This window comes from Columba livia, chromosome 6 (genome assembly GCF_036013475.1).
Source record: "Columba livia isolate bColLiv1 breed racing homer chromosome 6, bColLiv1.pat.W.v2, whole genome shotgun sequence".
NCBI classification, from domain to species: Eukaryota; Metazoa; Chordata; class Aves; order Columbiformes; family Columbidae; genus Columba; species Columba livia.
The window spans coordinates 14,532,501-14,760,763 of NC_088607.1; the positions used below are offsets into that span (position 1 = coordinate 14,532,501).

A 228,263-nucleotide genomic window follows, 5' to 3' on the forward strand; every position below is an offset into this window, starting at 1 on the left:
CCGGAGGTGTGGGGGACTGTGGGGGGCCAGGAGCGGAATCCCCGCGGCTCAGACCGGGGGACGCGGCTCTGCCCGACAGCCTTGGCACATGTCGCGACATGAGGGGTTGATCACGATGTGGCCGCGAATGTGTCGTGCTCGCTGCGGAGGGCGAGCGAGAAGTGCGGTGGGGGGTGCAGAGAGACGAGGGGAGCTCCCTGTGTCCCCCTTGGCTCCCTCAGCGTGCCGGTCCCCAGTGTGCCGGTTCCCGGTGCGCCCGGGCCGGAGACGGGCAGGCAGCGGCCCCGTACCGGGGCCTTCCCGGGGAGTAGAGGAGAGAGCCTGTGATTCTGCCCCAACCCCAGAATCGGGAAGAAAAAGCCTTTCCTTTCAGCAGAGACTCATGCATCAAACTTCAATTTTCCGGACGATTGAATTAGTGATTTTTTTTCTCCTGAACTAAAATACACTTAAGTCTTTGGGATTAATTACCACGTTCTGGTCCCTCAGACTGTAGTATTAGTTATCGTTGCCATATTCGACATCAGCCCTGACACCTCATAAAATAAGGAACTGAATTTCACTGACTCAACCTGCTTTAGCCCTGTTGGATAATTCAGGAGGGGGCTTTATTCTCTGTCTGGGAGCCGTGTGTGAAGTGAACAAGATCAAATACGGATCTCTTCCACCATCCCTCAGAAAAAAAAAAAAAAAACAAAAACAAACAAACAAAAAAAAGAAAACAAACAAGCAAACAAACAAAAAACCAAAACCGCAAAACCCACCCCAAAGGGTAGCATTTCCAAGCAGACTACATCCCCATGGCCCCCTCCCACCTCCACGCGAAATCCAATGCAGTGTCGGGTTTGGGGATGAAAGATGGGGTAGAGTGGGCCGGGTCCTGCGTTTGAGAAATGGTGTTTCTGCCGGGAGGCAACGGCGTGGGCCGGGGTGCGGACTGGGCTGAGATCCCCGGGGGCCTCCATGCCCGCGACAGGAGCGCAGCCGCCACACTGCGCCTGCCCGCACCTGCCCGAGCCCAGCGCCCACGCCCGTCCCGACAGGGGTACCCGCGGCACCCCGGCCTCCGACGAAGCAGGCAGCGGGGGAACCTGCTGGCTTCTGGCCCGCTCCCTCAAAGCCCCCTCACGCTCCCGGACACCCTTTTGCCAAACTGCGGGTTTTCACCTCCTGGGGCCAATAGCTGGGGTGATTTCGCAGCCCTCCTAGCCCCGGTTTACGCCTTTATTTTTCCCGTCGGGAATTCCTCCTTCCCCACTTGTATCCGGAGCCTTTTCCGTCTGATCCGTTTGGGAAAGGCTGGTCTCTCTTCTTGCGCCGCGTCCGTCCCCGAGGCACGGAGCACCGGGCCGGGGGCGTGTAGCTCCGAAACGTCCTGGGTTTCCCCGGGGGTGGGAAAACGGAACCGGCTCTGCCTCCGCTGTGAATCCACTCAGGAAGCACCGGGGCCAGGGAGAAGGCCAGGCAAGGGGCCCGCTACCCCGGGTGCCCCAGACAAGCAGCTCCCGGGGGGCCCTCGGCCCAGTTCCCCCCCTTCTCCGGGGCAGCACTGCCCCCAAAGCCGGGCAGTCGGCAGCGGCGGGGTCGGCGGGGAAGATCCCTAGCCCGCAGGGCCAGCTGGTTTTGAGAGACAGGATAGGTAATTTGGGGGGTCTAGGACGGGCAGGAGTTGTTCCGTGCGGGCCCTGCCCATCGCCGGGAGCGCGGCCCCGACAGCAGAGCTCTGAGCCGGCTGGGAAGGGCTGCGGCTGGGTCAGCCCCAAAGGGCACGATTCCGCGCTGTCACCGCGTCCCTACTTCTGCTGCGGGGAAAAAAAAAAAAAAACAAAAATAAAGCAGAGAGGGGAAAGAGATTAAAAATAAGGGTACAAAGAAAAGGACAATTCCGGATCGTTTCGAAAATTCGAGGGAGAGCAAACCCCGAGCAATAAAACTACCCAGGTAGGTAATCCCAAGAAACGACGCGTTTCAAAATGCATGAGAAATGAGGGGCAGAACCCAGCGTTTCATTTCTAAGCTAAAAAAATTAAAAGCTTTTGTTTTTCAGTATGCAAATTTAATAACCAAAATCCCAGCCATTTGGTAACGGGGGCGAGCCAAAACAACACGCTACAAATCTTCGAGAGGAGGCTTTATTTACTAACCCGCCCCAGCCACGTGTGGTAAAGTTCTGCGGGTGCAAGGCAACCCGGCATCTCTTCTCTTCACACACAGAAGTCAATAGATCAGAAATCCAAATTAACTCCCAGCTTATTTTCCACACACTCAGTCACCTTTTTTTTTTTTTTTTTTCCTTGGTTATATTGAATTGTACTGTTTGCAGCCTCATTAAATCCATTCCAAGACAAAAGAATAAAAGACTGGAGGGAGGGAGGGGACAGAAGAGGAGGGGGAAGAGGATAGGGAATGGGGGGGAAAAAAAGAAAAAGAACAAATAAAGAAAACAAATAAAGCCCTTTAACTAGATCTTCACATAAATGTCACAGTTTTTCAGCATTTACGATTTGCCTGTTTAGCATAAAAACACTTAAGGACAAGATTGAAGGCTTTCTGAGAGATCTGGACAGAAGTCAAAGCTATCACTCGGAGGTAAAAAAACCCAAACCAACAAAAAACAAAACAACAAACCAACGCCCTCCCACCCCCCCAAAAAAACCAAACAAACAAAAAGAAAAGAGGGAATAGCGGGCTGGGGGCAGGAGGTGGCGGAAAACAAGCGCTCTTCCAAATAATACTAAAGAAAAGTAGATTTCATTGTAATTCATAGGCTTGTTCCAAATACCAAGAGAGAAAGAGAGAAGAATAGAAGCGCACAGATGCCCCGACGAAGGGAGAACAGCTCTGCTCCTATTGTTGTGGAGTTAAACAGTGGAAGGGAGGGTTAACCTAATCCATCAAATTGTCTGGAAATTGTGAAGAAAATTCAAAAACCATATGGTCTCCAAGCGCTCGCCTTCTCTCTGCTGCGGAGGGGCACGCTTGTTTCAGCATGGCGAACCGCAGGAGGCTGTATATGCTCCATTGTCGCTTGTCACTTCAGAGAAGAGGGCTCATTTGTCCCCAGTTTTCATGCTTTACGCTAAAAATTACAACCCCATCCATTCTCAAAGAGGAGAAAGATTTATTTAGCCTCGGAGAAACTGGACCAAAAAAAAAAATCCTACCCACAAACCAAGCCTGTCTTATCTGGACACCTCTCTGCCGAGCTCTGCCACTGTACACCAGATTTGTCTTTCTCACATAAATTTTGCAAAGAATAGGGAGAAACACACGTTGCCCGACTGCAAAGGCAGGTCACGCTGCCAAGAGAAAACACATTCACCAGAGCCTTAATTTTGGAGAACAAAAAAAAAAAAAAAAAAAAAAAAGACGAAAAAGAAAGGGGAAAAAAAAAAAAAAAAGAAAAAAAGAAGGGGAGAAAAGAAACCTTTTCCCTTCTCCTGTCCCTATAAGTGTCGGAGAGGCAACACTTTTGCCCAGAAGCGGGAGTTTTGGAGGAGGACAGCTCCCCCCGCTCACACCCACCACTCGTTTTGTCCAAATCGGTGATAACTCCTTTCCCTCCGTTCGGACTATGTTTTTATTCCGTTTATTTGCCCCTCGTCGCCCTTCCTCTCTGATTTCGTGCTGGAAATGCCCCGCTGGAGGCGGAAGCGGTGCGGGGGGTGCCGGTGATCCCGCTCGCCCCGCCGCGCTCCTGCCGCTGCCGCGCGTCCCCTCGCTCCCCGCACCTCCTGCCTCATTGAGCCGGCGGTTCTCCCTCTGCTAAACTCCAATCTGGCATTAACCTTTTTAAAATAATTTTTTTAAAAAAGTAATAAAGTTCTCGCTCGTGTGCTCCTTCCGCATCATTTTCTCACAGGTATTGCAGCTAAAGTAACTTTAAATGCAACTGAGATAGGAGACTCCTGTGGGGAAAAAGTCTGTCGTAACCTCGGACCAGCGGAGCGGTTTCTTGTTCACAAAGAAGGACGTTAAAAGTCTATTAAAATGGTAAAGATTTTATTGTATCGGAAAAAAGAGCTATCTGTACAATTCTAAGAGACAGTAAATAAAGCGACATTGTCCCTATCGGAACTTAAATAGCAGGCCTTTTAAAATTTGTACAATTCAAACAAAACCAGGATTTAAATCTGTACATTTTTTAAATTTATAGTGTAATATTTAAACGTATTGTTCTTGGGATTTGTCCTTTTTTATTTTCGTAGCATGCAAAAATTCTAAAAAGAGTAAAAAATAATTCTAAGATTTTTTTCATTTTCCTTTTTTTTTTTTTTTGTTACCACCTTCATATAAAAAATACGAAAGGCAGCTTTTTAATAAAAGCACAACAATAGCAGAAAATGGTAAAAATAGCTTTTAATCGGTAAAATGAGGCAGAAATTGCATTGGAGACAAATCTCTATGCTCTAGGAAAAAAAAAAGAAAGTATATATTTTTCAACTTGCATTATAACCCATCCCCAAGTTCCCAAAATTGCGAAAAAAATATTTTTAAAAGGAAAAATTACTTCGTGCACATCTGAAACATGCAAGGAAAGAAAAGTGGCTGATTTTTGCTGTTGCCTAATTTAAATCTCCTATAAAGTGGTTCGTTTCCGAAGTCTTTGAAAACAACTGCCTACCCAAACATGTGTTGGAAGCCGAGTTTATTCCAAGATTATGCGTCTCCCTTATAGACAAAATAATCGTCATTGATAGCTATTAAAAAAAAAATCAAAACCTCAAAAAGAAGGGGGAAGGAAAATAATCCAATATATACGTTTAAATATTTATACAGAACCCGTCCATAATTGCACCATTCCAAGATGTGACAGGCGGAGGGACACCGATTCTACTCTAAATTAATTTGAGTGTGTGTGTGTGGTGGGTTTCTATTGCTTATTGCTCCGACCGAGTGGAGCAGCCGCCTTGCCGCGCTGCCGGGGCCGGGATGGGGGGCCGGGGGTGCCAATTTGGAGCTGCCGGGGTGTGGGGGGTTGAACGGGACAGGGCGAGGGGAGGGGGTGGTGGTGTGGGAGGCCCGCCGGCCGCCCCTCAGTCATCCACGTCGATCTCCACGTCCTCCTCCTCCTCCTCCTCCTCCTCCTCGCTGTCCCGGCGGCTGCGGGGCCGCTCCGTGGGTGGCGAGGCGGGGCGGGGCGGCGGCGGGGCGCCGGGCTCCCGGGCGGCGGAGGGGGGCCGCGGAGGGGAACCGGAGCGCGCCTTGCCCCTTCCCTCGGCGCTGGGCTCCAGCTCGGCCAAGGCCACGATGTCCACGGCGGGGTTGGGGCCCAGCTTTTTGGCTGATTCCACGTCGGCCTTCATCTCCTCCAGGTCTCGCTTGAGCTTGGCGCGGCGGTTCTGGAACCAGGTGATGACCTGGGCGTTGGTGAGACCCAGCTGCTGGGCGATCTGGTCCCGGTCCGCCGGTGACAGGTATTTTTGGTAGAGGAACCGCTTCTCCAGCTCGTAGATCTGGTGGTTGGTGAAGGCCGTCCGCGACTTTCGACGCTTCTTCGGCGTTTGCCGCTGCCCGAAGATCGTCATCCCGTCCCTGCCTGCCGACGAGCCGCCAGATTGTCGCCACTTTCCCCATGTCCCCCCCACCCGAGGCCCCAGAACCCACGCCCCTGCCCCGTCGCTGTCGGGGTGGAACGGGGCAGAGCCGTCGGTCCCACACCCTGAGGGCCGCCGAGGGAGGATGTCACCGGGTACCGGCCGCCCCGGGACCCCTTATCCCACCCCGTGAGACACCCCGGGAGATGTGGGGGGAGGGAGGAGAAAGGAAAAACAGTCCGTGGGGAGGAGCGGGGCACCCACCCGCGGGAGGATCCCCCCGCTCTGAGAGGGGCTTACCTTCGGCCGCTTGCAGCACGCTGACTTCCAGTCCCTTGAAGGTCTTGCTGGCCAGCTCTTCCAGGGCACAGAGGGGTGAGGTTTGGGAGAGCAGCGCCCGGCCGGAGAGGGGCAACCCGGCCGGGGGGTGCTTCTCGGAGGCAGAGAGGAGGTGGGCCGTTCCGCAGAGGGTGTAACTTCTTCGCACCGAGGGCTTGTTGAGGATGTCCTCGATGCTGAAGGGAGTGAGTGGCTTGTTGGAGTTGGCCGGCGGTGGGAGGTGATCCAAGGGGCTCCGCCGCCGTTCTTCCCCCGAAGAGGGCTTGGGTTCTTCTTTGGAAGTCATGGTGGGGCCGGGCCGCTCGGGGCTGCCTTCCCCACCCGCGACGGGGATGCTCTGCCGCGGGGAGAAGCCCCCGGCGGGACCGCGGGGTGACGGCGGCGGAGACAGCGAGCAAAAGTTGAAGCCCACCTCCAACTCCGGCGAAGGAGCCCCGGGTCCTCCCAGGGAGAGCCACGTCGGGCGGCGGGCTGTGGCCGGAGCGGAGCTGCCGTCGGTCCCTCGCCGAGAGGTGGTCCTGCTGCACCTCTTGTCCCAGGGTTTTGGATCGGGGATTTTTCACCCCCCCCCTCTCTTTTCTCACTCTCTGCTTGCTCGCTCTCTCCTCTCCTCTCTCTTCCTCTTCCCAGCTGCTATTTTAAGAAACACCCCAAATCGCAGCACTTTCCCTGCCCTCCCCCCCTACCCCAAAAGCGAATACTTCCCCCCTCAATAATTTTAAAAAAGAAAACAAAAAGGAAAAAAATTTAAAAAGACGACTTCGGAGAGGGGGAGAGCAGCCCTTACACCGAGACCTCGGACCAGGGGGAAGAGGCGAGAAGAGACGGGGTAATTGACTATTGCTAACAAGTTATTGTTGATTGGGAGGTAATCAATTATCTTCAATGACACTTTTCGCCCTCTCTCTCTCTCTCTCTCTCTCGCTCGCTCTCTCTCTCTCTCTCTGTCCAATGCAGGCTTTTGCAAGTTCGGAGACCCATTAATTAGGAGGCGGTATGGAGGTGGAGCCCAGTTGAATTATAATGCTGTATGCACTTGTCATATTCTGGCCCTGCTATTTGTTTGGACATATATATTTTTAAATTACATTACAAACCAGCCTTTATTGCATCAGGATAATACAGTATAGTGAAAAATAATAATAAGCGAAAACAAAACAAAACGAAAAATATCCGGCGGTATATTATTTTTTCCCCCACCCTCGATATTTTTTTTCCTTCTATTTCTCCCTCCTGTTAATTTCGACTACTAGTTTATTTAAAATGTCTTTCTTCGGCTCTACCCAGAGCCGTTTGATTTTTTAATGAGGGGAAGAAGGGGAGAGCCTGGTTCCAGGTAAGGCAAACATTTCTTTTCCAATAAAAACCGAAGGCTTCCGTCGAATTTGTCGTGCTCCTTTTTCCCAATGCCCTGTGTCGGAGCGGGCTGCGCGGGCCGGGGCGCAGGTAGCTCGGCGGCGGGGTAGGGCCCCCCTGGAAGAGTGTCGGTGCCGGGGGTACCCGCGGACGGGCTGCGCGGCGGGGCGCGGGCCGGAATCGCTGCCGGGATGTCGGCGGCTTCTTCGGCTTGGTTGGGGCCGGGGGTGGTGGGTGATCACGACCGGGGGCAGCGCGAGGAGAAGGAGCAGGCAGCGGCCGGGTTCCAGCGCACAGCAAAGCTCCCTGTCGGGGCCGGAATGGGCCGGTTTCCAGCCCGAGGCCTTTTGCTGCGAGCCCGCGGGTGGCTTTGGAGAGGGGTAGCGGCGGCGGGGCTTGCTGTGCCCCCGATGCTCGGGGCAAACGGAGCCCGGGCCGGTGCCGCCGTCTGTGGCAGCCAGAACCCCTCATTATAATTTTACCCGGGCCACCAGCCCGCTTCGGTCTCGTCGCTCCGCAGCGCCGAAGACAAAGCCCAGAGCAGGGGGTGAACTGCCTGGCCCCCACCCTGCGCGGGAGCACTCCCGAGCTCCCCGCGGGGCGGCCGGGACGCAGCTCCCGGGCCGGGCCGGGGCTGGACGGGGCGACCGCCGGGCGCATAGCGGGGCGGTGGGGCAGGAGGAAAACCCGGGGCCGGCCCTAACTTTCCCTGCTCACCTTGACGGGCAGGAGGAGGGCGGCTGGCAGCTCCCAGGCCGCTAGGTAACAAACAAGCACAAAAGAAGCAAATGGCTCCTCTCCTTAAAGCGCCCTCTTCCCATTTTTTATAGCTCTCTGGGAGTCTCTTTATGCAGTGACCTATTTTTAAAGGCCTATATTGGGTTATTCATCATATCAAATACTGCGAGGAGGTGGGAGGGAGTGGGTTGGGGGGGAGCGAATTACACTGATTCTAAATCGCCCGGCTTCTTTGCTTTGCTAGGTGGATTATTTGCTTCGCTTTGCTTGGGTTTTATGAAGTGATTTAAACATATTTTAACCAATTAGAGACTTTCCTCCTCTCCCTTGTGTCCCCTCGCATTATTTTCCAGCGTGGCGTTTTATGTCAAGATCCGGGTTTTATTGAGAACTCAGCCGGGGATGCTGGTGTTATAATTACAGAAATAAGACCAAAAACAACAACAACAAAACACAAACCAAACCATCACCACCACCCAAAAAAAAAAAACAAAACCAAAAAACAAAACAACAAACACACACACACACAAACACCCCACAACACACAAAAAAAACCAAAGTAATCTTGTTCCTCGTTCGGGCGGGCTGGTGGGCATTTGGGATGCACCGAGACTCCGCCGGCTCCAGGCTGTATCCCGACCGCTGTACTCGCGGCACAGGGCAGAGAACCGGGGCGCGACTTGCGCCCCCAGCCCGAGCTCATCCCGTTCCGCTCAGGGCAGGGGCAAAACTGTGCCAGCCACAGCGAAGTCGTGCAAACCATTCAGGATCCCCTGCTGTCCTCCCAGTCCGCACTCCCCTTTCTTGCCTATGCAGGAAACAGGACTTTAGATGCACCCCGCTTCTTTTTTGCCTCCCCAGTAGGGGTAGAGCCCGGGGGGGCTGGCAGCAGACTCAGGACAGGTTCTTCTGCACAGGGAGACTCTTTTACGTTTGCCTTGAGCGCTGCTGTCAGGGGATAGCCGAGTTCATGCTTTGCAGGAGCCCACCGCCCTGGCTTCAGGCCTGCCGCCTACCTTTGTCCCTAGGGTCTCCCCAAATAGTACCTCACTGAGAAAGGTGATGGCTGAGAGGGAAGGGGGCAAGTCCCGTTCCCCCCGAGCAGCCCCGGCGCTCTATGGCTGTCCCGGCGGGGTCCGATCGACCCCTCTCCGCTGTGCCCTCGGCTGCTCGGTGGCGCCTTTGGTGGATTTGGTTTTGTTTTCCCTGCATTCACTTTACCTTTGCAAACGCTGCAACTCTCTCCCAGTAGACGACTCCCTCTCTACCTTCCGGGGGTGGACAAAATTCAGAGAAGGGGCAGTCTGGGTTGCCCTCGCCCTGGCTTAGGGGAAGACCTCAGCATTCCCCCTCTGCACCCTTCGAAATGTATTTATTTATTCAGCATCCAACTACGCATCCAACCCAGAATTAGGGACCCTCGGGGTCCCGCGGCAAAGTCCCATCGCATCTCCCCGTTCTCAGAGGGCCCCAGGGAGCAAGAAAGCACCAGAGGCAGCCAGGACCTTCTCAGGCCGCCACCACGGAATCTTTCATCCCGCCGGGCTCTTCTCCTGCCCGTCCCGCCGGGAGGCAGTTGCGGGTCGTGTCTCCCAGCTTTGGGGTCGTTTGAGGAAAAACACCCTCATCCGAAGCGCTTAAAACCCGCTCCCCGCCCCCGCTTCTGCCAGATCTAGCCCCTCTGACGGGAACGCGGTACTGATCCTCTTCTGATGCAGGAAGGAAAAGTTTGGGTCGGGACCCGGCCGCGATGCAGGGAGGGGAGTAGGGCTGGAGGGAAGGGCGGCCCCTCGCCGTACCCGGGGATGGATGAGGGGATCACCCGGAGCCGTCGAGGTGTCGCTCCAGGTCCCTGCCTTTCACCTGGGAGGAAAAGCGAATAAAGCAGCGGCCTTTCCTTCTCTGCAGAGCAGAAAAGCACTGCTGAATCTGAAAATACTCAGGGGGCAACAAAAAAATCCCTCTGGCTACGAGTGGCATTTTCGGAGGCGTCTTCCTTCGCCGCCCCGAGAGCTGTATTTTGGGGTGTCTGCGTGGCTGCTCTCCCCCGGGAACCGTCCCGGGCACGGCAGGCACTGCCGGGGCTGCCCGCCTTTGGCTGTGCGCGGCCCACGTTTGTCCAGGAAAATGTCACAGGAATATAATTAAAGCAGGCGGCATAAATCATTCAAGTGTTGATCACCAAAGTAACTGCGTACAAATGACACCTCCTTTCCCGGCATAGCTGAGCCGTGCATGGCTCCCAGTTATGTCTGCTTAGTTTAAGTGGTGTAAACATGTTGCAGCTCCCTGTTAGCAGCGCGGAGAGGAGCAAACTCCGTGCCCTCTAGCTGACAGCGAGCGCAGGGTCCTGGCACAGCATCCCGCACGGGGCCGGGGTGGCGAGCCGGGAACATAGGAAATAACTGTTATTTTTGTTTTCAAGCACTCTCCAAGTTCGAGGCTGCGAGTGCCGAGAGGCGGAGAGAGCCCGGTGGGATCCGCCGTGGAGCCCAGAGAAAAGAGAGACGTGGCGGACTCCGAGGTCCGTGTCCCAGCCCTCTCTTGCAAAACTGCTGCTAAAACGTACCCACAGGTGTCCCCTCTCCCTGACACCGCCGGGCACTGTTCGTCGTTGCTCCCCTTGGAAAACAACCACCCCGAGCTGGGCGCCCGCCGGCTCCTGGCTCTGCTGCGAAGGGTGTGTTGAGGGGGTCGGGGGACACTGCTGGACTGGGGAGAAATTCCCCGGCTGAGCACGTCTCTGGAGGTCGTTTCACAGCTATCGCCCGTTCCTTCCTCCCCTCGCAACCAGCTCCCTGCGGGGGAAAAACTTAGCTGCACCAAAAATAAATCTGACCCAAGTGCCCGCACCCTCCCGTGGAGCCGGGGCCAGGGGCAGCGCTCCCGGTCCGACTGGAGCGCGGAGTCCCCGCGAAGTCCCGTCCTTTCCCCGGTAGGGAAAAGCGAAAAAGCCGCCGTACCCTCGGGGGGCTCCGGCAGCGGGGATGGGACTAGTGCAAGGCCAGACAGGGACAAAATCCACCCCCTTAGAGCCCCGGACAAAAGCGGGTGAGCGGGGAGCAGCCTTCCCCGAGCGGGCAGGCTGCGCAGTGCCCGTCTTCCAGTCTTTCCATGGGACTTTTTCGTTTGCAAACGAACTCCCGGGGTCACCCAACGGCTTCGGGACAGGCAAAGCTGCAGAGTCCAGGCAGCCCCTGCCCACCCCCGAGGCCGATGTGTTTCCCTCCAAAATCCCCCTCGGAGTGAAGCCGGACACGGCGGTGCCCGGACCTCCTCCGCCACCCTGCCGTAGGGCCAGGAGAGAGGAATGAACTTAAATTTGAGCGAGCCCCTCGGCCGATGTAAGCGGGTATACTCCCAGGCGGGGTGCAAGGAAAATTGGGGAGCCCGGCCCCCTGCAAGCTGGTGCAAAGCGCAAATTAAAAGTAACTATCGAGGACAAGGAGTCCACTTTTCCGGCCCTCTCATCGCCTGGCACGGGACTGTGGGAAGAGTTTCCCACGGCGGAGGAGTACCGCGGGGATGTCCTCATCCCAAATGTCGGGGGCCACGACGTCCCCTCTCAAGCCACCACATCCGACGTTTTTTCGGGTGCTCCCGGGGAAGCTAGGAGAGCTGGTCTGTGCTGCTGGGTCCCCTCCCGGGGACAGGGTCCTCCTGCAACCGCCGCAGGGGTTCCTGTGAGGAAAAGGCAAATATGAGCATGTGCTTTTTTTTATTCTTTTATTTTTATTGTTTTAAACTCCAGTATTTTAACTTCTAGTCCAAGAAACCAAATTGGACGCTGTCTCATCGGGAACAACAGCCGGAACGTGCATGTCCCAGATTCAGGCAAGGCAAAAACTTGGTTTTTATTACTTTAATTTAAAAAGAAAAAACAAACAACAACAATCCAAACAAACAAACAAACAAACCCAACTTCGATAAATGCAATCTGCAGGCCCCCTCTGGAGGGCAGGGATGTGAGACGGAGAGGACCGGGGGCATTTGAGGCCTCCCGGCCGTGCCAGGCTCTGTGCGCAGCAGGGATTTAGCAACTCTCCGGCCCTCCCTGCCCTGTCCCAATCCCGGGAGAGGCAAGGCTGGGCCGCGGGGTGGGTGGGGATGAGCGCAGACTCAACCCTCTGTTCGGACCCTGACTATCCCGTGGGTCACTTCTCGTTTCGGGGCGGGGGGCAGCCACAGCCTCTTCTCCAGCCCTCCCCGGCTCCAGGGGAGAACCTAGACGGGGGGGACCGGGGCTCTGCGATCTTTCCCTGAGACTGCGGGAACGGGCGCGAGGGAGGCGGGGGGCAGGCAGCACTCAGGCCGCGCAGCTGCGCCCGGAGGCGGCTGGAAATAACGCACAGTAGTGGGGTTCACTGTCACCTCTGTGCCCTCTGGGGCTGGGCTGGGGGTGTCGAGCCCGGGGGTGACTCCCACCTCGGCCCGGGCCCGGGGGCTCCTTCTCTTCAACCGGGACAGGAGCGGCAGAGGGGCTGAATGCAGGATGCCCCACTGCCCCAAAACTTTGCTCTGGACTTGGGGCCCGACAAAACTTTGTTGGGGAGGGGTAATGACACAGCCACCCGGGACTGTGACAGCCGAGCCGTGCCGCCTCCTCCGAGACCTGTAATATCTCTGCTGCTCCCGGCACACGTGAATAATTCACCAGGCTGCCAAATGCAAGTAGCGTTTGTGGCAGCTATGAAGGAGCGGGGAGGCGAGGGCTCATTTTTGGGGGGCAGGAGGAGGTGTGGGGAATCAATTGAAACTTAATAAAAGGCAGGGGGGGGAGAATGGCAGAAATAAGCCAGGCAACTTCTAATAACAACTTGGTGTTAATAATTCAGGAGCAGTCATTGGATTATAGCGCAATATCCGAAGTACGCGTTCCCGGCACAATGCGGGAGGATAATGTAATCGGAGCTCATTTTGCCTTTCAATAAATTACAGCAGCAAAAGTTTCCTGTTAAAGCAGTTATTTGTATTTCTTTTTTTGAAGGTGATCCCCCTTCCTCCTCCCCTTCTAACAACTGCAGTAAGAAAACAATTAAAAACTAATATTTCCACCTTTTGCGAAAGCAGCACCACGTTGTGAAGACAGAGTTTGGCTGTGATCTTTTCAGACTTTGAGTGCTGTGAGGATGCTCCTTCCTACCTCTCACTTCTCTTTCTTTCTCTCTTTCTCTTTCTCTCTCTCTTTCTTTCTCTCTCTCTTTCTTTCTCTCTCTCTTTCTTTCCTCCTGTTTTCCCATCCCTCATTTTCTGCATCCTACCCTATCTGACCTCATGGGACCTCTCCAAGCTCAGACAAGTGCTGCTGGAAAGAAAAATGTCCCTAAAATCCATCCCTTCATGTTAGGCTTGCTGTGTTTGTTCCCCTCGTCTCTCTCGGGTCTTGTTATGAAGGGGCAGCAGCTGGAAGTAGGGTCAAACAACAGTTCACTTGTCTTTGAACTCACACATGAGGTGAGTTTGCAAGGCCCCAGATGCTTCTTGTTCTTTCCCTTCCAAAAAGCAGCACCATTTAGTAGCAGACACATCCCCCCAGACACAGCCAGGGTATTCCAGCTTTTCTCATCTCTATTCTTCTGCACCTCTCATCAAAGGCCAGGCTACACGCTTTCACTCTTGTGGCCTCCATCCATGGCAGGGGTTCAAAACTGATTGTCAAACCTCTCCCAAGCTGCTCTCCATGTCCTGCTTGAGGCCCATCTCAGACCTGCTTTGAAAAGTGGCCTTTCACCAACAGCTTGGCCACAGCCAGCAGTCACATCTGATGGGAGTCTTTCTGCCTCTGTTTATTTTATTCTGCTTTCTGCCCCAGGAACCTGAGGCATATTCCTTAGACAGGCTTGAATCAGGCATGGCTCTTCCTATGGGTACTTTTAGCATCCTGTAATGGTGGCTGGCATTCCCCATCCTGCATAATAGCTACTGTCAGCTTACAGCATTTCTTACCGATCGCTGTTGAATCAGGCTGTCTCCCTGTCTCCAATGCTGCGTGCTGGTATGATGGAGAGAGAGAGAGAGAAGAGCTTCTTGCAGAAGGCTGAGGTTAATATATACATATATATATATATCTCCTGTTAGGCACTTTCCTAATTCCTGCTCTTCAGAAAATGATTCAAACTCTGAACTCTGAGATTTAATATTGCTACAAAAATGCCGCATCTTTAGTGATTCCGTCTCCGGGCATCCTGTGGTCCAGTTCATCTCCTTTCTCTGTTTTATTCAGTTCATGACATCTTGTGGCACTGAATTCCCATGTCCTCCTGATCAGCACCCAGGGCTCTTTTCCAGCTGATATATGATCACTTGCAATGTTGGAACTGCATAGGCTTTTTTTCTGGGCACTGAGTAAAGCATGTGCAGTGAACAGCCTCAAGATTTCTCCCATTTTTCTGCTTGAAATCTCCTTGGGGTCTATTTAGTTCTGCTGCTTTTTACAGGTGTAGAAAGCAGATCTTCGCTAATGCCAAATATGCAGCAACATGTGGGTCTGGATTCTGCTTGCATATGGCAAAACCAGTCAGATTCCCTGCATCTGCCATCCTTAGTGTTACAACTTAACAAGGACCTACCAGTGTTCCTCACTAAGAGCTAACAGGCTGTGAGCAAGTCATAGAAAGGGAGGTATTAAAACCACAAACAGCAGAAACAGCACAGGGGCTGGAGGTGTGGGCATCAGGAAAGGCTGTGGCCAGTTTGAAAGGCCTGTGGGGAACGTGGATATAAATATTGCAAGGCGAGGTATGGAAAAAATAAGCCTCGATGCACAGGACCCGGAGGGGCCCCTGGGGGAGCGGAGCAGCCGCCGCTAGAGGGAGGGCGCGGGGTGCGCGGCCCCGTAGCGAGGAGCCGCGGCGGGGGGACCCTGGGGCTTTCTGCTGCCGTAGAGATGGGAAAGCAGCCACGGAAGGGCTAGTTTGGTCTATCCCGAACCACAGGGTAACTTCCCAGGAGCAGCCTCTCTCCTGCACTTTAAATCCTGTGATCTTCTGCTTGGAAAGCTGTGTACCTGCTCCTGCTGCTTCTTTCAGTCTCGGCAGAGAAACCGGTGTTAAAAGTCCCCTGTGCCTTGCAAACCCATTGCCAGACTCCAGATGGTCCCTTATTATAGTTAGAAGAGTGTCCATGAGCCTTGGAGTGCATGGACTCCAGGACAGGGTAGAAAAGCAATTTTAATTTCCCAAGGTTAAACACTTGTTGACTGGCAATGCAAGGTACAAATTATGGAAGATATGATTTTTTGAGAAGTATACAGATCCTTAAATGGTGACCTCATTATGTACAGGCGATGTAGGCAGAGGGTAAGGAGGAGCAAAGGGCGGCAGCAGGAGAAGGAGCGCCCATGCATTCCAGAGCTATGGATCAGTTGAACAGTGTGGGTGCACAGGGGCCACCCTTCTTGGTTTTATCCCTTTTGCCCCATGCATGCATGTAATCTGCAGACTCACTGGCTCAGTGTTGTGGAGCTGGGCACACAGTGCTGCAAGAACATGACCTTTTGCTCTGAAGGGGGTAAGAGCTTTGTGCTGGCAGCAGAACAACATAGCCAGTACAAATAGAATCATTCTGATAATAAATCATCTTCCATAATAAGAAGACATCGTTAATAATAAGTCATCCAGGGGCCTCTAGAGATCAGCCTACAACTTACTGTAAATATAGATAGGAAACATGGTGTGATCATTATAAGCAAGATAACAAATAAAAAAGAAAATGGCTTTTATAGGCATTTAGCTCTTCTTTCCTTCCCCCAGCTTCCAGACAGTTCTGTTATCAGTGTAGTATCAGGATGACTATGATTTAAGTTTGCTCACAAACCCAGACTGGGTTTTGCAGAGGTGAAGCCCTGGGTTAACAGCACCTGTGAGCTGGCCAGATTGCTACCTGCAAGGGAGCTGCCTGGAAACAATTCTCCCCCCTTTTTTTCCCTTCTGCTCACAGTGTGATCCTTTAGTTATCTCGATTTCTCCAAAGATCCTGGATATGGGCAAATGCTCCCCATTCCAGTTATGATACACAGGAGCCAGCTGAGGCCTTGCCCATAGATGTCGGTTCTTTCTGTACCTCTTCAGTTGGCAGAATTCATTGCCCAGCTCCCATGGTTTTGTTTTGGCTCAGTTAATGGTGTGACTGGACTTCAGAAACTGGAGAATAGCAAGGGGCAAACACATGGCAAAATCGGAGCTTTTCGATGAATGAATGTTTGCATCAAGAACTCTCCAGACCCAGGAATATTTTCACACATAAACTGGCTGGCATCAAAAGAATTGTGAAAATGCACAGAATCCATGCACAGAATCCAAGGGAATTTGACACATTTATTTAAGGACAAATTTGCCAGTCGTGACTTGCATTGTTCGTCAGCTCTGAAACAGATCTGCTTGGGATATCAGTGCTGCTTTCTTGCAGCAGAGGGGAAAGAGGTTAGGGCTGTTCAAATCTTTCTTGGTTTGTCTCCTTGTTTGCATTTGCCAGGCAAACAATAGCAGATGTTATATAGTCAGTTCAGTTCGCTACTAGTCCCATTATGTTCTATTTATGTTTCACTTTATTGGCTTTTTTTTTTTTTTTATTTTCCTATTATTGTTTCACTCTGGGGGAGGCAGAGGATATAATATATTCATCTTTATTATACAAAATCTGTGTGAAGCATTTAATAAAATGCTGTTTCCACACAGCTAGGAATATTACTGTTAGCTATTCTTAAGTTAATGCTCCTATTAAAAAATGTTTGATGGCTGCAGTGACTGGAACTTGTGTGGACAAAAAGCACACACACCACTAAATAAGGTACTCATGGCAATTCGGAGATTTCCCAATGCCTTGTGGAAAACTTCTGTTTTGCTAGATTTCTGCTTACTTAGCATATTCCCAGCATTGTTCTCCCCTGGTTTTATTATTACTGATGTTTGGAGGGAAAATAAGTTTTGCTTTTGCTCTCCAAAACTTTCTCCTGGAGGGGTCAAATCTGTCCCCCCCTCCTCCCATCCCCAGGTCTCTTTTCCTGGCAGGAGTTTTGGCAGAGGTGGGTGCAAAGGCAAGGGGGATTGGGCACCGATGGGAATACAGTCATGGTTGCAGAACCAGGGCCAGTTTGTGTCAAGCCCATGATGCTCTCCTGCCCCAAAGCTGCTGGTTTAGTCCCAAAAATGCCTGCATGAGGTAAGCCAAGCTCGTTCTGCTTTACAAGCCTGTGGAGAGGGGCAGAGGGACTGTACTTGCTCATGGAGATGGAGCAGGGCACCCTCTGAGACCTACATGTCATGGCACCTGGCTGCACCAGGAATGGAAGCTGTTCTCCATGGACCAGGAGCACAGGAGATGGTGCTTCATCTGAGGGTGCTGCATCTGAGGGTGCTGGGGGAGATCATGCAAAACAGCAGTGAAAAGTCAATGTTATTGCATCAGGTGAGAGGAGATGAGTGATGGAAAAGAACCTATTCCTGAGAAACAAAAAGCTATTTTCAGATGAAAGTCTTTCCCTAATTGATATATTTCCAGCAAAGATGCAGACATCCATACCCGAGACAACACTGACTCAGGGATTGACAGGTTTGGTTTTAGACCCAGAGCTCAGTCAAACACACAGCTTAACACCACACTTCTCTGACACAGGCAGGGGGTTGACAGGCAGGTTTAGGTTCATGAACCCTCTCAGAATCAGAGGTTTATCCCCATCTGTCTCCTTTGAAGACCGATGAGGCAGTTCAGTAATGTGAGCAGTACGTGTTTGCAGGAAAGCTAGTGGCAGTCAGCCTGGCACAGACCTATACTGTCACCATATATGAGAGGCTGAGGAAGGCCTATAGGATCTAATGAAGGTCTGCCTGACCCTGTATTCTGGCTCCACTGCTGGCTGGTGATGGATGTCCCGAGAGAGCAAAAGACCCAACTATAGATTATATTATTATCACTATGACATTACATTATATTATTATAATACAAACACTAGCAAGTATATGGCCTGCTTCAGAGAGTCCTGAGCCAGAAGTGGTATCTTCATGTTTTATAGCCCCAGATAGATTGTTTGTCCATGAACATATCTAACCACTTTTTCAACCCATATAATCTTTTGGCATCCACAATATGCCAGGGCAATGAGTTTCACAGCTGATCTACAAGTTATGCAGATGAGATCTTCCTTTCATTTGTTATGAATCTGCAACCTGATAACTCTGTGTCCACTCACACTTGTTCAGGAAGAGGCGACACCCAGTTAATCCCCATGCACCCACTCTGTGGCCTGACAGCACAGACATCCATAGTCCTTGGTAAAGCCTGTCAGCCTGGAAACATGGACCTGACTGTGGGAGAGACGAATCTCCTGTTCAGCATTGAGCACCTGATGAAGAAGATCCAGGAAAACCAAGACACACCTCATGGAGAGAAAGATATTCATGGTGTGGTGGGCAGTGGAGAGGTCTGTGGTGTCTCCTGCTTGAGCAAACACTGGGGAAGATGTTGGGCCACCGGGATGAATGGGAGGAAGATGCCCAGCTAATGCATGGAGTTGGCTTATATAAAAGGGAACGCAACTGTGAACATGAAGGGTTGACTACTGGGCCTGCAGGACTGACACAAAACCAGCAGGGCCAGGATGGGAGATTGTCCTCAGCCTGGCCCCATCATGTGCTGCAACACTCCGGGATTGTTGTTTTGCTCACCCAGGTTTTGATACCCTTGTGTACCCCACATTCTCATGGATGGGAGAGCTTTGCATATGTAAAATGAAACATCCAAGGAATTTGGATGCAAATGAAACATCCAAGGGACCTTTGGACCCTACTATGAAAATTATCAAGCCTTGGGAATGATAAAGGTCATGGCAGAAGCATAAGGACAAGTGTCCTCAGCCTCCTCAAGGTTTTTCTTGGTCTCCCTGTATGTGGCATCCTGCCTGCCAGACAGGGAGAAGAGCTGGGGGAGGAGGTGTCTGTTCTCAGAGCAGTCATTTCGTGACATTGCATTCCCCAGACAAGAGCACCTGCAGGATGGAGTAAGCTCCAGAAAGTGGCAATATTTTACAAAAACATTGTAAACATCTGCTGAGAGCCACCTGGGAATGTGGCTACAAGAGAGAATGAGGAGGTGCAGGGGGGAGGGAGAATGGGCCTTTGAAACAGGTTAAATGCCCCAGCGCTGTGGGTCTGATGTGAAAGGCTCAGTGGCACCATGGGAGGCACTAATCCTGCCAAGCTGGTGAGGAATCCTCTGGAGAGACTTCCTGAGGATTTTACTATGTGACAGGAGTGGGGAAAGAGCCAGATTTGCTTGAAATCTTCATTGTAATTGCAGCAGGCTGCCTGCCATCTCTCTGCCAGCTCTCACTGGGATGCGTTTATGTCTCAGTCATACGCATGTAACTTTTGGGCTGGTAAATGGTGCCAGTGGTGGGCAGGGACCAAAACGTCCTTGATGCAGATGTCTGTCTCTAAACAGTCTTTTAGGACTTAAGCTCTAGGGCTGTCCATTGATCTGCTGGGGAGACTCCTCTGGTCATTCAGTCTCATTGCTTCACTGGAGTTTTGCAAGTTTTTCATGTTTCACTCAAAATCTTGGAGGCAGTTCAGCTTGCATGTGTGGGTCTTCTAACCTGAGTTTTGTGGTGACAGAGGTATCCTTGGAGATGAGCAGATGTTACAGACAAACCACCCACAGTGAGGGACAAGGATATACCACACCTTTTTTTTTTTTTTTTTTTAATTGGTTTAAGCATTCTCTCATTATTTTTAACCTGCTTCTCGGGGTTTTTTTTTGGCTGCTTGGTGTTGACAGCACTGAAATGAATCATGGTTTTCCTGCCAGGTTCCACAATTCTAGTGATTTTCCAAAATCCCTCAGTCTCCAGAAGCCATTAAACAAAATCACTTTTTTTCCCTGCAACCTCCCGCTGCAGTTCCTGATCTGATGCTCTGCACTGCTGTAACACATGGCCCTCCCAAGGCTGCAACCCAAGAGGCACCTCCGAAACCCTGGCTGCCTGCTGAGCACCTCAGAAATGAACCATGGGCTTGGCTGCCGGCTGCATCTGGCTGTATCTTCTCCCACGGTGCTTCAGCCTTGCAGGATCACTGGCAGGAGATGAGTGGCACAGGGAAATTTTACCTCTGTTGGTCTGCCTGTCCCTTCTCAATATAAACAAAGCTGTATTTCAAGCGTTCCTTGTTGCTGAAGGGTGAACTATCTAGGGAGAAAGTCTGGGTGCCCCAAAGACAGAAATGTGCATGTGCATTGAGAAGATGCTCAGGGAAGCTGTGATGAAGACATTTCACCCTACAATGTAGGCCTGGAAGGGCTAGCAGAACCCGTGTACTTAGCCAGCACTTCACACTGTAAGGATAAATTTGTCCTCTTGGGATCTCTAGGAAATACAGCACCTTACCCAGCAGGTGAGCGATGATCCGCCACTGCTTTAGGTGTTGAGGAGCCTGAGAAACAGAGAGGTGATGAAGATTGTTTCCCTCTGCTCTTCATTATCTGGAAAGCTGTGATGTTAAAAACTCATCCTGGCTGTAATCTCGCAACTTGGTTTCCCATAACCACCACTGCGCGATCTTTCTCCATCGCCCACCTCCTTATACCCCAGACCTCAAACTGCACCCCTGAATTACCCCAGCTCAGACACCTTTACATTTCCTTATTCCCTTCCATCAGCCCAAAAGTTCCCCAGAAACCAATGGCAAATCTCCCTTCTGGGCCCTGGTGTTGCCTCTGGAGATGCCTTGGTCCTACCCATACTGGTCTCCCAGTGTGGGCTGTGCTGGGGGAGGCCAATGTCCCCACCACAGCACTCTTCCTTCCCCTGGATCCCCCGCTGTGGTGCTCTCGCCCCCGCCATGGAGCAGAGCCGTCTGGGGTTTGCAGAGCCACATGCCCAATCACCACTGGTCCCTGAGGTTAGAGGAGGAATGTTGCCTGTGGCTGTGGGGCTGGGAAGAGCAGGAGATGTGGCAGTGTGGGACATTCCCCAGTCCACACAGGAACAACACTGGGGGGTGTGGAGACAGGCTAGGGGATTGGCCAGAGCATCATGAACAGTCAGCCCCTTCCCGCGGCGCCACTGTGTGTCAGCAGCCCTTTCCCCATCCCCACAAAACTTCTCTCCCCTCCCCATTGAAACCCTTTCCTTTCTCCTCTCTGTGCGAGTGCACAGGAGCAGCCGGGTGGTGGGAGGCTGAGCCTTGGCTGCTCGTCATCTCTCCCACCATTTGCTCCGGGGAAGACCTGCGACACCGTGCTCTGCTGTCTGCTTCGATGTCTTTTAAATCCTGTTTCCCTGGTTTCGTATAGCAGCAGCCCACGTTCGCCTGTGCAAAGCCTTCCTCTGGATTGCTGGCAGCCGCGCTTCCAAACCCAGCTTGCTGTTCTCCCCAGAGTGGTGGGATTGATTGGCTCCAGCCGGAATGGGCATGGCTCTCTGCTGCTTGGACCGAAATGCAACCATCTGTTACACCTCTAGTTAAAAGTACATAAAGTTGAGCATTTGCGTGTAGACAATACCACCCCTGATACGCTTTCCACCACACATCCCTCTCACGCTTTGGCAGGATCTTGCACCACAATGGGCCCAGTACAGGCAAAACCGGCACTTTAGCTCTGTTGGAACCAAGCAGCATGGAGACGATCGGGGCATAAATCAGCCCTTCCTTTTTTCCCTGCAGCCAGACACCATTAATTTTGCTTTGTGCCGTGCCCCAGGCTTACCCATGGCTGGGGCTGGTCCTGCTGCCCTCTCCCCACCAGGCTGAAGCCTTCCTCATGCTGGCGGCCGGACTGCCTTGTGCATGCCATGCCACCGATGCTGGTGGAAATGGCAGTGCATCACTGTGTCTTGCTTGGATGTTCCCATTGAACTAAGGCACTGAGGATAAAAAGGCAGCAGAGACAAGGGAAGATGGGACCAGCATACGAGAGAGCCTGAAGGGTGGGAGTGTGGAGGCGAGTGTGGCAGATATATCACGCGCATAGCCCTGCACCTGCAAAGGCTTGGACCACACACCTGCCCTACTCACCGCCTGGCACTGCCAGCCTGGCTTTATGCTGCCCATTCGCTATCTAAATATCTCTGTGGAGCAAAGCCATAAGGGAAGGGCAGGGGAGCTGGGTGGTCACACGGCTGAGCCACTGCCCCCTCCCTGAAAGCACTGAGCACTGCATGGCCCTGCTGTGGCTCTAAGGAGATTTCCATGGGCAGACAAATTCTGGCTTCTCCAGTATTGTTTCCCAGTTCCCCCCCTTTCCCACTTTCTGACTTCCTTTCTCTGGAAGCTTCAGACAGACACTGCTGGGGGAGATGGCTGTTTGCCATGCTCCATCCCAGCAGCAGCTGCTTTTCATCTGCCCATCCTTTCTCACTTCCTTGTAATCACTTTCCACATTCACCACCAAGTCCACGCTCAGAGATCCTCAAAAGTGTCTAGGAGCCTCCAGTTGAGGTCTTGAATGCGCACAGCATCCAGCCTGTGTTGGGTGGATGGCGGTGGGCAGGGAGAGCTTCAGTGCCTGCAGGCTGGGGGAAGCCTGAATGTGCAGCAATGGCCACACTTATTGCTCTTCCTGAAGCACCAGATATACCAGCCCAAATTATTCTTGCTTTTTTTCTAAGGAGACTGCAGGCTGCATGCGCAAGACAGAGAGGCAGAGGAAAATCAGGGGCATGAGGGTGGGAAGTGACCTTATCAAGGTCAGCGAGCAGATCAGAGGCAAGGAATGGAATTAATTTCCTCCAGCTCATTTATACCACTGTATAAATGTACCATTTGCTTGGCTGTTTACCTTCGCCAAATCACTTGGCTGAATTGTTTAAATGAGGCAGCTTCTTTTGGAGAGACTTAGGACAGAGATAACCCAAATTTCCCAGCCTGCCAAAGCTCACAAATGGCGGGCAGCCTATGACAAGGACCCTCAAAGTGAAGCAGCATCCCCCCATCACTGTCAGTAACTCTCACTGAAAATGCTGGTCTCTCAGTTCTTTCACTGGAGCCATAGCTCAGATGAAGTGAGAAAAAGATCAGGTTTGTGACATCAACATGAGTGATGTCCCCAGGAGCTGATGGATATTGGGTAGCTAAGCCTTATGCCAGATTACAGAGGGACTCGTGGTGACATATCACCCATCTTTGACCTCGTTCATCTTTCTGGAGCAGTGAAGGTGGTGGGAGAAGGGAAAGCCTAAATGCACATCCTGGGAGCCAGGGTGGCTCTGAAAGCTGAGAGGAAAGCTGGGGGCTGGGAGAGAAGGAGAGACATCTGAGCTCAACACAGGGACAGCAAATGGATTGGAAGGAGTATAACCTCATGGCAATGCATGCTCTGGTCCCTGCAGCTGGCATTAAGGGTCAATTATTCTCAGTGAAACAACTAATTTCTAACTGGAAAGAAAGTGACCTGCTGACACTGGCAACGATTTTGGCATCTGCTCCTGTCAAGAGCTCTAGGAAGGTGCATGTTTCTCTTTCAAACCATACATACCGGACAGGCTCAGGTGTTGAGTCTGAGGTGGTGGTCAGAGCCCAGGACAGCTCACAGCCAGCCTGGCTGGAGAGGGCTGAGGCAGGACCCTGCCATGGTGGGGACTGGATCTCCAGCCTTGGGTCTCTCTAGTGTGTAAGAGCATATATGCCAAGGCTCTGCATTTTTTTTGAAAAGAAACTCCTAAAGGCCAGAGGGCTTCCCCACTGTGAGGTGCAGTCTGGCAAGGCAGGAGGGTTTGGGTGCTGTCCTTGCTGCGAGGCACAGGTCACCCATCAGCTGAAGGCCACTACTGCATGTAATACCCTGGTGTGAGCCCCCCTTGTGTGCCAGCAGCCTTGATTCAAATCCAACAGGCATCTCTGCAGGAATGGACTCTTGATTTTAGAGATACAGGAAGCATCAAAGTAACTGTCTCAGAAAAAGCATTTCCCTCCTGCAAGCTTAACACTTCCGTGGCAGATGGACCATCCTCCAAGGTCTGTGATGGAAGATAGCCCTGGCACCCTGGCTCTGCCTGTGCCACAGCCCAGGGCATCAGGCATCAGGGCACAGCCAGCACTGGGGCCAGTTATTGCCTTGCCATGTTTCCCCACCCCTGCTCCCAGCAACCAGCTGAGCTCAGGTGCTCTGTGCTTCTTGGGAAGGGGTCCAGCCTGCTGAGATGAGTTAAACCCCTCCAACTTGTGCCATGCATGTCTGGGTGTAAGTGACACCCCCCCTCACCATGCCAGGTTCTTGACCTGGGAGGAATTGCTTGTGCTGGCAAAGTACTCTGGGCTGTACTGGCCACCCGACCATGGGGGCAACCTGCTGGGGAGGGAGCCCATGGCACAGCTCAGTGCCAGGCCAGAGGGGCTCCTTTGATCATTTCTGGTGAGGCCACATGATACTTATGAGGTCCACGTGATACCTGTGAGGTCCACATGACAGCTGTGAAGTCCACACGATACTGGTGTGGTCCACAAATCTGTTTGCCCCACAACATGAGGAGACAGGCACTTCTACTGGAGCAGACTCTCCTGGGATGGCTGCTTCCAGGGCAAAATATGGTCCCAGATAGATCACCTGCACTGACACCCATGCTCACCAGTATGCCACACCACACCAGAGCCTGCTCCTCCTTGCAAGAGCATGGTGATGGTTTGGATGAGCACCCTGAGTCACAGCAGGGCTATTTTGGGAGTCTACTAGCCACCCACGATGATAGAGAGAGGATCATTGGAGGGGTAAAGGGTACAATAGGGAAGGGAGAAAAAGATCCAAAAAGGGCACAAGGGGGAATAACCAGAGCAGGTGGCAAAGGGAGAGAAGGAGAGGGAAGAGGATGAAAGGAAAGATCAAGGTCCTGCTGTCAGTCAGCCCTTCAAAGGCTGGCTGTAAAAGGATCTCAAAAGGAATGGAGGCAACAGGTCATGCCAGCCTGCAGCCTGGACAAAGGAGATGATGACAAGCAGCTATTTTAGCTGATGGCCTGCAGCCATCTTGCCTGGGGCAGTGCACTCATGAGGTGTCCTAAGCTAAGCAAAATTCAGCCTTGGATAGAGAGTTGGGTGGGAAAGCCAAGGCAGCAGGATGAAGGGCTGGTCCCGAGTAGCACTGTGAATTAGTAGCATGCCCAGACATGGGGCTATGGGGCACTGCCCCCTGAGAGAGGCTCACAGTTTGACACAGTTCTGTTGTAGGATTCTCTTCTGGCTGTTTCTGCAAGGACAGGAGTGTGATATGGAATGTCCTGTTCCAGCATGGGAACCCAGCAGGCACTTGGGGAGATGCTCCAGGACCTTCCACTCGCCCAACAATGAACACCATTACATGGGACTGCTAGTTGCTGAAGGGCTCCCTTTCCCCTTTAATAAAACAGAAGGTGAACCAGGTTCATGGTTTTGCTGAAATGCAGATCTCATACCTGCTCCAAGGTGCCTCGGGAACCAGTAAGGAGAAAATATGCTTCTCAACATATTATGATTTTCTTTCTTTATGTTTTTTTTTTTTTGTGTAGTAAGGGCTGTGTGGGAGCCAGGCACGTCGGGAGCTGTGGGAGTGCCCAGCTATGCTACACAGCAGGGAGCTATTGGGAAAAAACAACCAGCAAATACCCAAGTTACTCTTCTGAAATACCTCACTGTTGTCTTTGAGGGATCATGCAAAGATGGTGCATCTGTTACAAGGATGCAGGACTCAATCCACAAAGCACCTGCTTTACTTGAAGCATAAGCATAAACTCCTTGAAACCAAAGAGATTTAAACACGTGCTTGGAGTGAAGCCTAGCTGTCAGCCTGCTTACTGAATTGGGATGAAGTCTGTTATGTAAACAACAAAGCTGTTTTGTAAACATGGATGCTTTAAATTCATCACCAAAATTCACATGTAGGCACCTTTCTGGATATCCCAGTAGCCAGTGCAGCACTGCTGGATAATGGGAAGCTGCCATTTATAGAAACCAGACTCTAAGCTGTGCCAGGTGGGTGTGGAGCAAACCCAAGTATCTCACGCATTACGTGAATTGAGACATCATTGACAGGGAGGAAAAAAAAAATCCCACCCAAAGCTCCTAAATCCATCAGGCTTTAAAATGCCAGGAGGAAACAGCCAGGGGAATTACACCCAGGATGAACATGGCCTTGATGCTCCTTCAGCACTGATTGCTGAGGCAATGAGTCTAGCATCTCTTCTGGAGTTTTTATCCTATTTCATTCATTCTATTTATTCCTGATCCTGTTAACTTTATCCTATTGATTCAAATGCATTTTCATACTCCCTCATGGTCCCCTTTTGCATCACTTTAAGCTTTTAGGCAAACAGGATGGGCTCTTTCTGCCCTAGGAAGCTCAACGGTTAGCCCAGGAACATGCCTCTCCCCAGTTCCCCTCCAAGGTCCAGGAGACTGGGGTTTATTTATTTGTCTTAGATGGATAGCTTCACTTTCACACAAAACAGGAAGTGCTTCTGAATGCATACAGAAAAGGTCAGAGGGTTTTTAACCATGCAAAGGGCAAAATCTGAGCCTGTTGAAGTGATGTTGGTACAGTTCAGAGCGTCTCTAGGATTGGAGCCGTCCCTAAAGGCTGCAAAAATACCAGTAGGTGGAGATTTATGTACCTGCCAGCCAGTGTATGTTCAAACCTTCCACCACAGAGGAGTCTCAGCATTACTGCTGCCTTCTGCTTTGCTTTGGCTGCTGGTACAGATCTGGAAGTCAAATCTCGTGGAGATGTTTGATTGTGCTTCGGTCTGTTTATAAAGACAGCTTTGGTATTTTGATGGGGATCTGCAGCTGAATGCTGAGCATCTCCACAGTTCAGAGAGATGATCAGATACAGGTCTGGGCATATGAAAGCTCTTTTTTTGCTGATGGCCAAAGAGGAAGGGTGATGGAGGGGCATGGGTGTCTGAAACAGAGATTTTATACATCCAGATTCCTCACTAGTAGTTTCTACCCTGATACAGTCAAAGACCTGTCTCTGGTGGAACTGCAGTTGCATAGTACCATGAGAGTGGGAGAACAGGGCAAGCAGGGAACTGGGCATCTGCAAGAGTCATTATTTTCAACAGTTTTCTCCAGGCAAGCCACCCCTACTCTGAGTGACCTGTGGGTATTTAACAAGCAGATGCCAGTGGATCTAGGCCTGGGAGCAAAGGGTGTCTGTGGCTTGCACTGCTCAGCTCTCATCACTCCCAAATTTTCCTTTTAAGCAAAGTTTGCAGGAGCCCATACTCCCATGCCTTCCAGATTGTTCCTCTGGTAAAGACATGTCTTTTGGCACGTACATCATGGCTGGAATGAGGAATAAAAGACCTCACTGTAAATAAATATGAAACCCCAAATGGCATGCACAGTGCCTTGTTCAAAGCACTCGGCCTGTTTGAAATCAGCAGCCTCATAAAATCCAAATGGGTTTAGAAACACTTGGAGTCATGGGGTCTCTCTACACGAAGCGCCTGGCTCAGCGGCTGGCCCTCATTGGGGTATCAGGGCTCGTTCCCTGAGCTAGAGAGGCTCCACCGTTCCCCACCTCATAGATTTGGGCTGTATCACGGGACATGTAAATCAGAGACTTTGCCCTTCGCTGTGGCTCTCGGTGGTGGGGTCGGGGGGGTCATGAGCTCCCCTCTCAAAATAATCTTGGACAATCAGGAAGTGTTTCTTGTTTGATGAATTAGGTGTATAAAATCCGTGAAGGGCTCACGAACCGACAGACCTTTTCCTTTCTTCATGGGGATAATATTTCATGATTTGGGGAGGAAAGAGTGCAAAGGGAGGGGGGAAATAATTAGTAATTTGTGATTAACTCTTTTCACGGTTATTTTGTTTCTTTGTTCTCTGATGCCGCCTGGAGCCATTTAAAAAATGACTTAACGACAACAACCAAACTAATCGCTCTTTGTAACTAATGGCTGTGTCAGAACTTGAAAATCAAACCCAAAGGTCTTGGAAGAAGTTGCAAGGGAGAAGCTGAGTGCAGGAGAGGGGGTGGAGAGGAATTCCGTCCCTGATATCAGATGGATGCTCAGAAAGCGCCCCGAGATCGGTAGTCATAAAGGGAAAGACAGAAAACCTACCTAAAAAGCTGACAGCCATTCTTGCTGACCCAAGCCTATCAGGCTGCCTGTGATATACCCCGCTTCCTCTCCCCATGGGCAAAAGGTTTCATTCAGTCACGCTTGGGACCAAAGTCCTCCAAGGTCTCCACTTCAGTTCTTTACCCAATGCATTGCTTAAGATCGTAGAATCATAGAATTAGTTGGGTTGGAAAAGACCCTTAAGATCATTGAGTCCAACCATAAACCTAACACTACCAAAGCTGACGCTAAACCATGTCCCTAAGTGACACATCTACATGTCATTTAAACACTTCCAGGGATGGTGACTCAACCACTTCCCTGACCAGGCTGGTCCAGTGTTTGACATCCCTTTTGGTGAAGAAATTTTTCATAATATCTGATCTGAACCTACCCTGCTGCAACTTGAGTCCGTTTCCTCTTGTCCCATCGCTTCTTACTGAGAAGAAGAGATTGACATTCATGGTGAGGCACTGGAACAGGCTGCCCAGAGAAGCTGTGGATGCCCCATCCCTGGCAGTGTTAAAGGCCATGTTGGACAGGACTTTGAGCAACCTGGTCTAGTGTAAGGTGTCCCTACTTATGGCAGGGAGGTTGGAACTAGATGATCCTTAAGGTCCCTTCCAACCCAAACAATTCTATGATTCTATATCCAGATCCTTTGGGTTTTGGCTTGTCAGAGAGATTCCCAGCAGGACAGGGAGGGTTTCAATGGAGCTCCAGTGCTGTTTCCCAAGATGAGCTAATCTTCATAAATGGCTTGGAGTCCCCTTCCCATGTAGATCCGGTGCATGAATCACAGGAAGAGCAACACTGCCTGCCTTTGGCTTTCTTGAGTTTGGCTTTCACTGCAGGGCGGGGGATTTTCTGGCTGTCAGGTGGTGAGAACCAAGGAGTGTGTGTGGAGGGACACATGGAGGGATTGTCTGGAGTGAGATCTCCTTTCAGTCATGAAGGACACCAACCAGGAGCATGTGTAAAGCAGGCTATCAGCAAGTGACTGAGGCCCAAAGCCTTGTGGTCTCTAATTGGGTCACACATAAAACAGAGCTTCAGATTGAAAGCCTTTTGGAGCTATGATTTAGAAAGGCAAATCCATTCTGGTATCTGATTATGACACTGACATTAAAAGCACTGGGAACCTCTAATCGATGGAGGTTAATTTATTTAGACCATAAAACAGGAATTAATTTGAAAGGGGCTGGAGTGGAGCAGCAGCTGAGACTCCAAGCATCCTTTGTGTGGTGTTGGCAGGGTGACAGGAATGTGTTGGTCAACCTAAAGGTGGAGACCACAGCTCTCCCAACCAGGAATCTGTCTGTCTGCCTATCCCTTCTCTCAGCCCTGTGCTGACTGCAGGCTGGGGAGATCTTATTACAGAAAGGTGAGAAGTTGAGTCTTGGACGAGGGTTATCTTTGGTTTGCCCTGGAGACTGTGCCTACTCAGGCAGATCAGGTCCCTGAAGTGTGGTGAGAAGAAAGTCCAGTTTTGTGAAATGTTGCCATCCTTTCTGTGAATTCTCCTTGCTCAGAGCACAGAGCCAGCATGGCTCATTCTCCAGCAGGTACTGCTGTGCATTGTGCTCCCTCCAGAGACCCTTGGGTGGCCAAAGACTCTCAGGTCAGGAGGGATCTGAACACAAAGGGCCATGGCAGGTAGCTCTGGTCTAAAGCAGCTAATTTCAGCTTCTGGCTCCTGCCTAGGGGAACTCTGAAGTGGAAGAGATTTTCTTAGCCCGTCACTTTTGTTTTCCTTGGTTATTGTTTAAAACGCAGAGATTATGAGGTCAAACTTTCCCAGCCAATATTTTTCCTAATGAAAAATGTAGAAGGGTACGAGTCAGTGATCGAATCTGTACGTTGAGTGTTCCACACTACAGTGATTTCCACAGACAGAACTTCAATAAATCTTGTTTTCAGAGAAATTATATGAGGCTGATGCTCTATTTTTGCCAGTTTAAGATCACTTTTCTCCTCTGCTGTGCTCTGTCCAAGTGGAACTTTTCTCCAGCTGAGCTGGGTCTTTGCTACAGCAACGGGACAGATCCTGATGGTTGCAGCTTGAGCCAGGCAGGGGTGTCAAGGTGGGCCCCAAAGTCCCTTTGGGGTCACCCCACATGGCTGTGTGGTTGCGGGGTCCCTTTTCCAAAGATGCCACAGACCCTCCTTAGACTCAACAGCAGAATTGTCCCTCAGTTTTCCAACCTGAGGCATTTTGCCTGAGTGCTGTCAACCCTGGGTACATCACCTTTCCCACAGGGAGAGAGAATTGCAGCTGTAGGATGCACATGGGTAGCACTGCTCCTGCTACAGATTGTGTGGGAGGCCCATCACTGAGCTGTACTTGGTGAGGGACACATACCTTTGTCACTCTACCATGCACAGTCCTTGTCAATATTATTTAACACTGGAACTCCCATGGCCTCCATCAGTGCCTCACTGTGCTGTGTGCAATGCACCGGCAACCCTGCCACTCCACATGTGCGTGCCTGCAAGCACACTTGAAATGCTAATGTTACTGTTGGGTGGAAGAGAAAGTCCTTCAGCATCATCTCTCCTTTGCAGCTTAGGAGCTTTCTCCTGATTCCCAGCCTGGTTTGGTGATGCTCATCGGGTGGCTAGACATGCAGGGGGCAGCATGCTCCCCATATCAACTGTCCTGCTGTTGAATGCCTCCACCCGCTTGGTGGATTCAGTGACAGCCTGTGTACAACAGTATTTCACAGCCTGTCCATAGGATCAATATGACATTTCCATTCATCTTTAAATATGTCTTCTTTACTTTGTACTGCATAAATCAGCCTTTCAAACACAGTTCCTGTGGTGAAGAGTTGCTCTCAAAGACCACTGACCAAAACGGGGGCTTTTTGTGGAAGCTTCAACATGCTGATGCTCTGCTGGCATGAATGGTGTAAAGTTTGGGAAGAAGCACAGAAATTATGTGCCTCTTGCAGGTGTTGGAAGAGATTTAACCTTTGTGTTGCCCCTGCGTGCTCTGCTGCACTGCTCGATGCAGAAGGTAACATGCTAGAATAGCTTGTGCTTGCCTGAGGGGTTGGGAAGGTACCAAAATCACTGGTCCTGGGCTGTGCTGGATTTAGTAGCCTTAGACTGATGCTAAACCAGCTTGGTGTGAGCAAAGTCAGGGGCAAAAGGCACGGGGCTGAGGTCAGCCCCCAAAGCACTGTCGGTCCAGACAGGTCAGGGGCTCCCAGTGTGGCAGGGAGAGGGCGATGGGTGTGCTGTGATGTTAGCCTGTCCCCTGGAGAGGGACCAGGAGCTGTGGAGGTGGTTACCTCCACACAGGCAGAATTCTTGCTCCAACCCACCCTCAGATAGGGCTAGAGCAGGCTAGTAACACAGCCCCTTTTCCACTTTCCCCGCTAGGAGTGACCCTGGAGAAGTTGCTCTTTGCTCACTTGCATCTCCGAAGATCCATGTCCAGTCCCCATGCCTGCCCATGCAGCTATGTCTCCCATAGCAATGGGAGAGTGTGGGACTGGGCTAGCTCTCCTGAGATGGTGGGGTTGGACAAAAAGCATCACATCCTTCCCATGGTGACACACAGGCTTCTCTCAGCAGACTCAAGGGTAGTGGATGCATCAGATCTGTAGGATGCTTGGGCAGAAAGGCACGTTCAGATTTTTCTGCAGCCAGTCACGGCCCTTGGTGGCAGTGGAGACAAAGGGAAGGACTCAATGGGTGTGCACGAAGCTGCCTCTGCAACATGCTTCAATCTCCCCTGCGAAGAGCAAGCACTGACCTGCGCCCTCCCCATGCACTGGCTTTTTGTCAGTCGGCTCCCTTGTCCCTGCCATACACACACGCATTTTAGCACTGTCTGCAAAGCAGTTTGGGAATCGATATTGCAATTGTGTTGTAAGTGAATTAGTTATAGATCAGCTTGGGGTAGGATTAGCTTATAGATCAGCAGGCTGGCAGGTTGCAGGGAAGGAGCACAGGCAGACATGCACGCACGCACATTCCCCAGCACGCCGCTCTGCTGATGCACAGCAAGAAGACAAGGGTGAGCTGGGGTTCTGCAAGCACGGGAGTGCTGCCCTGCGAACCACTGCTGTACACAGGCACAGTGGGCAGGCAACCGCTTACTCCTGGGTTTGGAGGACTAAGGCTTCAGGAAAAGCAGAGGTAATGCCATATCCCAGATCTTGAGTCTGCAGGTGTGGAAGGAAAACCCATCGGGTGGCTCTGTACAGCCCTGGCACCGTGGCTTGCATCCTTCCTGTGAACGCTCACACCTCTGCCATGGAGCTGTTGTTGGCTTTTATCATGACAGCTTTATTAGAAAGTGTGTAAAAAACACCAAGCACAGGTCTGTCCTCACAGGTTCCCTTTTACCTTTTCTCAGAGGCTGAAACAAACTATTCTTTTCTAGTTGCCAGCTGCAGACCCTGGGATGTGACCCTTTTAGTGATCTCAGGAGAAAGCAGTATCCACACATAAGGGTGGGGAAATTGAGGCACAGAGCAACAAGCTGCCTGCTGCAGCCAAAGCGGCTGATTCAGTGCATCCACCTGGGCTCTCACCACCAGCCCATACACAGCCAGCCCCGGACCCCATTTTCTTGTGGTGCACTGCTCACTTCTTGAAGTCCCGTTGAGTCCCTTGTCGTGACTGCAGGATACTCTGGCTTCTAAAATTAGACCAGTAGTTGGGTCCATTATAAGGGGGTTTCCAATTAAATAATCCCCCTGCCTCCCCTCCCACTTTTGCTTTGACTAAGCATGCTGCAAAAACAACTTGCTTCTAAAATAAGCATCTCCTCTAACTCCCAGTTTAAACCTGAGTAGCTGTGCATGACATAGCGGGGTTGGGATAGCAGCTGTGCCATCTCTCTGGCCGTCTTTTGCTACAACGGCACCTGGAGTAGCTGGTGCAAGTCTGTGCGTGGGTTAGGGCTGCGTGTGCTTCTGAGGGTATTTGGGCTCTGCTGTGAGAGGAGAAGGGTGGTGGGGCACGGGGGCAAGCGTTCCCCTTGGTGGTACCCACCACCGGACAGCCAGTCTTTTCTGAAGAGCGCATTTGACATCAGGACATGGTCATTTGATGAGATGAAATACGGACAGACCTCTGAGGAATGCCAGCCCTCTGGGCATGGGATAGCAAAGTGACTTTTCCTTGGCACTTTGCACTGACTTTCCTAAGTAACCCTGTCTCCAGCTCACTTCTCCTTATGTCGAACCATTTTTCAGCCATGGGGCCAGGTTGCTGGAGCTCAGTTTACACCCATTGGATCTGAGCTGGGGCCAGAACCCAAGCTCGTTTTCACAGCCATAAATCTGGAGTAGTTCCACCGAAGTCAGGGGACTTAATTCCAGATTTACATCCAGTGGCATTGAGGTGGGACCTGGAGCCTCTGGCTTTGGAAGCAAAGAAGGTAAAGTCAGGGTGTAGAAGGTTTACCCTGGCAGGGTGCAGTACTCGACCCCCAGCAGTGCATCTGTGCCTGAGTATCCTATGGTCAGAGTTATTAGAGCAAGCCCTCTCTCTATTATTCAATATAATTTACTGCTGTCCCATTGGGTTGCCCTCACTCTTGCTCCGTGAAACCGAGTGGAACTAACCCGAATAGGAGGATTATGGGCTCAAAATGGAAATGGTCGCACCAAGCCGCCAAGCGGAGAGCCTTGTGCTGAGCAAAGAGGGTGGCTGACAGCCTCAGTGACATGCCAGCACTTAAAATGCTGATGATGGATGAATGTCATCCTGCTGGGAAAGGAAGCGGGGTAGGGAAGAGGGGAACGGGGGGGCAAGGAGGGGAGAGAATCTGGCCCAGATGAGCCAGGGAAGAAGAGCTGGCACCAGGCTTGACGTCTGCACTGATCCTCATCCGTGGGCTGTGATTCATGGGGAGAAGAGGAGGCTGAGCTCCTCTCCGTGAGCCCTGCTGCTCTCCGCACATCGGAGTGAAATTTCATTGCCCTTGGCAGTTCTCTTGTCCACAGCATAGGCACATGCACAGATGTGTATATTTATACATGCACACACAGAATACACAGGAGAAAGGTTTAACAGATGTGTAACTATGTGTATATGTATTTTCATATATATAAACACCTCCCCTTGACACACATGCACATACAAGATTTCCTTCAAGACACTTAATTAAAGGCCTTTGTTGTTCCCACCTTTTACTGTATATTATATTTAATCCTCAAATCACATCTACTAAATTAAAGGCTTTCTGTTTTTTTTTGTTGTTGTTTGTTTTTCTTTTTCTTTTTTTTGTTTTTTTTTTTTGTTTTGTTTTTGTTTTTGTTTTTGTTTGTTGTTGTTGTTGTTGGTGGTGGTGGTGGTGGTTTTTGGTTTTTTGTTGTTTTTTTTGGATTCCCCAGATGTCAGTGGATGTCAGTGAGATGGCTGCATTACTCAGAATATTGCGAGTATGTCTCAAGAGTGCCTGGGCAGGGGATTTCTCTCTCTCTGTCTCCCGTTGTATTCCTGACAGCAAAGTAATTTGCTTGTATAGATTCTGGCAACAAGAACAACGCGAAATCTGGCTGCTTGACAGTGTTGCATTTTTAACTCATGGTGGAACACTTCAGTCTGGAGACCTCTGAGGTTCACTGTTCCAGGGTTGTTCACTCCTGAGATTTGCTCTGACATTGGGTGACTCTATAGATGGGACTGCGCTGTCACTTTTCCCAGCACAAGGGCTTGTGAAAGGGGCTCTACTGGGCACTGTGCCCCGGGCTTTTGGCAGAGTAGGGCCCTTCCTCCAGGTAGGGTCCCACAATGTGCCATTACTCCTTCCTGCTCAGGACCCATATTGCAAGTGTATAATCCCACTTGGGCTGTCCCCAGCTGCTCCCAGAGGGACAAGTCCCACGATGACCAAAAGCCCATAGTTATTCCGTAAAGATGTGAGGGCTAGCCAGGAGGGAGGGGGATCCCGTGCCCAAACGTGCCTGTGAGGAGAGCACGTTCTCTCCAGGTGCGTGAGTAAATCGATGCTCTGGCAGCTGGTGTCCAGCCAGCCAGCTGATGCACCAGAAAACAAAGAAAAATCCATCTCTGTGTGTACTAGTTGTGGTTCTACAATGCAAAAGGGGTAAAAGAGGGGGCTAAGCTTGGGAAAAGAAGGGCAGCTCTGGGAGAGGGGCCCAGTTTGGGGCTGAGCGCAGCCCCGGGAAGAGGCTGCCATGCTGGGGTTTCAGCAGGCGGCGCTCCCTGCCCTTGCTCGGCTCTGACCCCAGCACCCCGAGATTAATCCTGTCACCCACCTCCGACAGCAGCTGCTTAACCGCGCACAGCAACCCTGTGCAGCAGTTTCAGCAAGAAAGCGAAGAAGCCTGTATCCAATTGAAACTGCAGGGGGGATTTAGGGAGGCAGAAGGTAATTTCCCGAGTTGGAATATGGCCAGGATACAAGGACTAATATCCTGGCTCTTGGGGAAACAGTCATGGGATCTTTACTTGCTGGGAGTCATCCTGATCTCCATTTTAAGTTAGATCTGGAAAAAAAGGAAAGTGAGACAAAGGGAATAACCCTTCCAAGAAGCCAGGGCTTCGGGGCACTGCTTAAAGCTGCCCTCACTGTGGGGAAGAGCTTCCCTGATGCAAAGGCACTGAGCAGCCCAGACATGAAGGCCTGGCAGCCGCTCTGTCCCCTGCATGGACACTCGGTGCCTGGGGCCTCCCTTGTGCACCCAGATGGGGCTGAGAAGTGCCCTGGCTCCTAGGAGGGAGGTGGGGTGCTAATGTCCATCAGTAGCATCACACAAAGTATTGTCCTAACCTGGTCATGTCCTTGTGCCAGTGCTTCCCTCTGCTGGGAGATACCAGGGAGACTCCGACAGGTCCCACAACAAAGGGGATTTGGGGATAGGGTGCTGTGTGCTGGCACCAAGCACCTACACTGCAGCCATTTTCCCCTTGGAAAGACATGTTTGTTGTGTCCAAAAATTAACCCAGCAAGAAGATACCCGACCGCAGAAACACCACGAAGGGTAGGGTTGCAGCTGTACCATCGCCTTTTCTGATGTCTTTGCAAACTGAGAGCAGTTGTAAAACTGTAGTTGTGAGGGGGCGGGTTGTGTTTGCTCCTTTGCTCCCTCATGGCTGCTGCACACAGGACTGACCCTTGCAGGCACCGTGATCCAATGGAAGGAGGTGGCTCAGCTCTCAGCTCTCAGGATAATCTTTTCTGAGATGCAAATACCCCAGATTAATTGTCTGGGAAGGTGTAAGCTGGTGATCCAGGCAAGGAACTGGGGGAGGCAAAGGGAAGCCGCACTGCCTTTCAGAGCTGCCCTGGTCCTCCTGTCAGCACAGACCCCCGGCCTGTGAGGAGAGCGCTGGAGACATTCCCATCTGGTTTGTCACCATGTCCCTGCCAAGGACACAGGGAAAAATGGACATAAGTCCCTTGCCTGTGGGTGCTGTCACCCAACACTTAAACAAGCAAAGGCATCACGGGGAGGGTGTAAAGTGGCCATGGGTACTGTCACCCACCTGCTTCTGAACGTCCTGCTCCTGGGCCCCAGGGAGGTGTGAGGATTGCCACAATCCTGAAGTGCCACCATTTAGGAAGCAGGGAAGTCCCAGATCTCCCTCTACATGTCCACAGAGCATCACATTTTTCCACTATCGATCCCTCCAAATACCCAGCCATGATGTGTGACCCCAGGAAAGTCACCAGGCAGTTGCTTTAAAGTCTCTCTTATAGACCTCAAAGGTGTCTTTACGGCCTTGGCTTGGAAACCACTGCAGAGAGGATAGAGTGGGAGGTGGTGCAGCCAGTGGCAGGAGCAGCAGTGGTGTGAGCACTGAAAAATGCTGCTCCCCATGCAGGGAGCTCCCCTGCTGCTGGTGTCTGCCATCAGGAAGGGATCCCATCCTCTGCTCAGTACTGTGGAGCTTGCAGGAAGAAAAAGCAACCCTGAGATGTGGGGGCAGGTGAGGGCAGGCTGCTTTGAGACCTGGCTCAGCTTGTGTCCCTGGCTTTTATGTTACCCTTTGGTTTACGTGCTTTGCTCAGGCAGGGCAAGGCAACCCCAGCCTGTGCTCATGCCAAGTAATCTCAGCGAGTGGTGCTGAAGCACTGGGCTAGTGGAAGTGAGGGCTGTGTTAGCACTGCTGGGGCAGTCCGACTGCTTCTCTCATGTGGGAAGGAGAGAAAAGGTTTGTTTTAAAATTTAAAACACTTGGAAATGGCACTAGAAGCCCCCAGGTTAGGAATTATTGCTATTCTTAGTGTAGCAAGAAAACCTTGAATGTAATCTATAGGATAGTGTCTCTTTAATCAGTGTCTGCAGCAAGGTAATAGCTAGTGCTCTCCTCACCTTTACAAGTGATCCATTCAGGCCATTTTTTCCCTTATGGTTGGGCTCCCCATGATCTGACTGCTGGCTGGCAGTGACTCTCCGCATCACCCCCCTGTCTGCCGCTGAGGCAGGGCAGGGGATAACAAGCAGCAGCCCATCTCACTGTCCCATACATCACAGCTGAGATCCGTATTCTGACAGTTGCATTTTGTCTCCTACTTTCTGAGTAATGTGCCTTCAGAAAGTCAGGAGACAAAAGTATCCTTGGGTTTGATTGAAGACCCAGGGCAGGCAGATGCATCCTCCAGACCATCTCGGGAGATTCGGCTGCTGGGAGCTCTTGAACCCCTAAATCCTATCAAGAGAGAGCAGGAAAGCAGCCAGAGCTTCGCTATGCTATGTGGTTTTACTCCCTTGCCCGTTGGTCCATCCTGGCTCCTGCCTGCTGGCAGCCAGAAATGAAACTAGCTAAGCCCTGATATTAACAAGCCCTGACCATTGCACTGTGCTTAATTAGGTTTGCATGTATAACAAGAAGTTCAGAGTGGGAAAGAGGGTTCGGAGAAAGCAGGGAAATTGTCAAGATGAGAAGGAAACCAAAGATCCTGCCGGGACCTATGTGTCATTGATGTGGTAACATGTCTCTGTGCAGTGATTTCCCAAGAGTCACAGGCTGCCCTTGGTGCACACAGAAAGACCATTTTGGCTGTTATTAATGAAGCTCTTTGTGGCAGCCTCATGTCCAGCCACGTCTCCCCAATGGACCAGCTCTGTGCTACCCTGCCTGGCAGAAAAACTGGCTCCCAGTATTCCCACCATTCCCGCTGCTGAAACTGACTGTGTTTCGGAACAGGGGAAGATGTGGCTTCAGCATGCTCGGTGGAAGACAGCGTGTTTACATGTGCAAGAGTGGGACTGGATCGGCCGCTTGCAATTCTCCAAGGTTCCTGGGTGTTTGCAAAGACATCTCTGTCAATCAATAAAAAGCAATCACAATAATGAAGTATCAAGCAGGAAGAAAAGATTTCAAGCTCTACATTGTTGGGGGATTGGGAGTTTTCTTTAAATGAGGCGAGAGAGTCTGGGAACGCAGAGCCCACAGCAGGGAGGACAAATCTGCTTCTTTTGCATGAGGGAAGTGGCAGGACTGCAGCCCCTCCGATCAGATCCAATGACAAGGGAAAGGCTGAGAGAGGACCCTGTTTCTGCAGACACAAAGGACAAGCCGGTGGCGGCGACTTTCTCTCTGAAAAGTCACGTTTGCCAGGAGAGGCTGTGAAATCCAAGCCTTTCCCAAGAGCTCGTTCCCTTCCCGCCCCCCCAGTCTGGGGAAGGGAGTTGTTCTAATTTTGTTTTTATTATCGTTATTCCCTCCTGGGTGAGTGCTGGGAAAGTGGCGAATTTTGCAGCTGCCCGAGAGTCAATGGGAAGGGGGATGTGAGTGATGCATGCCAGAGTGGGGTCTCTTCTCACCTTCTCCTTGGCTTCCCACGGGACCAGGCATGACTGAAACCAAAGGATCTCCTGTTGCTTCTCCCCTCCATCTCAGTCATCCCCACCCACACCATTTTCCCCTCAGCAGGACCCATGGGGTGGCCTGTGACATGCAAAGGCAGTGGTGCCACCAAGCGTGTGGGGCTGTCCTGGCTGCATTGGCGAAGGTATGGGGAAAGCTATATATCACAGTAGGCTTTTAAAAACTGAGTCATGAGCCTTCTTACACTGGAGAAGAAGTTGCTGTGGACTTTGGTTAGCAAGGCTGATTACAGACAGGGAGCTCCCTCCCAACAGCACTTGCCAAACTGCCTCATCTTCCTGATGCAAGGCTGGTCCTAATAGGGCTTTTTCTGTGCCAAGGCAGGTCACCCAAATCATCTGCTCTAATTAAGCCTCCCACAAACCATAGTAGTCTTTACCTGCAGCCATGTGATCTCTGATGGGGTAAAACTCTTTCCTGCCGTAGAAACATCAATTTAAAAAAAAATTTAAAAATCAATGAGATCTCTACCTGGAAACCAAAATCTTCACTGATCCATGGCAGTAAGGGTTGGATGTGATTGCACGTCATCTGGGAAGGCCTGAGACAGGGTCTGGGATCACTGTGAAGGCACGTAGGTCAGTCACACTCATTCCATGTCTGTGATGCCAGCTTGTGAGGATTTTTAAGCAGTGCTTTACAGGTATGAATTAATTATGGCCACAACCCAGGCAGGTCGATGAGCTAGAGAAAGGGACATATCCATTGCCAGTTTTGCAGAGGGGAGATGCTCAATTTGCCTATGCCTGGCCATTCCTGCAGGGCACCTGTGGTCCCAACACCAGCTTCACCTCTTGCCTCTCCTGCCCTCCCCCACCTCATTCTCTCTCCCTTTGCTTTGGTTGTACCAGTTGCTGGAGAAATGTCTGGGATGCAAAAAAAACTGTGTATGTGGGTACCTCACCGGTGTTTCCTGCATGGATGATCCTGTCTTACAGTACAGCTTATACTAGGGCACAGAGAACAACATGGAGAGAATTTATTTGATGCACTTATAGAGCTGCTACTTCAACCAGGTGGTAGCACCTTGGGTTTCAGTGTTTCAGGCACTGGGTCCAAGGAAAGCTGTTCCAGCTGGGGACTGACTGCAGCTCTTCCTCTGGCCAGGGCCTCGCAGCTCAGCCCAATGAGGATATGGTAGGAGAGGTATCTCCTGTAGGCAGGAAGGGCACAGCTGTACAGGTGCTGTCTGGAAGGCATCTGCTTGCCTTTTGAGGCAAGAGAATAAGATAGCAAATACCACCAAATTCCTGTTTTCTTGGCATGGAAGGAGGATTTGACATTGCTGGTCAGCTTTGTCAAATCAAAGGGACAGTGCTGGTGCCAGAGCCAGCTGAGCTTCCAGAAGGGAAACTGAGCCAAGAACAGCCTTAGGTTTGTATTGGGTCCTCCCTTCCAGCCCAGCAAACAGCCTCCAGCTCAGGCCATGGGAGATGGGAGGAAGAAAAGAGAATAGATTTATTCCATGAAATTAATAGAGTGACACTGGGTGTTAATAGCCTATTTACCAACATCTCCTCCTCTGTCTTTCACTTAGCTGGGGAAACTGCTTCCTAACCTCAGCTGTGCCCATTGCGCTTTCCCCCCATCTGTTTCAGACTCCCAAGGAAGGGCCCTGCTCTAAGGAGAACCACAGAGCCAGACCCTCTGACAAACCTGACTCAGCTTACCTGAGGGTCTCAAGCCCATGTGCGCACGCTCCCACTTCATCTGTACACATTGGCAGGAAAGATGAAATTGAACAAACCATTTACACGCCAAGTGGATTAGACAAATTGTGTTAAGCCCCCGCAGGGACGCCCTTGTTCATAGCCTTCATTTGATTTCTCTTTCAAAAGCCCACCAAGTTGAATGTGATTACGGCCTCTTAATCCTGCCTGCACGTGTCCATGTGGGGTTAATGCAGCGTAATAGATGCCCTTTACAATTGCATGCTGGTGACCATTCCTGCATGGCTAAACTCTGAAGCCCAGATGTTCAGCAGATGTAAACCCAAAGCACAGACTGAGTGTTACTGCCTGGCCAAAGAACTGCTCTCACAGCTAAAATCTGAAGGGGAAGCTCCATATTCCCAAGGCTGAGCAGCAAATCTGTGTCAGAAGAATCACTTTTGGTACTCAGCTCCAGATCTGTTCAGCTTTTGAAGCACTGAACATCCTTTGCAAGTCCAGCCTGTGACCAGAAAGGTTTTTTTCCTGGAGGTTAGGAAGTGGTACCCAAGTCCCAGCTTCATCAGGAGTGCTGCCCACCTGGTCTGATTCCCACCCAGCAGCATCTGCAAGCCCCTGCCCAGGTGTGCCTCTGCTGATGGGCAGGTTTGCTTTTAAAAGACTATTGCTATCCTAAGGAAGAAGCTACAACCAAAGTATCATTGCAGCTAGACAGAACACTGGAAAAACAGTTAGTTGCTGAAAAACTGTCTGGTTCTGCCCAGCCAGGCATGGGAGATTGTAAAACGCAGGCAAAGAGATTTACATCGGTTGACTTTTATAAATAAGAAACCAAACTGATGCTGCCTTCAGGAAGGTAGGACTGCAAAACCAGGTCCCCACATTCACCCTTTGCATCAGCCAGGATCCATCAGCCTAAAAACAAACCCTGGGCACAGCAGGCTTTGCACACACTGCCCTGGCCAGGGCACTGCTCCCTGTTTTTGCAGAAGAAACCACCCAAAGACACTCACAGCTACACAGAATCAGTTTGCCACAGCAAGATGTGCACGGTGCTCCATTTAGGGAGAGAAACCAGCCATGGTTTAGTCCTATTACCAGCAAGAAAAAAAATCAAAGACCTTCTTGTCTGGTGACAAGTGGGATGAAACCACGGGGGGGTAATTTCCATAACTCTTTCAGCCAGCACTCAACACACAAACTCTCTTTTCTCAAAGTCAGACCACCTGCCATGGGAGCAAATCCATTCCTCTGGCATCTCAGGACTGTATCACATAATCCCCTTAATAAAACAATCAAGTTCCAGATTAAAAACAGTTAGATTTCTACCCTGCTGAAAGTTTTTTTTTTCCCCAGAACATCACCACTAGGAAACCTCCTTAAAATGTGCTGCTTTTTGTTGGACTGACCAAAAATAAAAAAAAAAAAAAAAACACCCACAACAAGTAAACGGTAAAACTGTTATTTCCCCATGGAAACAGTTTGGTTTGCCAGAATGATATTTTCCATTAAAAATGTTTTGCTGGAGAATTCCCAACAAGTCAGGCTGCTGCATCACTGATTTTAATCAAATACAGAACTTCTTGTTTCCCTTTGTTCTTACACTTATATTCAGGAGAAGGGATGGTTACAGATCTGCCTCCTTCACCAGCAACGTAATGTCACCCACCAGGTGACATGTACAGAGAAAGAAAGCAATGAAAACGTGGCTCTTGCTACAGCCAGCACTCCCCAGGCAATGGCATAATCTCTCACGAGGCTGTCTCAGCTCTCAGAGCCCCTTTGATCTCCAGCTGTTTTTTTGGAGATCTTCATTTTCCTAAGCATAGCTCTAACAGTGAGGCTGTGCTGAATTCACAGATAATCAGTATCTAATTGGATTAGAAGCTGATAATATCTTTGACCTTTTCTAATGGCTTGTCTGGCCTGCCTTTCTGCAAGGTTGAAGCTTAATTTTAGGCAAGAGTTTTTTCCACAAGTGAAGCATGACCCTGTTAACCTCTGAATCAGAGAAGTGACCTGTCTCTACCTAGCTGCTGTGGAGCTATTGGAGATGGCAATGCACACACAGGTTTTACACATCTGTGTACAAACAGACTGAACCTACCTACAGAAGACAGATTCAGGATCTGATTTTCAGCTGAGCTGATGTGGGACTAAATCCTCATGCAGAAATGGTGAGTCAAAGGAGTATGAAGCTCTTGCAAAGTCAGTGGCTCTGCTGGTACAAGCTATGCAAGTCACATCCGCTCTTCACCAGTTCCTCCACATGCAATGTGCGGAAAATGAGTCGCCAGTGTGACAGAGGGGACAGAGATCAGGATGGTGGTTGTTTGTGAGACGAAGGCACAGGGATGCTCATATGTTTTCATGATTATGCCTTGGACAAGTTCACCTAGTCCCATCACTGCAGGTAAACATGTGCTCCCACACATGGGAGAAGGTTCATTCACTGGCCAAACACAGCTAAGAGCAGAGACAGTGTGTTAGTGTTACACCTGGCTCATGCCTGTCACAAACATACTGTGTGTGAACAAAGAAATAAGTTTACCATGCCACAATTGGACAAAAATCTACACACAGAGCCACACTCATGAGCACACACCATGGACACAGAGGGATGCCTTGCTCCTGCTTGTCAAAAGTGTGTGTGTGTGCATCCAGCTGTGCCCTCCACCTGCCCTGCCTGACATACCTATCATCTTTCCTGGGGCTTAACTGGGTGCTTGGGGTCTCCCACTGCTCTTCATCACGCTGTCCTTCTTCACCTGCTGCCTATCTCACACTCACAAATTGACACTCTCCTGGCCATAGGCCACCACAAAGCCTCTTGTTTTTTCCCCTCTTGAACACACACTTTCTTTCTCATACCCTCTCTCTGCTTGCACATCTACAACCTTCCCCTCTGCTTTCACTCACAGAAACCACTCCATGCACTCTATAAAAATCCCCTGGCCACAGCAAGGCTTTCAGACTAGCGTTCACAACTCTTTCTGTAGGAACCTGACAGGCTGAATTTTGGGGCATTCGGATTTAAGGAGATGCAGGGAGCAGGAGGGGAGGGAAGGATGCCTGATGAACAGCAGATGTTGGGGATCATTGGATGGAGCTGTTGACTTAACTGGAGTTTATCAAATGGCAGTTAGGTGGGGCTTCATTACTGTAGCCAAGTGGCACAAAGATGCGCTGTAAAAAATTAAAGAATAGGGATGTGCACTGGCAGAGTAACAGTACTGATGTGGTGTTCAAGATCTGGAGCAGTAAATCCTTTCACTTGTCCAAAGGTCCTTTTCCTGGGTGGTGGGAGCTGGTGCTTGAGCACCTGAACTCAGCTGCTGGGCTTGTCTCAAGGTGGGAGGCTACAGATTCAGCAAGCAGTGGTGAAGGTGTGTACTCAGGAGAACAGAGACTGGGAATGAAATAAAGGTCTGAGCACAGTGGCTGTAACGAGGTGTGGGTAACAGCCTCAGTAAGGCAGGTTGGTCTCCAGCTCAGCCAGGGACAGAGATGGAGGCAGGGCAAAGGGGTGGAGGAAGAGTACGGATCTCTGTAAAATACACCCAGGTGTCCCCACCTGCCAGGGTGTCTTGGCACTTTAGGTATAACATCACCCCAAAACAAGCAATGCAAGATCCCAGCAGGGCACATTTCCATTTCATGCGATAGCCAGAGACCATGCATTTAACTGCTGTTGCTCCAGCAAGCTGAGGGTTGTGTTTCACACCTCTGCTGTGTGGGGTGGCCCTAACAGGGACAGGGAGGAAAGTTGGTGCTCTGCTCCTGCTGAATGTGGGCATCACAAGACCCCAACAAGACCATTTCCCAAAAAAGACCCAAAGGTACACTCATCAGCACAGCCTGAGCATTTTGGGGTGGCTTGACCACTGCAGAGATGGGGCAAGGGAACTTTACCACCCCTGCACAGCCCAACTTTAGCCTTGCAATGTTCAGTGCAAAGGAGAATCCAAAAGAAGTTAGAGATAGCACAGAAAAGTCCTGAGCAGAGCTCACTCCTGATGCAGAAGATAGTGGTACACACACACAAAGACACACTCTCCTAATGACATGATTATATTTCGCTTCTGTCTTGGGGGAAAAATCAAATGATCCAAGTTCAAGCACCAACAGAAAACTTATGCTAATGAACAAATTGCCAACCTAGAGCGCAGCAGGGATTTGGAGGGTTAAAATGTTTGGGATTAATTAACTGATTAATTAAGCCCTCACATCAGCCTCCATCCCCACAGCCCTACTATTGCAGGAGGGATGTACTGGGAGTGTGTGTGATCCTGTCAGCACGGCACAGGAATGCTGGGGGAAGGTGCTCAGCAAGAGAATTTTACGCACACATTTGGATTGTAGGGTCAAAATCGGCTGTGCCCTGCAGACCTTGTGCGAGACCTCTGCTTTAATTGGAGTGGCTGTGCATTTGGGCTGATGGCTGCTTTGAGATCTTCGAGTTAAAACACAGTTATCAAAAGCCAAAGGGATTTATATGCCCTGCGGGCATGGGGCTTCCCTTTGCTGTGCCCTGCTGTGAATGTGACAGCAGCCTGCTTTGCTCAGCAGCTCATCATTCCCTCTGCCTGCTTATCCTGGACTAAGGGAGTGGCGTGTGTTGGACTGTGGTCTCAGAGGACAGTAGCTGTGGGGGAATTTTGCATGGGCCGCTATCCTCGTCTGAGGTTTTAATGTTTGAAATTGGGTGGGACCCTTCATTTCCATGAATGTCTGATCTTGCTGTATGTGGAAAAAAAGCATGGTGCTTTTACCTTCTTCTCCCATCATTCCCAACCAAAAAAAACACCAAAGGAAACTTCCCCATGCCATGAGACCACCTGCCTGATTCCCACATTCTGGCTTGGTAGAAGTCTATCCACTAAATTAGTGGATCTGGTGGATCATCTACTTGCTGGGTACTAGTAAAGCCTTCAAGACTTGAAACACTGCTGTACTCAGTGCTCCTAATGCTGAAACTGTCAGCATCCCACACTCCTCACATAGTCAACAGATTCAGCGTCTGCAAGAGTGCGAACAGCCTTCGTTCATTAAAAAGAGCTGGCCTGGGCACTTCCAGTGCAATTCTACAGAGCTCTCCTTGGCAGGTCTCTTCTACATCAAGAGCAGTGTTGCAACCCTTTGCATCAGAATAAGAGAGAAAGTAAAGAAAAAAGCTCATATGGACCTGCACATAGAGCAGGTCATTAAGTGCTTGAGACCATGAATCTGCACTGGGCACCTGTATGTAGAGCACAAGTGGAAAGGAAGGAGAGTGGTTACAGCAGCGGATAGAGTACGTCCAGGCAGATTAAAATAGACTGCCCTGGAGGTGTCCTTCTGAAAGTGGATGACACCAGCTTAGCCTGTCTCACATATCTTTATTTTGCTGGGTGCAAATGGCAACCGGAGCTCAGCCCACTGCTGCTCCACGGCTTCATGCTATAAATAAGGCATCGAGCTATTGCACCCACTAAATTCTTTCTTGTCTTCCGGTGTACAGCAGTGCAGTGTCTGAGCTGTGTGTAACATCGGCCCCTTTGCGGTGTCTGCTGTCCTCATTAAAGCCCTGACTCCTGCATTCTGTGATTACGTGGGCGACTCTGATTTTTCCTGAGGAAAACAAACCTGTTAATAGCTCATATGGCAGAATGAAAAAAAAATAAGATTAGAGTCTGATTGTATCTAAATAGAAGGAGCTGATCTATTTTGCTTAACAATTTCTTATGGAGAAAAATGTGGATATTCTAACACCAGGATTCTTCCAAAGAAAATACTTTGGTACAGGTTTTTTATTTTCTGATCAGGATCATTAAAGCAACAACACAAGTCATTCCACCTTGAAATTCCCAGGCCAAGCTGCAGTCTTCATTTTAAAATGTGTCAAGAACCCTTCCCTTCCCAAGTCACACTTCCACTGGCAAGGTAGAGATTTTTCTTTCTGATGTTTTCACTGTCCACATTCACTGTCCAGCTGTAATCTGCAGTTTGGAGACTGTTTTCTTTTGCTTTCTGACTTTTCAGCTTTCCATTCTGACTCCCCACAGAGACTGATTTGGAAACACCAAGACTTCTGGCAAGAGGAAGTTTCCGTTCCTGTTCCTGCCCAGCCAGGCTGAAGTGAGGGTAAAGAGAAGGAGCTTCAAGCTCCAGGCCAAATGTCCTGTTTAGGGGACTGTGTATGAATGTTGAATTCTTGGTGTGGATTTCCAGAAGGGCCCTGAGTTTGTCCCAAGTGAGCTCTGTGAGTGCGTGGAGGTACCACAACATCTGTTGTTGGGAGCTCTGCCTGCAGAATGGCTCATTGCAATGGCACAGTGCTGTCCTGTAGAAGACAAACAGCTTCCAGGTTGCAAACCCCACAAGTGTCACCATTCATACCAATCCACACCTGTGATGGAGATAAAACCATGGGTAGAAGAAATGTACTGTTCATCAAGGGGTAAAAGAGGTGGCACAGGCTGTAAAGTCTTCAATATCCACACTTGAGTTCAGGTGGGCTTACCCAGGAGGACGCTGTGATTTCTGCTGCTCTCAAGATGGGATCCTCCAGCAGCTGATCTGACTCAGGGGCACAAGGAAGCTCTCTCACAGGGTATGGGCTCCCTTTTCAGACCTAAGCTCACCTGGGAAGAAAAGAGACTTCTTTTCGCCACACTTGGAGCAGCAGCACCACCTATACATTTGCTCCTTCCATTCACTCCAGCCATATCTCTGAAGGTCCTCGTAGTCCACATAGGATCATGTCTAATTCTTATTTTTCCTGAGTTTACTGTCATTGCAGCAGTGCCCAGAGACCCCCAGGGAGATGCTGGCCCTACTGCTGGAGCCTTTGTGTATCTCCAGGGCACCAGGCAGGTCAGGATCTAAGCAGACAAGATGGATGCACAGTGCAGCAAAAAAAAGTTACAGTAACTCTCATTTCAGAGACAGGAGAAATGGAGCAGAAAAAAAAAAAAAAAGATGAAGGCCTGGTCTCCTCCAGAAAGTTTTGCTGATGGAAGTTTGAGTGTATCCATGAACTGGCAAATTCCCTGGGTGTGAGTGAACCAGGCAATAAGGTCAGGCCTCCCCTCTTACAGTGTCTGGTTTTATCATCTTGGGGAAACATCTGGGTTCAGTACACCCTGAAAGGGCACTGAAATGTGCAAACTACTTTTGGTCCCTGCTGCTCAAACTGTAACTCCAACTGCCCCACTGCCCTTGGGAGGGCAGAGCTGGGGGTTTGCTAGTGTTGGGTGGAGGATGTCCAGCCCTGTGTGGGCAGCATTGGTGCCACTCACACTGAGGATGAGGTGCTGGTGACAGGGCAGCTCTTCTCCTTCAGAGAGCATGGGCACACCAGCTGGGACAGCCTGGAGTGCTTGTTGGGGTGCCAGCCCCATGGTGTCTTGGCACTGGAAGAAGATGTGAAAGGAGGCAGCAGGCTGTAGCCAGTTATGGGCTGGAGATGTGAATTCAGTGAGTGACCTTGCTGATCTGTTTTTGTGTATGGCAGGACTCACGTGGGCTGTGAGATGCACCAGTCTGGCAGAAGATCAGAGCAGCCTCCCAAGGATGCTCGAGAAGAAGGAAGCTGCACAACCACCATCCATCCAAAGTCACCATCTGAGCCTTTGGATAGCAGGGATGGGTGACAGCAGACAGCCTGGAGTCAGGGCGCGCTGTGCCGTGCAATTTGGGGAGAGAAGAAGGAGAGGAGAACTCAGGAGCTGATGCAAGAAGATGCTGCTGTCAGAGGCAGGATGCTCTGAGCAAGGGGCTGAAGGCAGGGGGGAGCTGCCAGCACAGCCCCCGGCACAAAGCACTGACACTCTTTTTTGTTCAGCCTGACAGCGAGCACCTGGTGCCCCCACACGCAGGGCTGCCGGCCGCCCCCTGCCCGCAGCAAGCACGCAGGCACACACACGCACTCACACACAGCCCTGCAGGTTGGAATCGATGCAAACATATGCTGCCATGAATGTGAAAATCACTTCTGCAAACATGAGGGTCTCTCAATTCATGGCCTTCCCTTCTCCCTGCAGGGAGGAGGGGGTCAAGTGCAGACCTTTTATTTGAAATCCCTGAAAGGGACAAGGGGAAGAAAGGGGGAGATGGATGAGGCTGATTGTGGCAGGGTAAACAGGACACGAGCCCAGACTAATCTATGAGAGTTGGTCTCCTGCCATGAACCGTGCTCAATCTGCAGTGCTGCTTTCCCTTCTCCCTGTCCAAACAATGCCCTGGTGCCTTTGGTTTCACCCTTGCCTATTGCTGATAAATGCAGAAGGAGCATGCGGGACTCAGAAGAACAGTGTGACTGGATGCTGCAATGATGGGGTCTTATATAAGATCAAAGGAGGCAAATTTCTGAGAGAGTAGCTAGCTCCTCTTTCACAGTTAAAACAGTGCTGATGAAGGGTGCTATCTAGAGCAGTTTTGACAAGCAGTGTGAGAGAACCTAGTCTCCAAAAACACAGAATAAATTTTGGCCAGCCCTGATGCATGTGAGCTCTGTACACTGAGCTGCACAAGGCTCAGTTCACATGAAGTCCATGGAGACTGGTTAGCTGAATGCTGCTCTTCTGCTACACTGCAGCACTTCAATGAAGAGCGGACCTTGCTGCAGACATTTACAGCAGAGCTCCCTCCACTTTGGGCAAAGTGGTTTCTCTGATGTCCTCCTCTATTCCACCAGCAGCAGCGTGGACATGGTGGGTGGGCAGGTTTGTTTCACAAAGCATCAGGGGTCTGTAAAACAACTGGAAGGGCCCCATGTGCATCTGAATGTGAAAGGGGACACAGCTGATGTTAGAAGAACCAAATGGAGTTTCTGGAGCTCGCAGTCATTTGTCAAAGGCTTTAGAGCAACACTGAGATGTCATTAAGGTGCCTTGCCTCACTCTGCCTCCAGCTCCCTCATGAAATATCTATGTCTCTTGCCATGTCTCTTGCCTGTCCTGTACAGAAACAGCTTTATGTCAGCAAGTCTCTTCTAAATACCTGAAAAATCCTTACTCTCTTTTGGGATGTCCCCAGCTGCTGCTCTCATACAAAAAAGACCTTCTGCAAAGCCCTAGCTTCACTGTATGGAAGAATGCTTTCTTTCTCTGCATCTTGTTTCTCGGCCCTGAGCTTTGTTTTAAGGGGAAAATTTTCCTGGCTCAGCTTAATGCCCATCTCAGACTCATCTCAAAGCACCTGGTACTTTATAGCACCTCCACTGTGTTTCCTTGTGATGTACTAGCCCAAGCATGTATGCTGAATTCCCCAGCATCTGGCCTTCACTCATATCTATCTGTTGGAAGCTGAATGCATCTCTGATTTGGGAAATCAATCACACTTAATTGAAGGGTGATTGTTTTCACATACGAGCCTGCCACATCACTTTCATGTTTATCACATTCCCTTTCTCTCTGGGTTTTGTGTGACAAGATACTGCAGTGCAGGAGGGAAGAGGTCACCGACCTTGGACCTGGATATAATTGAAAAAAGGAGGGCAGCGTCTCCTGTCTTTCCTTGTGTGGATCAGTTTGCATTTCCTTCAGCTGTCGGATGAAGCACGTGTGCTTCAGAGCCATATTTAATCCAGTCTCGCACACAGCTGTACTGCGATGCCATGCAGCAGTCACCTGGCTCCCAGCATGGCTGGTGGCTCTTGCAGGGACCATGCAGAAGTTGCATCACATCAGAGAAGGGGGAACGATACAGCTATGATACATGGCAGAGCTTTTTGGGTGCCCAATGCTTCTGGGTGCCTCCGTGCATCCTGAAGAACAGCCTCAGGAAGATCGCCCTGGCTTTGCAACGAGATTTTGGGCAAGTCCCTTTTCTGTTCCCTCTTGCTCTTTACCTGGTCACACTGGAGACTGTTTTGCACCAGGACTCAGTATTTTTTTTTTTTTAATTGGAACATTACAATGCACAGGAAAGCTCATATTTCCTTCAAGAACTCCCATTATACAGACAGTGCATGAGTAATCCCTCCTGATGGGCCTCTGCAAGGACTTGTGCCCAAACCCAGTCCCATGTGGCCGCCTGTATTGTCACCTCACTGGGATGTACCAGTCCAAAGTGTTCATAAGCTCTCAGCACACAGAGATCTCTTTCCATCTGTACCAGCAAGCTGAATTGTAAGCTGTTCCCCAGACTCCAGTTTGAAGGTCTCTATAGTATTGACTTTCTCGCACTTGAAGTGCCTCATTTATCTTATGCTCTGCATTTATCTTTCCTGCCAGTGCAGTAGTAAGCGACTGAAGCTCGCTGCCAGCTTTTCTCTCTTAATAATATCCCACATATGCAGAGAAGGATCTGAATCAGAGCTCTGGAGTTCTTCCCCACTTCCTCACTTTGGAGAGATGTATCTTAATGCAGTATCCTTCCTTTACAGTTTGCCTCACAGCTTGGCAATGGAACAGACCCAATCCCCTTGACTCTAGGAAGGCTGTGATCCAGAGCACATTTCCAAACTCATAGGAAGGCTGATGGTTGTCAACAGGAAGAATCCCTCTAGCTCTGATGGGTCTTGGACAGGGTTGTCCCAACTATGTCTGGTTTCAGTTCTTTTCCATTGCAGTCAGATTTGTCCCTTCCAGATGTGAGGAGAGCCTTTCCCAGCAAAGACCCAATATAAACCTTCTCCAAGACGAAATTTTTTTTCTAGATAGCACGGAAGGATTTTAAGATTCCTCCAGGTGCAAGACTGCATGGTGCCTGTTTTTTCTTAGGTATCTCTGGTGTGGGCTTCTCTTTCTGACAGGTGCTGATGACTTGCAGCCCAGGCAGACAGACCTGAAAAGGGCAGGAGGGCTGGAGTTTGTGTGATGGAGCTGTGGGTTTCATTGATTTCTAAATAAAGCTTTCATCAAGACACTGAGCCTCACTTCTCTCCCAATTTTGTAAAGCTCTTGTCAATCTCTGATACAGCTGCCAGGATAAAAAAAAACCTGTCAGCCTCTTAAAGGCGTGTACAGAAGCAGAGCAGTGGGTGGGGAGTTGGATGTCTTCTCTCTGTAGAGAGGAACCACAGAGCCCAAGCCCAGGATAATACTGCAACTGTGTGGCTTTCCCTCTGTGTCAAATCACCTCACTGTGCTGAGGATGCTCTACATCCTCTGGACCTGCTCTTGCCCAGAAGGGATTTGTGTTTGAAATGAATTTTGCAGTGTTGGCGTAGGTCACAGATGACCTCTTGGAGCTGGGCAAGAAAGTGCATAATGTTCACCAAGGCTGGGGATATGTGGGCAGAGCTCATGGCCAGGGACTGAAGGAGGTCTCTGGGGTCCTCTTAGTATGATAGCAGGTCACCATCCTCTCCCAGCTCTTCTTTCTGAAAGCTGCCAGGACTGACTGTATGGAGCCAGCAGGATAACATTTTACTGCAAACTGTGCGTCTTTGGTGTCTCATAGGTGGAGACTTCCCCATCACTTTGTGGGAGGCAGTAGACTTGCTCCTCCCAGGGCTAGTGGAGGATGCACCAGCTCCCTGCCCAGAAACTGCTATGTTCTGGAGCAGGAGGATGGAGCAATCAAGCCCAAAGCAATGATCCAAGCATTATTTGCCTCTCGCACAAAATTCTAGTGAAAACCTGAAAACAGATGGAACATTCACAGAAAAAACAAACCCCAAACCAACCAACAACCAACCAACAAAAAAACCAAACCCCAAAACTCAAAGAAATTCAAAGGCAGTTTCATATTCGCTATTAGTCTTTTCAGGCTTTTTGCCCCCTCTTGGCAAAAAATTGTTGACGACATTTTCCATCACCAAAACATTCGCTCACTGAGGGTTAAATATAAAGTCTCCTGTGCTGAGCAGACCTGAGAGGAAGGAGAAACCCTTCCCAATCCCTTGGCTCAGACCAAAAGGGGCTGGAGGTCACTTGCTGAGGGTCTGTCTCTCTCCGGCTGGCACCCAGAGGGAGCAGAGCCTCTCCAGAGCACTCTGAATTGTCACTGTGTCTCAGTGAGATGGCAAAGCCCTGCCTTTGAGAGCATGAGCAGCATCTGCCATTTTAGGCTGTGCTCTGGGAACTCAGAATGGCCTGAGAAGCCCATGCTGGCTGGCAGGGGGAGCCACTGGGGCTTTGAGGGAGGTTGAGTCCCTTCTGAGCTGAGGGAAGGCAGAAATCACAGCAGGGGTGTGTGGGGCAGTGGATCACAGGGTGTCCTGGGGACATCCCCAGGGAGAAGAGCATCCCTGAGGTGGCCAGAGCATCTTGTCCTCGGCAAGCTCTTTGCCTGCAGAAGTAAAGAGAGTGGAGCCAAACACCTACATCCTTGTCCACCAGCAGGGATGAAGGAGCCCATGGCCTCCCTCCTCCTCCTTTCGTTGGCATTCGATTCAGACGTATACTAAAAAAAGGAGCTGTCGGTTAAAATAAGAACTGCCTTTCCAGCTCCCAGAGGATCCCCGTGATGTGACCTGCAAGGTGTTGCAATCCCTCTCTGCCACTGGCCTGCCTGGTTTTCACCATACATGCACACACCTTCCTCCCCCTTCCACAGTGCTTATCGCAAACGTTTTGGTAGGACTGCCCTTGTCATATAAATCTAAACATAATTCTCTCTTTCCTGTTAAGCTAAAGAAAATAAACGTGTAGGGCTGTTACTGGAAGCCAAGCTGTAGGACTGCCCTAAATTCTCTTCTTATTGAGTCTGGGCTGAAAATCACTCAATTCTGCTGAGAACACACATCTATGCTTGCACACACAGGGAGGGAAGGCAGGAGGGGGGAGGGCGAAAGAAAGAGAGAGAGGGAGAGAGAGAGAGAGAGGACGCGGTGTGTATAAATATCTCCAGCTCTCTAGATAGTCGGCAGATTTATTCCGCTGCCAAGCCTGCAGAAAATTGACTTGTTTCATGGAGGCAGGCTATTGACACATTACCGCAAGGAGGGTTAGGAGAGAAAGCGGTGCGGCTGGCGCCCCTCTATTATACGATAATGTAATCAGCATTGTGGGAAATGACTGTGGGTAAAATGGCATCGCTGACATTTATATTAGAGGATATTGATGGCAGGAACTGTGACCACATCTATCGTACCTCCCGTTTGCCAGGATTGACACAGACGGCTCTTGTTGGCTGGATTTCCTCTCTCTCCCCCTCTCTCTCTCTCCTTCCTCTTAGCTCTGTTGCTCGCTGCTGTCACTGCAGATAGATAATTGAAAAATGGATCTCACCTTTCCAGCAAACAGGAGTGGTTCAGGCAATTACTGCAGAGGTTATCTACTCAATCTTGAGGCCTCGTCTCTGAGAGAGATTCAGAGGAAATTGGATTTTACATGGATGTTTTATTCTGCAAGGGCTTTAGTATAAATAGAGGCAAGGAGACACCACCAGACTGTATGGCTGAGAATCACACGCAGAGGGGTAGAGTGGGGTTTTGGCAGGGTGGCTTGGCTGTAGACATGATGGTAATATCATGCCATGTCCGTCTGCAGAATTTCTGATCTCAATTTGTTTCGAGGTTGCTGTTGTTTTTTTGCATGTTTTGAGGTTTTTTTAAGGTGGAGGCCAGTAGAGGTTACCCCCAGTCACATCCACCTGGCTACGTTTTGCCCCTGGAATCTAAAAATAAAAGGGAGTTTTTCCCAAAGGAAATAAAGACAAACAGATGGCAAAATGCTCTGAAGGTGAGAGGGCAGAGGAGAGCGAGACATATTAAAAGAGCTCCAGAACCTGTCTAGCTCTTAAAGGAGGAGAGTTGCTCCTGGGGAGGGAATATTACCCAAAGGATTATTCCCCATGAGCATCCTTGAAGATGGTTAGGCTTTGAAGTGCTTGGCTACGTGAGAGGCAAAAATATACCCACGGTCCTCCAGGACACGCTGTAATGCCAGGCTTTGGGCTGTGCTTGGTGGGAATCCAGCCCTTGAAAGCAATTTGCAGCTGGTATCTTTGCCCTCAGAAACTGCTGAGCTGAGGAGGACAGAGAAGGACCTTGAGGGTCTTGGTGGACCTTGAGAGTTTGGTTTGACAGGAGACATCATCAGTGGTTTGGAGCGCATGTGTAGATGCAGGTATGCGCGGAGCATATCACACCCAGCCTCTGCTTGGAAATCTGAATGGGAATTCACTTGCTGGAAATCTGGTCTTGCAAACAACAGAACATTATTGTTGTTGTTGTGGGACTCTTAAAACTCTGTTTCATGAATAAATAAGATATGTCACTGTTTAAGCTGTTGATACAGCACCTTTCACCAATGCAAAATTCACTTTTAAACAAAATGTTTAAAAGAAAAAATTGGAAAGGGTTTCTGTCAGTGGCTTGGCAAGCCTGGTGGCTGAGACAGTTTTGTCTGGAGGAGGCTGGGTCATGCAGCCCATTCCCATTGCTCCTCAGTGAGCACAGAGGGAGGCTGTGGGTGGGCCAACAGAAAGGCTCAGCCGACATACCTGTTCATGGACCACTTTTCAAACAAACGTGGGCTAAATAGGGTCTGCCAGGAAGGGTTTGGACAAAGCTGATTCCCCACTTGGGGATTTCTCTCATCTTTTCCTAGGTAATATATAATGTGTGGGGTGTTTGCACATATGGCTAAATACTTATGCATATGGGTAAGAGCAAAGTGCCCTTGGGCCATCCAATTGGTTTTACTCCCAGCCAGTGCAGGATGCATAAGGATGAAGCTTTGCACTAAAAGCTCTTAAACTGCTATTCCAGGTGGAAGGAGTGGGGCTGGTTTTGCAGGAGAAGAAATTCAGCACAGCATCAGTCAGTCTCATCAGCCCCTCCCCTGTCCCCAGCAGAGACCCATGCCAAGTCTGTGGGTGCTCCTCCCTGGCCCTGGGTCTCCTCCACACCCCACCACGTACTGCAGTCCTGCTGTCCATCACTAGCTTTTTCACACTCTCCTCTGCCTGTCCCCTGATGTCAGTGCTAGAGGTGCTCATCTCTCTTGCTGATTAAATCATTCCTGACATGCACAGCGGCAGCTTCTACTGTGCTGAAAGTCTGTCTCCGGAGTCCTAGGTGAGTTCCTGCTCTCTCCCCAGGCAGTGAGAAGGCAGAGGTGGGGTAGGGTGGTGAGGAGGGCTAGAACAGGCTTCCCCACCCCTCACACCTCTTCTCCCCGTGATACTGAAAGCCAGATGGTCCCCACAGCCTATTGCCTATTCTGGTGGTGAATGCGGGGCTGGAGACTAAGCTTTGAATGAACAACAAAGCCCACGTTTTCAAGCGAAAGAGGAAATGAGCTGCTAGAGATCAATCATAAGGCAGGGGTGGCTGTTACATTCCTGGGGTCCCTGAATCTAGAAGGGATGTTTTATGGGGAGACAAACACAGGTGATGTGGCTGAGCTTTAGCTGAAATCTCCCAGAATTAGGCTGGTAGACTGGGTAGGGGAGACTGAGCCAGGACAAGTAAGGCTCTGTGCTTGGCCTCCTTCTGCATCAGCACTCGCCACGAGAAAAGGCCTGGCCTCCTGCACCACGACCCCAAAGCACAGTCATCCAGGTTCAGCAGAAAGAGGTGACCAAGCTCTCTGAAAATGGCTCAATTAAAAAAAAACCAAAACATGCACAGGATCAAGCTTGTGGAGTTAAAATTTTCATCTTGCTTTTGCACATCTTTTTCAAGTAAAGGAAATACAGAGTTTCTGTGATGTGACCAAAAACTGCATTCCCTGGAAAACGACAAAAATCTGCTTTTTGACCTGCAAATGATAGACTGAAAGAGGGCGAGGAGTCCAGGCATGAGGAAGAACTGTTCTGAAAAAACAGCAGCAAAAAATTTGAAATCTCAATGAAATAACACATTGGCTTAATTTCCTTCTGAAATTTTTCATTTAAAGAAAAAGGCAATGAAATGCTGTTGAAATGACAGTTTTGACAAAGTGCCATTTTTCAGCATGACCTCTCGGACACACTCACACCAGTGCTGCTAACTAGTTCTGCGTTCATCAAAGCCTGCAGGAGCGGAGGGCAGCACACCATGTGCTGATGACCAGAAATGCTTTGGCTTTTTCTCAGTGCCTCGTGGGTCAAAGTCCCAGAGCAGCTTCCACTGGAGATATCCAAGCTGGGCTAGTGGTGCCTGTGATTTCCACGAAGCCACAGAAGAAAAGACAGTGGCTTGAAAAGGTTTTTGTGGATGTGATTTACTCCTGGGGACTGCTTGCTCCTGGCAGGCTTGTACCAACACAGCTCTGGAGGGGAACACAGTTTTTAAAAGCCAGGGAGTTTGCCATTTGCAAGCTGCTGATCTCAGTGGACAACCCCAAGCCAGCATATGAAGAAATGCCTCACACACAATGCCAGGGTAGGAGTTAGGATGTGCTGAGGAACAGAGGAGACAGCAAGGCTCCTGCCTTCCCTGCTTTCCAAATCAGGACTGGATGGGTGCCCAGCGTGGGGTGAGAGACCATGCTGCTGCCACTGCCAAAGGCCTTTGTGATGGACCACAGTAGATTCTGAACACCACAAAAAGTCCCCTAATACATCTAAAAGCCTAGTAGTTGAGCTGAGCGTCCTGGTACATTGTCTTCTCTATAACCCCTGTAATTGCCCTGAATACAGTATTTGCTTTCATTGCTTGGCCTAGATTGCTGTGGACTGTTATTGCATACTCATAAATAGCTGCTATGTTCCACCTTGGAGGAGACTGCACTCTACAAACGTGGTGAAGAGGCTTTGCCGCTGTCCAAATAAGCTTTCCTGAAGTGGGATGGATGCCATGAGACTTAATCTCCTTTAAAAGCTTTGAGCTCCTCGGATGGAGGAGTACAATATTATTTTATTATCATTACTGCTATTGTTAGCGGTATTGCTAATATCAATCTTATTATAGTAGTAATATCTAGTCAGGATCAAAAGTGATGAAGCTTGACCAACTGGCTGAAGTGCTGGGTCTCAGGCCACATGCCAAAGGTTTCTTCAGTGGACAGGTAGCAATAGTCCATTAATGATCCCAGCCCCACAGTAAGAGAGGAGGTAAGCTCTGGAGATCCTTTACAATGCAAGACATAAGTATGTTGTTCCTTTAGTTTTCCCCAGCATTATCCTACTGTGGTGAGACCTCCAGCCTGGATCAGGTTCGCTCTTGTCTCTCCAGCCCCAGAGCATAAAGAACTGCTTCCAAATTGCTCCCAGCTAACCATGCTCACAGATACAGCACTGGTGACCTTGGGTACATGTGTCCAGCAGACAAGGAATGGCTGACCACTCCCATCAGCAACCATCCCCAGCACTGATCACTGGGGCCTGTGTGAGCTGTGGACCTGCTGCAGCCCAGGCACCCAAGGGGAAGTGATGGAGAGGTTAGGGCATTGGGATGTCCTCTGAGCAAATGGATGGAGAAATTCTAACCTCCCCACCTCCCTCCTATATTTGTAATGCATTTGCTCAGCATCAGACCGAGCCACCTCCACCTGCAGTCCTGATTTGGAGACATTTAAAAGGTCCTGTGCTCTGCCCAGTTCATGTTTAATCTCTCCTCATGTTCTTTCCCTGGCCATGCCACCCTCCACTACTGACCAGAGCATCTTTTGAGCTTCACTTTTCTTCCCACCTCTCCTGGTATCCATTACATCCACCCTGGGGGTGGAAGGAAGGTGGGAAGGATTCGTGGCATTGATCAATAACTCTTCCCTGCCCAGCCAGGAACCCAACCCACCCAACTTTATTGCTGCAACCAGATCCTGGCTCGAGGGATGTTACGACAACCCGCCTCAGACACGGAGGCTAGAAGAACAAATACCTCCCTAACAGGCATGACTTCAGCCCGCACATGCTCTGCTCCCCGGATGGCTCCTCTGACGGAGGAAGCCCCCGCAAGGATTTACAAGTCCCAACCACTTCCTGAAGTCATTACTTCTGCTCGTTATCTCGCCTTTCCATCACCTGCACCAGCCCAGATACCCCTTTGAAAGGAAAGGAGAGCCCTGAGAAGGAAGAGGAGGAGGTGTGCGAATCCTGGTGATCTGGCTGTGGGGCTGGGGGCTGGCCACAGACCCTGACGATTAAATATCTGAGCACTCTGGCTGAGTCTTTTTACTACCTGTGATGGAAAATGAGTGCCAGCTGCAAATCAGGGATTTCAACAGCCTCTCTGAAGGCATGTCAAGCATTTTATGGCTCGAAATACATATAAGGTTTATTATGGGCTGTCCACTGATCTTGCCTGCATGCATGCAGTGAACAGATCCTGTTCCCACCCTGCCTTTGGATGTGGAGGGGTCCTCACAAATTGATCGGTTTTTGGATGGCAAATTGATTGGTTCCATCTGCTGCTTCTCTGCTTTCTTGATCCTGAGCAAGGATTTAACCTCATGCCAAGACAGGCTGGAAACTGATTCGGAGGGCAGCCCGGGCCTGCAGTGGGCTGCACCACATGTTGCAAACCTGTCAAATGTCACACACAGCAACACTCACCCCACATCTCCCTCCACAGCAGGACTGGGCTCCCCGCTTTGCTGCACTATGCCCTGATCTCCCCATCCTCCAGCACCTGACATGTGCGAACCCACACCTTCATTAGAGGAGCACCCCATTATCTAGTCCCATGCTGGGGCCTCAGGAAAGCAAGAAGGGTAACAGGAGCTGGACCTCCTGAAGGCAGGAAGCTGCTGCAACCATGGCTTTGCAAAACAGCACACAAGATCTCCAGGAGCCTGAACACACTAGCTGTTGGAGCAAATGTCTCTCAGCTTCCCTGTTAGATGTGCTACAGCCACATCTTCATTGCATTGCATCCTCTCCCACATTAACTGGGGCTTAACTTTGCAGCAAGCAGCCAAACCCTCTGCTCCAGAGACAACCAGCTACACTGAGCAGCACAAAGAAAGAAGGCAAGGGGATATTGGTCTTTTTTCATGGCTTAAGCTCTTTCTTTCGGTAAAGGTGTTAATTAGGGTCTCTTATCTACGCAAGCACTTATCTTCCTAAAGTCTGCCATAACTTCACATCTTCGAGGCCTTTTGTCAAAATTACTTTAAACTGTCCAACAGTTTCAAAAGTTTTTGAGAAGGAGACAGGCAGGCGTAGATGCAAACAGGGAGCCTAAATCTTGCTTCTATAGTAAACCCCAAACCAAAGTCCAAAACTGCAGCCCCTTGGGCAGCAACTGTAAATCACAGACACCATGGCATGGGACAAAGGGGCTGAGCTTGGAGGAATAAGATGTATTGCTAGCCAGTGGGATAGACCTGCTACAAAACCTTCTGGCAGATGGCTACACCTCTCAGTATGTACTGTATATAAAAGACCATATACCTGACTATTATCAGGAAGGCTTCTTGAAGCAGCCCTCTCTATGTGCTTGTCAAAATGGTAATGTAGCCCTCCTACCATGCAGCAAAACAAAACATTTACTTAGAAAAGCAGATGCAGCTGATGCTCTTGCTGTTGATTTACCATGCTTGCTGCACCTCATTCCTGTTTGCCCACCATGATGTGGTGGGGTTGTGGCCATGATGGCATGCTAGGCTGGGTGTTAAGAGGCTTGCTGGGTAATCACACCAAATCCAACCCTGCTCATTAACACACCCAGTCAGTCTCCACTCTTTGCTCAACTGTCAACCATGTCATTAGTATTGGTAGCTGCCTGCCCATCCTCCTGTCCACCCCCCTGGTGGATCTCCCCACATTGCTCTCATCTCAGGTTGCTTAAAGGATCTTTTCTGTTCCCACTTGAGAAACAGATCTATGATCCATGGACACATCAACTGTCCAGCCCCTGCTGTTCAGCTGCTTGTTTAATGGCTCCTTTCGATTTTCATTGATTAGTCTCCTCTCTTCCTGTTGCACTCATATAAGGCTTTCAAGCTTTCTCTGCCAAAAAAAAAAAAACAACATGGAAATTTCCCTGCCATGTCCTGGTGCTAAGAATTTGGAAGGTGGAGGTAGAAGAATCAAATTCCAAATGCAACCTGTGGACAATGGTGCAATAAATCTGTTCCTGTCCAGTGCTGTGGCAGCTGTCTTGGCTTGTGCCGTGGCTACATTCCTGACCCATGCCATGGCAATGGCCTTGGCATACGCCATGGCCAATGACTTGACTTGCTCCATGGCAGCCATCTTGACTGGCCCACCCTAACTGGCTGCTGAGCCTACGAGTGAGCACACCTCTCTGTCATTTCATATCTGAATTCACTGTGGGAGTAGTGAGTCCTTCATTAAACTCGTGCTGTCCATAGCCTGGGGTCAGAGAAGGGCTGTAGCACCCCAGGGCACCTTGGCTCGAGGCAGTGCTTGTTCAGCAGCCATTCTCCCTGGACATTTGCCTTGCTGTGAGGCGGTGGAGGAGCATTGCGTTGTCCAGCCGGGGGTCCTGGTGTGGATGCCCATCCCCTTGTATACGCCTGCTACCCTCTGCTGGAAGGAATCAGTCTGCGCACTTGCCTGCCACACAAAAACCCTGTTGGGAGCCACTATGGGGACGGCACAAGGATGAGGGCAGTGCTGGGATGAACCTGCCTGCTCATTGCCTTCCCCCCCTGTGCCGAGGGTGACCGGGATGCCCAGGTCTCTCTCTTAGCATGTAGCCTCCTGAATGCCACTAAAGGCTGTGATTCCTGAGGGCTCCCTTGGCTCTGACACCACCTCCTCCATGGTCTTGCATAAGTCATTGATTTTGCCTGTGCCTCAGTTTGCCTGCTGTTACTTAAAACGCCAGCCCTTCATGTTGCTCAGTCCCCTCCATTTGATTTACTGTGACTGTAAACATTGTTCCTTCCTAGAGAGGTGCTTTAGCTTTACCGTGCTCTCATCCTCTTTCCTCTCCACCGTTGTCAAAATGCGTGACATCGAGCAGCACTCCCCTACCACAGAAAGACAGCCATGCCTCGAGTATGGCATGGGGGCTGCTCATCTCTGACCGTCTGGGGAAAATCACTGGTGAAAGCCAAAATTCCAGCTCCACATAATCTCCTGTGCAAGCTGAGCCGGGGACCAAAGACAGTCCGTACCAGGCTGGAAGCTTGTGTATTTTTGTTATGAGTTGTTGAACAATCCACACAGTTTCACCCTACAGGGTATCATAAATAAGCAATGAAAAAGCAGAGAAGTGAAAAGAAAAAGTATTTGTCTGTGAAAATATGCTACAAAGCAAATGACTCAGAAGGACATGGACTGTGGTGTGCTGGGCCTGCCCTGTCTAAAAGCAATGCTTTTATAAGGTAGGGAGAGTGATTTAAGAGGCTGCAAGCAAATATGGGCTCCCATGTACTGTTCTGGGGAGAAGTGGCAGAATAAATATGCAGATCCTTCTTATGTGACAGCCAGGATAGTGGAAATGATTATGAAATAGACCAGAAGAAGGCTGATTAATAATTTATCCTCTAATGGAAGTTAATTCTTGGCTGAGCAGCGAGGATAATAAGGCCGAGGAATCAATAAGAACATTTACAACTCTGTAAAATGCATTTACAAGTGCAAAAAGATGGGTTGCTTTGTGGCCATGCCTTGCATGAGCTAGGAGAGAGGGAGCACATGACAGCGACTGTGCAGCGTTGGCCACGCAGACAAGTCTGGGGGCGGATCTGGGCAACAGCAGATGCCAGTGGAGCCAAATATCATCTCTGGACTGGTGATGCAACCTGAATGATCCTCTGTTAACATGTGTCCTGCCAGCCCATGGAAGACACACTAATTAAACCCAGTCACTTATGAAGGTTCCCATGATGAATGCAGTCTTCACAGAGCAGCTCAGCAGTGTCTTCAGCCAGAATGCCTGTCCTCAGAGACAGAGAGTGGAAGTGACTGCTTGGATATTTGGCCTAGATAATCCACCTCTTTACCACCCCTGCACTACAGCACACAAGCGTAGGGAACTCACCTTGTTCTCACAGAGAAAGAAGCAACAACCAGCAGATTCCTCTGGTGTAAACTCTTAAAAATATGTGCCTCAGTTTTCAAACAACATCCCCAATGAGATCCCCTAGGCAGCTGGAGGTTTATTGCTTGTCCACCTCATCTTCCCTGAGCAGCTCAGGAATGGCTGCTTGAACAGCAGCACTGCTCCAGAAAGTGGCAAAGCACCTTCATGTGGCCTGGCTCAGAGCTGGGAGCAGGCACATCTGCCTTGATGAAGCTGAGAAGGATGGGTTCCCTCAGACTGGTCCCAGATGCTGTGACCCTGGAAGGGGCACAAGCCCATGACATGTAAGACACATGGCTTTGAGCCTGTGGTCCATGTGTGCCCAAAAAGTCCCTGAAAAGTGAGAAAGAAAAGCCACTGGGGCCACAAATGACTAAAATCCACATTTCCCCTGGCAAGTTTTCCTTCATGATTTCTTCTGTAATTAGAGCAGTGACATTTTGGGGGAGCAGAGAGAGGTGAGAAGGCAGTTCCCACTAGGGACGTGCCTGATACTGACAGCCTCCCTGCCTTCAGCAGAGGCTGCAGATAATAGGTTTGCACAGATTTCCTCTCCCCTCAGGGCCTTTGGCTGAGTGTCTCCAGCCCCCGGATGGCACAGTCTGTCCTAGCCGAATGGTTTGACAGAGGGAACACGGAGGGAGAAATCTGAGGCTGGAGGGACCCTGATAGATAGTCTTGCAAGACAGCTCGCTCCAAACCCTCTCAACAGATGGGTGTCCAACCTGCTTGTAAATACTGCCAGTTAAAGAGGCTTCATCCCTTCCCAACAGCTTGTTCCAGAGCTTGTGTGTGCTCAGGGTTGAAGGAGTTTCCTAACATCTGACCTAAATCATCTCTGCTGCAAATGAATAGTCAGCTCCAGAGTGTGCTTCTGGTCTCTCTCCTCAGAGGGCATCTAGCAGGACTTAATGAGAAACAGAGAAGTGCTACAAGGATGGTCAGAGGATTGACACCACCAAAGCAGGAGCTGAGGCCTTTCATCTGGTGAAATACAGGAGACAGGCTAGGTGATGGAGGTGAATGTTATTGAACAGCTAAATAAAGAATGACGGTTCACTGTTTCTTTCAATACAAGAACCAGGGCTGCCAAGTGAAAGCAGCAGAACAAATGGAAAGATAAATTCTTTGTGCTGTGTACAGCTAACCTGAGAGACTCCTTGCCTCAGGATATGTGGATGCTAGTTGTTCAAAGGGGTTAAAAAAGTAACTCAAAAAGATGCATGAGAAAAAAATCCACCAGAACTGCTGTTAAATACAGAGCCACAATATTTGGCTGAGGAAGTCACCCATCAAAGACTGCTGAAGATTGGAAACTGTTCTGGAGAAACATCATAGCACATCAACCCTCTTCTTACATATTAAGCATCCTCTCAGACATGGTGCATGGCTGTGTGGAACTTAGATCTGACCCAATTAGGCCTTGTCCTATTCTAGCTCACACTGTGCCTCTGTTGAGCATCCCAGAATGCTGTTTGTTTTAGCGAACAGCAGGCCTGCTAAACAATGGGTTCAGCATTAGCTTTCAGAAAGGACTTAGGCTGACTCAGTCATCTAAGCCCTCTCAATAGCTAATAGAGGGGAAACTTGAGGAACGTGAAGAAAGACAAAGAACGAAGGTATTTGTGCATCTTGTAGAAACTCACATGAGGACAGACCAAACTTGGTCCCATTTAGCAGTTTGTTCTCTAGTATAATGAACTGTGATCTTAAAAACTTTGCTCAGCTAAAAGCCCTTGCTGGGCTCGTATGGGACACTGGGGCTCAGGGAAGGTGGCCTGCCTTGCAGTCTTGTGTGGCCACAGTTTGTTCATGTCCCTGCCCCTGGACTTAAGGTAATTTACAGTAAGATTTCACACATCCCATTTCAGCCAGGCATGAGATCAACTTGCTGTCTGGGCTGAAGGTCAAGCATCCTGGAAGGGTGAGGTTCAAAGCAAAGCAGTGTCTTGGCCCATCTGAATAGGGCTGAAACTGCCAGCAACCATGGCTTTTGTGTTTGTAATTTAAGTGTGAATAGACAGAAAGAGCCTGACTTTGCAAGGGAACTCTCATCCTTTCTCACTGCTACTGAGTCTGGGGCTGGACTACTCAAGAGGAGAACGCTCCTGGTATTACAGTCATCCTCGCATGTACTGGAACATGCCTGCTGCAGGTGGAGAACACTCAAAGCTTTAAAGTGCCTTGGTTTGTAAACAGTTCACTTCTGCAGCAGCTCCTTCCAGGGAACAGTGCAAAGTGGCTCATCGCACAGCTCAGCTGGTGTGAGCAGAGCAGGGCAGCTGAGAAGAATATGAGTTATTTGCTCCGCTCTCCAGCACCACACATCTCATGGTATCTCTGGTTCTTTCCCCAGTAGAAATCATGGACGACTTTCTTCAGTGCTGAGCCGGGGCACAGGCTGTCTTCAGGTCATCCAGCTACTGAAATCACCACTTCTGAGGCACTCCAAAAACACTGAGGGTGGTGTTTCCTGTGGGAGAAAGTGTGCAGCTGCTCTTACAGAGGAGGCTCGTGGGACTGGTGGAGCAAAGGTGCCATTCCTGAGATTGAACAAAGCCCCAACATCTAGACTGAGAGGAAGGGTGGGCACAGACGTGGGTTTTCAACACTTCATTTATTTTTACAATCCTTCCTTTTCCCGCCTCCCCCTCCAAGACATCTTGGAAGCCAAGACTGACACCTGCCAGGATGTGAGATGTCCAGACAAAATCAGAATGATCCTCTCCAAAGCTGAAGCGGAGGGGAACCAGCCTCAACCCCTGCAGAGATCAAAGGGCCAGCTGGGTCTGGGGTTGCAGGGCTGGGCAATCCCCAGGTGCAGGGGTCTGGTGAGGTGTCACTCACGTCACCCTGCACATGCTCCTACAGACGCTTGGCATATGACTTTGGGGCAGCTGGCGGCAGCTAAAGTTTGGCCGCATACCCCCTTCCTTAAAAAGCATGACAGAAGGGATTAAGTGGCTTGTAAGGCGACACGAGGTTGATCGACTCTCAGTGACATGGTGGGAGGCAGATGCTGAAGTGGCTTTCCATCTCTGCCCTTGGTCTCCTGTCCAGTTGCTACTCGAGCTAGAAGCCTCTCCTCACTGAAGCTGGAGGAACAGCAGCTTCTATACAAGACACCCCCCTTTCAGGCCTTACTTCTGTGTCTTTTTTCCTCATGGAGGACAGAATTTGTTCCTTCAGCCTCTTCTCTGTGTCCCAAGCAGTGATGCTCCCAGTGGGATACCTCTAGGAGCTGAAGGTGCAGAGGATGTACGGTGGCAAGCAGATGCCATTCAAGCACAGACGGGTCCATTTCTTGTCCATTTTCTTACCTTGGGTCAGTTCTACCATGGTTACTTCTCCCCCAGGTGGCACACAGAAACATGGTGGGACCATATGACCGTCTGGGGACAGCAAAGAGCTGTGCCACATGGAGAGCTTTTGCTGCAAGTACAGGTGGTTCCAGCACCTCCGCACAGTCCTTTTACTGGCTGCACTGCTTCGTCCTTCTTCCTGCTCCGGCTCAGTCCCTCGGCAGGCATTTCTGGATGGCTCCTGTGCTCTGAACTGGTCCAACACTTGTACCCATCACTGCTGCTAGCAGACATGATGGCAGCACAGGGGTCTTGCTGGCGGCGCCTTAACAGCCATAGGGAGCAGGATTAGCAGCTCCTGTATTTCCACATGATCTGCCAGTCCTGTTATTCCTCTGCAGCCTTCTCACCCTCCAGTGACACCCAGACTTTCCATAACACAGACTCCTCTCATAGGGAGACACCAGAGGCCAGGGAATAAAGTCATGGGATTAGTTCATGTGATTGGTCAGGGCTGAGGATGGCCAAATTTTTTCCATTTAGTTAGTTCACAACCCTGCAGTACCTATGGACCACACCGAGGTTAGGTACTCTGCATCTAATGAGTGAATCTTCTCTAGACATGCCAAGTTTTGCACATGGAAGAAACACAGTGTGCAGTCCTTCTGATTGTTCAATATCCTCTGCTGGGTGTGACAGGTTGGTGTTGTCCTGGGACAGAGGTTTCCCCTCACTGTGAGAGCCCCTGGTGAAGACTTAAACCGAAAGGGTTGAAAAGGCTGATGACTGGCATTGCTAGTGGAGAAAAAAGCATAATTAAGTGGCATTTCTAGTAGAAAATCTGGCATCACTAGTGGAAAAAATCGAGGCCAGTTCATCTGGTGGACAAAGCGCAGAGAGTGCTCCTCTGTCTAAATATATATACATATATCTCCATGAAGGTCCTGCAGTGGTCGCACCGCTGTTCTGCCAGAGGTGATGGAGGAGCAGGAGGGAGTGGGTGCAATTCGGACCTGGCGACATTAGAGGGAGCTTTGGGAAGGGGTCTGGGAATAGTCAGAAACAATAACTAGATGTAAATTACATTTTCTGGAATTGTTTAAATAAGGGATCCAGTTTAATCCCATCGACTGATTGCTTAGTGTACAGCTGAAAATTAGCATCAACAATTTTATGCACACTAATAAATTTAAGTCATTACTCTCTCCATCTGCAGCTTCATTCATACAGTTTAAGAATCAAAGCCATTTCCCTGTATATTTCTAAGGCTCAGTAATTTACTCCAAAGCATGTAAACAGAAAGTGCCTGAAGGCCAAGGGAAACAGCCTTATAAGCCCTCCCCCACTTTCTGCCTCTTTTCACTCGTCTTGGGCAATGCGAGATGCCTGGCCTGGGGAGCAAAGGCGGACACCCGGCAGCAGCCCCCGACTGCACGTTGGTGTTATCCTGTGTTGGGCTGTGGGAGGGAAAGGGAGCCCTGTGCACCAGGATACTTGGCAGGGGTACAGCACCCTGCTCCGGGGCAGCTGCGAGGAAATCAATCATCTTTTATTGTTCTTTGCTCCTCCAGTCAGGGTGGAACATTCCTCCTAAAGAGAAACTTGTTATCCTCCCCAGCAGCGTCCCTGCCGAATTCCTGGCATCAGCAGCTATAAATACCCCTGTACATGAGAACAGCGAGTGGGCAAAGCTCCCGGGGACTGCAGGCAGCAGCATCCACCCTGCACACACACCAGGCTCTGCCTTCGAACAGCCTGGAGAGCTCTCCAGCCGGCTGGGGAGGTTGTTTCCCCATTCTTATCTTAAAAAAACAAAGCAAAAGAGGCAAAATACTGCAAACCAGCTGGCCATGGGTTCTCACTACGGGGTTTTAGGTTTGACCTGTCCAGCTGGGGCAGGAACAAAGTTTGCATAAAGATCTGTATCTCAAGTTTTACAGTCTGAAGCTTTGAAACGTGGTTGGAATTAAGACTAGCAAATTGTTATTTTGTTCTGTTTTGGGGGGGTTCTTTGCTTGTTTGTTTGTTTTGGGTTTTTGTTTCTTTTTTGTTTGTTGGTTTTTGTTTTGTGTGTGTTTTGTTTGTTTTTTGAGAATTGCAGAAGTGTCTCATCCCAAGTCAGGATAAAAACCATCAAAAGTCACAGCAGCCCCCTTCCCATCACCAGAACTGTGTGGTTAGAAACCTGGATTAATCTTTTTGTATGTGGGACTTTGAAGCACTGGGTTTCAGTTTTCAACCTTTCATCAAACTATTTTACAATTTGCAAGAAAAAGCTAATTTTAAGGACAAAACAACTCCTTTTTCATTGTAGAGCACGCAAACTGTTTCAAAATGTTTATACTTTTTTATAAAATAGGAAATATGTCTAAACCATCCCACTGAATAGTTTAACTTTAGGAAATCAAGAGATAAAACTAATAAAACACTATTATGCTTAGGCAAGGGGTCTCTCTTTTACAGCCAAGGAATAGGTGGATTATGTAGGTGGTCTGTGGAAGAGCAAGGGGATGTTTAGAGGAAACTAGGGGGTGGCGGGCTAAAGTACAATGGATACTGCATAAAAATATAGCAAGAAGTAGCTTTCTAGGAGAAAATCAATGTTTACAAATGAAAAATATTTGGCTACGTAAGAACTGAAGCTCTGGGATTTGGACTGGCATTGGGACTACAATTTTTAAACACTTATATAGACCCAAGCACAATAAAGAGCTGGCCAGAGCTCTGCAAAGTGCAGAAGTTTGCAAAATCCAGAAGGGAGTAGGAAGGCTGAGAGTTCCAGATGTGCAACACTTAATTAGAATGTCCATCTTGTTCCCTCTCTCCTTTCACTGATTTTGAAACTATCTGCAAAGGAAAGTCCTCAAGGAACACTCATTTCAGATCAGATTAATTAATTTCATTTAATTTCAAAGTTTAAAAACATCCTACTTTTTAAATGTTTAAACAACATGTTGTGTCTAAATGCCAAACATAACATTTTTTTTAAAACACAGAAATGAAGACTTTAAACATTGACCAAACTTTTCCTCTGGATTTTCTTCGAAACTGAAATCCTGGTAAAATCAGGCAAATCTTTTCAATGTTGGAAGAATGGTCCATTTGGAATGAGCTGTTGTCCAGTGAAATGCCTTTAGCTATCTTGCTCTAAGGCTGATTTTTTTGGCCCTTCAGAACTATGGTCACAGGGGAAGATGGAAGCTGGTGGTGTGTTTTGCATGAACAGATCTCAGTGTAGATACCCTGGCACACAGATCTCTCATAAGCAAAACCATCAAGTTGTTGCATTGCCACTGAAGTCAAGAGAAGCTGCATTGCTCCCAGAGGTGACGGCCACCACAAGCCAGGTGAATATGGGTTAAAATGAGGTCCTGCAAGTAGGACAGAGTGGAAATGGTTTTTTATAGAGTTCAAAATAGGTAATAAACACTGTGCTCTCTACTGGGTAGAAAAAGAGGAGATGGGCAGGGATGAGAGGAAATCAGAAATGCAAATGGGAAATGAGAAGCAAACACTGCATGAAAGCCAGCTGGACGAAAGCAATATTGGTCAGCGTATATGACAATATGGAAGCATCCATGTGAAAAAGAAAAGGTGACAAAAGTCCCTATGGGATGTTGATGCAGAGGGCTGCTTGATTTCTAAATCTGACAGACTACCACTATCTGAAGACAGGAGGCCAGAAGTGGACATAATGAACAGGAGAGAGAACTGTGACCAACACAACATCCCTGCCCAAGAGAGCCAATACCCAGGCCCAAAAGCACCCAGCGGCTATAGTGCTGTGACTGGGGGGTCTGGTAAGTGTGGCAAGGGGCTGAGGTCTTTCCATATTGTGGGTGCAGATTTATGAATCCAAAGCATGCATGACAGAGGAGAACCACCATCAGCCAGTGGATTTCTTTGGAGCCAGATTAAGCAGCTGTTTTGGGATCCAGATGTGATTTACCAGCTGACCCTGCAGAGCTGGACCTAACCCCATTCACACCATCTTTACTATGCACACCAAGTTTGGCTTCAGTGGGCCAGTCCCTGACCCCACAGCATCTGAACTCAAGGTTACTCCCCTGAAGACAACAGCCCAGGCCAGTAGTGCAGCCAGCAGGCTTTTGCGTAGCTTACATTAGCTGTGGATTCAACCAGCCAGAGTTGGGGCACCTCTGCAGACCACAAAGGATCGATCCACGCTAGGGATTGGACTTTGATGGTTGGATCACTGTACCATCTTCCTGACTGCCACCTTCACACGCAGCCCATGGTAATCCTACAAACATACTTTCTCCACATAATAAATTGCAGGAGCTAGGGAACAAAGTGAACCACTCCATCAAAGTCTAAGTTTGATGCATCCTCTGTTTTTCCAGCACCTCATTTTCCCTTCTTGTGTACCGGTTAATAGAGTTGTTACCCTGTTAGTTTAAAGGGCCACTCAAATCCTATTAGAATATTAAATTATCTGGTATTGTGCTGCTGGCAAGAGCTACGTAAGAACTGAGGGGTGTATGTTAGCTTGACAGATAAGCTGTCATTCTCTTAAGTTAGCTACATTTAAAAGCCACCATCTTTGTTAGATCAGAGGGGAACAGTGGGTGAAGCAACCAGAGAGGGGACTTTCCTCCCCCCCTGCTGATGTTGCTGTGCTCCATCAGGTGTTGTGGACCAGCCACTCCAGTCTTCCCGGAGATACATTTGAGAATACATTCTGGATGTCTGGATCTCTTTGAAAAGCCAAGGTAAGGAGCAGGGAAGCTATGAAAAGGAAGCACAGAGCCCCTCAGAAGCCCCTCCATAAAACCAGAGAAGGGATCCTCCTCACAACAGCTTTCAAGTGACACTTGTTGAGTGGACAGACACTAGCTTGTCCAGATATTCCCTGTTTCCCTAATAAGCTTCTCCAGGAGCAAGCAAGGCTTTAGGTTGTCCCTGGAGAAGACCCTAGAACTACCCCTCTTGGTTAGGGTGACTCCCGTACATACATCTCTGTCCTGGAGGGCACAGCTAAAGCATGGCATGCTAGCAAGACCATGGCAGTAAGTCGTGGGGGCCAGGGTGGTATGAATCCAACCCAGATGTGCTCCCACCTGGCTGCAGAAGCAAAGCAGCTGCACTGCCTCAGTGCGGGATGTCCTTATTACTTCTGGAGAGAGGAGGCTGAACGAGCTCAGCTTGTTTAACCCAGCACGACACCCGCTGAGAGGGGATCTGATTGCTGTCCATAAATACGTCAACAGGGCTAACAGCAGGGAAGAGCTGCTGAAGCTAAAAGAGGACACTGGCACTGGAGCAAACAGGGCTAAAGCAGAAGGAAAGAAATGTAGGCTGGAAATTAGCAGCATATTTGTAACCATCAGAGCAAAGAGAGGCTGGAAAAGGCATCCCACAGGGCCAGAGTGGGCCAAAGTCAATGCTTGTAGAAGACAGCCAGTTCAGTCCATGAAGAGACTGCTGTGCTGGATGCACTCAGAGCAGCAATCCCCCACCCCTGCTATGTTTTCCGTGCAAGCCAGGCATTGACGGTGAGAAGTACCTTTCCTTGGTTAGTGTCTTTCTCTCAGTGGAGGTGCTGGCACTAGGAGCCCCACTTTCTCAATCATATAGACCAGCTTCTCTGATGAGATGTGCTACAGCTCCCACGCCCCAAGAAGTAGCTGGACATTCAGCCTTCCACACCAACTCCAACCCATCCAAGACATGACTTTAAGCTATGCCCATACTCCGTGCTAGCAGTAGCATGCTGAGGTATCATTTGATACAGTTAAGCTTGGGTGAATCTAGCTGCAGCAACGTTTTTCCCGCCACGCACCCAACCTCTCCTGGAGGAACCAGCTCTGGAGCAGTCAGTAGAAGTCACTAGCAGCATAACCCGCTGCTGAAGATGAATTTGCAGACTTCCAATTGGGCGGCAGAAGTGCAGGCCACATTCCCTTCTGCTCTTTCTGCTCCCAAAGTAGCCATGTCCAGCAAAATGGCAGGACAGCCAGCAAGAGAGAGCAGGAGACAACCCAAACGCTGTAGGACAAGGTCAGATGGTAGATGTGCTGTACCCCCAGCTGTCTGACTGTCCCCTGCATCAACATTGCCTGCTGATTTCCCTCTGTGCTGATGCAGAGGCGGCTAAAAAAGCTTGTGGTGGATCGAGGTGCCTCTGGGCTGGATGTGAGATGTGTTCAGCTGTTCTGGCTGGGGAGGGCAGCAGCATCTGGGAGAGCATGAAGGAATGGCTGTGAATTGATGTATCACACATGCCTCCCATTTGTGTCGGGAGCTCTGGTGCACCATGCTGACAGAGCCTGACGGGTTCAGGCTGCAGCCAGCCAGCTGGAGCCCAGGGAGAGCACACTGACAGGTTTCAGCCATCAGCTGGGCACAAGGAGCCTGGATCTGGTCCAGTTTCTGTTCGGCCCTGGAGCTGGGCTAACCAAGAGCTCTGCTGGAAGCCCTGCGATGTGGGCGGCTTGGGTGGTGTTTGGATCTCCTGGGGATTTGGAGTGGGCAGTGTAAACTCAGCAGGTTTGTGCTGGGTGACCTGCTTTGCTCCTCCAGGCTAGATGTCTGCTGTGTGACTGGCAACGTAGCTCCACCAGTTCCTGCTATTGGCTTGGGCCAGCCATCCCTTTTCTCCTCTACACCCAGTGCAGCTCGTGTTTTATGAGGAATTGAATTTAGTTACATGGTTCATTGACTCTGTGCCCTGGAATTCCCTTGCCCCAAGCACCTCCTCCCTTCAACACGTGCTGGGAATCTGCTCTGAAGCAAATCCCCTCTGATATCACCTAATCCTTTCTATCTCACTCCTTCCCAATGTGTCACTGATACCACTCTCCCCTCAGGGGAACAGAACCTTCCCCAGCAACCTGCTTAACAGGAGCTGCTGTGGCCTTCTGCAGTCAAACATGCACTCAGCAATGTGACGTCACCTCCTAACTGGCCACTGATACTGGTTCTGGCTGATGGCAACTGGAACTGGAACTGGCAGCTGTAACAGTCCTCTCCAAAAAACAGGTTCCCAGGCAGCAGCAAACCTTGAAAGCTGACAGCAGCACTTCCCCTGAGCTCGATGCCTGCCATGAAGTTTAGATCCTTCTGCAAACATCTCTTGAAGTGAAAGCCACCCCTACACATGCAGCAGCATCATCACCTTCCCAGCCACCTTATCTGATGACAAATTGCTGTTTCATGCAGGCTTGTGACGAAGAGACTGGTGCCTGGCAGTGGTGCTTTCCCAGCAAACACCGTCACAGTGGCTCTGGGGCAGGCAGGGGAGTGACACAGTCCTGGCCCCTCTCCTGGTCTGCTCTCCCAACAATGGTGTTGTGTAAATGTTGAAATATGGCCCTTTTTTACTTCCAGTTATGAGAGGTGGGTATCCTGCTTCGATCTCTCTCATACACATTCATAACATTCAAATTTATAATGTAATCTTACTTGCCGTTCCATATTTATGAGAAGTTTTGATGGGTGTTTCTTTATGTGATAATATCAAGCAGAATGCTAACCCATTGCCTCAAACCACTGTAAAGTCGTTTTCTTACATAATTGACACCAGCATATTCTTTCATTATACAAGATTTAGCATGCATCTGCTCCACCATTGCACGGCAATAGATGACTTTTTCCAGAGTCTCCTATTATCAATTCAAATTAGCCCCATTTCCCGAAGCTACTGTATGGATTTTACAGTTGACAGTAAGGGAAAAACACAGGAGCATAATGACTCTATTAAATTATTCAGGCCTAGTTAAACCCGGTTCGGTTTGAACTGGAGAGCAAGGAACAGCAAAGAGGGGGGACAAAGGGAAAGAAAAAAGCCCTAAATTCCACGCAACTCATTGGTTATAAAATGCAGCCATCTTTACAATGAGTTATAGAGTGCATCACCTGCAAGAGGCCTGGAAGTCCTTAATCAAAGAGAAAAGTCTGTCATATTACAGAACATTCATTTTAGTTAGGGTAATTGGGTTCAGCAAGAGGCTAAAAGGAAAAGTTTGGTGAAGAGACAGGCATTTATCACCTTTTATCTTCCCCAAATTTTGGTCCTGCTTGGTTTCCTTTCCAAACTGCCTCACGGGGCTTCCTACCTCCTTTTAGTCCTATGTCATTGCTTTTCCTTCTGTGAGCATGGGCAGCACAGGGTGCCCTTGGGTTTTGCCAGCTGATGCCATCCTAACAAAGCACACTGTACTTCATCCCCTCAGCAGATAGACAGACAGGTAGATAAGGATGGACTTGTGGCTATGGAAAGAGATACTGTGTGGGGATGGACAGGTAAAGGGGTGACAGTTGACTGCTCATGGATGGATGACTGGAAAGGGAGAGAAATGGAGCTGGACAGGAACACATCTGAAAAAAGACAGATGTGTCAGGCTACCTGAAACATGGAAAAATCAGAGTCTACCCAAAAGTTTTCTAGAATCTCACACTGAAATGAATATGTTGGGCATGATGAGCTGTAAATGTCATACAAACAAGCACTTTAACATACAGTGTGGCCAGTCAGCCACCTTCCCTCCTCTTGGCAGTCCATTACCTGGACTCCTTGGCCCAGTTGCATCTCCAGGTTTGGCTTTGGGCTGCATAAACTTTAAACTCAGTGCAGACAAATAGAAAACACTGGCCTCCGGTATCAGATGTGTTCCTGCCACTTTGCCCGGATTATCAACAGGCCCTGATGCTTGTCTGTGTCTTGTAGAGTCATGCAGAGTGAGATGATAATTTGTAGCTTGCCCAGCTGTGCCCTTTAACAGCACCAAACCTACAGCACTCTAGTCCCAACCAGACCCTGCCACAGCCTCAAGACTTTCATCTCTGTGATCTAAGTCTTGCACTAACTCATGGTTGTGAAAAAATGACTGAGTGGTGGAGCAAAATCCCCCTGCAGCTGCTGGAGGAGCAGGAGTTGTTCAGAGATTGTGGGGTTGTTTGTGCGTGTGGTGTTTGGTTGGTTGGTTGGTTTTGGGAGGATGGAGGTAGAAAAGCTGCAGGAAAGAAGACAAAGGTCAGAAAGAGCTTTCTGCACCTCCGGCTTGAGATCGCAAGAGGCAGAAGTGAGCTTCTCACAGCTGCCCTCTCCTGCTTGGATAGATTTGCTCAGGTTGAAAGCAGAGAGTCCAGTACAGTGTAAACCTGTTGCCTGACAGGCTGATATAGTGCAGCATGTTCTCTCACTGCTGGTGGCTTTATCTCACACATTGGCTGCTGGGTCTTTTACAGATTGTCCTTCAAATCTGAGGGCCCTGGGTTGAGTCTCCTTGAGGGGCTATGCAGGGAACAGATACTTCTCATCCTGGAGTCAAACTCCCTTTCCCTGTTACTGCTGCAAACAAGTATTTTGGCAGTGCCGCAGCAGTAGCTGCCTTTGAAAAACCTAGCAGAGATTTTCTGTGAAACCCAGCATGCCAGCACCAACCTCTATGGGATGTGCTTGGTTCAGCAGCTGTGCTCTGTCAGCACCCCCCAGTGCCTTGGTGACAGCTGAGCCCCAGCGTATGGATTCCAGGCTTACAATGGCTTGAAATGTCTGGTGTGTGTAGAAGCAAGAGGGAGCTGGTGTCACCTTGGGGATCCCAGCCAATGTGAATCACTCTCCATTAGCAGAAATGAGCCTCTGGGATTAGGAGCAAAATGCTGACAGAGAGCAACATTAGACCTTCTTCCCATGGTGGCCTCCAAGGAGCTTGTAGGCTTGCCTCATTTGAGGCTTTCTCTCAAATGGGGTCTTTCTGCTATTTTCCTCCTCGTGTTTGGGCTATACTCAGGGTTTCCTTGCTCTTCCTTCTTCATCCCTCGCTACCTGCCTCAGCAGCTGTTTCTCACTGTCTCTCCAACAGCCCGTCTCCAGGGTCTTACTGATTACTGGGGGATTCTTTCTCCTTTTGTCATAGCAACAGGTGATAAATCCCAAGGAGAACATAGCCTGGGGAACTGTGCCCAGTAAATTGCTGGTTGAATTGAAGAGGGTTAAAGCAGGGAAGTGACTGGCTCAAACCATGGGGCTGTTGAGAAGGAGTTGATAGAGCCTGATGGAGGACCCCACACCCCAGGTTCCTGCTGTCTCTCCTTGCTCAGCAAATCCCGAAATGTTTAAGAGCCAAGTCTGGTGATGTTGCTTGGTTTAACAGAGCCAGACAGATCACAGGAGACCTGATAGCAGTGACTGGGTGTATAATCTCCCCAGCTACACACATGCTTTAGCTGTTGCATGGCTTGGTTCTCTTAGAGCAATGGCTGGATTGGGCTCCTCATGCCACCAGTGGCATGGTGCTCAGTCGCAGGCTGGGTGCAGGGGTCCTGTTCACCAGCTGCTCCTCAGTCTGTGCTTCTGCATTTGGGGGTGGGCTGCCTTGACTATTCCTCGTCCGGCATTGGGATGTGCAGGAGCCCAGCTTCAAATTCCTCCAGCCCAGATCACGGCTGATCTTTTCAGAAAATTTGCGTCGAAGGGCAAAGTCTCTGCATAGTTTAGCAGCAGCTGTTTTGCCTGATTTATTGGCTGTTGCAAAGGCCTGTGCAAATGTAGCAAAGTGGTCTATTATCACAAGATATATCCAGTGCTCCCTGACTTGCAGATGACTGATGCCCTGATCCGGCAGCTTATTTAACACCTGTTCAGTTTTAAGCACGTGGGCCCAACTCTTTGAAGTCCTCTGGGAGCAGTGGTAAGGCTCATGTGCTCACGGTTTGAGTGTGTGCTTCAACATGTTCATGAATTGGGGTCCCAGTGGAGCTTAGCTTTCAAAACAGCAAGGGGCAAGACAGAACCCGATCTCTGTGAAGACTTTTACCCACTGACAGGGAATTCAGTAGGACTAGAGTACAGTTGGACAGAGGCTCATCTCCTCATGCCGGTGTGGGGCAGGCTCATGGCGATGCTCACAGACAGCAAAATCACAGAGAAATAGGGTGCGAAAACCTGAAGAAGCAGGGCTAGCACAGTGCAGGGAAAGTACAGCAACCAGGTAAAACCCAAAACGTCTTGCGCAGCACCCTACCAACAGCTTTTGTTCCTAATGAGTGAAAATGAAGCAAAACCAAGAGTAACCATTTGTTATGCTCATCTGCCTTTTGTGTGGGGAGTTTTCTGGATGTAGGGTTGGTGTGAGATGGGGCTTTTGGTACCCAAATAGCCCAGGATGCAAGAAGAAAGCGTGCTTTGAGTCCTTTCTTTACAAAACATATGGAGCTTTCTGGCCTGGCTGTGCCTGCCATTGCTGGCTGCCTGCCATCTAATTCTAAGGAAGTTTTTTTGTGGATATTGGGAAACCACTTCCCCAAACCCTCTAATTGGCTTATTTCTTTAAAGCCCTAAAATGTCTCACCCTCACCGTGGTAAATTCTCCAGAGGAGATGAGGGTGGGACAGAAACAACCTGAAACAATTTGTTTTGCCAGTCATGCATTCTTCATTTCAAAGTGGCATTTTCCATTTAAAAAAAATGGCCAGAATATTAAGAAGGGCCAAAAAAGGTTGCAGGAGGGGCAAGCTGTTAAAAACAAGAAGTTGGAGCCACTGTGAGACCTAGAGTCAGCATTAAAGAAAGCATATTCTTGACAGGGAAATAATAACAGCCTGACCCTCTCACCCAGCTGCAATGTGGTCTACCATTTTCCAGCAATCATGCCTAGTGTTACAACAGCTCTTAATTAAGCTCCCTGTTAATGATCTGGGAAGAGGCTGCTTCATTCCTGAAGCCTGTAGGTGGTAGTAAAGGCAGGAACAGATAGTGAAATGACACCAAAATATTTAGCACCCGGTTTCATTCCCAGTGGGAGCTGGACGGAGCCCATGGGAACGCTGACCTGGGGTTTGAAATAGCAGATGAAGGTCAGCTTGGGAAAACACAGCTGATCTGCAAAGGGGAAAGTAACAGATGGGCCCCATCAGCTTCATTCCAGCTCCCAACCCAGTGGCAGCTTGGATTGTCATGGGGGAAAGAATCCTGATCCATTTTCACCTGCTTCACTTTTCATGTGAGTCACCACATCCCTTGTGAGCTTAAAGGAAAACAGTCTGGCTTTTTTCAAAAGCAGTAAATAGACTGAAATTGTATCATGTTTTTTTCAGTTCACATTGGTTCAACTGGTGTTGCAGTGGGGGAATGTCACCCTCGCTCACAGCCATGAGTAGCCAGTAGAGAGGAGACTGCCATGGGAAAGATGTTGATATAATTTGGGACCGAAGACAGACGCGCAGAGGGAAGGAGGGGCCTGGAAACACCCTGAGCAGTTCTGCCTATGGTCCAAGTAGATTTACAAGGGTCATTTCCAGGACTGTGACCCACAAGCCACTGGCATGATTGGAAGACATTCAGGAAAAGCAATGAAAACAAGAAGAGGTGTAAAGGGAAAGATTTACAAGGAAAGATTAAAGGAGCTAACTGCAAGAGCTTAGCCTAATGATGACTCACTGAGGACATGATGATACCTTGCAAATATCTGAGGGGTATTAGCACCATGAGCCAGTCCTGGGGGGTTGAAAGCATATAATTTCAAGGGATAGGCAGCAGGGAAGGGAGGCAAAATAGGGAAGGAGCTTCAAGAAAGCTTCCAGAGAACCACGAGCATTAGGAAACGGGATGCACTCATCCAAGCAATGGTGGAATGTAGCCTAGGACAAGCAAACAAGGAGCTGAGTTGGGTTCTGGGGAGCACACCTGACCTGAGGGGCAAGACTGGAGTGAGCTCACGGGCTTTTCACGTTGCTGGCCCATGTGATTCCTGGTGTAACAGGCTGGCACACTGCTGGGGAGCAACAAGTTCTGGGGGCCTGCGCCAGCCAGGCATGGCTGGAAGCCAGATAAATCTGTGCATTAGCTGCATTTGTATGCCAGTTCGGGTGCACAGTCCAGGTCTTTGATATCGACCCTATCCCCTTTGCTGGTGCCCTCCATATCTTCTGCATCTCACCCAGAGCTGTCCAGTGACAGCTCTGCCATTACTGCTCAGGCATCAGCCTCAAGCAGCTTTTGATCTCGCTGTACCCCTGGGATCTCCCTGCACTCCATCATTGTCCCTGCTCCTGCTAGGGGAGCTCTGCACATCCTCCATACCATGGCAGGGCTAACCTTTCCCACATCTGCTATTCCAGGCCTCTGTCTTTCCAAGACAAAGATACCCAGCCATCCTAAGTAGCACCCATAGGCATCTTTCCATTTTTTGTGATACTATATATCCACTGGCAGCAGGCTCTGAGAAGAGTGAGCACACTCTGGCCACCTCTCCACATGTCCCCCTACATCCTAGCAGTGCCAGATACAAGGTCACCTCCGGAGAGGTGGCACGTGGTACAGAGATGTGCCAGCCCTGTCAGCTGATGCAAACACCACTCCTGCTTCTAGGGAGCTGAGCCAGACAAGGATGCAGCTGACTGCAGAGAAGGGAGGGGATGGGAGGGGATGGGAGAGGAGAGGAGAGGAGAGGAGAGGAGAGGAGAGGAGAGGAGAGGAGAGGAGAGGAGAGGAGAGGAGAGGAGAGGAGAGGAGAGGAGAGGAGAGGAGAGGAGAGGAGAGGAGAGGAGAGGAGGGCTGATTGCAAGGCTTGACCTTACATTTGGACCCTCTAGAAGCTTTGCCAAGGTTGCCCACCATATGGTTTCCCAAGAAAGGGAGGCTGGCTCTCCCCTCTGCATCCCTCCTGGGCATGGATGAGGCCCTGGAGGCAGGAGCCTCTCAACACATCTTGCTCCCATCCACATACAGCTGGGTGGGCAGGTCCTCCTTGCAAAAGGCTCCCAAGCATCTCTCTGTTGGAAGAGACCCTTCCAGCCTTGCCGTCTCAGTAACACCTCCAAGGTGGGGATGTCTGGGCACAGCCCAAGGAAGGAGGGCTGCAAAGAGCGTCACAGAAGCGGCAGGAGAAGCATGACGAATTGCCCAGTGTCTCTACTGCTGGACAGTCAAAGAATTCCTCCAACTGGTTTGATTTATCCAAAAGTGACCTGCATCTGGGCCGGGGGTGGGGACAGAGGACTGGCAAGGGGCTCTCCTTGTGGTAACAGCTGGAACCAGCCCTAAACATGATTAATTAACATTGGGAAAAAAAAAAAAAAAAAAAAAGACAAAAAGAGAGCCAGAGAGAGAGAAAAAGAAAACCCAAGTCACAGACACAATTAAGATTTATGGGCCCAGAAGGATGAGGAAACTGAGGATGGAAAGGAGAAGGAGGGAAGGAGAAAGAGTGCCAAGGAGGTGGATTACAATTTAATGCTTCTTCATGCTCAAAAATTACAAGAAGGGGCTGAGTGTTGGTCCCCGGGGTGGGGACTGCTGGAGCTTGGCTGGGCAGGAATGGGGAGGTGGTGAGGGGGTGCAGGCTTGCTATGCTTTTTGGGGGGGAATGTGTCCCAAGTGAGATGCCACTGGAGGAATGTGCAGGCATGATTTACAGCCCGCAGGACAGGCTGCCCAGCCACATCATGCCAGGGCTTGTTTGGCTCATGAGGCTTCAGCACCGTGGGACCCTGAGTGGTGCGGGGTGAGGGGGGTGGCTGGCTCCATCCCCCTGGCTCTGCCCACCCCGCAAATGTCTCCTGGGAAGGAAGGGCTCAGGAAGGCAAGAGGTCGAGATCAAAACTGGCTTTGACCAGAATCAAAGCACCGTGGCAAGGTGCCCACCACCGCCCAAAGGCTTTTGCTAGAGAGGGCCAAAGTTGAAAGTGAGAGGGAACAGGAGCTGGGACAGGTGATCTACTTTGGATGAAATAGGAACCGGCTGGGACCTTCTCCCAAAACTGCCGACCAGCCCAACTTTGCTCTACTCCCCCTTCAACTCACTCGTAATTTATGGAACAGAGGGTACATGATCCCAAACAGCCCTTTCACATCTCTGTCTAAGAGCTGTCTTGTACCAGCTAGAGCTGTGACATGGCATTGACATTTTCCTTCTGCTTCTCTGAGTTTGTGTGCAACTGCCAATGGTTTCACTATTTCTCCTTTTTTTCGTATGGATGAGCGGCTGGAAGCAACCAGTCTTCCCTCTCTCACAAAACCAGCTTTCAAAGCCAGATTTTGTTAAATGTACTGGGCTTTCAAAAAATCAGAACAAACCCCTGGTTGTCATTTTTTGTTTATTTTGCTTTTCTGAGACCCAAATTGTACATGAGGGCTTCGCAGAATTATAAATGAATAACAATGGGGTTTCTATTGAAGTGAAAAGTTTCCTCAAAGGGCCTGGTTTCCTTTAAGAAATGTTTTGTCCAAAATGTCACCCAGTTCCATCAGCATTTGCTGCAGAGGTGCAGGGTTATCCTTTGCCCTTCCCTGCTAAGTCATCAGCATCGCCAGCTCTGTTGTCTCTCATCTCCTGAGGACAATAAGGCTATGACTCCACTGACTCCATCCAAATAACACCTTGGTGCTTGCTGCAAAACCACTAGTGGCATGCAAAGCATTGCCCTTCCGGGATCTCTGCATGTCCTCTGACCAGCTTGGCTCTCACTGCAGACAGCAGATGCAAGATGTGGAAAGCCAAGGGGTTGAAATTTAGTAAAGTATGGGATTGCTGCTGCCTTGTGCCCATGATCTGTGTCCCTGGGTAACTCCAGCCATGCTGCAGACCAGCGAAGAAAAATCAGCTTCACTCCCCAGAGCTCTACAGACTTTTTTAACAGTGCACAAATCACGCAGTGTTTGAGGGAGACAAGGACTACTGACCTGCTCTGTTTCCTCAAGTCCTTCTATATTCCTGTCTCTTTCAGGGTGCAGAAGATCAGTGCAAAGGTCTTAGTGACTGATCGGCTGACACAGTGTCACAGATGGGACAGGGTCAAACACAGACTCAGGAGTATCCTGTATCTGGCCCTGATGGGACAATGCACTTGTGGGAAGGATGTTAATCCTGGCTGCTTTGCTACAGCACTTCATGCCACACAGAAAGGGATAGGCCAGCAAGGCACCAAGAGAATGGCATCAAACTGTTGTCAGAAAGTGGGAAAACTGTGGAATAAGGAAAAATTTGGGGTGTTTGGTTTCACTCCAGCAGATGGGAAAGTAAATTAATATGACGAATTTGGGAACTTACACCGGAACCTTGACTGGACCCACCATCCATCTGGGCTGCCCTTCATCCATCCTTCCATCCATGGATCTTCCATGAACCACACATTCATCCGTTTATCTTCCTCTTCCTGCCTACAGTAATTGTTGGCACAAGTCATTGCACAGAGGAAACCAGCTGCAGAGCACAATGTCAATTTGTATCGGTACTAATTCCCGGGGAATGATGTTCGTGGTCTTACAGGCTTTCTAGTTGCCCTTTACACATTAACCATTTTCATGTAGCAGAACAGCTACCTCAGCATTTCCACGGCATGGGGCCTGCTCAGAGGGGAGCATTGCACCCAATCTGCCCCCATTAAATCAGGACACAGGGAATCAAGGATGGTGGTGGTGAGGTCAGCAAGACCTGGAGCAAACAGAGCAGAGAGGGAAGCAAAGAGGCAGGGATTGGATGCAGGCTGATAGGAGATACTTGGTGGGGAGAGGTGAGGACAGGAGAAATAGGGGGTGCTTGCAGGGAAATGAGTAAAAAGGAGAGGGGCAAAGAGTTGGCAGCTGCAGTATGGGGAGCAGATGGGCTCATGCTGTGCAAGGGTGTCTTGAAGGGGATCCCCTTCAAGGAGGAGCTGGGAAAGGTAACAAGAGAGGCAGCAGGACCTGGGCTCCATGTCCCTTTGAGGTGAGCGGTGCTGCTGGCTCCCCAGCCTGGGAGGCTGCTCTGTCCCACGCTGCTCCTCAGCCCTGTCAGCATTTTTTCAGCTGTCTCCCCTCTCCAGGGCAAACCCTGGGGTTTCAGCAGGAAAATGGCAAGAGAACATGCTCTGAAGTGGTGTGTTTGCAGTAATCACCCATCGTGCCCCTGGAACTGCTGCTGGCAGGCTGAAGGCAAGCCATGCATCACTCTTATCAGGAATGAGGTAGACAGCATCCTGGTCCAGGTGGCTGTCCTGTTCCTGCAGCACTGGGAGGCTGCTCTGATGCCACGTCTGGTTTGGGAGGGCAGTGGAGAAGCTGGGTGGGGTCTGGTGGCAGGGCCTGGCAAGGAGACAGCAGATAAGTTCTGTGCTGCAAGAGGAAGTTTTTATAGCACTACCCAAGTGTGTCCCTGTGATTCTGCTCCGTGGACCAGCCTTGCAAAAAAACTGAGAGTTTTAGGAAACTGTGAAACATCTCTGCCCCTTCGCTGGGATCTACCCTCAGATGTCTCTTGATGCCTCTTAAATCTGACCCAAAATATTTCACACTGATAGGCTTTGGAAAGGGACTCAGATGCCCTGCTCTGAGCTCATGATTTGCTCCGTTTAAGTAAGTCACTAACAGACTTTTTAAAAATGTTTTGGATCAAGGCACCTTTTCCTCTTTCCCCTGCAGCAGAAGTCACATTATATCCAGCCTGGCTGCTCCTGGGCAATAAACAGGCTACGTAAGCCAGGGGAGTCCTCTGGATCCCAAAGCCCCCAGGATCCAGGTAGCACATGCTGAGAGGAGCTAGAGGGTGGTCTACATGCTGGAGACTGTGAGGTTTTTATCGCCTTTGGAAGCGTACATGCTGGTATGTTCTTATCTGGTATCGGCATCACCACATGGCAATGAGGCGCAGAGTCAAGATCCTGGTGTCACCCCCATGTGTTCTGCTATTTTATTCCCCTGGAAGCCCCTTGAATCCTGTGTTGCAAGGCTGGGAGAAGACACAACAGCTCCCTCTGCTATTTTATTCTCAGTTTTCTGCTCTCCCTTCACATTTGCCACTTCCCTGTCCACTCCTGTTCTCCTACAAGGAAATTTTTTCCAGTCTCCCTGTCAGAGGCTCAGCCAGATACACCCAGGCAGGAAAAGCTGTAGTTTCAGGATCCTTGTAGGGAAAAGAAATGGTTTAATGCTTAAATACCCTCCCCACCATATCGACACCTTCCTCCCCCCGACCTGGCGCGTGTTGAGTGAGCAGCAGGGTACCCCAGGGAGCTCTGCTCCAGCTGCACGCTCATCAGCCAGACGGGGAGCACACAGCAGTGCTTCGCCACTAACGCTCACCATGTTTAATCACACATCTGTGGGTTCAAACAGATTTAGCCAGTGAGGGAAGGGACATGCCAGGTAGCAGCAGGTGACAGAAGTTGCTGATTCTGGTTAAAGTGTGAAAAACGGATAAGGTAGGGAGAGGAGAGAGGTAGTGTCACAGGAAGAGGCGAGCCATGGGTATCCTGGCCTCAGCATCAGTGGCAACAAAATGTCTGTGTATGTGTGTGCATAGACCCACATGCATATGGGAATGCCCAGACCTTTACATTTCTTCAGTCACTGTAGCATGTGAAACCTGGGTCTGCCGTGCTCCCACTACCCATTTCACACGTGAGTTGGCAGGTCCTGGGTGCGTCGGTGATGTCTCTGTACACAGAGCAAACCCCGTGTAGGTTTGGGCTGAGATGTTTGTGTGGTAATTGGTGCATGGGTGTGTTGGGACAACAGTGTGTTCCTGTGTGTGGCAGAGCCCTATGTGGATGTTTGGCAGGAGGAAACCTTGAGTTTCATGTAGGTGTTCCCTGAGGTCCATGTCTGCAGGATGTTGTTTTCTTTATTTGTTTGCATGCACCAGTAATAGAGATGAGCAGGGATGCCTCGTCTTAAGCGCTGGTGGAAGTCAGGGCTGGGGAATGAGGTTTTTGGATCTTGGGATCCTTCCTCTTCCATACGTGTGTGGATGCTTGTTCACCCCACTGACAGGCACTTGTGTTCAGGGAGTGTGTGTATCCCACATCCATACATACACTTAGCCAAATGCCTGCATGCAGTTTCCTGGGGAAGGAGGCGTTGGGCTGTGCTCTCTGGCTGTTTACCATGGCAGAGCCTGCATGGCACAAAGGTGGCTCAGAGCAGCCCCTCTCCCCTTGTGCCCCTGGCCCAGCCTCCCCTGTGTCTGGGGAGGGGAGAGTGGGCTCTCATGGCCGGCAGCACTGTCATGCCCAGGGCTGAAGAGCCAGGGCAGGGGGCCCTGATGCTGCAGCTCATGAGCAGCCATTTAGCAGTTCCACTAGCTGTCAGCATGGGCACAGGGTCCCCGGGCTGTGTTTTCCCCTGGGGATGCTCCCCAGGTGGTTGTGCCCACAGCCTGACCTTCACTCTGCCTCTGCTGTGCCTGTCCCCAGCTCCACGATGCCCCACTGCCATTTCTTCTCCTCCCTTCAAGCCCGGCCAGCAGCTTTCACTCTCTCCCATTTGTGAGTGTATTCAGGCAGTCCCTTGCTGCCTCCTGCCCATCCCATCCTTGTCTTTCCATCCCAGCCTATCCCGTGTCTGATACACGGGGCGTCCTGGCTGGCACCGCGCTGTGCTGGCTGGTGGAGGGGACAGGTGGGATTGGAGGCAGTCTCTGCTCTGCAGCATGGCACAGTTTGCAGCCACATTTGACTCTCTCAGCGGGAGGGAGGCAGGCAAGGTAACATTTGCTCTTTTGGGAACATGAGCATCCATCTGGTGTGCTGAGGACACAGGGGGTTTGGCACCCAGGAGCTGGCTCTGCCACCATGTCATCTTGGAAGGGTCAAGGCTGAGCTCTGCCTGGAAAGAGAAACTTGTCCTTCCCTCTGACCTTGGGGCTGAGCATAGTCCCTGTGGAGCACACTGCATCCCTCAGTCCCTCTGCTCTCCTGCAGCTCTCTGCACAGGCTGGGCACGGTCTGGCTTCTGCCTGTCTCTTCCCAGGCTGTGTCTTGCCTCTGACTGTGGGAGTAGATCTGGGGGACACTGCTGTGGGCCCTGCACCTTATGCCATTACTTGCATCAGTGTAAAACACGGGTGCAGCAGCAGCACCTTGGAGGAGCACTTCATGCAGCCCAGATGTGTTTGCAAAAGACTGTACACCACACTAAAGGGCAAAGAGCCTGGTGATGCACAAGAAATTCCCACCATGGCACTGCAGAGCCTGATGGGGTGTTGAAAGGGAAATGCAACAGCAAGAAAGAAGGCATGTAGTTGAGCTGACTACAGAGAAGGCTCTCCAGTGGGAGTGGAGCATGTTTAGTGGTATAAACCCTCTTGAAACTCAGGGAAGAAAGGACAGGATTTAGCCTATTCCTCTGTTCTTTCCCACTTCTCCAATGACCTGTCTCACTTTCCTTCTGCAACACTGGCTATTTTTATTTCCCTCTTCTATGATCTAATAAATGGACCTCTGCTTCCCTTGAACTTGGATTTCGTTGTTCTCTCAAATAGACACCAGAAACAGGAGGTAAACGCTCCCCTTAGACACCAACACATCTCTGCAGATGCAGGAGCCTGCTGGACGGTGTGTCTTTGGGAGGAGGTGGCAGGGATGCTGGTACAACCTCAGCATTACTGCTGACAGATCCACAGTTAATGGTCTGGGTTTTAAATGTGGGATCACTTTGGGATCTGAAAACCCAAACTGGTGAATGAAAGTCCCCTTGTGCTGCACCATCAAGGCACTTTCTTGAGTCCCAAGCAGAGCAGCAGCTTTACATCCCTGGATCTCTTCTCTCTCCAGGGCACCTGCGGCAGGGTTGAGAACAAGGCCTGCAGTAGCCAGACATGAGTGCCAGGGCTGGCAGAGGAGGAGTGAGCCTGGAGGTTTAAGAGCTCCTTGAGCATCATCCTTTTCTGTGGGTGGATTTATGACATAAGAAATAAACATCCTGCATCCCCTCTACCTGCTGCTTCACAGAAACCCAGCGCCAGACCAGGTTCAGTGGCAGAGGCTGAGTTTGGAGCAGGAAGGTGGAAGGCTGCCCCTCCTCTCAAGAAATCTTTGGAGGCCGAGAGGCAAAGTTGGTTGATGGACAGAACATGCAGGGTTGGCAGGTTGTCACACTGACTCTCCATCTCACAGAAGATACCAGCAGACATCATTAACTCAAACCTTCAAAGCCCTATGCAGCCCACTGCAACCTGCAAACAGCACTGTGACACTCTCTTCGCTCCCTTCCTCTCACTGCTCCACACCCAGCATCATGTTGTACCCCCAAAACTGGAACTGTGCCTCAGTTTCCCCTGGTTTCACCAACAACCAGGGCTGTGAGACTGAATCACACGCAAACACACCTGAGTGCTCATACTCACTGTTCCTCACCCCACTCACACCCACTGCCCCCCACTGCACTCACAGCACGCAGGCAGCCCTGTGCCTGCAGCATGCACCATCCCCGCCTGTGGGCCCACGCTCCAGGAGCCCCCCACACCTGCTCAGCCACCACGGGTGCTCTTAGTTTCTCCCTACTGAAGAATTATGTAGCATGAAGAAGCAGGGAAAAAGCAGGCTCCACCATCTTGAACTGGCAGTGAACTTTGCTTTCTACATATAAATACAGATAGCAATCACACCCCAATCAGCACACAAGCTTCAGGGCATCATCACGGCAACTCTAACTTTCCCATTACGATAATGTGATTTTCACTCAGTCTATAATATCACCAGCCATGAATAAAACAACTGGCTTTTTCTCTCTCTCTCCCTTTCTACCCCCTCCTTCCCTCCCTCTTTCTTTCTCTCCACCCCCCCCCCGCCCCGCCTCAGATCACAGTCTTTGCATACTAATGATAGCTGAATATGGCTTCCAGGGTGCAATCTCTGATGGAGGGGGGATCAGGCTCTAAGTGGATCCCCAGTGCTCTCTGGTCCTTGCACACATGCCTTCATCTCTCTTTTACTCCCCTGCATATGTGGAACCTGGCTGGACAGACAGGCAGTTGATGGCTTCTTGCCCCATCTGTGTCACGCACCTGGAGTGAGGCAGGGACCCGCTGTGGCTTGTGTGGCTGGGTGAAGAGGGTGTCCTGGTCCCCAAAGCCCACCAGCCCCTTCTCAGGTCCCTGGAGCATCTCCAGCTCTGCTGTGAGGTTCTGGTGTGTGGGAAATGTGTCAAGCTGGGATTAATCCTGCCCCGGGGCACCCTCGGCAGCTCACCCCTGCTGCTCAGCCAAGCTGTTTGTCTAACCCCGTTCAGGTCTGCTGTCCCTGAGGATGCATGGAGGCCAGATCAGGGAAGCAATCCAGCTAAAAACAACCCTATCATTAAAAAAAAAAAAAAAAAAAAAAAAAAGAAAAAAAAAGAAAATTAATTCCCAGGGCGATCAGGTCCCTAATCAAACCCACTACAGGGAGCAGGGCTGTCCCAGGCAATTGCCTGGATTTTCCCTCTGCAAAGCAACTTGCTGTACCAGACCCATCCTCTTCTGGATGCTGGTACTGCCAGTGTCATTAAGAGCTACTCCAGAGGAGAAATCCCCTTTTTCCGCCTTCTGGGGCATGACCCTGACTGGGGCTTCCTGCTCATTTCAGCACCTCCAGACCTGCAGTCTGATTAGCCAGAAAGGGCTCTTGAGTGATTTTGGTGATTTCCATCACTGTGTATGCTCTGGTGTAACTGGAGCACCACTGTCCCCAGCACTACATGCCTTACTGTGCATCCAGCCCCAGCAAATGTCCCATGCCTGCTTCACACATCACTGGCTGCATCTGGCACCCAACTGGCATGGGGATGGCATGGAGGGGAGCACTCCCATATGCATGAGCTCAAACAAGATGTGTCAGTTTGATTTTGTTGCCCATTTTCCCTCCAGAAACTGCCATGCCAAGGCACAGAAAACCAGGAGCAGTTTTGCCCCTTTCCGGGCCATGCTAATCCAATGTGCAAAGCCAAAGCTCAACTCACTTGCATTCTCCCCTGATTTGTTCTCTGCCACCAAAGTTTTTAGCAGAAGTCTCTTGTTTGGGAACAGTGGTGGCTTGGTGCACTGTGAGGCTCTCTAATCTCAGGCTCCACACCAGAACCAAGCACTGCTCCTTTAATTCCTCTCTACCCAGTGGTTTGGTTAGGGTTATTATCTCAAGGTAGGTAATTAATGCTCTTGAACATCAGCAGCTGGACCTGGGTGGGAGTTGCGCTAGGGAGAGTGGCAGAGCACAGGATTGGATTATAAAATGCAAGAACACCTGTTTGTGCCTCTTCTTTTCTCCCTAAAATCTATAAAGTGGGAGAGGGAAGGAGGCAGTGTCACTGCCTACTCTGCTCTAGAAAGGTGCATGTGGGTAAGTTGTGGTATGGAGGGGACAGTTCTCCTTTTTGCAAGGTAAAGGGATGCATCAAGCACTAATTGCTCAAGTGGCTGTTGAAATAATCATGTTCCTAACTGTGTTCCTGATTAATGTTCCTTACTTGTTAGGAGAACTGTGGGGTGAGTGTTGAGTTACTGGGGTCCTTCAAAGGGTATCTGAAGCAGCAATAAAAGGAACTAGATCAGAAATGGGGCAGGATGGTGCTTAGACTTTGCAGAGGGTGGATGTTGTGGCTAAAATTGTGGAAATCAAGTGAGTTTAGTTGCTCACTTGTAAGTTTTGAGTGCCTAAAGGGGAAAAGCACTCAGGAAAACAGAAAGGAGTGGTGACACCCTAATTTGTGCTACAGGTCTCTTGCTGTGCATGAGGGGTGACAGACTGCATGGGGCAGGCTCTGCTGGTGTTAACCTGTGTTAAAGTTTTACTGCTGTGGGCTGGGCAACAGCTCACCTGGCAGGATGGATGCATGCAAAGCCAGCTCTGACCTGAGCACCCTCAGCCTGCAAGCATATAGCCAGTGGTTGCCATGTTCAAAAAGCTGCTGTGCAGCATTGCTCAGCAGTAAAGCCACACAGGGAGATGGGAGGCTCTGTCCCTGCAGCCCGTGTCTGGGACAGGATGAGTAGGGAAGCTGCATTTCATGAAGATGCAGCAGAAGCTGGCACTGGACCCTCCTGTTTAGTGTGTACTGTGTGGTGGCAGACAGGGCATTGCTCAACATGAAAGACTGGAACAGGCTGCCTGCTCACTGCTGCCTGTGAGTGCTTGCGACTTGTAAGTGTCCTCATATAAATCAAGCTTCTTCCCCAGATGGTGGCTGTCTCTGTAGTCTGGGTGGCTTTGGGGGTGGCTCTGTCTCTGCTGTCTCTCAGGTGTGAGATGGGCTGATCCAAAGACTTCAATGAGCAATGCTGCAAGCAGACTGGAAAATGCTCTTATGCAGATGAGAACAGCGTGCTGGCCTGATATACCCCAGAAACACATGCTGGGGTCCAGCACTTGTCATTTCCCCACCCCCTAGCAGTGCTCCAGTCCTGGAATGTGTGATGCTTTGGGGTTTCAGAGCCAGGCAGAGCTGAGTCCTCAGCATCATAGCTGCCTCCACCTCCTCTTGAGCTGCCTTCCCTGCTTTAAAGAGCAGAGGTGCTCCAAAAACTGTCAGGCACCTCTGCCCCTGATTGTCCCACCCAGTTCACTCCACACAGCAGGGGACATGTCCCCTGGTGGGTGACAGAGCTGGCTGAAATGGATGGGGCTGCAGTGGAGGCACCTGCTGTGGGGCTACCTGGGAGACGCTCTTATCTGTCATCTGATTTATCCAGGTTAAAAGGCTGCAATCAGTCACCAAGGTAGATTCATTCCCCAGTAAATAGTGCCCGAGGGCTTCCAGGACCTATTTTACTGCTAAGCACTCTCTTTCCAATGCTTGAATACCTTTGCTCCCGATGGAGCCGTTGCTGGCTGATATATATATGATATGGGGAGTCCTGGTGACTTTTTTATTTTTGCTCTGCACAGCTCCTGGCCTTGTCTCAGCTGCACTGGGCTGCACGATGAATGGTCTGTCCAAGGTTTCCTCGCATCTGGGGGCAAATCCAGCTGAGACTGCTCTCAGCTGCCGGGAGACCTGCCTCTGAGAAACAGGCTCTACCAGGGAGGGACTGGGCTGGTCAAAGGAACCAGCACAGTGGAAAAGGTAAGGTTTGGAGGGGAGCAATGCTCAGAATGCTCCTGGGACTGGCCCAGGTCTTGCGCTGGGTGTGATGCAGCTCTCCTGCCCTTGCTACTGTCACTGGGGTACTTTGGGAGGAGGGTAAGGGAGCTGGGCTGAGGGAGGTTCATGAGCTGTGGGTGTCCAAATAGTTGCTTTCTCGAGTGGCTCATTCCTGCTGGACCTGCCTAGAGCCTGTTGTCTATCATAGGTGAGTCCCTTTCAAGTTTGGGGAAGACTCGCAAGCTGGGAAAAACAGTGACTGACATCAGTTTGACAGTGATGGCTGGACCCCAGTGATCCCCAAAAAAGGCCCACTTCTGCCCTCTGGGTTTCAAGTATCACCTCTCATGACATGCCATGAAGCCATTCTGGTTTCCTCTGGGCACCAGGCTTCCCTGCTCTTTCTGGGCATGTTTATATTTGACTCTGTAGCAGAGGAGAGGAGATGTCTGGCAAGAAGGCTATGGATACAATATCAGTTTCTTGCCTCATTTCAACTTATTTTGCTTTCTTTTCATCACGGTTTAAACCAACAATGCACCCTGACACCCTGAACTGCTGGCAATGGGTGCCCACCCCCATCCAAGCCTCAGGTGCTGCCTGCCTCCCTTCCCCAAAGGCCAGGGGAAAGGCTGCATCCTGCCCCCTCCTTGGGGGAGAGAGATCAGGAGCCCTTTTCCCCTACACCTTGTTCCTGTGTACCTTTCAGGCACTTATCCTGCAAACTTTTGAGATTTGACTGCTTTTATTCTTTTTCTTGTCTTTGGCACACCTCTCATGTAGTTCATCATCCCAAATTGGTTTGCTAACTTCCTCTCCCTCTTCCTCATTCCCTCCCACTCCTCCTCCCCTTAATTAGATTTAGAGTGAAGGACTAATGGAGTATTACTTTGAGGGACTAGGCAAGCTTCCCAAAACGCTTACCTAAGGGGAGAACACTTTGACTAATAGAGGCACATTAAGGCTGTGCATCCTCATGGTCCTGAGAGGGGGAGGAGGGGGCTAAGAGCCCAGAGCAGAGCTCTGGATATTGGTATCACCATCTCTCTCTGGGTTTCCAGACTGTGCTGTTAGTTGGACCATTACTGCTCTCAGATGCACCCTGAGGGGTGGGTTTAAAATCTAATTTGCCCTTTGGTGGATTTGTCTCCCAGTAGATGCAATGTGATCCTTGGCCAGCTATAGATAGGACCTTTCCTGCTTGGGAAGGAGAGGTTTTTTTCCCATTTTGTGTTTGTATAGCACATAGTGCAGGGGGCTCCTTCAGTCCCCTGAGGGATGTTCTGAAATTAAGACCCTGCATTGCTGCTTTGAGCATTGAATACCCCAAAGCTACCCTGGGCCAAGACACTGGGACAGCAAGAAGGAGGGCAGAGGGGTCTGTCTGGTGGTACAGAGCACTTCAGGAGCTGTAATATACCTAAGTCTTCCTCCCAGGAATGTCATGAGAGTTTTTTTTTCCTGTTGGTGCTTTGGTTTTAAGGCCTCCTGTGCATTTTCCAGAGGCTGCACCCAGCACTGGGGGTTTGGAAGCTGAAGCCATGTAGAACCACACAACTTGAACTTTGGGGACATGCTGGGATGATAGGCAGTGATGATCAATTTGTTTCTCTATCCCTGCACCTTCAGTTTTGTTTCTGAACCTGTGCTAGGGTGCAGAACCGATTGGATCAATCTGGCAGCCATCACCAACATCATCTGCAACCTTCGAGTGTTTTGCAGTTCAAGCCTCTGGACCCCTGGATGGCATCACACTGACATTTTAAACGCTGTAAATGGCAGCAGTGCTGGGAGGCACCAGGAGAAAAGTCAAGTGCTTCAGTGAGACATGAGCAGGCATGGGTTTGCACGTGTGTATTTGCTGGTTAAGTGGATGGGGACACCTAAACTTAGGAGTGAGTTAGCAAAGGGAGCTCAGTGTTGGTACAAACCGGGGTTGATCAGGAGAGATGGGAGAGAAAATAAAAATGGAGAGGAGTGAACTGGAGCTTTCATGGCTGCAGCACACAACCTAAGAGAGAAAGGCTTTGCAGAAGCTAGGTTTGGAGAAGTGAAGTCATGGAGTCTATCAAACACGGTGGCCAGGTTCAGGGGGCTCCTGATGGCTGGATCTGGAGGTGGCATCAGGGGGCAGCTTATGGCATGTTTCTCAGACTTCTGTTTTTACAAGGGATGGAGCAACTTGCTGAGTGGACTCAGCATGTGCATGTAGCCAGTCTCACACTTGTGTTTTACCTGAACTCTCCAGATGTTTCCAGATTTCCCTCTGCCACTTCTTGCTTAGAGCCACCCTTTTGGTGTTCGGCCTCTCAGCAACCTCACCTTAGGTAAGTGTTGGCTGTTTGGTGAGTTTGGGTGTGTTCCTGGCTTTGCTTCCTTATTAGCAGTAGCTCTACAGCAGGAGAGATGTAGGGATAGGTACAGGATAGGTTCAACTCATCCAGCTTCGCTCACTGAAGTCAACACCTGCTCTGAGTCACTTATGAGGAAGCTTCAAGAGACAGCTCAGCTATACTGAGCCTAAGCATCAGTCCATAAGGAGCCTTTGGACAGTGATGGAAACATGGTTCAGTGCATCTCCTTCATCTCCTCTTATATTGGCCAAGGGCATGAAATCACCAAATGCAGAGACTGACATGAGGGGTGAATTTGGCCCAGCTGATGCATGGAACACAGCCTTCCTGCCTGGCTCCCATGCTCCAGGTTTTTGAATGGTGATGCCTGGTGTGGTGTGTGCTGGGAGAAAGGAAGAATCCACTGTAGCAAGAAGAGCATCCCCAGAGTAGCTGCCTATGTGCATGTAAAGGTGAGAGGGGTGACACAACACCCCCCTGTTATGGGAAGGGGAGTTACCACCATTCTGGCCACCCCCCCATGCAAGGGATTCCTTCAATCTTATTTGTTCCAGCACCAGGGAGAAGTAATATCAGAGCTCCCCATGAGCTAGACACTGCTCCCTCCCTGCCTCAGCAAAGGCGTGATGTGCGGCCGCAGAGCGGGGTCACTCCATGGTGCTCCCATCAGGGATGGAGCCTTCCCGCACACCAGCAAACCCCTAGTGAAAGGCAATCAGGCTCGCTGTCACTGAGCTAATTCCGATGGCATAAAAGCAGTAATGAAATTCACGGCAGGATTAGCCTCTCCATCCAATGGGCCGGCGCCTCAGTGACATATCGTGCTTCTTGCCCGAATGTAACACACCATCTAATTTACGTCGTGTAGTGAGCGGGAATGAAATGTTCATAAAGAATTGCTGAATCTTGTCACCTTAACTGCGGCCCCAGGCTCTGAGGCATCTGTCAGGGAGAGGAGAGCAGAGAAGGAGGCTCCTGCCTTGCAAAGCTGCGACCAGGGCTTTGGGAAAGGAGAGATGGCTGCATTAATCTTCCGGGTCTGTGTGATGGAGATGCAGTGTGTGGGGATGAGGACTCCAGGCTGGAGGAGGGGAGCTGTACAGCTCCCTTGCGTGGTGTGCATGCTGTACTGAGTGCTGCCAGTGACAGGGAAGGGGCTGTTAGCTCTTCCCCACCTCTAGAACTGAGTGCCTGGGATGCATGAGAAGGAACCTGTGGTGATGTGGAGATAAGGGGCAGCATCCCTGGAGATCCATGTGCTTGCAGCAGAACACAAGTTCCCAATTATCATGTTGGGTCCCATGTACAGGCACATACCGGTCAGCAACCATGGGTGTTTGCCTGTCTTGGGAAGTGTGTGCATGTGTGCACATGCCTTCTGCTGTAGCTCGGCAGCCCCATTTCCACCCCCTCCCCTCCCCAAATGTTTATTTGCAGTTAATTTTCATGGATTCTAATGGCTCAGATCCTGCTAGGGGGGATTGTGCTTGCCTCTTCAGTCAGAAAGTTTGCAGAAAAAAATAGCCCTTTCCTGTTGTGTTTGAAGTAATAGCGTCTTGGTGTCCGGAGGGGAGTTGGCAAGGAAACAGAGAAGTTTATTAAGAGTAAGAGATTTAATTCCACTGGGTTTAATTGGAAGTGCTTGAGCAAGCAGGGGAGGGAGCCGTCCGGTCCAGCCCCCTGGAAGCAGCAGCACTGTCCCCAGGCTCCGTGACCATGGGGCTGGCTGGTCCCAAGACCACCCCATCCCCTTCTCTGCTAGGGATGCTGCAGGCTCTGGTTGGTTTGCGTCCTTGGGGTCCTCCCTGCACCCCAACCTTGCCTTCCTGTTCCATGAGTAGGTAGCACCCCATGTGAGCTTTGGAAATGCTGGGTCAGGAGGGATGCAGCTCCAAAGTGGCTGGGTAAAGGCAATATTTGGGTCTGCATTTTACTTTGGAAGCTGATACAGAGCACAGTGTGCAAGTGAGACATAGGTCCTCTCCCTCCTGTGCTGACCCAGTCCCCTCTCATGAAAACCTTCTGTTTTTTCTCCTTGGGCAGGGAAAGCACAACTCTGGTCTGGGGCTCAACAGCAGCTGGATTGGGTACAGGTATCAGGTATGCAATTTGCAACTGGGATATGTTTTGGGAGAGTAACCTAAACTTGAGAGGCCTGCTCTGCTTTCCCATTTTAAAGTAAACATGGAGTGAATCCACTTTTGGATCTCAATCCCCACGTTGTCCTTCAGGGCACAAAAATTCTCTGTCAGAGTCCCGTGGATGAAACCATCCACTCACCCTGGGCTGGATGCTGCCTGTAGAATGAGCTGCAGCACCTTTGTGCCTCCACAGCACCGATACTTGCAGGAATGCAAAGCAATATGGAAATGTGAATTTGTGGCTGCAGAATAAGCAGAGTGCCAAAAGCCTGATCTCTTCCTAAAAAAAGCCTCTCCTGCAAGACCCTCTTGTGTCCCACACTGAGCTGAAAAAGATATCAAATATTTGCCGATGAAGGTAAATTGGGTCTCAGACATTTGTTTCACCTAGAATTCAGCTGATTATTTTGCTGAAAAATTCAAAATTAAAGAACAACAAATAATTAATTACTTTATTTACTTTAATTCAAAAAATTGCTTCCCTCCAAATTAAGATATATTGCTTCAAATTAAGTGTTTAATTAAATCTGAGATTAAACTTTTAGGGGCTAGGCAAAGGAAGACACTTTAATTTGGCTGAGAACCTGAAAACTGCCTTTTCCCATTGCTGTAATTACAAACTCTGGAACAAAAGTGACAGAAGTTTTACAAAGTGCAGTTGTGCCCGTTTGGTCTCCACTCCCACCCTTCTGAGAAACCAGTGGGTTTCTCTTTCAGAATCTCTCAGGGTGGCACATGGCTGCAGACTTTCAGCTACAAATCCAAAGGTAGCATGTGTCTAATCCAAACCAAACCTCACAGGAACATGCCTTAATTGATGCATTTTGTGGCTCTTAGGCATTGTAAAGTCTCGTTTCTCTACAACCTCACTTCATGGGCAAAATTGCCGTAGTGGCTGGCTGTGCTCCAGCTTTCACCTCTGAGGTGAAAACTGGGAGTTTCCACAGCACAACTCTTCCCAGCCTTGTTGTACTTTGTGCAAAACACACCATGTGCTCTTTGGGTCTCATGTATATTTTTAAACTTTTTGATTGAAGATATGTGCTAGGACTCTGGAAGGTGGGATTTCAGCCATAGAATGATGTGACCTTCAAATCAGATGAATATGAGATGTAACCTGATGTCTCTGTTTTCTTGTGGTCTTATCCATGTAGAGCTTTTCTACACGTTCTCATTAGCATGATGGCTAAGCCACAGGGTTCAGTAGTATAGCCAGCCTTGCACAGATGTAAATAGGTTGACAGAAATGAATGAGTTTGCTAGTTCTCTGGGCTAGTTCTCTGATCTTCTTTGTTTGTACTACACCTAGCATGATTGAATCTGCTACAGAGTGGGATCTCGGGGCCTATCTGGCTGCTGCGTGTTAGTATCAGATTTTGTAATTTATCAGGGACTGCTGGAGTGTCTTCCAGTTCAACATATGCTTCCTTAGGTAAACGTGCACCTACATACCAATATAGTCACTGCAGAGCACCTTAGTGCCCTGTGTCCTTCAGAAGTGGAAGCATCTTTTTGCTTTCAGGAGAGGTTTCCCTCTAGGGAACCTTTTAAAGGGCTGAAGAAATTTCCTTTTCTTAATTGTCCTTCAGGCACTGAATGGTAGGGACATGCTCCAGGAGGAAGGCAGCACACAGGGTACATGCATTTACTTTGCAGGCAGGATCCAAACTTCCTACCTGAGCAGGTGAATGATGCTGGAGAATTGAACCCTGTCAGCACCTGAAACTCGGGTCACTCCTGGACTCGTTGGGTCCATGGCAGAGGGCAATTGCTTTTGCACCTACGAATTGTGATGTCCTGCTGAGGCATGAGGAAAGCTATAGTTGCTGCAGTAAGTGGGCTTTTGCCAGGCAAACTCTTACGTACTTACTATGTAAGTCAAGAGTATTTACAGGAGATCTTGCTGCCTGTAACTTAAAGCTTCAGCGAAACAAATTGGAATTGCCTTCTGGAGGCCATTGTTATAAATTACAGCCCAAACATCTGTCCACATCTGCAACGTCTAGACAACCCGTCTCGGCTAGGAGAATGAGTGCGGGGGAGGCCGTGATCGCAGTGGGGAGGGGAAGTGAAGAGCTTACGCTGGGTATGTGCTGAGCACCCTGGCTCACGCTGCTCCTCACCCTGAGCCCCTTTGCCTCCAAGTATGATGCTCAAAGCATAGCCTGGTCAGGTAGGACTTCCAGGGGCATCAGAATCAGGAGGAGCCACATCTGCTTTCCCCCATTGCAGCCTGCAGACTGACACCAGCAACAAATTTGGACCTTGGAAGCCTTGACTGCTGTTGCCTTATTTATTGCATGTTGGAGGATGTGAGGGAAGGCAGCGCCTTCAGGCAGGCTTGTTCCTGTCTTTCTCTGGCCCCTGTGCAGTGCTTGCGATAGAGAGGCCGGGCGCGTCAGCTGAACGATTGTATTTTTTTACAGTTCCTAGCGCAAACCTTCTCATTTATATGTAAAGTAGCCATTAGTCATAGCTCTGTTCCCTCACACTGCCTGATGTACAATCACATTTTGCAGTGGATGAATCTTTCCACACAGCTGCTCTGCTATGAATAATCCGTTGCTGGGCCCATAAATCAGAAAAAAATCATGCACCTCCTTTGCCTGATCCTTACACAAAGTCATATATTTTACATGAGGACAAGCTAAATATTCATGAGGCTTTAAAAGGCTTTTCTGACTACGAGGTACTTGTTGGGGTTGTTTTTGTTCTGTCGGGTCAGGTTTGCTGGTTTGGGTTTGTTTTTCATCCTCATAAGAAGAGATCTTTCTTCCCCCTCTACCACCCTCCAGGCAGCAATGCTGAGCCCCCAGTGATGCTCCTCTGGGGCTCTTCCGTTTGCTGAAAGACCAATGAATTTGTCATTGCTGCCGTCTCAAGGACGGGCTGATGGCAGGTGCTGCAAATACCAGAGGACACATCCCAGAAGTGGGGGGAGTGTGGGGAGGTAGGCCTCTGTGAGTGAAGGAGCTACTTTTGGGGGTGAGGAAGTGCTTTCAGATTGGTGCAGGCAGGACCTGGCTGGCATGGGGGGGTGTGTCTGTCTGTGCTCAGTGCTCAAGACTGGGCTCCCTGGCAAGGTTGTGGGGGAAACTGGGAAGGCTGCTGACAATGGCTATAGCCCTGTTCAAGAACATTGCTGTCACCCTGATTTTTAAAAATTTGTATTTTAAACAAAGTACCCACACAGTCTATGGTGAAGGACTGGGACCCAGGGCTTCAGTATCTCCTGCTTCCTGATGGCCAAGCAAATGCAGGGGCCGTCAGCTCCAGTCCATGTAGCCCCAGCGGTAGGATGAGAAATGAACTCAGAATTCTCTATTCAAGATCCCTGTGAGGATTCCACACTCCTAGGATCTGGTCTTCCTGAGACATCCCCCCCCAGCTCTCTGGGCCATACAGAGCCTTAAATGGCAGCAATTATTTGGTGCACCCAGGAGGGTCAAGAGCCCCCGACAGTGTGAAGACAAAAGGTTTTTCACCTGGTATCTGCTGAATTAGCAGCTCCCCATCACTGACAGACCTGTCTCATCCTACCCTCCCCTGCCCTGGAGTGTAATTCTCACCCGCCCTCGCAGTAGCTCTGCCATTTGCCTGATCACAAGAAAAGCCGGTTTGACTCGCCAACAAAGAAGTGTTTAATTTGTACTTCCTGATTATAATTTTTCTGCCACTACAGTGGATTAAAACAGTTCACTGTGCTAGCAAACAAGAGTCAGAGCTGGCACATGGTGAGAGAAGGTAGCATGTGGCTGGCAAAAGCAGGAGAGGGGATGCAGTTCCCCTTTCCAGCAGTACAAGGGATAAATTCAGCTCAACCTGTAATACCAAGCCATAGCCTGACTGTTCTGGTTTCTCTGCAGACAAGCCTCTCTCTCTGATCATCCCCTCACATATATCCTTAGCACCAGGTACTGTGTAACATCCTGCTCCAGCAGTACAGTGGACATAATGCATACGAAGTGGTCTTGACCTTTCTTCTTTTGCTCTTGCATGGCAATGTCCCATTGTCCTAAAAAACCCCTTTGCCCACAGGCTGCAGGGAGCCATCCTGCCCCCAGATGCCCCAGGCCACTGCACACCAAGCCCCTTTGAGATGCCGGTGTCCTGTGTGAAAAACACAGTCATCACAGATGAGCTGGGATGCAGAGGCTGAGCTGAACCACAGGGACATTTCTGAGTCCAGGGGTACCTGTCTCTCTCTCAGGAGCTCTTATCCTATCAAATGGTGTCTGTATGCTCAGCACTAGGAAACACACCTGCAATAAAGGCTGCTGCTGCCAAGATCTTGCAGGACAAGGGGAATAACAAAAGGTTCCTCCACTGATGCTCTCCCTTCTTTTCTCTCCTGTTCCTTTTTGCTGCAACTTAGAAAGAATGAAGTCAAGGGACTGCCAAAGCAGAAGAAAACAAGGCCAAACACACACAGATGGTAAGCCCACAAATTTAATTTAAAATCATCCTTTATTATTCAAAATATTAAAATTCAGGCAATAATGCCCAAAGGAACGACACTGATTAAAGCTCCCTAATGTTTCATCGCCAAATCTTGCTGCTTCCTCCAAGGGTCACTGGGACAAGAAGCGAAACGCCTCTGGAGTGCAGAAAGAGGTAGGGCTGTACCTGCTGTAGCTCGTTTAACCAAACAGTTACTTACTGACCCAATCAGCTTCACTTAAAGCAAAGCACCAGCTGTTCTTTACCCAATTAATGATTGCCACAGCAAATTAACATGGCGTTACACCAGGCGTGGATGTGGTCCACAGAGTCCAGAATGCACAGAGCAATATGCTATTGCAAAAATAATCACAGTAATATCTTTACTGTTAGGTAGCATCCTTCATCTGGAAGGATGGTGAGCTCCCTGAGCGCTATATGGTTTGTTTCATGCAACATGCTTTGCAGGGAGGGAGGGTATACGATTCCTGTTTCAAGGGGAAAGTAAGAGGAGCTGGTCAGGGCAGATCCACTGTGGCAGAGGCAGGACTGACCACACATGTCCAGCTCTTAGTTCCTGTAATCTAAACAAATGATTATTTAATTGGTTTTAAATCTGCAGAACTCGAAGTGTGCCTTCACTCTGCCTTATACACCACAGACCTCTCCAGCTTCTCCTGCTGTATGAGGTGACACCCCAGTGGCACAGGGCGGTAGGGGGGATCTGGTGGGTGTCACAGCTCAGTGTGGTGGCCATTGTCCTGCTCTGGGCTGCAGCAGACACAGCAAGCTGGTGGGTGCAAAGCTGGCCATCCAGCTGCAGTGAGCATCCTGCGGTGGGAAGAGGCCACAAGGCTGGGCTGCAGATGCAGGAATCGAGGTGAGGTTTGTGTTACCTCCATGCTCAGTGCTGCAGAGTCAAGTACCAGCTCTCTGAGTCCTTCCTCAGTCTCTCTGTGCTGTGGTGGAGACTCTTGCCCTGTCCTTCTGCAGTCATCCTGCGTTGTGGGGTCCTGATCGCAGTTTAGCAGAATAACTGAGCCACTTTCTTCTTCCACCAAGGTTAAGTCCAGCACCTAAGCAGACATTAGTTTTGGCTCCACTTTGTTCACGCTTTTTATGACCCAGAGATGTTAATCCCCTATAAGTTACAGTCCAGACAGATCAATGAGCCTAGAGGGCTTTGGGACAGTGGTGTCTAGTGCTGAAGCATTACACTTTTCAATTTTCCTTCAATTAGGCCAGCATCAGATATTATTGACAAATAAAGCGTGCAATCAAAGCTTTGAGCCCGTCACGCTGTTACAAAGAGGATCCATTTACATCCTGGCCAACTGCAGGATGCCTGGAGGGAGGATACACAGGAGACCTGTGCCCCAGACATTGGCGGCCCCTTGTTGCCTGAAGTACTGTTACAGGAGCCATCCCTCTGTAATTATAGGACTCTCTCATTATAATTATTGTTATTTGTATAATTGTGGCAAGTGTTTTCAGCGCTGTCAGCAGTCTGGAAAATGCCCAGCCCCATTACAGCCAAGCATTGCAGGTGTTTCACAGCTAAGAGTCTGGGTTTAAAGTACGATGACCATGAGCGTGGCAGGGCCAGTCCAAGAATAGCATCCCATGTCCTGGTGACCTGAAAGCTTTCTTTGGAAGATTTCTATGCCATGGGATTGTAGAGGGAGGACATAAGTTTATTCCTGCCTCCTCCTCTCAAGCCACTGCTCTGGGAGAACAGCTCAACCCATCATGGGCTGACATTCTCCCTCACCTCTGCTGGGTCATTGGCTGGAGGACACGATCCTGGCATTGGGTGATGAGGCACCACCCGGGTAATATGTCCCTGCAGGGGATCCCTAATGCACATATTCTCTGCATAGTTTTACCTCTGATTATCTTGTTTAAAAATCCAGAGGAGATGGGCTGTTTAGAGAAAATGTGGGAGGCGCTGGTGCACAGGAGACACTGTTTTTGTACCTGCAACTTGAAGCTTTGCTTTATAGGTCAAACATGAACAAAAAGAATGGGTTTAAGCTGCATGTCAGCAAGCAAATGCTGATGTTTGTGGCTGGCTCCTTTGCATCTAAATAGGAAGAAATTCAGGGTAACTCACTTAAGATGCAGAGTCAAGTATATAAAGGCAGGTATGAGAAGAATCTGAATGTTTTACTGGATGACAAACTGTGTAGGAATAAGTGTCATGTTTGCTATGGAGGAAGGAAAAACTTATCAGACTCTCACAATTACTACTAAAGACACAGGAGCTAATTCCTTGCTGCTGCTCTATGCAAGGTAGTTTCAGCTGTTTGGTATACTGTAAAAAATGTAGGAAAATTGGAAAGACATTAGACAAAATTAACAAAACAGAGAGGATTAGAAGTGGTGGCTGCAAAAAAATGAACTTGTCTTGTTTGGTGTGCAACAGAGAAGATTAAAGAGTGGAATATGGTAAATACCCTCCAGTCTATGTGTAGGTGCTATTAAAGGGATGTTGATCAATTATTTTTTTGTTTGCTGCTTGGTACAGCAAGGATAATTTGGGCCAGTTTTCAGGGTAAATTCATTTAGCATCATTGTTAGAATAAAATGTTAAGCATAAGGGTACCGAAGCGCCACAGGAAGCTGTTTATGCGGGGAGTTTCCTTTAAGGGACTGATTTGAACAAACATTCCTCAGGAACTGTGTAAGTCTACTTGACCCATTACAGTGATGCAAGTTTCCCCATTTCACATCTCCTGCCAAGGAGCAGCAATGGCCCCTTCAGACTGATTTTATTCTGGAAGAAAGTCACCAAGTGTACTTTTTCTGCACATGCAGGGGTATGCCAGCGCATGGGATTTTTTTTAGACACTGTTTAGGGCTACATTTAAACCAGCAACGATTGTAATGAAAATTGGCAGTGCACAAGTGTGCAAAACAAGGGAGCAGCTGAGCTCTTGCAGGTGCCCTGGGAGAAGAGCCCAGTGAAAGGAGCCTGCTGCCCTGGGGACCCTGCCATTAGCCACATGCGAGGTGCTAATGGCAAAAGCGCTGGGCTGTGACTTGGGAGGCAGCCTTGTGCTTCGCCAGGGAAGGCCTGGGGCTGGACGCGGCCCACATGGCCCCTGCGGAGTGGCGCTTCCCTCCCTGCCGGCCCGAGCAGGAATCGCCCCCTGTCCCCAGCTTCCACCGTCACAGCTCCGCGCTACTACAACTCCCGCCGGCCCCCTCGCCTACGGAAAGCGCATGCGCCCACCGGCTCCCAGCGTACCCCGGGCCCCGAGGCCTTTCGGTCTTTGTAGTTCCGATCCGCCTGGCAGGCCCTTGCCGGTGGCGCGGCCGGGGACTCCATTTCCCGTGGGCCTGCGGGCGGCGCATGCGCCGTGCGGCCAGCGGGGCGAGGTGGAGGGGGGACGCGGGGCAGCGCAGGTTCCTGTCTGCGCTGGCTGCGGCCTGGCACTGAGAGGGGGAGCGGCCTCGGCGCCGGCGCAGCACTATGGACCCGGCCGAGGCCGTGCTGCAGGAGAAGGCCCTCAAGTTCATGGTGAGGGGCCGCAGCGGTTGGCGGTGGCGGGGGTGGGTACCCGTGTGTGTGGAGGGCAGCCGGGGGGAGGGGCGAGGGACGAGGAGGGGCTGCGGGGGAGCTGGGGGCAGTGGGGAGGGGGACCCCGGGCGGGAGGCCAGGCCGCTTGGGCGTGCTGGGCTGGTGGGGGCAGTTCGTCCTGCGGAGCGGGAGGGCGGTGATCCGGGCCCCAGAGGCGCCGTAGGGTGCGGGGCGGGGGCTGCCGGGCGGGAGTGGGGCCCCCAGGTCTATGGAAAAGTGGAGGAGGCGTAGGGGGCTGCAGATGCCACCTGGGAGCGGGAAAAGTTAAACTCGAGTGAGGCAGGAACTGGCAGAGGGGCCCGCAGGCACCGGGAGGGCTTGCACATGTAATTTTTGTGTATTTCTCTTCCTTTGTACACCTTAGACTGTCCTTCTGTAACTGTACACCTTCTCTCCACGTTTTTTTTTTCCTTTCATTCGGCCGTGAGACCTGTAAATACTGGCACTTAAGTCTTTCAGCTGCTGCAGCAGCATCTCAATGATAGTTGAGTGTGCAGAGCACTTATATTGTTTAGGTTTGTGAGTTGGCCTTTGGCATGGAAAGCAGCCTTGTGGGGGTACTTGCATCCAAGATACTCTTCAAATGTGGCTAGTTTACTTAGATTTGAGGCACGATACACTTAAACTGTAGTTTACTCTTGCTTTGTTTGTTGATATTTCCAAGTGTTTTGGCCAGAAATGTAAGATTTAGAAATGAAAGCAAACTGGTGCCAACTGCATTGAATGTAAATTTTGGGTGTCCAAAGCTGTTCTTTCCCTAAGGGTATAATTGAAATGACTGGCAACACTGGCTAAAAGTTTGTTTTGGATCAGTGCTTCAAGTGGTACAGAATTAAGTCTAAGCTCATCAAGAAGCAATTCTATTAAACCTTCAGAACATAGGCCCAAATTGAAACTGAGGAAATAGTGGTTGCAAATTTTAATTTTTAACTGAGCTTCAAAACGCCTATTTGGCTTCTGTTTTTCAGTTTTGTAGAACTTGTTTCTCTTGAGACTTTTTGACCCTTTTACTAGTAGTCTCCAAGTTTGTCAGATTTATAGAGTCTCAGCTCAGTGGAGTGGGAGAATGCTGTAGATACCTAAATAGCCAAGGTAGCAATTAGTCATAATAAACTACCCTTTTTGCTGTGTGATTGGCCAAAGGAGTGTCCCGGATCCTGTTGCACTTGTGTTTGCCCAAACTAGGTAATTACAACGTGTTTCTAGTTAGTGGGTTTAATGTCCTGAAAAGTTGCTACTGAAACGTCTTTGTCTTCTGCCACACAACACTGCGAACATGCTACACTGGTTTCTCATTTGCTGCTTTTTTTCACCCGTTTTACTAAGATTCCCATCCAAGGGCTTAGTCCAGGCATTTGAGGTCTTGAATAGGATTGGGCCTGGGACTGGAGGGAATCCTTGTCCCTCTCAGAGCTGGCAGTGTTCCACTGGAACAATAAAGTTCCCTGGCAGCAGGGAGAGACCTGAGCATGAGAGAGCACTGCTCTTACAGGAGATGCATCTGAGATGCATCAGATAAAAGGGGGAGTTATTAAGATCAGGCTGCGCTGAGAACTAAAGGCTAAACCAGGTTCCTCAATGTTTTATTAAAATACCTCTTGTGTACAAAATGCTTGTAAAAAGTACAATGAAAGATGTGGCTTCCCTTTGTCCCCTGTGAACTTTTCAGGCTATGTTTGCTTACAGGTTGAGCGGAGAGTGGGGAAAGCTTTTGTTTAACACCTCTCAGGCTTTTGCTTTAGTGCACATCTATCTAGAACACAACTCTTGCTTTCATTATGCTGATGAAGTAAGGCTTTCATTGGGCGTGGTGGGGTCTTTTGGTGTTCGTGGAGGTGTAGCACGGGTCGGTTGCTTTGATACGTGAGGTAGCAGTTGCAAATAGCAGCTTGGCCCTCCTAGAAAGCATCTTGTTTCTGCCTTTTAGAAGTCAGAAAGTGCCAGGGTACTGCAGGAATGGTATTGGTACAATTATCTACACAGAGGTAGCAGATCAGCTTGTGCATCCTCTCAACTAATGCTGAATCATTCACAACGTATTGTCTTGTTCATCCAAGTGTGTGATATGCTTCGTGTACATCTTCCTTACTAGATGGCTCACAGTTTGGGTTGAGGTGGGCTTTGCTATTAATTATTGATTTTCCCTAAGAGTTTCCCAAGAGCCATTGTAGATAAATACTGAAATCCATGAGATCTGTTACCTCTTTGTCTTTTGGTAGTTTGGTTTTTGGTAGGGATTTGTGGTAGGTTTCATTTAATGTTGAAGAGCAGCTCTGTAGGTGTTAGAATTTTTGTGCTTCTCTAGAAAATAATACTTTTTCCACTTTAAAATGTTGATATCTAATTTTTGGCATTGACTTTGAGCAGCTCTCTTGAGTCACAAGCTACCAGGCAAGACAGACCTGGCGATTTGTTTTTTATTTTGATGCCTAACTCTAATACAAAAAATGTCTTATGGAGACTTCATCCAATGCTAATATTATGAATGAAATTGAATTGTCTTGCTTTAAAGTACCTATATTTGATGCTTTGAAAGACAAACTAGACCCTTTTTTATTTTTCCCCTGCATGTTCGTATCTGTGCAGCTTCTTGATGGGAGTAGAAGGTGGCTGCCTTCTTACTGGCTGGTGTTGGCTTGACTACTTGCCAATGAAACAATATTACATTTAGCTAATATCTGCTGCAGGTTTCCTAGTTGTCCATGGTCAGTTACAATATGTATAATCTAATACTTTAAGGTTTAAGTTATTTATTTAACTTGATTTGCCTGCTCAATTTACCTCTACATTTTAAGAAGGCTTAATTTCTGGTATTAAATTGCTGTGTATTAGCATTATGCAATACAAAGCAGCTGCTGACCAGGGAAGGCTGGTTTTGCTGGTGAATGAGTATTTTCTATCGTGTATTCTACAGGTCATCTTTCAAAGCTTTTTTTTTTTTTTTCATGAAAGCTAGTTCACAGATTTAAAGTATGATCTTGTAAATTATATAGTCCAGTGTTCTGCAGCTACACCAAGGATTTACTAGAGTGGAACTTGTCTCAGTTCACCTCAGCCCTTTTCCATGTTTCTACAATACCACAGATAAAGCAACGCTCTTCAGAAAATAAATCTATAAGAGACTGATGCACAAGCTAAAATGAGAGGCGAATGTGCCCATTAGTTAAAAAAAAAAACAAACACAAAAACCCCTTCCAAAAGCCCTTGCCTTACACAGCTGTTTTTGCGCCTTCAAGAATATGTGATATCTGTTGTCATAACCATTTTGAAAAGTACTAGAAATGAGGTGCTCAATAAGTAACTTTCATATTTGAATAAAGTGTTTAAAACTGTAGATACAGTATTTAAAGTATGAGTGCAATAGGCTCATCTGAGACTTTGATTAAATGTCATATAAAGTAAACTACATATGCCTGCATAGAATAGTAGATATTTTTTCAAAGTAGCTTCAAATGGTTCTGTTAAGTGTACGAATGTTCTGATGATTATCTTTTTAATTAAAATGAGAAATCTTTGTTTAAAGTGGCATTCTTTTTTACGGCCTGTTACAGTCTCTGTAACAATCATTTCTTAAGTCTGAACGTTTTTAATTCCAGGAATCCATTTATATAAGACTATGTTTAGACTTAATTAAGGAACGATTCTTACAAAGCTTGTAAATAGCCAGGAAAAAAGGGACAGAAAATAAAACTGACATTCACACTTAACAGAATGATTGTTACAAGGTATGTAATATGCTATAAAAATACAATAAAGCCCTTTTTATAAGAGTTCATATTTTTTGTTCCTCATTTTGAAAGGTATTTAAGAAAAATATCAAAGCTCTATGAAGCAACATCTGTTTTCTTGAATGGACTAGTGACAACTTCAGTTGTGTTTAATTAGCAGTGCTTGGAGCTGTACCTGACCAGTTTGGGATCCTGTCTAGGATGGTTTGGGAGGCAATAGCTTGAAATTTAATGAAGTTTCATTTTCTCAGTTTTTCTGAATGAATCAATTTGCAGTACTTCATTTAATTTCCTGGCTTGTGAATAGGAAGATGTCGATACTAGCATTCTTCATGAATGTCTTTTTTCCATTTCACTGGCAAATTACTGTTTTCTGTTTCTTTTTGGGTGACATGATTCTAGGAGATCCTGATAGCCTTCCAGTTTCATAGGAGAACAAAAACCTTTTGGTTGTATTTTAAGATGCATCCGTGTGTGGTGTTTTTTGTTTGTTTGTTGTTTTCCTAATGAGAGCAAACCTTGTAGTTCCTTAATTTTTCTGTTCTCCTGGAAGATAATATAGTCAGTATAAACAGAGGCTGAAGAGTAATAGACTTGGAATATATATATATATATACTTTTTTTTTTCATTTCTTCGTGTGTTTGTGTACATGGAACAGATGGACAAAAGCTGATACTTTAAAAGAGGTTTGTTTTGCACTAAACCTGTGTGATTTAGTGTCAGTAGGACTGGGATTTTTAAGACCTAGGACTTGTTAGCTATTGTTATAAAACTCTGCATTGAGAACTTTATAGTCTTCCTAGTAACACATTTGTGTGGTGGTAGCAGAGAATCCTGGGTATCCAAAGCAAGGATGCCATGAAACCAGTGAAAATACATTCGTAAAACAGCTGGGATAGCACAGTTGCCTCCTGAATGCAGAGTTGCAAATCCTACTTGAATATTAAACATATGCTTAGTAATTTTTTCAATAGAACCAAAATAAGATCCTCTTAGTTTGAGGATCTTTTTGTTGGGACTACTGTATTGTAAATAAAATGTTGATTTATTTTCTTCTACTCTAAACTTTATGCCATAGGTTTTTCTGCACTTGGTGCAGGCCTTTGATACTTCAGAAACTTCACCCTCACTTCTCTGGTCATATTTCATTTCAGCCACTTTGCTCCATTAAACGTATGCAATTAGAAAAGCAAATGGCAAATTTGCTATCGTATCACTGAAATATTTGTTTCCATAGACTTAAAAAGCAGAATTTGTTACGTCTTGCTCTCCGCACTGTAATATATACTATAAACATCAGAGAGAATAGGCTGACCTTAATATTTGCTTCCAAGACTAAATCGCCGCCTTGCAGCAGTTATTTCCCACTGAATAAAAAGTTTAATTTCACGCCCTGATTAGTGCTAGTGTGTGCAGGTGGATGTTTATTTTATGCAGCTAAACTAATCTGCCTTGGCAAATTATTTGCCAGTCAGCAGAGCTATAATTCCTCACGAGTATTTGGTACTAAATTATCATTCTCATTAGTAAGATAAAGCAGACTGCTCTAACCACAAAGTTTGGTTAGGCAAAGGGTTTCCTAAATAATCTGTGAAAGATGCAAGATGTGCAGTGGCCTCAACATTCTGTGGTGGTTTGTGATCTAGAAATAGACAACGAAGGTTTCAGAGGAATAAGGTAAAATTATTATGTGTATTATCTCTAGACGTAAGGTAGGAACGTACTGTGTTCAGAGATCACCTCTTAAGAGTTGCCTAGTGAAGAAGAAATGAAATGGGGATCTTTGGAGCATTTCTAGTGGCCAACCAAGCTCTGATCTTTGGGCCATAAATGAGATGAAGATGTAACTACATTGTTTTGTTGTTTATTTTCAGTGTTAGGAGCTACTGAGGTAGGAGAAAGAATGGCTTGAGACTAGAAGTCAAACAACAGAGGAAACTTCATGGTCTGGTCTCATTTAAAACTCACTTCACGCTCTAAAAACATTTAAAGTGGGGATCAGAAAGTATTTCCTGATGTACGAATGTTGACTAGATATGCTTGTCAAGTAAATGTGTTCATCTACTCTTTTGTTTTCTTTGAATTTTACTGTGCTGGTTGTTTGTATCATAAAACTTGGTAATGAAAAGTACTTACTTTCTATTACAAGGAGAGTAATTTATACCTGGAAATTATGAACTTTCATTAAGAATTGAGTGAAGGGATTCTGCTGACTCTCTTAATCTATAGAGATACCTTTTGTGTCATTTTCTCAGTGACTGCTGCAACAGTATTTAGGGTTATAAATGACCAGATCACATTAAGAGAAGCAAAACCAGCAAACTGAGGAACTTGATTTTGCTGTATAAAAGTTTTCATGCTAAATTCATCAATGCAGTTGGAATAAACTGTTTTCTTATTTCCTTGTCTGCTTACATTGTGTCGTCTCTAACCTCCATGTGTGCTGATGAGATTTGTGTAATATTTAACCATTCTCAGTGGCAAACTTGGTTAGTGTTTATAATTTTCAATATTTTTTCAGTCTTCCTCATTTCCTCCTTCCTACAATTCAGGAGATGCTCAACAAGATGTATTATTAATATATTTTAAGTGATGTTGCACAAAGGGCTGAATGAAATCTGTGCTTACCTGTGGAAGCTGAAAATGAGTTGTAGTAGAGCAGAGTCCAGTGGCTGCATCTTACCATTAAATGCTCCAGTTAATAAGCAATCAAACGTTAAGCTATTTTCTTGACAGAATGCTGATTAGTGCTGAGGAAAACTTCTTGATCCACAGAAACTGTTGAAAATAAACATCCTGGGAGTTGCATGAAATATGTCCCTGCTTATTAAACAACAGTACTTCCTAATGTCTCTTTATCTGAGGACTTGAGGAACTGGCGGTGGACAAATACTACCCCTGCTTTGCAGAAGTAGAAAGGCGAAGCTCACAAATTCGCCTGAGGTCATGGGCCAGAGGAGTTTGTGAAGGGTCATATGGTACACTGATAATAGAAAACAGAACAAAAAGAAACCAGTTCCTCTAATAGCTAACCTTGTGCTTCTGACTATGTTTTGGTTAATTTTACAATTGGCTAGCCACCTGTTAAGATAGTACATTTTATCATTAAACAAAATTAATTTAAAAAAATGGCTTGAAACTGTCTGTTTTTAATGGGATCTGAATAGTCTTAGTTTTAATCTGCCTCATGAGGCTTGTCTTTCTTCTGGGAAGTACATGGGACATCATTAAAATATCATCCCCTGCTGAGAGAGAAATCGGTCCCATTTACTAAATGGCAATGCTGAAACAATGACAAGTATTTCTAAAAACTGCATTAAAATTCATTTTTTCTCTTTCGTCTGCAAGTTCTGTGCTTCCATTAACCAATGGGTGCTCAGCCTGCTTGCAGGTGGTTGTGCACAACCAAATTCGTTAGCAGTGGCGGCATGACGTTTGACAAGTGGCAATGAAGACTTCTAGTTTAAAATTATTTCACTTTTCCACAGTGGTTTTGCTTGAAAACAAAAGATTGATCATAATTCTGCTTTCTCTAGCTGCTTCTAGTCCCCTTCTGTACAAAGAACTGAGAAACATCTGATTTAATTTTCCTTCCCCCCACTGCTGGAACAGGGTACGTGCATTCATCTTGATGAGAGCAGCAGGAAGGAGAGAATGAGGAACAATGGGAAAGCTCAGCAAGGGGTCTTTCCATTGTTCTTGAAGGAAGGACAGAAGTGGTTACAGTCTGTGAGCAGGAGCCATGGAACCTCTTGGCAGGCTCCACTGGAGTATCCAGTTTGGATTAGCAGAAGCAAAGAGCCTGAGTGCTGGCTTAACTTCCTTCATCCCACATTAAGAAGGGAAAAGGTGCAGGGGGGTGTAACTATGAAGGAATTAAGAAGTTGTTCTTAAATGCAGTTGTATGTCATCAGAACAGTAGTAAGTGTACTTCTACTTGGAGTCTAGATAGCCCGTCTTCTTCGGAAGCACCTGGAGCAAAACAGATCTAAAGAAAGGGAGTTGGGAAGATACCAGCCCAGGCAGAACTCCAGTGCGGTTTTTCCATCCCTGGCTTTGTGCCTACATGTGGATTCTCTCAGTTTGTAGGAGTCCTCTGTCTTGATGTTTCCAGCTAAGGACATAATTATTCTTACAGGTTATTATTATTTTTTTTTTTTCAAATAGAGGAGTATGGATTAAATACTCGAAGAGAGGTGATGGTTGTCTTTGCTTGGATACAAAGCAGGGCTAGGCTGCATTCTGGCTGGAAAAGAAAGTCTTTCCAGGCTTGCTCATACAGTAACCAAAACAGTATAATTGTTTCAGAGAAAAACGGTCTAGCATGGAAGTCTGTCGTATAATGTAGTTGCTCTCCTTCTCAATGCACATCTTTTGTAATTTATTGTCAGAGAGATGGAGAATGGGGAAGTTTATGTGGGAGCTGCTTTTAGTTTAGGGATACTTGGCCTTGAATTCTGTCTGTTAGGAAGATGCTGTGATTCTCCAGGGGGGTGGTTCATTGGGTCTGCTCAGTGCCTTTCCTGCTTAAATGCCAAAGCTCTCAACAGGATTTAGAAATACAGTCAGCTATCATTCATCTCCTGCAAATTAGAGCAATGAGAAGTAGGTGTAGTCTCAAGAAACAATGGATCAATCTCATTTTAGGAGATGGGTCTTGGAAGCATCTCAAGTTTTCTGAAGAAATCCAGACAATGTTAACACTATCTTCAGATGTGACAGAAGGTGTTTGCTATTGCTGATACGTTTGAAAATGTTCATTCTCTCTTCACTTTCGTTTTGTAACTTTTTCCTTTTTTTTTTTCCTGCTTTAGACTGGGATGACTCCAGTGAAGTGTGTTGCTCTTGTACTTTGTCACAGCTGTTGTTTATAAACAAGCTAAGTGTCCTCAAAGTTGTTTTACCGACAAGATATTCCTATAAATCCATATCTTGCTGATCTTAAAATAGTACTTTATGTAGAGTCAGAATAGTGCAGAACCCATCAGTGAGAGAAAACATCTCCACATGGGATTGGAACAGGTCCTGTGGAGTGTGGGCTCAAGTCTGATATTGGCAGACAGTGTGCGCTCTAGTCCATTTTGCGAGCTACTCAAAGCAGTTCTTAAGTGAGTGGAATTTTCTTTAGTACACCATTGTAGAGCTATTCCAAATTTAACTACATTGAAAGCTAGAATGCTCATTCTTATTTTCCAGCTTGACTTAATTCATGGCTAATTCATTCTCATTTGTTCTTGTGCCAATGTTGTCCTTGAGCTTAAACAGCTCTTCTTACTCCCCTGTGTTCATCTCCATGTATTTGTGGAGAGCAATTGTATTTTCCTCTGATCTCAATCTGGTCAGACTAAACCAAGCTTTTTTTACTCCCCCTCTTCTTTTTCTTTCTATCATATGATGTGTCCTATAACTCATGATCATCATAGCAGACCTTTTTATACAGCTGTGGAGTTTGATTAACCTCACTGGAACATGAGTGACCAGAGCTATACAGAATATTCCAGGAAGTTTTATCTGTTCCTTGTGCAAAAGCAATAATCCTAATTTCTCTCTTCTGGGAATTTTTCAATTTATACAATATCCTATAGTAGCATTTGCCATCTTCATGGCTGCATCTTATTGGTGAACCATCATTATCTAATGAGCAATGTATCCCAGGATGTCTTCCCCGCTTCTCAGTTCCTGGGTTCCTAGTTTATATAGAAATATTGTTAGTTTTCAATTTATGTACATTCTGTTACCCAGGTCTTCAAGATGCTGTATCCTATGTATTTATGATGTCTCTTAACTTTGTCTTTAGCCAATTTCATTAGTATATTGATAATTCTTGTGGTTCTTTAGCCATTAGTGAGACTATTTTAACATTCATTTCAATATTAATAATGGATTTCAACAAAGATCAATCTCTGTACAGCTTGAGGGCTCCCTTTTCAAACTAACTCTTGGTTGTCTACCCTTTTTAGTTTCTTATCCTCCTTACAACTCTGGTATTAGTCCTAATCCTCTCCATTTTAACTAGTAGCTTCCTATGTGTCGTCTATCAAATGCTTAACTACTCCTAATTTGTCTGGACTTCAGTGATCTTCTTAAAGAAGAAGATTGGGTTAGTCTAGCACTAATTCTAATTTGTTCTAAATTGGGAGTAGATTTACTTAGGCCTCCTATGGTGACTGCTTCATTTTGGCGATAGTTATCAGTACTCAGGCCTCAGTAGATTTCCTTTCTTGGGAGACAGGGCATACTGTCTGTGTGCTGTGGCTGTGGTTTGTTGTTTTGTAGTTGTTTGTTGTTTTGATTTTTTATTTATTTATGTATTTATTTTTTAAAGGTTGGCCAGTCAATTCTGCAATGCTTTAGACTTGTTGTGGTTAGTTGTCTTACAGCTACTTGTTCTGCATGGGAGTGCTGCCAGAGGCTGTCTGTTAGGTATCTTCAGCTGCTTCTGTTGCCTCTGCTTGATTCTTGCATCGTAGTCCTCCGAGACAGCAGACTTCTTTGGTACTTCTTGTTCTAAGGAGGAATTTCCTCTAGTCAAACCAAGCAAAGGAGCATTTAGGTCTGTGCCAGTCTCAAGATGTTGAGATCTGTCATAGGGCTGAACTCAGTACAGGGCATTTAGATCAGGAAAGGAAATTTAATATGTCTTGGTAAGTACTCAGGGCAATTAGTTATGGATTCCAAGTTACTTATGATGGGTGAATAGGTTCCACATTGTAATTGTAGCACAGTGCTTTATAAACTAAGTGTATAGGGATACAATGGCCATTCCTGCAAAAAGTAAGTTTTTTGGTTATTTTATTTTATTATTTGGTTATTTTATTGAACAGGAAAATGTTCAGCTTGAGTGCTGGAGTCTGCTCTTGAATGCATTTGCATTTCTTTAGAAAAAAATAGCGTTCCTCTTACAAATTTGTCTGCTTAATTTGTGAACTGCAGATTCCCTTCTGGGATAGTTGGCACAGACCTCTAATCCATCTCTTCTGCATGCTTTTTTATCTGCTACCTAAAATTTGGCAGATCAGGAAGGTGAAAGTTACCACTGTAGGTTCTTTTTCTCATTATGTAGGTTGGAGTTTTCCAGATTTCTTAATTTTGATCACCTTGACAATATTTTTTTCTCAAGTACAGAATATTTTATTCTTGATGCTCTGAGTCTCAGTGAAAAATTAGAATCCAGCTGAGCTTTCTGACTTTTCTAACGACTGAAGAAAAAGATACAAGATACTTAAAAGGCATAAGCTTTGTTTTATTGATCTCTAGACAAGCTTCTGTTTTATACATAATGCTTTCACTGTGAATGCCACCGTTCTTGTTGGATATTTACTTGGCACTAGTTCAGACAGTAGCATGAGAAATGTAGCTTCTCTTTTCTTCACCACAGTTCTTGCAGTCCTGAAGGAGGTTGAATATAGGACTTGAATTTCAGACTTAAAATGTCAAGTGGTTGTGAAATCAACCATGTTTTTGCTTATGGGCACGAAGAGAATCTATCTGCTATAGCAAGCACCTTTGCAGAGCTTGCTGTTACTTTGTCCAAAGATGAATGGAGTGCTATCACAGATCACCATTTGGTTTTGAGGATTGCAGCTTAGTATTCCTGTGAGCCCTTGAGAAGGTGTCCCGGTGTTTTGTGTTACCAAAGCAGTTCTCCAGGTAGCTGCTGCTCTTACAGGATGTAAAAACTTGTCTTTTTATCTGTCAAGGAATATAAATAGACGTTCTCCAGTGGGAGTTGTTTTTGAGCAGATCCTGGCCAGCGTACTCTAAACAAATTCGCTAAAGAACTAGAGCAGTCGTGTTCACCACTTGTGGTGAATTTGTTCCGTTTGCAGAGTCAGAGCCTGCTGTTTGGGAGCGCCCCATCTTTCTGAAGGAGCTGGTATCAAACTGTGAGATCTGACAGTCAACCAGCTCAGTGTTTACTCATTCCTTCTACAAAATCTCACAAAGAGCATGCTTAAATATTGTCAGCTTATGGTTTTCTCTCCTAATAATAATTAAAAATATAGAAATCCTGTCTTTGGTTTTGTTGAATTAGACTCCACAGATCTAACTGCTTTATTTTGAGTACTGCTTTATGCAGTGGAGTAAGTTATCTGCTTGAGCCATGTAGTAGGAATTCAGTTAATTGCTGTAATGCATACAAACTCATTAACAAGTTCTAGGCCACAAGGGATATTTTCCTTTGCTGTGGAAGTCATTTTAAACTGGGCAGCCTTCAGTGCAGCTGGCCATGCCCTCCCATGTCAGTGACTGACAGATCTCATTCTGGCAGTCGAGAGCCTGTTAGTTAATGGAGTCATGAATATTGTTACTCAGAGGCAACCTTCAGAGTATCAAAATGCGTTGTTCTTGATATTTATCGAATGAGGTGTTATATCTAATGATGCGATGTTATTGTCAAATACTGTGTGTAAATCACAACTTAAAAGGAATGAAAATGTAAGTAGCTTCCGTGTTCCTTTGCAGTTACAGAGAGAGATGGGTTTAGCTTGCCTGGTTAAATCATATGTGATGGAAACACAGAGTGAAATTTCCTCTCTGAGGAAAAAAGAAGCGTGGGTTATATGATCAGATTCATAAGGTCCTTAGTACATATATATTTAATACAGATCTCAACTATATTTTCCCCCCCATTTCATCTTACATGGAAGCAGATGAAACAGAGAAGCAGCAGTACTGCCTTGCAAGTACCGTAGTAGGTTTGCTTTTAGAATTATCACTCTTGACATATTTATTCTTTCTTATGGAAGTGAAGATGCAGATATTTAAGAACCCTTCTTGCACAAAAAAAAGCTCAATTTCCGCTCAGTACTTAATTAGCACTTGTTTATGACACGGCATCTGATTTGATTTTCAAAACAAATTGCACAGTAAAGAGGCTGATATTTAAACTGTATAGTAACCACAGCTCCAGCTGTGACTCAAATATTGTAAGCCTTCAGGGGTTGTGTTTAGGCTTAGAAAATAGGAACTCAGGCCTGTAATTAAATGTCCTCTAAAAATCAGCCTTTGTAGGGAAGTGAAGAGGATACCACTGAATTTTAAATTACTGACTTGTTCTCAAAAAATCATTCTGTTGTTTTTGGCCTTGCTAGGAACTGCAGAAGTCAAATGGATTAAAAATGGAAGAGTAGATTACTGAAGGAAGAAAGTCAGGCTGCAGAAAAAAAGATGAGCAAAATAAGCTATTCTGGCTCATAGGTTTGTAGACAATTGCAATATTTATAATAATATAATTTAATACATGGGTAATATATAGATGATTAGTCTTTTCAGTGGCCACAGAACTTAAGAGAAGGTAGGCATTTCATACAGGGTAAAATTGCATTTCAGAACTGTGAATAAGTCACTGATGGTTATGGAATAGGCCATTTGTGGTGATGGAAGGCTCATTTTTAAAGCAAGTCCTCAATAGGAAACGTGAATGTCTTAGAAGAGGAAGTTGTTGGGATTGTACTGCAGATTAGTTACTCACCTAGATAAAAACATGAAATATTCACATAATAGCATGATATGAATTAGTGGTTAGAGTGCTTCCGGAGTTACTTTTTGAGGTGGCTATTGAAAGAGGAAAATGAGCCTAGCACTCTGACTCCTAGCCATGGAAAGTGCTGGAACAGATGCTGAGAGAAAATACAATGCTTGTGAATGATATTGAGCTATGAGCATAAATGGTGTGTACTCTTGAAAACACAAAACTGAGTAGATCTTGCTGGGCAATTAATTGTATTGCTGATAGAATTGCCTTGAGTGGATCATAATCATGGAAGATTTTAGTGATGATTGATAACATAGTACAGCTTTCAAACAAGGCATTTGCCTGTGTCCCAGATCTTCTAAAGGCTGAGGGAAGAGGGGCAATTTAATTTTATCTTTTTTAAGTTATCAAGCATGTATGAGTTCCTCTTGTGTAATTTTGTAGTTGCATGTCTGCTGTGATTTGGACACTGAGATTTGCGAAGTTTTAACCAGATGTACTTAACTTAATTACATGTTGTTGCTGAAGGAGACATTCCTAGGGTCATTCACAATGTGCCTAGGAGAACCACCAAAATTTGAAATTTAGGAGATTGCTTGTAGATGTTTAGCCACTGATGAGTCTGTGTGCATTAAATGCTTGTGAGTGAGAGCTCCAGAGATTTTAAGTAAATTGTGCTTTTCTGTCAGTGCTTGTATTTGAAATGAATATGTGCAAATATTGTGCAAATATTCTACTTTAATGATATAAGTAGCAGTATGAAGGTAATGACATACCCTGTACTGGTGAAGTTAGTTTCTCTTCTGCATAGTTTATTTTCCTCTTAGATGAGGGTGGGCATATCAAATACAGAGAAGACATATTTCAGTGAGGGGATTTTGCAAGTATGGTGCTGAGGGATGGGTGATGGGTCTTAGTTTCTCCTATTTGTATATGTAACTTGTCAGCATTTTACAGTACCTGCTAATCTGCTGAAGGTCCTGTTTACTTTTATTGCTAATACTCAAGGAACTTTATTTTGAAGTCAAAGAGTTTGCATTGGTAAGAGTTGTCTAAATAGAAATACATTGTTATCTTTGATATTGGAGGCACTTCTGCATGACAGTAATCCTGTTGATGGCAAATAGATCTATTAATACACTTGCATATTTGCAGGACCAAGGTCTTCAAATTAAATGGTTAAAGCAGTGTTTTAAATCAATTACTCAAACTACTCTGGACTGGTGGGCTTTATAAATGTTAAGCAGCCTGCTGGTTCTGAGAGCTTCACTGATATCCTTTAATGTGTAGGTTAGGTGTCAGAAACAGAAAGAAATTAAGTAATTTTTCAGAGATTTGTTGAGTGAACACGGGCAGATCCAGGACTGATATTCAGGTCTCTTCACTCCTGACGCTATGATTTCAAAAAGGTCGTTGTTTCTGCTTGTTTATGAAGGCTTTTTTTTTCTTTGATAGGTATACTGAGCTGTGCTACTTTGAAAAAGCAACTGAAACACTTGAGTCAGAAGTAAAATGTGGATTTCTATAGTGTTCTTGCTAGATACGTAGCACCACACATGGTTTCTTCCATTTTCAAAGCACATAGAAATGTCAGCAGTTCCTTTCAGCAAACCTGTGAGGTAGGTTAAATGAGTGTTGTCCTCATTTTACAGTAGTAGAGAGAGTAACCACCCATGAAGTTAGTGCTGAAGTAAGGATTAGGTCTTGGAGCGTGATGCTTCTGGCTGTGTGAGAAGTCCCCTAAAACATAGTTTGTTAATGTGTTAAGCATTGCAAGTCCAAGCTCAGCAGGTGAATGCAGTAACCAGATATACTTGACTTTAATTTAACAGCACAATGGTGGTTATTAAAATTCATGTTTGACTGAGATTACTGAGTAGGACACCAGGGCATAATCTTTCTACTGCTTTGGAAGATTTAGGAGGATTTCAATTCAAACAGGAGAGGAGCAAAAATATCTAATATTCAAAGCATATTTTAAAATTCTGTATGTATACTTCTCTTTAGAGGCAAGATTTTAGCCCGTTGTAGTTCTTGTTTTAATTTCAAATTCCAGGGCTGGACTGCCTCCCCCCCATAGCTGTGAAGGTTGGTCGTTCAGTGGTGACATGTTTTTCCTCTCCAACCAATTGTATTTTTTGGTGTTACAAGTACCAAGGTGGACACAGTTCCTACAAACTAAATATTGTGCTGACACAGGCACAAATGGGGATAAGCTGCCTTGAACAGCATGTTCTGAAAATGAGAAAGATGTTTCCAGCTTTCCAGAAGGATTGGTGGGGGCACACATCTACTGGTTTGGAGGGGATCTCTGGTGAACAAAAGAAGGAGTTGTGAAATAGTTTCCAGGAGGTCTCTGGACTTGATGTCATCAGATGTCTTGTCTGGTTTTGTTGCTTAGATGTGATTTTAATTTCTAAGCATCCCCTTTTTTGTGGGGGTGGGAGGGTGGAAGTGTGTTGAATCCACTTGATTGTGAGAATATCTTCAAACTGCAGATGAATGTCATGCCAGGTAGCATTTCTCTGGCAGTTTGAAGCATAATTTATGGCTGTGTATGAATGTAGTTTCCTGTTACCCTGATACTAAGGTTGCACCTCTTCAGAGATTTTCCTTAATCTTTTTTTGTTGTCTGGTGTCTGGTCTGACGGTGTTGAGGATGGTGACTGTAAAAACACTCTCATAGCTTGACTGCTGCTGTTTTGACACCCTTTAGCTTTACGTAGTAGCAAAAGCATTCATGACCATTAATCTGTGCTACTGCACCCACCACAGAGGCTGTGCTTATCCAAGTGCATTTGTGTGGAAATTTTAAAGAAATACCTATATGTACTGAGTTGACATGTAAAATGGTGGAAATTGTAAAAATTGTTTTGGCTGTATTAGAAAAGTATTCTCAAAGCACCTGATATCAGAGGAGTAAACAAGAATTAATCTGGGGACTATACCTTCATATGTGGCTTAAAAAAATCTGCATTGTTTAAAATATTCCAGAATTTAGACTTAGGTTAGCTAGGTCCCAGTGTAAAAGGAGGTCTCTCTTTATGTCTATTCTCTCCTAGCCCCGAATATACATGCCAAAAGATGGATTCCAACTTATATCTTCTGGATACCAAGCATGGCTAAAGCAGGTTGGACTGTATTATTGTTATTCATCTCATGTGAGGGACTGTGTTGGACACCTGTGCTTGTCTCATTAGTGAAGTACATAAATGAGGGTGTAATGAAGTTATGGTGCCATGTTAGCTGATACCCCTCATAGCCATCACTATTTTGTGTTTTTGCATGCTGTGTTTGTATAACATTTTCTCACCAGTCTTATGAATGTGCACTTCCTGTAAATGAAAGTTCAAAATGCAGTCACCTGAAAGTGAAAAGGGTCAGAGTCTGAAAACTAATCTGCAACAACAGCTTGAATTACAGAATTAAAATGGACCTTCAAACACAAAGCTGCATGGTGGTGGTGCTGGTAATAATGGGGAGGCCACTGGGTTAAAACTCAAGAGAATTGCATCTAGCATCTAATTCAGATCTGCCTGGGTGAAACAAGTATGGACACTTACTCACATCACATAACAATTGTGTGGTTTGACACGATCTGACACTGTAGGGACTCCCCACTTGGAAGTGGCCTAGTGCTATATTACTCTGGCTATTATTAAAGGCCAGGCCTTAGATGTCTCAGCAGTCTGCCTCTAGCAATTGCTGTCAGCTTTTCACTTGTGAGTGAAAAATCCCCCTTCAGAAAAAATAGCTTAATTTACAAGTTGCCTGTACAAATCTCTTCTTTCATGAAGATACATGTGTGATGAATCCTGCGTCCTTGAGAATACGTGGCTTAAAGTTGCTGGTTTTTTAGAAAGCAAGAATGATTGTGTTGTTATGGCAACAAAAACTGGAAATATGAAAACAGCAGATAAGCTGCATCCTGTTGTCGTGGCAACTAGAGTTGTGAAATGATGAAACATGGTGGTGAAGGGATCTATAGTACCATGAGCCCAACAGAAACGAAGAGTCAAGTCACTTGAGTGGAGTGGGAGAGAGTTAAAAACTACAGCAGCAAAACCCCTTAAAAACACAAGTTTCATTACAAGTGCTCTCCAGTCTTGTCTCAGTATCTTACAAGTAGTCAGTAGTGACTTGTTTGTGCCAGTTGCTTACTGCTGTCAACTTAGATTGTCTTCCATGAAACTGAGAAAAGCTTAAACACCTATAAGAGGATGGGTATTGAGTCCTCTGTTATATTTGCAAACCGTTTCTTTGTGATGATGTGTTGCAAAGGTGAAGTGTGCTTTGGAGCCTCTCTCCAGGAGACCATCTCTCTCTTTCCCCAAGTCCACGCTAGTGAAGGTCAGTGGCGACATTGAAGCTGATGTTTTCTTGATTTAAACTTTGCTGAGCTGGTGGCAAGATGTCTCAGAGGAATCTCAACTCTGCAATTATCGTCTCATGGAGCTCGTTTGTTGACCTACAGGGCATGGCATCAGATTCTGTTTCTTATGTGGTAGGTTGGGAGAACAATAGGATTGTGTGGCTGTTCAGTTTTTCTTTTACTTCTGAGGCAAACAGACCTGCATCTGTTCTTGCTGTGTTGTATTACCAATGACCTGATGCAGGTAGGATATATGCATTTCAACTCTTAAAAATACTGAAGGGAAAAAGTCCAAAAATGCTCAGTTAGTGAATTTTCCAAGAAGGCTTTCATGTTACACAACCTCAAATAATAGAACTTAGACTTTTTAAAAAATAATTTTCCATGTGACTACTTTCCTTTTGACTTTTAGTTTACTGTTTTTAGTTCAAAAGTCTTTATCTTAAATCTTCTTACTCCTCCTTGATCTAAGCCGAAGTTATAAACCTGAGCTTGTGTCATCAGCAAATGTTGTCACAGAAATAGCTTTGCTGTTCCGATTTCAGTGCTGTGAATGCACCACAGGAAGTATATGAGTAAGGGAGTTGATACAAAGGGTGGAAACTTTTGATCAAAAGAAAGAGCTCTTATGAGAAGCAGAAAGGTTAAATTTTTTTGAGGCAAGACTGATTTGGTATAGAATATATACCAACGGTCCTACCTGTAGGATACTTTAAAACTGTATATTGGAAAGAAACCCACTTTCAATGTATTTAAATGCAGTAATCTACATATGCATACAGACAGAATGGTGTCTGTGCATCAGGTTTATCCTCCTAGTGTCTGTGTTTTTTAATAGGATTCTAATATAATGATTTTTTTTTCCCTTGGTATAGTTGAGTATTGATCTGCCTGGCTTATACAGAATGTGACAAGTATCTCAGTAACACATTGTATTAATGCGGACTAAAAGCGGTTTATATTACGGATGAGGTGGAGAAGATGGAGTTCTGCAAGGCTGGGCACATACAATAAATATCCATAAAACTGACAATTTTATCTAAAAACGGTGCTGGCTGGATTTGTGTATTTTCAGCCTACTTAAACTGGAGATAATAGTTGAACACTACCCGAGCACGGGTCGCCCACACTGATGCCATTACCCTCTGCCCTTTAACGGCAGGTGTTTATATTTAATGTTGCTGTGCAGCAGTGGAGAGCTCTATTGTGTTTCTAGGTAGGCTAGAAGAAATACAATACCAATGGCCAGAAATACACGTTGCTTTAAGAACAGCGTTTTAAGTAACCTGCAAAGCTCTCTTTACTGTAGCTGTTTCCTGTGAGCTTATCTTTTACAACAAGGCAAACATCTACAGTTAATTTATTCAGCCTTGATCTTCATTTAAGCCTTTATTTGAAGAGCAGCCTTGTGCTGTGTGGAGGCCGCAGTGGCCAATCACCTGGATGCTCACCCTTTGAGGACAAGCTGCAATTGACTTCCGAGGGGAGGAAGGGAGAGTGTGTTTAAATATGATCAATAGAAATGACATTCCAATTCCTGTATTATATCGACACTTTCTATGATTTAAGCCAAACTGTGAAATTGGGCAAATTAAGCTTTTAATTAGCTGAAACACTTACAAAACATTATTTTGATTAGGTATACATGGAAGTTAAAAGCAATCATTTTAGTTAGCATGTGAAACATGGTAATTCAGGGTTAAAACTAATCCGTCCCCTTCATATACCATTATGAGCAAGTATGCATCACATAGAATATGTAATATAATGCGCTCATCTGAGCCTTTCTGCCTCCCACTGTCTTTTTGGAGTAGAATTTTTAGAGCCAAGTTATAAACCTGTAAATGTGTTTTATGCTGGAAATTCTTGGTGTTACCTTAACTAGATTGGTACCAGCAAAGGCCGGTATAATCAAAACAAGGTACTTTAGATATTGATGGTCTGCACTTCAGTCAAGTCAGCTGGCAAAGAGAACATAAAAACCAGGAATGTGGTGAAAACAGGATTCTTCCACTAGAATTGTACTTTCCTAGGAGAAGAACGCAATGATTATGGAAACATTTTGATTTTGTCATTAGGATCTCCTCCTTAACTTCTAAAACGTATATTCTATTTTCAGTGGGTCCACATGTGTTTTAAAATTCACATACTAATTCCTTGGGTGGAAAGTAGAAATAAGATTTCTTTCTGCAATTCATTATTAATATTTGACACTCATATAGTACTTCGAGAATGCAAAGTGCTATACAGACATATCAGTTATTCTTGAAACACCTTTGTGTGGTTGGTGTGTAACATAACAATAATCCTGAGAAATTTTATGGAATTAAATACAGCTAGAGATGAGGGAAAATCAAATGAAGCCTCCATTTCATCTCTCCACCAATGTAGGTTTGTTCTCTGCAGTTTGTGTGCCGGAAATTTAGACCAAGTTGTAGAAGTGTCTTAAGCTGAAGAGGTTTCAGCCCATTTCTTAGAGTAGGATTTGGTACTTTTTTAAAGCCTCATAGTTGTTCAGGTCCACTGATGGTTAGGCAGTTGGTATATTGCTCTTTCTGCTTTTTATTGTAAGGATGATCATTCACTGTTCTCTTCTTCTTGGCTTTCTGGTTTCAGTTTTTGGTGTTATCTGTCAGAGCTTCATAAGAGAGGATACACTCAGTCTCTGGCACCTCTCTCAGGCAGGGTAGTTCTGCTGTCCGTGCTGTGTGGATGCAGAACGAAGATGCGGTGTTACTCTGCCCAAACTCATGGAGAATGTCTGTGTCAAAGAATTAGATTTATCTCTTATGGCATAATAAGATTTTTTAAATTGTTTGGAATTGCTGCAAAATCAGACTTTGGACATGATGGATCTTAATAGCAACTGTGTTTTCTTGCTTACGAAAGAGCCTAATGCTCTTGGTCTTGTAAGATCTCGATTTTAATCCTTCAGGTAGTTTCATGCTTTATACCTTGTTGCGATTGCTTTTATTAAGTTTGGGTAGGGCTTATTGTTAACACCGTCTGTGGTGTTGCTCAAAGCAGCACAAGTCTCTGCATGTTCTACTCCTTAAAGAAGGGTCTGGCATCTGAACCTTACAGCTCTGCAGGTGCACTGGTTTAGATTTATCAGCTTCATGGATTAAAGAGCTGTAATTATGAAAACATTCGTATTGTCTAGTTCAGATATGATCTACACAAGTTCCCCCAAGCACTTGGCAACTTATGATCTCGTACACCTTAAAGACTAGAAGTTGGCCCCTTTCTGGGGCGTGTAATTTCTGTTGATCTGGAATCCTGCAGATTGAACTTCAGTAACTACTCTTTGGGGAAAACGTTTCTTCACAAACATTTACCTAAAAGCTGTGATTTGATTCTCCTGGATCCTACCCAGGTAAGAAATCATTTGGATAATCTGAGTATGTAGACCCTTTTGTATGTCCCTTATCTTTGCTATTTAAGAGTAGTTAGTGAACTCAAATATCTTGTAAAGAGTTACTGTAAGCTAGAGAAGTAGCAAAAGTTTAGAGGAGAGTTTGTGTAACATGTACGTTAAGGAAAATTTACCGAGCAATTACATGAAAAGTGGGAGACTGAAGGAAAAGGAATCATTTGCAGTGGTGTGAGCTGTGTGTGCACAGGAAAGCTTGCCGAATGTACGAACCCCTGAGCCACAGCATGAGGGGGAGTACCACTGCACTGAAGTCCGTGATCTGTAAAAAGTCCAGTATTTCCTATGTTTGGAATCTAGGAAAAGTGTTATAATTGAACCCTGGTAGTACGTTTCAGCCTCCTATTTGTGAGACCTGGTTGTCCTAGGAACATATTCACAGTATTCACAGTATCACCTAAGTGAGATATTGAGTTGCTTGATTTGCAGCTTATGAAAATGCTTCAAGGGTCTTTAATAAGATAGCTCAATTACATTCACTATAGCAAAATAGGAGCATAAACCACTTTTAATTGTCCCCATACATGCTCCTGGAAATGTGAACAAAATGTCTGAACACAGTGGAAGCTGAGAAGTTGTGAAATGCTCTGGTTTTACCAGCAACTGCCTGTTGCCCTTCATGATTCTGGTGCAATACATGCCAGCCAGAAGAACGGACAATTTGTGGGCTAGATGAACCCTGGGAGATCTTTCTCATGGTCAGACTCCAAGGAATACTGTAGTTGCCTCTTCATTTTATAAATTCATCTTCTTACCGTGGAAAGACTTTCAAGAAAACCTGCCATTGACAAAGTCAGAATTATCTTAAGTGCAGGGAACAGTAGTCTGGGGTGTAAGGAGGTGTGAATTCTAACTGTACGGGTTTTGGCCATTGTTTTTGGCTTAATTAAGACTTGCAGCTTTTAACATTTTTCTTATTTTCAGAGGAAAAAAGACAAAAAACTTTGAGAGAAAGTTATGAAAGTATTAATTTGCTCTGAGCCGTGCTAGTCTCTTTGGTAAGTTCATAATTAGGCAGGATTTTTTTTTAAGTGGTTATTCTTGTCTCTCAGGTATATAACTGCTCCATAACTGGTAAATCTGTATTCATATGTTAGGGTTTTTAAAGGCATATTATTTACACAATTCACTGGAATGGCTCCTTTGAAAGCTGGGTGGCTCTCTCATGTAATTATGTATTTAGTATGTCTTATATCCACTGTTGGGATAGGGGCAAAAGAAAAAACAAAGCCCCACAAAAAACTACTAAAATAATAATGAAAAAAGAGTTTTCTCCTAATTTTGCAAGGGGTTTTTTTAAGTTATATTGTATACTTTTTTCCTCAGATGAGAAACCTGTATGATCAAGTGCTACCCAAGCTGAAAAATGAAATGCGTATGGCAGGTTTTTTAATTGTGAAAGTACACAAGATGCACTGGGAATTGATACTCTTTTTATACCTGTATCATATGTATTTAATAAAAGAGAACACCTCTCTGAACAGTAGAGGGGAAAATGAGATACCTTTTCATGTTTAGGTATATGTGAGAGGTTGAAAAGATGAAATATTGACCAAAGAAAGGAACCAAAATCCCTTTTTAGCCAGAAGTAAATTTCTGGAATTGTTATTAAGTTTCATGAGACCAACGTTTATAATGTAAATAGCAGCTGTCTTGTCTGATAGATTTCATACAATGTATTTCATTCCGTGGTGACAGGAATAGTGCACATTGGACACAATGTGAAAGCGAAGTGTGTTATATTTCTATCATTGGCTTAGTTAAATATGTGGCCAAAAAAGTATAACAGGAACTGAGTGGGACTGAAAAGTAGTGGAATTTGTTGTCCCATTTGTTGTGCTATATTATTAAAATAATTGTGAATATTAGGAGCCCTAATAATATCTGAATGTGTGTTTGATAGAGTATCGTAAAGGATCAAAATTCCTTAGGCACATATCCTGAGAATAAGATTTTAGAGAGCGTGCAGGAAAACTACTGCAGAAGAGACTTTCAGGGACAATTGTACTTGCCAACCATCCTGTATTTACTTTCTAAACTGATGAAAACAAGGAGTGGGGAAAGATTTGTCTCCTCATATCAAGATCAGGTGTGGTGTATGTAGTTTTGCTACTCCTCAGAGTATCCCATATGTTTGTCAACATATGTCCTATTCTGTTTATGCTCCTTAATGAAAATACTGAGTGAACAGGATCTTAATTCACATCGTTATTGGTTTATCTTTGGAGTTAAAGGGAAATAATTCTGTATGAGGCAATGATTAAAAATCAGTGTGGTTAGCAGCTGAAATTAGTGTTATGTACAGTCGACCAGAAAGCAGCCCTTGGAAAAAGAAATGGGTTTCCTTTTAGGCTTTGCCACTAACTTGTGAAGATGTACAAAAATATGTTAGATTACCTGTAAATCAAAGGCATTTTAGGTATGCAGATTATCATATGATTGAGTGCAGGGTTCAGGCAGGGATAATAGGTTATTACACTTTCATGATGCTAAAATGCCCCACAATTAGAGACAGTCATTCTCTACTACTGTCTAATTAATTTCTCCAAAGTGTGAAGAAAATATCCTTAAACTATTGTTTGATTTTTTGTTGTTGTTGTTGTTGTTGTTGTTCTTGTTTTACAGCAAGTTTGTATTTTCACACCTGTGCACTATAGTTGTAAATGGTAGTAGTCCAAGAACTTTTGTTTTTTTCCCCATGTATAGCCACTTAGTTTTACAGGACAAGGTGATATATTTCTGACCCGTAACACAATTTACTAAAACTTTATTAGTTACCCCTGGTATATTGTATTTGCTGAAGGACTAGAAGAGAACAAATTTGATAAAGAAACCAGTCTGAAATGGTAATGTATAATCTTGTAATGCAATAGCAAATAAAGTAAATAACCAATTTTTAGCACTGGCAAAAAAATTAGCCATTGAGTCTGTACTGAGATTTGTCTTTAGGACATCAAATAATTGGAAGAGAGAGTTGGCTATTAGTGGCGGAACATCTGATGCAGTAAAAAATGTTCTTGCAGTATGGTTACAAGAACAGTTGAACAAGTTAAACTATGACTTCCCTTCAGTTCACAGTTACTGCCCACTCTGCTCAGCCAGTGACTGTGAATGCGTCCAGCCTGTTTTAATTCGAAGTAAGACAAGCCCATTTTAATCACCAGTGCAGCAGCTGGTACCAGATTCTATCAGGAGGAGGATACTGGTCTTGTTTGAAACTATTCCCTGTATTTCTTTAGTGAGAAAATGTATTTCATGGTTCAGGGAACGAGACTTGAAAATAAGTTGGAAAAAGATATTTTGGGTTTTTGTCAAATAATTCCCTATTTTAGGCCATTCGATATATATTAAAGATGCTTAGCTTTTATAAATTTCAAGTTTTGTGTCCCTGAGTCTGAAAGTTGTGCAGACATCCGAAGTATTAGTGCAGTCAGGAGTCAGGAAGGTATAGAGGCTGCTGCAGCCTGGCCCAGTACTTAGCAAGCAATATCAGCATTCCCATTTGGCTGCAGTCCAGCCGCTGTGCCTCTGTATCTTTGTTTTGAAGAATCAGTGTCGGTTGACTTGAGTTCGGGAGAGGATTTGGTCAGTCAGCTTTCAAGTAGTGAATGTTGAGGCCAGTCCCTTGTTTGTGGAGCTGACAGTACAAAAGTGAGTGTTTGACATGCAGCTTGCTCAGTGCATGGGGATAGAGGCTGTTGAGATTTTTCAGAGATCAGGCTGTAAATGAAGTTGTTCTGTTGGGTCACTCATCTGATTTACACACAAGCTGTTTCTATTGAAGCACCTGGGGCCTTTTGTTCATGCTTGTGAATAAGCCTCTTTCAGTCACCAACAGTAATTTAGCGTCTCTGCTTCCTTCAATAGGTAAAAGGCAGGTACAGGAATGACATTTTCTCCCACACTGAGTGCAACTTCACACACTTTTTTTTTTAAGATAGGTAACACAACTGTATCAGTGATATCAATTTGGTTAGGTACTGGAGCAGATTCAGAAGTCATGGAAGGTGATGTTAATTTTTTACTGCATACTTCCTAATTCTGGAATAATACTCAACAGCAAGAGTGCATGGGTGAGTAATGATATCCTCTGTAGGTACAGGGAGTTCTCCAGAATGGATCTCCAATGTTTTCCTTTGTTATCATGGCAATTTGGGAGGAAGGCATTTCATTACCTTTTAAGTGCCCTGGCATGATGAATTCCCATATGTGCAGCTTGTAGTGGCTCTGACTTGAGCCATAATCTCACATAAACTTTAGGTAATATAAGCTTGCCTTTCCACTGACAGAGTGGTTCTCATTTTTCCTGCCTCTCTATCTTTCTGTGATTCAGTCAGCACAAATATTTAAAGTAACCTCTTTTATCTTGTCAGTCTAATTTTAGTGGCAAACAGTTCTTTGAGTTCATTATGACAGCATGAAAACCTGAGCCACCACAAGGGATGGGTAAACCTGGGAAGAGGGAATAAGTAGTTGGGGCGTTACTGATAAGTCTGTATGCAAAACCAACCAACCAACTAACCAAACAAAACATCAAATCACTCTATATTTAGTTTGTATTACTTTATGAATGCTAGGATGGGTAATGGTAAGCAGCTGATGCTTACTAGTGAATTTGATCTTTATCATCAGAGGTACCATATTGTAGTTAATCACCCTTGTTACTGTGATGAGAGTAATAAACAACTTTGATTTAAGTAAATGTATTATTAAATCAGTGAAATGCTTGACCATAGCTGTTCACTTCATACATGTATATATATACACATACAGATTTTTAAGGCTGACTGTCACAACAGCTTTTAGTAGCTGAAGTGATACATATTACATTACAAAGAAAAGATTACTGGCATTTGAAAGGTTTTGGTTTGTGGGAGTGTTTGCTTTCTGGGAGGTTAGGATTGCAAGCAAGGAAGTATGGCTTGCGTTTTTGTTGCTTGTTATAACACTATGGCTGTAATTTCGTTGTCTTCAGGTTGAACATTATCTACAAATTCATGTAATGTGTAATATTATGAAGTAGTCAAGTTCTCGAGTTTCAGTATCTTTGTAAAGTGAAGACTTTTTGAGATTGAGGGGAGGGATTTATTTTAAGGTATCATAAACTTCTAATAAGTCCGTTTGTATAGGTTATGTTCCCCAGCAGTCTTTCAATACTATTTCTGGAACAGCAGTGTAAATTGCAACAAAGTACGGCAAAGACTGTGGTGATAGACAGGGTTAATCTCTCTGTGGCTGGCTGCACAGTACCAGATTATGGATGTTGGTGATCACCTTCCTGCTTATTCAAGGATGTTATGTTGCTCCTACATACTAATTTAGTGCAAGATTGTGCAAGGTTTTTTAGTCCTCTTAAGAGCAGCAAGAAATGGTGGCTCAAAAGGCAGCTGTCATTTCATACCCATTCCAGCTGCCCTTTCCACTCAGATTTCCACCCATCCCCCCCTTAAAAAAAAAAAGGGGGGGGGAAGGATTGCAAAAAAGAAGAGTATGAGGGTTTGAAACCTCTAGCATCTGATCTATCACATCCTACAGTTTTCATAGCTACATGCCAATTTAAAATATACTTGTTTTTTCCTGCCTTGCCAGTAATTAGACAAATGCAGTAGTGCTTATGGCATCAAAAACTGTGGCTGGTAAAAGCAATTGCTATCATAATGCATCCCTAAATTTAATAGTAGTGGTGTAAAATGAACAAGCAGCTCTCTATATTTCAGGGGGTAATGACTTTAACTATCAAAGTGACTAGCATTTTCCTTGATTGGCTGCTTTGGCTCCTGGTTTGTATTTGTATTTCGAAGAACAGAATCAATTTATTATAATAATTGTATTTTATTTTAACAAATAACAAGGCAAGCAGAAACATGAAACTCCTATAAAGTATCACCAAGTTCCTGTTCACCTTGGATTGCAGGTTTTTCCTTTTGATCCCTTTACAGACAAAACCCAAACATACAAACCTTTTTCTTTCCCTGCCAGTGTTACACTTAAAGTTGTCATTTCCATTTCTGCTTCCCTTGCAAAATTGCTTGCTTTGTGTTGTGCCTGGAGCGTGGTTGTTCATGGAGAAGAGGTCTGATTAATTGGAAAGAAACTTTTTATTATTGGAAAAACTCACAATGTTGGCATAGAAAAGTGATCAAAGTTTTGCTTTCTTGATCCATAGTGCCTTTTTCTTGCTACTGTGACATCGGTAAAGCTTCTCCCAGGGAAAAGACTCATCAGCAGTTTGTGTTCTCTTAAAGATTTCTCAGTCTTTAAGGCCAGGTGTTGATGCCATTTGGCTAAGCCTTGAAAATTCCTGTAATCTGTGCCATCCTGTCTCACACAGTCCCATCTCATAGTTGTCCTTTCTCTGCAGTGCTCTATGCCCAGATCTCTGTGGCTGGGCTGCTCCAGCCTGGCGGACAGCATGCCCTCGCTGCGATGCCTGTATAACCCAGGGACTGGCGCACTCCCAGCTTTCCAGGTACTTTCTGTCTCTCCCCACTCTTTCTTTTCTCTTCACCTGTGTACGTGTGCATCCTTTACTTGCTTGCTTTAACTCCCCTTATTCTGCTTCATACTTTATGCCTCTCCTATGTCGTTCAGATCTCTGGTATTTAAACCCATCTTGTGTAGATTCAGGGCAGCTCAGTGCTGGAACATTTCCATTACCGTGATATAATGTAACTATTTTGTCTAAATTGGATTGGTACCATCATCTTTTCTGTTGGCTTTCAACTGTGTCAAAAATATACCCCTTAATTATATTTGGCAAACAGTATCCATCACACAGTCTCCAATCTGGCTAGTCATGCAGTGTTTCCCCTCCTATCTAAATTTTCTGTTTGCCACTTGAAGGACTGAGGGGGTGGGTTCATTGCCACAGTGATAATTGATGCCAACAGTTGTTTGCTTCAGGTTTGTTAGCAGTAGTCTGGACATTTTGACTACAGAAAATTATTGTACTAGTAAGCTGTCAATCGAAACACAAATAAAGGAAATCTGTTCATTCTTTGCTCTCTGAATTTATTAGATTCAAGCTTTTTTTTTTTTTTTTTTTTCCTTCTGTTGTGACACAGCTTTCTGCCAAACAGGTTTGTTCAGACGCTTTGGGTGACCAGTGAATGTTATAAAATGCAGCTACTCTCCGGTGGTTGGAGAGCGAGGCAGCTGTTGGGTGAGCATCTAGAGACTTAGACAAGGCTCGAGATCATTGCCAGTATTTTACGATGATGTGGTTATAACCAGGAGAGCCTCAGAGACTGGAGTGCAGAGATATTATGTTCATGTTGGATACTCTGTCTCTGAGATGTTCTGTGAACTGCAGTGACTGAGGGACCTTAGGAGTTTCTCTGTAGGCTGCACGTTCGTTGGAGCTCATGGCATCATGAATGTTTTCTTCAAGGTGTGTGCTGCTGGATTATGCTGTTGCTGACCTAACCTGTGGCAGGTAGTTGTATTCACCAGAATCTTGCAAAACCAGACATAATGAATAAGCTAGAATCCTTCTGAAATTTTCAGTCATTTGGTGAAGGTTCATTACCTGCCCTTAAAGGACAGCGTGGTTATTTGGTATTTGTCTTCGTGCTCCCAGAGTACTGTGGAAATAATCCTCTCAGTCTCAGGAGAGGCTTAAGTGTCTTGCATCATTTTGCTTCAACTCTTTGCTGACCCAGCAGTAGCACTGATGGACTCGAGAAGGTGTCCTGCCAGGCCTCCTTTGCTGAAGCAAGCTTTTAGCAGAGCTTTCTGTGGGGGAGGGGGAAGATGACTTTTTATTAGTCTAAGAGGACTCCGGAGACAACAGGCAGAATTTAGCCTCCTACTTTTAATCCTGATTTACACAATTTGACTAAATAAGATAGGCCTCATTTTTGGGTTTTCTGCTGTTGAATAAATCTCAGCGCTCTTTGAGATCAGGTTTTAGAGAAACTTAACAGTATATAGAAAGCAGTTTATAAACTCAAATTGGGACTTCTTTCTTTCTATTTGAATTATTTTTGATTACTCAGAATAAGCATATATTACAAAGGGGAAGGGAGATTAGCCTCTCTTAGCTCAAGATGTTCTTGCTAATGATGGATATGAACAATAACTTTTCTATTAATACAGCACATACATATTTGGGGTCAAATGAGTCAGCTGCGCAACCGTTCACCATGTACGGTTTCTTGGGAGAGTGCTGTGACTTTGACATTTGCATTCCTGCAGAGTTTGAAAGACATTTCCATGTGTATTTAGTGACTATGGGAACTCAGGAAGTCTGCGCCACTTGCCATCTAAAATGGTGTACTGGTACTCTTCACAGCACTTTGGCTCTTAGGTTGAAGAACGTATTTAGTGTCAGTTAAGAGAGAAACTAAATTGCCAGCAGCAGCTTCTGCAGCAATGAGTCAGTCAATTTTTTTTCAATGGGCTTTGATCCCCATTAACTTGCATGGTTTGAAGAAAACTGCCCTTTATGAGGCATGGATTCTGTATTTTCCAGTGCACAAGTCTACATGGGAGTCATTTGGAGCCTGCTTGAAGCTGTGACGTTGCAATACTTCCATCATTCTTTAATGCTTTTTTTGGTATCGAATCTTCAGGAAAGCATTAAAGACTTTTGTGTAGCCCAGCGAATTATTTCATATTATTTTCTTTTTTCCGTAGCAAGCTTGAAGTAACTGGAGAAGCATATCAATGTGCTTTGCTTGTGGCAAAAGAGAAGATGCCATCTGGAAGGCTACTTAGTCACTGCTGAATTTGTCTAGTTGTTTACATGCTTACCTTCAGATGCTCAGACAGAAACGTGGAAAGAGGGTCTTTTAGAATAGCTCAGTTAAAGCCCTGCTCACTCCTCACAGGAAACATTGGCAGATAGTCGGTTGAGAGATTATTCTGTTAATGTGTCAGATATCTTCATTTTTCTTCTTTATGTGTTTTTATTATTGGAGACACTTGTGTGAAAACAGGATCTTCTGGTTCCTCAGCTCCGTTTGGCAACCTTCCCACAGTGGGAAAGGTTTTAAGGCTAATCCTAGGAATGGTGGAATAAGGAGCTAGAAACGGTTTTTAAACATCTCTTATCTCAAAGGGCTTTGCAACGGGTAGTCTATTATGTAACTGGATTTCATAGAGATCATGGTGGAAGATGGCAGCAAATTGGGACATGAACTCCTTATAAGGGGCTGTGGGAAGAGCTCAAAGGATATTTTAACAAGAGGAAAAGACCAGCCATTCCAAGTACGGTACTGTATTGTTCTGTAAAGCAACTGAAAACGAAGCTGAGTGTAGATTCTTTTAATAAAAAAATAAACTTATACAGAGTATATTCTGTTTCATAGAAATCCATGCTTTGGAAGTTTCCAGATGTGCCAACAGGTGTCTCTTTTCATGACATCTTTTGTTTGAAGATAATTACTTTCCCTTTTTAAATCTTTTCTGTGCATGCTCACAAGGCTCAATTTGTGTTGCTTTCAATAGTTGCAGTTCTTTGAAGATTGTGACTTAACAGTTACATCTGTCAAGTATGCCAAGGAAATTATTCTATTAATCCTTCCAGGTTTGCAGAAGACCGTAATATTTCCTTGAATTATTTCTGTAAGCTGTTTTATAAATGAGAAGACATGAGGAGCAATTTAAAAGTCTTGCCAAGGTTATGGATCAGGGTAACCACAGAGAACAGTCCAGTTCTTCCTTTTTATCTAATTGACACCCATCACAAATATCAGCTCCAGTTTAAATTGTAAATGTTTTGGGATAAGAGTGATAACTTCTTTGTGTGGCGCCTAGGCACCAATGGAAAAACAAAGAGTAGTCTGGTCAGCTTTATTTTGCCAGATCCAAAACTCTTATTCTGTAACAGGCTCTGGTAGTCCAAGAGGAGGATTAACTTCTGTGGCAGAGGTAGCAGCATCTTGTTCAATACAGAAATGGCTCTCTGAAATGCCAGAAATTCACATTTTGCTTACCTGAAGTGAGGGTCTTGATCATAAAGAACTGCACGAGGGTTTGTCAGTTGAAGGGAAATACTTTCTGCTTGGTTTTGCAGAAGTGAAGTGTGTCTTCTTTGGTCTGGGCAGAAAGCTGTGTCCTGGTTGAGGAAAGCATGGATGGACTGTGGTGGGCAAATTGAAGTTGCACACCTGAGGCTGTGCAGCAGGCATGTGATGTACACCGCTCCTTTCTTTGGACTGAGATAGCTTCTGGAGAAAGGCGAGAGTGTGAAAGATGTAAATGGTCTGTAGTAATGGAAGCCCGTTGCACCCATGAGGAAGAGATGAACTAATTTCTCAAGGGATTTTTACATCTATTTTGTTCCAATGTTTACATTTTCATGTTAGGAAGTGGAATATTTGTTAAAGAAGCATTGTTGGGAAATAGAAACACTCATTTTCTTAAACTTCCTTCAGCATGTTCACGTGTTTTACCTTAAGAGCTGTTGTTTTATTGCTGAGAAATACAATGTAAATGTGAGAAGCAGTGTTGCATTATTTATGGCCTTACAGGTGCTAAAACTGAGTGGTGGGCAAACTGTGCATGTTCAGAAATGCTTTAGTGAAAAGTCCATTTGAAGGAAATTGGCTTTGGAGCCAATGTTTAGCGGTGCGCATAGTTCTGTCTCTAACTGGGAGAGAGATGGGTTGTCCAGTCAGACCCCCTCGGTGTGGAGACGTGGCCGCCCCCAGCCCAGCCTGCTCTGTATCCCCCTTGCACTCTCCCAGTGGCCACGTGGAGTCTGCCCACAGAGGGTTTATAGTGCTCCTCTAAAATGGAATCAGAATTTTGGTGACTAATATAGCCGGAGCTTGTGGTCCCAGCACTCCCTGGCTGGCAGCAGGCTCTCCCCTGGTTATGAATGTAGTTAGGTGGCCCCCAACTGTTTACAAGACAGCAGAGGTGAGATCTTTGATTGACAAGTCAGAAATGCATTAGATCATTCCCTCTGCCAGTCTCTGGTTCATGCTGTTAAAAATGTCAGCCTCTCCAAGTTTGAATGGCAGCCCGAGGGCCTCAGAAGCTTTTTGTTTTCTGAGATGGAAACACAAATTGGATGTGTGCCTGGGCGCTTCATCCTGGGCTGTAATTTCATCTTTTAGCTAAGAACCACAAGGTACATGAGCAAAGCACCCTGTAAACAATAACACTGGGGAAAAAAATAAACAAGGTCGTGTTTCTGGTACGTTGATCCACCGGTGTCCTGACCTCTATCACGTTGAACATCTCCACTCTGATTGCTGTTCCCTTTGGCATTACAATGAGAGAAGAGAGACTGACACGGCAGGCAAAGATTTAAAGTTGCAGTGCTGTTGCACATTCCTTGTATTGGCTATGAAATATTGAACTGCCACAATGTGACACCTGTTTTTTTTAAGCAAAGTTTCTTGTTGGAGGTGTTCAGCATCAGTTTCTCCTGTTTTGTTTTACCACATGGCAGGAGCAATTACACAAGCATGAGGGGGATACGAGAAGTAGCAGAAATTAAGCCAAATTGATAGTGTAATTTTTGCACTTGAATCCAGCCCCCGGTGGCTCAGACTTTTGGGAGCTTCGCTGTGGGAGGACCAAGAGGGTCATCCCAGCCAGGGATTTATTTTTTTAATAAATGCCCAATGGCTATAGAACAGTTTTGGTAAACAAACATGTTTGGGGTTTATCCCTGCTTCCATCTAACAGCCTTCTCTGGTGGGTGCTATAAGCCGTGCTGATACATGGTGATGCTGGGAAGCCCACCAAACGCTGACAGCCCCTGGGCTGTGCTGCAGGATCTCAACTCTCAGCTAGTAGAAGCAACAAGAGATACTTCCTTCCTTTCTTGTGGCAAAGAAGTCCTCTTGCGTGGATCAGTGGAGACATTTTTTTTGGTAGTACGTTACAATTTAGTAGTTAGAAATAGGCATTTATTCTCCATGTGTATTGATTGTCAAAAGTTGCACATGCTTTTATTCTTCGGTCTGAGTATCAAGCAGTGTGACAGTATCATCATTGAGAAATACCACCCCAGTTTGCCCAGCATGATTAATTTAAAGTGCATTGTAGCCCCTTCAGATTCTGCATTAATGATCTTGTCACTATGTGATGCACTTTTTGCTGGTATGGAGAGGGCAAGATCTTTAGCACACGTGAATTAGTTTGGCTGATTAGATTAAAAAATGAAACAAAACTCATCCAAGTTTTCTGTCTTCCCTTGTTAGAAGTCAGGAAGGTGTGTAAAGCCGTAGTGACAAATGGCGTGTGCAGCGCGCGCTGAAGGCGTACAGGTATTTTTAAAGTGAGCTCCGGTTCCTCAGGACTGCGAACATCTGCTTGGAGGTATTGTCGAGCTCCACAATGCACTAATTGAATTACTCTTTTCTGGAGTTGCAGGCTGCACTAATTGAATTAGAATCAGGCGGGGCGGGTGCGCGCGCGCGGCGCCGCGCACGTGTCCGGGCGCGCGGCATCCCGCGTGCTGTGCTGCGCTCTCACGGCCCCGGCCGGTACTGCAGGGCGGGGGGTCCAGATCTGCAACGAAACTGCTGCTTCGGCTGCCTTAATATGTTGTTTTTTTTAGAAAAATAACATTTTAGTGACTTTTCCACGCTTTTCCAAGTAGTCTAACCGTTGTCTAATCTTAATCTTTGTTTCTTTACTTGAAGAAGGCATTGAGCACACGCCTCTGCAGTCCCCTCCCAGCGATTGTCGGTGTTTCTGTGTGTTCAGCACCAGCGCAGGCTGCTGTAAATCACCTGGTTTGGTTATGGGTTTGAATCTGATGGCTCCAGGGACAGTGCTGCAGGGGGAGCCAATTGCGCAAGGTCAAATGCACCTGTTTTTGGAGAGCTGGCAAGAAGCTAATACCACATTAAATAAAAAAATTAATTCAAAAAGTAAAATAGAGAATTTTGCCACAAATTTGGAGAAGTCATGAAGTACTTTATCCACACTTAAGCCAATGTTAGTCAGAACTCAAAGACTCTTGGGAAATGTAACGTGCAGAGGTATTTCTATTTAAATGCATGCATGTATAGGGAGAACAAAATGAATTATTTCTTCTTTGGGATCAGGTATTTATGTGACCACATGCGAATTTCAGGAGGACAAACCCAAAGGCTCAGAATAGAAATACACTTGCTACATCTTAAAATTCATAGCTTGAAGAGATACTTACATTGCTACACTGTGTCGAGTGGGTTTCTTTTTATTTCTTCTGCTTTCTGTTGGCTACTTCCATGGTGCATATCAATAGTCAGATGTTCTCTTTCCTGTATTCTTTATTCTATAGACTCAGCTGACTCAGTTTTCCGTAACGTTTCATCCATTTCCACTCAGCTTTCTGTATGTTTGGTAGATCATTCTCATAAACCATATCAGAGATAAGATGGTATTTATTTTGCTTTAATTGTTGTTGCTTAAATTTGGTTAATTTTCAAGTACATTAAAATAATTTACTGGAATGCTCTGCAAACTACGTAAAATTAAACTATGCTTGTCAAAATACATAACCAATACTCTGTGATGTACATGATTCTTTTTTTGTTATGTTTGTATACTTGCCCCGTGTCTGGTGATGTTAAACAGGGCTTCTAATTACCACTGAGAATTAGCAAAGTGCTGCTATACACAGAACTTGGGATTTTTCAGTTTCATTGAAATTTGTTTAACAACCTCCTGTCCCCCCAAATGAAAAGCAGATTTTAAAAAAATATGTATGAAATAGTTTTGTGTTGCTCTGGAGGAGAATTCCAAAACATATTTATCCATTAAATTGTTTTTGATTTTATTTACATTTGTAGTTGTTTCTCTTCAGCATTTTTATTATATATATATAAGTATATACACATACATATATAAATATGAAAAAAAATGAAATCAGGTTGCTGACCTTATCAGCTCCCTTTCCATGTAGTCGGGTGGACTGCTTCTAGTAGCCATTGCTAATGAAATATCCAAGTAAGTCATTGATCATGCCCAAATGTTAATTTGGGGTTCATGTTTAGTTCTTAAATGATTGCCAGTATGATTTGGTACCATTACAAAATTTTCTAAATTGTGTCTGTATATAGTAAGATCAACTATCCACCTTTTGCATACCTTCTACAAAAATCCTTGTGATTTATTCTCTCAAGATAGAAACATATATCCAGCAAACAAAGGACGTAACTCTTCATTCAGCCCATAAAGCTGCATATGTTTTTACTCTTTCAGGAATATGCCTTGCTCTTCTGTCACATCTTCAGAGTAATAAACTGTGCAGCAACCCTTTGATGTAGGTAATAACATTTGACCTTGCAACAGAGTACGTTCCCTTGTTGAAATGAAGACAACTAACACAATGTTTTGGGTTGTTCTTTTTTATTTTATTTTATTTTTTAATAATTATGTGTAGCATAAGACATGTATGTACAGTGCTGCCTTTTGGTACAGTCAGAAGTGAAGGTGGTCATGTTGGGGAGATTGGGGTTGTCACCTTTAAAATAGTGTGGGAGTGAGTTTGGTGCTGCCTTAAGAAGCTGTGAGTGGGAAAGAATCCATTCCATCCAGTGTATACAGTGCTTTTAAAAACAATCTATTTCTAGAACCTAAATTGTCCTGGGACCAGCTCTTGAAATAAAAATTCATAGAAACCTGTTTTTCCGAGTGTGGTAACTTCTTGCCATAGTGCTGTAGTGTTAGAATTCACATTGGCCAGGTTGTTCTGTAAATTAAACAGTGACAGCTTCCCTCAGGGGAACAGCCAATGTATTTATGATGATGTGCTGATTACACAAAATACACTGCAAGCAGAAAACAGCTGCAGAGAACAAACCTCTTAAAAGAATACAATTACAAATAGCACCCTCAGTATTTCTAGTGGTGAGAGTAAAATACAGCATGCTAATACAGGCTTCTAGCTTGCTTCCAAAGAAGAAAAGAGATCTATGAAGAAGAGGCTTGGTTGGATGCACACGCAGTGCCAATATGGAGTGGCGTATAATCCCCTTCTGAAGGTGAAGGGCAAGAACACACCTCGGCCCTGCTTTTCAGCTGTCCTTAAAATTTCTGTGACTGCAGCTCCAACAGCACTGGCCAGTGGGGCACTGGAGCTCTCTGGCTTGTCGGCATTTTGACTGCTGGGGTTCAAACCCTGGTTAAAAATTGACATGTGATGAGTAATGAATAGTTTGCATTACCAGTCTGACCATTATGAAATGCATTGTAGGAGATGGTATGGAAAAAAAAGTCCCTGGTTTAAAGTGGATCTTTCTTCTGCTGCTAATTGTTTGCTTTGAGGGAACTTTAAGAAATTAATTTTTTTTTCTTAGGTTGCAATGTTTCATTTTTAAAGGGTCCCCATTTGTATGTATAAGGCAAGGTCTTGTACAGGCCAGTTAAGGATATGACAATAGAACTTGAAACAAAATGTTACTGGGAAGATAGTGGAGGTGGGACTGTGCTCTCTAACTCGGGACACAAACAGACCTTGGAAGAGGCAGAGGTCATCTGAACCTTTCTTTGCTTGGAAATAAAAAATGAGAAGTAACTGGAATTGCTTTGTGTACTGTGGCTGTATGCAAGAGAAGCTGCATTAAGGACTACTGGGGGGGGATTGTGTGTGAGGGCTTGTTGAAAATCAGGAGAATGTGGCAGTGGCAGCTTCCACAGCTGCTAGTGTCTCATTTTGGAGGGCTGCAAAACGAAACAAAAAAAAAAATCTCCAAAACTCCAAAGCACAATCTTGTAATGTCTGAGATGAACTGTCACAGTTTAATCGTTAAAATCCAACATTGTACTGACGGCTGTGTCATGTATGTATGTGGGAGAGTTCAAGCACTGAGAAAGCCCTTTCCATCCACTCTTTGCAAGTCATTGATAGATAAGTATAATGCCTTGTAAAAGTCTGAAATTTCTTGTGTTTGGTGTCTCTGTTGTGCTCCAAGACCAGTATCAATAAAACATGTTTCAAATCCTGGGCAAGAAATAATCTGCTTAAAATGAAGAAATGTTGCCCTTTCAACATATAGATCTGATTTTAAAGTAGATGAGGTAAGAACATTGGCACTCTAATTTGGAAGGACTTTATTTCACTTGTTTAAAAAGAAGAATCAGGCTTTCCATTTATGGATTACTGGCGTGTACTAACAGACTGTTATTCATCTGTCTGTATTTTCTTTAAATCGTTTTTGAGCCTCCCTGTGTTGTCCTGCTCTGCTGACATGTATCCCATGTGGCAAGAGGGAGTTTTGTATAATCACCCTGCTTTAATCAATAGAATAATTGATAAACCAGATAAGATTTAAACTGATTACCTCCCCGAGCAGAACTCCCCGAGGGCCTTGGACTCTCTTAATTTTGACATGTATGTTGTGTACCCCGTGGATGAAGTGCAGTTTGAATTATCTGTTTTTATTTGCTTAATGACGGGGAGGGTGTTAAAGTCAAATGTTTAATTAACCCAGCAATGGGCTGCGCTGTCACTTACACACACATCCAGCTGATTGAGATATCTCACCGAGAATACTGAATAGGAATGATAATGTGGCACTGAGACGGAAGATTGCTTTTTCAATCCATTTGCTGGGTCACTGCTTTGAATGTCTTATTGGATGAAAGGCATTCAGCCTGGAAAAAAAAATTCAGCATTTAAGTACATTTTGTTTTCCTGGCCCCTCTCCACCAAGAAGTTAACTAAAACAAATATGTTGTAGGTTTAATAAGCCATTCATGTTGTAGTAAAAAGCTGTGAATAGTGGATCTCAATAGACAGTGATCTAGAGCTGTATAATTTCCTATGGGAAAAAATGTTTGCTAGCCCCAAGGTATCTGAAGGCAAGATACTATGTACACCTTTCTTTTCTTCTTTGATTGCTTGATTACCCACCTCATTTGGTGATCTCCATAGCAGGTCCAACTCTTCCTCCTTACCCAGCAGAGTGAGATTTGCAAGAACATTTTGTAACTCCTTGCTCTAGCTTAAGAAAATGGCATTTCAGATTTGGAATTATTTTGTAATAGCAGAATTTATTAGTGGGCTTTTAAATGTAAATGTTACAGGAGAGGCTGTTGTGTTACCACGTTCAAATTTGGTGTAGCCAAATCAGGACAACCCAGGGGTTTGTTTCTTGGGTGGCAGCTGCTGTTACAAGGCCACAATGGTTGCTAGTTCAATGTTATAATGTATGGTGCCTAATCTGTATTTTTCTATTATGTTATTAGAAGATTATAATTTTTTTTTGCTTGATGTGATGGAAGGTTGGGACATGTTTAGACTCACACCCTTTCTTTTTATATCAGTGATCAGGTTTTTCAGCAGCACTGTATGGAAGTAAACACACCGTGTATTGGAAGTTAATAAATTTGCCCTGTAGTCCAGTGGTGGATGATATTTCCCATGATTAATGTAGCTTTGGAAGCTGGAAAAAGCACCAAGGTCTGACCACATGGGCAGATGACTACTGTGAGACGTGTTGGCGAGGTGGAGTTATGTCGCCTGAACTGGTCCATTGTGACTCTGTAGGTACTTTGAGCCTGTTCTGGATTGAAGACCAAGTCGCTTTGGCTGTGGGAACACTTGGCCCACATTGTCTAATACAAAGATACGACTGCCTCTGCATACTGTGATGTGGACAATATGCTGTGAATTCACGTCAGTCTAGCGCTGCAGTGAGATCACTGAGTAGCCATTTCTTTAAACAAGTGAGCTGCTTTCATTCACTACTTTGGGGAGGAACTGGGGCTGAAAAGTTAACACAGTGTGGGACACAGAATTTAGGGTTTGTTCCCCCATGCTGTCATTTTGACTTTGGGCAGACAGCTTAACTTCTGCTTCATACCTTTGTTTTGTATCTCCTTTTCCCCTTTCCTGCAGTGAAAAATAGGAAGGAAAAAAACGACAAGAAAAGGATAAGAAAGCATAAAACAGTAAAACAGGATTATGGTGGTGTGGTTGAATTAGATGTTTGGGAGTGAAAAAGCCACAGAAGGGGTGTGATGAGAAGTAGAGATCTTTTTGTCTACTTGACAGGAAAGCTCAGAATGAGGGGTTTTGAAAAAAACACCAAAATAAGTGTAGGTGATGAGCAGGGACAGGAAGGGAAGGGGTTAGTGAGAGCAGTGAGGCAGCATGGCTTATTTCATGGAATTAGTTATAAAAAGTTAGAAAATAATGCTTCAAGAAGGATGTGAAATGGACAGCAAAAGTAGCCAATTTTACAACCCAGTTCTGAGAGCACTTGCAGCTCGTATGCAGATGAAGCCATAATAAATATTGTACAAGGGAAGTTAATCTGTATCTAGAGAATTTTAATAAATAAAAAGTTTAAAAAAACCTCTCCCTAGATCTGTTGGCTCTTGCTAACTCTTGTTAGTACTAGAAATATGTTTTTGACATACTTTTTGGATGTTGGCTTATGTTCAGAGTCTGTAAAAGCCGACTTTTTGCTTTTTTTCTCACATGTAGGGGGAAAAAAGTAAGAAAACCCATAATATTCCAGCATACAAAAGCACTGATAAAAGCTATGATATGGTGTAGGGAAGAATCTTGTAAACTGAGAATGAGAGTGTATAATTTCTAACTTTAGTACTTTTAACACCCTGGGATGAGTGTTGAAAATGAATTTTTGTGAAAGGAATGTAGCAAAATGAAAGGAAAGCCGAGCCCTGATTGATTCTGTTTGTCTTTATAAAGCTGCTGTTGCATGTGAAATCCCTCTTCCTGAGGTGTGTGTGGCACAATTCTGCAGTCTAGCAGAGAAATTAACCTCAGCTGAAACTGTCTAAAGAAGAATTTGAGTGAGAATTTAAAAGATCGGAGAAATCTTTAAGGTTGTCCTGAAGGACAGAAAGGGAAGAAGACTGCTTTGTTCAGTGTGGGGAGCAGATACGCAGGACAAGTCACTAGTAACAGCCAAACCAAAGCGCAGTGATAATAAGATTCAGAACAAGTCCTCACACCAGTCTTATATAAGTGGCCTAGTTGAATGTTTAGAAGTGTATCTATATTATGTGTATCATAAGGTTAATTGGATGCTTTCATCCACGCTTTTTGGGAATATGTGCTTTCTGTTCCTTAAAAAGATGTAGATAGCTTTGAACTACTATAAAATCTCGGCGTACAAGATGTACGCTATAAAATCAGGCCTAGAAAGCGCTATTTGTAAAAGCATATGTATACCTGTGAGGGTGCTGATCGATTTGTGCTATTTAGGAAAAGAAATTCTGAAACAGACCTGCCTGTGAAAAAAATGCAGATAATAAAATTCAACTAGAGGTCCTTGAGGCTTCTTAAGCTCTAACCTTGTTATGAGGAATGGGGCAGTCAAACTGCCTAATGCAGATGTCTGTGAGTTACAAAAATAACCAGATGTCCTGATTAGCAGAAGCAAATGTTCTTCCCTTAATCCATGTGAAATGATATTCAAAGGCTCTCCGGATGTAATGCTTGTGTAAATAAGGCGCCAAAAAACATTGGAATAGAAAGGGCCATTGGCCAACTAGCTTGCAAGGCTTGAAAGCTTGAATATTAAAAACAAATTTACCACTGCTGACTCTCTTAAATTCACAGAACAGAGATGTTAAGCAGGGCTGCTTCCTAGGGAACGTGGAAAGGCTGTTCTCATTAGCCGTATTTTCTTTTTCTATCTTTCTCCGTTGCTCTCACTCCCACTTGAGAAATGTGTATGAAGTGAAGCTAGCTTTTAAAAACTGCCCTAAATGGCTTGTTCCCAGCACCTGCATTTCTGTTTGTTTTTTAACTGCAACTGGAGTCGTACTCTTCAAAATATATCTGCTCATCTGGTCTTTTGTATTTATGCTGGCTTTTGGTATGTTAACATTAAACTAAATTTACTGTTCTGGTAATGCTAAGACTCCCAAACACCCTTAACTTATCCTTATAACCAACCAATAACTGTTAAGCTAAATAACTTGAAACTCTTCTTGATGTCATGAAGCTCCATTGTCAAGTCTCATTACTTTGAAAATGTGCATTTTTCTAATGATTGATATGAATACCAAGGGTCCATTCAACACATGTGAAAACTAGAATCTTCTCCTGGTTTTCCACTGCAGAAAGGGTTCTTGAAACTTTTGTTATCGTGAGTGGCATTAACGCAGGTGCAGACCAAACTGGGACATGTGTGAACACACATGTATGTGTCCTGTTGAAGGGGCAGTGTTGTACTTTTCCATTTTTGCTGCTGTCAGAGCTTCAATTTTAAGAATTTTGTTGATAGTAGCTATTTAGTTTATGGGAGCTGCTTGGGCATAAATTTGAACTTCATTTCTTTAGGTGTTACATGAATGTTTGGGGTGGGAGTGGAGAAGTCCTTGTCATGGGGAGTTTATAGATGTATTGGAGGAAAAAAAAAACACCAGGATTTTGTGCAGCAACCAGGATAATAGATATATAATCATGGTAACACATGTCCATACCAGCCTGCAGAGCAGGCACTGAACTAGAAGGCCGGTTTAGCTTATTCTCTTTCCTTTTCTGACACTGGTCACTGCAAGGCAGGCTGGAGTTTCTCTGCCCTCTTCTTCCATCATTCTAGTGCTAAGCCATAAACCCCTTGCGAAACTACCATTTAACTTTAAACTTGTAAGAGCTTGGAAACTTGTCTGTGCCTTCATTCTGGGCTGAAGTCACCCCCTTGTGCCTACACATTGCAATTTATGGTGTTCTCTGAAAGGAACTAATCTCAGTGAATGTTCAGAGCAGCAAATGCCAAGGAGGAATGGGGTCTGATACTTATCTCTGCATTTTCATTGCTGTGGATCTCCCTGTGTGTTACAGCTGTCATTTTTGTTTTATCTACCAAACAGGCAGAGAATTGCCTTCAAACTTGCAGCTTTCATAGCTGTTTTTCTCAAAGAACATTACCAATGTTAAGGGTCGCTTTTATGTGTTGTAGTGACTAGCTAAATAAGCACGAATTTGAATGTTTCGGTTCTCATGATAGGAGAAAAAGGAGAAGCTATCCTTAAATGTTTTTAGTGGATGTTGGACCTATTTTTTTTTTAATGGTAATACTGTTTTCAGGCTGACATTGGCTATGCCAAGATTCATCCTAGCACCGTTTGAAATGGCTGAGATATTTATAAACTGACAGACAGCATTTATAAAATCAGGATGCTGACAGTCCCTTAACGATAACAATGGACTTGGACTCATCTATCACTTACAAAGGTTATTGGAAAGGGAACATAAGGCTTATATGTGCCTCTAGTCTTAGACTGGCACTTATTTCCACACATCTCTCTCATTTTCTCTCCTCCCTCCATCCCTCTCCCTTTTTCAGTCCACTCTGGCTTACATGGCAATCACAGCTAATTTCTCTATTCTTTTACCCAATGATTCTTCATCCTGTTTCCTGCAAGCAGTTGATGCAGATTAGAAGACAGCTAACTTCCTAGCATGTTGGGGCAACCCCCATCCCCCAGACTTCCCCAAGCCCTCCTAAACAAGAGAAGCATCCTGACTGCTGGTTTGAACTGGGAGGGAAGAACAGTGTGCGTTGACGGACAGACTTAACCGGGGGCTGGGTGGAGGTTAGACAGGCCTTCTGCTTCCTGTTCCTTTCATATAGCGCCAGTCTGCCAGCAGAATGCTGATGTACCTACTTTATTCAGTGGCTCTCCCTTGGCTGAGACAGTGCCCCTCTGTCCTTGGTGAGGAGGACCAAGTGCAGCACAGGGACGCTTAAAGAAACATGAAAGAGGATGTAGGTTATTTTCAAGCTCTGATAAAATGCTGCATTCACTCAGTGCACTTAGGAGCCTGAGGGTCAGGTCATATCAACAGTTTGCACTGGAAAAGCGGAAATGCGTAATTTCCACCGGTGTGTGCTAAAGCATCTGTTTTAGTGTGGTAACAGAAATACTGAGCTACATGTGGCATCCAGTTTGCCCTTGAAACATTTACTGTAACTGTTTGGACACTGTGTTCCCACTGTATTATTTGCTTAGAGACCTGAAATACCCAAGTAGATTTCCTACATGTGGTTGGATCTGCTGATACCACTAAAAACACACCCTGCCCCGGCTTCTGTTCAACCTGGTGTATGTGCACGCAATGGCTAGAGCAGAACTTGATTGGCTTGAGGGGGTCTATTTATCAGGGAACTCGATTAAAATACAGACTGCACATGACATCAATTTGTAATCATTTTTCCACAGCAAGCAAGCATTTTCTGTATTGGATGCAGGTGTTTAAAGCAATAGTGTGTTTTAAGGGCCAGTGCAGCACAAATTCTGGCCTTTGGGATAATGACAAGTGTTTTGACTACATAAACAACATATATATATATATATATATATATATATTTTTCCCCTCCCTGAGGTCCGCACACACCTAGTTTCCCTCAAGCTCATCATCTCTGTCAGGTTAATCAATAGGCACCGTATGGCAGAGGGTCAGTAATCAGTGTCATCGTGCCTTTAAATTGTGTTGAAAATTTGCTTAAAGCCTGGGCCAATTAACATCGAGATGATGAATGGATGGGTAGATGGGAAGAGCCTGGTGCTCAGGGGCTTTGTGAGAAGGAGATGCTCAGCTGTTGAGCAGCAGACACCAGCGAATAAAATCAGCCATTCATGTGAGCTCAGTCCACCCACTCTTAATGATAATGTCAATCTAGCAAAATATATACACATTGGAGTTGTCATGAGTTCATAAATCAAAGGAGTTTGTCAAAGGCATTCAGATTAACGAGGCAGCAGCAATAACAAGTCAAATTTGCATAGAGAATTGCCCGAATCTCAGTAAATTATGATCCTGTTTTTCATTTGATTATTTGCTAATGTCTCAAGAGGGAGAATGATTATATTAGCATGCAAAATCTACTCCAGAAGTAGAAATCTGACGTATAGCAGACCAGCACACGATGACAATTAATCAGTTTCTGCATAGTAGCATAAACGCGCAAGGCCCAGAAATGAACTCCTTTTTTTTATTATTATTTCTCCTTGCTACTGATCCAAATGGTTCAGCTTGACAGAGACTTTATATTGCTTTAACAGTGTTCTGAATTGTGCCTGCAGGCAAGACATAGTTATGCAGCTATAACCAACCTATCCATCTGCCAACCAGATTGGAATTCTCCTATCCAAGGCTTCCATTAACCCCCACTGACAGCTCCAAACAGGATTAAGAATTTGAAAGCATAAAAAATAGTTGTGCTCTCCGCATAGACACACGCTTCTCCCGCACCCCCACCTCCCCATGCTTGGAAAAAGGCTGCGTCTGTACTCTTGTATAATTAGCGCAGGGCAGAACCGCACCGAAGAAATCCTCCCCCACTTGGCAGGGGCTTGATTTCCAGCACGACGAGCGAGGCGGTACTAGAGGTAGCTCTGCCCAATTGGTAGTCCCTGGGAGTGCATTTCTCCCTGTATTATATCTCGTTCCCAGCAGTGTTTTGCTGGGCTGTGTACACAAAATGCCGCATGTCATCTCCTGTCAGACACCTCAGTCTAGGGATTTCGTATGCATTGTAGCATGTTGTGTTTAGTGGCGGAAGAGGCTTCATGGGGAGAGTTAAATAGTAATCATTTTGTAGTAGTCTTTAAGACAACCTGCCATGGAGTTATATTCTGTTAATTACAGGCTGAAGTTTTACATGCAAATCAGGTTTAAAAGCCAGTAGCCATTTTAGGAAAAATGAGCTATGGAGGGCAGAGCTGCTTCACAGGAACCTCCTGCTAGAGAGAAATTGTGAAGGTGACAAGAACTGTGAGCTGGGGTTTCCTGGCTTCTCTTCCCAAGGTTCCCACTGTCATTGTGTGACCTTGTGCACGTGAAACAGACAGACAACCCCACAACAACAAAACATTTTACCTGTCTGTGGAAAGGGGGGGTAGTATTTATCTCACCAAGACTGATCAATTTGTGCTTTGGAGGCTTCAGCACTTCTCATCTTATCCTGCTTTTAGTTGTTCAAAAGGAGAGACCCCTGCATGCAAGCACAGGCACTTTTGGCCAGTCTGGCTTTGGTCTATGAAGAAAAGCTTGCCTGCGGGATTTAAACATTTTCCCTGATGTAAGGGAGTCTGTATGGCTGTTCAGCTTTCTGTATGCACTGGTTTTCTTCACTTCTTTCACCCTAACAAATTCCATGTCTCTTCTACTATGTATCAAGCACAGTCACTGCAGATCTTTAATATTCCCAGTGAGTACACCAAACTTACCGTCTGGATACCAAATGCTTCTTTCCAGGTCTGTGCCTGAGACGTGCGTTTCAGTAACCACGAGAGGGTGCTCAGAGCGGTTCCTCCCTTTGCTCTCGGCCGCAAGAGAGGCAGACATCGCTGAAGTCCTGCTGAAGCAAACCTTGTTCTGACCTCACACATGTTTATCCCTCCTCCCACCTTGTTCAGCAAGGAGAAATATATAGATGTACTGTTTCAGTTGATTACACTATGCTCTTCCCATGGCCATAGCTAAGTGTTGCCCTATCAAGTGAAATTCACTTCCATGCAGCTACAGTTAGTCCTGAAATACGCAGGGTCTTGTACCTGCACCTGGATTGATGGGTTTCCTATTCCTGAGAAATGAGCAGGAGTTATAAACATCTGTGCTTTTTCTTAAGTGTAATGCTTTCCAGTCATTCTGTCTTCACCAAGCGTAACTTACTTGCCGACAAAAGTGCATGAGCAGCGCTCCTCTTTAATAGTCTGCTATCGGAGCTGCTGTGTTGGTGCTGGAGAATGGTGAGACGCCAAGCTGTGAACCACCATATGCACTTGGCAGTCTTTGTCTGGTCTTTGTTCAGCCAACCTCTTAGCCTTGCCACCTATAAAGATAATGAATGCAAAATGGTCCTCTGCTTGCTCTTAAAATTAGATACTCAGCTTAAAGAAAAAGTAGATAACTTGATGCTTTGTGATAACTAGGAATTTCAAAATAAGGGCTGACAGTTCGCCAGCACCACTGATTTTCCTGCTTTTTGATATTTTTTTGAGGGAGGATCCTTAATGACTTTGAAAGGCGAGAAGAATGCAAGATTTCGCTGTTGTAGAAAGATTATTTGGAAGGGGAAATAGTTTTTGCAGTTTTTGTAGGGAAGGGGGTGGATGTTGAAAAAGCATCCAGAAATAGTGAACAACCCCCTCCCCCCCACCCCCCGCAGCAAAATGCATTTCCAGGAAAGGTGTAGTGACTGACCTTGGGTTCTTATGCGTCTTGCACAAAAGTTAAAATCCTTACTTGAATTAACCATTTACTGAACTGTATTTCATGAACAGAAGAGAACAGCTTTAAAGCTTGGCCTTCCTTTTTGGAGATCTGCTTGTATGTTTTTACGATCACAGTTCTTTCTAAGCTGGATTTAATGAAATAACTTGATCCTGGCTGGGACTTCATATGAAAACTTTTAAAAACTGACCTCTTACAGCAATTCATCAGGCCTGTTTAGGATTGATTTCCACTATAAAACCCTGGTTACAGCATCTCAGATGTCATGGTGCCTTGCAGGTTCTATATCTTGTTTAAAAAAATAAAAACAAAACCTCAAAAATCGGTAGTTGATCTGCAAGTCTTGATTTATACAGTCTTCCCTACAAATTTTTTCCATCTCAGGTGGGGTATTTTGTTGTTGTTGTTTGGGGTTTTTTGTTTGCTTTTTTGTTGACATTGTTTGTTGGGTTTTGTTGTTTTTTTTTGTTTTTCGGTTTGGTTTTGTGTTTTGTTTGTTTGTTGTGGGGGGGTGGTGTGGTGGTGGTTTTTTTTTGTGTGTGTGTGGTGTGTTGTTTTCTTTTGTTTTTTCCCCCTTATCTGCCATTTCTCAGCTAACAGCTTCTCCCCTTGCCCTGCCTCCTGCCTGTACCTTTTCTTCCCCGTCACCGAGCTGCCAGGATGGTGCCGGCTCAGGCAGCGCTGCGGCCGACACGCGGGCACACGGCTCCCCTGACACCGGCTCTGCTGCGCTGGCTCTTCCCAGGGCTCAGCTCCCCTTTCGCCAGCAGATGCCACTTCTGCCTCCTGAGGTGTTGTGCTGGAAGCTGGCTCTGCAAGAAACCCAGCAGAGCTGTGCTCAGTGAAGGACAGGTTATTTGGGGGATAAGAGGAGAGGTCCAGAATGCAAACTTCTGCCTTAAAATACACACTCCTGAGCTTGTCTGCAAGTAACTGGAAAACCACCCTTTTCCTGGCAGAGCTCTCCCTAAGCAGTTTTTCTGTATCTCTTTAAAACCTGTTTAGTTGCTCACTACTGAATGCCTGGGAATGTGGCCTAAGGCTATGAATACTGTGGTGATCAAACTGGTTTTAGATGTGTGTGTGGGATTCCCCCAGAGCTTGTTGTCATTACTCTGTCAGCACAGGGGCTGAACCTGTGCAAAGGAACATTGGCTCCCAGAGTCGCTGACTTTGGCAGTGAGGACAGGATTCCCCCCACGTACCCAGCAGTTTTTAACCACATGTTTGCTACAGACTGTGCATGTCGTGAGATAAACTATAGCTCATCTTTACCCTAAAGTCTCCTTCTCTGGAGACACTCAAGACCTGCTTGGAGACATTCCCATGCAATCTACTCTAGGTGAACCTGTTTTAGCAGGTGGGTTGGACTAGATGATCTCCAGAGGTCCCTTCCAACCTGAACCATTCTGTGATTCTGTAAAGCAAGTAATAATTGGTTTTAATCATGAGGTTAACAGGACGAAAATCTCCTGGTGGAGACTTCTTACTTATGCTGGAGAAGCCCCCTTATTTCTTCTTGTTCGCCTTCTTTTGTCTTACTGATGCTCTTTTGGAAGTTGCAGCTTAAGTTTTGGAGCATCAGTCTTTCTAGAAATTGTACGTGTATGTAGAGTCAGGGTGCAGGAGTGAAAAACATACCCATAATATCATATGCTACCTACACAATTAAAAAAAAATTTTAAGGATCTCCTGACAACCTATTTTGCCAGAATTCAGCTCTGTCATCACTTGTCTATGATTTTTGGCAGCCAAGCAGACTCAGTGCAATTAGTAATTGTTAGGCAGATTAAAAGCATAGGGGGCACAGAAAACAACATTTGCACCCCTGAACAACCTTTTGTTTTCAACAGGTTCCACTGTTTTAAATAGTTATTCTGGGGCGTTCAGGAGCACTGGTGTTGCCGTGCTGATCCAGACACCATTTCAGCTTTTCAAAGTGGCTGTTATTGCTAGTTTCAGAATAAATCCCCAAAGTACAGGCTTCTTCAATAGATACCTGCACAGTACTGCATTGCTGTGTTGAGGAGGAGAAATTCTTTCTCTGCCATAACAAGCTGTTTGGCTTGAAAGTACAAGTTAGCTTCCGGTATATGCATGTGTAAAATACTACAGGCTGTGTAGTACAAATATTCTGTGTCTTTTCTTCTCGCAGAGTGATATTAGGGATAAGAACTGAATTAAAGCTTACTTTCTTTCACAGAACTCCTCTGAGAAAGAAGACTGTAATAATGATGAGCCCCCTAGGAAGATCATTCCCGAGAAGAATTCACTTAGACAGGTATGTGATCAGTCTCTTTAAAAATGCAATAAAACTTTCTAGCTATTTGAATCCTTAAATGCTTCTGGAAGCTGAAGTCTTACTTGTGCTCCTGGCATTTTCTTTTCTCCTTTGAAGTCTGAACAAGTCACATTGTACCCAGGAAAGTCAGTCACATAGATTTAGCTTTCAGGAGAATCTGATAACTCTTTCTAAAGAAATCTAGACTTCTGCATAGTGAAGTCAGCTGTGACTCCTCAGTTTTACCTTTCTCCATGTGGGTTTCATCAAGACCTCTTCAGCCTTTTCTTCTGTAATCTTTCCTGTCTTGTTTGTTGTATATTTTGCCTTGTGTCAGATCATGTGTTCAAGAACCTCAAAGTGTTCTAGAACAACTAAGCTTTTCATCACCTCTGAAGGTGGTGTTGAGGTTAATAACCTGAATAATGACCTGCTTTTGTTTCTTCTCCACTTGTATAAATTACCAATGGGGAGAAAGGAGAAGGGGTGGGCTAATAAAATATAATCTCTTTGCCTTTTACATATAGTAAAGCAAACTTCAAAAGAATCACTTTTTTAATCCCCATGGTCAACAAAGGGGGCTTAGATTGTGATTTCTGGGGGACTTAAGTTGGAAATAGTAATTCCAGATCCTGCTTTACATAGCACCTTGCTCTTTCTTCCCATTGCAACCTTCAAGCAGCAGAAACAAAAATGTGTCCGTGCCTCAGCTGCCCAAGTTTGCTGCCTGGTGCATCAGAGTAAAAGCACTGATGAAGGTGACTTAACTGAACACCCCAGGCCACACGTTGCAGCTGCTGAGGAGTCAGCACGTTTCCTGCTGCATCTCAGCTACAGGAGCAGCAGTCTCAGGCAGAGGAATAGGATGGTAATACACTGGCCCACAGCTGTTATTTCCAAGAGGATTGTGGGTCAAAACCATGGTAAAGAATGGAATATCTTTTTCATACTGCATGTTTGTGCTCAAAGTTGGTTTTTTGAGGAGTGGTGGGGTGGGGGTTTTTGGTTGGTTGGTTGGTTGGTTGGTTTGTTTGGGGTTTTAAAATAATGTATTAAGTGTGCTTGATTTTGTGGGAGTAGATGTCATATGAAGGACTGCCTGCGGCTAAGGTCCATCTAACAGATGTAGTCTGTATAAGTCTTTTAGACAGGAGGCAATATGGTAGGATCATGAATGGGGTCCCAGATATTGCTTGTAGAATTCGTTAGATATTTCGTTACACCAAAGTTAAAATGTTTCTGGCATTCAGCAATAAGCAACAAGAGCTAGAACAAGAGGGCAAAGCTACCCTGTTCCTACTGTGTATCCCCAAGATAGCCAGCAAGGTGCCCAGCACACCAGAAAACTGGTTTTTGTTTTTTTCATCTTAGAGTTACCTTATTGATGGTAACCCTTCAGGTTCAACAAGAAAAGGCTTATGCCTCTTCTCCAAGAAAAAGTTCATTGTAAGAGATGTTAAGTCAAAAGGAACACGAGTTGCCTGTCTTGTATGCCTTCTCAGTGCACTAAGTCCTTCCTCATGATTATTGGTTAAGAACACAAATATTGAGAAACAATATTATACAGTTCAAGAAAGTAAAGTTTCTTGAGTTTCCTTTCTGTTATCTTTCAATCTGCAGAGGTATTCTTAGTGTCCAGGGAAAGCTGTCTTTCCCACAGGCCCACAATTCATTGTGACCAAGGTGCCTAGATATCAAGAGTACACCTGAAAAAACACTTGTACTGTCCAGATATTTCATATTGGAAGTAATTCACATGGACATTGTTTATGACAAAGATGGTTATCTCTGTTTCTTTATATTGTTCAGATATTGTATCAGTCTCTATCTTTGTGTTCAGTCTTTACAGTGACAGATGCAGGACAAAATCCTTGGCTCATCTGATTGCTATCTGGAGCCTTTTGTGTTGAAAACAGTGTTTGTAGCCAAGTTCAAGCTGTAGTCTTAAAGCAAGTGCCTTCTTGTCTAGATCATAGGAGGTGGCAGACCACGATTTTGTGCCTGTCATAGAAGGAATTTTGGTTCTTTACGTAGGCATAAACAGAAGTTGTCAGAGCATTTCAGAAGCTCAGATTGCTCCTCTTCTCTATTAGTGATAGATGAGAAGCATTAGGGAGATTTCCAGCTCCAGGTGCAGAAATCAGATGCATATGCAGCCATGTGCCCGTATACTCAAAATCAATGAGCAGAGTGATACTTACTGGAAAGGTCTGCATCTCCAAAGGGAAATAAGCAGGGTGTCTTACATCTATCCGTACTTCGTGAAACCTAAAAGATCTGAGCTGCAAATGCTGGCAAAGCAGTAATACACAGAAAGTGCTGAGTTCAGTAGTAGTACCTTAATAGAAAGATGCTAACTTTGCTAACTTGGTAAATATTGAGTGTATAATTTCATATTTTCTTTCCCTCCTGTAAGACACTGATGTTAAAATTTCGTTATTGGGGAACATGGACCTACATGCACAGAATAATTTAATATGTGTATGTGGGGAGAAGGGGAAGTCTGTTTGCCTAAATGGTCTTTCTAGTGAAAGTGTCCACGTATTTAGTACTTTTTGGTTAGTTTTAGAAAATTAATGAGTTGCATCAGACCACTTCAGGGGAAGGATGATGTCTTGGCATGTTCAGCTGCTGACAAGTTTAAGTAAAGGTGCATTACCTTTTCTTGCCTTGTTTGCTGTGCTGGTATGCAGCCTCGGCCATCTGTGTTTTTCTCAGGTGGGATTTTGGAACAGACATATCAAGAAGGTGGAGATAATAAGGAGGCGTAATGGATACTTAAGCATCCGAAGTTGTAAGCAGGGGCTGAAGGACCCCCGTTGTTCAGTGCTGTGGACCTCTTACTAGGAGAAATAGAATTCTTCTGTTGATTAAAATGGTTCTTGGAAAAGCATGTCTTCAGAAGCCTCAGCAAGTGAAGCTGTGTCCTTGGTGTGCTGGAAGTGAAGGCACAGCCACTCTTCGGTGCCTGAGGGGCAGCAAGGCAGGAGAGACATGGAGATCAGCACTGGGAAAGAAAACAGAAGAGGCAATGAACTTGACAGTGTTAGCTGGAACAGTGAAAAGATGTAAGCTGTGACAGACTTTGAAGTAAGGATGCAAATGTTTGGGTCTTGAGAAGTGCTTGATCTGACAAAATTAAATTTTGAAGGGGTAAACTGAAAAATCATAGTATGAAAACAGACTTCAGAAAAAACAATGACAAGTGGCAAAAGTTTTTGGCAACTTTATTTAAGCTAACAAACGAATTTTCACACTGCAAAGTTATAAATTAATTTCAATAGGCTGATCCAGATGGTCCATTTGGAAAATGGATAGCTTGATCTGTTGAAAATTAAACTAAATTTATCTCTCTCATACTTCAAACTGAAGGAAGCGCGAGAAGAGTGCCCATTAAGTCCAGCTCATACAGATGGACCGGCAGGTCACACATGGGACTAATCTGATTCATTTTAAAAATAAATACATGAGTTATTGAATCAGGTTGCTGTTTCAAGCCCCGCGTGTGAGCATGTGTGTGTGTGTGTGCCGCCCTTTCAAAGGGACTCACAAATGCTTCAGTGCCTTTTTAACCTGTGTGTTTCCATTTTAATTCAACTTCCTTGCCAAAAAACATAATTAGTTTTCAGTGTCTATCATTTAGCGTTAGACCCAAACACTAGATTGATTAGGCCAGACATTTGTTATTTTAAGGGCTATGTCTCCATTCTTCATTTATGAAGAACATGAGCTCAATAGTCTTGGGGAGAGAGCCGGCCTTTAGAAACTGGGAAGGGGAAGCTCTCTGGGGGCCCCTCCAGCCTTTTAGCTTCTGGGTGTTTTTAACAGAGTCATGAATGCAGATTTGTAAATTTATTGCAGTGCCATCTGGTTTTTTTGCAGGAACCGTATTATTGTTGGCTCGTATCTGTCTATTGTGGTGGTCACTCCCCGGGAGCTTGCCCTCATAGTCCTAGGGAAAGTGATGAATAGCGGGGGTCAACATGAATAGGTCACAGGGCAGCTGTCCGGAGCTGCCCTGAACTTGATTACCCTGCTGGTTTTTAAAGAAGATGGCTACAATGCAGGTTGTTTAAAACCCTTCCCTCCCTTCTCTTTGGAACAATAATGAAGTGCCTTTTGCCGCTGTGGTTTGTCTGTGGGCGAAGGTGCCTTGTGGGGAAATGCTGGCAGCGGCGAGGCTGCCCCACCGTGCCTCCTGCGAACCTCACATTGGACTCTGCTGTCTTTCTGTAAGCTTCCAGATGGAAGTCCGGGGGAAAAAAAGCCCTGTCTGTTACCCCATTCAAACAGGCCCCTTAGCATTTTCAAGATTTTTCCCTCTTACCATTTTGGCACAGAATATTACCTCAATTCACTCTTACAGATTTGAGATCATTTTGTAAAATTACATGTAGCACCTAAAACATGCTTGAGGCGCTACTGCAAAGTTAAAATAGGCACAGTCTGATCTTAAGAGTTTACAACAAATACACAAGCAAACTGTAAGAAACAGAAAGCAGTTAGAGAAGGTAGAGCATAGGGAAGACAAAAAGTAGCAAGCGTCAACTGTTTTAATTCCAGCTGGTAGCCTCATCCCGCTGTTTAGGGCTTCTCTCCAAAGTATTTCTGTGATGCAAAGTTGAAATTGTCTGTTTGCCTGGTGGAGCGGCAGTGAGGGTCCCTCAGCTCCCCCCTCTCTCCCTCTGCCTGGGGAAGACACCACAGTTCAAATTTTCTGTCGGAAGGCTGGCCGAGGCAGGACATACCTGGTCTGTCAAGTTATCCTGGTTACTTCATCTTTTACACTCTTGAAAAGTCTCCTGAAATCGCTAGAAGTACATCCTTAATCATACTTTTGAGATTATTCTTTCTGATTATTTTTTATTCTCAAACAATGAAACAAAAATAATTTCTATGCCTCTGCGACACTTAATGCGTGTTAAGAAACTAGTCAAGGTGGGTTGTGCCAGAGTCTAAGTTACAACGGGAATGCTGCCTTGTGGCAGAAAGGCCACTGGGCTCTTTCAGCATCAGTACTAATAGGAATCTGTCACCCCACCGCATTTCTGCATTCCTCTGTAATTGAGTAAATTGCAAGTGTTGTCTGCTCCCCCCTGCCCTTTGTGTCCATGTCCACTTACCATCCGAAGAACGTGGGCAGTGATAAATAAAGTGCTGAACAGAGCTCTCAACTCTTTGAAAGCAGCATGTTGCCAGCCCCCTAGTTATATTTCTTTAAGTGTTTATGTTTTTCTGTATTCTTTCTCTTGTGTGGCTGGAACCCTGGGGATCCAAAGCCATGAGAGAGGCCAAGAAGCTAACAAAGTAGCTGTCCCCTTGTTAGCTTGTTCCTTTCTTCTTTAAAAAAACAAGATGAAAACCATCTGGCTCAGGGCATTACATTTTCCTCCCCCATGCACCTCTATAGATGAAGAGTTTCACCTGCAGTGAGGGTTTACATTGATTAGGGAGGGAGCAGTAATTCAAGCCTCCATCCACTTCAGTGGTACTTTGCAGTCTTTAAAGGTGCTGACCCACTGAGTTAAACTGTCAAGGGAGGATAAAAAAGGAGCTTCATCCCGGGAGGTAACAGCTGCCAGGTTTTCAACACCTTGCACGCTGCTGGAAAAATGTCACAAATTGTCAATGGAAAGAAAAATCACTTGGCTGCCATCTTCCCTTAATGACGGGCCTTATAAAATGAAAGATTTAAGGGTTTAAAAATCAGCAAGTAGCTCTGTCAGGAAAAAAAAAAAAAGATGCTGGGAGATTTTGAACAATGGACCCAACGAGATGTGTCCTGAAAGACTTGCGGATAATGCATCAAAGTTGGAATAACCGGATCTGATTGGAATGACCATGGTTATCTTTGCACAGTGGGACAAGAAGGAAGTGAAAGCAGCAGAAGCACAGAAGTCTAACGTTACTGTGCCTGTATTTAAAAAAAAAAGGAAAAAAAAGTCTGATTCATAAGCCAGTGAACTGAGAGAAGACATACTGTATTTCTGCTCTTTTGAGGACAATTTGTTTTCAAGCAGCTACCAGATGGCTAAATACCACGACATTTCCTTTTTCTTTTTTTTTTTTAGCTTCTTTTCCTTAACAAGAGATGTAGTTCTCCTTGCTCTTTGTTTTTGTTTGTTTTAATGCTTTTACTTTTCTGAACAACCCTGCGGTGTTTGGGCATTGTGGCATACTCTTTTTTTTGTTCCTTCCCCGGTGCATTGATGGATGAGGAAAAAAGATCTTCAGCTTTAATGTCATTTGAGATAACAGGCAAATTGGAGTCAGGCTTTTTGTTTGCATTGTCTTGAGGTTTTTTTGTTTTAGGAACCTTTTTCCCCCCCCGTTTTTTTTTTTTAGGTAAGTCATTTTAATTGTACTGAGTAATTAGAAGGTACACACAGCCAAGGGAGCTTTGTTATGGTAATTGCTCAAGAAAACCCACTCCCCAACTACCATTGCCATGTGTTGAGACACGTCTTCCCTCTAGTGGCAATATTAAGGACTCTGGATTTCACAGTCGGCAAGGTGTAATTGCAATATGACAAACTGTGCTTTAGGGAAAATCCTGTAAATGATACAGTTTTTGTTTGGCTAGTCTTTACTTTGTCTTACAACTTTCCGTGGAGATTACCCTTCCCAAGGCTGGTCTAGGAATAACAAAATTTTGTCTTAAGAATATAATCACAGTGAATCCTGGGGAATGTCTTACAGCTTGACTTAATTCTAGTCTTTTTAATTACCTGTTTATAAAAACGTTTTTAAATTCGTTGAGATTATTTAATTCTTTCAGAAGCAGCACCTCATTTGAAATAAATAAATAAATTGCATTTATTTTAAATAGTCCATGTGAAAGACCTTGAAAGGGTAATTAATGCAAGTCTCCTAAGACTGTAAGTGAGATGAAAGCGATCTTTCCAAATCTACTGGAGTGATTTGTTTATATAACTTCCTACTTCTGCTGAATTCTTCGGAGTCTAATAACTTTTTTCTAACCGCTTGGCAATTTGTGCTTAGCTACAAAAGCCCTTGTTCAAAAAGAACAGTTTAATAATCTTTTCCCTGAAAATGACTCGAAGGGAGTGTATGGGTTTTGTCTTTTTGCTGTGTTTTTATTAGTGTTATCTTTCTCTGATAAATCATGTAATTATTAACTATTGGGGAGGAAATCTTATTGAACTCCTGGGTTGCAGCTTCTATTAAAATGTGGAGTTTTGCTCAGGGACTGGGGATTCTCGGAATAAATGACCAAAGATTTCAGTTGGATTTCAGTGGGTAGAAAAGCCGTGCATACTCACACATGGTTCTGCCTGGGGTTTGAGGCTTCAGGTTGGCATTTGGTGTTTGTCCAGAGTTACGCCGACAAGAGTAGAAATGTTTGTGTGTTTATGTCAAAGCGCAGGATCATACTTTCTTTAAAAAGAAAAATGTAGCCACAGACACAGAACGATATCAGATACAGCTCTGTCTTTAGTGAACCATAGTCTAGTGTCTCTGAGGCATTTTAAGCCTTTGGCTGAGAGTGAATACAGCTTTGTGGTTCCCCTGCTTCTGACATGATTTGGTGCTGCCATATATTTGTAGGGTTTTTTTTTCATTAGAGCTTGTTTTGCTATAGGGCTGCTTAACACTGTTCTCAAACAGCTTTTGCAAGGTTAAAAGAATGCAGCTTGGTAACAAGTTTGTGTCATTTTAAATATATACCTCCCAGTAAATAAGGAGGAGCCTTGCAATCAATCCCTTTTAGTGTGTTATATGTTTCACCTGACAACTAAACCCTCTATTGATTAGCCATTACTTTGTTAGATAATCTTGTGTCATTGAAGCCACTGTAAAAATTAAACTCTTTAAAATGTTTTACCCTAGCAGCAGTGTGAAAATTGAAAACTTGCTTAGAATTACAGCCAGGTTCCACAAAGAGGGTAGTTTTCAACAAACTGGTTTATGTTTGCATGCTTTATATGCGATATAAAAACATATTAAAGCACTCCAACGCAAAGCTATCTGCCTGTGGCATTAAAACAGGCTACCACTTAAGAAGAAGGCAAAGAAACCTCTTATCTTGATGAAAGGTGAAGAGAAACTTAAACAGTTTTGGTGCATATTAGGTAAGATCCGTAAAAAGGTTGAGCTTTGCTTCTCCGGGGTTTGGTTTTGGTTTTCTCCCAGGTTGGTCTGTGTTTCCATAGGCATTTGGAATGAACGAAAGGAGGTTCTCTGATGTTGCAGTGTAGTGCAAGACGCCATCAAATGGTTAATCGGAAATGTATGGGTCTGCATTATTTGATGATATGACATTCATTCTGCTTTCGGTTAGGTCTGTTCACTAGTAACTCTTAGCCTACGAACACAAATATAACAATACCAGATGAAATCAAGTCTCCATGTCCAGCAGTAATCTTGTGTCTCACAATAACCAGTAACTGCTGCCCGCAGAGAAACATTAGAAGAGGGCAGCCATATAGTACTGCTTTCATAATACGTTCTCTCAGCTTCTCATGACTTAACTTCATGAGCCAGATGCAGCTTCTCTGCAACATTATCAATACGTTTCCATTGAGAGCTGTTAAGTAGAGTGACATTACCTCTTCCTTCCCCCCCCACCCCGGACTTTAAGGGAGAACTAGGCTTTTTTCTGTGTTTTTGCTTGAAACCTTTTAAAGCATATTGTAGAACATGCACATGAATCTTCTTTATCCTATTTATTCCTCCCTCTCACAAGGCTAATTAGGTATTCTTCTCCGAAAATGTGAAAATAAGAACAGAAGAACTTGGTAACTTTGCAAACATAGTAATGGACACTGAACTGAAGATCACTCTATGTTTTTTTTCTCAAATCTGCATCCTGTTGGGTTGAATCCATTATACATACTCTTTTAATTTTCTTCTTTCTTCCACTACTTTTACTGAGAAAGAAAGAGCTGCTGGAGGACTAAATGGTCATTTGGTGATTTGGCACGTATGGAGATCTTTACATAATAAAATTACTGTACTAAAATTGATTCTCACAATAAAAGCATCTTCTGGTCTCCTTTCTGTCACTGCAAAGGTTGGGAAGGAGGGATTTAAGTATCCTTGGCATGTTGTCTGAGGGCAGAGAGGTATTGAGAGTGCAGGAATGCCCAGGTCAGTCGGACCCAGAGTCTGCTGCTCCAGTGCTGACACCAGCACTGTCAGTGGAAGATGCTGGTGAATGAGAACAAGCAGGTCTGGCTGCTCTGTGCTCCATCCCCCTTCTGCTGCTGCAGCATCTACTGCTGGTGCACTAGGGGTGTCTAGGGGGTGTCTCTGCCGAGTGCTCTATGGATGTGCTGTCCATGAGTTTGTTTAATCCCTTTTCCCACTTGCTGATGTTCTCTCCACGGTGTCCTGGGGCAGCAAGCTCCAGCAGTTCACTGCCTGCTGTGTGAAGAAGTGTTTCATTTTATCTGCTTTACATTTGTACTACGCTAGTTCCATCAAGTGTCACTAGTCCTGGTATTGTGTGATTTGACGAACAAGTATGCTAGAAGTTCAGTTGGTGCTGTTCACACTGAGATGTAATGTGTGGATGAAAATAATAAAAATTAAGCAACATATTGGAGTAATTATTTGTATCTGCATTCTGTCATGTACACAACTTTTGAACAGTGGCGTGGTGAGCTTGCTTGCTTCTTAGAAAGTTCTAGGGTTTTTAGAGTTATCATTTAGTATTTCAGATTGTGGTTTTGGATTGTCACTTTCCCATTTGTAAATGTGAGAGAAAGCCTGTTGTAAGCCTGGCTTTTAAAAAGCTGGCTTGCTACCAAGGTTTGTTCATCCCTGTCTTGGGAGGAAAAAGACTGACAAGATCTGAATTCAGTTCGTTCAGTTCATGGAGCTACAGGTTTCCTGTTGCTTTCAGTACATGCTTTTGTGGCTGAGCTTTTCATCTGCAAAGTGGACTTAGCAGTAGCTTTCTTTGAGTCAGGGCTTCTGAAAAAATTTACAGTATGTAGAGGATAAGGTGTGTAGAAATACTGCTACTGGAATTTCAGGAATTAAACTGCAAATGAAAGAAAGCACAGATTTATGCTAAATGGGTTAAATTACACAAATGTAAACAATGAACAAAGAATCCTATCAACTCTTCATGGCTTTTCACCTTCAGAATCTGGCTGAATTTAACTAACATGATGCTTTAAAATGAAGTTTGCATGGTATCGTCTGAACGTCAGTGCAAAGCAGATGGTGTCAACTTTCTGTCCACCAGTTGGGCTCCTGCATCTAAGCCACGATTTATAGTAGTTTATGCCATTCTGCTCTTTCTTCTGAGGAGAAAGTGCTGCGCATACCAGAGTGATGGGTTTATGATGTTGGCAAATATTTGCAAGAGGCTAAGTTAAGTCCATCAGGCTTCTGTTTGCTTGCGACCTAATCCCAGTTTGAGTCTGAACCTCCCCTGCTGAAAGATGCACACTGTTCGTCTGCATGGCACTTCGAAAGGATTTGTGTGTTTGAATTTTTCGGTTTCTCCTTCTGGATCCAGAGTCGGAAATTGCTAGCTGGCTGCTAGTCGCAGCAGATATCAGTGTTCTAACTTGTAAGGAGATCTGCTGGAGCCAGGATATTCTGCATTCCTGACCGTCACTGGTTGTTTTCTGCTTACAGAGCTCACTGACAAATAAAACACAAACTGCTAAAGCAATAGGGAAGACGGGGCTTCTGTGCTGCTTTTTGTTTCTGTTTCAGGATGAAATTTAAAAAGGGTCTATGAAGAGGTAAGGTGGAAAGGACTGCAATTTCCTGATTTTCCACAAGAGTATCTGTCCTGTGCTGGACCGATACAGATCAGCTGAGCCAGTATACTGATTTCCCATGATGGCCAGTAGGGAGTGTTTAATGAGGGTCGTAAGAACTTAGGTGAATAATGTTATAAACTGATTGCGAACACTCAGTTCCCGTCAGTTGTTGCTTACCGACCTCCAGAGCTGGAAACCGTTAGGAACACTGGCTTTGTGGATCTATCTCCTATCGCTCAGCATAACCCCCTTCTAATCTCTTTGCATTCTTGTGTCTGCCGTCCTTTGCGCTGTGTTCTCTGCCTGTGGCTTGCTGCTGACTGCATCTTGTGCAGAGGCAGCCCTGTGGCAGAGGGGCAGAAAGGGGAGATCATTTGTTTGGTGCTTAGCACTGGAGGAATCTGGCTCTGATGACGTAGCTTTGGAGCAGAGGGAGAGGTTTAGGAGCCCTGAGCATGCCAGTGTCACCTGCAGGTTTTGTAACCTGCGGCAGGTTTGGGTTGAATTAGTTTCAAATAGAACAAATAGAATGTGTAGCAAGCCCTGAAAGGAGGATCTTCAGAGATTGCAAGCAAATATTACAGGGAGAGAACTGACAGGCAGTTCACTACAAATTTTTGTGTGTCTTCCCCTTATGGCAATCTCAAAAACATCATGAATGTTACTGTGTTTTACTTAGTGCTCTTGGAAATGTCTTTGTAGCAAGTTTAATTTTGTTAACTTCCAACATGCTTCTTGGGTTTTCCCCACACAACTATTTGAGATAGCAACATCTTCTCTGTGGTCCACTTACTTCTTTTGAAACAAAGCAACTTTATGTTTGCTTTTCGGCTGCCACTTTTGCTTGAGAGCAGTTTTCTGTAGCTGGTGACAGGCGCTGGGGTTTTAATCCAATACTGGAGCTCTTAGTTACTACTCCTAATATTCCTCGAAAATGTGAGCTTAATCAAGTAGTAATTAAAAAGGTATTGAAAGTGAAGGCACAGAGCCTCCTCTGAGTTCTTCAGGCATCTCAGCTTATATAGCTAGACCAACCAAAGTGTAATTCGAAGCACACTTCATAAGTACCATTCATATGCTGCCCTTAAAAAGGGAAAGACCTGAGTAATGTGTTCTGTAAAGACTCCAAAATCTGCAGCCTCAGCTGAGGGTCCTCTGGGCAGGACAGTGTATGAGTTAAAGTAAAAAGACATGCTACTTTGAAAGAAAAAGCTTTCCAAAATTGGTAGGATTAAATACAAGCAAGATGTGGTCTGCACTTACTCCTTTCTGATTATGACCTTTGTACTGTCCCCATGTATTTTTACCTGACAAAGACAGGGGATGTTTGTTAACGTTTGGCATACACTGTGACCTGGTGTGTAGAAATCACCTTGCTTTAGTTGCTCAGTTATGTAGTGTTTTGTGAAAGACCAAACATCTGAGACCAGATAATTTTTTACTTTTCTGAAGTAAAAGAAGATAAAAATATTGTTTTTTCTTTGTATCTCAAAGCTGTAAAGTTATACGTAGCTTCTCAGAGGACGTGTACCCTCAACATAGGCTTGTGCAGTAAACTAGTTTAATTTGGTTCTAAACATTTACACCTTAGGAAAAAGGAAATGTAGTAGAGTTGTTGTGGGTTCCTGTGCCAAAAATGCAGTGCCTGAAAGAAAATCATGCTCTTCTATTCATAACCATTTTAATATTTCTGCAGACCTACAACAGCTGTGCCAGACTGTGCTTAAACCAGGAAACAGTATGTCTAGGAAGCACTGCTATGAAGACTGAAAACTGTGTGGCCAAAGTAAGTAAGAGAACAACTTTGGTTTTGAGGTTTTTTTTTTAGGAGATTGTTCATTGTTAATTAAGGAAAAGTTCTTGTTAAAAATTACAGTTAGGAAAAAAACCAACTATACAGAAAGCAAGTATTTGGAGTAGGCTTTTCTGTCCTTCAGCATAGACTTTTCAGATTTGCTGTTTTTCTTTGTTGGAAATGATTTCTTGAGTCCTGAGCTATCTAGGATTGAAGGGTTCATTTTGCTATACGAGTAAGAGGCTTTTCCATTGGGATGACCTATGCCTGCCATGTAATTAGCTCTGGCAACTTCAAGTGATAAACGTCCAGACATATGCCGAAAATACTGCATGAGAGCTCTTTGTATCATGGTTCCTTTTCTTAGCTACTGGAGGGGAGGTGCAAAAAAGAAAGACTTTTCAATTAAGATACAGTGAATGCTGTATTTAAGGGAAAGGAAGTAGGCGAGGTATGGCAGTAAGAATGGTAAGAAAATGGATATATTAGCCCATCAGAGAAAAGTTATTAATTGAGAACTGTAGTAGATGTGATTGGAAAAGATGAGGTGCCATTAGTTGTTCTCTTTTCCTAAAATACAGCATAACTGGTGTATAATAACATACATGTAGGGCTGTTTGTGAATGGAAAACATTTGAACTGTGATGCAAGATGTATAGAAAGGCTGCGTGAAGGATGCATTTATCCTTGCATAAGCTTCGTATTTCCAGTGAAAGGAAGTTTGGAATGGGCATGCAGGACAGATCAGTGCACGCAGCCATCTGTTCCTGAAACCAGCTGGCATTTTGTTGCTCCTCTGGCACCACAAACCTGACCACTCAAAAGCCTGTTTTCTCTTTCAGTTATTTACACCTTGATCTTCTTGAAGTCCCTTTTTTCATACTTTGAATGGTTGTTAAAGGTACCTTTTCCCTTCAGGGCCCACTTTTTTATTGACCTTTAGCATAATTTCCCAGCTAAATATTTGCTGGGATTTTGCTGGTGAAATTCAGATGTCCCATTACTTTTGTTTCCTGTCAGGGAACTGGCCATGATAAAAGTTTGTCATGGTGCTTGCAGGTGGCTTAGTGCACTTAAACTCTGCCTGATATGTCACGTTATCTGAAGTGCTTCTGGGAGAAGCTACCAGTCTTGGAACAAAGTGGTAATATTTAATACTGACATCTCCATTCTTAGCTTGAGATGGCTGGTGTTGCACACTGCTTCCTAAGGTGCTTTATGATACAAAGTAGGTGAAACTCTTTGAGCAACCAGAGCAGCTCTGCCTGAATTTTATCGGTGGGAGCATCATTCTGATGCCACGAAGCAGCTCACAGCGAGCTAGCTAGGGTAAACCCATTCAACCCCATCTGCTGTGTAGCATCTCGTTTGACCTGATGGTCTTACTGAGGAGCAAGGAGGTGCAAGAGCTACAGCTAATTACATGATGCCTCTTTTAACTGAAATAACGTATCTTTAACATGCTAATGCCCCAAGTCATAAACTCTCCCAAAACTACGTTTCAGTGGGATCATGGCAAGAGGTATGGGGAGGGCGCAAGGCAGGAACAGCCAGACTTGTTTCATGTTGTTGAGGATGAATTTGAACCATCGCTCTGGAGATGAAAAAGCATGTTTTAAAGTATTGTGTCTTTATATGCTGTAGGACAATATATGTGTATATATGCTATAAGCCAATCACATATATGTATATAAAGACATATATATATACCTCTCTACATGCATCTATATATACATGCATACACATACATATATTTTATATATAGATAAAAAAAACCTAAGGACTTTTCTGGGGATATATTTCCCCTAATACTAGATTGCCTGGTTATTGTACTCCTTTCCTTTGCCTTCCTAACTACAAACCAAAATAAAATAGGTTCTAAGAAAGCTTGTCTTTCAGATTTCAAAAGTGTTGAAGCATTTATAAATCCAGTTAGCTAAATGCAGATGGCTCGGTGATGGCATAGGCAAATGGCACAACTGTTAAACATTACCTAGCTGAAGAACTTAAATGGGATTTAGGGAGTTCAGAGGACTTCTCCTGGCCTTATGCACATGGTGAGTTTTATCCTCCGTGATCGATGTGTCTTACAGCCTTGGACTTCAAAATGTTTCATGAAAAGGGTGAACGCTGTAAAGTGTAATTGTGGGTTTCTTTGCCTGTAGCACTCTTGGAAAAAGAGGGTTGGCTGGTTGGTTTGTTTGTTTTAAAGCGGCATTGAAAGACAAAAAGGATTACTTTGGAAATCATTATGTACCTTTTCTGATTCTGCAGTGCAGTATCAGCCCTGACTGGGAGCCACAGTCAGCATTGTGACATGCTTGTCAAAAGTTTCAGTCTATCTGCAAGGGACGATGTCTTTTCCAAAAACAGGATTTCTGATTCTGCACCTACTTGCAAAAAAGAAGGTTGTGCTCTGTTAAGACTATATTAATGCCATGTGCTGATCATGTACTTGACGTTTCTAAAGTTTGTTCAAAGAATGATGTGAAGTTCCCTTAATGCCACACGCATCAGTGTTGGGATATATTTTTTCAGACCAAAGCGCTGTCCATCTATCAAGGTCTCTTGTGAAGGAATGCTTCTGCACAGGACACTCAGGGGTAACTCACCAGCCTAAAAACTGGCATTCTTTCTAAAATGGAGGGAAAAGGAGTTTATAATAAACGTGTGCATTTTTGAGTATGGAGAGTAGCATAGGGCTACTGTCTTTTTGACCACTCAAGGAAGTCTGTGTTTGTTAGGAAACCTTTCCTGCCCAGTCTTCTATACAGTGTTATGCTGACTGTGAAGCCAGGTGCTCAGTGGCTTTTGCAAACCTATGGATTATCTAGTTGTATTCAGGCATTTAAAAATAAAACTAGAATATTGCATTCTGATTAAGTTTTGTATTTTGTTCTTAGCTGTGCTTTTCTGGTATTTATCCTCTGAAACTCCATGGATGGGACTTGGGTTTATTTGGGTAAAAGCAAATAAGGATCGGTGGAAATTGTTTCAAGTGTGCTTATGTTTTGACTAAAGAGGTTGGATCTTGAATTAAAAATTGTATATTGTGATGCAGAGATGTCACCTTTGTGATCTGTAGCATTGATTCTCTTCCATCCTCACGAGTTTCTTAGTTAATCTTTTGGCACCTTTTTGCCTGTTGCATTTTAGTGATCAACAGGTCTGATGTATATTTAACTTAATGTCTTTAAAAAGGAAATGCAATCTCCAGTTGTGTTTTTATATTTGTGTACACACACATATATAATACTCCTGTTTGTCTCAGTAGATACCAAAAAATGTCTGAGAGGATTTCTTTTTATGATACTACTGGTGTGCAACCACAAGTGGACTTCTTTCTCAGGAATTTGTGTTAGATGCTTAAATAAGGTAGAAATGTAGCATGAACCTGAGCTCCAAGGACAGGGTGTTTGGTTTTAATGAGGCTTATTGAAATCTGGCCAAATGAGCATCTGTTCCTATTGTTTGTTCCATATTTTGTAAGCCAGTATCTTCAGGCCAGATAATGGTGGTGGTGTGTGCTTCATCCTCAATTAGAGAGGGGCACTGTTAAAAATCCCCTGGCAGCTGGTATGTCACTAGGATTCTTGTGATGCTCCTGGGTGTGCAAACAAGTTTCTCTTCTATTCTGCATCCGGGACCACGTACTTTCTGTGGCGACCTTCACACTTTCTATTTGCTGTGCAGTGGGGGATGCTCTGTCTCCAGCCCCCTTGGCTGAGTCTTTGCTTGGATGGATTATATATATTTCTGTTTTCAAACAGAGGTCTTACATTTTCAGCCTTTCATAATGTGGGCTGTATTAGGTCTGAGTCTTGCTGTTCACTTGGAGTCCATTAGATTTTGCACTTCTCTGGATCATGTATGTATCCATCTGATTCAAAGTGCTCTTGACTGGTGTCCAGCTGATCTCACAGAGTTCCACAGTCAATACCCAGTCCCTATATTCATCAGATAGGTTTTTACTGTTTATTAACTCCTGCAGTCAGTTCCAGTTTGTCTGTATCTGCTATATAAAGAAGTGTTCTCAGTTTCATTTTGCACATTGAATTCTTTCACACATGTGCCAGAGATGGGCACCCTATTGCACACCTGCCACAGACAGCACAAAGACACCTTCGAAATGCCCATACAGCATCCCCAGGCTCTGCTTAGTTCTGAACTCAGCAGCAGCTGATAGAGGTTCTCTGCCTCTATCTAAGTGAAACAGGAGGAAGAAAAATACAGGCAAGCACACCACCCGTGGAAAATTAGAGTTCTGTGTCAGGCCACTACTTGCTACCCACTTGTGATAACTGGTCCTGCTTTTTCAGGTCCTGGCAAACCAAGGGACTTTGTTTTTAGCGCTGTGATTTTATTCTCTGTGGCCAGGATAGCTTTTCTTGCTCCTCTTCAAAAAGGGAAATGAATAGTACTCTCCTTGCAGAAATGTTGTGAAATTTATCTGTTACGGTTTTTAGACACGTGGATGAAAAGTCCTGCTTAAGCATGTAGTGATGCTTTGCCTGCTTGGCCAGCTGTTTGTAATGTATGGGGGACAGAGCTATGTTCTGCACAATTTTGGAAACACAGAACAGGGCTTGGCACAGTATGCTATGTGAAATTTTCTTTCAAAGACTTATAGTATTATTTAGCTATAGCTGCACATTTTACGTTCAAGGGTGATTCAGCTAAAGCAAGGAGTGGTGGAAGTAGTTGGTAATTGAAATCTGCCTTTGTCACTTCGTTCTGTATTGCTACTTCTGAATTTTTAGAATAAAAATAGTCTGCACAATAATAACATTGAGTTCAGGATTTTTATATGAATTCAAAGGAGAAACCACAAGTACTCTTTAATAAGCAAACACTTAGGATTCCAGGCTGAATGTTTCAGTTGGCAGTAGGACAAATGGATCCGAAGAGTGTCCCTCTTGTACTCTCAAGTCCCTTTATGTCACAGATTGATGTCTCCCCTTTCCTGAGAGTGTCCCTGCATTTACTTTGCCTGAACAACATAATCAACTCAGAGTTCTGCTGTGAGATACCACTACGTCAGTATATCTTCAGATAATGTGTAGTTTTCCTGTGCCTTTGAAGCCCTTCCAGTCCTTGAGATTGAAATTAGAGCAATTTAATCATAAACAAATATTATTTGACTAGTTACATTCAGTTTCCTGATACTCCTTCCACTATTTTAGTGAGAAAGTCTGTTCCTTCATACCTTAATTTTTAGTATTAAGCTTCTATGTAATGGTGCAGAGGGGCTGTCAGGGGACATGCTTCCAGCTCCAAACCCCTTGCTGGCAGTGTCCCCTTCTGTGGTTTGGATGTACCTGTCTCTGGGACAACAGTTTTGGGGGCTGTTGCAAACTGGATGAACGCTGCCTCAGCCACTGGTTAATAGAGATTTGAGCATGTAATTTTACCCTTCTGTTGTAGGTGTTATTTCTGTAAAAGAAAGGTTTTGTGAAATGGCAGATACTGCAGGGACATTGCTGGAATTACTTAATGTTCAAAAGATGCTTTGAAACTTTGATTTTTCAGTATTTAGGCAGCATAAGCAAAAACATAGCATCAGGCATTTCTCTAAAAGGTTTGACCTAATGACGATCTTCATTCCTTAGTAATATCTCTACTTTGATCTTAATTGTGAGTTTCTCATTTCTTATATCTGTTTTTTTAGGTCAAGACAATCTTTATGCCTTAGCTTCCCCTCGGTCTGATAACCTATTGGCAAATGACTGAGAAAGAAATGTGATATTCCTGCTCCCCCCACCACACCATGCACATTCTCCAGATTTTGATAGACTTGTTTTATTTATTTCCAAAATTATATCCGCAGGAAACAAGCTGTTTAAATTCAGATTATGCTGAAGCAAAATGGTCCTGGTATGAGAAGCAACGTGCTGTTTTATGAGCGCAGAGTCCCTTTTCTCATAACTGATTGATAGTAAATATTTTCCTGAAGAATTATTGCCAACCATGAACAGTGCAACTGTTTCACTTTTTTTTCCGTGCTACTTGCTGTACCAGCCATTGTCTGTAATTAAGATCTACAATTCACAATGCAGACGTTTGCACTTCCTCTGGGTCTGAGCTATTTATAAGGCTTTTCAGCTGTTCAGAGTTTCTTTTGAGTGTTAAACTACATGTAGACAGGCTTCTTTAGTCTTCAGTTATGCAAACACATTGGAGTGCTTGTCATTTCTGCCTCTCTAACCACCCAAAATGACTTTGTGTGTCAATGAAGCCAGGAATTAAGAAATAATTACACTCTCTTTTTTATACAAAAGAGATTTTGAAGAAATATTAATAGTTAATTCATGAATTAATTTATAGCTGAGGGTCTCTGAGTGTATTCTGGAGATCAGTTCTCCAAGCTCTGCAGTAAGGGTGGTCAGGCAGGTGATATGCAGAATCTTGGTGTGAAGAATCATTTCCAAAAGTTCGGTCGACTCAATGGAGAAGTTTTTAATTTTTGGAACCCTGGATTGGAAATCTCAAAGCAAATTGCATTACCTGTGAAATAAATATTGGAAAGGCTCCCACACGAATCTTAGAAATTCCTTCTCAGGTTTGACTGGTTATAAGGAAAAACTTTGTCATGGTGACAACAGTCAACTGGAACAGGTTGCTTATGGGGGCTCTGCAGCCTCTGTCCTGAGAGCTTTTCAAGGCCAGCCGAGGTGTAGCCCAGAGCTTCCTGGTCTGTCCTCATGCTGCCTTGTGGTTGGGCTGGAGAACTCCTGAGGTCCCTTTTAAACTGAATCCTCCTGGGATTCTCTCAATATACAGGCAGTGAAGTTGAAAGAGAAATCTTTTAACATTTAGAACTTGATCTGGCATCCTTAATTAAAATTCCCCTACACTGTATTGTGTGTAGTGTCACATGCTGTAGTTCCACTCTGTGTGGTTTGCTGGTTTGGTGATTGATACTCTGCATAAAGAATTACAGTCTTGAGGTCTTCACTCAGGTGCTGTCACATTAAGCCTGTAAGGAGTGTTCACCAGGGTAAGAGTTATCAAACAAACTGAACTTGCGCTTTAAAAAGTACTTTGGGATCTTTTGTGCTGGAAATGTGAAACAGTTTGGAATCCAAATCATCGATGGCTTCAGTGGCAAACCGCTGCAAGCACCAAGAGAAGCATTGCTTCTTAAGTAGTCATCTGCACTGGCAGCACCCTCTGATGGTAGAGAATACAAATACCATCATTGTGACATTAACTAGATACGTCTTCGGTATTTTTCAAATGCAAGAACTGAAAAAGTTGCTTGAAAAATATGTCCAGTTTTTGCACTAAAGCTTGTGTGGTGAAATGCTGGATTAGTAGTTTCATAGGTTAGCCCACTGCAGGGAAGCCGTGGGCCTGGGCAAGTGTCACATTTGAGAAGGCAGAGCGAGTTCTGAGTTTAGCCTAGCAAGAGAGCTGCTAAAAATGAGCCTGTTTTTGTAGACTGATGGGGGTTAGTGCAGGGTGGACCCCAATGCCTTTGCTCTTTGGAGCGGCCAGGGGAGGGGAAGTCGCGCCGAGCGGGTTCATCCTGCGGCGTGTGCTGCAGCACTGCCCAGCCATGCGTGCCGGATCACCCGCACGCAGAGATCACATGGCTCCTCCAAAAGTCAAACGATCAATTCGCCTCGTTTTGGCTCTGTACTTAATGCACAAACAGTGCGATCTGCAGGGCTGTAATTGCATTGTTAGGGCCAAGGAACAAGCCTGTGCCTTTTCAGCAGACAGCTGGCAGGGAAAGAGGCATGTTGTTAGGAAAGAGAGAGGCAAGGCAAATAAAATTACTGCTAACGCTCAGAGATCGGCAGGAGTCCTACTTGCCTAATCTTACCGGTGGGAGCAAGCGGCTGTTGTAATCCAATTATAGCAGCATAAGCAATTTGTTAGACACTCCGCATAATGTAACAATTTCCCAATAAACTCTGACTTGTAATAACGTCGGCAAGAGCCCACATAAATCTGCCCGAATGGTGGGGGCTGGAGTGTTCGGCTGGGGGCTTGTAATTTGTGCCATCAGCACGTTTTGTGGAGTGTGGTGTGGTGCAGTCTTTCAGTGCAGGAATTTTAAGGAGAAAAGCATGGCACGCCCCTCCAAGAGAAAACCATTAGCAAGGGTCAAAAGAGATACCAAACAAAGCTGGGAGGCGGCTTTGCTAGGAGGGAGAAAAAATCAACCCCCAAGTGCAAGGCTCTAGATGGTGAGGATTTAGAAATTTTCAAAAGCAGTAATGAAAATTGTAGCGTTTTAAATTACAGCGGAGGAGGAGGAGGAACTAGAATGACATCTGTTCTGGAGGGGGAGGGAGGAGGGTACCCTTCCTTATATTTAAGCTGTTTAAATATTAAAAAAGAAGCTCAAGTACTGAAAGGGATGCTCTGTGCTTCCGAGACAGAGAAGCCACAGATCCTGTCCCAAGCAGTTCATAATCTACAGAGGAAAAAATTAAGCCTTTTCTGGTATCCTGGTACTCTCCCATTGTCTTTCGTGCAGGTCCTAGCTGGCTTCATGCATATTGGCACGGCATCTTGATGATGTGTCTGAGAGATAAAATGTAGGTCTAGAACCGTTCACTTTGAGTGTTCCCCAGTGAATTTAACTTTTTTGGCACAATGATGAATGTCCCCTCTGGTTCATGCAGATCTACACAAAGAGCTAATCCGATTTAGATATTATTTAAAAGTAAAATCAGTTTGCTGCGCTCTGCCTGTCACTCTTAGGGCACATGGTGAGTTACAGCGTCTTAGACACCAGTTTAAAGTTTATGTTTAGCAAGATTTAAGATATTGTATTTCTGTTAATCCCTCTATTTAGCATTTCCCTTTGCTAAGACATAGATAGGCAGCAGGCAAAATAAGGTAGGTCCCTTTACATACAGCTCAGAGACTGTCAGAGGTCCAGGATTTTCAATGTAGTTCTTACCGCCACTGCGGTGTAAAAATGCCTGATTTAGTACCACTAACAATACTTTATTCATTTCTTAAATGTGGGATCCTGTGAGGCTTCAGTGTGGAGTGACATTTCTGCTCTGACTCATTCCCAAGTTGTGGCAACACAATGCTTTTTCATAGGGGGAAAAAAATGTTCCCAGCTGTACAGAACAGTTTCCCTGATGATTTGGAGCTCCTGTTCTCAATCCCTGTGTTTTGATGCTGGGCTATGCAGGCTCCTTTGATTAGCAAAAAAAACCAAACCAAGAACACCCAAACCCAAAATTAAATTGTTGACCTTGTACATACAGCTCACACAATTATGCCCATACTATGTTTGTCTTTATGGTAATATTGTATTTCATGCTGGTTTGGGGTGTATTTACATATTCATGTGTCATATTCGTACTGAGATGATTTTTACTTAAACTGTAAAATAGTAGCTGAGATGTGCAGGCAGGCTGCCGTGCGGATAATGCTGCATATTTTGCCCTTCTTCATGTGGAAGTCAAGCTTCCATTGTTCTTAATCTTCGTTGTCTGCCAGCGCATCAAAATAACAGGCTGAGACAGCGAGCATTTCCAAAAATATCCTAATAAATATTTCCTTTCAACATAAATACACCCAAAAAAGTGTGTTTCGAGAGGGCAGATATTATCTTAGTTTACCGAAGGTGCATCAATAAACTGCAGTGCTTCTAATAAAGCCACTCAGTGTCTGAGTTTAACTAATGGCTGATTTTCACGGCTTTGACAGTGAGCTGTGTGCGTTATTTTCTCCTGATATTGTAAAAATAATGAGAGCAAATTAGAACAATCAGTTTACCCAGATAGCTGCTGATTGGAGGTGATGGGCAATATGGCAGCGGGTAATCCATCTTCGGGCTCCTGTCACATTAACTTCAGCAGTGTGGAAAAGATCAGGCGGAGCGAGCGGGAATCCTGCCCAATCAGAAAGCCGAAATTAATGAGAAGAGCATTGTTCTGTGATCAACCTTTTAATTAGCAAGAGTGGAGATGGAGGGAGTGATGAAGCTGGCAGCACAGCTGCACAATGCTGGGCATGTTTTCGGTGAGGGGGAGGAAAAACATGGGTTTTAAATTACCCCTTCTGTGCTCCCTGTACACCGGCAGTGTGTCTTCATTCTAAACCCCTTAAAAGATCTTAATAAACAGCGACATCCAGGTTAATATTGCAAACGTGGCTGTTACTAATGAGTACTTTCGAAGTAGGTCCTTTCGGGGGTCATTTAGGAAAATGTTGATCACTGTTTAAAAAAAAATAAAAAGAGAGACGGGGTTTGGTGTTGGATTTAAAGTTTCACTGCATCAAGGAAAGAAGAGGAGGGAGACGGATAAAATTAGAGTAAGGGACTGCCTGTTTTATTACTCCCCTCCTTATTTAGTATATGTTTGAAATAAGATTCCTCGGCATATATTTGAAATGAGACTCTTCAGTTAAAAATACTATGCATGCCATGTGGCTTCAGCAGCAAAAAAAGAGAGATCAAATACTGTGTCGATTTCCTAATGCTCTTTTTTGTTGTGTTTTGTTGTTTTGGGGGTGTCTTTTGCCTTTTTTGTCAATAGTTTTTTTTCCCCAATATTTGTCAGTTTATTCACACATCAACAACAAATTAGAATTTGAAAGATTTGGCAACTGTAATTGCTAAGAATATTGACGTGGTCTTTTCTTTTTTTTTTTTTTTTTTTTTTTTTCTAGAGGTTTGATAAAATTGCAGTTTTCTCAAGTATATTCTAAAAACAGACAGGGGAATTAATGACTGTTAGATCTCAGTGCCATTCTTAGGAAAACTGGTATTTTTGTAAAGGAAGAAAATAATGTGCAAAAGAGAGTGATACAAGGGGGTGATTTCTGGGAAGGAAAATAAGAAATATTACAAAATATTAGTGTTTGCAGTGCAGGGCAGTCCAGCTACTTCTGATTAACACAGTTCATGTTCTCCCTCTCTTGCTCTCAGCACAGTGTTTTTCAGGCATTACTTTTCTCCTTCCCCGTAAGTCCCAAAGAAGTTGTAGTGGTTGAAGAGGAAGGCTCTGTCATTCTGCAGACGGTGTCTGTGCCACTTTCATGTTTCTAATCAACACACAGGCTTTCTGTTACTGAAAAGCAAGTAAAATCTCACCAGTTTGTAAGAGGAGCCAAAAACCAGTGCACTGCACCCACAGATGTCCAGGCTGCTCGCATGGCCCCGCTCTGAGTTCACCCCCCGCTCAGCTTTGCATCACTTACCTTTAGGTGGGGAGCGGTGAAGAGAGGAGCTGGAAAGCAAGGGTTGTGTGGGTGAGGTTTTGTTTGGTTTTTGTTCTAGGCAGATCTCACCATCTTTACTTATCGTGGTATTTTGAAAAAATGAATAGTTGTGATATCCACATAGTTTATGGCTTGTAAGCAAAAAAGTTAACCTGGTAAGTCACAGACCTTTTGTACTATCTAAACCAGTTCTATTTCTCATATAGTCATTAGTGGGGCTTGCAGTTCTGCCTGTTAAGGTTGCCTAATATTTTACTTTATAAGAAATGGTTTCAATTTTTTGTAACATTCCTACTATTTAACCCTTTGAAGTAAAATTTTATTTTGGCCTCAGTATGATTCTCCCCATTCCCAGCAGCCTGAGGCAGAAATGAAGTTTAGTGTGTGGGATGAACAGTATTCATTTAACAAACAGCTGTTCAATATTTTATTTTATTCTGTTTGTGTTGTTTGCTTGGCGCCCAGGGCTGTATTTATTGTGTGCCTTTCAAGCTCTGGTCAGAATATGGAAATACAAACTTCCTTCTGGGGGTTTCCCCTGTAGTTTGAGTGTTTCACAAACCTAATTTAATCCTCCCCGTGTTTTCTTGGGGTCAGTGCCGGAGTCACAGCTTCTCTTTTTTTCTGTCAAGAAGTTCAAAAGTTACTTTTACAACTGACATGTAGGGAAGAAATAATGTATTTATGGTAAGCAATGAGGCTTCACAGGAGGAATATTAGATTAGGAATTATGGCTCCAGATTTTTTGACATCTTTTGTCTTTGTCATATTCTGCTTTTCCATCTCAGTTCTTCCATCTGTAAAAGGGGATAATGCTGTTTAACATTTCCTTATTAGACATTTGGGGATCTGGAAACATGGTGTCTGTTGAAGCATGTTTTGTACTTCAGCATCATTTTTGTTTATATATACCTGATGTTGATTTGGGCTCCATTCCTCTGGCACCTTCTCTCTCTCCAGGTCCGCCTGCTTTTCTAAAAGGCTGTGTTAGACATGCGGCTTGGGAAAGCTGCACTTGCCAATGGTTGTCGTCAGATTTGCAGCCAAATACGATCCCTATGGGAGGCAAGGGGAAAGTCTAAGAAATAGTGGACACTTACAAGCCAAGCATTCTTCTTGTTGCATAAACCACCAAAAGCTCTCAAAGCCTTTTGTTCTTCTTTAATAAAACACAAAGCCCAGTAAATTATTCCACAGCTGTTTAAATCAGTTTGCCAGTTCCCAAGGAGATTCCCTTGTGGGCTGAAACCAAATGGTAAATTCTTGCCCCAAAGTAATCTTACTACAAGAGAACAATGGGGAAGAGGTGATGTGCTGCAGAATTCACCTTAAGTATGGAGCCACTACCGTGACTCTGTAATGGGATGGTCCCAGCATGGGGCATAATATCATAAATAGTGTAAATATGCCACATGTGAATTAATAGGCAGCCTAAGGATTGTTAATGTTTACATACATGTTAAAATGAACATACAACTAATCTTAAGATTTTTAACCTAATGAGATTATTTTGTTCTAGCTTCTGGTTGGGTTTCGCGAGTGGATGGTATTATTGGTGTTAGAAGTTCTTGGTTGGTTTTTGGATCCTATTTTCTGTTAATTTAACTTAAAGCATTTCACGTATTTTTCATATTCAGTTGTCCATATTCTGCATTTCCTGTCTGCAGTTTTCCTGCCTCTCTCTTCCCACTCCCGCATGCAGGTCTCTCTGTTCTGGCCTCTTGAGAGCTGCTTTGAGACTGGGGGACATTCACTCCCCAGCACGCTGGGGGAGAATTCATTCTCTGGGATGTTTTGCTTCACCTTTTTTTACCTGATCACTCTGAAGTTTTTCTCTACCATCTTTCAGGATCAGAGCTGTGTTACTACTTAGTGTTTTCTCCCTGAGGCTCTGTCGGCTTAGGGAGCAATAACATAAATCTGCCAACACCCTGCAAAGTAACAAAGGAGAAAAGGGGCATCTTAGCCAGGCTCAGACCAAAACCTGAGGAGAACCAGGAGTAAAAGTTGTCCTCTAGCTCTACTGACAGTCTAGTCTTCTGCTTTAACTGCAAGTTCGTCTTTCTTTTCACAGATGTGTGTGCTCACTTTCTGGACTCCCACCAATTTTCATCACGAGTTCTATAACCATCACCTCTTTATCAAACTCTCTCTAAAATACTGCTTGTATGAATGTAACTTTCTGAACCTTAAGACTGACGTAAAAGGGAACCCCACAGAGCTAGATACCGACTTCTGTAAAGCTAGCAGTGGCCTGAGGCCACCACAAAGGCTTTGATGTACAGCCAGGTTCTCAGACAATGCGTGTGCTCTGAGGAGGATACGGCTTGTAGTGGCTTCTGCGACCTAAAGACATCCTCACCCAGCCAGGAGTCCTCTGTAGAGAGGCAGCTTTCATCTTTAAGTAAGATACCCTGAATCCATATACAAACTGCTGCAAGGCAAGTCGTATGGATAAGCCAGCCTAGTTTGGATCCAATAAAGAAAATCATTAAGTCATTAGAGCCTATACAGAAAGAAATTTCCCCAGAACCCTTCCTTCTCTCTCACCCTGCCCTGTAGCTTTCAAAGAGCTCCTGCAACCGAAATAAACACATTGATAGAAACTAATGCTCAGGCAACCAAGCACATACCAGACTGTGTTTAAGTGGCAAAAGTTCCCAGAGCATTTCCCCTGAAATGGCCTCAAGCTCAATGCTGGACTCTGTGGACCCTATAGCTGTGCGCTTCCTAGAATATATATGCTTTGTCCAGCACATGGAAAGCCTATTTGTATTATATGTTAGAATTTACCTACCTCTAGGTAAACTATATTTTACGCACTCCAATTATCCATTTCTTTCTTTGCCCTGTGAGGGCTAACAAACTGTCTATGAGCTGTTGACAGAACACGAGCAACATTTTCTTTAAAATTTCCCTCTCTTCTTAAAAAAACAAACAAACAATCATCAACACAACAAAACAAACCAACTAAACAAAAACAACCAACAAAACCAAAACAAACAAAAAAGCCCAACCAAACAAAACCAACAGTACAAACAAAAAAGCCCAAATAAACACAAAACCACGTTACACTGGGTCATGATTTTCAGACTCAGTTTAACTTAGAAGATTTTTGTGTGTGTTTGAAAAAGTAATAGCAAGTCTCATATATCTAAAGGTTTTGTATGGTTTTTCCAGCTGTATAATCAATATTACTATTCCCCAGAAATCCTTCCTCGCTTAAAAATTACAGTAGTATCCTTTTATAGGTGGAACACTTTGAAGTTGGGAAGATTCAAAGTTTTTATTTGATCTTAACTGTCCTCTTTTCATATACATAGTATGAGTCAACTTGTGATACATGGTAACTTTGTTTCTCAAGTAATGCAACATGGTATTGGATCTATGAAATGTAAGTACGTTAAAATTTTTGTGAACAATATAAAAACGCAAGGAGAACATTTATTTAAAGACATAATTTTGTAAGTTTACCTATTGAGTTTTTAATAGCTAAACAATCATTTATAAACTATTACAGTATAGAACTTGTCTTTAGAGAGATTATAAATCCTTAGCTGTACTAATGAAATCAATGCATATATAAAAGTTCTAGTCCCTAAAATGTATCTTGTAGTTTCCATGAAGGTGGGGTCAGAGAAATGTGAATTTATGGATTGCATAGATGAGTTATCAGCTGAGAAATGGAAGCTGCGCTGTTGGGTCTGCAGTGAGACCACATCTGGAATATTGTGTCCTGTTCTGGGCCCCTCAGTTCCAGAAGGACAGGGAACTGCTGGAGAGAGACCAGCAGAGGGCAACAAAGATGATGGAGTGGAACATCTCCTGTATGAGGAAAGGCTGAGGGAGCTGGGTCTCTTTAGCTTAGAGGAGACTGAGGGGTGACCTCGTTAATGTTTATAAATATGTAAAGGATGACTGTCACAAGGATGGAGCCAGGCTCTTCTTGGTGACAACCAATGATCAGAAAAGGGTCAATGGGTACAAACTGGAACACAGGAGGTTCCGCTTAAATATGAGAAGAAACTTCTTCTCAGTGAGGGTGACAGACACTGGAACAGGCTGCCCAGGGAGGTTGTAGAGTCTCCTTCTCTGGAGACATTCAAAACCTGCCTGGACACCTTCCTGTGTAACCTCATCTGGGTGTTCCTGCTCCGGCAGGGGGGTTGGACTGGATGATCTTTTGAGGTCCCTTCCAATCCCTGACGTTTTGTGATTCTGTGAGTCTGTGAATAGTGTTTAATAGAATAAAACAGTTATCATTGGAGAACTTGATGTCTTGCCCTCAATTGACTTCCAAATACGTAACTGTCTTTACCTTAATTTTTGACCTTATGTCACCATAGTCACTTCTTTGGATCAAATGCTGACACTTAGAACGCCTTCTAATGTGAAAGACCCTATCAACAGGCTTTAAATCCTTTCCTTAGGTGGAGACACATTTATGTTCAGTTTCCTGATACTGAGCTAAAGAACCCTTCGTTTTATGTAGGGCCTCGAGTGGCTCAACTTAAATGGTCTTTCTGGAGGTCAGACACTTGCCTCCATCATTCTGTCTCTTGAGATAGATCACCATTGACTGGCAGGACAAGTTTTGATCCTACTGGTCATAAGAATTGATTTGGTGTCATACCGGGCTCCAGATGGCCCCTGTCTGAGCTTTTGTTCTTTATGATCCCAAGAATGGCAGGTACCCTTTGCAACCTATACCCAGATAACTGATCAGTTAGAAGCAGAAGCTAGCAGAAGACAGTGACAATGTCAACATCAGCCATGTATCTTTTATTTTAGTTATGGACACAATAAGATGATTGTCCCTGGAGACAGCGGAGTTCCTCATTAAAACAGCTGACTGCCCAGCAGGTCACAGCCTGATCTTCCCAGTCAGTGGTGACTTGAAGATAACTCCTTCAGCAAAAGTGCCTCCATGTCAGGAACTCTGAGGTCATTTGCATTACTAACATCCAGATCTTCATCTAGCATCCAAAAAAGCCTTTAAAAATAATTCTCTATACAGCGTTTTTTAAAAAGAATTTCAGATTTTGCTTACGACAAATGAAATACATCAACATCAGACAACTATAATTTGACTTCAGTCAAAATCTCAATGGCTTTTCTCTCCTCTAGCCTGGGAAGTGTGGATGAGCTTTGACTATGAGGTTAGAAACACAGAGTTTCTTAGTCTGGAACAGACCTCAGGAGGTCCAGCCTTCTGCTCAGAGCAGGGGCAATATTGAATTCATTAGTCCCAGTAAACCTCCCCTGCTATAGGTACCTGCTTCTCCCAAGTTTTACATATGCAGAATGTCTACTTACAATTCAAAGTCTCCGACTGCACCCAGAAACAAAGCCAACACTTGGAGTAGGCAGCATGTTTGCATGAAAAGGGCTACATTTGGCACTAGCTGCTGCTGCCCTTTATCTCCCAAGATAGCATCAACGACCTCCGTAAATTACACAGTCTGGAAGTAAAAAAGGCACAAAAATTACCTGCAAACTGCTTCCGAAATGAAGATGGGAGATATGTTGCTTCTAATACACTGAAGTAATCAGAGATCTGGAAAGTTTCAGTACTTGGGCATGCATGTGTGGGGACGTGCTGCTGATGCCATGTCTTACTGCAGTTCAGTCAGCACAGCCTCTCTTACCTGTCTCTGATTTGGTTCCAAGCCACGACTATGTGGAGATACAGGGGAGAACAGGTGGACTGCAGTGTCAGCCCAAGGAGACACACAGCTGAGGGGTTGCTGGCATCTCTAACAGCGCTGCAGCTGCACAGGTCTTGCTTTCGCTTCAGATGTCCTTTCACTCCTGCTGGACAGGTCAGATGTCTGACTGTAATCCTCTCCTGCCACATGCAAGAGGTGTGGGGAGAGAGAAGTCATTGCCAGCACTTTTCTCCAAGTCCTCTTAAGGGGATGAAAGGAACGGCCTTGGATGCCATCTGTACTGCGGGAGGGAAGCTCTGTGTGTCAGGGTTTGGGTGCAGCAGCAGGAGTGTGTACAGAGTTTGGGCCCAGAATGGCAAGGACAGCTGTCGACTGGGACTGTAGGACACCAGCAGGCAATGCTGGGAAGTTTTTGTCAGGTGCTTCTGTCATCTACTTGGGTCTAGTTACTTCTAGTCTTTCTTACTGGACTTGTCAGAAAAGTGGAAAGGTAGCCTAACACATCCTATTGTATTTCTTCGTCTCTGTCACATGCTAATATTGAAATTGCAAACTTCCTCAACCCAAGAAAAGTTCAGAAGTCCTCTGGTGGTTACATATTGAAATTGCTGTGATGACTGAAGGAACTTCACTGGAGCGCACCCTCCCTAGGATGCTTAACTTCAGGAGTGCGTACTTGTTTCCACGATTGTATTGATTTTTAGGAGTGGTGCCTGGATGCGGTGGCTCAGTTTGAGAAAACTCAAGGTAAATTTTTTTTGTAAAGCACTCAGCTTCTGATCCTGCTTTGGAAAGCTGCTGACGATTAGTACAGCTGCATTTTTTCTAATTGGTGAAATCGAAGCCATACCCTTTCTAACATGTGTTTTGTTTAGATTTTAAGTGACAAATGGTTTTGCTGGCATTTGAGGGGAAGTTCGTGCTTGTGTAGAGCATGGTGGGGTGTCACCTGGTGACATTGCCTTCACCAAGTACCTTTTGTGCAGAGGTCTCTGAAGACATTCCCAGCATTAAGCTGTGCTTTGTCTCTGTGTGAAGGGTGTTAGGATACATCTGTTTAACAGATAGACTTGTGAAATGAAGAGGAGTGACTTGCCTGTGGCAGCGGAAGAAGGCAGTGGGAGAGTTAGGAGAAAAACTGAAAAGACTTGGCTCCCATTTTCCTTTCTCTTTTTTACATTGTACTGCCAGCTTTCAGTTTATCAAGAATTAATAAGTAATAACCTATGATTAAAAAGGGCTGACACTCCTTCTGTCATGAGATACTTCTCTGTCTTCAGTGTTGCGCAGAACTCAGCAGGGTTACACCTTTTGAGTTTTACTTAAGCAGCATTACTCAATATTTAATGCTGGAATAGACACATAATTCGTAACTGCAGGCGGCCTGTCAGCTGCATTGGGATGTTTGTCAGCTGCAAGGAAGAGTGAGGTTGCAAGACCTTTTTAATGCCGTGAAAACTGAAAAATTTCACCAACTTTTTCACTTAATTTCTTGCTACATTTGACGTTGTACACACAGCTGACGGGATAATCCTTCAGCTGGTCCTAAATTACATTTTAGAAGAGATCAGTTAATTATAGAAATCTGAGTTTTTAATTGTTTGTAGAGGGAATTTCTCCTGACACTTGTTTCTCCTGAATTTCAGATAAACTAGTGGATGTATTCTTAATTATTCATGTGACAGCAAAAGGTAAATCAAATAAAAATTATGGACAACCCTACCCAAGACCACTTTGGATGAGACCAGATAGTCACAGCTTAGCAGCTACAGCTCTTCTGTTTCGAGAGTGCTAGAGGGAGCTCTAACCCCTAGATCAAAGGAACAGGCTATGAATCGTGCATCGGTAGTTTGGTCTGTGGTAGGAAACATTGAATTCTCAGTGTTTAATTTTATTTTGTATCACAAGGTTGCATATACATTTTCACGGCATGATCCCAAATTGCTATTCCTAGATGAGAAGATGCAAATGTGTGTTTTAGAATACACTAATACCAGACTTAATACAGGCTATTGGGAGCTGACTGAAAATACAGGAAACAAGTGAGAGGTATCACAGAGGTATTTAACAGATAGCATGCAATGGTAAAGTCTAATATTCCCTTCCTTTCACAAAGGAGGATAATTCTCTCAGTAGAAGACCTAATGATATTTAAAAGAGAATATATCTAAAAGTGTTGGAAGGAGAAGGTACTTTAGTCAGCATGTAATTGGTTCTTAGATGTTTAGCCAATTATTATAGGAGAAGTTTAAGAAAGGGTTGGTGGTTTTTAGATAAATTTACAATGAGATGCATCAGTGCATTAGAATGGAAGAAATTCTTACATGTTGTGCTCCACACTGATTACATTCTTGATATGACAGGAAAGTAACTCTCAGAAGTGGGATGAAAAGAAGACTTAGTCTCTATTTGTAGAAGGGGAAAGGCGGGTAGATTTATACTATTTTCACAGTTTATTAATGTCATTAAAAGGAGCAGTGGAATCATGCCTTTGAGGGAACGAACATTATGTGGAAAATACAGTATGTTGAAGAACCAAGTGAGGCTAGCAACCCTGTTCTGCCTCAGTTTGCTGGGCGTTTTATATTGCTTAGATGTTATATTCAAACAATTTCACTTTCACTGAGTCTTCTATAGGGAGTGGAATACTGGAAGGCTCCCTCCCTCCTTTAGGGTGAGGAGGTTTTCGGCAAGATTATTGGCAGCTGAGCATAGCCAATGAGGAATCTCTGGTGTGACAGTCTATGACTTGGGCTTCTGGGTTGTGCAGTTTGAGTATCAGGTGATGGGGGGAAAGTCTGGTGAGCTGTGAGTTCACCTTCCTGATGCGCTGGTGTGGTCAGAGCTGGTTGCTTGTTGTTGCAGAGGGTACTATTTCTTGCTTTTCTTTGGTTATGTATTTTCACTCATCAATGGTATTTGGCCTAACCAAACTGAATGCAATATCTGAAGATGCAGAATTCATTAGAGAATGTCCTTAGCTTGTATTTTTGGAGTCTGTTCCTCAGGTCTTGAAGCTCTTGCCAGGTACCAATGAAACAATGGACCAAAACAGTCTTAAGATACAAATTCATAGAAAACTTTAAGTTGAGATGAACCTCTGGAGGTCTCTAGTCCAACTGCCTGTTCAGAGAAGGCTTGCCTTCAGAGTAAGCTCATTTTGCTTGGGGCCTTGTCCATTCATATTTCGAAAATCTCTCGATGTCCAGAGTTTTGCTTGCTACAGCTTGTGCCTGTTGCCTTTCTTCCTGTTGTTAGGCACTTCTGAAAAGACTCTGTTTCACTTTCCTCTGTAACCTCCCTTGAGGTAGTGGAAGACTAGTAGACAGCCCCCAGGCTTCTCCAGGCCAAACACATCCAGCTCCCCTAGCAATCTTGGTGGTCTTTGATGGGAATCACCCCAGTTTGCCAGCAAGGTAACATTTGACTGCAAGGTCAGGAGAACGGCTCATCTCAAGGAGACAGTGGGCATTAGTGGGTGAGAATTATGGGGTTCTTTGTAGTGGTTATGGGAGGCTATGGGGCAAATCTGTCAAGATATTGGCTACAGCCCCACTGACCAGCTCTGACCTGACACTGTGCAAGAGTACTTCATGGACTTTTCCTTTTACAGCTGCCTCTGTGGTGACTGCTAACAGCAGTAGTATTGCTATCAGTCAGTGTGAACTGATGAGATGTCCTCTTCTAGATGTAGCCGTGTTGGTGGAAAAGAATACCACTCAGCCTTTGGCTGCTGCAGGTTGCTGCCCTCCAGGATCTGTCAGCAAAACTGCAAACCTGCTTTCAGTTATGATGAGGTGTTTCAGTTTAGACAGTTTAAATAGCAGATCTTTGCTAACAAGCTTATTTTGACTGAAATAGGTTAGAGTGTGTGTGTGTAGCCAACTCTTCCAGCAGATCTAAGGAGTCTGTTTGCAGTGGGAGCGAAGCACACACGTGAATCTTGTGGTTCTTCAGAACGTTCCTGCGTTTTCATTCGTTGCATCTCTCCAGTACACCTGGAAATATGTAGTAGTCCTGTAGCTGGGAAGTGGTATGTGATATCCAGCATGTATGTTCATACTTCCAGTTCTGAATCCCTCGCTTTGCCTTGGCCAGGTAGTTTGGTGCGCTTGTGCCCTATTTGTTGTTGGTAGCAAAATGCATCTTCAAGGAGGAAACTCATGGAAAATAATACTGGGTAAACTATTTTGGAGGGCATATGTTTCTTGATGATAAAAGCTGTCTGTAGACAGAACCACAGTGTGTTGAAAATCAGTAGTGTTACTGAGCGTAGATAACAGGTCTTCTGGGTCATTCTCCCCCTCTACTTGTGTGTTGCTCCTGGTGATATGTTCTTCGCTGTTCAGCCATGTTGTGAATCACTGGAGTCCACCTACCTGTTCATGGCTGCTTCTCTCTCTGAGTTAAGGGAGTACTTGGAGCAAAAACAAAATCAACAATAACACCTGTAAAAAGTAACTTCACTCAGGCAGTAGATCATGCTTGGGTGTTTTAAAAACAGAAACAACTGTTCCAGAAAACTATGAAACTGCTGCTTAGAGCATAGCTGATGCCTTTCCCTGCCATAAATGAGCCTTTTGCTGCTAAAGGCCATTACCTTATGACTTTAGTAGACTGGTTCGCCAAGTTGATAATGTGCATATTCTTCCCTCCATTAACAGTAATAACATGTAATGGTCCCAGCAGTTCAACTCTGGTTGTGGTAGCCATGCCGGAGAAGAAAACATTTCCTCTGGTGACTTCCATTGTACGTGATTTGTTGTTGTTGGAGGATCTGCTTTGAAATGTACATGTGATGACTTTACAACTAATAAAAAGTGCACTTTGAAATCTAGCTCTTTAAGAGTGATGGTGTCTGCCCTCCCCCCCCCATATGTCTAGATATGCATTTGGTCAGGGATCATAGTTTGGGAAAGTAACATATGCCAGTGCTGTGCTGATGCAAGCAGATTCCTCATCAGTGCTTATTTGCAAAGACAACTAGGAGAGAAGGGAGGAGGAGAAGAGGGACTCCCAGTTCACAACTGCTGTTGGCATCAGAAATTTTATTTTGGAGGTTTTTGCCAAAACTTAAAATCTAGATTGGGGATTTATATTAAAGGAAAGTTTACAGGAAGAGCTACAAGATTCCAGACAATTAAACTTTATTAGTCTGTCTGAAACATTAAGTATTAGCTTAAAAGAATAGTTTTTTAATCTCCTCTCCCTGTTGCTGTTTACTGTGTAGTAGTGTGGGAGGGGAGCAGCTTCTCCAGCATGGTATTACTGCTGCTCTTTGTAAAGCTGGTGTGCAGGTGCCCATGGCTCAGTCCTGCCTCCCCAGGCCCTTGGGAGACTCAGCGTGTTACTTCTCTGGTGTCTGCAGCTTTCTCTGGCCCTAAACCAGAACAGGCTTCTCTCTTTCTTTTGTGTCTGCGGTGATACCCTTAGCCAGGTGACCTCCAGGCTGACACCAGATCATAGCTACTTAGATGGTACCTCTGAAAACTATTGCCAACCCAGGATTTCAGAAGGTGCAGCAGGTTGGGCTGCTGTGCCCAGCATAATTCCAGTGATCTTTCATCTGGATGTATCCTTTTTTATCAGTGTTTTTCTGCAACGTGATTAGAAACCAGATGCAAACAAGCAGCTAAGAGCCCTAGACAGGCAAGTTGCTAATTCCTTGGGTATCCAGGGGACTATTAATTTCGGAGTGAGGGTGTATTTTGAATTTTCTCTTGAAAATAAATAATAAAGATGCTGTGGTTTCTTTCATGGTGCTTTCTTTTTGACCCTCAGATGTGATCGATGATCATCTAGTTTTGGGTTATGTTCGTTTTTCAGAATGTTTCAGTGAGCTTTGCAGCGTGGAAACTAATTCAGTACTGAGCGAGTAAGTCCATATATGTGCTAAACCCATGGTTAACCTCACAGAGACTGTTATGTGAGATGGAGGCGGACAGAAATGGCTAGATTCTAAACTGAGCTTTTAAAATAAAAGTAAATGGAGTGAGTTGTTTAATGACCTAGCATTGTAGCTTTGCTGTCAAGTCAAACACTGGAAAAGCAGGTTAATCCTGCAAAGGAGAAAAATTAGGAGCTGGCTACCCTTCTCATGTCTTTCAGGTGCTATGGCTCACGAGATCCTGCTCTTTATGGTGAGACACCCCTTCACTACCCCCCAATTCTCAAATCAAAGGAGCTTTTTAATAGGAAGTTGCTGATAAGAAGCTGCAAAGAACTTCTTCCCTCCTCGCTTAGCCTTGGCAGTCTGGGAATCAGTTCTGCAGCATTTGGTAACTACAAGCCTGAAAAGGAAGAAGCCAACTATAGAGATTGAAGCTGTACCCTCTTAATTATGCTGTTGTTGCCTTTAGGCCATGCAAACAGCCCTCTTTCAACAGGATTCTCAAATATGAGCTCTGCCTTTAGCATGGAGGCCTGGCATACATTCTCAGCCGCGCTTCACCATTTTTGTTACATTGCTACGTTGGAGTGGTATTGAGTGCTACTTCATCGGGGCAGTAGCAAGCAGTTTCATGGCCACACAAGTAGCTTTGGAAAAGCCACCTGTGCTGTGGTTCTCTGGCTTAAGAGCAGGTTTGCAGGCATCAAGCCAAATTATCTCGCTGCCACATTGGTACTTCTTAATCCTGCTGCTTTTCCCACACAGCTTCTAACGTGCTTCAAAATTCCTGATCTTCGTGCTGCTGCTGTAACCAGTTTCGTGTCTGGATTCACTGTTGTGGGTATTTTTAATGTGGTTAATCTTGAAGAATATTCAGGATATGGAGACAAGTGTGGCTTTGTGATCACTGTGAAATTCCCGTCTGTCCCCCCGCCCCTCCTCTGGACACACAGCTCCATGGTTCCTTTCTTTGTCATCCCATTGCTTGTTTTTTCCCCAGTGCCTTTTATCTTGTGAGTAAAGTTTGAACAGTACGCAGAAAGTTAACTGCCTGGAGTCTTTTAAATATAAGTAACACGCACCCAGTAATAAGCTGTCGGTTGTTTTTTTGCTGCCTGCAAAGAAACATAAACACAGCGCTCATTTCTGGCAGGTTTTTACTGTCAGAGTTTCTCCTATTATATTTATCTTACAATTTGCCAGGGGGTGAAGTTATTAAGTTTTAGCAGCAGCCATCGATCAAGTTCACAAGTTAACACGATAAAGGCTCTGTGCCGCTCCGATCCGGGAAAATGATGATCCTCACTCGGTAATTAACTAAATGAGAAAGTTAAATCTTACTTGAGAGCTGGGAGAGATGAAAGAGAGGTGTTTGTCAGTTCCTCCGTGGAAATTAGAAGCAGTTTTCTGCAATTCCCTAAGCTGCTGCTCTGTCATATTTTACATAAGCACTGGGAAAACGTCTTGTAATTAGTGCTGTCATGGAGGATTTTTTTTGCTGAAGGATGTTGGAATAATTCATTAGATTATCAAGAAAGGCTTGTGTCCTGAAATGATTAGCACAGTGAAATTTAAACCATTAACGATAACAAGTTTAGAGCTTGCTGCAGTGCAGAGGCACCCGGGGTATGTCTGTGCCTATTTCAATCATTTCTTATAATTAAACATTATGTCCTCTTTTTTCCTCCCCTTCAGTAAGACCTATCCAAAATTCCTGTTAAGGTGGCTCTGTCTAGATCAGTGACTTAAACACAACAGGCGGTGCAAGCAGTTGGAGGCGAAACGCTGCGGTTGCAGTTAAGCAGGAGAGGACATCTGTCTGTGTCAGAGCTTGTAGTCCCAGGGAGCCCAGGAAGGAGGGGAGAAGCCCAGCATGACCTGTCGGTACTGGAATGTTGAAGAGGAGTCCTTTCCTTTTGTCTAGAAAGAAACTGATAAATTTGCGGTGGTGTTCTAAGTTCTCAGTCTTTCCAGAGCTCCAGAACAAGGATGTCTTGAAGGTTCAGAAGGTCACAAACCTTGCTGTCATTATTTAAGCCATTCTCAATATTCTAGGAGACAGCTTCTTTTTCTTTGACTTCGAGAGGTGTCTTTTATATTAAGAAACAAATAATCTGAATTCATCCACCCTGTGGAAATTGCCTTAACAAAGTCTTCTGCAGTGGTGATTTTAAAAACATGTATAAAAGTTGTGACCACTCATATGGATGGGGAAGCACTATACCTTTATTAGAATCAGAGAACCATCCTTGTGGTTTTTTTCGGTGCTTTAGGAGGATCTTTGGTCCCCTGCACTTAAAAAAAGAGAAGTAACCTTGGTTGTCATGTGTAGGTTACAGCTGTGATATACCATGGCTGTTTTGTTTTATATGCAGAGCAGTAGATTTATCCAGTCCTTATTTATCTGTGTTGAAATATCGCACCTTCCTGTAGTTGCAAGCCATTATTTAGATTAAAGTCCTTTCATATATTAGTCCTCTTCTACTTCACTGGGCATCCAAATGTGCTTTGTGTTAAATGTAGCCATTTGGAGAAATGGTCTTGTAATTATGGGCTGCAATGAAGCATCATACGTAGATCCCTGAGCTAGTACCAACCTGAGGTGCTCAGTCCCTTGGGTTTCTTGGCACAGCTGACAAGCACAGACACACTGTTGTAGGAGACACCTCTGCTGTTCTGCAGTTGAGTTGTTGTGCCTGTGGCCAGCTGGGACACCTCTCAGCCCTCACTTACATGGGCTTGTGAAAGGGGAGTCAGAAAATCTTCATCTGTTCCAAGTTAGTAGTTTGCTCCCTTATACCTAAATTTCTTCCCAGGTGATGGACTGCTAGTGCTTGTTCTTCTTTGCCACTTTTGAAAGTGAAGCATATAAAAAGCTTGACTGCATACGGTGCATTTAGATGGTTATTTACCCCAGAAGTGTGGATGAGACAGTTCATTCTTTTTCATGTGAGGCCTGGTTATTGCACCAGGGAAGGGAAGAGGTTGTAGATGACTGTGCGAGACAGGAAATAGTTGCTGATGTTGTTCTGAGGTGGTTTGTCATGAACTTGAGGCAGTTGATCAGAATGGTTGAGTCATCAGGGTTTCTCAGGAAGCAAATCGATTCTCCTACTGGTGCTAAATGGCCTCCCCCCCAAGGCTTTCATAATACAGATCGTTGATGTTGTTGTTTTGTTGTTGGCCTTTTTTTAATAACAGACTTTTTTCCACTGAATTCCCAGTGGGTTTTCGGGAATCTTCAGTTGAAATTCTGGAATTTTGTTCTAAACTGTAGCTACAGATGCTCTGAGGGAGGCATGTGAGCATGTATTGCGATTGAGTGATTTGTGAGTACTGTGAATTCATCTATCTCTACTCTGCAGAACTGGTGTGTTCATGGTCTGCCCTGTCCTCCTGGTCCCCTGCTTGTATAGACCACAGGGCCTGCTGGGCACACATTGGCCACCCCAGGGCTTGTCCTCGCTCCTTTTGATGGGAAACCAGAGCAGACAAGGACACAAACCAGATCTCAAGCTGACATTGTCAGAATGTGGCCAAAGTACGCATCTGAACTTAAAAAATATAGTGTTCCCCTGTCCACTGATTTGGACATAAACACTACAACATGTATGGTGCTTTTCTCAGCAGATTCACTCTGCAAATCGAGAGTTTGACTTCCAGAGCAAGTGTTGGTCAATGGACTCTTTAATTTAGTCATTATTCCTGCCCAAGAGGCCTGTATTCACTTGGGATCCAGGCAAAATGGGTTGTTTTGTCCCTCTAAACCATCTGTTTGTACACACATAAGCCGTTACTTGTTTTTGCAGATACTGCAGCTTCTGTTTGATACCCAAAACTGATGTTTTAGAGGTAACTGGGGAGCTGAAGGCTGCTGGGAGAAGGGTGCTCAGGAGGCAAGGAAGGGCCAGAACATAGTGGCAACTGTGAAAGGAGTTGCCCATTTTGTGGTCTTCGCTCATCAGCTTCAGCTCAGCACGTTAGTCAGACTTCACAGTCTCTCAGATTAAAAGGCAGAAGTTTTAAAAATGCTTTGTAGAGACAGCCTGTTGTGAGATTGGCTGCACAGGAAACACAATGAAAAATGAAATTATATCAAACTTGTAGAATACAACATTTCTCTGCTATCTTAATCCAGCATTTTTACAGGGATGTCTATTTTGCTGGCAGCTTAACTGCAGCAAAAATGACCGGAATCCCTTAGTACCAATGTTCAGTGCAGTCCGTTGGCAACTATTTTTTGCCAGGCTGTTGTCTACTGTGGACTTTGCTAGGACTCCAGCCTTTCACACCTATGATTTAATGCCCACCATCCCCTTAGAGATTCCTCCATATAAAAAGTCAGCTCGAGAGAATATTTCTTTCCTTCTACCCAGTAACTGGGTCTATGACTCGCCTGCACCCAGTGCTATCCATGTGATGACCAGATGAAATAGTGGAGCTCAATCATAGCCCTTGTCTGGTATGATCTTACTGAACAAACACAGAAATTCACTAGGAGGAGTGGAGATAAAAGTAAGGTTGAAAACACTGAGCCCCAGTATCGAGCACTGATGTGACCTCCATGGTCTGTGTCCTCAAAGAAACTTAAGTCAAACCATAATTTGGATGACAGCTAATTACTGTCTTTTGCTACCAGAGGAAAGTCTGTCCAGCTCTGCTGGAAATGCTGACAAGAGTATTTAGATGGATTTTCTCAGAAAATGAAATGTGATTACTTGAGTAGATTTGCAAATTATGAGGTTTTTGGTGCTTCAGAGTCAGGATTGCTCTCGGGGCTGGGGGTGGTATTGAAATACAGGAATTATTTACTCCTGAGAAATGAGGAATTCCTGCATTCCAAACCCAGCTCTGGTAACTAGATTTTGTGGTCTCTAAATAACCCGCTGTTTTGGCACTTGCTGAAAAAGGTTCTTTTGTTGTTTTTTCTTTTCCTGTAAAATCAGTGGATCTGTGCATTTCTTTTATATCATTAAATGCCTTTGCAGAGAGATTTAGGTACTAGGTTTTTTCCTTTAAAGTCAATACAAGTTTCCTGATGAGGTTGTTGCCTGGAATTATGATCATAGAACACAAATGTGGCCTCCCTACTTCAGTATTTCATATATTCTGATATCTGCAATTTGTTTTTAATTATTTGATAATCAGTAGAGAACTTGTAAATGTATTTTGTAAATAAAAATGAGGTAATGATTTAACTGTTTTTATAATGCTATCCAGTGTTAAACCATTGCAATGAAAGAAAGTCACATGTTTTCAGCATTTAATACAAACTATTTGACCAGTAAGGGAAAAAATATTTTCCCAGCAAACAGTTAATCTTACTTGGACAAAGGATATCCTTGCAATGCAAAATGTGCACTTTTCTTCCAGTTAAATTGTTTAGAAAGCAGAAAATATATCTTGCTATCAAGTAGTAAATTGAAATGTCAGTGTTTTATTTTGTCCGTGAAACTCTTCTTTGAGCTGAGTCCTTGTGACAAGATATTAACAGTGCTCAGAAAGTTGAAAATCTTTTATTCACTGAAAGATGTACCAAATATCAGGGTGTATTTTAGCTGGCTTTGCTTTTAAGGTATAATTTAATACTCAAAAGTTGTACTGTCAGGTTTTTCTCTCATCCACTTTATGCATTTCCTATGAATTTTAGCAGCAGTCCATTCTTTAGAGAGGGGAAAAAATAACCACACACACACAAACCAAAACAACCAAACAAAAACCAGAATACAATTCCAGTTTTCTGTTGGTGCGTTGAAGTATCCGGTAACTGTAGATTAGGAATCCAAATGCATTTTCTTGTGTGCAAGATGTAAATAAAATTGTGTTTATGTTAACTTGCCCCTCAAGGTTTCCTTGAACCGGAGCCCCCATGTGCAGCTCTGGCTGGAGCTGGCGCCTTGTCCTGCTGGGGTTACCGCTCGCGGTGGCTGCGCTCCGGCTGACAGCACCGGACGGGGTACACGGCCTTGGCTGGCTGTGTACCAGAGTGCTTTCTTCCTGCTGTTTTCTTCCTCCTCTGAAAAACTCATGAAACCACTTGAGCTTCCTTTCATGTGTATGATTTGGGCTGTTTCTCTCCTTCCCTTTCACAGACAAAACTTGCCAATGGCACTTCCAGTATGATTGTGCCCAAGCAAAGAAAACTGTCTGCAAGCTATGAGAAGGAAAAGGAGCTCTGCATCAAGTATTTTGAACAGTGGTCTGAGTCTGATCAGGTGGAGTTTGTGGAGCATCTCATCTCCCAGATGTGTCACTACCAGCATGGACATATAAACTCATACCTCAAACCCATGTTACAGCGGGACTTCATCACTGCACTGCCAGGTAATTCTGCAGGCAGAGGGAACTTGTTCCTCCGTCTTATCTTTCAGAAAACTATTTCAGGGTCAGTTTGCAAAATAAATAGTAGTTTTGAATAGAAAGCTCTATATTCATATGAAATGTAGCAATATTTTCTTTTGTATTGCTAACATCTCTCAAAGCATGATCTAATACCACCATGGTTTGGCTAGAGGTAAATGATAGTGCATATATGTGTTGTAAGGACAGTCATCAAAAGCCACAAGGCAGGCAGTTGTATTCATAATGCCTACAACAATGCATGAATAACAAAAATTTTTAAAATTAACTACTGCTCTTTTTGGTTGCTCAGCTGATGTTTTCTTTTTTTCTTCTTCTTTGATTTTTTTGTCTCTCTTTCCTAGTAAAATACCTTCCTGAAGTCATCACTTTATGTGTTTATTGCTAATAGAGAATGGAGGAGATACAATCAAAGGGTGCAAATGTTCTAATAATCTGTAATGCTTTCAATTGAGAATATTATCCCAGCTGTTCTCAGATGTGGCATGAGGTGTATCTCACAGAAAGCACATGTAAAATAGTGTACATGCAGTTTTGTATTGGCCCTGTATAATAGATGGAAAAACTGGGGCAGTGTGAGATAAAATATGTAGAGCAATGAAGTTTCAGAACCAGACAAATTCCTGGCTCTTTGTTCTTTTATTTCAGACCATTAGATCACACCTCGATAGATAGATAGAAAGATACATACATACATACATAGATTAGTATTCCCATGGTATAGGTCCTTAGTTTGAGGTGAGCCTGAGCAAGAAGTGTTACAGGTGTTGTCTCTAACTAGGTAGTTGAAGGGAAGAGGTTCTTGGCAAAAGCTCGTTCTGTGAATACTTTTGGAGAACTGATGGATTTTGACAATTTCTTCACTCCAGTCATTTGATCATTCTTCAGAAGGGGTTTCTCAACATGAAATTTCAATTCTAGGCTTAAAAAATGGAAGAAAAGCATGTTTAAATGTGAATTGTACAAAACATAAAGATACCACAGGAGTTTTGCTATGAAGCGAAATGTGTAGTTTCACTGAATTTTTAAGCTCATTGTGCCTAGTAATCAAATGTGTTTTGTAGCATTTAAAAAAAAAAAAAAATCTTAGTTATGCTAAGTACCTGCTTTATGCTGGTTTTTAGTAGTCCAGTGGCAATAATCTTGTGTACTTAGAGCAGCGTTACAAATTGTGGAGCTGTTCTGTTTCAGAAAAACAGAGAGTACTTTGAAAGTGCATTGGTTTCCCCCACTTCCAAAGTGGAAGTACACGTATAGTTACATACAGAATTTTTCCAGGTCTTTCTCCACAAAACTCCATCAAAGCAAGCCAACACATCTCATTTGCACTTGCTGGGTTTCATCCTACAGGCCTTTTCCTGAAAATTTTGGGCAAATGTTACAAATATTTTCAGAGGTATTCAAAATTTCCTAGCAGTACCATAACTTTTCACTGTTACCCAGAAAGCAGCTAGTTTTACTATCTCAGAATGCAGAACAGATAGGAATCAGGCAAATAAAATGTGAGTCTTCGAATAGTTGTGAGATCTATGTGCTTAAATAATGTATGTGCATCAATTTGCATATTTGCAAAGTGCTAATGTCCTAGTGAATGTAGCTCTAAGGGAGAAAATTGATGGCAAGGAATTAGACAGGCACAGGCTCTGCAGTCTATGCAGGATGTCCTGAGTGTAGGCAGGTTTCTAATGATGGGAATGGGAAAGTAGAAGGTAAGAGACTGCCTAGGAAAGAGTGATGAACCTAAAACTTCAAATTAAGTCACATAGTCGAAACCCCCTAAACTCCTTAAGTATTTTTTAGCTTTTTGAAATTCTCAAGTATTCAGTATTCTAGTTTCATTTTTACTCCTTCATTCTCTCTTTTGTTCTCCCACTCGAGTAAATAAAACAATAAAGCTACTTCAGAATCATGAGGCATCTTATCTCTGTCCTCCTAGCACTGTCCCAAAGAATGACCAGAATGAAAGGCAGTTTTAGGTCATGAGTGCACTTTACTGATATGTAGAGTAAAATTGGCTCAGATTATTTTCCCAGTACTTTGGACAGAATTAAGGTTGTTTGAAAAATACAGCTTAACTGTGTACTTAACAAACTTTGTTCTGTTTCTGAAAAATAAAGTCTCTGCTTAGCATTTCCAAGCTGTTTAACATTTTTTATGAAGAAAGTCATTTCTACACGGGTTTCATGTGTGAAATAACTGAAGCATTCTTGTTGATATGGAGAAATGAAGGGCTAATTGTGTTTCATATCAGTTTAGCAAAAACTTTTGTGAGCAGAGATTCCTCTTTCTTAAGGAAGCGAGGCTTTGGTAGCTGTAGGTCTCAGCGAGTTGTGCTGTTCCTAAGAAACGTAGTAAAATTGAGTTTGCAGCCAGGCCAAATAGCTCTGCCCTTCCACTTATAAAATTGAGGAGGAGAGGCCAAAACATTTGTATTCCTTCTCTGTGAAGGATCTCGGATCAATGGCAAAGGGTGACTTACAGTCACGGAAGCAGTTACACCACCTCATTGCAGCGAGATCTAAAGTGCAACAGCTGATGATGCCGAAAGGCCAGGTGGGTCAGGGGCAGGCTTGTGGGTGAAGATTGCTATGCCCAGTTTAGGCAATGTAGCCCTGCTTCCTAAAGCCACCGAGTGTTCCCACTATAAAATAATTTCTTACTGTGACACTGCTGACATAAATTCACTGGCATGGATATTACACAGGCAGATATTCATAAATGTCCTGGTATTCTAGGCAGATATTCATAAATGTCCTGGTGGGTCTGTAAATGTCTTTGGTCATGTCAGAAGCAGCACAGACTGGGAAAGCAAATATACCATTTCCAGCCAGTGGAGAGAGCTCAGGGCTTCAGGTGTCAGGGAGGGAAAGCAGGGGGACATGATGTCCCTGTCTGCCCTGCCAAATTGTGGAATTCCTGCAAATTCCAGTTCACCTCACTACAGCATCGTAGCTTTCTTTCCACAAATTGCTGTAGTGTCAGTCTAAATCTACAAGCACTCTTTTTTCGTATTTTTTTAAAGAATTTTATATAGTGGCTGTATATATCTTTTCAGATTAAATACATAATAAAGGCTGCTGATGCTTTTATTTTGCAGGTTGACATCTAATTTTGCATCTATAAAGATAAGAAATGTCAGGCCTCTTTTTGCACTCTGTGGTTGTGCACGGTATCATTCAGGTGCTTTTTCTACTGTATGAATGGAGGCATAAAAATGCTGGACAGAATGTTTCACCCAAAGTGTATGATAAATGTAGGATGTTTGAAAGGAGCGAGTGGAGGCGCGCTGAGTTTTCTCATTCTTGTTCATTGGGAGATAATTTTGAGATCTTTTGGCTAATGAAAACAAAGGTTGAGCTTTATGTGTCTCATGAATTCTAATCAGAATCAGCTGATTGCACCCAGTTCAAGTTTGCAGAAGCATGCACATGTGACTGTAAAAATGCACTTGCTGCTTTTTCTTTCCTTGTCACAAGCAGGGCCTGGTCTTTGAGGCTCTTGTTTTCAAAGCAAGAAAAGATGTATTTAACTCTGTCCCAAATGTGAACCAGAGGGAAGATGCATGTGATACCAATCTACTACGCTTCCATTTTGGTTGGTCTGAACATTATACCTGAGTGTTGATGGGGTCTCAACTACAACTTTCACAAAGCCTCTGAAATTTGACCAGTGAAGTGAGATGATCTCTTGATGCTATGTCTCACATGGGCATTAAAAGCCATGCAACAGAAGCTGTATTTATGTGACATCTCATTTAAAAGGCATCTTATTTTGCTGAAGTCTTGCTGATGATTAAATTAGAGTGGGTGAGGGCACATTTTTACTGGATACATCCATCCAGTTAAGAAATGTAGCATAACCTTCCCTGGCTCCCAGCTATGCAGACATCACATCAGGCTGCTTGGTGCTAACCAGGCAGTTGCTTCACATTACACTCCAGCCATGTTGAAACAAAGCCAGACCTCTTATTCACACTGGAAAATATTTGCAAATCATATCATTTTGGTGCATATTTTTCCTCCACGCACTAAAACAAATGAAACTAGCAAACCTGCTTCACTTTCTCCTTACACAGCCTTTCCTTCCCTCTCCACTTCTCTGTGCATCTGCATATCTTTCCCTCCCCCATATCTAAAGGTACCACTACCCTTCAGGGCACACATTGGGAATATATATTTTTTTCTTCATTACGTTTAAAAGCTACTGCTTTAGCAAAAACAGCTTTTGAGCCGTTGGAACATGAGAACAGCTGTAGCAGTGAGATGAGAAATGGTCCTAACATAGAGAGATTTTGGGGGCTGCGTCGCTGAGTTGGAAATGCCATCCATAGAATATCCCCCTAGTGCTAAAACCCATCGAAATAGATTGGAATGACTTCTTGGATTCTTTATTATTTTTAATGACTTGTTGTGTTATATCCAAAGGAAGTTGGAGAACACTGTTCACTCCTGAACTTAGCTACAAATGCTCTTGTGTGCATTTGGTCCAGCTCTGCATGTAGAAGAAGAGATGGAAAGAGAGGGTATCTTTGTACTAGCAAGGGGAGTTGTTTTAAACTCCAGTGTCTCCCCAGCAAATAATCCTTTTTTTTTTCCTTCCGCAGCTCGGGGATTGGATCACATTGCTGAGAACATTCTGTCATACCTGGATGCCAAATCATTGTGTGCTGCTGAGCTGGTGTGCAAGGAGTGGTACCGGGTGACATCGGACGGCATGCTGTGGAAGAAGCTCATTGAGAGAATGGTCAGGACAGACTCCCTGTGGAGGGGGTTGTCAGAGAGGAGAGGATGGTGAGGAAACTGCATCTTCACCTCTTTTCCTTCCATTTAGGACAGCAGGTGCCATGTGTTTCAAACCATGTTTGAAGAGGGTTATTTGGCACCATGAAACATCACTTTGGTTCCAAAACCAGCAGTTATTTAAATCAAAATTCAGGGTTGGGCAGTTAGGGCATCGTTTGGCTATCTAAGCAACGTGGCGCCTTTTTCCTCACCTTCCTCATCTGATCACATTCTTATTCCACTGTGACAAGTGAGATATACAGACTGAGATTTTTACGCCAAGCTGTCATTCGGTTCAAATTAAGAAGCTGTGTACGCCCCAGGGGAACACTAAACTAGTCAGCAGTTCAGAAGAGAAGAGCTTTTTTAGGGGTGGCAGTGGGGCAGCATGTGCTATGAATTAGTTGTTTCCTGATAGGTCTGTTTGTTTTCCTCAGCAGATTTTCACTATTAGATATCTGTTTAATTTTCAAGCTGGAAGCTGAGGGTAGGTACCACGGAGAATAGGGGACTTTAGAAATGCAGATAGATTAGTTAATAATCATCTGGAATAGCCTTACTACAATGTGGGTCTCACTCAAGTTTGAAGCTGCTCTGTTAACATTTCATTAGAACTTTACCTCTCAGGGGTACGTCCTTTAATACATAATTTTCTTTTCCAAGGGTGTCCCTAGGATGTTGGCAGAAAGGAAGCTGGGTATGAATATTTCATAAACAAGATAAAAGTGACAGCTCAGGCATTTTGGTTGCTATTAAAAAGAAAAAGATACAGAGTTGCAAACAAAGACTCCTGTTTTACAGTTAATTTTGTTATACTGTCTGTCTCAGGAAGTAAAGGCTAATAAATCAGGATTATTAAATGTCCTTTAAAAATAAATACTATGTTGAGCTGCTTCCAATAGTGTGATGTTTGTAAAAAATGTAAAATAAACACAAGCATGACAATGGTAACTTCTACGTCCTTTTTAGTGCCTTGTTCTCTCCAGGACTTCTGGTTTTGCTCTGTATTCTTGATGTCATAATAAGTCTGAAGAGGACACTGAGAGTTTTGTCCCTCCTGTTTCTCAGAGGCAGAAACAGTTTTCTCTTAATTCATCTTAGATGTTTGTCTAACTTGTTCTTAAAAACCTTCACTGATGGAGATTCCCCAGAGTGTTAGAAAGAGACTCCTAAAATCTAGGATGTCTCCCTAGCTTCAGTTCAGCAGATTAGATTTAACCTACGCAGATGCATAGGACAGTTTCTCATTCTCTTTTTTGCAGTAATCTGTGCATGTTGGAAGGTGATGATGTTTCCTACATATTGCCTGCACTGACCAACCGTAATGCTGTGTTTTCCTCTTGACATTCTCAGTTTTCCGTGTTCAGACCCTCCCTGATTACTTCATTCTCAGAGGATGGTGTGATCAGCTGGGTCTCTGACTTCTGCTGAGGCATCACCAGAGTTTGGTGGGAAGCATTGCCCTGCATGCATTATGGAGGACACTCCATTTCATGCTTTCCAGTGAACATGTGTTGTTTTTTTTTAGCAGTGGTGTAATACTGTTCTAAAACTTTTAATTGCCCTTTCTATGAAAGTTCTACTTAGCTGTTATTTCTCATATTGCATACCTAGGATGTTACCAAGTCATGAACTTGGCACTTGTCCTTATTGAATTAGATTCTATTTCTTGTTTGGTATTTCTCCATTTTGTTACAAGCATTATGAGATTAATCCTGTCCTCCAAAGTGCTTGTAGCTTCTCCCAGCTTTGGTATCATTGGCCAGGTAATAAATGCATTGCCTGTTCCATTCTTTGTTATTAAGGAAATGCTTAGTAATGACACAGCTAGGACAGACTCCATGCAAGATCCCAGTTGCTATCGTGTTTGACAGTGCACCATCACTAAACTATGCTTTCCAGCCATTTGTGTGTCCATCCTTCAGCTCTTCAAAGTTAATACTTTTGTAGCTAAGTCATGAGAATAGCTTGTGAAAATAAGTTAGGTTGGTTTGACATGGTATCTTCTGGATTCATCAGCGTTGCCTATTGTTTGTCACCTTGTTGTCTTCTACATGCTCATCTGACTCTGTGCTCTAGAACCACCAAGCTGTCAGAGTTGATCAGTCCAACATTTATTTGGATATACCTTCTCCCCTTTTTTTAAAAGGCAAGACCTACATTTGTCTTTTTCCTGTTCTGTGGAACTTTACCTGTTCTCTGCATCTTGGCAGAGATCATAGCTGACAGTTCTCAAGTTACTCCCTCCAGTTTTAGAAGTAACATTAGTACTGATTACTAGTCATGCAAACACATGACATTTCTAAAAAACAGCTGCAAAATCCTGCTTCTCATCTGAAAGCACAGTCACACTGTTACAGCACCTCTTCAGGTTTACACAGCGTCCTTGAGGTTGCTTTTACACAACAGAAGCAAGGTATGTCCTTTCAAATTGCCCTCTGATTAGCTCTAGAAGATACAACTGCAGTCCTGTTGGGCTGATTGGGAGAGGCAGGCAAGAAATATACTATGTAATTGCATCTCTGCCATATAGACCTCTATAGGTTGTAATCAAGGCTAATGCTGTGCATGGCAGAAGGAGGTGACTGGACGGAGTTTGGAACAATAGATGGCTGGTGTTATTTGCTTAAAGCTCCTCACTTTGCACATGGGCTGCCTGATTCCAGCATTTGCAGCTCCTGGTTTACAACAGGAACACCCAGTTCCGCAGCATAGTAGCCTTCACTGACAGCTTGTCAGGGCGCAGTAAGGGTTACACAGATTTAGAGAAATGTAAAACAGAAGCCTAAAATCTGGGCACGACTGCATTCATCTGAATACTTGATTGAATTAGCCGGTCATCAAAACCTGCAAACAATATTTCCTTTTATCACATAAGACCCGCAGCACGGCAGTCACTGGGGTGCCATGGAAATTCCAAGCAATTCTTTAGCTGAACTGTAAACAACTAACTCTACATGCAGCAAGGCAAGGCTTATAGGTAACAACAAGACTTTATATTAGGTCAGCTAGTAAAGTTGCAAACAATAGTCAGCTTTTCAGGCTTGTATACAGATTTCGTAGACCTACCCCAAGTCTTCCAGGATGTGTCCTAAGTATTCTGTGTATCCCCAAAGCATTTTTCGTCTGCCTGGGCCAATAATTTTAATTTTCTTGTGTGCTCTTCCGGACTGGATCGCAGTAAATAGGCAACCATCTAGCTACAGTTTGCCTGTATCCATGTGTCCCTGCCTCACATGTACTTGTCCTGTATGAGTGCCTGCTGGTCACTGTATTTGAAGACTCAGGTGATTGCTCTGTTCAAAATGGAAACCACCTTTCTCTCAAGTTGTACTTGAAGTACTTTATTTAAAGAATTATTGAAAATTATTTTCTTGAGCATTTGTTACTTTATTTTTTCAGTCCTATAGTTTGCCACTGCCTTATAATCTAAAATTTTTGGTTCACTGTTGTGATTTCCCAAGTTCAAGTACGTTAGGACAGCTAATGTACAAGTCTCTCAAATGAGTTTCAAGGTATATTGTATGGAAAGGATAAGAAAGAAATGCATATGAAGTATTGAACAATTAATTATGCCATAATGGAGCAAGAGAGGGAGAAGTGGAGAGCTGGCCTAGTGTAAACTCTGTGCTCTGATGCCAGGATTACACTCAGAGGCATTTGTGCCTCTCTCTGTTTTGTGAGGCATGTTGCCAGGCAGAACAGCAGTTAGTACGCCCATGGTGGGGTTTACAAGCTTCCACACCGTGTTTGGTGGCTTCTTAGCTTCAGGATGAGGAATTAAAGTTTTTTACACAGCAGGTAGTGATTGCCATTTGCGGAAATTTTTTTTGTAGCAAAAATCTAGCTTGGGATATGAGTATTCCAAATCAGTGTTGAAATGAGGGAGGCACTGCAGATGAAGTGTTGCTTACCAAAATGTAGTAGTAGCAGTAAAATGTCCATGTACCAAAACTGATGTTGCTCCTGGTGATGCAGATAAAAGCTACTCTCGAATGCATAGTGAGTTTGAGGGTTCTTTCGCTTCTTTCATTTTCTTTGTACACTTTATTTGAAAGGTCACCTCCAGTATGGGTATGTGTATTGTGGGGGTGAGCCATTCTTACCTCCTATTGAGTCGTGGCTCATGTCCATAACAGATAATATATTTCCCTTCCCTGGGTGACTGGGCACAGATTTTTCCTAAGTATTTCAGTGTCTAAATGCAACACAGACATATTGCAGGGCAAACAAACAAGGATCCACCCCATCTTACTGTAATTTAAGTTTGAATATGAATCTATCTTTGCTTTTCAACAGTTCTTACCCATTTGTGAAATGCCAGGAAAACCTTTCTCCAAAATGCTGAAACATGATTTGTGTTCAATGGGAGTGTTCTTTGTCTTCCAGGGGACAATACCTATTTAAAAATAAACCTCCTGATGGGACTGCGCCACCCAACTCCTTCTACAGAGCACTTTACCCCAAAATTATACAGGACATAGAGGTAAGAAGCAGCTTCCAAATGTGGTGGGTTTTTTGTTTGTTTGTTTCTTCATACATTTTCCTGATTTATGCAGGATGCTGTAATTCTGAGAATATTTCGTTCTCATGAAATACTTCATTAAATGTGTCTGTGTTTGCCTGGAGTTTGTAGATCTGGGACAGCTATACGAGGTCCCAGGCTTCACCGCTTCCTTAGAGGATGAGTTGGATTTTTCGGTGAGCTGTTTGCAGATGGAATCTCTACGCCTTGCACATCAGATGTCACAGCAGCACTGTGCCATCTTGACTTTCTCTGTTCCACAATAGTTTGCTCCACCCACTGCAGATGAGACCTACTAAGATGCTACAGGGAGGAGATATCGGGAACTGAGCCAGGGAGAAAGAACGCTAAAGACTGCAGTTCTAAGACCCAGGGAAACAGGAGGCAACTGAGCGTGGTTGCTTTGTATCTGGTGTAAGCAAAATGCTGTGTTCTGGTAGTTTCCCAATGGCAAAAGTGGTGCTCAGGCACTGTTGTGACAAGCTTCTCCAAGCCCTTGGCTAGAGCTTAGCTGAGATTTTTCTCTTCAGTTGCTTAGTCATTGAATCACAGGGGGTTAAAGGTTGGAGATAGAAGAAAGCTTTAGGCCACTTCTCCTTCACCATTCTAGGTCACACTGACAAGTTTAGCCATGATATGTTTTCCAGGCTTTTGTCCATTTAATTGGTTCTATAACATGTGCTGCTTCTTCTAGAAAGCAATTATGTCATTGTGTGGGCCTGACTGCAGGAAAAAGCAAGAAGAAAAGTAGCTGCTGTCCTCTCAAACAAACAAAAAAAGGGGAGAATTCCATGCTTTATTTTTACTTCTCATTTGTCTCCTGTCTCTCAAGACAATAGAGTCAAACTGGCGGTGTGGAAGACACAGTTTACAGAGGATCCACTGCCGAAGCGAGACAAGCAAAGGGGTTTATTGTTTACAGTATGATGATCAGAAGATAGTAAGTGGCCTACGAGACAATACTATTAAGGTGAGAATGCTCAAAAATGTTATACTAATGGCACACAGTGTCTATGCCATAAATAATAGTGTCCTCATTTCAGTGACAGCTATTCAATCTCTTGTGAGTAACATAGCCTTCTTCCCCCACCTCACACCTGCACAGCATGTATGCCCCTTTCATCCGGCAAAGAGAGACTCTGTTTTCTTACAAACAAGACTTCACTAGCAGAGTCTTTGTCCATCAGTAATTACAGGCTATGTAATTACTGTGCCCTGTACCCTGATGAGAAGGGTAAAACCCATGTTCATAGTAAAGCAGTAATATCAAAGATGTTAGTGTATTGCATCAAAGAGCCTGTAGAAGTTTCTACAAATGCCACTAAAGATGTTTTAACGGCACTGTGGATGATGTGTTATAGTAAAAAACAGACCAGTCAAACCAGTAAGTGCTTAAAGATGAAAACCTTACTGAGCTGTCTGGTTTTAAATGTTTGCTGTCTTAGATCTGGGACAAGAATACATTGGAATGCAAGCGAATTCTCACTGGACACACGGGTTCTGTCCTGTGCCTCCAGTACGATGAACGGGTGATCATTACTGGATCTTCAGACTCAACAGTCAGGTGTGTGCTTGTGATTTGGAGCTTTCTGTTTGCCTCTGAGATCTTAGCCTTGCAAGCCACTGAAATGATCTTTTTTAAAATGTGTGCTATTCAGTCAGTTCCATGAAGTTTTTCGGCATATTTGTTCAGGAGTGTATTGTCCTTGTTTGTCAGATGTCCATGCAAATGGCTGTCAAGGAGAAATGAGAACCTAAGCAAAGGCCAGTCAAGGTCAAGATGACTTAGGAAGGCCATCTGGCACTTCACCAAGGTTTTGCATGTTTTGACATTCTTTGAAAATGTTTTACATTCTCCCTCAGAATAACTTTATAAGTTGGTTGAAGTTTTCAAAGCAAGTCTGAAGATTTAGTCATCCATTGTCACTTAATTTTAACAAAAGTTGTATGACTAGATCTCCTGTGAGTTTCAATTAAATTTCAGCATGATGTTTCTTTTCATTCAATCTTTCTAACCTTGCTTCCCTTCCAGTCTCCAGTAGAAGGCTGGATACCTCAAGTCAGCACATTTGGTTCATGTTGTGTAGATGTGAAGTCCCCAAGACATATTGCAGGATCCCAGAGAATCTAAGACCTACAGTGTAAAGACAGGCACATATGAGTTAGTGAATTGCAATATGAACTTGGATGTGAAGCAAGCAAGTCAATGTTGTTATATATTTTCTTCTTGTTAAAGTACAAACAATGCCCATGCAGTGAAGTTGCAGACAACAAAAAGCTGTGTCAGTGGCCTTTTCTGAAGCTATTAGCGTGTGTTCCTGTTGCTGCAAGCTGCTCATGGTTATCACCGTGCTTGCACATAAACTACCACTGTTAAGCTCATTACCATTAAATTTAGTTCCTTACACGTGGTGCATGCAGTCTTCCGGTGCTGCTAGATTTTGGGGTCCTATCATTAGTAGTAATCCAGAATTTTGACAAAATTGCCTGCCTGGAGATGGTTTGGGAGCTGCGCTGTGCTGAACAGATCGCAGAAGGAGAGGCTGATTTCTGCAACAAGCACTATCACCTTCCATACCAGGCCAGGCAGGCCAAGTTGCAGACTGGCTGCTTGCCCAGAAATACTTTGTTTCCCACTGTGTCTATAAATGTTCATGCAGACCCCAGGGGCATATAGGATGCATCGCTTTTATCCTTGGGTCTCCTCAGGAAGAGGGGCTTCATCCAATAGACAGTGCAGATGGGTTCTTAATGCTTCTGAGATCTCAGGGATACTCTTGTCCAAAGAAGTCAGTGGTTCTCCAGCTCCTTTTCAGTTTGCCAACCCTACCTGCAAACTGCTTGTAAGCTAGTGGGTTAGGTCTTTAGTTTGTGGGGTTTTTTTCTTTGCATTTTGTAATTGGAATGTACGTTTCTTTCTCATTTATAGTCCAGATTTTGATGCACTTCGGTCTCCATAAGTTAGAAAATAAGACATTAGAAGTCTTTCTCACATCTTGCCTTTTGTTACTGCTCGCTTTATTGGCAGATGAAGGTTTTAACTTCTGCTATGTCTGATGTCCCTGATGATACAGCCATTTTCTGCTCTCACATTAGTGTATTTGGGACACAGGTGTCATAGTACCAAAAGAAATTTCTTTATGTAGGGTAAAAGAAGTTTGCCAACAGAATAGCCCAAAAGAAACATTTTTAAGGCTTAAAATCTTCATTTAAAGTCCTAGAAGTTCTACATGAAGCCTTTATCTAACTTTCATCTTAAATTATCTTTCAGCTGAAACAGTTGGTTCCAGTAACATTAAATTGACATAAATGCTCTGTCTTAATTTGGGTATTCAGCACATTCCTGGAATGTAGCTGTGTACCAGATGCACTGCAAGGTAAATGCAATTCATGGTGCAACTTGTGGCAATTACTTATATTTGTTTGGAAAGCATTATCTTGCCTTCTGCTTCTGTTTAAATTATCCTTTGAGTTGATAATCCCGAGAGAGAGAGGTCAAAAATTAAACCTGTCATTGAACTTCCTTCTCCACAGGTCATGATTAAGTACTCATGCACTGGAAATGTGTGGTAGACTGACATAACCAGGAAACATTAGTCTTTAAGGCCATGATCTCCTGTGTTTCTTCAGCCCTAAATTCCCTTAATTAAAGAACGGTTTTTGTGACTGGGTTATTTTGTGGCGTTAACTGCTTTGCAGGGTTTTTGGCTGCTGGACTGTTTCAATGTATGCATAATCAACAGGTGTATATAATACATCTTTTAATGAACTCTTTAATGGATGTAGATATAACTTGTGGTGTTTGCTTCTCTAATATTGCTAGAGAGTCAATTACTTTCCCTATCCCTCTGTCACTCTACAGAAAATTCACTGTATGGGGTTTTTTTAAGTCTCTTCTCTCTGGTTTGAAATTTGAAACTGCAGGGTGTGGGACGTAAACGCAGGCGAGATGCTGAATACCCTGATTCACCACTGCGAAGCAGTACTGCACCTACGCTTCAATAACGGCATGATGGTGACGTGTTCCAAAGACCGCTCCATTGCTGTGTGGGACATGGCTTCACCAACAGACATCACCCTGAGGAGGGTGCTTGTAGGGCACCGAGCAGCCGTCAACGTGGTGGACTTTGATGACAAGTACATTGTATCAGCATCCGGTGACAGAACTATAAAGGTGAGGTGTTTCAGGAGCTTTTTAGTTGCAGCACTGGGGTATTTAATAACCAAGAATGGTGACCAGGCAGGATAGATGGTCCCCGGCAGTTATTACACAGATCTTCCTTTAGAAGCAGTGTTCTCTTGATGCTCATTTCTACTCATCCCTCCTCTGTTGAGCTTGCACAACTTGTTTATAGAGCTGTACGGCAAATCAGATTCAGGTACAGATGCAGTTGAAAAAGGACTTTTTTTTCTGTGTTCCTTTTCAACTTGACCACTTCCATAATCTGTTTCAGCATCAGTCATTCAAACAGTTGTCAGAGGGCAGCATGGGGGCAAAAGTGAAGGTGAGTGGATGGGAGTCACTTAAGTGTTACTGCTATGATCTCAGTCTGCAGCATTAAAAATGGGGAAAATCAAGACCCTGTGTAGACTAAATCATAGCCCAGGAGTGCTAAAGCCTGATTTTGGAAGCTAATTGTCATATGGTGTGGCAAAAATCTTCTGTGTACTCAATCTCCAGTGACTCAAGCTGCTAACAGTTGCAGACTGTAGTCATAAGTCATCAGAGGGGTAATTTTCCCAGTCTTAATGATAGCATCTTCAATTAAGAGCATTCTGGATGCACTTATCATACAAATACCAGCTTTTGTTAGTCTTTTCTTAATAATTTTGTCTCTGTGTGACTCCCTCTCCCCTTCCTGTCACAGGTATGGAACACTAGTACCTGCGAATTTGTGCGCACCTTAAATGGCCACAAACGGGGCATTGCATGTCTGCAGTACAGAGACAGGCTAGTAGTGAGCGGCTCTTCAGATAATACTATCAGGTGAGAGACACACTCCCATTGCAGAGTTCTGTGCAAGTATATTGTCTCTGATTCCCTAGGATGTGCAGAGGTTAGGCAACTGAAGTGCTCTGTACTCTTGTCATCTTTGAAATATGTTTTCTTCTAGAGAACATTGGGAACTACTGGAAAGAGATATTAGAAGCCTGGTTTACTGTGTTGTCTTTCATCCTTTATATCCCGAGAGTCCCATACTAATCAACAAGTTGCATTGCTCTGACAATTCTGGTGTATGAAGGAGCTGGCAGGCACCACTTTATGTGATGTCCTCTTGTGATATTTTAATTGGCCTATGTGTCTAGTTAAAGGGGTCAGATTTGCAGTAAGAGGCATTTAATCCTCTGCAGAAATCCTCCTGGGCTCTCGCCAAACTCTTCTTGTGGTACTTGGCACCTGGTTAAGTTTGGAACAGCTGGCTTAGAGCATGAAGTTCAGTTTGCTGCCTTTTGCACTTCTCCAGCTGCCCTGGTTGCAATCTGAGATTTAACTCCTTCTGGTCTCACGAGCCAGGATTTCTCCCAACCTCCTGCGGCTGCTGGCAGAGGGATGTCCCACTACAGAGCAAGCTGGAATAGTAATGTACATGACATAGGGAAATGGCCCTGTCATGCAAACAAGAGTAAGACCAACCTTCCTTTTGTCATTGCTTTAAATTAATTGTCTGCTTTCTGATAAAACTTGAAAGCTGGACAGGGTAAGCAGAAACCCTTCATTTTCCCTGTCAGTAATAATTTCTCCTCAGCGGGAATGATTCATGCCAGTTTCCCTGTGGACTTGGCTTGCAACACACAGCCTCTACCTGCTTTGCATTCTGTAGGAAAACGGTGGTCCCTTGGTTGACATCACCAGATCATTGTGCCAGACCTTTGTATTGGACTGTCTGAGAGCATGACCAAGAGAGCTGGAACTTTTGTCTCTTAATCAGGGGAAAAGTATTACAAGCTTTGTATGAGTAGAACCACGTGGTGAGAACTCCGGCACTTCAAACAGAAAAAAACAACAACCTCTGCCATTGTACTGTGAAACGTGGGCTCAGAATTAGAGTAAGAAATAGTTAAATATTACAGCAGTTAGGGAAGGATCTAAAATATGACTTGCAATGCTAATAAAAATAAATGTCAAGATAGTGATAACGGTGAAGAGGAATACAGTTACTTTAATGCTTACATTAGACAAAATCCCTTGTTGACAGATAAATTGTGCTAGAATTTCAGGAATGTTGGCAGTGAATCTTAACGGAAGTCAACTTTGGCAGCTGTGTGGCCAAGGCACAAGGCTTACCTGGACACATCATTTTCTCCCAGCCATTAGCAGAGGGCATAAGTCAGTGGAAGGGTGACAAAGAATGGGCAGGTTTCTAAATCATCTTTGGTGGTGGCTTGTTGCTTCATATGTTTGATTTTAATTCATTGTAAAATGCCAAATGTTGCATGTTGGCCTTTCAGTAGAGACCGCCTCCTGACACAGAATTTGAAGTTCATTGTTCCTTAGCTGCAGGGAAACATTTTTCCAAAAGATGACTCTATGTTTTCTAGTTTTGCAACTGCAAACATAAGGACCTTTGAAGCTGAGAAATCAATAGCCTTCATCTGTAGAGAGTTTCCCGTATAAAAGTGATTTGGTTTTTGTTTTAGGCCAGTAATTTCACCTGTTTAAAAGGACACAGCTACATAGGCATCACTATCATTGTGCTGATTTCCATCTGGTAGAAACTGGTCCATCGAGTTAAATCCAATCACTTCAGTATCTTAGCCTCTAGGCCCAAAGTTCATAATTGCCACAGACAAGCATGGTATAGAAAGAAAGGAAAAAAAAAAAAGATAATTTAGAGCAAGAAAACAGAATCAGACTACATCACTTGGGGTTCATTTTTAAATGAGTGGTTGATATGCATGTGTGTATCCTGCCTCCAGTGTGTGCATATATGGGGATCTGGTACTGGGCTGCTTAGACAGCAGCGTTCTCTCTAGGAGATGGGGATTCAGGCTCGCCTGCTTTCTGTGCATCTTCCAGCTCTGCCAGGACTTCTGGTGAATTAAAGGCTGAGATAATTGCAGACTTCCCTCTACTTGCAGAAGTTCTCCCAAAGCTATAGCAAGGAAGAGTGGAACTGTTTTTGACTCTGTACACTTTGGAGTGAATTTTTTTGTTTGTTTGTTTTTTGGGGTTTTTTTTTGGCCCTTTGACTATTTAAAGAAGTAGAAATTTGAGAAGGTTATCAAATCTAGGAGGTATCCTTGGCACTGATTCTGCTAGGAGATTCTGCTCTTATATAGCAGTTATGCCTTTTGTACATGAAGGCCCATTCCCCACATGGCTGGGGACACTGTCATCTCTCCTAATCAGATTCAGGTAAAACCTCAACATGGGACCTGAAAATACACGCCTGAATTTGTGTGATGCAGCCTCTTAGAGGTACTGACAATCTCAGGATTGATGGCAAGGAATGGAAACACATGGCATGAAAGTTCCTGGCACAAGATTCCTCTTCAGACCTTTCTGCACCAGTTCATTTCTGGCATTGTCCATCCTGTTTACAGTCCTTGGGAGACTTGATGCTCTCTGACCAGCCAGAGTGCCTTTGGCTGACCTTTGCCATGGAGTTGCTTGCTCTGACCTTGCCTGGTGTGCTGGTACTCATGTGAAAACTATTCAGATCTTCACAGATTAACTTCATGCATCGAAGAATCACCTTGTGCTCCTCATTGGCCTCAAACATGTGCATAGACAAATCCTTACACAGTTCTGCAGTGATGAAAGAGTTCTGTTCACTCCTCTGTTGTCCGAAGTTGAGAGCAGCTTGTCCATGGCAGGACAGCTGCAATCATTATCCACCAACCTTGGGCACACATCCACTGGGTCTGGATTATTCCCTAGGGGACCTCTGGAGTAAAATATGTAGGGACAATTTATCTCCTTCTGTGTCTGTCTCTCAAGAAGAAGTGAACTGACCCCTCAGCAGCTGTGCTGCTTCGAGATATGTCACCAGAGAAATTCCACAAACGACCCATATTTCTCACTGCTGTGAAGTTCATGTCAGTCTGAATGCTAAATGACTGAGCATTTAAAAACACTTGTGACTGCTGTCTTTCAGCTGTGTGTCAGGGAGCCACAGAAGATACTGGTATTAAAAGACTCCTGTATGAGCAGAGCATGTCTTAGCTGGAGGTGGAACTCCTCTAGACAATATATGTCAAAGAATTTCAGTTGTTGTAGGCAAACAGTCTTTCTTTATCTGTCGTTATCGGGAGTCATGTCAAAGAGCTAACAAAAGTACGGAAAGCAAATAGATTTACTTCATAACTGTTTTCAAGCATTTGTTAAATATTTTTCAAGATAGTGTGTAAGTGTAAAATTAATTTATTTTAATTTATTCTCCTCGCTAAAAAGCTTTCACAAAGCCCAAAACTCTGAGATACTTATAACTGAGAGAATAACGTGTTGCTGAATGCTTTACTGGGATCCTGTGTACTGGTTTTGGTGCCAGAACTTTTTTAAAATGTTGGATTATTAGACACAACAGAGAGCCACGGGAATTATTTGAGAGCAAGAAGAAAATGCATTACAAATAACAAATATAGACTGCCAATTTTTGCTTATGCATAAGGTGCCTAGATTATAGAGTAAGCATACTTTCATGACAAGTAAAAAGGACCTGTTAATTCTTATACCTTTCACCACTGTATCAATGTCTAAATTTGTCTGATGGTAGTCTTCAAATCAGATGTAGGCACGTAGGGGTACAGAAAGGGGCATGTGCCCTGTGAAGGTGGTTTTACCATGGGAACAAGCTGCCAAGGGCATTGGTAAGTCTCCCTCTCTTAATGTCTTAAAATCAAGGCAGGATTCTTTTATGAAAAATCAACTTCAGTAAAATCAAGTTACGAGGCTCACTCTGAAGATAACTGGGAGATACCCTGTGTTATTAGAGACAACTGGTACTAAAAATTTTGGATCTCTGACTCATTTCCTGTGTGATACTGTAACAGGCGCATGTTGAAAAGCATGCATCTGCTTGACAGCAGGAAAAGGAATTATTAAGGTAGTTTGTTTCTTCTTTGTTATTTCGTCATAATCTTTACTTCCAAGTTTCCATTAAGTGCAAGCAAAGACCACATGTTTTGTTGCAATGACCAAATACTCAAAAATTCTTAGTGCTTCTTTGTACTCTCTTCTAGACTGTGGGACATTGAGTGTGGGGCGTGTTTACGAGTACTGGAAGGCCACGAAGAGTTGGTGAGATGCATACGCTTTGATAACAAGAGGATAGTCAGCGGGGCATACGATGGGTGAGGCTGTCAGTGCAGTCAGTTCCTTGCATCTTCCTGTCTATCTCAGTTTTTCACATCCCACTTTACTGTATGTTCCTTATAAATAGTAAATTATTTTTCTGTCATACCAAGTGGACCTTATCATGTCCAGAAAATCAGGACGATGCTATAAAGTATAACTTTTTTTCTTTTCTTGAAGTAAGTCAGTGTGATTTGATGTGTGTGGTCCAGTTCTTTAGCTTGTAAGAATATCTGACTGATTCAACCTGAAACCTCGTATAGGTGAAACACTGGTAAGAACAATCTTTCCCATGTCTTCTAGACCATTTGCCATTACAGACTTAGACGTCTGCACTCCCACATGTTTCTGTTAGTTATTACCACCTGCTTTTTGTGTGTTTTACTTTGTTGGCGGTATATTTTTTTCCTCCCATTAAGCTCTATAAGCTTTACAAAGGGGAAATGCAAGAACAGGTCTCCAGAAAGATTGCTGTAATTTTACTTGAACTGGTGTATTAGCTAATCTGTACTAACAGTTAATTTTTTTTTCTGTGAGCTGTCAGTCTTTTCGCTTTGACAAAGCTGTGATGTTTGTCTGTTTTTTTACTACTAGCAAAATTAAAGTATGGGATCTTGTGGCTGCTTTGGACCCCCGTGCTCCAGCAGGGACCCTCTGCTTGCGAACCCTTGTGGTAAGAGCTTTTGATAGGGGTGGTGGAGGGACAGAAAAGTGTGCTTGATCGAGGCTATCTTCAGCCATGAAAACTCCAGTCATGTTAGCCCCAGCCTGTGGGATCTAGAAATCATTTCTAGAGGTCTGGCTTTTTTAGGTGCTCAATTTTTATCTTAACGTTGCAAACTGTAAGGCATTGAAAGTTATAACCTGTGGAGTTCAAGGGTGGGTGTCAAGACGATGGGACCAGACTCTTTTCAGTGGTGCCGAGCAATAGGATGAGGAGCAACGGGCACAGACTGAAACATAGGAGGTTCCATCTGAATATGAGCAGAAACGTCTTTACTTTGAGGATGACAGAGCACTGGAACAGGCTGCACAGAGAGGCTGTGGAGTCTCCTTCTCTGCAGACATTCAAACGCACCTGAACACATTCTTGTGAATTTCAGGTGAACCTGCTTTAGCAGGTTGGTTGGACTAGATGATTTCTAGAGGTCCCTTCCAACCCCAACTGTTCTGTGATTCTGTGAGTTTTCACTTACTTTTTAACACTTTTGTTCTGTGATTTGAAGTTAATAACTAAATCCATTTTTGAGACTTGGAATCCATGTCCCAATGGGTTTACTTTAGCTTGTGTGTACCTAATGTTGTAGTAGTAAGTTTTCTTAATTTTTGACATGAAATTTCTTAAAGCAAAGTAGTACATTCCAAATTTGAGGAACAAGAACAAAAGCACCCCTTGGATTGCGTTTACCTGGCTTTTGGGTGTTTAAGGAAAAAGCAGATAGGGACTGGAACAGACAGTGAAATTACCTCATCCTTAAACAGCAACTGCTACTTTCATACCATCCATTGGTATTTAGTGCAGGTCCGATGATGGTGTGGTTAAAATGCTATTGTGTGAGTGTTAATAACACTCATAGTTGTGCTTGGCAGTGGCTCTGCACTGGACTTACAATAATGTGGGAAGGTTGTGAGAAAAATGCCAGTACAGCCAAGGCCATGGGTTTCCTAGAAGCATTCTTCCATCACGTTCACCCTAAAAAGCTTCCACTGTTGCTGGGGAAAAAGGGCAATTTCAATCCAGTACCAAATTCTCATTGAAAAAGAAGTACTAAAAATATATTTCTTTTTTATCTAAGAAGTGTTTGGGTTGGTGTATGTTAGACCTTTTCCTGCTGTGGCATGTGACTACAGTCTGTGCTCTACACTAAGATCCCACTGAGGCTGTCTGATTCTCTAAAAGTGTGGTTAGCTTCACCAGCTGACCTTCTGCACATGCATCCACCACCTGAATTGCTATTGTTGCCGTAGATTCCACTAAAGTATTTTACTTCACATTTAGCACAGGCTGTGAGGGTCACGGTGACTCAGCCGACAGGCAGTAGATCATTAAGCCATGCTTTTTTCCAATAATGTATTTGGACCATAAGCTGCGGAGTAAGAGTCTGTGAGAGCCTTGGATGCCTGCAGGTGCTATGTTGAAAAACCTTTTTGTTAGCCAAATAGAACTGCAAATAGCTTCATGGCCGAAATCCAGAAAAAACCCTTTGTCATTGGCCACCCAGTTGCAAACTATGGAACAACTCCGTGCTCATGAGCACATATCCTGAGAGTCTAAGACTTCAGCTTGGTATTAGCAGTGTTCCTGCTCCAGCCTGAGACAAATTTGTGCCTAGTAACCTGTAGACTTAATTTAACTGGTGTGATTTCCTCTGCATTTTCCAGCAGTGGACAGCCAAAGTGCCACAGCTAATTGTATTATAAATCAGAAGCGATGGGAAGGAAACACTGTAGGAATCTCAACACATGGATACTCAAATCCCTGTTTGATAGTGATGGAGGGGGCAAAAATTGGAGGGGGCAGGGCAGAGGAAGCTGTTGAGATGCTTTTAGGACTTTTCATGTTTATGACAACAGGGTGTCCTTATTCGTGCTTACCCATGGTTTGTTGGGGTTTTTTTCTCTTCCCTCGGACTCCAAAATTAAACCTGGCTGCACAGTGAACAGTGTGAGTCTCCTGCTGCTCATGTTCAATTTTCAAACAGTAGGAGGAAAGTGCACAGATAACAAATGTTCGCTGCATGCCAGGTCCCTTCCAGTTTTGTCTTCCGTTAGCTGGAACGACAGTCACATGAATTTGACAGAAGCTTTCCAGGCAAAGAATAAGCACACAGTTCAGTTTTCCTTATGAGCTTAAGAGTCCAGGTCCTTGTGGCCTCAGCTGAGGGTGCACATTCTGCTTATTGCTGCTGCAACAGCAAAGGGCAGGTGCTGTGTGGAACTTCTAGGGTAGCCTTACTTAGCCTGTAATGACTGGGAGAAAAAAGGGGGTTTTGGAAACAGTTTTTGGAAGTACCTCTCTCTCTTGGTGTCTCTATGAGCAGTTCCTCAGTGGATCTGACTGCTGTAGTGATATTTTTAGCAAGAACTTCTTCACTGCTACAACACAGACTCTGGAAGAACATTTTTCTTTGGAATAGGTGGGACAAGACAAATTTGACTTGTGGTTGGATGGTCAGAAAGGTTCCAAAGACTGAAACTTTTTAAAAATTTATCTTAGAATCTTGTTTGTGTGTGTGTGTATTTTCAGTTAATTTTAATTTTAAAATGCAGAGTTTCAGTTTAAAGCAGGTGTTGTGCTTTTCTAATTAAGCTATATTTTTGTAGCCCTGTGCCTGAAGACAGAGGCTTCCTATTTAGTAGCTAACAATTCTCTTTCATCTAAATATTTGAGAAACCTGTATTTTCAGTACTACAATATTTTAAAGTCTGCTCTTTTTTCCCTGACCCTAAGCCTCTTACAACAAATGAGCACTAAAGAGGAATATGTGTTAACAAAACAGATAGGAGCTGCTCTACTTGGATGGTTTCTATTCCCTTCTGACCAAGGAGGAGGCTGCTGCTCACTCTTGCAGCAGTGCAAGCATCAAGAAAAAATAGGGAACACAAAAGGAAAGCATAGTGGATTTGCTTTGTGCTGTCCAGGATCTTGCAGTTACCTCCTGTTAATTACAGTCTGAACTCTTGCCAAATGGTCATACCATTTCCACTCAACCTCAGAGCAGAATGCAAAGTGACTATAGAGAATGTGCTTTCTACTTCATATTTTCAGAGCTTCTTGAGAGGAATTATTACTGTGTCACTGGCCTTTACGAAAGGCTTCTTGGTGTTCTCCAGTATTAAGCTCTTTCCTCTTTAGCGGTGACAATGGTGCCAGGTCTTGAATGCAAAGTTCTCATCTCTCCCCCTGTAACCTACTGCATCTGGGAATGCTGTGATTTTGGGAGTTTCTCTGTGCTCCTGTCAGGCTGAAGTGTGTTGTGGAGGGAGCTTGGGTTGTTCTGCATAGTTGGTGTATGGGGGATGGCTGTAATAGAAACTTCCTGTTAGCCAAGAACTCATATATGGCAAACTCCTTTCACTGAAAGAGTGCTTAGTTTAAGTTATATGATGTGTCATGTGGGTTTTACTGATAAATGAACGTAAAACTAGAATCCAAGCCCAAGTTCATAATCCCTGCTGCATCCTAGGTGCTAGCAGGTTTCTGAAGTAATGTGCTGTGTCTCCCACTTTCATTTAGGAGCATTCTGGAAGAGTCTTTCGACTTCAGTTTGACGAGTTCCAGATTGTCAGCAGCTCACATGATGACACCATCCTCATCTGGGATTTTCTGAATGACCCAGCTGCCCAAGCAGAATCCACTCGTTCCCCATCCAGAACATATACCTACATCTCAAGATAAATAACACTACACTGTACCTCACACTCGCACAGGTAAAAAAAGAAGGCTCAGAGGCAAGCATGCTGCTTGAATAATGAGCTGGGTCTATCAATATTTCTCATCTTGGTTGGACAGTAATTGCAGTGTCCTGTAAGAGGACAGGAATGGGCTTGATAACTGAGAACAGGGACTTTATTTTAGGCTTTGTGGCGCGTCACGTCTGTAAGTCCCCCTGAAGAACTCCTCCTCCTCTGTCCATCACCATCAATAATTAAATCAGCTATCAGTGCAGCCCAGAAGGAAGAAGGGTTTCTGCAGGGCGAGCAGAGCAGCTGCTGCCTAACAAGGAGGTGCAGATGGCCTGACCCTGGGCAGTTGTCACCAGGCAGGAGGGCTTTGCCAAGAAGCGTCAGCTTTATTCCCTCCCTCTGAAGTGGCGACCATTCTTCTCACTCTGCAGCAAGCTGATTCAAGAGAACAGTTTGGCTAGCGGGGGAGACACTGAGGCACAAGCCCAGGCAAATTAAATTGAGATGCATCAGTGTGCAAAATCACTTGCTGATAGGGCCCTTGTTCTCTATAGCACAGCATGGGTGTTAAATTTTTCATGTCAAAGCCTGACTGGTTTGGTCATCACCTTGCCCTTTTGTTTTGGCCAGCACAATGTGGGGAAGACATAATGTTTTGTGTATTTGGGTTAGTTGTAAAGTGGGATATCATGATTGCCCAGTTTGGTGGGTACATGCACCATTACTGTTAGTAGCTTGAGAAAAATGGCAGAAGAGCTGGCACACTTCTGCAGGGGTTAGCGTCCACAGTGACATTTTGCCCATGAAAATGCCCTGTCATGGTGCACATCTTGTGTCCTGTTTGACTGGTAAATATACAGTGATGCTCTGGAGCTGTTAGATCAGCCATCTTGATTTTCTCAAACATTCTGGTCAATCAGATGTTCTTTTAAATCATTAAAAGGTTTGGTATGAATGGGGTTTGTTTGGTTTGTTCTGTTTTTTGTTCCCAGGACTCGTTTAAGCTGCAGTATTTAAATTATCTGCCAATGCCAGGACAAAAGAACTATCCACATAACCAATACTTGCTGAAGAGAGAGGCTCTCAGACATTTTTCTGGAACAAAGTTGGCATGCGGTTGATCTCGGACAGGGTCTACTCAGCGCGGCTGACTGCTAATTGCTGCTATATCAGAAGATGACTTTTATCTTTCAAGAACAGTTAACATTTTTAAACCTTCCCGTCCCTTTCCTCCCTCATCCCCCTCTTCCTCTTCACTTCTCTTCCCTTTACCCTCTTTGGTTCCCTTCCAAACCCAGTCACAGATGTTCTATGAATATATTTAAGATGTTGCCAGAATGTGTTGCTTTGCTGTTAAGCAGAAGACTTATAGCCACAGTGCATCCTGCTGAGAGAAATCACTCCAGGGTGGGTGGGAGGGTGGGTGGGAAGGAGGCTGCTACTCTCAGACTGAAATCAATATCCATTGCTAGGCCTTTGAAAAAGCATTCAGCTCTGAAGAGCAACAGAAACACTTATAACAGCCAGACCAGCCCCCCTGCCAACTTCCCTGCGGCTTTTGGCTGTTCTGACAGCAGACTTATTTTTTGTGGAGAGAGGACCCTTGAAATTTGACTGTTATGAGCCAAATCCATCTCTTTCCTCTCTTGCCTGCTCTGCTAACCCTTTAGAAGCTGGATGTGTATTGTAGTATCCCTTAACATCTGCTTGGCTGGGGAATGCTAGTCCATGAAAAGTTGAACTCTCTTCTGCCAAAGTCCCGAGCATGATGGACTGGGGCTGAGATCCTGTCCACACCCATCCCAGGTGAAACGTTGGCCCAGGGCAATATTTCACTAGCAAAGGGTTTGTCTGTACCATCGTCCTCCTGCTGTTCTCCCTGAAGACAGTGTGTTGCTTATGGCTTATGAATCGTTCTGTGAATTGAAGGAATTTTGGGGCTGGAGTAAGGAAGAAAGCTGGACATTGCTCTTTTCTTTCCATTCCTTCTCCCTCAAAGAGGCTGTAGCTGGGTGCTGGAAGAGGGAGCTGCCAAAAACCTTGTGGAGCTCTCAAGATCAAGTCACCCTTGGGTGTTGACACTACACAAACACTCAGTCCATGATGGTAAGATTTTGCTCACATGAACAGTAGCAGGGCACAGTCCCCTGGTGATGGCAGATGAGTAAAATGAGTGTGGCCATGAGTACAGGCAGCACGGTCAGCAGTGGCCCCAGCCTGGTTCTGCAGCATTTCTGGGGCTGGCCTTGCGAGAAAGCCTTTGGAGGGAAAACCTTTGGTGTGCTGCTCTAACCTATGTGCATGCTGCATTGCAGTTTAGGGACACAGGCTGATTAGTCCCTTCGCTGATAGCTGAGCTGGTTCTTTGCTTTCTAGCTGAGGCTTTTGCAAATTAACATTGTTGAGTAGATAAAAATAGCCCTAAGCAGAAGAGACATGAGAAGCAATTCTGCTTGTCTCTGAACTAGACAGGCCTAGGAGAAAACAGCTCTTTTTACAGAGCTGGAAGGAATTGCGGCAGACCTGCATTTAGATCAGGAGAGATTATGCAAATCAGTCCTTGGCCATTCCAGCTTTGGGCCCAAATTTTCCACTGTAGCTCTTGAATAATCTCCATTGCCTTAGTGGGGAGTTCACCAGTCCCACAGTAGGAAATCAAGGCCCTTTGTGTCTGGGCTGGGGGGGTTTTAAATGGGCTTTGTTACACCCTCTAAACTGGAACCTGGCAGATGGGAAATTTTTTTAAGCTGTTCTCATCAACTTCACCTTGCTGAGGAAGTAGTTGAATTGATTCTAGTTGCTTGGGATGCTCTTTTTCCACCAATGAAATTTTGCAAGGAGCTGGGCCAGATGTCTTCAAAGAGCAGTCCAGAGGGCTTAAATCATTTTGGTGACACCTAAGACATACAAGAAGGCAATGGAGTTACAGAGGAAGGGAAAGCTGGTGCTTGGGGAGTACCTGGTGCAGTTCCTGAAGCATAGGGGCAGCAGTGTTGAGCACTCAGCTCCCTGTATTTCCATTGAGCCTAGAGACTACATGATTTCTGAAGAGCATCTCAGAGCGTGTGGTGACACTCCTGTTTTCTGTTTGAACTACTACTGTGAAAGAGTTAAACAAGGTAACAGCTTGACTCTGTTCAGGTAGCACCTGACAGTGTGGCTTACCTCTGCAGAGTCATAAAAGTTCTGAGTTACAATGATAAGTTCATCCACAACTAATTTTGGCACCAATTCTAGGTCTAAGAAGGCTGTTCTGAATTTCAGGCAGCTCTGTGTATCAGGCATACTGCAGTCCCTAAGCCAAAGTGGCAAGGGAGCAGAGAGAATCCCAGACTTTGATGAGTTGAAGTTCTAAGTCTTATTCTTGATGTTATTTGAACACCGTTCCTCTAAGTTCAGTTATCACAAGGTCTGCAGCATGGGTGCACATCAGCAGGCCTTTGTATAATCTTGGCTGCAGATTTAATAGTTATTTTCCTCAGTTTGGTCATCCCCTGTCTTTTACATTTAGGTTATTGTCAAAAACTATGATCTGTTACTCCAGCCACTGAAGACAGCAGAACTTCTTAATATTTTAATAGCATCTTTGTGGCCAACATCTACAAAGACGCATTTTATTTTGCTACTTGGAAGAATCTGGGAGAACCAGAAGACTGGCTGGTCAAACACAGAGACAAGACCATTGCAGATTGTCCTTGGTTGTCATAGCCCTGCTGCTCTGTGCTGCTGATCTGTAACTTCTAAGCACTGTTGGGTCTTCAAGTGGTACCATAGTTTGAACTCTGCTGTATAGAGCTGTTTAAGGTACAGTTTGTGAGCAACAGCTGAAATCTGTTTTCAGCACACGGTAAAAACAGCTTCTTACCCTCGAGCAGGGGCTGTGGCTGGATACTTCATACAGAACCGTAGAAGGGTGAGGATTCCTATCCCACTCCCTGAGTTGTACAAATTTCCTGATAACTAAGACGGAAAGTGAAGTTAGCTGATCTAACTTGAACTTGAAACTGTCACAGCCTGACATTTGGTGGTGTTTATTGCACACCCAGGGAGGAGCAATCTGGTAAGTAGGTCTCCCAGTGTCAGAAAAAGTGACAATTTCAAACTTCCCCACCCTGTTAGGATGTGTGAGTGTGTGAGTGCGCAGGAGTGCATGTGAGAGAGAGTTTTCAGCATGAACTGGATGGATAATCCCTCAGCCAGGTTGGAATAACTGCAGAGTTTATAATGCAAAGAATTAGAATGTGCCTGCTGAAAGGAGATAAAAAGGGGCTGGAAGTGTCTGTGGGTTTTAAGTGTTGCACATCGCTTTGAAATGAAATTAAATACCTCTGCTGCGTAGGGATCAGCACTCCTCCCACGAGTAGGAAGCTCACACTAGCCTTCCTCTTCCTCATTGGACTACTGGATGGAAGGTACTGGAGGTGTGGGACATTCAGAGCAGGACAATCCATTATGGCCACACCATCTCCTGCTTGTGACTCCTTTGCAATAGGGCACAGTTTCGCTGAAAATATTTCTCATCCTCAGAGGAATACGGCTTGCTTTAAATATATGTACTAGAAAATGGTATGAAGGAGTTTGCAGCGAGAAAACTTCTGCAGCTGTGTCCTCTGGAGCAGCTCCCTCTGCTCTTCGTTATGTTCAGGGACAGACACATCTGCTGTTGGAACGGAAGGATTCAGGTGACAAGTGGAAGTCTGTGATCATCGGAAACATTGAAATGCTTTACACTTGTTTCTAAACTGGAAGCTGACTTGGACCACCATACTCTACCTACCCGCCACCTGCTCCAAAGGATCCTTTTTCTTTTTTTTTTTTTTAACACTGAAAAAGCTGGAGAATATCATGTGCATTTCTTCATTCCCAGGTATGTGTTTTCTGCCACATGTTCCTTTCTCAGTCTGAGCAGAGCTCCAGGCTTGGTTCTGAGTTTTCTGGCATCCCGACTCTGATGGGAAGCACATCTCCAAGTTGGGCTCTTTGCCTAATATTGTTACCTTCCTTTAACACCATTTTAGATCTGCCTTTTTTGTGTGTGCTTGACAGGGGCTGAACATTTGTGATTGATACATTACAAACACTAGCAGCTCTTCCTAGAGCTAGAGAAGCAGACAAGAAGGAGCAGCCAGCCTTCGTACTGCAAGCTTGCTCTTAACTGTGTGAGGAACAGGAGGAGACAACCCAAGCGGTTGAAAACTAGGAGGAGGTACAGGGGTGGAAATGGATCTCTACAGAAGTGGCGACAATGCTGAAAATAGATCTCTTGGCTGGTGTAGTTGACTCAGAAAAATAGAGGTTTTCTATGAGAACATCACAAGTCATCAGGAGGTAATTAAGACCTCCTAGTGTTGAACTTGTCAGCTGATGCTGATTTTAGGTTGCACTGAGGGCATAAGGAGAAAGGGATGGTCTAAACTACACTTGCCAAGAGAATGAACTTTGTCAGGGTCTCAAAGTGGCATGCATGACGCATCTGACATGCTGAGCCTTGCCTACTGTTCCCCCCAAAGCAATAAGCAGCAGCTTCCCAGAAGGAGAGGGGAACAGCAAGTGACCCAGCTGTCCCCAAAGGAGGTCTCCATATGAAATCCCTCCATCCTCCTGCCGGAAAATCCCTCACGGATTGATTAGCGTAAGGAGTCCACAGTCTTTCTGTCCTCCCTTTTAATTCAGCGATGTACAGAAACAACAGGTCCCTCAGGTGCGTTCCTTCTCTAGAACCCCAGCAGCGGGTTGAGAGGAGCAACTGCCTGCTGAGGCTGAGCATTTGGCTTCCCCTCCTTTTCCCCTCACTCCATTGGTGTTTTGCTTTTGTTTTGTTTTGGTTTGGTTTTTTTTTTAAATGAGCTGTAGCCATCTACTGGTAAATTCCAAAAGCATCTCTCCCAGGGTGAGCCTTGGCACACTGCCAGCATAAATTGTCCTTTGTCATGTCAGAAAAGTCTTTCTATGGCTCTGTGCTTGTTCCCAAAGACCACTGGGCTCCCATGTTTGTTGTCCAGTGGGAGTTGTCCAGTTGTTGTCCAGTTTGTTGTCTCATGGGAGTTGGCAGCACTGGTTAATCCTTGGTGATGTTAAGCTGATACTCTCAAAATCAGAGGAGCGCTGATGTACATGGATGTACAACAAGCCCTTTACATATTGTAGACAGCTCCTAAATAGGTCCTTTTTTTAATAGCCTTTCACCCTTAAAAATATCCTGGTTTCTGCTCAAGCAGGAACCAAGTACATCTGTGGCCAGAAAATCATCATGAAATACCAGTCTTCATCACAGAGCGGCTCTGTTCGTACCTGTATGATGAATAATGATTTGTTGCGTTTACAGGGAAAGTGTTTTAATCTGCCAGCACTCGAGTGCTGGTTTATGTCTGAGCGAAGCTCCACGTGCAGGAGGAAGGCAGGCCAGCCTGTCCAAGCTGTTTGAGTGGCTTTACAAGGAACTAACTGTGAGGACTCTTGGGCAATTCAGCGTGAAAAACTGGAGCTACTTTTGAGCGTAAAACTTAGCTGTCAGCTACTTTATCATGCAAGGCATCACAGGGCTCAGCCTCGCCACAGTTTTAGCATGGCAGAAAAACAATGTGGACCTCAGCAAAGAGTAGCAGATCCAGTTTCTCCCAGTCATTTTACATCACTCCATTTAGGAGAGGTGCACGCCAGCCAGGCCAGCCTGTGCTGCATCGTTTCTGCCTGCTCAGGCTGAGGTGGGTGTGGAAGTGGGAAAGTTGAGAAGGAACATGGTTTCTCCAGAGTTTTCTGTTTGTTGTTCTGCTATATTTGTTATCTGGATTCTTAAGTAATGAGTGCTTTGAATTTTGTGATCATGTTACGGTGGTGTGTAGTTAATGTACTAATGTTCACTTGAGCTAGGATCATGGTAACAGTGTGTTTTGTTTTGGTTTTTTATCTGTTCAGAAAATAACTTAAATACAAATACAAAGATTAAGCTGTGAATCTCTCCTGTTTTCCTTTTGGGGTGAAGGACACTGTCAAAATATCAATCTTATATCTTCCTCGAGCACCATGCACGAGTCACACTTCTGCTACACATGCACTGTACAGGACATTTGCAGCACGAGCACCTGGAAGCGCGGTGGCCCCAAGGCTGGGGTGGATGCCGCTTCACGTCACACGGAGTCTGCGGTGGTCAGACCCACCTTAGAGCTGCTGCTTGTTGATGAGTGCAGCATAAAAGGAACACTCTGGCAGTCAGAAAAAAAACCACTTATTCCTAAAACCACAGCATACTTTTTAATTAACAAATTCTCCCGTCATAGCTGATGGCCTCTGGCTGGGGCAAATGAGTCTGCCCTGTAAGCCGGAGAATGGATGTGACTGATAGAGAAGAACTGGAGCCATCCTGCCCATTAAAAAAGTGAGGGGGGAGAAGCTATAAAAGCTGTTTTTCTGGGTACTGTTGCAAGATCCTGGTAGGAGAAGCACAAATTTGTTTTATAAGCTAATCAGAATCCTACTGTTCAATAATGAGTGAGTAATTGACATATCACAGCACTGCCATGCTGCTTCTCCGTGGCTGGGGATGCTGTCACGCTTATGCCTCACCCGAATTTTAACGCAAGCACCCTTGCCCTCAGAATACCTTTCTCTTAAAAGCGCTCCTCGGTTATCAGCCTTGGATCTTTCCGTTTTACTTAACAGCCTCTTTTAAAACAAAGGCCACCGCAGTTTTAAGATCCTGCCTCCTGGGGTGGTCAGAAAACAAACAAACCCTGCACTCCCGCCGCCTCTCTCCCTGCTGGCTCCATTCTTGGGAGCCAGCGGGGGACTGGAGATTGCGAAGGCTCCTGCTTTTCTGAAGCGCTGGGAGCAGGATTCCCATCACTTCCAATCCCCATCTCTCCTTCTGACAGGGTTCCCAGCAGCCCCGTGCTTTGTTTGGCAAGGGTTGGGGTTTTTATGTGTGTGTATATATATTATTTGTTTATTTATTTCTTTGGGGTTTTTTTACACCGCTTTAACTTTTTCTGTTCCTTCCCTGCTCTTTTCTCCCATCTGATAATAGATTTGGAGAAGGGATTGCAGTGACAGGCTTCATCCATCGTTTTGGATCAGTCTGTAATGCAGGGTGCAGCTTCACTTAACCTGTCTGCCAGCACACCCAAATGAGACTCATTACCTTTCGTACTCACAGTCCCAGGTCTCTGCATGTACCCAAACAACACAAACAGTACCCAATCCTATGAGAAGCAGGATCTCCTTGTGGGTTATTTCTAGCCATCCTTATCTAGTCATTCTTGATGTTTAAAGGTGAAGATCAGAGTATTTATTGCAGATTTCTAGGACTGGGACAGTGCTGTGCTGAAGGGCGTGGGCTGGAAGACTTCTCCCAGAATTCTGGCATCACATCCAAAAACCTGAGTGCTAAAGAGAGTCCTTGAGAAAGAAAAGCAATCTCAGTTATAAACTTACACTGGAGAAGAATGAACACCAGACAGCTTATCTAAATAGATTCAATGGTTAATTACCCTTTCTGTTTAAAAATGTGTGCCTTATTTCCACTTCAAATGAAGGAGGAAAGTAATGTTTGCCATAGCTTCAGATTAACAGCATTTGATCAACCTAGAGCTTTAAAATAAAATCTTCTGTTGGGTTTTGTTTGTTTTATATATATATATATATATACACACTTTCAAGAGTGCAGTAAGCCAAATTTGGAAAGGGAATAGGCCAGTTTAGTCCTCCTAGGCTAGAATTAATGTATTCTTACCAAAAAAATGCGTAGGGTGAGTGGTGTTCTGTCAGTTTGAAGCGGGTTAGGATGGCGACGTCTCAGCAGAGCACAGCTGAGAAAACAAAAGCCCTGAGTGGAGAGACATGCTCTAGTGTTGCCATTGATTTCTGTGGGCGAACTGTCCTGGCAGCCCTGGGTACGAGCTGTCCCCAGCTCTGGCAGTGTCCCGGCCCTGTTTTTTCCAAGGCTGTGTTCAGTAGAGCTCCCCCCACGCTATGTGGGACCTGTCAGTGCCCAGGAGGGTGTGGAAGTGATTCAGTATTTGGTGGGAATAAGATGCCACTCCTGAGCTGGAGAGCCAGGTGCTCTGTCTGTATAGCAGTGCCTGCAGAAGATTTCTAGTTTCCAAGTGCTCAAGTTGCTTTGCAGCCAGCACACACCCTGCCCAGGACTCTGTCCCAGGATGAAAGCACCTGAGCTGCTGGAGGAGAAGACTAGCAGCAGAAAATAAGATCCTGCTTGTGCTAACTATCCCGTGCAAATCTAAACCCCCTAAGGGGCTGCAGCCATCTGAGGTCTCATCCTGTCCCTCCGGCTGGCTGGTCCTTCCTTGGTGAGAACAGCTGATGACATCTGATGGACGGGGACGTGATGCCCTTCTAGCAAGATCCAGGTAGTGTGTGTGTGAGTACCAGACACTTGGCTTTGCCCTAAGAGAGCTTGAACACACATCTGTTGTATCCCCAAGGGATACTCTTTGTTTCTTACCAGTGTTATCTTCCCATCCTGAGCTTGTCTCCTAAGGGCTTTGCTGACATGTACCTGACTGGTAGGAACAGCTAGAAATCTCCAAACCAGAGAGAGGTTGCTGAGCTGTGGGGTTGATCTGCTGGGGACCACTACAGTTGGATAAGGTATATGACCATGAAAACCTGAACTGGAAAAGGCCTCTCCTGTACAGGTAAATAGCCTTCCCACAGCTGGAGAGCAGAGTCGGATGGGCCTTCCAGTGCAACAAGGCAGAGACAGCAGCTTGAGCAGTGCTCTCACTAAGGACACACCTGGGTTTCTTCTGGGAGCTGCTGTGGTTTGCAGAAACTTGAGCCCTGATGTGTCTGAAGCTCCCTGTTCCATGCCCAAAGCACCCTTACTGACATTTACAAAGGCAGATCAAGGAAGGCTTCTTCTCTGAGGAGACAGACAGGAAAGCTGCTTGACCATCTCTGTTTTTGGTGTGTCAACTCCGAAAGGGCAGCACCAGCAAACTGCTCTGACCTTTCAAGCTGCAGAGATGCCCGAGCAGCTCTGCCTGCTGTGTCCATGCTGTTTCCTCTCCTCCAGCACAGGGAAAGGTGCCTGCTAAGCAATGCGTCTTTACACCTACATTTATTTGAGCTGCTTATTGCTTCCTTGTGGACTTTGTTCTAGTTTGGACTAGTACTGGGCAAACACCAAGAGGCATCACTGAAGACCGTGTCCTCTCTGAGGGATTTCCATCTCGTCTTGGAAAAGGTGACAGACTCTCACAGTGCATCTTCCCCACTGTCATATTCCCCAGTCCTGCAGAAATCCTCATACCATTTTTTTGTGAGTGTTCTGTGTCTTCGGTGTGAAGTCCCATGTGGCTGGCCAGTGCCTGGTCCTGAGTGAGCTGGGCAGGGGGGCACAAGGGGCTTTGCCATTGCAGCAGGGCTGGCTCTGTCCTTCCCCTCCACACACCTCCTTGAGGTGGGCTGGATCCTGGCTCTGGCCAAACCATGGGCAGCTGGGCTCTGCTGGGACCCACACAGCACCATCAGCTCAGGGAAAGCCCTCAGGGGATCACAGGGCTCCCAACACCATCTCTGTCCTCCTGGCCTTTGCAAATGCCATCGCTCTGTGTAGGATGTGAGCTGCTCTTGCTGCTCTGCCTCTCCTGGTCCTGGCTTTCTTTGCATGTCCTAGGCACTGTGTGCGCGATGCCTTGAGGAGAAGGAGGTATGCGAGCATCCCACGGTGTGGAGCACTGAGATGGGGACAGGCCCAGTGCTGCACCTGGGAACAGGGGTAGCAGTGAGGCAAGAGTGGGACAGGAGCTCCCAGGAGTGACAGTGGGAGGGGAAGAGCATGGCTTGTGCGCTCACAGCTGCTTTTCCAGCCAAGGAGGATGTTCTAGCCAGGGAGTCCTTGCACGGAAACAGAGGAGGAATGGGGACGCCCGTAAATTGTGGAGACGAGCTCCCTCAGAGCACAAGGCAGTGGGTATTAGTCACCAGCACTCGTCTCTGTCTTACCAGTGCCACAGTCACTGGGTCAGGTCACAGAAGTGTCTCCAATTATCCCAATTCCCTGGTGGCCCTTAATTGACACCCCAGGCTTTCTTCCTTTCTTCCTCAGCACGTATTTCTCACCTTTACATCTACTGCTAAACTTTTGCTCTCGGCATCCCGAACGCTGCTGGGAACCAGTGGCAGTAACCCACATTTACCCCCTAAATCAAGGCAGTGGCCACCCCCACTTCCCCTTGGAGCAGTGTCTTGAGGATGGCATCCTGAGGATGTCCCTGTCCAGTCCCCAGCATTAGGCTGTGTAGCTGGAGGGGGGATTGTGGCTGTGTGACCAAGCACTGGGCTTGGGGACCTGTCAGGGCAGAGGGGCTGGAAAGCTCCAAGGAGTTTTAGGTGGGTATGCTGGGATGACTCAGGATGGGTGGGCTATGGCTCCTGGTTTTTTTTCCTCTCCCTGTGGCAGAGACCACTGGACTGGGCACACTTAATTTCCCAAAACCTGGTCCCAGAGACAAGCCATGTACCTGGATGACCAGTGTGGGAGCATGACTGTGTGACACAGCGTGGCCCAGCTTGTTGTCCTGCCTGGAGTATGCTGCTTTGCCATGTCTTAGTACAGGGCTTGGGGTGAGTCCAGGGGGTGTTTTGGGCTGCCTGCAGCACTGAAAGAACTTTCGACGCGGTTGGTACCCACAGGCTGCATGTCCTCCTCGTGCCAGGCCTTCTCACCCACTGGTATGTCTGATAAATGGATCTTCCTCCATGGATCTGCTCTGGGAACAGAATGGGACCATACCCTGAAGGACTGTAGCTCCCCACAGGGCTGTCTGCACCATGGCCTTGACACCAAGGCCTCTGCACCTGCACAGCCCACCTGCACAAAGGTAAAGTTGATGTCCAATTTGAGACATGGAGAAACTGAGTCTGAGCAAGACATAGGAGCTCTGGAGTGGATGCCTGCCCTGAGAAAGGCTGAATGTTGTCAGGCTGGGAAGGGCTCCTGGCTGGGGGAGAGGCCACAGTGCTTTCCAGGAGAGATAGAGGCTCATGTGGAGGGGGGAGGCAGGAACTGGTACATCCTTTGTGGGAGGATAAAGCACCCAGGCTCTCCATCACCCAAGACAGCCTGGTTGGGGTTGGGCACAGCAGGCCCAGAGATGCCCATGCCCACATGGCTCTCCTAGCCCTGCTCCTCTGCCCCTGTCCCCATGGGACCCTTCCCGAGGTGGGACCAGCCAGCCAGGACCTGTTCCTTTTAAGCCCTTGAAGCTGCTGCAAGCCGTGGCTTAGTGGGGTCCCCATCCTTTCAACTGGCTGTTCAGCAAATTAAGAGCTTGC

At 45.2% G+C, this 228,263-nt stretch overlaps 2 protein-coding genes across 33 annotated transcripts; one reads left to right on the plus strand and one right to left on the minus strand.

The window, feature by feature from the left end:
* Positions 1-3,981: 3,981 nt before the first annotated feature.
* Positions 3,982-8,066, minus strand: LBX1 (ladybird homeobox 1). Its single transcript, XM_065067202.1, has 2 exons — positions 5,838-8,066; positions 3,982-5,539 (listed from the first exon to the last, which is right to left on the minus strand). The coding sequence occupies exons 1-2, from the start codon at positions 6,160-6,162 to the stop codon at positions 5,037-5,039; spliced, it is 828 nt and encodes a 275-aa protein (XP_064923274.1). The 5' UTR covers positions 6,163-8,066; the 3' UTR covers positions 3,982-5,036.
* A 94,451-nt stretch (positions 8,067-102,517) lies between these two features.
* On the plus strand, positions 102,518-222,920 carry BTRC (beta-transducin repeat containing E3 ubiquitin protein ligase). Of its 32 annotated transcripts, XM_065068231.1 has the most exons (17): positions 102,693-102,830; positions 117,553-117,716; positions 119,160-119,228; positions 130,264-130,371; positions 151,223-151,300; positions 163,742-163,831; positions 192,691-192,922; positions 197,562-197,748; positions 202,129-202,225; positions 203,097-203,234; positions 203,710-203,828; positions 206,189-206,438; positions 207,133-207,251; positions 211,448-211,558; positions 212,154-212,232; positions 215,797-215,990; positions 216,959-222,920. In XM_065068231.1, the coding sequence occupies exons 2-16, from the start codon at positions 117,654-117,656 to the stop codon at positions 215,956-215,958; spliced, it is 1,902 nt and encodes a 633-aa protein (XP_064924303.1). In that variant the 5' UTR covers positions 102,693-102,830; positions 117,553-117,653; the 3' UTR covers positions 215,959-215,990; positions 216,959-222,920. The 32 variants fall into 32 exon arrangements, with proteins under 32 accessions (XP_064924297.1, XP_064924298.1, XP_064924300.1 ...); XM_065068234.1 differs by lacking the exons at positions 117,553-117,716; positions 216,959-222,920 and adding an exon at positions 216,139-216,921 and having other exon boundaries at positions 102,669-102,830; XM_065068232.1 differs by lacking the exon at positions 117,553-117,716 and having other exon boundaries at positions 102,670-102,830.
* The last annotated feature ends 5,343 nt before the right edge of the window (positions 222,921-228,263 follow it).

Excerpts from the sequence above, each read along its gene's own strand:
- LBX1 (XM_065067202.1), bottom strand. The coding sequence starts at position 6,162 with ATGACTTCCAAAGAAGAACCCAAGCCCTCTTCGGGGGAAGAACGGCGG. Across the intron at positions 5,540-5,837 it reads CGTGCTGCAAGCGGCCGAAG|GCAGGGACGGGATGACGATC; the intron begins GTAAGCCCCTCT and ends GCTCGTCGGCAG.
- BTRC (XM_065068225.1), top strand. The coding sequence starts at position 102,533 with ATGCGCCCACCGGCTCCCAGCGTACCCCGGGCCCCGAGGCCTTTCGGT. Across the intron at positions 192,923-197,561 it reads CTTCATCACTGCACTGCCAG|CTCGGGGATTGGATCACATT; the intron begins GTAATTCTGCAG and ends TTCCTTCCGCAG. Across the intron at positions 203,829-206,188 it reads TCTTCAGACTCAACAGTCAG|GGTGTGGGACGTAAACGCAG; the intron begins GTGTGTGCTTGT and ends TTGAAACTGCAG.